General features: G+C 45.3%; 1 protein-coding gene across 2 annotated transcripts; it reads left to right on the top strand.

Annotated features, from left to right (window-relative positions):
* The first annotated feature begins 25875 nt into the window (after positions 1-25875).
* WEE2 (WEE2 oocyte meiosis inhibiting kinase) lies at positions 25876-202442 on the top strand. 2 transcript variants are annotated; one of them, XM_085652016.1, is made up of 13 exons: positions 25876-26002; positions 108324-108413; positions 116073-116437; positions 138852-139069; positions 140270-140324; positions 142598-142770; positions 143276-143397; positions 148415-148561; positions 149180-149284; positions 174855-174940; positions 194831-195001; positions 195184-195326; positions 201804-202442. In XM_085652016.1, the coding sequence occupies exons 3-13, from the start codon at positions 116075-116077 to the stop codon at positions 201964-201966; spliced, it is 1746 nt and encodes a 581-aa protein (XP_085508142.1). In that variant the 5' UTR covers positions 25876-26002; positions 108324-108413; positions 116073-116074; the 3' UTR covers positions 201967-202442. The 2 variants fall into 2 exon arrangements, with proteins under 2 accessions (XP_085508142.1, XP_085508143.1); XM_085652017.1 differs by lacking the exon at positions 108324-108413 and having other exon boundaries at positions 25905-26002.
* The last annotated feature ends 42563 nt before the right edge of the window (positions 202443-245005 follow it).

Genomic DNA, 245005 nt, shown 5'->3' with positions numbered 1-245005 from the left:
CAGCCAGCCGATTTTTGCATTCCGGTTTGGCCAGCGTATTTTAGCATGGTGTCGTATCCCACAGGGGTATACAGAGAGTCCTTCGATATTCAATCAGTTATTGAAGAAATCATTGGAGAGTTTGATCATGCCTGAAAGTTCAGTACTAGTGCAGTATATCGATGACTTACTTGTGGCATCGAAGACACGTGAAGCTTGTGAAGTAGATACTATAGCTTTACTGAATCATCTGGCAGATGGAGGGTTAAAGGTATCTCCAGCCAAATTGCAATTTTGCAAGAAAGAGGTGCATTATCTTGGACACAATATTGAAAAGGGTCTGAGAAAGGTGACTGATGACAGGATCAAAATTATCAGAGGAATGAGAGCACCAATGACCCAGAGAGAAGTGAGGATGTTTCTGGGGATGGTGGGTTATTGTCGTCAGTGGATAAGTAATTTCTCGCTGATAGCAAAGCCACTGATTAAGCTGACAAAAAGTGAAGTGAGAGACCCATTGGAATTGGATGGAGAACAAATGGCAGCATTTGAAGAGTTGAAAATCAGAATGTGTGAAGCCCCTGCTTTGGGAATGCCAGACTATGAGAAAGAGTTTGAGTTGTACTGCAGTGAGAGAAATGGATGTGCACTTTCAGTGTTAATTCAGAAGCATGGTCAACTGAGAAGGCCGATTGTGTACTTCTCATCGACACTTGACCCCGTAGCTGTGGGTTTGCCAGGTTGTCTGAAAGCAGTAGCTGCTACATGCAGAAGCTTGGAACAGAGTGAGGGTATAATAATGGGATATCCTGTGAGGGTATTCGTACCTCATGATGTGGCAATTCTTTTGACAAGAAGCAGAACTCAGTACATGTCACATAGTCGATTGACTAAATATGAGAAAATCATTCTGGGAGCATCAAATGTGACTCTTGAGAGATGTGTGAATGTGAATCCAGCGACACTTTTGCCAGATGCTGAAAATGTGAATGTGGGAGATGATGTTGATCATGATTGTTTGGATGTGCTTGATTACTGCACAAAACCAAGACCAGACATAAGAGATTTACCATTGCCTGAGAGTGATCATGTGTTGTTTGTGGATGGATCATGTCTGAGGACTGATGATGGTGTGCTGAGTGCAGCATATGCAGTGTGCAAGGTTTCAGAAGTTATGGAAGCTTCGCCTTTGAAAGGAGTGAGATCTGCTCAAGTGGCTGAATTGGTGGCATTGACAAAGGCTTGCAAAATTGGGAAAAATTTGAGAGTGACTGTGATGACTGATAGTCAGTACGGATTTGGAGTCGTTCATGACTTTGGCCAGCTTTGGCTACAGAGAGGTTTCTTGACGTCGAGTGGGACTCCAATAAAGAATGCTGAGGTGATTGGAAAGTTGCTTGAGGCGATACAGCTGCCTAAAGAACTAGCAGTTGTGAAGTGTGCTGCTCATGGACAAGGAGATGATTTTGTTACTCTTGGTAATAGATTTGCCAATGACATAGCGCAGTATTGTGCGAAAACAAATCAATCGATTAATAAGGCACGAGAGAGGGAAATGTCTTTTTGTTCTGTGATGTTTACTAATGTCCTAGAGACGTGGGATGAAGTGAAACAGTTGCAGGATGAGGCAGGAGATGAGGAAATGAGAGATTGGATCAAGGCAGGTTGTGCCCCAAGAGAGACAGATCATGTTTGGATCTATAGAGATGGTAGACCAGTCATGCCAAACTCTATGCTGTCGACAATGGCAAGAATGTATCATGGCCAGGGACATCTGGGAAGGGACGCGATGATTAGGTTATTCAAGCAGACCTGGTACAATGCAACGTTCAGGTTGATTGCAGAGAGCATCTGTCAGAGATGTTTGATTTGTCAACAGTTCAATACTGGGAAAAAGACAGTGGTGAGTCTAGGAACAATAGGCAGAGAAGGAGGTCCTTTTACCAGAATGCAAATAGATTTCATTGAAATGCCCCAAGTGAACAAATTGAGGTATGTTCTAGTGGTAGTCTGTTTGTTCTCGAGATGGGTGGAGGCCTATCCGACTAGGAGAAATGATGGAATAACAGTTGCAAAGTTACTGTTAAGAGAGTTGATTCCTAGGTACGGGTTCCCAGTGACAATTGAGTCAGACAGAGGTGGACACTTCTACAATGAGCTCATGGGTTTAATTTGTGGAGCATTGAGCATACAGCAGAAGCTACATTGCGCATACAGACCAGAGGCTTCTGGAGTCGTAGAGCAGATGAACGGCACAATAAAAAAACGAATTGGTAAAATGTGTTTAGCCACTGGAATGAAATGGCCTGATGTCTTGCCTCTAGTGCTAATGACCATTAGGTCTACTCCAGATAGAACAACAGGTTTGAGTCCACATGAAATCTTAATGGGACGTGCGATGAGACATGCTTTTGTGCCTGTCAACAAGTTGATGACAATAACTGATGACATGATTTTGGATTACTGTAAAGGCCTGGCTGACGCAGTTCATTCTGTGTTTCACCAGGTTGGAGGAGACGCTACAACACTTGAGAAGAAGCAAGCCCATGATCTGAGTCCAGGGGACTGGGTGAGGATTAAGGTACACAGAAGAAAAAATTGCTTGGTTCCAAGGTGGGGAAGGCCAAGACAAGTCATTCTGACTACGACAACTGCAGTGAAGTGTGCCGGTGTGAAAAACTGGGTGCATGCGAGTCATACTCTGAGAGTTCCAAATCCAAAAGAGGGAACTGGTAAAGAGTATTTTGAAGAGTCAGAATCGAGTGATGATGAAGAAACTGAGCCTGTGAGAAGGAGAAAGAATCCTGAAAGAACTGAAGGAGGAAGAGAGTCAGGTGATTCTTTCTTTCCAGGAGAGGCTTCAAGAGAAACTTTGAGAGTTTCAGGGGAAAGATCAGATTCTGAAAGAGTGCCTGAAGTTCCAACAAGCAGTGGAGAAAACAGAAGAGAAAGGAGCAATTCCACAGAAACTACTCCTGAATCAGATGAGGAGGTTGAAAATCCACTTGAGATTATACCTGAAGAAGTAGGGTCAGAAGAAGATAGAGAGGGACAGATTGCGGAAGACCCCCGAGGAGGTGTAGGGAATATTCCTGATGAGCTAGGTGAAGGGACAAGTAGACAGCAAGAAGATTGCGTGTCGGAGACCCGAGGAGGGACAGAATTAGGGAAGTCTCAATCAGTGGTGGAAAAAACTGTGGAGCAAAAGAAGACTGCTGAAGAACAAGAGGTAAATGAGACAGAATCGGATGAGAGTGATAATGAGAAATCAGAGGGTCGAGTTCTGAGAAAGAGAACTTGGATTGGAGAGAGAAATAATAAAGAAGTGAGACCAAAGAGGGTTGTAAGAGGGGATCTTTGGCCTAACAGGATAAAGAGGCTGAGGTACAGACTGACACGAGTAAATTCATCAAAAGCTGAACAGGTGAACGAGGTGTCGAGTCAGAATCAAGCAAAAGGTGAAAACCAAAAGGTCACAAAAGAACCAGAGGAAATAAAGAGAATCAGAAAACTTAACCAGAAGTATAGGTCACCGGAATGGACGTATGTGGCACTGTCTGAAGGTGAAGAGACAGAAGGTCAAGGAAATCCAGAGGGGACCGTACGAGAAGTGGTTGAGGAGAAAACTGTTGGAATCCTGAAAGTAATCTTGACTGACATTGGAGAAGAGTCGGATGCACAGGATGTTGTTGATGATCTGATACAATTTGATGTTGCTGAAGAAGAAGTGAAAAGTGACGAAAATCCAAATTGAGTGGACTGGAGGAGTCACTTGGGGAAGTGAAAAGAGAAAATCTGAAATTAGCTGTTTGGAATAATCTAGTATTCTAAATCTTAGTAGTGGAGTAGAAGAGGCTAAGTCAAAAGACACTGCCAAAGTAGTAAAATGGCTAACACAGAGAATAATCAAAGTAGATGTGCCTTTTTGAAAAGATGGTGTAGAATGTGCTGCTGCTGTACTGGATTATTAATGCTATTATGGGGCGTACTAGCTTTACTAGTTACTTTTAGAGTTACAATAGATACTTTTGGAATACATACTGAGAATGTGACTAATGTAGAGAAAAGTTCACAAAAAGTAGTTCCAACTAGAATTAGTAACATTTACATACATAAAGATAGGTCAATTAATGATTTTTCTAGCAATGTTTTTTCAAAGTTATTGTACGAATACGTAAAGACAATGGAAGTTAGGGATTGCTACGTCTGCATGCAATTACCTGCATCCATTTCAGAAGGTGTTACTTATCACCATTTACCAGCTACGTATGGAATTTCCTGTAGTGTGTTGAGTAGTGTTTTTTATTTGTTAGGGAAAATAGATTATGAGATGTCTAACAAAGATAGTATTTTTGGGCAATTGCCTATGAACCAAAAGCTGAATCCAGCTAAAGAAGCTAACATTTTTGGTGAGATTTTTATTGAGAAAGAAGAATTAACATTAGATTACATTTTTAGAAACAATTTAACTTGTAGTTTGAAAGAAGAGGAGAAAGCTTTCCTAAACATGGTAGAGGAAAGGAGAATGAGCATGCATGAGAAGGCAGGGAAATATAAAGTGAGTGAGACTATTTGGGACATTGAAATGGGAAAGGAATTGAGGAATGGGGCTAGTCCAACTTTAGCTTTGGATGCACCACAGAAGGGTAAACTATGCATTACAAGAAAGAAGTCTCAATATGATACATATTTTGTTGGGACTAGTGAGTGTCATGATACATACTTCATTGCAACAGGATGGGGTTTTAAAGGTGGAGAAGATCCAGTTTTCCCAGGAGTGTATTATGTTTGTGGGAACAAGGCTTATTACAAGTTGCCTGACCATTGGTATGGCACGTGTTATGTGGGCCTGGTTTTTCCAAAGATTTTTCATATAGATAGGATAGAAGATGTAGAACACATTAATTTACTAACACGTTTTAAGAGAGAAACTTGGTCAGAGAGAGTGGGTGATATTTTTGGTGCTTTAATTCCAGCAGTGGGAATTTCTTTAAATGCATATGGGATTCGAAAACTGTCAACAGTGGTGGATCGCTTATCGACAAGTACCGCTGGAGGGTTTCTTTTGGTGAATACGGAAATGATTGCCGTACGTGCCATGTCTATGCAAAATCGACTTGCCCTTGATATTCTATTGGCCAAGGAGGGTGGAGTCTGCGGAATGCTGAAAGTTCAACATTGTTGCACTTACATTCCTGACGAAAGTAAAGACCTAAAGGTCTATATCAAAAATATTACTGATTTGCATGAAGAATTAGTACCACTGGAAGCAGAAAGTATTTGGACTAAAATAGCTAATAAGATAGTTGCTGTTAAGAGTTTTATTGCTAAGATAGGTAGTACCTTTATTGGTAAAATATTATTTCCTTTGACATGTGTAATTGTTGCTTTACTGATTCTAAGATTGGGGTGTTTGTGTTGTAAAAACAGGGGAGGGAAAAAGAGAATAATTAGAGGAAATATTGACAAGAAACAAAAGAGATCAAGGAGAGATCAGCAAGAAATAGAATTAGAAGAATTGAGGGAGAATGTTTACTTGGAGACAAAGAGGGATGATGTGAGGGAGTCTGGTGTTTAATGTTGTGTTGAAAAAGACATTTTCGATTTCTCCTAGAAATTGGGACTAACATTTTTTTTTGGGGTTGGTTTTTGTGGTGATAAGATATCACCAAAGGGGGGATTGCTGGAGCAGAGTTTTCTGTTGAAAAGTTATCGTGTTTTAAGCTCCAGTTTTGTCTATATGTTATGATTTAAAATACTAATTTGATAACACACTAATAAATAGTTTGTTTTGTTAAAGTTTGAACTAACCAACATTACTAATGAGAAGAAACGATTACACGTGGGATGCATATATGTTGCTTAATAATAATGTGCGGTTTTACTAAATGAGTGTTGCAAAAGTGCTATTTGTTTCATGTTTATGCTTTTAAAATAACGTGTACTAATGCTTTATTGTGTTGCAGAAGGCTAGATAATTACATACACATATGGGTGTTAGTGGGAATAAACACTGTTTAATCATTATGCTGTGGTAACGTTGTTTTGTGTTTCTTTTAATTAAGATGGTCTGTTTTGGCCTAAAACAAGATGGCTGCCTTTTACAGCCTGCACTCGAGTGATTGAATTTTGATGGGAGGCCTTGCTGAATATGGTCGAGAGTCACCTGATCGCAGCCTTTGCCTGGTTAGAAAATCTTCCGTGAGGACAGCAGTTCTGGGAACGTTTCCAGCTGCCCTTGGACAAGGATAAAGTCACAATGAACAATTGCGGTGACTCTGCTAAGATATCAAGGAAGAACATTTACGAAAGATACATTTGCAAACTCGAGTTCCTTCTTCCGTCTTTTTATTTTTGTGATTTTTCCTGAGCGGAGGTTTCCTAAATGTAACCGAGAGACTTCCTTTCCTGCTTGCTCTGTTCAGTGGCTCAATGGATATCTAATATTTGTTTGTTACTTTTATTTGCAACATACCCTATAAATATGTTAGACTAGAGAGGGTCTAGGTTCGTTCATTCATTCATTCTTTCCTGGTGATCATCGCGTTTGGACGTTTCCCATACTGAGGACGGCAGCTCGAGAGACTTTATTGAGAGACCTGTCCTGACCTTTTAGCTAGAATAGGTAACTATGAGAATAATGATTTCGCTAATGATTGACTTTATTTTGAACTAATTTAGATAAATAAGCATTTATTTGAATTATGGTGTTGGGTGATCATTTCTTGTCATTTATTGGGTTTCTAAATGTATTTCCTATGTTTTAAAATCATGACTCAGGACAATGATTTTCTGATCGCATTGACCTCATTGTAGATACAGATTGGTTTTCCTATATTCAGTGTGGATAGAGTAATAGTATGAATTTTAGTGTGATGGGCCCTAGCGTATGATGTGTGTATGTGCGTGTGACTGTAGGTTTACTCTGTCCGTGGAAGCAGGGAGAATTTATATGCGCCGATCTGCAGCAGTTGCAGCTGTTGACAAGAAGAGAGAAGAGGATTTTGGAGTCGAGGTGAAAGAAAGATACATGGAGCCTGTGGTGGTAGTGGAGGAGGGGTGATAAAACCTAATGTGAGAGAGGTATAGAAGAGGACAATAACAGAACCTGTGGTAAGATTAGACTCTGGGCATGGAGTCATTGGTGGGAGAGTGGAGAAGAGGGTCTGAAACTTGCAGTGAGAGAGGAGGGGACGTTTGTGTATATATGTCTGTATTTCCTACTCTTTACATGGAGTGGATCTATTTGTAAAGAAAGTGCTGTATATTAACAAGAAATGGATTAACCCTATGTTGTGAGTAAGCAAGAAAGTATGACGGATCCTTTGAGTCCATGGAAGAGCTATGAACTCAAAAGTCAGGGAGTGAAAGGTAAGTGGTTTATGCCTAAGGCAAGAAAACGGCTTGGTAGGTAAAATGCTAATATAAGAGGATTTGCAAGGCAGCTTACTAATGGAGGGCAGGGAGCCAAGAGGCTGAGTAGGGGAAGTTTACTTTGGGGGCCATAGTAATGCATCCATGCAAGCCCATCTAGCGGATTTATATGGTAGGTGGGACAAGTGGATTTCTTTACAGGGCTAGAAAATTACTTTGGAACTTTGTCCTTTGGACAAGTAATTTTCTTCAAAAATTCCACACCCCTGCAGGAGACCTGGCAGAACGTTAGTTGGCAGGAAATTTGTGCCGGCCTGGTGATCCCACTATTTTCCCACACAGAAATGTGAGGAAACAATATGTTTTTGTCAATGAATCAAATTTACAATGGCCTCTGGGTAAGTACACCTTGTGGGCTCCACACAAAACATACCACTTAATATTTCCTTAGGGACTTGTGCCCAAAACAATGCGTGGGCAGAATGTGTGTGCTACAGAGAGAGAGTATGCACTGACGGTAAAAAGCAAAAAAACTACCAAAACAATATTGCACACCCATCCACTATTCAATCACAGGCATACTAGTTGGATTTGGCACGTGGGTAAGTAAATAGTTAATTTAAAAAAACTTTATCCGGAAATGTCTTTACAAAATAAAATCCGCAAAAGTCATTATTAATAGTTTCAACATCAGATCAAAGAACCACTGACTTCCAGCCCGTGAGCTGTGAAGCCACTGCAAGGCACCAAACACTTTACAGTCCATTTACATTCCTTTCCTATGTTACACACAGAAAACCATTCACACTGCAGCTGCGGGCCCAACACAATACAACATTTACATTTACAAACAGCACCATTTAAGAGCCTATCACTCTCATGTGCCAATAGGACTAACACACCAATTACATCACCGAGCACCCAAACATCAGACAACTGGCCACACCTCAAGCAAGTCAATACACATGCTGGCTTCTAGCATTCAACACACCTCCAGTCCACACACTGCCAGCCAAGCACTAGTCTGCACACAACACCACCCAAGCGCTAGTTCACATACACCGCCAGCCACACACACCATCAGCCAAGTGCCAGTAAACGTATACCACCTGCAAAGTGCCAGTCCGCGAACACCACCAGCCATGCACCAGTCCACGCACTGCAAAGGAAAAAAAAAATAACACATATCACAAGGCAGTAAAGAACGCACATGTCAGGACTGTCCGGGACACTGGCATGTGGAAGGGACTTGGGCAAGGACTGATGGCTGGGTAGAAATATAAGCAGAAAGAGGAGAACAGCACTGCCCATGATCACAAAGGAAGACAGAGGAGAAAAGTGATCTAAAGGGAGAAGCCTGCACAAGGAAACAAGATGGTTGAGACTCAGAAATGTCAGACACTCAAAGACAATACTCACAATGAACAATAAACAGCACCTTTATGTTGTTAGCTATGACCACGGATCTTGCTGATCAAACAGGAACACGCAAGGCAGTAACAGCAAGGGTGTAGAACTGAACACACAGCCACAATAGACAAGGAGCCTGTAAGGAGGAGTGCTTAACAGGAAAAAAGGGAAAACAAAGGACACACTTGGTAGAAGGCAAGAAACAAAACCCACAAGGATACAGGAAGCTAAGATGGCAGGAACAGGAACATAGCAAGGTAGAAACTGGAACAAAGGAAAATGGGGAAAAGGCAGGGGCTGGAAAAAGTTTAACACAAAAGGAAAGAGACTTGAAGGGTGCACTAAATAGTACTGGTTCAGAAATCAAGGAAACACAGTAGCACTGACGGCAGTACTATTTCAAGGAACTGGTTTTAGCTACAGCTCAGAAATCAAGTAATCAAGGTACAGGAAAGCACTGGGGAAAAGGGCACACTTGGCAGAAAGCAGGTAGTAAACATACAAGGAAACTAGAAGCAAGACAGTAGGAATTTGTAACTATAAGCAGGGACATTATAAATAGGGCTCCCGGTTTTATGGTATTTATTTTTTTGCCATTTCCGTCTGTATTTATCCATATGTATTTTTTGGGCTTTTTTTCTGTATTTATCCATATTTATTTTTGCCACAAGCAAAAGGCGACGCTACAGCTAGTATTTTTCCACATTTATTTACACCATACTGCCCCACTGAGAGAAACTCGCACTGCCTTCAGCACAACTCAATTGTGCTGCGACTAAATTCAAATTATGCACTAGACAACAGTAAAATGCTGTCTGAAAAAAAATGAATAACACCCTGGAAAAAGCAAACACTCATAGGGAATGCAAGAATAAGCAAAGCATGTGAACTGTAATCAGAAAAAAACATGGTTACCTTAACGGTTTTAAACTCATTATTCAGAAATCAGTAAGTGATTTTGCCTGAAAAGTTCAAGACATGGCTACAGGACCAGGAAGGGACCCCTTTCAATGTCCATTGCTTATATCCTTTCAAAATGTATGCAGTTTGGTTTAAAAAAGACCACATCCCCAAACACAGAGCCGCATTTTATAAGCTAAAATAATTAAAAAGTTGAAAACGATCATATTAAACGTTTCCACTCTACCCATCAACCAGGTATTGCAGTCCCTTTAGGAATGGCGCACTTACCCACCCTGGGAAAACATTGTTGTTCAAAGAAAGAAGATAAAAAGAAAGTAGCGCTTTCACTGGCAAACTCTGTAAAGTGGCGCTAATGTGTGTGGGTGTAAATAACGTCTGGCCTGTCTGCTGTCCACTCTGTATTGCTTTATTTAGGTATTTAACTATTTTTTCTCTCCATTCCGAGGTTTTTCTTTTCAATAGAAAACGGTCAGAAAATGAGGACATTTACAGCCAAAGTGTTCAGCCTTTTTTGGATCAATTTCACAGGGGAACAATAAAGAAAAGGAGAGGCAAGAGAGAGTACCTTAAGAGCTGCCTCTTGAAATCAGCACGTAAGCAGGAGCGAGGCAGAGACAGAAAGAGATGGAGGCATAAAGAGAGGAGGGCAGCCGCCAGAGGCAGATTAGGAGTAGTGGACACGGTCCTTGCCATGAAGGAAAAGAGACAGCGTTTATTTTTTCTCCGTTCTCTGCCCTTCCCAGAACGGCTGAGCCTTCCTGCAGCATAACAAAAGGCAAAGGGCGGGTGGCCTCTGACTCCAGGCAGGTCAAGTGCAGGGCCATTAGGTAGCGCTTTCGCGTACTAATGGCCCGCCAAACTTCACTACGGTCGGAATAATGGAAATCCGAGCGCTGCGCTACTGATGAGAAGCTCGAGGCGCTACAAAAAAAATCTGAAACTTCCACCCACCATTGAGCCCGGTTTATAGTGCCAGCAAATAAAACAGAACTGCGAAACGCTCTATAAGACGCTTCCAGACCCCAGGTGATTGCATTTGATTCTTATAAACAGGAAGTTTGAAAAACAATGTTTGTCTTCGCATGCCCCCGCGAGACCCGTGCCCCCCCACCGTAAAACAAGGGGCCTCTGTCAAATCAAAGGGCACACACACAGCCGCCCCCCCCGAGCACTTCACAGGTCTTTAAAAGACCATTCGCTTGTTAATGGGGCTTTGTTGGTTGTTTGTTGTTCACCCCTTCTAGAGCCCCTGCATCGCCACTCCGACCATTGCTGGAAGAATTAGCACGTTACACAATACTGCCCTGTCAGCTGAAACCCAGAGGCATCGGGTTTTTGCTTGCAGGAATCGGGAGGCGGGAGACTAGCGCGGCAACATTTACTCGTATTTTACCGTTTATAAATATAAATAGAGACAAAGGAAATATCGATTTCCGTCTGTATTTATATGTATAAATCCGTAAATACGGAAAACCGGGAGCCCTAATTATAAAATATGTTTTATATGCCCTTGTGAGGGAAAACCTGCCAATTTTGTTTTCCCTGATTGTAGATTATTAGCTCTATATGATAACATTGGAATATGGTATATTAGTATAAATACTACTAGGAAGGTGCTAAAAATATCATTCAAGGACTTAAAAGATTGGCAATGATAATTCCATCAACTTGCCACTGTTGTATGTATCATAACTTGCACAGTAAAGAAGTTATAGGACTTTCTTTTCTGGGAGCCAAAATCCAGCCTTCTAGCAGCATCTCCTGATAGGTCAGACTTAACAGGCTTAGCCAAGCTGCTTTGATGAGGTGATAAGTGGCCTGCATAGAGCAGAGGTTATTTGATGGGGTTAGCTCTGCAGCTGCAGAGAACAGGCTATGTCAGGGGCTGGGCAAATCAAATTGTGCTTCAAAGACAGCATGACAGTAAGACCTACCCCCTCTTCCTGTACCCCAGCCAGACGGCAGGGCCAGGAATGGAATGTGCAGGAGGTGGAGGGGGAAATGAGCCACACCAGTGGGTTGGTTTAGCCAGCTCTTACTCCAAAGGAGAGAAAATCTCCATCTTGAATTCTAAAGTGCAGTGCTTTGTGTTTCAAGAGTGTGCCATACTTTGGAGGAAGCTGTCATGCTTTTGGGTGGCACCCTGCACCCATTGGACAGAGGTGCCCCCTACTTGTCACCCCAGATCATTGCATAAATATGTGAGCGCTGCATAGCAACTCAGATTTACTGCCTGAAACTACAAGGAAAAGAAGGACTGCCCTGCTGAAACCCTGGTCTGCACCACACAGGATTGCTCTCTGAAGGACTGTTCCTGTTGCACACTTGGAACTACAGCCCTGAGGACTTTGCATTTCTTCAAAAAGGATTAAGGAGTGTACTCCCTGAAAGCAACAGGTTAACGGTGCTTACCAGCACCAACTCCCTCAATAAGCCTGGAGTGCATTCAGTAGACTTTTAAGGATTTGGCCAGGTGCATTGTGGTAATTATAGTTTTGAAATTCCAAGGACCATCTCAGAGCTTCTAGACCCTTGGATTTGTGGTTTGGAGACTCTAAACCCTCAAGAGGAACATCAGGAAGAAGTTCCAGAAGTTTGGAACAACTTTTGGAAAAATCTCCATAAGTGACCGACCTGACATCGAGAGTCAAGCCAACTATCTTCAACTGCGACCCGGCCTCAAGACTTCCAGGAGTTGAAACTCCCGCTAAATCAAACCAGTGAACCCGCTGCGAATCTGGCCTGATGAAGTGCCTTGCTGGCCATCGAGAGAAAATCCTCTAGAAAAGTTTCTAAGTGTGAATGTAAAATTTTGCTAAGTATATCTGCCCAGGGCTCCATTGCAGTCAGCCTCAAACTTTGACTTTGTCCCGGTCAAGCACTACTAGATGTCCCAAGTTGGTGCTATATGTTTTTAAGCACTAGAAAGTGGTTAATCTGTAAAAATTCATATCTATGATTCCCTATATTGGATTTTTGTCCTTTTGGTGTCATTTTAAAGATAAAAATATTTCCTATTTGTATAAATTGGTGTGGTATTTTTATTGTGTGTTGTGTCTTACTTATTTACTGTATTGGTGTTTTTAAGTGCTTTATATACTTGTCTCCTAAGTTAAGCCTGCCTGGTCGCCAGCTACCAAGGGGTGAGCAAGGGAATAATTTATTGAGACCTTATCTGGGCCTTATATTGCGTTAGTGGCCTTATTGCTAGTGATAGGTGCATACTTAACCCTACTAAAAATCCACCTTCAACACTCAAAATAGTCAGTTACAGCAAAGTGATAATCCTTTCAGCCCAGCAGTCTTTACACCAGCAGAGTTTTTCCTAGGTCCAATAGTGTACTGATTTGGTAGTGTCAGAGCCCTAGCATGTATACCCAAAAGTGCCTTTGATGTAAGGGGTGACTTCAAAGGAACTCTCTGAAGTGCACAAGAATCCCTTTCAACCCAGTCCTGTCTACCAGGCTATCTGTGGGGGGTAATCAGCCCTTTGTGTGAGGACAGGACACAACCATATTCAGATGTAAGTGTGATCCACCTCTCCCCTTTCCTGCCCAGGAAGGCTATCAGAATCAAGTGAATGCAAATGAGTCTTCTGTCACACCCAGCCCTTCCTGAGTTTGTGGCTATCTAGAGGAAATGCACAAAGTCTAGTTGTCACTCAGCCCAGACGTGTATTGGAGACAGACTGCAGGCAAAAAGAACAATAAGTACCTCAATAAATCAGGTGGTACTTGTATAGCACTGCTTATCAACCGAGAATATCCAGGCGCTGTGCTATGGCGCCAGTCAGAGTCAGGTCTTGAGTTCTTCCTGAACTGGTTCAGCGAGGGTGAAGTACGGAGGTGGAAGGGAAGGGTGGTCCAGGACTTGGCGGTGAGATGGGAGAAGGCGCATCCTCTGGTGCAGCAGATGCGTGGTATCCGTGCAAGGGTGCGGTGAGCGGAGCTTAGGTGCCTGTGAGGTAGGTGGAAATTCCGGCAGTGGTTCATGTAGGCATGTCCTAGGTCGTGGAGGGCTTTGTAGGCATGGGTCAGGATCTTGAATATGCTTCTTTTTTTGATGGTGAGCCAGTGGAGGTCTTTCAGGTGCCGGGTGATGTGGGTTCTCTTTGGCAGGTTAAGGATAAGTCTGGCTGCTGCGTTCTAGATCATCTGGAGTCTTATGAGTTCGGTGGTGGTGCATGCATAGAGTGCATTGCCGTAGTCCAGCGGCTGATGACGAGGGCCAGCGGCACAGTTTTCCTGGTGCTGATGAGGAGCTACTTGAAGTCTTTGTGGAGCATGCAGAGAGTGTGGAAACAGGCTAAGGAGACTACGTTGATCTGACATTCTGTGGAGAGTTCGCTGTCCAGGATGATGCCGAGGTCTGAGTTCCGATGGCCACCAAGAATCATTCTGAAGAGAGGTGTGTCTTCTGAAGATCAGTACTTCTGTTTTGTCCGTGTTGAACGTCATGCATTTGTTCTTTATCCAGGCGGAGACATTCTTCATCCAGTTTTGGGGGTTTGTCTTCACCGTGGTGGGGGACCGCAAAGAGCGAGAGGACGAGCTGGGTGCCGTCGCCACAGGAGATGATTTTGGGGTCTTGGGTTCTGAATGTCAGATGTTGTCATGTAGGTGTTGAGGAGGATTGGACTGAGGGATGAGTCTTGAGGGCCACCGCAGATGGTGCGCTTTGGTTGAAAGGTGAAGGGATGGAGACTGATTTTCTGGGTGCGGCCTGTGCGAAAGGATGCCATCCATTTGAGCGCGTTGCCTGTGATCCTGATCTGGTGTAGTCAGTCGATGAGTGTGTGGTTGGAGATAGTGTTGAAGGCTGCGGAGAGGTCTAGCAGGAGCAGGGCGGTTGACTCTCCTCTGTCGAGCAGTCTGCGGATGTCGTCTGTAGCAGCGATCAGGGCTGTCTGGGTGCTGTGATTTGAGAACAAGGATGGGTGTGGCTCCAGTCAGCAAGGCTGAGCCAATGAACAAGTGGAACTAACAAGAATGCCAATGCTGACAGATGATTAAACTCTTTGACTGTCAAAGAAAAGTACAACAACTACGTCCGTACTAATTAATAGTGTTTTATTCAATCAATCAATCAACTAAGCTTTATTCGGTTTTCAGAACAAAATCATAAAAGCATACATTAAAAAGTGCAAATAAACATTAAGTACAGTTAAAACAGTCACCTAGGTTGGAGATATTATAAAAATATCTGTCATGTGTAAATCGTATAAGTTCATTTAAAAAGAAGCTAGTATTCCTAAAGAACAGCAAAATCTAAAATATAGGGTTGGTACTCATAGTGATTGCATTGAGTTCCGAAACCTGATGACCAGTTTTAGAAAGCTAGATACAGCATAAATAACAGATTCATTTTCTAGCTGTAGTAACCTGGTTATAGCTAATCTACACGTGCGAATACCCCATGCCTTTAAAATTGGTTTCAGAAAAGCCCCCCTTGGCGCCTGATAAAATTTACAAAATAAAACACAGTGAATATTTGATTGAGCAGAAATGTCATCACATGGGCATACTAAAATTTCGTTTGACCAATTATTACAATCTGGAGAGGTGGTCAGGCGAAAAAAAGTGCCTAGTCTAAAACGGGTCAATAGCATTCGCGCATAGCAGCTTGACTGAATTGAAAGGTACCCTTGAAGCCCTTCATGGATAGTGATTTGCTGATATCCAATGACTGCGGTTTTAGTTTTTTCCAGGTCCCACCTAATATTAGTTAGATGGTTGAGGGCCAGCTTTGTTAGCGTCTTTCTGGACACCGTTTCCATAGTTGATGGCCTCACAAAATATTCTGGGTGTCCGAGCTCAGTTAGCATGTTCTTTACATAGGTGAGCCATTTGATATTACTTATTCCACCGAGTTTAAGACAGTCAGTGATTAAATCTCTGTTTAATGAAGTCTCAGGGGTGACCATTATCTTGTGCCACAATAATGTGGGCGCAATTTTTATGACATCTGAAATGTATGATAGACCCAGCTCAATATGTACAATGTAGGTGGCTGATGATTTGGGGGCCCCTAATAGATAGCGAAGGAACTGATTTTCAGTTTTCTGTATCAGTTGTGGGTTTTCAATACCCCAAAGGCCGGACCCATAAGTGGCTGTAGAGATGCATTTTGCCTTATAGATTGAAATCAGTTCTTTCACAGGTCTGCCCCCTAGTTTGGCCGCAACATTTTTCAGAGCGCCTATTGCTCGGGTAAAAGCTAAATGTCTGGCATTCAGTGCTGCATGCCAGTTGCCCTTCCTATCAAAATTTATTCCGAGGTAGGAAAATCGATCCGTGGTCTCGATCCTCCTGCCATCAAGGAAGATTGGACAGGGTGCTTTCTTTGTCCCGGGGCCACATGCCATGGTGTATGTTTTTGTGGTATTGACTTTTAACCCTCTGTCTCTCATGTAATTAGCGAATTTCAGGACGGCCCTCTGTAAGCCAATCCTAGTTCGAGACATGATAGCGGCATCATCAGCGTATAAAAACAGTGGCGCTGATGTTCCCAGGATAGTTGGGTAATCGTACTGTGACTCCCTTAGGTGTTGACCGATGGAATTTATATATAGGGTGAACGGTCTAGTGTTTTATTCACAATTGATCTGTTTTTTTACAAAATGAATTAATTTATCAAGAGAATCTGATCTGGACACACAAACATGATGCAAACTAATACACACATAAGAAAAATGAGAAAAATGTTTTAGGGACAACAATTAATACATTCAAAACGAGGACAAACATAGATATAAACACTGGGACTCTACTGCCCAAATGGCAGAGATGCAAATCTGACAAGCAATCTTACACCACTCCTCATTCACACACACCACTCACGCAAACAGTTGAATTTAATAAGCCTTTGGTTCTAATTGAAAACACCAAAGGGGTCTCCGTACACGTCAACTTTAAAGGAAGTCCCGCTAACTAAGGTGTACACAAAGTGATTGGCTCTGAATCCTGATTGGGATGGGTCCAGCAGGTTGTTTTTCTCTAGGTGTTCGGTGACTTGGAGGTTGATGGCTTTCTCCAGGACTTTGGTGGAAACAGGAGACAGTAGTTCTGGAGCTCGCTGGCGTCTGCAGAAGATTTCTTGAGGAGGGGTATGACATCTGTGTGTTTCCAGACATCTGGAAAGGTGGCTGTGGCAATGGAGGTTTTGAGGATGGTGGTGAGCTGGTGTCTGAACTTGTCTCTTTCGAGGTTTAAAAGTCGGTGGGAGCAAGGGTCGGTGGTAGCTCTAGAGTGGATGGAGTTCATTAGAGTATTTGTGTTCGGTGTACTGAGCTATTCCCATGTGGTGAGCAGTTGGTCAGCGGCAGTAGTTGATGGGATGCTGGGGAGGTCGGTGGATTGGGGATCGAAATTTCTGTAGATGGTTGTGGTTAGTGAGGGCGTCGCAGAGTTCCTGTGAGGAGGTGATCAAGTTTTGGTGGCTGACGGGCAGGTGAACTCTCTGATGATAGTGAAGAGTTCCTTTGTTTAGTTGGTGCTGGTCTTGATTTGGTGTGTCAGGTCCTCCTTTTTCGCAGCTTTGATCTGGCAGTGGTAGTTGTTGAGGGCTGACTTGAAGGTGGCTCGGTCAGTGTTGTTCCTGCTGGTTCGCCACTTTCTTTCCAGTTGTTTGCATCTGCGTTTCAACGTACTAAGTTCGGTGGTGTACCAGATTGCTTGTTTGGTGGATCTGTGCATTCTGGTCAGTTTGGTGGGAGCGACTCAGTCAGCTTCACTAGTTATCCAGGTGTTGAAGTTCTCTACTACCAGGTTCAGGTCTGTGGTGATGTTGGGCTAGGTGCTGCTGAGGGTGTCAGTTCATAGGTGCTGAGTGACTTTGGTCCAGCTGCGGAAGGGGGCCCTGTGGTGTTTGGAGTTAGTGCGGGGAGGTCCGGCAATGGTGAAGTGTACCATGCAGTGATCCGACCAAGTGAGTTCCATGGTGTTTCTGTACCTGATTCTGTTACTGTGTCTGAAGATTGGGTCCAGTGTGTGTCCTGTTTTGTACCTGGGGCCTGTGACCAGCTGCTTGAGGCGGATATTGTCCAATCATTCCAGGAGGTCAGTGGAGTTGGTGTCAGTGAGGTCGCTCAGGTGAAAGTTGAGGTCTCCCAGGAATACAAAGTGTTCGGATCAGATGGCGAGCGGGGTGATGAATTCAATGATGGCGTCGCTGAGGCTGCTTCGTGGTCTTGGGGGTCTGTATGCGAGGGTACCTTTGATGGTGGCTTTGTAGTCGGTGCGCAGCTGGAAGTTCATGCGTTCCATGATCGCCATGGTCTCGTCGTTGGTGGTGATGCAGACAATCGATTCTTTGTGTACATTGGGGATGCTGTCTCCGTGTCTGTTGGCGCAGTCATGGGGTTTCCTCTTGTAGCCGATGGGTGTTACTGTGCTGATGTGCGAGGCGGATGCAGGGGTGAGACAGGTCTCTGTGATAAAGATCACGATGGGGGCGAAGGTGGAGATGGTGGAGATGGTGTCCCACACTTGAGTGGTGTGTTTGCAGGGTGACCTACAGGAGGCAGGATCAGGATTGGGAGGAAGCTGACTTGTTCTGGGGGGAGTCACGGCCACTGGGGATAGCGTGGTGCTAGTTGCTGTGATAGCAGTCGGTCTTAGTGTAGCGGTGAACCGGCACCAGACGCAGAAGAAAGGACCCGCTGTGGAGAGAGGTGATGTGAGGCAGCAGATGTTGTAGAGTTCGGGGTCAAGGCCACGGAGATCTGGGGCGGAGTATCTGTGGGAGTGCGGGGGCAGGGTTCCTGGTGCTGGGCGTAGTTCAGGTACGGACGGGTGCAGGCGGGCTTGCCTTTGGCGCGCTGGTGGCACAGCCGCACAGCGGCCTCCATAAGTAGTCTTGGTAGGTGGGAGGGGCTGGCAGGGAGGCGGGAGGGCAGTGAGCAGGAAACTGCGGGAACGGGTCAGAGGATTTATCATTACCATTCCAAACATATGCCACATGAAAAAGCTACTTCTCTCTGATCAGGAACTATAGATTAAAAGCCCCAATATGCCTTACAGTAGTGAAAAACGAAATAGGCTGTTTGTCACTACCAGGGAATGCAAAACATAAACGTACATGTCATACCTTTTACTTAAATAGCACCCTGCCCTTAGGGTTGGTTAGGGCCTACCTTAGGAGTGACTTATATGTACTAAAAGGGGAGTTTAAGGCATGACAAGTAGTTTTAAATGTCTAGTCGAAGTGGCAGTAAGCTGAACACACAGGCACTGCAGTGGCAGGCCTGATACAGGCTTCAAAGGCTACTTATGTGGGTGACACAATCAGTGCTGCAGCCCACTACTAGCATTTGAAGTACAGGCCCTTGGGTATAGGGTATATCATTTTACAAGAGACGTACCAGTACAAAAATATGCCAATCAGGTATACACCAATGTCACCATGTTATAGGGAGAAGCACATGCACTCTAACACTGGTTAGCAGTGGTAAAGTGCTCTGAGTCCTAAGACCAGCATACAGAGTTCAGCAAAAAGAGAAGGAGGAAGGCTACATTTTTGGAGTGACCCTTCAGAGAGGTCGATTTTCCAACAGTGAAGCTTTATGCTAAACACTTATTTCCTTTTGAATGACTTCTACTGAAGTGTGAGCATGCTGACACCTTCTTCTATGCTCATGAATTAGAGACCCTTGATAAATGACCCTACACTGACTTGTTTAGAAGAGAGAAGGGAAGTTTGTTCATGGATCACCGGTTTGCTTTAATTATTTTCTTTAATGTGGTAGCTATTACAATTCTGTATCTAACTCTGTTGGGCCTTAACTTGCTGAGATATTAGAACATTACCTATTGTACTGATGTATTTATTGAACTTATTTTTAGTTTGCATATATACTTGATTGATTGGTAATCCAAATAAAACCCTTCAACCATATTCAGCGATTCCGGGTCCTTATTGTAGAGTCAAATGGGCCTCACAAGTTCGAAATGTATTGTTGACGTTTTCTCCCTTTCAATGTTTTGCGTCAGCTAACAAAGGTCCATACGACCAATGGGGAAAAATCTTTACCGTCTTGACTAAGAGATTACGTTGTAAGGTCCTGCGCTGTTTCAACTGCAAGCAGAAGAAAAACAAACACACTAAAAAGCAAACATTACAAGTTCAGAAATGTTTGCACTTACAATACAGCAGCCGGCGTCATCGAGCAGTGGCTGGCCCGGCATCTGCCTGGCGAATAATGCATGCCTTCATACAGTGCCAGCAAAACAGTGCTTCCATGGGACCCTGGCCCAGCTGGTAGCCTAAGGCGGTGGCTGGCACAATGCTCAGCGCATGTGACCGCGGGCTTCCGCGCAGCTTGTTCCTGCTACGTCACTGCCTCGCGTCAAGGACATCTGCTTGCAGGATCCTGGAACACCTGAGCTAATGCACTCGTTGTGCAGGGAAAGAAACTGCACAAAAAGCATGTCTAGTAAAGCAGCTTTACCTCAGAGCTCTTTGCTAAAAACCATGCGAAAGAAATTCCCCTTGACCATTTCCTAATGTTTTCTTCTGAGTCCAGTTGGAACATATGGAATTTTGGACATTGATCTATCTCTCCCCAGCTGAAAGAACGAGGAAGTTCTATTGGTTAAGAAGCGTAAACTGGACAGTATTAGACATCATGAAGCAGTTGTTTAAATGCACGCAGGATTAATTGGAATTGTTCTCAATAGCACATTAACTGGTCCCATGTCTCAAGAGAAACATTCAGCTAGCACCAGTTTTCCTGCTGGACTGCTCAAAGCATGCCGGGGTTTGTCAGCCAATACTTGTAATGAAATACTGAAACCACAAGTACCAGCCTGCATAGTGCTGGGGGCTTGAGAGTCAAAGACTGGGTGAATGGTAGCCTCATGATGAATGACCAATTGGCATCTCTGTTCATGGTATAGCCAAAAACCCATATGGTGTGTAGTGGACTCAACAGAAATCACTTCCACTTGGTCAACTACAATTTTCACTGTCAAGGCGTAATTATTGTGAAAGGAGGTTCCTAGACTATTTCATAATCTGTGGCTACTAGACAATGCGATATGATCCGGATCACTGGAATTATGCGATTCTGCGGTCACGGCTTCTTTTGCATAATTATACATTTGTCACATTTGCCACACAATCCATCATCTACTGCATAATCTGCAGATTATAACACAAAAATGTTGTTTCTAGCTCAAAGGGGTCAAAAGTTACTAAAACCTTTGGAACTGTTCACGCGCAGTGGAAGGCCCCTTGCAAAGGTTCACTGCTCATCTTTCAATTGTTTATTTTTTGGTACTGGTTCTTAAACTTGTACCAGTGAGGTGAATTCTTTGTTCAGACAGTATTAGCATGTGCAAAAATGTCAAAATAATGATGTAATACTGTCAAAAAAATGTGCAGCATTATGCTGCATAATGTGCCTTTTTTGCTGTATAATTTAGTCAATGCTAACGCATAATTTGGACCTCCCCAGCCTCATAATTCCAGTGGCTCTGTATATGACTGGGTCCCAAGGCTTCAGGGGCAGGCTTCTATACAACGATTTAACACATTCTCATAGCTGTCAAGTTTCCTGGGTCCATGCCTGATGTCCTGCTCCAGGCCAGGTTTTTTCCTTGAGTTCTGGACTTGAAGTCTTGTTTTATGATGTATAGACTACAAGTCCCAGAATCCAAAGAAAGAAACATGGACAGGAGCAGCACATCACATGAACTTGGGAAACTTGGCAAGGCTGCATTCTGGTAATTGTGTTTTTCATCATCCTCAATTAAATATATTGAACTAAATTACCAGATTAAAATGGTGGGTAAAAGGAAAGTCTAGTCCTGAAACTTGTCTTTGGCGACAGGGAGTCAACTGGAAGATTGGGGAACATTAAGAAAATCCACTGAAATATGAAAAAAATACACTTCTGGAGTTGAAAAAATCAGTAAATGTGTATCAAATACATTGCGATTTAAAATTTGGGAAATGCAAATATGTAAATTCCCAATTATTGCTCCGTGTCTTGCTATCCAAATGTGGTATTTACCAATTTTCCAAACATCTTCCTGAAATTAAAAGCCTCAATTGAACATCATCATTAAAGTTGTAATCTAGAGATCCTAGGATTCCCAAGTCAAGTGTGAGTACCCTTGAAGTGACTCTGGGACTTGCCACTGTTACCATTAAACATGTGTACTTGAAACTACGAGCAGGCACGTGCTGTACTAATGTTTGTGAAAAAAACAGGACTATTTGATACCAAGACATTGGGGCCACTTGTTAGGCGATATTTGTAAATTGTAGTCGGGCATTTTATAAGAGTTATGTAGGGCTCGAGTCTGGGTACCACGCGGGTGGACGGCGTCCCCCCACTTATTTTACCGGGAGTTCATAACTGGAGCAAATGGAGCCACACGTTCACACTTTGGCCTCTCTGGGGCGAGATCGGAGCTCAATCAGAACGCTGCTCACGCGCTGGTTTCTCTGATACAATCGCATCTAAGGGTTGAGCGAGGCAATGAGTCTGATGGTGCAAGCCACCTTTCGTGACGTCACTTCCTGTCGCGTCAGCGTCCCCCACTTCTTTTTTAGGTCTCGCCTGGCGTAGCTGCGCGCATGCGCAGTCTCGTCCGACGAGATTTAACGTTTTGAGGGATTTTCTGTAAGGGGCATTAAACCCCGCCCCTCTTTTCCATTGGCCGGCATCACTGTTTATGCTAAACGGTGGCCAGCCATTGGAAAAGAGGTGTTGGTGACGTCTTTGCTTGTCTCTTTGAGCCATCCCACTTGGACGGGCTCGCCTGAATTACGTTGGTCGTAAAAGGTTTCTTATCTTTATGGGGCCAAACACATGGCCCCATAAAGACAAGAAACCTTTTGGCAGGCGAGGCCATCCAAGTGGGACGGCAGAAAAAGCCAAACGTCATGGCAAGCGAGCGCTAAAATGCACGTTCATTTTGAGGGATCTCCCGCGCTGACCTACATACCACCTCATTGATGAGCTAATGCGACCCGCAGCCATAGAGCGAGAACGTCAGCTGACTCTGTTGTCGGGGAGCACTGAAGAAGCGGTGGCCATGGTGGCGAAATGTTACCATAATTAATTGCTGATGCCCTGTGACAAATGAATTAACCGAAACGCATGTGCTCGCGGACGCTGTGCTGTGGCTGCCCGAACCCTGAGGCCCCTCCCTGGAAGTCTGGCGCTGGTGTCTGCCTCCCAACCCTGTCCCTCCCCGGCAGGCCCGCCCGCCCGCCTGCTTTTCCTGTGCTCAGATTGCAGAGGCAGGCTGGCCGGGGCCGCCGTATCTCGCAGGGCTTCCAGTTCTGCCAGCACAGAAGTACTTTGCAGCGGGGCCATCTGGACGGGAAGCGTCTCCTCAGAATTCAAAGTATGCTGGCGGATTGGGCTCGCCGGGCCCTGGTGTGAGAGAGCCTGGGAGCAGCAGGCATCGCTGGCGGAGCCGGCCGCGGCACAGGGGGCCATGGAAGACGGGCTGCCCGACCTCCCCCTGGTGTGCAACTCCAACGCGCTCAACATCTTCTGCAACGGTAAGTACGGCATGCGCCGAGGGCCAGGCGCCGCTGCCGGGGGACATCTTGTGTGATGCACTGCTTCAGAAATACGGAACCAGTGTCGGTATTGGCAGAGTAACGTGCTTTATATTCCCTCCTTACCAAATACGAAGAGCAAAAAGTGCTCTTCTCTGTTGGGGCAATGCACAGGAGGTCCTGTTTCTACATGTTTGGTAGACAGAGTATAAGTGCGTACCGGCTCATAATTTCATAAAATAAGATTTAGAATAGTTGGAGGGAGTTTTCAAAAGAGATGTTTTTTTTTATTTTTTTTACACATTTTGTAAAAGAGGAAATGTGCGTCTGGGGCTGATGCAGAATACTTAGAACAAATATTATGCAGCAAATGTGATCACCGTGGGCAAAGGGTATCACACGTGTTATTTTGGTGGCATTTTGAGGTTCTTTTTAACCTCAGTAACCAGGGTCGTAGTTACCTATAGTGCAGCAGGTGCCCTGGCACCGGAACTCTACTGTCAAACGGGCAGTTACACCTCAGTTGTGGTTGTCTTTTATTGCCCAAGGTAGGGTTTGACGGCATATTTCATCTGTTTGCTTTGTGGCCTGTTGTATCCTGTGTGCCCACAGTTTGTAACCCTTGCATGATTGTACTTTTTGCAGAAACGCGCACTGTCTGCTTCGCAGTAAACATCGGTGGCGAATCATAACAGGGACAGCAGACCGTAATATTCTTTCAGTCGCCGTACCGGGCATTCTTTCAGTGAGTCACAGCTGTTTGGAACAAGCCTTTGCTGAAACTTTGCACAAGAATCGTGCAGCGCACCGTCCTTTTGTTTCCACCACATGTCACTGAAATGCGATCCCCTGCCTTGTCTGCTGGGTGCTGAGACGAGGCTGGGTAGACACTTAGAGTAGTCAGTCCATCGTATTTCTTCTCTTTAATCGCCCACATGAAATGCAGACCATGTGCTTATTTTTTAGGTTTCGCCTGGTGTAGCTGCGCGCATGCTCAGTCTCGCCCGGCGAGATTTAATGTTTTGAGGGATCTCCCGCGCTGACCTACATACCACCTCATTGATGAGCTAATGCGACCCACAGCCATAGAGTGGGAACGTCAGCTGACTCTGTTGTCGGGGAGCACTGAAGAAGCGGTGGCCATGGTGGCGTGTTCGAAAGCCGCTCTCTGCTAGTCACAGCGGAAGCTACTCCAGGCGAGTCGTCCATTTTCCGCATTTTTTCATGAGGTGGGTGTGTAATTTGTCACCGAGCCTGTTCTAGTAATCCCCTTAGTGCTCAACAGTATTAGCCTGAAGTATTTATGTAGCTCACAAAATGAGCAAGTAAATGATTTATGGAGAAGGTATTTTTGTTGCGCCTTATTGTTCCTGGGCAATGTTTCTTAAGGTTAATTAGGGGTCATTTGGCTGAAGTGCCAACCTCGGAAAAGGTTTTTTTTTTTTCGCAGTGCGTCTTCTCTTTGAAATGTGTCAGGAGAGCATTTTGCCTGTATTACCTTCCAGCCATCCTCCTGCTCACCATTCACGCAGAGAGATGGCTTTTGGAAAGAAGGTGCAAGCCCTGGGGAGAAGAGGTGAAGCTGGGTGAAGAGATCAGCATGGCTTTAATTTAAACACGTCATCTTGCAAAAACAAACACACATCCCTGGTTGAAAGGCGCGCTCCTATAACCCACGTGGGAAACAGGCGAATTGTGGGGTTTTTTTTCTTCACAAAGCTGATATGCGCATTTAAACCGTTAATACGATATCTCCTCCATAATCCCTTTTTTCTTTTGAGGAGATATGGAAATAGTTAAACTGGTCGGTCCAACTTTTGCAAGATTTTTGTTCTTCTCAATATAACAACCGGGCACGTTTTGATAATAGTTTATGATGCAAATGTGGGAATGTTGATTTTTCACATTTTTATATTTTATATTGTGGCTGTTTCACTCTGGCATATGTCATCATTGTACAAACTGCTGCCCCAAAGAAAAAAAAAGGACGCGTATTAGAAAAAAAAACTGGGTCTAAAAACGAAACAAACGTGTTTAATTCCATTTTATTTTTTGTTTGCTGCTATTCTATGTTCTTTTAACAGTAGTAAATAAAATCGAAACTCTTCTAATGTTATTCATGACTTGGTGAGTGGTAATATCGCTCAACAGTGCAAAATTGATAACTCTCTCACTCTAGACAGAGACAAACCATGTGTAATGTGTCTCGGTCCCCTTCAATGGGAACAGGCCAATGAACTGCAAAGGTAACCCCTCTCTAAGACAGGAATAACAAGCATTTGCAATGCAATAGGTCTCGCATTTGCGAGAGTTTAACCTATTGGCATTGTAAATGACAATGCCTTTTATTTATGTTTTGAAAAAAACACATAAATAAAAGGTATTGCCATTTGCAATGCCAATAGCTCAAATTCTAACAACTGCGAGACCTATTGCATTGCAAATGCTTGTTTAGGACTTGTGCCCTGGTTATGTTACACACCACAAGTACCAGGATGCAATAAAATGAACCAGGCCGAGACTAACTGCTTTTTGGTTGACAACACTTCTGGATTCCATACGTGCGAATGTCGTCTACCGCCCCCTGGCGCTCCCTGCGTGTAAACGCTCCTTGGTCGCCTTTCCCACCTGCAGTATGGACGCAGGGTCTGACGTATTTTTTTTTTTTTAAAGCGTTGATGGGTTCCACCTGTGGACGTCCTGCTGGTCGTTATATGAAGGGGCTAGGAAGACGTCGCCCCCCCTTTACCTGTTTGGCATGGGATGTGTAACCCAGCAGGGGCTGTCTGAAGAGCAGGTTCGTTCTTTTACATGTGTCTGGTTTTGGGATAATTTAGTATAAGAGCTGCGGCTTTCTTTCTTTGACTGACACGCATGATTCTGCGTGATAAGGGAGTGTCCATTGTCTCACTGAATTTAAGGACTGTTTGACCGGCGCCCCCAGGTCTTCGTAGACTCTTCTCCTCCTCCTCCTCTCCTTCCTTTCCCCCAATTTAAAAATGAAACGAAGTGATCCCCGGAACGTAATTAGTTATAAACTGCATTGATACGTGTGGGTAACGCGATCAGCTTTTCTCCACACGAGTTCCTGCTTTGTGCTCGGAAAGTAAACCGTTAGTTGAAGAGACTTGGATTCCCCTTTCTTTGTGGAAAAAATGAATTGCCGAGGTGTTGGAAGTCTTTTTTTTTTCTGCCTGTCTATCCATCTCGCAGCTCTCGCACCCCCTCCCGAGAACAGCAGACTAGGGGCAGGCTGTGGCTTTTGGGGCAAAAAAGGTATGCACTACTAGAATCGTGGTTAGTCAGGGCTTTAAGTGGGCCGGGTCCTGCCGGTGCTGATGCACCGGCAGTTTAAAAAGCAGCTGCCGAGACGGGTCCCTATCTTGCTCTCAATTGTCTTAATCCTCAGGGAGGATTTTATTTCTATAACTTTGCAGCATTACTACCTTTAACTGCCTTTCATACAAGGTCAAAGACTCGTTATTATTCTTTTACTGTCTCATAATTGCACCACTGAAGCATTTTCTATATAATCTACAAGGAAGCCATAGTTGCTTATTTAGCAAATGCAACGAACAACGATTGACCGTCAATAGTGCTGGTTTATTGTAGGTGTAATGTTACTTGTTGTATTCTATATGCGGGTGCACTGATGGAAGCAGCAAAACCAGTGGGGCTGCACACTGCGAAGCACAGACTTTTAGTTTGTGTTTATTAAGCCACGCCCTTAATTAGATCGGCCACGCCCCTTGGAGACCCCTCATTTTTTCATCCCACTTAAAGTACTGTGGTTAGCCTTTCTTAGGAGTGAAAGTATTTTGCTTTGTCATCTGTCACAGTGTTTTGTACGACTTCAGCGCCACATCCTGTGATCCTGACAAACACTTAATCGCTCTGCCTAAAAAGACTGAATAAAACCGGACTTAACTTGCGTAATGTAACTGATGCTCATATAAAGTGCTGACAAAGATAATGGTGGGACTCGCACAGCTTGAAAGTGATAGATGTAGATCCGAAAGTTTATGGGCTGTCGCGTGCTACTAAGGTGGCGCTGTCTGTTCCGTTACAGCGCTAAGTACTACAACGACTATTACAATGCGTCCCCAACTTGGGGGCGGACTCCTTAGTGCACAGCGTAAATGAGACTCAGTGGTCTAGTTCAATGTTGAAAGTTTCACTCGTGTAACCCTAGGATTACACGAGTGAAACTTTGAACATTGAACTAGACCACTGAGTCTCATTTACGCTGTGCACTAAGGAGTCCGCCCCCAAGTTGGGGACGCATTGTAATAGTCGCTCATGTAAAGTGCTCATAGTCCTAGCTTTATAAAACTGCCAAAAATTCATTATTGCTACTAGTCAATGATGAAGGCGGTAGGCTGTTTATTATGCAAAGTTACACTAAAGCATGTGAAAAGCATGTTAGTTGCTAGGCATTTGAGTGGATTGTTACTACCCTGATTTATAGCCAACATATGTTTTGTTACATGGAATCTTACAGATTACCTTAGTAGGCACGGGTTTTGGTGTTTTTACCCTTTCTAACAAACTGTGGTTAGAGAACGTTTGCACCAAGAATTCCTGTTACTATGTTAGAGATAGTGCTTTACTTTTGCCCACTGTAATTTGGTATACATTTGCAGTTTTAGGATTGTAAATCTGATGGTTTCCTTGTGGGAAACGTTATGCTCAGTACAGTAGGTCTGATCTGCTTATGGTGACCAGCCAGCGACAGCTATGCTTTCGCTTGGTGTGTATGGAATATTTTTGCCAAATTCTATACATCTGGAGTGTTTATTATGAAAGGTTAATACAAAGGCAGTGAACCTGGCTTACTTATTGTGAAACGCATGCACTAACAGTAGCTCTCATATTGATACAGTCCAAAGAAAGGTATTTGGGTACATGTAGCCAACAGATTACTACAGCAGTGAAGGGTTTTGATGTTTGTCACCCACTCTGACAAACCCTGCAAGTAAAATTTCACTGTGCTGATTCTGGTTAGGCCCTATTGAGGGGGGTTGTTTTGTTTTGCCAACTGTAAGTTCATAACTATTTGTAATTTTATAAATGTCTGACTGATAGTTGCCAGTTTGTGCCCACTTCAGTAGGCCTCTATTGTCAGGGCTGGACTGGCCTTTGAGGGCACTGGGCGTTTTCCTGGTGGGCCAGAAGGATGGGGGCCGGTTTTCGAGTGATGAGGGCCAGTTTTGTTAATGGGGGCCGGTTTTGCAGTGGTGCTGCAACATCTGGCCCCTGTAACAAAAGCGGCAGCGCAGCTTCCTGCTAGCACATGCCCCTCCCCACGCTACCCACACCTCTGGGCTGAGCGAGCTGCATTTCCAGGGCTGGTTGTGTTCCCAGTTCGGCCCAAATTTCTTAGCGCCATAACGGTGAATTCAGAAGTGAATCTTCGTGTTTGGTTTTTTTTGGTGCTACTTTTGGCCCTAGACAAGTCAAATTAAATGTATTATAATGAGTGTAATAAATATTTCAGGAGAAAGGCTCGGTGAGCGAAACATTTAGGGCTTAAAAATGGGGTGACCTGGAGATCATGAGTGTTAATTATAAGGCAGACTCCACCTTTCATCTTTCAGTGGGAGTTTAATGGAGTACCATGACTTAAGTAAAAGCAGTAATATTTGTCGCTTAGACTGCCTTGAATGGGCGGAAGTGTAGGCTTAGATGGGTGTGTGTGTGTGTGTATTGTCTCTCTGTAGTCATATGACTCTGGGCAATAGTTTACTTAAACTCCCTGACTGCCCCAAGCGCCTTGAAACTTAAAGGAGTGATATGTTTGCGCTTTACAAATATGGGTGGTGTGTGAGTGTTTGTGCATATATATATTTATGTATATATGTGTTTGTATAGGAAGCTGGCTCTATATACTATACCAAAGTGAGGTATAGTGTGCAGAGTCCAGTGGAACCAGGAAGGTAGGCAGAGGTAATGTAGATAGCACCTCACTCTCTATTTATGGTAGTGTGGTCGAGCAGTAAGGCTTTATCAGAGGACAGTGTTAAGCGTTTGTTGTACACACTCAGTCAGCAAATTAATTCACACACTCAAAGACTGAACTTCAGACGAATTGTTTTTGTATAAAAATATTCTTTTAGTTATTTTATTTTCTAGAACCAAGCAAGCCTGGCACAGGTAAGCAATTAATACTTTTCAATAGTAATGCAGTTGTAACAGTTTGGAATGTACTTTGATTTAAATACAGTAGTGTTACTGATAATGCAATGCTTTTCAGAATACTGTATACTTTGTATAGGATGTTTAGTAAAATGACCAGTAGATTACTTTGTAGATTACTTTTCTTACACAGTGCAGTATACCTGGATACTACACTGGGACATTTCCTGTAAACGGTGAGGAAAAGCATTTTTGCTATTTAATAACATTTTAAAAGGATATCTTAGGTTTTCCAACCCCACACTTAAAAACTTTTCATAGAAAAACAGTCAATGTTATCCTATGGAGGAAAATAGTGTTATCGGTTTGCAGGTAAGTACTTTGTTGTGGGAGTTTGTATTCTGGAGTTAGACTCGGGGTCCCCCAGGGTCAATGATTCACTCTTGTTACACCCTCAGCGGCACTAGGGCAGCCAGGTGCAGAGTGCTGAGGCCCAAGTTATCCAACGGGGAATAGGGGGCATCTGGTTGGTGGCTGCTGACGAGCAGGCCACTGGGTTGTGGGAGCAAAGCCCCTGGACTAAATCTGAGGGCAAATGGGTGTTTAGGCCACCACAAAAGATTCACCCTCAGCGGCATTGGGGTGGCCGGGTGCAGAGTGCTGTTTTGGCGTCGGGTGACCTCTAGCTTTCAATCGGGAGTCTCCGGTTTGCAAAAGCACTGCAGGCTCGGGGACAAAGGTCTTCTGGGTACAACCACCATTTGGAGAGGTAAGTTGGGATGCTGCGGGTTGGTTAGATAGTCTGTTGGGCAACCCAAGGCCCTGGGGCGTCGGGTGCAAGGGTGCCTTTTAGGGTCGGATCTTCTTACCAGCTCGTGGTTGGGGGGGACCTTCTGGTTTGAGGCTGCAGGCGTCGGTTGGAGACTTGAGGCAGGTCAGGTGTCACCAGATCTCAGGTCAGGGTCACCGGGGAGACCTTCTCTTGATGATCATCATCCACTCAAACTCAGGCAATGGGCGCAGAGTGCAGACCCGCAGACCCGCGGATCCTAGCGGAGCTGGAGTCTGTTTGAACAAATCTGGTGTTCACAGGAGACAGTCTTTGGGATGGAAGGCAGGCAGGTCCTCTGGGTTTCTCAAGGTTGCTGGCTGCAGGGGACACTGGGATTTTATTGGAGCAGGTTCGAGGTGGGGACCGGCTGGTCGGGCTGGGGCCAAGTCAGTGGGCGGCATCCTTAGTTTCGGCACGGCTGTTCTGTCCTTTTCTTCTGGTTTTCTTGTCTGCCTTCTTGGTTCAGGGCTGCCCCCTAAATACTGTATTTTAGGGGTCTCAAGGTCAGTAGCCAATGGGCTACTGACCTTAGGGTGACTACACCCTTGGTGTGCTCACCCCACGTGGGAGAGTGAGCACAATCCCTAATCCTGATTGGGGAGTGCCTGCCATCTGCAAGATGGCGGGCACTGACGAGTGGGGCTGCACCTCACCTCCCCCACCGTAGGGGTGGAGATTCCCGCATGTCTTCCTGGCAAAAAAGAGGGGAGACAAGAAGGGGGGCCTGCTCCTGATGGCAGGAGAGGCTGGGGGTCGCATTACAAAGGCTGCCAGTCCTTTGAATCTCCTCTGCTACAGATGGCTCTTACTGGCCTGGGGGAGGTGTGAACAGATCCGCCCAGGAAAGGCTTTGTTTCTGGGCTCAGGGAGCGAAGGCCATTGCCCTAGGGGTTTAGAAACATGTCTTGTGGTGGCAGTATGATGTGTGTTCCAGTCAGGTAACCCATCAGAGGCTGGTCGTTTTTCAGGGGACATCTCTAAGATGCCCTGAGTGCATTTTTCATTAAATCCCACACTGGCATCAGTGTGGGTTTAATGTGCTAAGAAGTTTGATACCAAACTAACCAGTGTTCAGTAACTCCATTATGGTGCTGGGAGTGGTAATGACAAACTCCCAGCCATATGCTCCTAATGGCATTACTTCACTTAAATGTCTAAGACTTGACTTGGACACGGTAGGGGTACAGGGCTCATGCACCTGTACCCTCACCGTTGGTATAGTGAACCCAGCTAGAAGGGTGGCTGACCTATGCCAGGGCAACGGGTTGTAGGCAAGGCACACAGGGATGTGTACCATTTTGACTCTTCACTTCTGCACCAAAAGACGCAGCCTGCAATGGTAGTGTGTGTAAAGGTACATCGCCTCTAAGGGTGGCACAGTAAGTGCTGCAGCCCTTGGGGGCCTTCCCTTGCCCCAGTGCCCTTGGTACGTATTGTACCTTTTACAAGGGACTGACATGTGCCCAGAGAGGTCCCAATTGGGGGAACAAGGTACAGTTTTGGGGAAAGAACACAGGGCCTGGGAACCTGATTAGCAGGGACCCAAGGCGCATCAAGTCAAAGTGCATCAGTAGTCTGGCAAAAAGTGGGGGGGGGGGGGTTACTGCAACAGAAACCCAGTTTTCGTGGGTGCGAGTGGATATATACTGCTGGTCGGCGCCAGTAGAGATTTCTAGTTGGGACCTAGTTACCATAGGAAAAGCATTTTGTGACTTGCCTGTATCTTTGGCACCGTTTGACGAATCTCCACGAAACTTTCCACAAAGTGTGCCAGTGATTCTTGTTGTGCATGTAAAATTTCAGGGCGATCTGCTTTGAGGGGGTGAGAAAAAGGTGGGTTGGGGGCAAAAAATATGCCTTTCCTACGTTAAATCCCGCAGGAATTTTAGACACGACTACAGCCCAAACAGTTTAACGGATTTACACCAAATTTGCCAGCAAAGCTGTTGGTCCAGAAAACGACCTTTTTGTGAATTGGTGTAAATCTGTTTAGTAGTTTTGGAGATGGTAAAAACAATCTAAATTTGTATATCTAGGGACACTGATCCTCCAAGGATCCGACAGTCCCCGTGCTGAAATCAGATTGGCTGCCAACACTTAAGCCAGGAAGTGTTGGCAGCCCTCTTTGGACTCCGCTTCAGTAGAGTCCCAAAAAAAACATACTGAAAGAAAAAAAAAAGGGGGGGGGGGCAGGGTAGGAATATAGTACCCTATGGCTCTGGGGTCCAAGAGGGATCCCATCAGGGCAAAACGCACTTAAAAAAATAAAATTTTGATGTGGAACTGCGACAGACGTCAATCTGTAGCAACTTCTTTTTTTTTTTTTTTTTTTTTTTTTTTTTTTTTTTTTTATAGCCTGGTCCCAGGGGCATTGCCTTCATAATATTGGGAGGGAATGAACGTGGCCCCCCTTCCTTAGGCTGTTTTGAACTCCAGGGAACACCACGACCCTGGGGCTTTATGCAAATAATGGAGGGGGTCCTCTGGCTTATTACAGCCCTAGTGACCACAAGCACCTGTGGGCTTTATTTAAAATTGGAGGGGGACTGTGCGTTCCCCCTTCTTGTGGCTCTTAAGAGCCCCGAGTACCCCATCCCCTGGAGCCAGGCCAATGTAAAAAATGGGTGTGAGCTGAGGATACCCTCCTGGGTGCTATCTGTGCTTCCTTGCCTCTTGCGGAGATGCCTGGGCTCTCAGTCAGTTGGTGCTAATCCTCCCCTCTCCCTTGTAGTTCCTGATCGCCTCTCTGCCCCCAGCTCACCCGCGATTAGTGATGCCAGGGCTCCCCTCTTCATCTGTTCACTGGGTGATGCTTGCAATCCCCTTGTGGGTAACCACGGACTCCTTTCTGCGGGTGATACTGGAGTGCCCCTCCCAAGCCTGATGTCAGAGCTGCCCTCCACTGGGTGATGCTTGCGCTCTTCTTCCCTTTGATATGCCGACGCGCGCCTCACCTTCTCATCTTAGCCCCGGAAACCCCTGATTTGTCCATTGAGGAAGCGCTCCCTCTTCCCACTCCACCATCCTCTGTCAAGTAGACTGAGGCTGGCACGCCCGGGTAGCCCCTGGGAGGGTAGGCGTGCCAGATAGAACTCAACCAAGCACAGCGCTGAGGGTCTGCAGAGGATGTCTCTGTGGTTTGTGCAGTGGGACATGGCAGAAGGCAAGCTTTGGCAGTGGACTGATGCTCCTCTCGCATGCAACCTCATTGCCCTTCCTCCAGCAGGGTCTGAGGAGATATTTACCTCGCAACGGTATGAAGAACTACATGAGTCTGCTTATCAGTGTACCTCCATCCTTCTTGCCCAGCACCAACTAGTTGGTTTGTTGTAGTAAAGGAGGTCCTGAGGTGTTAGGCCAGTGCATAGAGGTCCTTTTCACTGAGATCCTACAGTCTGCTCATGCACCAGGGCACTCCCGTGAGAAGCACGGTGTCGGGGCACCTGGTACCCTGACAGGACTGTCCACACGCACCCACCCTAATGTCAGCCTAGGCTGCCAATGGCTTAAGTTGTGACCCCAGTTGGGCTACCCCAGCCTAATGTTTGCGTACCTGCATTTTGCATCACACATTGGGTGGGTGGGGGATAGGGATTTATGCCGTGCCAACACCAGTGCTTGTCAAGGGGGGGGGGTGTCTGGTACCTCGCAAGCTAACTTCTAAGAGGACTTTTCTCCCAATGCACAACTTCATATCGTTGCTGCCCTGCTATGAAGTTGAAAAAACTTTAGTCCAATCCTGAGTGCCTGCTTGACGTTTACTATTCAGCTCTTGTTTGGCTGATTTCTTGGCAAGCGTCAGCACCTGCCTCACATGTCTATCAAAAGTGTAAAATCTCTGCTGAATGGAGCTGTTAGACTTTTAAAATATTTTGTTGAATCTGTTAATCACTCATTAAGATTAATTTAAAAGGGAAAACCGAGGAGCCGATAGTTTGTTCCAAAGGTGATAAGGGTGAGTATTGTCACTAAATATCAGCTCTAGGTTGAACCTGTGTTAACTAGATAAGAGGAGAAGGAGGGCCGAATGTGGGTGCAAAGTTCTCTTGGCTGCAGAAGTGGTGACATTTAAGGATGGGGTTTGATTCTCCTCGGGCTGGAGTAGCAAAGTGGTTTGCAGGGAGTCCCAGGCAGGCCCTGTAAAGACCTGTACGGGAAGCTACTGATTCTCCAGTGGGCCAGTCAGCCTTTGGCATAGATCCCATCAGGCACCTTATCATGGGACGCCACCTGTCACTTATGGATTTCCAGTCAAAGGCACTCACTCATGCAGCCCCTCACATACCTGCTTAGACTCAAACCCTCTTACTGACCCACTCTGACACGCACTCACAGACCATACACCCACTCTGCAATGTATACATACTATCATAGGTTACAGGTTACAGTTAGGAAATAAAATTAGAAAAACCTTACAAATTCACAAAAAAAGAAAGGTTACAGGGACGTTATAGTTAGGTTCACATTTCACTTCTAAAAAAAAGAAAAACCTAGAAATTCAGCAGTTTTCCATAGCTAACTATAACTTACGCTCCCGCAATGCACTGCTTGTGACCTCACATATTACATCACTCATAACATGGTCAGTGACATGACTGACATCTCAAATGACATCACTAATGAGACCACCACTCATACACCCATTCACAGCCCCATACCTCTTCTACACCCACTCTCACAACCACTCAAATAACCATTCGACACCGTGACTCACCCTTATAGCTGCTCCTGCGCCCATTCGCTCATCGGTGCAGCCGCTTGGGTGCCCCCCCTTGCTCATCGGTGCAGCCGCTTGGGTGCCCCCCCTTGCTCATCGGTGCAGCCGCTCGGGCGCCCCCCCTTGCTCATCGGTGCAGCCGCTCGGGCGCCCCCCCCTTGCTCATCGGTGCAGCCGCTCGGGCGCCCCCCCTTGCTCATCGGTGCAGCCGCTCGGGCGCCCCCCCCTTGCTCATCGGTGCAGCCGCTCGGGCGCCCCCCCCTTGCTCATCGGTGCAGCCGCTCGGGCGCCGCCCCCCCCTTTGCTCATCGGTGCAGCCGCTCGGGCGCCCCCCCCCCTTTGCTCATCGGTGCAGCCGCTCGGGCGCCCCCCCCCCTTTGCTCATCGGTGCAGCCGCTCGGGCGCCCCCCCCCCTTTGCTCATCGGTGCAGCCGCTCGGGCGCCCCCCCCCCTTTGCTCATCGGTGCAGCCGCTCGGGCGCCCCCCCCTTTGCTCATCGGTGCAGCCGCTCGGGCGCCCCCCCCCCTTTGCTCATCGGTGCAGCCGCTCGGGCGCCCCCCCCTTTGCTCATCGGTGCAGCCGCTCGGGCGCCCCCCCCTTTGCTCATCGGTGCAGCCGCTCGGGCGCCCCCCCTTTGCTCATCGGTGCAGCCGCTCGGGCGCCCCCCTTTGCTCATCGGTGCAGCCGCTCGGGCGCCCCCCCCTGCTCATCGCTGCTCGGGCGCCCCCCCCTGCTCATCGCTGCTCGGGCGCCCCCCCCTGCTCATCGCTGCTCGGGCGCCCCACCCTTGGTCATCGGTGCAGCCGCTCGGGCGCCCCACCCTTGGTCATCGGTGCAGCCGCTCGGGCGCCCCCCCCCTTGGTCATCGGTGCAGCCGCTCGGGCGCCCCCCCCTTGGTCATCGGTGCAGCCGCTCGGGCGCCCCCCCCTTGGTCATCGGTGCAGCCGCTCGGGCGCCCCCCCCTTGGTCATCGGTGCAGCCGCTCGGGCGCCCCCCCCTTGGTCATCGGTGCAGCCGCTCGGGCGCCCCCCCCTTGGTCATCGGTGCAGCCGCTCGGGCGCCCCCCCCTTGGTCATCGGTGCAGCCGCTCGGGCGCCCCCCCCCTTGGTCATCGGTGCAGCCGCTCGGGCGCCCCCCCCTTGGTCATCGGTGCAGCCGCTCGGGCGCCCCCCCCCTTGGTCATCGGTGCAGCCGCTCGGGCGCCCCCCCCCTTGGTCATCGGTGCAGCCGCTCGGGCGCCCCCCCCTTGGTCATCGGTGCAGCCGCTCGGGCGCCCCCCCCCCTTGGTCATCGGTGCAGCCGCTCGGGCGCCCCCCCCCTTGGTCATCGGTGCAGCCGCTCGGGCGCCCCCCCCTTGGTCATCGGTGCAGCCGCTCGGGCGCCCCACCCTTGGTCATCGGTGCAGCCGCTCGGGCGCCCCCCCCCTTGGTCATCGGTGCAGCCGCTCGGGCGCCCCCCCCCCCTTGGTCATCGGTGCAGCCGCTCGGGCGCCCCCCCCTGGTCATCGGTGCAGCCGCCCGGGCGCCCCCCCCCTGGTCATCGGTGCAGCCGCCCGGGCGCCCCCCCCGCCCTTGGTCATCGGTGCAGCCGCCCGGGCGCCCCCCCGTGCATCACATTCACACTGGCTGAACAACTAGGGAGTAAGTAACCAGATAAATACAACACAGGTTACTACACAAGAGTACAGTTCTAAGCCCCCTGAACCTTTGGGTGGGTACTTGGTGACTTTGTGTGTCAGGCAGAGGACAACCGCATGGTCCAGACCAGGTTCTGTTGCTACTGGTCAGCTTGGCACTTCAGTAAAAAGGCCTCTTGCAGCCTGTGTCCCTGTAGCCAAACAGCTCAGCCAGGTGACCATTTGACTCCACTTTTGTTCTGGGAATAAAGGGGAGAAGACCCATTCTTTTAGGGCACCTCAAGTCCGATAGCAGGTCCAGTCTACTACTTATCTTCTGCAGGTTCAGGAAGTGTTTTAAGGATGGTACCTTGGAATGCCGCATGTATGTCTAAGACCATATAGTTGGTAGAGGTGACTTGTGGGTACCAGGGGTGGGGACCAGGGGTGGGGAATCCAATAAAATATCTACTTGTCCTTGAGGCAGGTTAATTCATAAGTCTACTTGTCCTGTAAGAAAATCCACTTGTCCCTTTTGTGCCATGCAAACATTCAATGGATTTTTGCATGAGCAAATCTGCACATGCATATTTGTTCATGTTTAAATGTAGTTGACAAATATTTTCTAGGAGTACTATTTCTTGGCCTACCTCTGTAAATTCTTGTGAATTCACGAAAGCCATAAATCTGCACTGACTGCAAGTACATATACTGTGGGCGTACTTTTGAGACTTTCATTAGTAACTGGGCCTCTAATTAGATCTGGAATTAACCATAACCTTTTCAGTTTGAGTGACCGTATCCTGCTCTTTAATAAGGAGCATATCGGCACAAAGTAGTTTTGTTCAGTGCCAGGAACTTCTGTGGCAATGTGTGCTTTTTGAGGCCAAAAAAAGTTTCTTTTGCCAATGTTTGTTATAATTGTGAGGGCCTGGCAGCTCCCACACCAATAAAGTTTTACAAAAAGCATGCCAAATCAAGACACGCATTCACAAAACCAAAAGGCTGACAGTCAATTTCAGACCTACTGGCTTTGCCAATGCTTGTTTATTTTTTTCCCCGGTAATCTTTTTTTTTTTTTATAAACCATTTTATTGGCATTTTAAACAACAAAATGAACATTGCACCACTTTGTCATACCAGACATTTCAATACATTTACAAGTAGTTTACCCCATTTGGTGGTTTGAAATATTAGCCCACCTGTGTTGCAGATACTCAATCCATCGGGCCCATCCACTTGCCCCATATACGCTTGTTTAGCCCGGCACCCTCTTACTTCATATCCAGCTTTTTCTTGGATAGCGCACCCATCTACACCCCTGGGCCATTTTGTAATAGAGGGGGATGTCGAATCTTTCCAGGCTGCTGCAATATCTTTTGGCTATCAGAATGGCTGTTCCGCGAAATAATTTGCCAGCACGGGAAAAAGTTGGCTGGCTCTGCCTTACAGCGCGGACATTGTGGAGTTGGGATGAAACCCACTTTGTGGAGCCGCACCGGGGTAAGATATGCGCAGTGAAGATAGTGATCTTGAATGAGATGGAGCCTGGCTGATAGTGAGTGTCCTAGGGTGCATCAGAGCGTCTCTCCAATCGTCGTCCTCCAGCGATCCCAGCAGACTGTGAAGTTCTAGTGTGGATGGGGTATTGTTTATCAAGGATTGATAAACTTGGGTTTTTCCTCCCAAGTTACCCATGAGAAGCTTGGCCTCAAGTGGGCTAAATTTGGGGATTGCTGTATGGTCAGGGATGTGGAGGGCTAGGGCGTGTCGCAGCTAAAGATATCGGAAGAGTTGGGTGGAGTGTGAGGAGTATGCCTGTTGTAGGTCCTGAAAGGACAGGTGCTCTCCCTTCCATATGCCTCCCGGGCAAGTTACACCTATCAAATCCCATTTATGGAAGACTGTTGGTGTCACAACCTCCCTCAGCCAAGCTCCGTGCCACAGCGGTGTTTGTAGTGAGTTTAGCGTCCCAGTGAATGTTTTGCATTGGGGAGCGCCATGCCGGGAGAACTGCAGGGGTAACTATTGATAGAACGTGAGGAATTGGGGCCCTATAAAGCATGGCCTGGACTTGAGAGAATCCAAGGCTCTCCAGTGCCAGTTGATAAGTTTGATCCGACCACCCGCCGTTGAACCAGTCATGGATCACCAGAAGATGGGTGGCTAAGTAGTATAAAAAGGGATTAGTCATCCCCATACCCCCTTCATATGTGGCACGTTGACAAATTGTGAGACGCGATCTCGAACCACCCCAAAGGAAGGTCATGATTACACCATCCAAGTAGCAGAACCAGCTGTGAGAGTTACAGTGTAAGGTTTTGAATGGTGTACAAAAGACTGGGAAGAACAATCATTTTGAAGAGAGCAACCATATCGATGGGTTTAAGTGGAAGAGTTTGCCATCGACAAAGGGCATCTTTTGTACGTTTGAGGAGGGGTTTGAGATTGAGGGACCAGGTCTGCTCAGGGAGAAGCGGCACCCAGATACCGAGGTATTTGAATGAGTCTAAGCAAGGGGATGGTTGTTTGCCAATCCACACATTCTCTAGAGGCATGGAGAGGCACCACATTGGATTTAGCTAGGTTGAGGCATAAGCCCAACGCCCTCTCAAAAGAATGGAGGATCTGAAAGGATCTTGGTCTGGAGTGGGCTGGGTCAGCCAGATAGAAGAGGACGTTGTCTGCAGATAAGGCGATCCGGTCCTCGGAGTCCTGCCAGCGCCACCCATGTATCTGGTCATCTGTCCGGATGAGACAAGCCAGAGGCTCAATTGTGAGAGGAAAGGGGACATCCTTGTCTGGTTCCCCTCGCCATCTGGAAGGCTTCTGACAATGCCCTGTTTATAAGGACCCTGGCTGATGGATTAGAGTATAGGAACTTCACCATTCTTTGGTAGTAGGGAGCAAAGCCTTCGTTCAACACGTTCCCAAGGTAATTCCATTTCACCATGTCAAAGGTCTTTTCGAAATTGAGCAGCACTTGGGCCAGATACGGTGAAAGGAGACTATGGTGTGTGTGGGCTACCTATAGGCGTCTAAGGCAGTGCTGTGTGCTCCAGTGTGGCATGAAGCCACATTGATCAGGGTGTATGAGGGTGTGGAGCACTTGTTTCATATGGATAGCGAGAATCGTTGCGTGGATTTTAATCTGTTAGTGAGTGTAATTAGGCGGTATTGAGCACGAGGGCAGAGGAGGGTTTACTTGGGTATGGCCACGATTGTAGTTGTGCCTTTCTCTATAGCTTCCTCAAAGAGGGCATGGAGTCGTGGGATCAGGATTTTGTGGCATGCTGTATAGTACTCTGTGGGAAATCCGTCTGGGCTGGGGGTCTTGTGGGTGGGAGTGAGGACAATGCCTCCCTGATTTCCTCAGCTGTGATAGGTTCGTCCATAGTTTTAAGTTCTGTCTGAGATGTGCATAAGGGGGATACTCCGCAAAAAGGAGCTACCCCATGGTGTATGTGTGATTTGCTGAGTACAGTGCCTTATAGTAGTTCGCGAAGGTCTGTGCAATTGTTGCAGGAGCTTGAGAAATTTGTCCCTGTGCATCGTAGACTTCAGGGACTATCTGGTTGGCCATGGGGTGGGTAGTGAGCCAGTGAAGCAACTTGCCATGCTTATCTCCCCACCCATAGACCCTGGCTACCGAGGATCTCCAAAATCAATTTGGCAGATTCAAGGGAGATATTTTTGTTCTCTTCACGTATTGGTTGCAGCTGTCGGCGTTCCGCCTCTCCTTTCGCCGTGGCAGCCATCAGTTCCAGACGGTAGGCCCTGGCTTTGAGTTGAGAGAGCTGGCGGTCCTGGACCTGCCGTTTGGTTTGAGAAGCCCTTTGGTGTATACCCGTATCATGGCTTTGCCTGCCTCCCACAGCATGCCCTGACGTTGCACTGTCCCCTCGTTGGTGCGAAAGTATTTTAGTTCTTCCAAAATTCCCTTTTTGTAGTCTTGATCCTGAAGGAACCAGTCGTTTAGTCGCCATAGAGGTTTTAAAGTTCCTGTGGGGCTCCCACCCACAGAAGGACTGGAGTGGTCGGCCACTCCATGCGCCAGGATTTGAATTTTGGAAAAGGCCTGACAGTCTGGGGCGGGCATAAAGTTGATGTCAATGCGAAAGTAGGTGTGGGGCGCAGCAGAGGTGTGCATGTATTGTAGCATCTTAGGGTGTCAGGTGTGCCAGACGCCACAAAGGCCCACTGTGAAAGCCCAATCTCCAAGGCGCTTGGTCCCTAGTTTTCTGTGGGAAAATGGGACACCTATGGCATCTGTGGCACCAGGGACCTCTTAGTGCTCATCATCAACACAGCGAGACGCTTGGCGGATGCCCTATTCGTGAGAATACAAATCGCTGAAGGTGCACTTAAAACTACCATCCAAATCTCAGCATATAAGAATAAACTTGCAGAGACCAATGCGGAAATCTCTGATAACAAAGAGTACCTCATGAAACAAAAAATAACTAAATTACAGAAAGATATTCAAAAATTCGACAAAGAAAAAGTATATCCATATCTTAAGTCAGACTACACATCGGTGAAGAACAGTTATTCTTCCGATGACAACTCAGACAGGAGAAGTTCTTCTGATAGTAATTCCAGCACGGGCAGTTGGGGCTCCAATACTGGCCGACGCAATCAACATGCCAACTACCACTATAATGTCCCCACCTTTCAGGGGCCTCCCTTTTTTCCAGGTCCTCCTCCACCCCCCTACTGGCAGTACCAACCATTTCAACAAGGACATCCGCAATTTTTTAACAACGGCCCCCCTTTTTTAGACCGAGGTTGGGGCAGAGGAAGAGGTCGCAACAGAAGAGGCCCACAAAAACAGGTCCACTGGCAGGACCCCCCCATGGGAGGGATGGACACCAGGAGCAAAACCCAGAACAAGAACTACTAGTGGTCAACCTATCACAACGTGGTCTATCAGACCTTGAGACATCACTACTACAGAAGGGGTTAGGTTTTGTACCCACCCCCAATACTGACAAGTTTAGAGATGTTTGTGAGGTTCAAAAATTGTTCCGCAAAATAAGATTACGGTCATACTTCTTGGACAAACCTATCCACCAGGAGAATGACTCAGGGTTGAGTAACCCCTCTACTTTTACACCTCATAATGCCATGGTCCCGGTTGAGATCTTAACTTTTGAGAAGGCGGTACTGAAGGATTTAGCCCTCACTCCTTCACCTACCTCATTCCACAACTTATCTAGGAATGAAATACAAACGGCAAACTCTCTTGCCAATGTTGATTCGATTATCATCAAACAGGCGGACAAGGGTGGGGCCACTGTGATCCAATCTAGGGATGACTATGATGTAGAATGCAAACGACAATTAAACAATGATAGGTACTATGCCCCTATCTCTGTTGATCCCACACCTAGCCTCGCTAATACCATTTCGATATTAGTTAACGAGGCACTTGTCAATGGGTGGATAAGTAAAAAAGAAGCAGCATTCTTAAACGCCGCAGAACCTAGGACCCTGTACTTTTACACCTTGCCTAAGATACACAAAGGTACCAGTCCGGTCCCAGGGAGACCCATAGTCTCAGGGATTGGCTCTATACTTGAGCCCTTATCCAAATTTGTGGACCATTTTCTTCAACCCTTGGTGAGAGAAATACCATCCTTTATCAGAGACACAACAGACATCCTTAGAATGATTGACTCAATAGAAGACCCTACTTGCATTGATCTACTAATAACCCTTGACGTGGAGGCCCTCTACACGAATATTCCTCAGGGTGATACCCTCACAGTAGTAGAGATGGCCTTAAACTCATTGGAATGGTCTTCCCTAACTCTGGTCACATTCATAATGGACCTGGCTTCCATAGCACTGACTGAAAACTTCTTTGAATATCAGGGGCAACTATACCATTAATGCCAAGGAACTTCGATGGGGAGCACATTTGCTCCTAGTCTGGCCTGCCTGTATATGGCAGCCTTTGAGGCACAAATCATCAACACTGACCGTAACCCGTTTCGACAACATCTTGTCCTCTGGAAACGGTTCATTGACGACATCTTAATCTTCTGGAAAGGCTCCACTGATACTTGTAACACCTTCGTACAGTGGATCAACCAACAGAACCCTTTCCTGAAGTTTTCCCACACTATCTCAGACACGATAGTTGCTTTCCTGGACCTAAACATCAAACTAGCAGAGGGACAGCTCTCAACTAGCTTATTTAAGAAACCCACAGATCGCAACAGTCTTCTTCTTCTATACCAAAGCCACCATCCCAAAGCCCTTCGAGACAACCTCCCCGTTGGCCAATTCTTACGTATTAGACGTAACTGTACCTCAACTAAAGATAACCAAGAAGAAGCAACCTCTTTAGCCACAAACCTCAAGACTAGAGGTTATCCTCATAAAGTGATAAGAGACTCTATGAAGAGGGCCCGCAATAATCCAAGAGAGTCCCTTTCATAGGTACACCACAAACCACCTGAGGACATCATGACCTATGTAACCTCGTTCACACCCAACTCAGTCTGGACCAAGAAAACCATTTTGAAACATTGGGGGATTCTCAATACAGGATATCTCCAAATACCAAGACCCAGATTTGCTTACAAGAGAACAAGTAGCCTACGAGACATGTTGATTCACACTAGACCAAGAAAAAAGGTTACCCCCAACACAGACCACTCTCTGGGGCTTACCACCAGTCCAAGGTCATTTTCCATGCGGTACGTGTACGGTCTGTGAATTAACCACAACCACAAAGGAGGTCACGTTACTTACCAATTTCAAATGGAGTATTAAGAAACATACCAATTGTAACACCAAACAATGTATTTATTTGATCACGTGCCCCTGTGGGCTGCAATACATAGGTATGACTATGCGGCCAGTCAAAACCCGCATAATAGAACACAGGAGCAACATACGTTGCCAACGCACCACAACCAAACTCTACCGGCATTTTTTGGAGTCACATCACTCTCCCGACTCATTACATTGGGTTATACTAGAATCCCACTCATATTTCCAAAACTTCTTTGTTTAGAGTAGAACAAAGATGGGTACATAGACTGTCATGTGACACTATTGGACTCAATTATGATATCCCTTGGAGTGCTCTTCCATAAACTGGATACTCCGCTTCGTGGTCTGTGACACCTCAATATATATTATTATTGAACTGTGACCAGTTACTTTTAATATCAACTATGCACCAGCAGCCCACCTCACATTGTCTGCCCATTATGATATCTCCATCCTCTGCCCAGGAGTACCTTTCTCTGAGTGAATAATCCACATGACACCTGGTTATTTACTCTTGGGGCTAACCTATCAGTGAATCATATACACTATTTCACATTTATTGTTGCGTATCGCAAACAAGCGTTTGAGGTGAGTGCGATCCACTCAACAAATAGACATCAGTCACAACGACAGCACGGTACAATAGAGGTAGCGCATCGATTATCACAGAATTATCACCTAATTCAGGGCAATACATAACACCACTATAGATAGTGTAAAGAATCGATTTACACTCAATAAAACCTCCCCACACGCCCCCGTGTTTTGCACAACATTGGTTTGCATTCATACAACTCCTTGGCATACCTAGTTGAGTGTGACGAGTGTAGTTCACACCACACCTGATGCCGGACTACATTGCGCAACCAATTTGAATGGGTCTACGGACCCTGTGAGAATCTTATTTTCCACATTCTCCATAAGACTGTTGCGTGACGTCGCTGCTTACGTTTCCAGTAACCAATGATATTCGACTTTGACGCCATGGAGACGTGTACTCCTTCACGCCCCGGCGTCTGCATTCATCTCCTAGCAACCAGGCACGTCCCCACGCGACGTTACGATACGTGGTAGTACATCAGGCTCACTCCCACATTATGTTGTATATCTAAGCAACAGCGGCAGATGTCCTTTACCACCCCGGACTCTGGCGGCTTGGGTAGGTCTGCAAGAGAAGCGCTCGTTAGCGCTGGTGAGTACGGCCAATACTCGTACCTCTGGTACCCTGTTTTCTAATACATTTTTAAACTTGGCGATTGATTTTTGATTGGCTACTCTTACCTGGAAACAATTCTCGAATGGATTAGACCATGCCGGTTACCACAATCGACTGCATCAGCTTGAGCGAGAGCTCCAGTCAGACACGCTCTGATTTCAATCACGACATTTTAAAGGTCTGATAATATCATCGTGTGAACTTGACTAGAGGCAACAACTTCGATACTAAGCTCTGTCTTTTTCACAATTGTGCTTTGATTGTCAGTAGTTGTTTCTCTTTATCCTCTTTTACTCTAGGACCCAATCGGTGTCCTTTATAGCCGCCAGCTCCATTGCTAGCCTGTCTAGTCAATGTATTAGGTGAGTGAACCCCCTCTGTCCTTGAGAACGGCTTTAGCGTATTAGTAGATCTAATACACACCCCCCCCACTTATGTTCACTTATCCTTTGAAATAGTGCACTTTGAAGCAGGTTGTTATATTCACGTTATGCACGGTGATTCTTGCAACACCATTGTTGACATTATGTACTCATTGAGATGTAATTGGTTTTACTCTTGATGTTACTTTATTTCTACAGGCCAGCAGCATCGGACGTGGTATGTAGAGCACACATCACCACTTTTTATGTAGACAGTTCCTGATCCTGATGAATTGCCCTGATCCTTCTGACAAACATGGCAAGAAACATGTCTATCATTTTAGAGTAGAGCTTCACGTCTAGACACCTTATTTCTAGCACCTAGCCACTCTACACAATTTTAATAGGGTAGTCTACCTTTTGAATAAAACACTGTTAGGACTGATCAACCCTTTTTAATATAAACTTCCATTTTCTGCTACATTCATTCTACCAGGCCCCTTACACCCAAGCATATATCGGCAGGAACAAAAGATCCCCGACAAAGAGCCCCGGTTTCGGGAGCCTGTCAAGGATTGCAGCGCCGACTTGACGAGGGGCAATGCTCATATGATTAAGCATGACACCTAGCTTGCTGGGTGTGTGAGCATTAGTTCCACCTAAGGGAACTTCCCTGGTCTCCTGTTGATTTCCAACAATCCTTTGTTGACTGAACCTTCCATCTACCTACCTCATCTCTTCCTTCTAGTACTTGAGGAACTCTGTACCCCGCTTTGGATATAGACTTTTGGGGCATGTACATTGGACCTCCTTAAATATAGCTCCCTGTCCCTCCTTTTGGATTAGTGGGTTCAGGGACAACATTAAAGTCTCCCCCCATTATGGTCAGGCCTTGAGGGAGGGTGGATAGGGTCTCATCCCGAAGGGCAGGTTCTAGGTTTGCCAGAAGAGCATATAGTGACATCAGGTTGAATGAGTCCCCAAGAGTACCAGTGACGGCAGTAAAGCAGCCTTGAGGGGCCTCAATCATCTGGGTCGGTGGAAAGGGGCGCCGCAGGAGGATTACCATCCCACGCAGGCCCCTGGAAAATCCAGAGTGCCATGCTCTGTCGAATCCCTGACGTGCCAGAAACGGACATCCATTTCCCATCAGGTGTCTCTTGTAATAGTAGGACGTCCGGTTAACCCTTTAGGCATATTTTTAAATCTGTCCATTTGATTTTTTCTAAAAGGTGTTAACATTTCATGAGGACTCAGGGGTTCACCCCCTCTACAGGAACTAGGCATTGTGACAGAGTGATGGTATAAGGGTCCAGCAATCAGGAGAGTTAAGGCTGGGGGCATTTGGGGTTGGTACATTGAACACCCGGAGGAGGATCCTGGATTTAGTGCACGGTGCTGTCGTAAAACAAGGTAACACAACTAAAGACTGGGAGAACAGTCCAAAGAACCCCAACCAACCCCCACCCCATACTTCCCCAAACGAAGCATCTGTCGTCCAGTGAACAAAGCTTAGTGTGAACAGTTAGTTATGGGGCGTACTGTAGGGCTACGTGTTGGGCCCCTCAATGTTCAAGGATTACATTCCTCCATGTTGGATTCTTCGTAGTGGCATTACTTGAGTTCAGATTTGGGGCCTACATGATGGATGGGTTTCCTCAGAGCTGGGCGTTGGGGAGTTGTTGGGACCCACTGCGGTCAAGAGGTCTAGTCCATTTGACTTATCTCGGAGTCCAGGGGATACATTCCTCTCCTGGTGGGAGCTGGCAGGTGAGGCGGATGCCTTTCCACGAGCGTTGCGACCTCTACGGGACCCAGCGCGTAGCCTTCGGGAGGCTGCAGGTGCACTTCCCTGTGCCCCCTTTTGGGGCTCTGCCACAGGGACAATCTTCGTTGTACGGATTGGGCAATCCTTGGTTGCCCAGGTCCACACCGCCGCTGGCGTGTCAAAGTAAGATTTGCCTTGGAGCATCACTTTGAGGTGGGCTGTTAAGAGGAGTCTATAGGACAGATTGAGGGCCTGCAGCTTCTGTTTCGCGTGCGTGTATGATCGCCTGTGGGCCTGCACCTCCTTGGTGTAGTCGGCAAAGATCATGATCATGGCCCCCTTGTGGAGTAATTCTGTTAGTTTACGGGCCTCCTGCAGAATGGCATCTCGGTCCCTGAAGTTAAGGATCCTTGCAATTATTGGTAGATGTGGGGCTCTAGGGGCGAGAGATCGGTGGGCCTGCTCCACAACAAACCAGGGGGACCGGGTGTCTGCGGGCAGGACAACAAGACCTGATCCAGTTTTCAATAAAGGTATTGACTTGGGTGGGTTCTGTAGCCTCAGGAAGGCCAACCAGGTGGAGATTGTTCCAGCGGGAGAGGCTCTTGGTGTCCTCGGCCCACCTATGGAGATCGGATGTATGCGACACAAGTTGCTTCACTTGCGTTTTTAGTGTTGAGATAGCATCTTCCACTTCTGAAAGGTGGGATTCTGCTGCTGTTATGTGGGCAGTTGCATTGGCGTTGGATCTTGGCGGAGGTTAACCATATCCACACGGACTTCGCCTATCTTGGTCTCCATAGACTCTTGACAAGTCTTGCAATATGGTAGCCAGGTCTCCTTCAGGGCAGCCATTCCTGGAGGGTGCAGTCTCAAACTGGGTGGGGCCACTGAGCGTGTATTATTCCATTCAGCTCTGGGTCAGTTGGGACTTTGTTTCCTTGTCCTTCCCCATGATGGAACGGATTTCTAAGGGGGGCCGGACCAACCACACAGCACATGCCTCCACTCGGGTCGCTGAAACACCAGTGGGCTCAGCCAGATGGGACTGACCCGCTGCCCCAGGATGAATTGAGACGAGGGTCGGATTGGCAGGGCTGATACCATCGCAGAGCTCGTGTATGACTGTTTATGCAGTTGGTCCAGGGTTCAGAGAATGGAGAGTGTGCAGGGCAAGTGGGAGGGGTCCAGGCTGGAAGTATTCAGGAGTATGTGATCGCTTGTGTATGAACTGCAGTATCCCATTGTTCTCCACTAGACGCGGGTCTAGCTGTGGAGCTCCCTCTCGTGCCAGGCCTCCAGTCCTGGCCGGGTCCTCCCTTAGATGGACTCGGGTGCCACACCTCACGCCACAGATGCAAGTGGAGCAGGATACTGTGCGCATCACCTACACCCTGGGGTAAACGGCAAGCTGGGCATCCACAATTGTCAGCTCACCCCTCTGATCACAGAAGTGGGCCCACCTGGCTGACCAGGTCCAAGAGAGGGGATGAGCCTCCTTTATGGGCAGGTGCGTGAGTCCACTGTTCAGGGATCGACCCGTGTCTGCTCCTCGTGGGGGTTTCTGCACCTGGTTAGGATGGTTTAGGCTTAGTTGGACGGTGGGTAATCTGGCACACCCCGCCAGTCGCAGGCCCGCAGCCTCCACAGTTTCAGGGTTTTGTGGTACTGAAGAAGCCTCCCTGAGGCCTCGTACGGTCTCTTCCTTGCAGTTCAGAACCCCGTTGGCTTTCTCGATCTATGGGGAGGGACCTGTAAGTGGCTGTCTTCCCAGCTGTTATCAACCCTAGCAGGCAAGCGGGGGGGCCACGCTGAGCAGGGGCTGAAGAGTAGCAGTGAATTCGGACCTGGGTCCAGAGCCCACCGGCAGGCCACACGCCGATCGCTGGAGGGGCACCCGCCCCCAGGCCACAGATCGTGGCGCCAGCAGGCCCTGGCGAGGCGTCGTACCGGTTGCAGGCCAAGCGCACCGCAAGTTGTGACTGGCTGGCTAGTGGCTACAGTGTATTGTTGGGAGTCCCTGCTGATGCAGGAAGCAGTGCGGCGGTTCCGCTGCGGTGTATGGAGCCGCTTCCTCACCTTAGGCGCCAGTGGCGGGTGTTGCCCTCGCTCAGAGCTGTTGACCCACCGTAAAGCCCCAAGGCACTAAGCCATCTCGGGGTCCATCAGCGGCAGGCCCAGGGGCAGCCTTAGGCATGTGCAAGCTGTGCACCTGCACAGGGCCACCAAACCCCAGGGGCCACCACGAGGAACAATACATATTTGTGGCGGCCCCTGGCAGGGATTTGGCGCATGAACGACTGAGGCGTGCTAAATCCAATGTGATGCACGCTGAATGGTTGTTCTTATACTCTTTTCCTTTCTAACCCAGTCTTGTCTTTGTGTGGGGTCGGCCTTGTTTCGGGCTCTTCTGGTAGGTCTTGTGCTTGTTTAGAACTTTTTTTCCAGGAGAATCGAGCTTGTTTTAATAGTCCAGATCTGGCACCTCCGGAGGCTCGCATGCGCAGTGCCCGAGAGTCCTGCAGCGAAGGGGTTACAGAAGCACCACGCATCACTGGCGGCAGGAGGGGTGGCAGCACCCGTGCCCGGCGTGCAGCGAGCAGCACCGAGACCGGCCGAGGCCATGCACCGGCGCGCCTAGAGACCCTGGGCAAGAAAGGCCGCCTTGCAGAGGATAGCATGCCAGTGTGCAACCTTTAGTGCCAGCTGCGAGGTGAGCAGCCCGAGGGTCAGGGCATGGGGAGGGGGAGTGAGGAGGTCAGCGTGTGCCACTGCAGAGTGAACCCGAGGGAAGGTGAGCCATTGGACGAGGGTGTGGGGAGCCCTGGGGAGGAGGGCAGATCAGGCGGAGGAATGTATCCCAGCCCGTGGGGGTGAGGAGCCGGGGGCGTGGGGAAGGTTGGGTGAGGGTGTTATTGTAGATGCTGTGTGCTTTGGGTCTGGGTGGAGGTAAGCCATGTGAGGTGGCGAGCTGGAGGTATTCTGGTGGTCATGGGAAGGGAGGGCATGATGAATCGTGAGAGAGAGGCTCTCTCTCACGATTCATCTCTGAGAGGGCGCGGGTCGGAGAGGTGGTCACCGTGCGCCAGGGGTAGGGAGTGGTACAGATCGGCGCTGTATGTTGAGGGAACAGTGAGTCAGGAGTGCAGGGGCGGTGTTTACTTGTGGCTGAGGGTAGGCATGGTGACTTTTGGAGGTGTAACTTGGGAGGCACGGTCGTATTGGGGGGAAGAGGAGAGCAGGGTACGAGGTGTTAGACGTAATGTTAAGGATTCATTAAAATGATTACAATTACTTATCAATCATGAAAACAGAGTATGAAGCTGATACTTGTGATCTAATGAGTGGATCTGCCTGCACAAATCTTTTAAAACAACGAGTGTTCGAATGTACTTGGCATTTGGTTATGTCTGTTTATATGGTGTTGAGGCAGACATGAAATGCAAGATCCTATGGATGGACGCCTGGAATAGGATGGCAGTGCCTACCCATGTTAACTCAATCTAATGCCCTTTTGCAGAGACCTTGGTAGGAGACTGGCTTCTTGATCATTTCTTTTATTACATTCCAGTGCTGGTCATGTGACTAGCAGAGAAAACTAGTTTAACTAGTCCTCAGTTTGCAATTGGTGAAGCAGCCTTCTCTGTCCATACTAGGGGCATAGTTACCGTTGGTTCAGCAAGTACAGTGGTACTGAGACCCAAAACCCTCAGGGGCCCATTGAACCCTGATAATTGCTATATTTTACTTCCTGAGCAGCAGCCAAAGGGGCCATTTTCCTTGCTTACGCCACGGCCCATGGGGTTGTTGGTACGCTGTGCTAGTGGTTCGTACGTCTGCTTTAAAGTTGTCTCCTGACTGGATGTTCCTTGCACATTAATTTTGCTTCAGTGAACCTCTAGTGCCTTTTCATAGCCTTAGGACTCACTGTAATTAATCCTTGTTTAATAGGTGCTCTGAAAGCGAGCAGAACTGGTTGCTGGAATATGGCACTATACAAGAAACCTTAATTAAATATATTGTATTTTGTCTTTTGACAATGTGGTAAAGTGGACGAGTCTTTGGTTACCTGTAGGCTGTCTTCAGGATCAGTTAGTGACGTACTGAGACAGGTCTCTGTGTGCGATGATTTCAAGGTAGCTTACTCTCTTCCTGCTAAGGTCACTTCCCAAATAGATCATGAACTATTCTCCAGGCTCTACTGTTCTCAGTGGACTGAGAAAACAGACCTTGTATGCCAAGTCACATGATCTACCCTATAGTTTTATAACACTCTTCAAATAAACCTTCCATATGTGGCTAGTCCTCATAATGTGTCATACATGTAGTGGGAAGGGTAATTACTATCAATCAGTCAGGGTTTGTAAAGCTCAGCTGCTTCACACATAAGGGTCTCGAGGTGGTGTGGGATTCATGCTGCTGGATCATGCTGCTTGTTGGTTGAACAGCGAGGTCTTGTGGTCCTTCCTGAACTGCTGGAGCGATGGTGAGGCTCTGAGGTGCAGGGGGAGGGTTTTCAGGTCTTCACTGCCAGGTGGGAGAAGTAGCGGCCTTCACTGTTTTATCAGCGGCTGCATTGGGTGGCTGCTAGGGAGATGGTTCTGGAACATATTTTCCTGGTAGGTTGGTGGAAACTCACTCGTTCATTAAGGTATGCTGGTCCTTCATTGTGTAGTCCAGGGAAGACATGGCTTGGCAGTTCGGGCTGGACTGTTCCCATGAGGCACAGGGTCAAGGCTGATTTGCATATGGCCATGTCTGAACTGGGGTGGTGTGGTGAGCAAAAAAACGATGGATTTAGGCCCAGATCTCTGTACTGGGGTGAATGTATGACATTGTTCTGCATTCTGTCCATCAACTGTTGTTTTTGCAAGAAAATAAAAATGACACATCAAAATCTTTCGCAGCCGCCACTGCTGATTCTTTTTTTCCCTACCCACTGCTAGCCTCGCCCGCTGCATTGCAAGCAAAATGAAGAGAATTCGAGTACACAAATCTGGTTATTCGAAACGAAAGAGAAAGGTGGCTCAGCAGGCTTTCGTAGTGTCACAGGAAGGAGCAATCCTGAACTTTATCACCCAAGGGAAACCTAAAGATGGAGAATCCTCTGGCCAGAGTACTGCTGATGCACTAGGTAAACCAGGCGCTGACGACCATAAAAAAGAACAAAAAAATGATGATATCCATGAGCAGAATGATACTCCTGAGCAGACCAATGAAAATGAACAAGGTGACTCTGAAATTGATACAAACATGCAGCAATTACCAACTCAGGATGAAGATTATTACAAAAGACCCTCAGACAGAGAAACTGAAACATCATTCATCGGTCCATCAACATCTGGCATTCTGAAGGAGGTTCAGAGTTTACAGACGGATGATGCTGGTATTGAAAAGGAAGCCAAAAATGAAGACCATATTACAGACCCGTGTTATGAATATGATTTATGTGATTGGAGGGATCCTGCTTTGTGGCCGAACTCTCTTACGGACGCGCAACGTGTTTTTCTTGTTGAAAGGGGTCCCTCCAAAGACCCAGATTCTAAAACAAATTATCCAAGTGATGAGCACTCAAAAAGTAAACGTAGTTTTTCGGTTACCATGTTACTGGTCATCTAACGCCTTTTCTGGACGTTTTATTAAAACACCTTCCTGAGCTCCGCCCCCCTCTTCCGGGGCCCCCTACCTGCGCTCCCTGCACAGGGCCACCATGAGCCTAGAGCCGTCCCTGGGCCCAGGATTGGAGTTCCGCACATCCAGCTCCACCAGACCCTCGCGAGGCATCCCGCCGGTCGCGGGCTGAGAGCACCGCAGGCTGTCCGCGGCTGGTTAGTGGCTGCAGTTTACTTTTGGGAGTCCCTGCCGCCACAGGAAGCAGTGCGGCAGCTTCGATGCTGTGTATAGTGCCCCCTTCTCACCTTAGGTGCCAGCAGCGGGTGTCGCTCTTGCTCCGGGCCCGTCTGCTGCCGTCGAAGCCTCAGGGCACTTAACTATCTCGGGAGCCGTCAGCGGCAGGCACAAAATCGGAGTTCTGCACATCCAGCGCGAGGCAGGCGGGAAGAACTCCCAGACCACCATGGCCGTTGCCTGGCAGGCCCTCCAGGCACAGGTCAGTTCAGCTCCGTTATGTCTCGGGCCTCGCCGCTCCCCAGGTTAAACTCGGCCGTTCTTGATGCTTGCATGGGTTCTTTTCAGGGGATCAAGACTGCCATGGATATAAGCACCCTGGTGTCAGGTGTCTGCTGGATATTGGAGGTTCAGGATGACGGTGGATTAAAGAGGGATCCGGAGAACTGAGTGTGACCGCCATGTTTGCTCACCAAGCCTCACCCCCCATGTTTCCCATAACCTTATGGTTACACTTTCCATTATGAATATTTTTGGGAAACACATAACAAATTTTACTAAATGATGCTGCAAAGAAATGGTACATAACATTTTACACTAATATAGCTAAATAGTTTGTTTCCTATTTGAATTTTTTTAAACATTTTATTTTGAAAGCAAAGAATCCTCAATCACGCTTTCAAGCTTCTGCAAATATCTGCATCAAATCGGAGCATTCTGGGAGCATTAAACATAGGCTCATATTGCTAAACTCTGAAATTTCTATGTACACATTTTTATACTGGAACCACTGTCAGTAGTGCAGTCTGAGCTTACAACATTTACTTGGAGCGCTCACCCTAATAATTAATGAACCATGTATAAAAGTTTGAACAGCATTAACACATGTACACAAATATTACCTTATTTGTAGACCATGCCCTTCCCTGATCGATAATGTGGTACTGTAAACTGGCAGCCATAGGGTTTGTGCTGTAAGGGGTTGGGCCTACTTGTCCCAAGGAAAAAATCCACGTGAAAGCTTGTTGCCCCTGACCCCAAATAATATGTCCTGGGCGCGGTCTATAGTAATTCCACACCCCTGGGGTACTCCTTAATGGAGTTAAAGCTCCCAGCTGCAACGCTACAGTGTCCGCAGTTCCTGTTTGCCTTGCTGCCAACAATCTTACTGTGCTCCTCCGAATCCAAAATGGGAAATCCTTTTTCCCTTTCTGCAGAGACTCTTTACTTACCTCAAGGTATGACCAGGGTAGTGAGCAGTGCCCTCCTCTGTGGACACTCAAAACCTGTTATGGTTACCTTCCCTCCCACCACTAGGTGTACAAAAAGCTGCATCCTCTATCTCCTTACATTTACTTATTAAAGGAAAGCTACACTTTCAAGTTAATGAAGATCCTAAGTCTGCCCTAAAGGGGGGGGGGGGGGCTCCCCATAACCATTCCATTGTCTCTGGGAGCAGTTTTCATATCCCTTTGACACCTAATTCAAGCCAAGTACCGCCTGGACACTAGCTTGACCGCTAACTCAAATTATCTCTGCAGCTTCAGTTAGGGCAAAGGTACCTTTATGAAAGTTACATTTCTAATATATTTAATAAAAATCCAATTTCACCATTTACACTAGATTTTTATGAAATAGAAAAATGTCTTTGAAGGTAGTCTGTAGCTGGTACCGGTTGAAAGTTCTAGATTTAAGTTTATAATCTGTACTTTTACTTTTCATGTGAGCCAGTTACAGCCTCACTAGTGGTGATGTAGTTATGGGCCTAGTCAATGGTCTCTGGTGACATTCTAAAATATTATTCTCTCAACTTTGTGGTTCTGAAGCTGTGCTTGGGGGTTACTTAATACATATTGAAACTCTGGTTTTCTTGGTCAGTGTAATAGTATTCAAGCTTTTGCTGGCAGGCTACAAAGGGTATCCCTAACCCGAAGCAATGTTTTCACTGCCTCTTTATAAGATGGCACAACTGGTACTGTTGCATTTAACATGTAGGCACAGGGTAGATTTCTATACCTTTTACTAGGGATTTACAGGGAAGTTAAATTAGTCAATTTGGGGTAAGTCCATGCTTAAAGGGGGAGCACAGGCACTTTACTCTTTTTCTTTAACAGGGTTAAAGTGCGCAGAGCTATAGGCCCGACAATAATCAGGCCCAGAAACGAGGGTAATCTGGGGTAACCACACAGAAAAGGCGGAATTCCTACACAGATGAATAAGAGGCCACACAGTGCTGCATACTACAATTTGTCTGTCTTCTAACTGCCCTCTGAGTCTCGAACCTACATATATAGCACATGCTGAGAATTATTGGCTTTACTATTCCAAGCACTAATATAAAAGAAGCCTTGAAACGATTTCTAAAGAAATCTTAAGAAAACATGTGAATGCAGCGCTTGGATGAAAATATTTGCTGTAAAAAATGTCCCCACATAAAAACAAAAGTTAATTAGTAATATAATCCTTCAAATGTCTCGGAGTATGTGGTACTCTAGGAAAATGATGCCCAGGTGCTTTTAAAAATGTGAGTGTTCCATGCTATCTCAATCTGTTTCCATTAAAGACTTCTCCAATTGCAGACTCCTTCCTAGAAAAAGTCTCATCTGGATCCTTGTCCTCAACTAGATTGCCATCTTCTCTAGTGAAATAACCATAATTGTTCACATTCTTGTATGCCAGACCATCCGTGAACACAGCACTTTAAACATTCACCACAACACTTCCACCAATATCACTCTCCACACCACCCTTTCTCCACTACAGCTCAGTCTTCATCCCAGAAGTCATCTGACCACTCCACTTCCGAGCTTTCTGCGCTCCGTTTTACTTCGGTAGCTATAAGACACTTGCACAGCATCTCTGAACCGTGTGGTACAAATCCTAAAGGTTACCATTTTTTTTTTTTAGAACTTTTTTTGTTACAAAGCACTAGTTTGTGAACCTTTACAAACTCTCCTACCTTAAAATCCATCATTCCCATGGCACTCCTTATTTCACTTGTCCTTTTAATATTTGCGTTCTGTCCCTGACTGTTTGAACACCAGTAGTGTTTTTGGAACTGTCCAGTATGTGCACAGGAGCCAATCTAGACGACGGTTCTCATCTTAATTTTATTTATTTTAATTATTTGAGTGAATTTTATATAGCGCGAGCATGACCAGTCAGGGTATCGGAGTGCTGTACAAATACCAGACAAGTCACATATAGAATAAGAAAGCAGATATAAATAAGCAACAGAACTACAAAGTAAGCAACGGTTAGGAAGGTTCATGATCCGGAGGAATCCTCCGGAGTGGTCCAGCTGAGTGCCTAAGGGTTGTTATTGTAGTAATTTGCCCATCAGAAGCCTTTTCACTTCTGTTTTGAAGGAGGTTGTGGAGGGGTTTGACCTGATTATGGGTTGCAGTGTGTTGCATATTCTTGGGGCTAAGCCAGATCAGGAGCGGTTGTAGGTTCTTTTTGTTGAGCTTCTGCGGTTTCAGCAATGGGGAGTTTGCGCTTCTTAGGGAACGACTGCCCCATGACTATTCATGAGGAAGGGTCTCTTGTTGCAGAATGGGGTTTATTCTGGTAGCATTAAAAACACATTGGTAGCTAAAACGTCTAGCATGTTTTTAATGCAAAAATAGAAAGCAGCATTGCTAATAGGGAGGCCATTGTTAGTTCAAGCATCCAGAGCTCTTGCCCAAAAAGGAGGGCTGGAGCATGTAATGCTAAAATGCATGCATTTTTTCTTTCCAGTGTTCTCTCAATAAGTCAAAGGAGCATAAGCATGCAACACAGGGCCGGACTGGGAACTGAAAGCAGCCCTGGCAAATTTTGCCAGACCAGCCCCCGTCCGGCGCGTCGCGAGCGCGCCCGACCGCCACTAGGGGGGGTTGGGGGGGGGGGGGGGGGCATGGTCTCCAAGAAAATTTGGGAAAACGACAGACCAAAATGGTGAATTTTACAGCACATTTTTCATTACATATTCAAATTGTATCAACTTTCAAAGCACAGTAAATAGTAGATGATGACCTTAAAGAACATCAGGACGAGGGAGGGAGGGAGAGAGAGGGGGCGGGAGAGAGAGGGGGCGAGAGTGACAGAGCGATAGGGGGACAGGTATAGAGAGAGAGATTGAGAGGGATAAATAGAGAGCGCGTGATGGAGCCAGAGAGAGCGCGAGAGAGAGAGGGCGCGAGAGCGATCACACTGTTCCCTTTTTTGTCCGCATTTGTCTTTTCTTCTTACTTTCATCTCTCTTCCACCTTGATTTTCGCTTTTTTGTTTCACTCTCGGTCCCTTCTCTTTGTCTCTGACCCTTTTGTACTTGCCTTTTTGTGGTTTCTTCCCCTGAATGTAGATGAAACTTGCAATCAAAATAAACCGATGAGATCTTTTCATGCTGTCCAGGGACAGTGCTACGAAATATAAGAGGTGGGCCTTCCAAAACATAGTTCTTTTTTGTGTTTTAGGTTTTCAATATTCCAGGAACGCCGGCATTAAAAATGCATTCATATGACAAGGAAATATAAAGCTGCTATAAAAACGAATAAGGCGCTCTAGACCATACAGATGTTTTATACACTGGAATCGGAACAACCGTGGGCTCACAAACTCCAGCTAGTGCGTTATTGTGCGATGGGTGTATCCGGTGGGGCCTCCCATAAGCTTGGAGCCACCTTTTATAAGATATGTAATGCACCTGTGATAATAGGAAATTGAGGTCACGTCTGCATCACAGAGAAGTCCTGGTTGAACACAACGGCGAGCACACGCGCCAAGCCGAGATCTTGCGTTACTACTCTTGCGAGAGGCGTTTTGGAGATTAATTAGTGGCAATGTGGTAATAGCGGGAACCCCCCCCCTCCTTTTTAAGGAGATTTGCTTGTACCTGCTGGGTTTACAGTCAGGCAGCCACTCTCTAAAAAGGTACATTTAAAAGGAGGGCTGCTCACAATGCAAGAAAAAAAAATACAAGCCATTTATTTTATTTTGTCGGAATTGCCAAAGCGATCACAGTTTGACTTGTGTGCCTCGTGGGATCAGAGTGAATTGGCAAAAACAGGCTCACCCCTGCAGTAAGGACAGGGCACGCTGGGGTGTTCGTTATATGCACGAGGTTCCATCAGATATGCGGCGGGGAGAGAGTGCCCCCCCCCCTCCTCCCATGCCACAATTACAGACATCGAAAGGTGGATGGGTCAGTCAGATCTTGCGCAGGCTGGAGGTGCGGTATTTCAAGACATCTTCTGTAGTGAGCAGAGTCCCTGGCACAGGGATTTGTACTGGCAGGCGCAAGAGTGCTTGTGTACAGTTTACACCTTTGAATGCGTCCGCAGTACCGTGTGCCCAACAGATGCGCGTGACAGCAGACCTTCCAGCCTGCAGCAGGGCATGGCCCCTGCGTTTCTATAGATGTAGAAGGCAGTGCGAATGAGCTCCCCCTCCACCCACTCCCCCAGTGTGCTCTTTCACCAGGAGTTTGGTTGGGCGGCGTTCTCAGCAAAAAACGCACTTGCAGCAGGTAGAAGTTAGAATGTGTAGGCGCTAGAATTGCTGGGAAGGCAGTTCTCTCTCCCATATGCCTGCCAGTCAGTAACATTTTGTGGTTTCTCTGATAGAAACGGGTACCCACAGCAAACAAGACATGTCACAAAGACTATACATGGGCAATCACATGCATGGCCACTCTGTTATGGCATAGTTGTTCTAGAAGGAAGGATAAGTACATATGTTCAGCTGCTTTGAAGTGACAACTCATGACTGCATGTTTGGGGGCATGTCTGGCTGTTAAACGTTTTCATATCAAAATAGTGAACACTGCATGCAGTCTCATGGAGTGCACCATGTTAGTAAACATTCTCTGGTCGCTTTCACTCCTGCAGTGTGTGCATTGTCTAGTGGCACGACCTCCCAGGAAGACCCACACACATACACTTCACATTTGGGGACTGTGGCTGTCGAAGCGTTTCATGTAACCGTGTGTAACTATAAAAACACTGCTTGTAGGTTCATGTGCTGCACTATTTTAAGGGTATGGGCACACTTTTCAATACCACTTTAGGCAGAATGTGGAAGGTGACATAAGGGTATTTACAGAGGTAAACTAACCCCCTAGCCAAAGAACGAAAAAAAATCAATTCGTATTTCTCTCTGTTTCTCCCTCTCACACACAGTCTCCCCTTAATCTTCTCTCTCACACCCACACTCTCGCTTGCACGCACACACCCCCATTGTGTATGCGTGTTTCTGCTTCCCACTCAAACATACGAACAGAAACAATATGGCTTTTGCACACATGTAAATACATACATACTTTGTCTCGCTGTCACACACAAGCACAGATTTGCACCTCTGTCTCGCTCTCACACACTAACAAAAACACATTACCTCCCAATCTCTCATTCCCCACCCCTTCTACGCAGTGAAACACCTGTATGTCTAAGCCTGGCCTGCCATTATTACAGCCACCGTACGGTATCTGGTCGCACAAGCATCTTTCTTCCCCACCAGCTGAACTACTGAGGCAAATCACGTTTATGTGGCTTCTGAGTTTAATTTGCGACCACAACACAGCAGCCATTTCTGCATTTTTAATACAACCATTCCGATTTTGACAGGAGTAATCTAAACATCTAAACATTTTTTAATTGGGCCTGTGATTTACTTTCGGTGGCCCCGGCCGCCCCCTCCCCCCATCCCCCTGCAGTCCCGAGAGGCTGAGGCAGCAATCACAGTAGCCTTCTCATTCTCTGCATGATCGGCTCTCCAAACGAAGTCACTGCTACCCACACTCAAGTAGGCTCTCCACCCCGACTGGCTCCACTTCAGCCACCTATGGGGCAACATGCATGCTAGACAGAGCACGTCCCAATATTGACAGCAGGCAACACTTAACCGAAAAGGTCCATAGTCATAGAGACGTTTTAAGGTTATTGACATGAGATAAATGCACATCCACCGAGTCTGAAATGAAACGCATTACACAGTCTGTGCTTATCCCAACACCAGCCAAGGATCCAGCCTTCCTGGACCAAACTTGGACCCCTCCGAGTCAGCATTTCAAAACTTGTTGTAAACTGCAGCAGATCCAAAGTAACAGACAACTTTTTTACATCACATTTGTCAGCCTCACTTTCCTTTGCTCCTCAAAGTGCAAAACAAATGTGTGATCATACGATTACCTCCGGTTTTTAGTCAAAAATAAGTAGATTTCACTGTTAGGAGTTATCACTAAGGCCCATGATTGATATGGCAATTTCAATGGACACCATGGGGTCAGGTTTACAGGATGCACCGCTGGGTACAGTTGTACTACAATGATGGCCTAGGGTCAAGAAACCCTGCCGACTGGTCATCATGACCTGTGTTTTAAATGGGCCGGTACTCGTCGTTATGGAATTCCAGCATTTCTCAGTTTTCTCTCCTGGAGGACTGGAGCTTCTCCTTAGACAGGGAGAATACCGGTGCGCACAGGGGACCAGCAGCAGTGCAAGCGCTCCTCCTGGGCCTTGATTATACAGTAGGTCACTTGTTTGGCAAACCGAGAGCAAGCTCTGGTGCGCGATCACACGCTGCCAACCTTACCAATCAGTTAATTTATTGTGTGCGGCCAGCGGGTTCCCTGTTCAATTGTAAACGAGATAGGGAAATGTATGACTTGACATACCGCTCAAAAGGGGGAGAGAAGACATAGCAAAAGTATTGTGATGGCACAGAAACACGATTTTATTCATTGTATTCGTGTAAAAACAGAAACAAATAGCTACGAAATTCCGAGCCACCAGTCGCCAATGAGATGGAAGGAAGGTACAGTGATGCAGAAGCAGGAGGCAGTGAGAGGTAAAGATGGGGAAAAGAGACGAAAGAACCCCTATAAATTCAAGAGGAAGAGAATTAAGAAAAGCAACTGAGCATAGGTAGAGAGAGGAAAAAAAGGGGGAAGAGACTGAATAGAGGAGTGTAAGACAGACTTGGCAAAGGAGAGAAAGGGAGACGAAAATATGAAGAGATACAAACAGGTGTAAGTTTTGAGGGACAGAAAGGAGGAGTTGACATGGGAAAGGTTTAGACATGGGGTATGGATCAAAGGAAAGCAGTGAGATTAAATGCCCAGGAAAAAGGTTTCATGCATAGCTCTGCCAGTGATTTACCACATTAAAGTGTGTCTGCATCTCACTGAATAGTTTCTCAAACTAAGATCAAAAATAGCTCGGTGCAGCCTACAGATTTCATGCCCAATCCCTTAAAGTTACAGCAACTGCTGATCACTAATATTAATCAAACCCATACCTAGGCCGTGATTAAAGTAGGAGAACGAAAAAAGCAGCCAGCCAGCCTGTTGCATTAGCTTAGTTAAATTCTCCTACTTAAATCGCGGCCTGCCCGCCCGCACCATGCGCGCCACCAAATCAAAAATTGTAATCATGATGATGATTGATTCATCATCATAATTACACATTTTGATTTATTGCCTGCACCCGCGAAGGTCCCGTGAGAAGCTGAGCGCACAACTCAGGCTGAGCTGGAATGGGTAGCTCAGTGAAGGTTAAACAAGGCGCTAGCAGGCGAGAGGCCTCAGCATGTACACAGAGGACAGAGCTGTGCATACACGGTAATGGAATCTCGAGACCACCACCCGTCACCACCACTGCACGAGGCGCGACGCCCGCCAACTGTTTGTGCCACCCACCATGATGAATCAATGTCATATTAATTAATTTGGTGCCAGAAAAACGTTACGTACTCACCTGCTGTTGGTGGCAGTCTGTAGACACAGGGGGGCTACGTCGGCGGGCTAGCCTAGGATAAAATAATTAAATTATGGCCGCCCAAGATCAAGAAGTGCGGACCTCTGCTCGTCGTCACTCCCGATGCTGCAGGCAGGCGCGCAGTTTAAATCGCGCGAGGCCCAATGCGCATGCGGGGATGACATCAGCCGCACCCTAGAGAGGCGCGCAGACGCGGCGGAGGAGGAGTCAGTGCATCAATCTGCGCGCTGCGCAGAGGCACATCCTCCTCCTGAAAGTTCGGTTCCACTTGCACACTGCACGGGTCAATCAGGCTTGCTGCTGTTTTCCCTGCAGCTGCACTCAGAGAGCGGACTCGGTCGGAGTAGTAGTCTTGCTTTTGCTGGGAACTTGAAAGTCTGACTGACTTCAGTCTGTCGGACTGAGAGTCAGACAGTCTCACGGTCCCACGACGGTCGGACTGAAAATCGGCCCCCCAGCCACAAAACCGGCCCCCTATTGGAAAACCAGCCCCCACCCCATCCAGCCTACCGGGGGATTGCCCGGTGCCCGAAAGCACCAGTCCGGGCCTGATGCAACAGACTGGTTACTTCACCAAAACGTCTCCAATGAGCAGGCGGCAGTATCTTCCAAGAGAAAATGTGAGACTTCCTTGACACAAAGATACACATGCATGAACATACGGCTGATTAAGTTAATTTCCTCAAATTGTGCTTCTTGTTGCCTACTTTGAAAGTTAGGCTATGGATTTTAGCCCTACTAGAGTCATGAAACTTGCAGTTTGAGGCTTAAAGGGCGCTTCAGATAAATGAAAACCCAACCAACATTCACATTTTGAATATAACCTATATGTGTGCATGTTGTGATATACAGGTGCAATGGGACATCATAGCACTAGGACCTTAGGGAACGAGCAATGCCCCTGCTGGCAGACCGGTGGACGGAGGTAGTGACCAGCTTTTTGGATACCTGCAGATGCACTGCTTTGGGATTCCCATGAGTAGCAACTACTAGTCGTGCTGATGAGGCTGGACCATGGCAGGCCTTACCCTCATCCTGACCGCAGACTGGCCAGTGCTTAATTTAAAAAAAATAAAGTGCCAGGGTACACGACAGGAGGCCACTTCAGCTTGCACCACACATTGCCCCTGCCATGCCGCTTGTGATCGTAACACAACTACTCACCCTCGCACTCCTACAAATGTGACAATTCGGATTATTTCAGGCCCCCATAGCTATAAGAATGGCTTGGGCGGCAGGAAATGGTCATTTTTAATGTATATTCCATTAATAATTAGCGGTTGTTGTGGTCATCTATAAATTAGACACAGTGCCACCTTGTTATGGACGATCACAACGCCTTTGTTGACAACTAGGTGCCTGTGACGAGCACTGGAAACCACCGGCTTAAATTGGGCACGAAGACTGGCAGACCATGCCTCTGCACACCACGAGATATGAGTCCGAAATTGGGAAATTTTCGAAGTTTTAGCTTAATAGCATTTACCACTTTTTTTTTTTTTCCAACGAGCACATGATAACGATTACACTGCAAACATTACACTAGCATGGAGGATACTACTTGTTGTAAGGTGACTGGCCATATTGACAATGAAGCTGTATTATAGAGTACGCCTTTGGCTCTGGTGTAAACTGTAATGATGCGCAAGCTGCATTGCAAATTGTGATTTGCAATGTATATAATATACTTCAAAAATAGCACTGCGTATACAGTAACGAAAGCAAAACCAAGTAAAAAAAAGAGAAGTCAATTGGAATAAATGTTTCCCCACAGTAAATCCTGTCTGAGCCTGTACCACAGCCAAACCAGAAAGCAAACCATATTGTATGGCTTCTCTTAATAATTTTTACTGATTCAGCTGAAAGCCCTGCCATTTATAATTAATATTAAAATCCCAAATGTATATAAACACCCATGCATAAATGCATCTAATGGTAATAAGACTCACAATCCTAAAATTGGAAACATACCATTACTCAACAAGGCCACGAGATGAAAAAGCCACCATTAGTTAGCTCGCAGAAAAGTCTCATGAACCATTCCTTCCGGAAATGGCAATTTGGACACTTAAAACAGACTTGTGAGCTTCCTGCAGACGCTGTAGGGTGAGATCGAAAGAAAGATGAGGCGGATCAGTTCTGTAACACAGCGCCATTGGCTCGTTAATGGTAGTTGGTCCATAGTTCTCAATAAAATGAGGGGGGGGGGGGTGAGATTTGCTACCGTGGGACAACAGATTTTGAACAAAAAAAGAAATGAACGGTTTCTGAGCCTCCCAAGTTAAAATTCTGTAAACCCAGATCCGGATTATAGGAAGACCATTTTGCAGTGAAAGATGATAAAGGCAATGCTGCTAGTCTAAATTTTAAGTGTAGACCACAGAGCCTCTAGGACAGTTGTATTAAGGTAGGGCTCAAAGCCGGTTTGACTTTTTAGACCCAAATGTTTTCAGCAATGAACCTTACTAGCGTTGGAAATTATCTCATGGGTTTGCATCTGCCAATATCTTTTTTTTTTTTTATTGGGGTTGTCCTATAGTTTAATGCGGTCTATTGTAGAATGTTTTTTACATGCTTAATCCACAAATGATTCCCCAAATAGTCAATTGTGTTAACTTCATGGAAAATGTTTGAATAAACTTCGACTTGGGGATTTAGTTGAATCCTTTCCCCTGACACGACTGGTCTCAACTTAATCACTTGTAAGGGTTTAAGCCTAAATTCTATCATTCAGGACTTCAGCAGCATGCCCTGGGCAAGAACTAATTTTCCAGGAAATGATTTTCCATTTTCTACGCCACTGGCCTCCTTTTCCATGCCCAGATTTCTGCACCGTACACTGATGCTGTAAGCATACTTGTCTTGCAAGCCTCTAGGACAACTGATAGATTCACCGCCTATGTGCTTCTTGCAGCTTAAAACTGATTCCCCATTTTACTTCATCCTGTGCTCTGCTGCCTTCTGATGGAACCCTGGAAAATCTAACATCAAATGTTCCATAGGTAAAGAAATTGATGCTTTCTATTGGGAGACTGCTCACAATGTGTTTCAACGGACTTGTGATTTAAGACTAAATTTGCTGTCCTCTTGTTCAACATCCTTACAATATGAGCATAAATACTTGACTGCTTGGTGCATTGCTAGATTAGTCACGTTTGTTATGAACTCTACTCTCTCCACCAATCCTTTACCTTGCTGATTGTACACAGCCATGGTAGGGTGCTTGATACCAGCAGACAACCAATCTTTTCATAATAGGAGGTGCAAATTGCACCTCCATGTTAGAGACCAAAATCCTGGGGAAATCTTCAATTATGAAAACCTTTAAAAATCCGATGATGGTCTCATCTGAGGAGTTCCACAACATGGCATGAGAGATGCACTTAGTTTGACGAGGACCAGAATCTTATTTATAATGTTTAGTAAACACTGCACTGGGCCAAAATCTATCCACTTTCTCCCACACCTTTTAAGGCACCTTGCACTGATACCAAAGGGATTATGGGTAATGAGCTGCTTGTCAGATTCTTGACAAATAATGACCTAATAATTTAACAGCATATTGGAGTCCATACAACTGATAAGTCTTGAATATTTTTGTCGCTGTAATCCCTTCGTGTTCCTGGTGGGCAATACTTGGATCTAAAACAAAAAGGAGAAACGCATTCTCGCTCAACATCTTCTCAATGCTCATATAATCTTTAGCGAAACTCTGCAACTCTCCTTGCAAACAGCGTTCTTTTGGCTAACTGTGAATTATGCACCTCACTTTATTGAGCACCCGATCAGTATGTGATCTATTATTCTGAAGAAAATAGAAGCAATCCACCTCTTCCCTAAACTAACCACAGAATCCACATGGTGTGCCTCCTCTTTCACCACTAAAAGCCTATACGAGAAATCTGCTTCTGTTTTTTTGCCAGGACCATGTTGAACATCAAAATTAAATTCTATGGTAGGACTGGAGGCGAGAATTATGCTCTACTTTCTTTATTTTCCATATCCAGCAGTGTTTAACTTCAACATAAACCATCTTTTCAATGGATTCTAGGAAAAGGTCACCAAGAAGGTGAACCAATCAGCAGTGGAAGTCGTTGCGCCCATATAAAGGAGTCTGTATTCTGAAATTGGCAGCCTGATGCCCGTTCTGCCCAAGCAAGGACACTTCTTCCAATCCAGAAGAAACTACAGGGGTCGAGGCTCCAGGGGCACCGACAGAGGTCACTTTCAGGCCCGATCAGTTAAGAGTTTGCCTTTCCCCCCAGTTGCATGTATGGGGCATGTTGTGCACAATTGGGAGGCTAGTACCTCAGATTCATGGGCTCTCCAAACCATCAGGGGGTTCTGTATAGAGTTCTATGGATGCCCAGTCCAGGAGGTTCGCCCACGCCCTCTTATTTTCGCCACAGCCCAAAGCACCCTGGTGGACAAGGTGATGGATCTACTACGCAAAGGGGCGATAGCCCACACCTCCCACCACCCACAGGGCTTCCTAAGCAACATTTCTTGGTGGACAAGACTGATTGGGTTCAACGCCCGGTCATAAATCTAAAGGAGTTCAACAGCTGGTTGGTTTACTGCCATTTCATCCACCTGCTGCTTGACATCCTGCGCCCAGACGACTGGATGGTGCGTCTAGATCTAAAGGACGCTTACTTGGCGGTCCCGATCTACCCCCCCTGCCCCAATCGCTGGTTACTTCAATTACTTTGACAGGGCCACGTATACGAGTTCACTACCCTCCCTTTCAGGCTTTACTCCGCGCCTTGGTTCTTCACCAAGGTCCTCAAGCCAGTGGTGGAGTGGCTCAGGGGTTCCGCCTCATTGTATAACTCCACATCCTCCTATAGGCGTAATCCCAGACATTGCTAGCAGAGCAACTACATATAGCTGTGTCCTTGCTGCAAGGCCTTGACTTCGTTATCAATGTAAAGTCCCTCCTTATGCCCGAAAGGCAAACTACCTTTCTTGGGTTTATCATAGACTCTGTGAGCAAAACCCTAAGATTATCTGCCAGGAAGATTTCAAAGATTCGACTGGAGCTCAGGATAAACCTAGCCAGACCTCCTACTTCTCTCCGGCAGAACGCCAGCATAATGTGTCTCCTGTCCTCTATACAGGCCAAGGAACTCTTCAGCGTCATCCAGAAATTCACCAAACCCCCCAGTGAAACCACGGACTTCACCTCCTCCCAGGACCTTTGCAACAAGCTTGGATCCTACTTCCATCTGAAAATCAAGGGCCTCTACGACCACTTCCAACGACCAGCCATCTGACACTGAAACCACCTTCCTCTCCAGCAGCGCCAGCCAGCCTACCGTCTCCTCCTGGACCACTGTCACCACCCAAGACACCATTTCAACCATGAAAGGCATCTACTCGGGGGCCCACACAGACCCCTGCCTGCTGCACATCTACCACAGAGCCGCCACCGCTCCAGAACTAAGACGCACCATCAACACCACCCTCCCGACCGGTACTTTTCCCGATGACAGGAAACACTCAGAACCCTGCTCAAGAAGTCCTCAGCAGACCCCATGGACCTCGAGAACTACCTCCTCTTTGCGGCCAAAGTCACTCAAAAGATTGTCAATGCCCAGCTAACAAAATTAATCGAAGAGCACTCTATCCTCAACCCCCTCCCAATCCGGATTCTGCAGCAACCACAGCACAGAGACCGCGCTACTCGCTGCCACAGACGACATCTGCACTCTCCTCGACCAAGGACACACCCCGGCCCTGATCCTACTCGACCTCTCTGCAGCATTCAACAGTCTCCCACTGCACACTTGCCGCCAGACTCCATGAAGCTGGCATTTAGGGAACCACCCGAGACAGAATCAGCTCCTCCCTCACCGGCAGAACCCAAAGGATCAGACTGCCATCCTTCCTCTCCGAACCCAAGCAAATCAACTGCGGAGTACCCCAAGGATCATCGCTCAGCCCCACGCTCTTAATCTACATGCCTCCCCCCTTGCCACCATTGTCAGACAACACTAACTCAGCATAGTATCCTACGCTCACTAAATCCAGCTCATCCTCTCCCTCACCAAGGACCCTGTCACCAGAGACTCAACTTCCAGTAAGGAATGAAGGACGTCACATCCTGGATGAGCAGAAGCTGCCATGAAGCTCAACTCTGAGAAGACAGAGGTCCTCTTCCTCGGACCCTACCCTCTCTATATGGGACAACACCTGGTGGCCCCCCACCCTAGACAACCTTCCCACCCCCACAGACCACGCCTGAAACCTCTATCATACTCTACTCCTCCCTCTCCATGACCCGGCAGGTCAACGCTGTTGCCTCCAGCTACTTCAACACCCTCCATCCTCCGAAAGACCTTCAAGTGGATCCCCCCTGAATCAATGAAGACTATCACCCACGCACTCATAACAAGCAGACTGGACTACAGAAATGCCCTCTATGCAGGAATCCACAAGTCTCTGCTCCACAAACTCCAGACCATTCGGAAAACCGCAGCCAGACTCGCCCTTGGCATCCCTCGACACACTCCTCACCCAACACCTGTGCAACCTCCACTGGCTCCCTGTCGAGAAGAGAATTAACTTCAGGATACTCACCCATGCCTACAAATGCCTCCAGAACACCGGACCCCAATACCTCAATGAGAGAATCTCCTTCCATGCACCCAAAAGAAACCTCCGATCCACCGCCCTCACCAAAACCCTGTGCATCCGCAGAACCATATCAGGTGGAAGAGCCTTCTCCTACATCACGGCCAAGACCTGGAACGAGCTCCCACTCAACATCAGGCGCGCCCCCTTCCTAAACATTTTTAGGAAGATGCCCAAGACCTGGCTCTTCCACCGAATGGAGCTGCTTGCCCCCTAACACACCAGCGCTTTGGGACCCTCACGGGTGAGTTGCATGCTTACATTTCCCCTGATTGATTGATCTTGGGCCTTTTCCACTACAGGGTCCTCCAATGACTTAAAGCCTACCACCTGTGGAAGGGTCTGCTGTACGCAGAGCAGGTCCCACTCACTCAGGAAGTGAAGCTGGAGATGTAATGGTGGTTAGACACTATGGAGGCCTGGAATGGGCAGGCCATCTTTGGCTCAGGCCCGAACATAGTTAAAGTCCGACACCAGCAAATTAGGCTGGGGAGCTCACTGGGGGGACTCCTATACAGGAGGAAAGTGGTCCGCAGAGTAGCAACTTCTCCACTTCAATTTCCTAGAGTTTTTGGTGGGCTCCTTTGCTATCCAGTGTTGGATGAAGGACAAGGTCCGCTTCAGCATACTTCAGATGGACATCGTCTCGGCGGTCTGATATGTACCACCTGAGCGGCACAAACTCCAAGGTACTAGCAGACAGCGCCTTGGAATTTTGGACGTTTTGCCTCGACTGCAATGTGTCGGCGGAGTACCTTCCCGGGGCATCCAATGTGATTGTGGACTGGTGCTTCAGCGCATGGACAGATGAGCCTCTGGCAGCTGGACCCTTGAGTCTTCCAGAGACTGCAGTCTCTGTGGGGCCTGTTCTCTGCAGATCTTTTTGCCTCTCGCCTAGACCATCAACTTCCCAAGTTCACCAGCTGGAAACTGACCTTCTGGCAGCAGCCACGGATGCCTTCCTCCAAGATTGGTCGATATAGGCAGTTGCGCCTTCCCTCCATTCACCATAATGCACCTGTCTGCTCGGGTCTGCAGACAGCAAGTGAGGGTGGTCCTGATCACACCCTATTGGAGATCTCAAGTATGGTTTCCAGTTCTTCTGGAACTTTGCTGGGATTCTCCAGTCCTTCTATCCCAAGATCAGAATATCCTTCGGGATCCCCCAGGAGATCCCCACCCTCTGATCCTATAGAATCGGATGCCCCTCATGGCCTGGCGGATTTCCGGCAACGTTGTAGACTCCGTGGCCTATCGGGAGAAGCTCAAAGAATTTTGCCAGCAGTCGAGGCAGAGGGCACCAACAAGCGCCACAGATCAGCCTGGTCCAAGTAGGTGGGTTGGTGCCTTGAGAGAGATCAAGATTCCGTGGGGTAGGAAGTGGTCTACATCCTGAATTTCCTGGTTTCTGGGGGTTTGGCATATCGCTCTATCAATTCCTACAGATCTGCAATTTCAGCGGGCCACGCCCCCATCAAAGGGGAAGCGGTGGGCGAACACCAGTTTGTCTGCAAGCTCATGAGAGGTATCCGTCTGTCACTTCCACCGCAACCCAGATACCTGAAGCTGTGGGATGTTAACAAGGAATAATCGCTCTTTAAGACCTGGCAGGTGAACAAATGCCTGTCAAGGAAGGAGTTATCCGCAAACCTAGCCATGCTCTTGTGCCTGGTATCCTGTAGGAGAGTGTCTGATGTGAGGGCCCTAGATCTCTTGTCGGATCTTTACCCCCCAGGGGGTCACCTTCTATATTTCTCAACGCACAAAGTCTGGGTCCAGGACAATTTTGTATCCTTTGACAGGCATCCCAAGCTGTGTGGTGCACAGTTTGAAGGCTTATGAAAGTATGACAGACTAGCATTGTCTCCATGAGGAGAACCAGTTATTGATTTTTCTCAGGAAAACTTTCAAAGCGTTCTCTTCATCCACCATAGCTAAATAGACCAGATGGGTCATGTAAGAGGCGGGCATAGACACTTCTCACTTTGCTGTCCACTCAGAGTGGCGATGGCCTTGAAGACTTTTAAACTTGGGGCCCACCTCACAGACCTACTTAATGCCGCAGAATGGTCTTCAGACTCTGTTCAAAAGATTCTATTTCAAACCAGTCATGAACATGGCCTCCCTGGTGCTTGACAAGCTTTGACCGAGCATAATCCTCACCTCCGGTCCTGCTACAGAATGAAAAATGTCCTAGTACACATGAAGGAAAGTTTCAATTCTTTAAAGGACACAGAGGTGAGGATTTTTCCTGCCCAGAGTTTCCTGAGGCTATCAGTCACCTTTTCCACCCGGCCTAACAGACCAGAGAAGGGGGTGTTGCAGTTTGTATGGTATAAGTATAACCTTTAAAAGTTTGCTTACAGTACACTATTGACCACTGTTAGAAAATATCCTTGCACAATGCTGCATTAGGAACTCTACTGTTGTGCTTTGTTTGCCTTGGTTGTAACTCTAAGAAATCCCAGGGTATACAAGTTCATGTTCATCTCGGTAGTTCTGGTTTCTTGCAGGCTCACAACCTGCTAAAACTGACTAGAGGAATTCGGTCACGGACCGAATGTTGCAGTCAAGAAAGAGGACCTATCCCAGAAGCCCCGGGCCTTTCAGGGAGTTCAGGACTGCTGATTGGTTCACCTTGTTGATTTTTCTCTAGGATCCATGCGAAAGATAGTTTATGTTGAAGTTAAACACAGCTGGATATCGAAAATAAAGAAAGTAGAGCATAATCCTTGCCTCCGTGTCCTTAATAGAATTGAAACTTTCCTTCATGTGTACTAGGACATTTTTCATTCTTAAATCCTGGATTGTAGTCTGACTAAACTAGGGCTAACTTTACCTATGCCCTTTTCCACTAACAAACCAAGGATTTGGAGTCTGTGCAAAATCTTGTGTATCCAAACCTAGATGTCAAACTCTTCCACTACCCGAACACGCATGCTTTTAGACCTTGATACAGCAGTGTTTCTTCCAGCTAATTGACACAGCACAGTTCCAACACTCAACATGTGATTTTAAAGTAGGTACCTCCACCAACATCATTTTGGTTTTCTCGAAAGTGTTACTTTCAACTTCACTCCCAGTAAATGACACCATGTTTCACGGCAATCTAATAGTTTTGGGCAGAACGCTATATCGTCCTCAAAATGAATGTAATACTCGGGAGGAATAATCTCAAGAATGAGATTAGTTGGTTGAGGAATATCAGTGATGGCTTTGTTCCAGTCCTCTTCAGACCTCAAAGCATCAGCTAAACTCAACCCTGCCTGATAAGATTTTTCGTTTGTCTTTCTTACAGTCATCGTATGCTCCTTTGAAATGCCGAATACATGGCTTAGAATCTGAGCTTAATTTGCGCCAGTGGTTTCCGGTGCTAGGCAACTGCACTTAATTGTCAACCCCATACTTACGACAGTCTGACTAATGGTGGCGCTGCTCATTTAATTTACAGAGGAGCAATACAAGGACAGTTTATGAATCTAATATGTATATAAAAATTACTAATACCTGCCTCCCCAGCCATTCCTTTAGCTTTGGAGACATGGAATAAGCTTACCTGTCACACTTGCAGGTGAGAGCTGGTTAGTAGTAGGCAATGGGTGGTGCAAGCTGCAGTTGCCTCCGGGTCAGGGCCATGGCACTTATTATTTTTTAAATTCAGCAATGCCTATAATTTTTCTTCAACTGACAAAGCATGAATCGAAATGTCACACTGAGAGGTCTGTACCCCAGTGACACTTTGGAACCAAAGAAACATTAACTTTTGGAAGACAAACACTATTCTGGAACCCAAATAGGAATAGTGGTGAATTAGTATACAAAATTAATTTTAGCTGTGGACAGGTGAGTCTGTTAGATTGTAAAGGCCTGTGGGAGGATTGAAGAAGGAAGGGTCTCCAAAGTTTATTTGTAGATCCCAGCATCAGGATCAAGTTTGGGATGAGTAGAAGGGGAGGGAGGAGTCCGAGGGAAGGAATTTGAAAGGATTGTTTGGGAGATCTTAATCGTAAAAGGTTTGAGATGATGCTAGGGAGGGGTAGAGGGGGTAAGTCTAAAAAGGGTTATTTTGGGGATCATAGAGTGGAGGTAGACGATATATTGAGAGGTATAGGGTTTAATTAGGGTAGTGAATTCGAGAGTGTAGTAGATTGAGGTTTGGGATCAGTCAGTTGAGGGAGAAGAGATATTGAGAGGTATGGGGTACCAATGTGAGATAAATAAAACAAAGTTTGCACGCAAGCCGGGTCTACGCTAGTTTTTATCGCCAGGAGGAGAATGGAAGCTAACAAATATATTGTGTGTGTGTGGAGAGAGATTTATTACCACAAGTAAGGAGCACTCACGGGGTATCCAAACATTTATTCAAACCATAAACAGCAAATGCATTTCGGCATTCTCTAGCCTTCCTCAGTGCTTTCGTTTAGGTTGGCAAAAATAGGACAGTTTCTCATTTGCTTAAAAATAGTCACCTTCCTTGGGATTGGTACATGGATGGCCAATGGAGGAGCTGCAATCCCGGTATCTTCTTCTGTAGTTCAGTGTAACTGGCGCTGTGCAAACTGAGCCCGAAATGGATACAAAAACAAAATTTAAACTTTTCACTTATGTTAAAATGAAGGCATTCAGGTCAATATGTGGAAAGTGGTATCCATTATGGCTGACTGAACTACAGAAGGAGATACTGGGATTGCTCCTTGTGGTCGAGTTGTTGTGGAACACGCGAGTCCTACCCTCGTGCAAGGAGTCACCCGTTTCGGAGTTCGGCAGTGGCGTTTGGTGGGAAGTCATGGTAAGTGTGTTATTTTTGAGTTTTGTATAGTGCCTGAATCACCCCCTAAGGGGTATCTCTGCGCTCCGGAAATGCAGAAGTAAGATGACACAGAGCATCAAAAACAGGACAGTTTTAAGAAGCCTTCTAATTGGAGATAATCTGGACATTGCTTCAACGGAGTGGGAAGCTCATTCCAATACAGAGGAGCAAGATGCAAAAAAGCTTTCCCACCCATCCTAGGTTTCTTAAACCGGGGAACCACAAGAAGGGATTTTGTTCCGGAGTGTAGATCCCTAGTGGGGGTGTAGTGATTGAATTTCTCGGCGAGGTAGGTAGCCCCCATACCATACACCACCTTATCGACGGTGCAGCAGATATTAAACTTAAACTACCAGCTAGTCTCCTGACAATTAGAACACTGTAATTTTACATCACATCATCAGTATGAATTATATAGGTTATCAACAAGGAGCAATTAAATGACCAAACTTTATTTTATAATTCAATCGACTTAACATCGCTTATGCAGTTATCACGTAAAATGTCTAAATTAACATTACTGGCAAGCATTGTTTTAAATAAAGTGAGTCATCTTGTAGGCAACCTTTATTTCTACAGTGCATTTATTACCCCCTCATCGGCCACATCAGATCTCCCCCTCTGCCACTTCGATTTGGTGGGCTTTTCGAGTGAGTGTGTGGATTGTGGTTTTTGTTTAGGACCACAGCTTCCTTCTGACAGTGTGTCTGCTGACTGACCTGTGCAGGGGAGCATTAGTGCCGGCCTCATTAATGCTAGATCTTTGAGGAAGCATTATGTAGACGTTGCAGACATGGTCTCTGATCTTTTAGATCTATTGTTTATCACTGAGACTTGGCTTGATGCGTTCTCTAATCCTATTGTGGCCTTGGTCACGCCGGCTGGCTATAAAATTCATAGAGTTGATCGCCCAGTCGGCAGAGGGGGGGGCCTGGCAATTTTATATAGAGAATGTTGGGCCCTGCATAGTGAAACATCTACTATATGGGGTGCATGTTAGGTTCTTGACTTTAGCCTACAACTCTCTGCCCACTTCACTTTGGGGGGGGTCTCTGATATATCGTCCGCCGGGGACAGCCAATGTATTTTTGGAATCATGTGGGGACGCTCTAGTAGATAGAGCACTGCGTTTTTCGAACTATTTGCTTCTCGGGGACATTAATATCCATCTCGTTTGTATGGAGACGGCCGATTCGGCTGCTTTTATGGACTCGCTTCATCTAGCCCAACTTTCTCAATGGGTTACATATCCGACCCATCAAGGAGGGCACAATTTGGATACCGTCTGTGCCAACTTTCCTATTTTAGTTGAAAGGCCACTCCCGGTCGCGTGGTCGGATCATTTCTATAGATTCTTTTCTTGGGACATTATGCGCCCACCTCGTCCATGTAGTTCCTATCGGCCGCCTACCTTTAGGAAACTGGATGCTGGGCAGCTGAGCAGCTGCTTGGCAGCCTCTCATCCTTCCTTTTTCCGAGGACCTTGAGGATAATGTGTCAAGGTTTGCAGATTGAATTACTGCCTCAGTGTTCCTTCAGCTCCAGGTCAGCCTAATCTGAGCAGAGAGTCCCCTTCTAAGCCTTGGTTTACTTCTGATCTGAGGATTTTGAAAACACGCCTGTAAGGTATTGGAGAGAGCATGGCGCTCCAGCGGCTACTGCCAAACTTGCACTTGGAGCCAAACAAAAACTTTATTATGCAGCCATTGGACTGGCCAAAGGCCGGCACTTTTACGATTGCATTGATCGCGCTAACAATTCCAAAGAAATATTTTCTATTGTGAAAGTTTTGTGTCTCCCAGTGCCCAGGCTCTGGCGGTACCCTCATCGGTTACTTGGTGTAACACCTTAGCAATATTTTTCAGGGACAAAATAGTTGGCATACAGGATTCTTTTTCAACTGTTTCTAAGTATTCTACTCCTGCCTTGCTGAGGAAGCAGATGATAAAGACCACTTCCATCTTTTCTGCATTTAAATCTGTTGATCTGCTTTGTACCCTTCGAATTCTTAAGGCACTTAAATCTGGTTCACCTAAGGATCCATGTGCAGCTAGGCTTCTGTCAGAAGTGGCAGACTCTATTCATTTTGAAGTTAACCTTATGGTTATCATGTCACTACGCGAGGCCTGTGTCCCATTATGGAAGCAGGCGCTGATCCTCCCCCTCCTCAAGAAGCCTTCTCTTGACCCTCTGCTCCCTGAGAACTATCGTCCTATCTCGCTCCTAACAAGTTTGGCTAAAGTCTGCGAGAAGGTTTACGTCTCAGCTTACCAACTATGTAGAGGTGTCTGGTTTGCTTCATCTAGCCCAATCAGGCTTCCGTGCTTTTTATAGCACGGAATCAGCATTGCTGGAGGTGACTGAGGCAGTCTGGGAGTGTTTGGATGCTGGCGGGAGAGCAGCTTTGGTTATGCTTGATCTCTTGGCGGCATTCGATTCAGTGCTGCACTCTTTACTCCTTGATCGCCGAGAGGAAATTGGTATTTCGGGATCGGTGCTGTGCTGGATTAGATCCTTTTTGGAAAAAAGATCACAGCAGGTTTGGCTTCCACCCTGTGCCTCCACGCCTATGCAGCTGACAACCGGTGTACCGCAGGGGTCATCACTTAGCCCTCTTCTTTTTAACATCTACGTGACGCCGCTGGTTTACCTTGTCGAGTTACTGGGGGCCAAAGTGATGGCCTCTGCAGATGACACTCAGCTTCTGTTTTCTTGGAAGAAGGGTGATGACTCATTTGGGGCAGCGCAGCACTGTTTGTCTGCCGTGTTCCACTGGCTGGTGAGAGCACAATTGAAGTGCAATGAAGAAAAATCTGAAGTGCTTTTGTATGGGACTTCAGGGAAAGGCTATGGCAACTGGGTTTTCCTCAACCTACTATGGGTAAGGGCACCGCAAAAAACCTCGGTGTCTGGTTTGACAAACCTGATCTTTTCAACACCAGTGAAGAAACTGGTAGGAACTTGCTTCGGCACTCTGAAAATCTTGAGGAAGTTTCTCCCTCTTTTGCCTGTCAGTGCCAAGGAAACTGTGGTCCGGGCTTTCATTTTATCCCGATTGGATTATGCCAATTCTCTTATGGTTGGTAGTCCAAGCTACCTGGTAAAGAAACCAAGTGGTCCAAAACTCAGCAGCCAGACTGCTTTTGGGAATTTCATCTACACATAGTGTTTGGATCCATTTATATAGCTTGCACTGGCTCCCAGTTGAATCTCGGATGAAATGTAAGATGTTATCTATTGTACATCGGGCCCTGTATGGTCTAGGCCCTATTTATCTTCAAAAGAGATTTGTTTTCTATAGACCTAGCAGACAGCTCCACTCCTCTGACCAGCTGCTGATGCAGATTCCTAGGTTTAAGCTTCAAAGGCTTGGCGGGAGTTCTTTTGGTCATAAAGCCGGTCTGGTTTGGAATGTGCTACCATTGGCACTCCGGGACACTCAGGATCCATTGCTTTTTAGGAAAAAGCTTAAAACATTGCTTTTTTAGTTTCGGATGTGTGTGCAGTTCACTTTTTTTTCTGGAGTAAGCTCCGGGACACTTTGAGTATCTGTGCGCTTTATAAATTAAACATAATAACATAACAATAAAACATTCCGTCTATGAACCCCTCTATTTGCAAAGTTCACTTCAAAATTTATCATAATTTGAAGCTTATCCAGATTACTTCTAACCATTTTTAGGTTTCCTTTTGTTTGAGAAATACTAACCTCTCACAAACCCCTTGAATGTTTCCCAGAGTAATGAAGCCTCACTCTGAGAGTCCAAAATTACCAACACGTATTCCTTTAATTTTAAAGACCGTGATAACCATCACAAATTACTTGAAATCAAACAGGATGGCTTTTTCCCCAACTGCCCTACCTTTACTTGAATTTGAGTTTGCAGTCTAGACTGGCATTTATGGAACACAAAGAGTACCCAAAGGACAATGAAAGAGGAGGTTCAACCTAAACCATTTTCTGTCTTTTACACATTTGTACTTCTCCCTTAATACCACTGTGCATATTAACGCCCAGTGAGTGTAATATAGGCCAAGGTTATTTGCTTAGGCCTCACAAAACCAAATACAATTCAAAGCATGCATGCTTGTTAAGTTTCAAGATACAGAAGCTTTGGCCACAAGATACCAGAGTTCACGCACCAATGTCTATAGGGCAGTGTCAAAGCTCATGAACAAGTTAGTTACATTCGGTTACAATATATCTGTAAGACATATATTAGTTATAGAGTCCTTACCCCAGAATTGCCCCCATGAGTCAGACTGAATCCGGAGAACCCCTCCTCAGCAGCAACCCTGCGTGTTAGTAGTCTGTGTGTATGTATGTTAAACATAGAATAATATACTTTTGTTAAGCAGAACCAATGAAAAGCTATGTATTGATACTAAGGAAATATACCTGCCTCAGTATACGTTTAATCCATATAATTGCTTGTATATTCCAAGGAATATGCTGTATATAGTGCAGTTGGTGGGTATTGCGAGGGAAGGGTACCAAGTTGAAGTATGGACTCGTCACTGAGTTTGTAGGAGTACTTACCCAGTACAGGTTCGCATCACTGAGTCCGAAAGAGTTACTAATAGACTACGCAATCCCAATAAAGCAGCACTACTAAATACTACAATATTACGAATTGCATCCCATGTAATCAGTGCATGTAAATTTGTATGCTTGGTGACACCCTGGAGTGAAAAGTAGTGCAACAGATTTTAATGTATGTGTAATGACCCTTCCAAAATCCTATTTATGTTCATGTATTTACTTTTGTATTGGTCCTTTCGCTCACAGTGCAAACTCTTGTGGGCTTTTACTTTTGAAGACATGCTTTCAAGTGGTGTTCATGGATTAATAAACTTTTCACAAGTAATCCCTTTGAGTCCAGTGAAAACTTAAGGTTGGCGACGAGTTGAAGTACCACTGTACTGGACCTTCACGTGATGCTACCAAGGGATTTTCATAAAGAAGTTTACGTGGATTTTGCTAAGCACCATGTTTTTGTAACTGGTTCAGAGGCTGGTGAATTTTCGCCTGTTAGTGGTTTGGTGTAGCATTCTACACCGCCTAGTAAGAATTTATTCACACTTTTGGCTTCGCCTGCTCCTTTTTGGGGGGTAACGGTTATGCACAGCAGCACGTGGCGTGTTACTCCTGCGCGTGAGGCGTACCTTGCTGGTTCCTCTGCTCTTAGTCTTCACAGTTTTGAGGAGTACTGACAGTTGATTATGCCTTTGATTCAACATGTGCTGTTAGTCTTTACGCTGGACGTTTGAACAAGGGTATGTGACGCCATATTGGAGGAAATAAAGACTGACTGTTCTGTTCGGTCTACTCTTTTTGTAAAGAGTGAAGTGGTGCATTGCATGCTGCTATTTTGTATTTGTTGGATTTGGAATAATTATATGGTGGCAGTCTAGTCATCACAGCAAGTTTGCTGGAGCTACAGTGAGCTTTATTTTTGATTTTACGACGTTCTGAGTGAAGTGGTTCTTGTTTAAAGGTGTGCACCTATACATCGTAGAAATAGTTTTTTTGGAGGCTTGCAGTTCTTGATCCTTGTTGACACATTCCACAAGAATGTTTCTCACATTCATTTTGCCTCCATTCTGGCAAGGGTGAAGAATGAACACTGAGCGCTAATCAGTGAACTAGTTCCTTACAACTTTATACTTGTGGATTTACGTAGGGTGAAGAACATAGTTTCTCATGATTGTACATGATTTGAACTATTCCATATTTTTGGGGGGCTGAGGGGGTGAGATTTGCTACCGTGGGACAACAGATTTAGAACAAAAAAAGAAATGAACGGTTTCTGAGCCTCCCAAGTTAAAATTCTGTAAACCCAGATCCGGATTATAGGAAGACCATTTTGCAGTGAAAGATGATAAAGGCAATGCTGCTAGTCTAAATTTTAAGTGTAGACCACAGAGCCTCTAGGACAGTTGTATTAAGGTAGGGCTCAAAGCCGGTTTGACTTTTTAGACCCAAATGTTTTCAGCAATGAACCTTACTAGCGTTGGAAATTATCTCATGGGTTTGCATCTGCCAATATCTTTTTTTATTGGGGTTGTCCTATAGTTTAATGCGGTCTATTGTAGAATGTTTTTTACATGCTTAATCCACAAATGATTCCCCAAATAGTCAATTGTGTTAACTTCATGGAAAGTTTGAATAAACTTCGACTTGGGGATTTAGTTGAATCCCTTACCCTGACACGACTGGTCTCAAATTAATCACTTGTAAGGGTTTAAGCCTAAATTCTATCATTCAGGACCTCAGCAGCATGCCCTGGGCAAGAACTATTTTTCCAGGAAATGATTTTCAATTTTCTACGACACTGGCCTCCTTTTCCATGCCCAGATTTCTGCACCGTACACTGATGCTGTAAGCATACTTGTCTTGCAAGCCTCTAGGACAACTGATAGATTCACCGCCTATGTGCTTCTTGCAGCTTAAAACGGATTCTCCATTTTACTTCATCCTGTGCTCTGCTGCCTTCTGATGGAACCCTGGAAAATCTAGCATCAAATGTTCCATAGGTAAAGAAATGGATACTTTCTATTGGGGGACTGCTCACAATGTGTTTCAACAGACTTCTGATTTAAGACTAAATTTGCTGTCCTAGTGTTCAACATCCTTACAATATGAGCATAAATACTTGACTGCTTGGTGCATTGCTAGATTAGTCACGTTTGTTATGAACTCTACTCTCTCCACCAATCCTTTACCTTGCTGATTGTACACAGCCATGATAGGGTGCTTGATACCAGCAGACAACCAATCTTTTCATAATAGGAGGCGCAAATTGCACCTCCATGTTGGACCAAAATCCTGGGAAAATCTTCAATTATGAAAACCTTTAAAAATCAGATGATGGTCTCATCTGAGGAGTTCCACAACATGGCATGAGAGATGCACTTAGTTTGACTAGGACCAGAATCTTATTTATAATGTTTAGTAAACACTGCACTGGGCCAAAATCTATCCACTTTCTCCCACACCTTTTAAGGCACCTTGCACTGATACCAAAGGGATTATGGGTAATGAGCTGCTTGTCAGATTCTTGACAAAAAATGTATGACCTAATAATTTAACAGTGTATTTGAGTCCATACCACTGATAATAGTCTTGAATATTTTTGTCGCTGTAATCCCTTCGTGTACCTGGTGGGCAATACTTGGATCTAAAACAAAAAGGAGAAACGCATTCTCGCTCAACATCTTCTCAATGTTCATATAATCTTTAGCAAAACTCTGCAACTCCCCTTGCAAACAGCGTTCTTTTGGCTAACTGTGAATTATGCACCTCACTTTATTGAGCACCCGATCAGTATGTGATCTATTATTCTGAAGAAAATAGAAGCAATCCACCTCTTCCCTAAACTAACCACAGAATCCACATGGTGTGCCTCCTCTTTCACCACTAAAAGCCTATACGAGAAATCTGCTTCTGTTTTTTTGCCAGGAACATGTTGAACATCAAAATTAAATTCTATGGTAGGACTGGAGGCGAGAATTATGCTCTACTCTTTATTTTCCATATCCAGCAGTGTTTAACTTCAACATAAACTATATCTTTTCTATGGATCCTAGGAAAAGGTCACCAAGAAGGTGAACCAATCAGCAGTGGAAGTCGTTGCGCCCATATTAACGGGTCTGTATACTGAAATTGGCAGCCTGATGTCCGTTCTGCCCAAGCAAGGACAGTTCTTCCAATCCAGAAGAAACTACAGGGGTCGAGGCTCCAGGGGCACCGCCAGAGGTCACTTTCAGGCCCCATCAGTTAAGTTTGCCTTTCCCCCCCAGTTGCATGTATGGGGCATGTTGGCTTTGTTTGTGCACAATTGGGGCTAGTACCTCAGATTCATGGGTTCTCCAAACCATCAGGGGGTTCTGTATAGAGTTCTATGGATGCCCAGTCCAGGAGGTTCGCCCACGCCCTCTTGTTTTTGCCGCAGCCCAAAGCACCCTGGTGGACAAGGTGATGGATCTACTACGCAAAGGGGCAATAGCCCACACCTCCCACCACCCACAGGGCTTCCTAAGCAATGTTTTTTGGTGGACAAGACAGATTGGGTTCAACGCCCGGTCATAAATCTAAAGGAGTTCAACAGCTGGTTGGTTTACTGCCATTTCATCCACCTGCTGCTTGACATCCTGTGCCCAGACGACTGGATGGTGCGTCTAGATCTTAAGGAGGCTTACTTGGCGGTCCCAATCTACCCCCCCCCCCCCATGCCCCAATCACTGGTTACTTCAATTACTTTGACAGGGCCACATATACGAGTTCACTACCCTCCCTTTCAGGCTTCCCTCAGCGCCTTGGTGCTTCACCAAGGTCCTCAAGCCAGTGGTGGAGTGGCCCAGGGGTTCCGCCTCATTGTATAACTCAATAACCTCCTCCTATAGGCGTAATCCCCGACATTGCTAGCAGAGCAACTACACACGGCTGTGTCCTTGCTGCAAGGCCTGGACTTCGTTATCAACGAAAATTCCCTCCTTATGCCCGAAAGGCAAACTACCTTTCTTGGGTTTATCATAGACTCTGTGAGCAAAACCCTAAGTTTATCAGCCAGGAAGATTTCAAAGATTCGACTGGAGCTCAGGATAACACTAGCCAGACCTACTACTCTCCGGCAGATCGTCAGAATAGTGGGTCTCCTGTCCTCTATACAGGCCAAGGAAATCTTCAGCGTCATCCAGAAATTCACCAAACCCCCCAGTGAAACCACGGACTTCACCTCCTCCCAGGACCTTTGCAACAAGCTTGGATCCTACTTCCATCTGAAAATCAAGGGCCTCTACGACCGCTTCAACGACCAGCCATCTGACACCGAAACCACCTTCCTCTCCAGCAGCGCCAGCCAGCCTACCGTCTCCTCCTGGACCACTGTCACCACCTAAGACACCATTTCAACCACGAAAGGCATCCACTCAGGGGCCCACACAGACCCCTGCCTGCCGCACATCTACCACAGAGCCACCACCGCTGAGGAACTATGACGCACCATCAACACCACCCTCACGACCGGTACTTTTCCCGATGACTGGAAACACTCGGAAGTCAGACCCCTGCTCAAGAAGTCCTCAGCAGACCCATGGACCTCAAGAACTACCGACCCATCTCCCTCCTCCCCTTTGCAGCCAAAGTCACTCAAAAGATTGTCAATGCCCAGCTAACAAAATTAATCGAAGAGCACTCTATCCTCAACCTCCTCCCAATCCGGATTCTGCAGCAACCACAGCACCGAGACCGCGCTACTCGCTGCCACAGACCACATCTGAACTCTCCTCGAACAAGGACACACCCCGGCCCTGATCCGACTCGACCTCTGCAGCATTCAACAGTCTCCCACTGCACACTTGCTGCCAGACTCCATGACCCCGGCATTAAAGGAACCGCCCTCGACAGGATCAACTCCTCCCTCACCGGCAGAACCCAAAGGATCAGACTGCCACCCTTCCCCTCCGAACCCAAGCAAATCCATTCCATTAGTCTTTATTCGATTTGACAAAATCATAAAAGACACAAACATAAATCAAAACATTGCATATAAAAACACATTAAAATTGTTAAGTTCATCAATAAATAAGTTAAAAAATTGATTCTAAAAAAGCATTAAACTAATCGAGCTAACAGCAAATTTAACAATATATAATTAATAAACCCCCATCGACTACAGCATTGTAAAAACGTTTTACAGAGTTTCACACTAGGCAACAGCGATGCAAATCAACTGCGGAGTACCCCAAGGATCATCGCTCAGCCCCACGCTCTTCAAAATCTACATGCCTCCCCCCTCGCCGCCATTGTCAGACAACACTAACTCAGCATAGTATCCTACGCTGACGAAACCCAGCTTATCCTCTTCCTCACCAAGGACCCTGTCACCAGAGACTCAACTTCCAGTAAGGAGTGAAGGACAACACATCCTGGATGAGCAGAAGCTGCCATGAAGCTCAACTCTGAGAAGACAGAGGTCCTTGGACCCTACGCTCTCTATATGGGACAACACCTGGTGGCCCCCCACCCTAGGCAATCTTCCCACCCCCACAGACCACGCCCGAAACCTCTATCGTACTCTACTCCTCCCTCTCCATGACCCAGCAGGTCAAAGCTGTTGCCTCCAGCTGCTTCAACACCCTCCATCCTCCGAAAGACCTTCAAGTGGATCCCCCCTGAATCAATGAAGACTATCACCCACGCACTCATAACAAGCAGACTGGACTACAGAAATGCCCTCTATGCAGGAATCCACAAGTCTCTGCTCCACAAACTCCAGACCATTCGGAAAACCGCAGCCAAACTTGCCCCTGGCATCCCTCGACACAAACTAATCACCCAACACCTGCGCAACCTCCATTGGCTCCCTGTTGAGAAGAGAATTAACTTCAAGATACTCACCCATGCCTACAAATGCCTCCACAACACCGGACCCCAATACCTCAATGAGAGAATCTCCTTCCATGCACCCAAAAGAAACCTCCGATCCACCGCCCTCACCAAAACCCTGTGCATCCGCAGAACCAGATCAGGTGGAAGAGCCTTCTCCTACATCACGGCCAAGACCTGGAACGAGCTCCCACTCAACATCAGGCGCGCCCCCTTCCTGAACATTTTCAGGAAGATGCCCAAGACCTGGCTCTTCCACTGAATGGAGCTGCTTGCCCCCTGCCACCCCAGCGCTTTGGGACCCTCACGGGTGAGTAGCACGCTTACATTTCCCCTGATTGATTGATCTTGGGCCCTTTCCACTATAGGGTCCTCCAATGACTTACAGCTTTCCACCTGTGGAAGGGTCTGCAGTATGCAGAGCAGGTCCGACTCACTCAGGAAGTGAAGCTGGAGATGTGATGGTTGTTAGACACTATGGAGGCCTGGAATGGGCTGGCCATCTTTGGCTCAGGCCCGAACATAGTTCAAGTCCGACACCAGCAAATTAGGCTGGGGAGCTCACTGGGGGGACTCCTATACAGGAGGAAAGTGGTCCGCAGACTAGCAACTTCTCCACTTCAATTTCCTAGAGTTTTTGGTGGGCTCCTTTGCTATAAAGTGTTGGATGAAGGACAAGGTCTGCTTCAGCATACTTAAGATGGACATCGTCTCAGCGGTCTGATATATACCACCTGAGCGGCACAAACTCCAAGGTACTAGCAGACAGCACCAAGGAATTTTGGACATTTTGCCTCGACTGTAATGTGTCGGCGGAGTACCTTCCCGGGGCATTCAATGTGATTGTGGACTGGTGCTTCAGAGCATGGACAGATGAGCCTCTGGCAGCTGGACCCTTGAGTCTTCCAGAGACTGCAGTCTCTGTGGGGCCCATTCTCTGCAGATCTTTTTGCCTCTCGCTTAGACCATCAACTTCCCAAGTTATTCAGCTGGAAACAGACCTTCTGGCAGCAGCCATGGATGTCTTCCTCCAAGATTGGTCGATACAGGCGGTTGCGTCTTCCCTCCATTCACCATAATGCGCCTGTCGGCTCGGGTCCGCAGACAGCAAGTGAGCGTGGTCCTGATCACACCCTATTGGAGATCTCAAGTATGGTTTCCAGTTCTTCTGGAACTTTCCTGGGATTCTCCAGTCCTTCTACCCCAATATCAGAATATCCTTCGGGATCCCCCAGGAGATCCCCACCCTCTGAACCTATAGAATCGGATGCCCCTCATGGCCTGGCGGATTTCTGGCAACATTGTAGACTCCGTGGCCTATCGAGAGAAGCTCAAATAATTTTGCCAGCAGTCTGGGCAGAGGGCACCAACAAGTGCCACAGATCAGCCTGGTCCAAGTAGGTGGGTTGGTGCCTTGAAAGATCAAGATTCCGTGGGGTAGGAAGTGGTCTACATCCTGAATTTCCTGGTTTCTGGGGTTTTGGCATATCGCTCTATCAATTCCTACAGATCTGCAATTTCAGTGGGCAACGCCCCCATAAAAGGGGAAGCGGTGGGAGAACACCAGTTTGTCTGCAAGCTCATGAGAGGTATCCGTCTGTCACTTCCACTGCAACCCAGATACCTGAAGCTGTGGGATGTTAACAAGAAATTATCACTCTTTCAGACCTGACAGGTGAACAAATACCTGTCAAGGAAGGAGTTATCAGCAAACCTAGCCATGCTCTTGTGCCTGGTATCCTGTAGGAGTGTGATGTGAGGGTCCTAGATCTCTGGTCGGATCTTTACCCCCCAGGGGGTCACCTTCTATATTTCTCAACGCACAAAGTCTGGGTCCAGGACAACTTTGTATCCTTTGACAGGCATCCCAAGCTGTGTGATGCGCAGTTTGAAGGCTTATGAAAGTATGACAGACTAGCATTGTCTCCATGAGGAGAACCATTTATTGATTTTTCTCAGGAAAACTTTCAAAGCGTTCTCTTCATCCACCATAGCTAAATTGACCAGATGGGTCATGTAAGAGGCGGGCATAGACATTTCTCACTTTGCTGTCCACTCAGAGTGGCGATGGTCTTGAAGACTTTTAAACTTGGGGCCTGCCTCACAGACCTACTTAATGCCGTAGAATGGTCTTCAGACTCTGTTCAAAAGATTCTATTTCAAACCAGTCATGAACATGGCCTCCCTGGAGCTTGACAAGCTTTGACCGAGCATAATCCTCACCTCCGGTCCTGCTACAGAATGAAAAGTTTCCTAGTACACATGAAGGAAAGTTTCAATTCTTTAAAGGACACAGGCGAGGATTTTTCCCGCCCAGAGTTTCCTGAGGCTATCGGTCACATTTTCCACCCGGCCTAACAGACCAGAGAAGGGGGTGTTCCAGTTTGTATGGTACAAGTATAACCTTTAAAAGTTTGCTTACAGTACACTATTGACCACTGTTAGAAAATATCCATGTAAAATGCTGCGTTAGTAACTCTACTGTTGTGCTTTGTTTGCCTTGGTTGCCTTGGTTGTAACACTAAGAAATCCCAGGGTATACATGTTCATCTCGGTTGTTCTGGTTTCTTGCAGGCTCAGAACCTGCTAAAACCAACGAGGAATTCGGTCACGGACAGAGTGTTGCAGTCAAGAAAGAGGACCTATCCCAGAAGCCCGGGCCTTTCAGGGAGTTCAGGACTGCTGATTGGTTCACCTTGTTGACTTTTCTCTAGGATCCATTCGAAAGATAGTTTATGTTGAAGTTAACCACAGCTGGATATCGAAAATAAAGTAGAGCATAATCCTTGCCTCCGTGTCCTTAATAGCATTGAAACTTTCCTTCATGTGTACTAGGACATTTTTCATTCTTAAATCCTGGATTGTAGTCTGACTAAACTAGGGCTAACTTTACCTCTACCCTTTTCCACTAACAAACCAAGGATTTGTAGTCTGTGCAAAATCGTGTGTATCCAAACCTAGATGTCCAACTTTTCCACTACCCGAACACGCATGCTTTTAGACCTTGATACAGCAGTGTTTCTTCCAGCTAATTGACACAGCACTGTTCCAACACTCAACATGTGATTTTAAAGTAGGTACCTTAACCAACATCATTTTGGTTTTCTCAAAAGTGTTACTTTCAACTTCACTCCCAGTAAATTACACCATGTTTCACGGCAATCTCAATAGTTTTGGGCAGAACGCTATATCGTCCACAAAATGAATGTAATACTCGGCAGGAATAATCTCAAGAATGAAATTAGTTGGTTGAGGAATATCAGTGATGGCTTTGTTCCAGTCCTCTTCAGACCTCAAAGCATCATCTAAACTCAACCCTGCCTGATAAGATTTTACGTTTGTCTTTTAGTCATTGTATGCTCCCCTGAAATGCCGAATACATGGCTTAGAATCTGGGCTTAATTTGAGCCAGTGGTTTCCGGTGCTAGGCAACTGCACTTAATTGTCGACACCATACTTATGACAGTCTGCCTCATGGTGGCGCTGCTTATCTATCTTAGAGGTATATGAAAAAACAGTCACAGTGGAACAATTTAACTTAATTAAAACACAAGTATGTGAATATAAACTTAAATTGAGTTATGACAGCACCTTATTGAGATACACAAATGACTTCATTTAATCGTATTGAGCATAGAAAAAGGTCAACATGTCAACCTATTAAATAGACAAATGCATGTCAAAATCATCATTTTCAATTACTAAGGGTGTAAGTGAAGTGAAAAGTGCAACATAAATCGGGATAAGTGCAGACGAAGTGAAGGGGAAGGTCGTGTGTTTAAGAACATCCAAAATGAATTTGAAGACCTAACCTGCCACTTGAATGGCAATAACACAAATGCAATAACATTAGCAAGAAAAGCAGTTGTAAAATCACTGTCAGTCTCGTGTATTGAACCAAGGGAAAAGTCGTCGACGTTTCGACCCCTAATCGAGCCAGCAATTAGGAAATCTTGGAAGCGGGGTCTTCTTCAGGACCAGCGGGGGATAGGGAAGATGGACTTACACCTAGGGATAATGAGTAGTATTAATACGGTGTGTCTATGGGATCATTAATTATCATTAGGTAGAAATAAGACAATATTTACCAGCAACAGCAAGGAAAACTCATGCTGGACTATTTGTGGAGTGGGCCCGAACGGCTCCTAAAACAAAACAGAAAGACGGAACAAGAGGAGATTGCACATCTGTATGGGGTCTCAATTGGGGCCTACTGGTCAAAGCAAAATGGTGTATTACTCACCATTCAATGTTGAGAAACCGGTGCTATTGATGGCAATATTCTTATCGGTATATGATGAATCACAATGGGCAGTGGTTCAAACGTAACCAAAGCTGGGGGGGTAAAAAAAAATTTGAATTACAATTCCCACAACCTAGTTTGGAGATGTACCTAAATCAATTAAGGTACAAACATCAAAGGACCCACACAAGTCTTCACTTGTGTGGGTCCTTTGATGTTTGTACCTTAATTGATTTAGGTACATCTCCAAACTAGGTTGTGGGAATTGTAATTCAAATTTTTATTTTTTTTACCCCCCCAGCTTTGGTTACGTTTGAACCACTGCCCATTGTGATTCATCATATACCGATAAGAATATTGCCATCAATAGCACCGGTTTCTCAACATTGAATGGTGAGTAATACACCATTTTGCTTTGACCAGTAGGCCCCAATTGAGACCCCATACAGATGTGCAATCTCCTCTTGTTCCGTCTTTCTGTTTTGTTTTAGGAGCCGTTCGGGCCCACTCCACAAATAGTCCAGCATGAGTTTTCCTTGCTGTTGCTGGTAAATATTGTCTTATTTCTACCTAATGATAATTAATGATCCCATAGACACACCGTATTAATACTACTCATTATCCCTAGGTGTAAGTCCATCTTCCCTATCCCCCGCTGGTCCTGAAGAAGACCCCGCTTCCAAGATTTCCTAATTGCTGGCTCGATTAGGGGTCGAAACGTCGACGACTTTTCCCTTGGTTCAATACACGAGACTGACAGTGATTTTACAACTGCTTTTCTTGCTAATGTTATTGCATTTGTGTTATTGCCATTCAAGTGGCAGGTTAGGTCTTCAAATTCATTTTGGATGTTCTTAAACACACGACCTTCCCCTTCACTTCGTCTGCACTTATCCCGATTTATGTTGCACTTTTCACTTCACTTACACCCTTAGTAATTGAAAATGATGATTTTGACATGCATTTGTCTATTTAATAGGTTGACATGTTGACCTTTTTCTATGCTCAATACGATTAAATGAAGTCATTTGTGTATCTCAATAAGGTGTTGTCATAACTCAATTTAAGTTTATATTCACATACTTGTGTTTTAATTAAGTTAAATTGTTCCACTGTGACTGTTTTTTCATATACCAATTTATACACCCGAGTCCAGTGGTCTATCGGGTCACCCCATTGAAACATAACATATCTATCTTAGAGGAGCAATACAAGGACAGTTTATGAATCAAAGATGTATATAAAAATTACTAATACCTGCCTCCCCAGCCATTCCTTTAGCTTTGGAGACATGGAATAAGCTTACCTGTCACACTTGCAGGTGAGAGATGGTTAGTAGTTTTGGTACCGCCATTGGCAGCAATAGAGGCAATGGGGGGTGCAAGCTGCAGTTGCCTCCAGGTCAGGGCCATGGCACTTATTATTTTTTAAATTAAGCAATGCGTATAATAATTTTTCCTCAACTTACAAAGCATGAATCGAAATATCACACTGAGAGGTCTGTACCCCAGTGGCTCCTTGGAACCAAAGAAACATTGACTTTTGGTAGACAAACACTCAGAACTACTCTGGAACCCAAATAGGAATAGTGGTGAATTGGTATACAAAATTAATTTTAGCTGTGGACAGGTGAGTCTGTTAGATTGAAAAGGCCTGTGGGAGGATTGAAGGAAGGGTCTCCAAGGTTTATTTGTAGATCCCAGCATCAGGATCAAGTTTGGGTTGAGTAGAAGGGGAGGGAGGAGTCCGAGGGAAGGAGTTTGAAAGGATTGTTTAGGAGATCTGAATCGTAAAAGGTTTGAGATGATGCAAGGGAGGGGTAGAGGAGGCAAGTCTAGAAAGGGTTATTTTGGGGATCATGGAGTGGAGGTAGAGGATATATTGAGGGGTATAGGGTTTAAAATACGGTAGTGAATTCGAGAGTGTAGTAGATTGAGGTTTGGGATCAGAGTTGAGGGAGAAGATATATTGAGAGAGGTATGGGGTACCAATGTGAGATAAATAAAACAAAGTTTGCACGCAAGCCGGGTCTACGCTCTTTTTTATCGCCAGGAGGAGAATGGAAGCTAACGAGGAATATATATGTGTGCATATATGTGTGTATATATGTGTGTGTACATGTGTGCGTGTGTGTGTGTATGTATGTATGTATGTATGTATGTATGTATATATATATATATATAATTATACCACAAGTAAGGAGCACTCACGGGGTATCCAAACATTTATTCAAACCATAAACAGCAAATGCATTTCGGCATTCTCTAGCCTTCCTCAGTGCTTTCGTTTAGGTTGGCAAAAATAAGACCGTTTCTCATTTGCTTAAAAATGGACACCTTCCTTGGGATTGGTACATGGGTGGCCAATGGAGCTGCAATCCCGGTATCTTCTGTAGTTCAGTCGGCCATAATGGATACCACTTTCCGCATATTGGCCTGAATGCCTTCATAAGTGAAAAGTTTAAATTTTGATTTAAAATCTGAAGTGCTTTTGTATGGCTCGTTCCCAGTGGACTTCAGGGAAAGGCTATGGCCTCTGTGTTTTCCTCAACCTACTATGGGTAAGGGCACCGCAAAAAACTTCGGTGTCTGGTTTGACGCAATCCTGATCTTTTCAACACAAGTGTAGGAACTTGCTCGGCACTCTGAAAATCTTGAAGTTTCTCCCTCTTTTGCCTGTCAGTGCCAAGGTAACTGTGGTCTGGGCTTTGATTTTATCCCGATTGGATTATGCCAACGCTCTTTTGGCTGGTAGTCCAGGCTACCTGGTAAAGAAACTGCAAGTGGTCCAAAACTCAGCAGCCAGACTGCTTTTGGGTCTTTCATCTACACAGTGTTTGGATCCATTTATATAGCTTGCACTGGCTCCCAGTTGAATCTCGGCTGAAATCTAAGATGTTATCTATTGCACATCGGACTCTGTATGGTCTAGGCCCTAGTTATCTTCAAAAGAGATTTGTTTTCTATAGACCTAGCAGACCGCTCCACTCCTCTGACCAGCTTCTGATGCAGATTCCTAGATTTAAGCGTCAAAGGCTTGGCGGGAGTTCTTTTGTCCATAAAGCCGGTCTGGCTTGGAATGTGCTACCATTGGCACTCCGGGACACTCAGGATCCATTGCTTTTTAGGAAAAAGCTTAAAACATTGCTTTTTTAGTTTCTGATGTATGTGCAGTTCACTTTTTTTTTCTGGAGTAAGCTCCGGGACACTTTGAGAATCTGTGCGCTTTATAAATTAAACATAATAATATAACAATAAAACATTCCGTCTATGAACCCCTCTATTTCAAAGTTCACTTCAAAATTTATCATAATTTGAAGCTTATCCAGATTACTTCTAACCATTTTTAGGTTTCCTTTTGTTTGAGAAATACTAACCTCACAAACCCCTTGAATGTTTCCCAGAGCAATGAAGCCTCACTCAGAGTCCCAAATTATCAACAAAACGTATTCCTTTCATTTTAAAGACCGTGATAACATCACAAATTACTTGAAATCAAACAGGATGGCTTTTCCCCCAACTGTCCTACCTTTACTTGAATAGCTATAGCTAGTTTGCAGTCTAGACTGGCATTTACGGAACACAAAGAAAGTACCCAAAGGACAATGAAAGAGGTTTAACCTAAACCATTGTCTTTTACACATTTTTACTTCTCCCTTAATACCAGTGTGCATATTAACGTCCAGTGAGTGTAATATAGGCCAAGGTTATTTGCTTAGGCCTCACAAAACCAAATACAATTCAAAGCATGCATGCCTGTTAAGTTTCAAGATACAGAAGCTTTGGCCACAAGATACCAGAGTTCACACACCAATGTCTATAGGGCAGTGTCAAAGCTAATGAACAAGTTAGTTGCATTCGGTTACAATATATCTGTAAGACTTATATTAGTTATAGAGTCCTTACCCCAGAATTACCCCCATGAGTCCGACTGAATCTGGAGAACCCCCTCCTCAGCAGCACCCCTGCGCGTTAGCAGTCTGAGTGTATGTATGTTAAACATACTTTTGTTAAGCAGAACTAATGAAAAGGCATGTATTTATACTAAGGAATATACCTGCCTCGGTATACGTTTAATCCATATAATTGCTTGTATATTCCAAGGAATATGCTGTATATAGTGCAGTTGGTGGGTATTGCGAGGGAAGGGTACCAAGTGGAAGTATGGACTCAAGTCACTGAGTTTGTAGGAGTATTTACCCAGTACAGGTTCGCATCACTGAGTCCGAAAGAGTTACTAATAGACTACGCAATCCCAATAAAGCAGCACTACTAAATACTACAATATTACGAATTGCATCCCAAGTCCATGTTAATCAGTGCATGTAAATTTGTATGCTTGGTGACACCCTGGAGTGAAAAGTAGTGCAACAGATTTTAATGTATGTGTAATGACCCTTCCAAAATCCTATTTATGTTCATGTATTTACTTTTGTATTGGTCCTTTCGCTCACAGTGCAAACTCTTGTGGGCTTTTACTTTTGAAGACATGCTTTCAAGTGGTGTTCATGGATTAATAAACTTTTCACAAGTAATCCCTTTGAGTCCAGTGAAAACTTAAGGTTGGCGACGAGTTGAAGTACCACTGTACTGAACCTTCACGTGATGCTACCAAGGGGTTTTCATAAAGAAGTTTACGTGGATTGTAACTGGTTCGGAGGCTGGTGAATTTTGGTGAATTTTCGCCTGTTAGTGGTTTGGTGTGGCATTCTACACCGCCTAGTAAGAATGTATTTACACTTTTGGCTTCTTTTTTGGGGGAACGGTTATGCACGGAAGCTCGTGGCGTGTTACTTCTGCGCATGAGGCTTACCTTGCTGGTTCCTCTGCTCTTAGTCTTCACAGTTTTGAGGAGTACTGACAGTTGATTATGCCTTTTATTCAACATGTGCTGTTAGTCTTTAGGCGGGACATTTGAACAAAGGTATGTGACGCCATATTGGAGGAAATAAAGACTGACTGTTCTGTTCGGTCTACTCTTTTTGTAAAGAGTGAAGTGGTGCATTGCATGCTGCTATTTTGTATTTGTTGGATTTGGAATAATTATATGGTGGCAGTCTAGTCATCACAGCAAGTTTGCTGGAGCTACAGTGAGCTTTATTTTTGATTTTACGACGTTCTAAGTGAAGTGGTTCTTGTTTAAAGGTGTGCACCTATACATCGTAGAAATAGTTTTTTTGGAGGCTTGCAGTTCTTGATCCTTGTTGACACATTCCACAAGAATGTTTCTCATATTCATTTTGCCTCCATTCTGGCAAGGGTGAAGAATGAACACTGAGCGCTAATCAGTGAACTAGTTCCTTACAACTTTATACTTGTGGGTTTACGTAGGGTGAAGAACATAGTTTCTCATGATTGTACATGATTTGAACTATTCCATATTTTTTGGGGGCTGATATTCATTTTCTATAAATGTGTGCGCGAAATCTTTCCTTAGCTCTTCCATTATCTTTTTGGCCTGCTGGGGATACGCCTCATATGAAGTGGCCAGAATGGAGGGTGCTTTTAAATTATACAGCAGCTGTGGATGAAGAAGGGAAAATGTCTGTGGAACAGAAAAAAAGGATTTATTTTACATTCTGTGGGTCCAGAAGGTCTAAAAGCTTTTAAACAAATGACTGAGGAGATTTGAGGGTAGGTGGGGGGGGATAAATATGCGTTTGATTGTGCCATTGTGGATTTTGACTGTTATTATTCTCCTAAGGTTTGTATAGGTATAGTAATGTAGAAGTTCTTATAGAGAAAATGGGATGCTGATGAATCAATTGACAATTATGTTGCGGCTCATAGAATTTTGTCGTTGGATTCTAAGTTGCGTTGCTCTAAAGACATAATTAGGGACCAGGTTGTAATGCATGTAAAGGACCCAGCTACCCTAGAGATTGTGGGTTAGAACATTTTAACCATTGCCAGGAAAGACGAGTTGTCATGTAGGAGTACTAAGTTAGTGCAAGCAGACATGAATGGAAACTTGAGGAAAGTGTAAGTAAAATTACTAGTAAACCGACACCCCAAAAAGTTTTAAAAGAAAATTTTGAAGGGAAAAGGAGAAGCAGTTCTCAACTTCTCGGTGTGCCCTGTGGCTGACTATCCCTCTTTGCAGACGGGCTCACAGGCCTTACTGTGCTGTTTGCTCTGTCTCCTCTGTTCACCTTAATGCCCTGATCAAATCCTATCTCCCTAAGTCACAGGTAACTGATCACCTCCCTTACTCCAACATCCCAGTAATAATGGGCATCAACAGAGTCCCTTCAACTCTCAACTTGCCTAGACCTCTGGTGCAACTCACCACCAGCCACACCCTCAAAACAGCTAAGGATAACCCCAATCCTCTTTCTTGCATGCTTGTTAACTGCAAATCTGCAGCTCTAAATGCTAGAGATTTCTGAAACCATAGTCAGTGATGCTATTGACATTGCTTTCCACACTGAAACCTGGCTCAATGACCACTCGATGGCCGTCCTTGACCTACTCTCCCCTACCGGCTCCTCCATCAGACAGGACAGACCTGACAGAAAAGATAGAGACCTAGCCATAATCCACATAACTAAGTTACAACTCTCCCTTCTGAAGAACACTGAATACTTGACCTTTGAATACCTCGCCGTAGAACTCACTGTCGGCTCTCTTCCTCTTAGACTGCACAAGATCTACTCCCCTCGGGGAGAGCTTCTTCCCTTTGCTGATGAATTATCCGATCTTCTTACTCACTTCTCCTTTTCTGCCTAGAAGAATCTGTATTTAGGAGTTTTCAACATCCATTGGAATATGCTATTGATCCCACTGTTATGCCCCACATTAACCTGCTTGAGATGAATGACCTTAAGCAACTCTGCAACAAACCTATCCATATCAAAGGGTCCACACTTGACCCAATCATCACTAGCACGGAGCTGGTCTCCCTCACCGACATCATCCCCATTGACTGGTCAGACAGACCACCATCTCATTCTGTTAGACATCTTAACCAGCGCCTTTCATCCCCCAGCAGTAAATAACAAACCCAAGACGTGGACCAGAACCCTCAAACCAGGCCCCCCTCCTATTGAACTAGTCTAAAATTCAAGCTCAACTGCAACTTCTCCCAAACTCCTAAAACGCAAATGAGCTCACTGAACATTTCAATAAGGCGCTTTCTGTTATCCTGGACCAAGTCACATTGCTTAAACAAAGACGAAGAGCAATCCAATCTAAATCTTGGTTCAATCCTGAACTCAATAATGAAATAAGACAACTTAGACTTGCAGAAAGAACATGGAGACAACACCCCTTGACTTCTCATTTAGCCCTCCTCAGATCTGCAAGTTCAACATTCGAAAAGCACATTTTCAATAAAAAAGCAGCTTTCTTTCATTCCAAACTGGATCATCCTGAAAATAGGCCCAAAGAACTCTTTAACATTGTCAGGAGACAAACGTCATCTGCCCCTCCTGAATGGAAGGCCTCAAACGAAAGATGTGAGGAAATTGCTTACTTCATGGGAAAAAATTGCTAAAATTGATCAATCCTTCCCACAAATATTGGCCTTGCCTAGCCCCCAAATTTCCTTAGATGCCCTCCCTTTTTCCACATCTACCCTCCCTCCTAATACTTTCATTCACCAATCAACTCCAACTGGTTCTGGAGACTTCCTTTCCAACACACAACTGAAAAATAATACCTCCTGGACAAATTTCAATCTTATGACTGAGCTTAAAGTCTTTAATGTCATTTCAAAATTAAAGCCGACCTTGCACACCAAAGAACCACTCCCGACAAAGCTAGTACATAATCTTTACCACATCATTGCCCCATGTTGGACACCAACCTCCGGGTACGTCCCTGACTCCCTTCAACTTGGGCAAATCACTCCCATACTTATAAACCTAAAGGCAGACCCTAATGATCCTAACAAACTCCGTCCCATCTCCAACCTCCCACTCCTAGCTAAAACCATGGAGAAATGTGTATTACTTCAACTCGACAGCCACATAGGCAAATACAACTTACTTGACTCGTTTCAATCTGGTTTCAGGAAAGGCTGTAGTGCTGAACCCCCCAAATGCTGAACGTTGCCAACGACATTCACCTTTCTCTGGAGAATAGAGGCTTGCCTTCTGACACTCCTTGACCTTTCAGCAGTCTTCGATACAGTCAATCATTCTTCCTTACTGGAATTTCTAAAGTCTTGCTCTGGACTCATTGGAACTGTCCTTAACTGGTTCACTTCCTACCTCCAGCACCGAACACAACAAATAAAAATCAACTCTTGCCTCTGCAATCCTGCTCCTGTTTCCCTTGGTGTCCCCCCCCACTGCTCAATTATCTCCCCCTCCATCTTCAACCTCTTAATTGAACCCCTTACTCTCATTCTGAAACAAGCTGGGATAAATTATCAACTTTATGCTGACGACACCCAACTACTACAAGATCAAATCACACAGCGATGTCCTTCATGTAAACAACACTCTGAGCAAGATTCAATCCTGGTTTTACTCCATCTTAAATTGAACCCTAACAAAACGGAAATCATTCTATTCTGCCCTAAAAGCAACCTTCTCCCCATTCAAGCCTGGATCCCTGACCTCAATGCTGTCAACTGTCCGCTCACTCTAATGCAGCAAAATCCCTAGGTTTCATCCTGGACAACAATTTGGCACTGAAGGACAAATTGCGGCCACAGGAGTACTTTTCATTCTTAAACACCTCAAATAAATCAAACCGTTCATCCCTCAAGACGACTTCAAATGGGTCGTTCAATCACTAGTCCTCTCTAAACTTGATTACTCCAACGCTATTCTCACTGAAGCTCCTAAAGTTTACCTGGCCCCATTCAGAGCTGTGCTCAACATGGCGGCCAGGCTTATTACCGACTGCAAACGATTTGATCACATCACGCCTGCCCTAAAATCCCTTAAATGGCTTCCCATTGAAGGAAGATGCATCTATAAGACAGCCTGCATCACCCACAAAGTTCTCCACTCTCAATCTCCGGTTTACTTAACAAATTCAAAAAAAGTGGGCAGCGCCAGACTGAGAAGCTCCAATGCCCTTCTCGTTCCCCTGCTACTAAAAAAGAAATCCATCCAGACCTGCACCTTCTCAGAAAATGCACCTAGCATCTGGAATGCCCTTTCATGGGACCTTCGCTGCAACCCCTCCTACCTTGGCTTCAAAACAGACCTAAAACGTAATCTCCTCAAATACTGCAATCCATAATTCTTTCAGATCCTGCCATCCTTTGATCACCTATATCTGTCATCTTTCTGCTAACTTGACCTTTTGCTTTCCCTATGTTCTTCCTATTGTTTACTCCTGCCTTTGCTCTCATGTATTCTGTCAGCTCCAACTAATTTGCTGTAAGTTTCTTTTGGCGTTTTTGCCCTGTTTTTTGTTAATTTGTTCCTGACTCCTCTTCAGCGACACCTTCCCTCCTACCGCTACAAATGTGTCCTTGTTTATATTTTGTGTGCTACGAGGTTATACCTCCCTTATTTTATTTAACTGTATATAACCTTCTAATCCTCAGATTTTTGCCTTTCTCCTGAGTCAATGGTGCGATTCGCATGTTTCCCGATTGTTGTTTTTTGCTTGTAGCTATTGTTTCCATTGAGATTTGCCTTGCTCCTGTAAAGCACTCTTGATACCTCGGGGTCTAGCCAGCGCTATATAAAACCTTACAAATAAAATGAAGGTGTTGTGGGGATTCTGCTCATGCACAGAACTATGCACAGGAACCCAGGACCTCAGTGAATTGTGGTGTACCAAAAAACTCACCTCAGTACCCAGAACCCCTAACCGACTAGCATCAGTGTCTCATTCGTTTTCCGTATAATCTCGAAGCTACCAATGATTAGACAACCCAGAACAAGCTACTTGAAGTACTCTCAGGAATGGTGGGAATCAGGAACACCTTTTCATTATTATTCTCATATCAGTCCACAACAAGAGTAATCAGACAAGGAAAAGTTTAAAATAGTTATTTTTAGCTACGTGTTCGAAGGTGCAGTACTTTGGCTAACATAAGCAGACAAATGATTAAAAATAAAACCATCAGCATTGTTACAATTCCATAGAAAATGAAGGGAGAAATCATATTAAAAATGATAGTGGAAAACAAGTCCTATAATACTTTGTGAACCACCCTCCCTTGGCTAGTAAACTAGTTTTATAAACTAATAGGTCTATAGGTCTGAATGGGGAGCCCCATACCTCAAAGATCAGCTTAGGTGAATCACATCACAGGATCAGCTCTGTCTGGAAAGGTTTTCTCCAAGTGTCTGAATCATGCATGCAAATGCAATTTTAAAGGCACCCGAGTTTCAGATATTTGCAGCTGTGTGCTTGTGTCTAGAGCGTGGGCCGATCAACCTGAATTCAACAGCATACATTGTTATTTGACCATGACTGCTTCTGCACAGTGTTCAGACTAAGGTCGCAGTGCACGTCTAAAGATGTGAAAAACAGACTGTTCTCACGTGAAGAAAAAGCAAGCAAGCAGTTTTACTTGTAATAACAGCTACCTGTAGAGTCGTGTGCAAAAGCAGCAACGTGGCAAGATGGCGTTTAGCTTCTAAAACGCTTATGCTAACATAGCAATGTGTGCACATAAAACCCTGTCTCCACTACACCCTCCCTAGATCGGACCACGAACAGAATAGGGAAGCAATGTAGGAACGCAGAGTTCAAGTTCGAGGGAGACAGAACCAAGTTTGTATATTGGCAAGCCGTGTAATTGGTAGTGAAAGTTCCAAAAATTTGCTGGGAAAAGTAAAAAATTAAAACATCTGTCAGGGGCGGTATACAGCCCAATGTGGAGTAAAAAACAAATTAAAAAATCTGGATTAGGACATGCGAAAGATGGACAACTGCCAATTTAATCCATCAACATGTAGGCACAGTATCTTGCAACTGCCTCCAAGAATAAGTCATTGTAATGTTCAGTAAATGAGTCAGCCATCCAGTCAAGTAAATGAACATACTTTTTCTTCGACAACCAGAACCTCTAGCACCATCCGAGGACAACTTGCGTGTTCTTCAAGATAACTTCGCGCCAGGAAGTTATGCTGCCGCATATATATCCCAATTCCCTAGGACTCTGTGCGCCTCTCCACGGGCCATAATCCCGATACCAAAACAGTCCAACTCATGAGCCCCTAAGGGACTCATTAGTCGATCATAATCCGGGGCAGGAGACGCTGTTCGACAGACACAAATACCCTCTTTCAGGCACCTGTATGTAAATGGCAGTGACCAAACCTCATGCAGATAAGCGGTACCCAATGGTTCGGATCTGCCTATGGCAGTGTTTCAGACATGAACTGAACTTAAATAATGGAAATGGTGAGGGCTTAATCCATGGATAAGCCACACAGCTGAGTTCGATTTGGCCTCAGAATGGTAAAGGTTCAAACTTTTCAATATGCAATAATGAGTATGTCGCATCCTTCATGGACATGAAATGTTTTTCAGTCAGATTAAACGGCAGGAATAAAGATGTGTTCATGTAGTCCCAGGGAACTTTCCCAGCCTTCAATGTTTATACAGTCCATGCAAACTGCATTATAGAACGCAATTGATTTTGACCATGGTATTAAACAGACATGTCACCATGTACAATATCCACAACAGATGAAACAATAGTATCTAATGTGTAGATTCTGGAAGAAAGGGTGTTAATGCTATGATCAACGACAGGAAGCACTTTTTCCAAATTTGCTTGATCAATAGCTCTTAATCTAGAAGCAGCTTCAATTTGAGAATTTCCAAACTTCGTTGTAAACACCATACACCCATCTTTTGGACCTGCCACCCACAGGGCCCTTAACAAAATCATTCAAATCTACTTTGTCATTTAATTTGGATAAATGATGTTTAACTGACGCCAAGGTAGAATTTTGCAGCCATGTTTGACATCACTTTCCTACAGAATAGGTAGTAACAGAATGGGAAGATTCAAATCAGGGGTCCACTCTAACCTGTGTATAACCAGGGAGCAGACCCAGAAAACTATGTTGACAAGAATCTGAACTCTTCTGCCATATTAACCATCCTTCAGGATCTAAGTTGGAAATGTTGAAGGATGTATTAGTAATAAATGACTGCAATTCATCAAGGGACAGATCTGTGTGATTATCCCAGGTCTGATAAGTGCCCAGATCAGGAATATTCAGGGAATTCATCTTTTTAGAAGTAGCCAATCCAAAGCTGGTGGTCTGAAAAATGGTAGAATTCAAAAACATGTGGTTCGGGATAAGGCATGCACGATGCAGAGCCTCAGAACCTTGTACCAGCTAGGGTTTAGAACCCCAAACAGATTTAAGATCAATGGAATCTTTACACAGCTCATAGCCCCCTATAGCTAATTCATCCATAAAGGACTTTGAATACAATAATTTAGTGTGGGGGAGTCTAACTTTGGAAGCTGACTCAGCAGCCATTTTAAAATAAAAGGCTTCAGGTTTAGATACTGAAATCAGTAAAACATGTACATTTTTTTCACTAGAGTTTTGGAGCTGCCCTCAGTTGGAGCTGGATAAGGTTCCCATTGTGTATAATTGATGATCTTTCTAAATGTATTTGCTTTATGCAGGAAATGTTTGCCATAGTGTTGGTAGCAAAACAACTCTACATAATTTGCTGTCTAAATACAAATCTTCAGCATCAAAAGCAGCATAATATTTTAAATCAGGAAAAAGCCTCTACGGCTTGGACATCCCAATCATCAGAGCGTATGTTTTTTCACAACATCCCCCATAGAAACACGAAGTACATTGGGGACATTAATCACCTCTGTGGGACCATGAATTTGAAATTTTACAGCATCCCATACAATCCCATGTAACACAGGCGAGGCAGTAATGTTAACAAAGGTCTGGTCTCTCTTCAGGATTTGTGACTAGGAGTGGGGTGCCAAAGTTCCATCAATTAATCTAATTGCATATCTTTCGGTGAGATAGTGTCCATTTACTAGACGAAAAAATACAACCATAAATCCAATCGAAATAAACAAAAAAATAGATATGAGCACCAGCCAAATGTAAGTCCAAGGGGGAATAAAAAAATTATTTTAAACCAAACAGCAAAAATAGAAATTTTTGATGGGGCATTCGATGTTGTAGAGTTGGTGTCAAATGAAAAGCGTGACTGGTCAACTGCACTTGATTACACACCAGGCAACGACACATCTGTGGGATAGGTATACTCCGTATCTTCAACTGGACCACAAGCTGGTGGAGTTAATAAAGGATTATTAACTGTATGCATCTCGATGGCAATGTCAGGCTTGTTGGTATTTGCCGGAGCTAAAACAATTTCTCAGCATTGCTGGTCAAGAGACCACTGGAGTCAAACTAAGAATCGGCCACTCGTTGTAGTTTGACATTGTCAATGGAGATGTACTTGTTATCCTTGCGACCAGGAAGTTGAGGTAAAATGACTGTTCTTGTACCCTGCACGCCAAGCACTGGAACCGGTGCACGGTAAGAGGGGCCAAACTCCTTGGTCTCTACAGTCTCATGGACCAGGTCACCAACTCGAGGTAGCCAATCAACTACCGGAATCTGAAGTGCAGCATCAGTTGTGGAGGGCAAGTGTTCCTTTGCAAGACTCTCGGGTCTCTTGTAGATTCTGTAATACAGCAGAATGATCATCTACGTCAAAGGGTGCGGCCGACGCCGCCATGTCTAGACCAAGGTCCAGGACAAACCTCTTTATGCCAAAGAGCATTTCGTATGTGGTCCGCCCCCCCAGTGACCTTCTAGGGAGATTAAGTGCACGTTGAACGCTATACAAATGGGCCAGCCAGTTCCTGCCAGTACCTGAACCCTAGCTGTCAGGGATTGCTTTAAGTAACGGTTCCTTCGCTCCACAACACTATTGTCCTCAGGCCAGAATGGAGATGAAAATTTAACTTTGACCCCCCAAAGACCTCATGGCATCCTTGTACTCCTTGGAGGCGAACGCTGGACCCTGGTCTGAATGGAGGGTACCACATGCAAAAATTCCCACAAAGACGCGCACATCCCTGATGACAGTTCGAGCATCAGCACTCTGTTGTGGCCAGACCCATAGAAAACGTGTGCATGAATCCACTGCAACTAAGATGTACTTGTACGCAGTATCGGAGGAAAAAGGCCCGCAGTGATCTAAAACACACCCAAGTGGTTTATTAGATATGTACAACTGTGTTTGAGGTAGACGCGCAGCAGTTGAAGGTTTATTCTGCTGGCAAATGTCGCAATTAAGGACATAAGCAAGAGTGTTTATACAATCCGCGCCACCAGTAACGTAAGATAGTAACAGTTGCTGAAACACCGGCATGGGCAGAAGCCATACCTTCGTGAGCGGCTGTTCTCAAGGAAAGTCTGCAGTCCACGTTGGGAATCTGTCACCAACGTCATTAATTCTCACATAAGGAACTTTATAAGAGTACTTAGAAGGGAAACCTCTCGGGTAATTACATCCCTTCTCTGTTGCAGCAATAGCTGCCAAGATGTAGTCAACAATCGTACTTTTGGATCTTGTAACTGCTGCTACTAGGTATGTTGCCACTGCTGTTTTTGCCGCTTTGTCAGTTAAGCTGTTTCCAACAGCGTGGACACCAACCTGCTGGTGCCTAAAAGTATGAATTACATTCACGAGAGGCAGATTCTGTTTAAGTTCTGCTACTCAAACCCAAAGCATTTTATGCTTGATTGTGCTACCCTTGGAATCACATTATTCATTCTGAGACCAAAAGAATAAATTTTCGTTAAGACTGAACACAGTAAAACGAGTCACTCACTATAAGAGTTGTAACTCGTGGATCAGCAAACTCCAGTGCAAGCACAAGAGCACGTTGCTCTGCCAACTTTGCGGTACAATCACCCAATGACTGCATATGCACATTAGACTTGAATTCACCATTCACGAAAGTACCAGCCCCAATTGCGCAGGCCGCTGAATAAGCATGCCTTGATTCTGTCTCCGGTTGCACCGAACAGTCTGTGTAAATAATACAATGGTAATCCTCAAGCGGGCGCAAAGACAGAGGAGCTGGATGAACTAATTCATACTGCAAATACTCCTGACCTCATGGCATCCTTGTACGCCTTATAGGCGAACGCTGGACCGAAATTCCCACAAAGACACGAAAATCCCTGCAAGTTCGAGCATCAGCACTTCTTTGTGGCCTGACCCACAGAAAATGTGTGCACAAATCTATTGCAACTATGATGTACTTATACGCGGTATCAGAGGAGAAAATCCATAATCCCGAGTCTGGTTATACAATCTGCGCCACCAGTAACGTTGTAAGGTAGTGACAGTCGCTAAGACGCCTGCATGGGCTGAGGCCATACCTTAGTGAGCAGCGGTTATCAAGCCTAGTCTGCAGTCCGCGTTGGGAATCAACCGGTCACCAACGTCGTTAATTCTCACATAGGGAATTTTATCAGGACTTAAATGATAAGAATATTTAGAAGGGAAACCTCTCGGGTAATTACTTCCCTTCTCTGTTGCAGCAATTGCTGCCGAGAGATCATCAATCTTCTTTTTGGATCTTGTAACTGCCGCTACTAGATATGTTGCCCCTGCTGTTTTCGCTGCTTCATCAGCTAAACTATTGCCAACAGCGTGGACACCTACGCGTTGGTGCCCAAGAGTATGAATTACATTCACGAGCGGCAGACGTTGAAGTTCTGCTACTCGAACCCAAACCATTTTATGCTTGATTGTGCTACCTTTGGAATCACGATCCTCATTTTGAGACCAAAAGAATAAATTGTCAAGACTGAACACAGTAAAAAGTCACTCACAATAAGGGTAGTCACATGAGGATCAGCAAACTACAGTGCAAGCACCAGAGCACGAAGCTCTGCCAACTGGGCAGTACAATCACCCAATGTCTGCGCGTGTGCACGACATCAATGTTGAATTCTCCATTCATGAAAGTACCAGCCACTATTGCTCAGGCCGCTGAAAATGCGTGCTTAGATTCCGTCGCCGGTTGCACCGAACAGTCAGTGTAAATGATACAATGGTAATCATCAAGCGGGCGTAAAGACCGAGGATCTGGATGAGCAAATTCATACTGTAAATACTCCTGAGTCTGCAAAGAGGCATCAAAGATGAAGGTGACATCCGGAGACGTCAAAGAAGTGGCCCATTGTATCCAACGCGAATGCAAAGTTTTTGAATTCGGAACACTGGCTTGAGTCACTGTTTCTAGGGCAGGATATGGTGTGACAATCAACATGTGTTTCCCTTGCGACAGCGCTCTTTTAGAATTGCCATTTGCACTGCAGTCAAGACTTTTTCGACAGTGGAAAAGCGCTTTTCAGCCAATGTGTACAGGTGTGACTTGTAAGCAATAGGGACTGTCTCTCTCATTGAACGTTAAGTACGTGAAACCCACTGCGCCAGGCACAATTACCAGGTTTGTGTGGTTATCACGCGCCAGCAAGTATTTAGAAGCAAGATCTGCCTGCAAAGATTGCAGGACAGCTGAATGTTCTGGCAGCCAGCTCGATTTGGAAAAAGTAGGTTGTACCAAGGCATATAGCGGCTTGATATGCTGGGCATTATCGGGAATGTAAGTACGCCCGAAATTAAAAAAAAACAGCAAATATTATATTTTTTTAGTGTTGTGGGAGTGTGCAAACATGCGCATTTCTCCAGGAAGTGAGGTGCTAAACCTTGACCTTGGTCGTTGAGTTCATATCCCAAAAACACTCCGCAATGTGTGATTTTGCGAAGTTAAATTTGTAGCCGAAGTCTGCAAACATTACAATGATGCGGTCAACGCGACAGATGCGGCCATAATTCGTCGTCTGTGAGATATCGTCAACATACGAGTATGCATCATGGTCAATGCTCTCCAACAGAAAGACTACACGCGCGGCAAAGACTCAGGACTGGTTTTGTAGACCATGGCTAATCTTTTAAACTGTTTGCTGCCAGAAGTAAAGGCTGTCCATTGACTACTAATAGAGGACAGGTTATGGCTATAAAAGCCATTGGAGATCTCAAGTGTGGTCTTAAACCTTTTTCTCACGAGACTATCAACGAGAGCAGAATTGTGGGTGTTTTGTACCGTGCAGGTCCGACAGAGTTCAAATGCGCATAATCCAAAACTAGGCGGTACGACCCATCCGGTTTGGTTACAGTGAAAAGTGGATTATTCATGGGTGACACACATGTTTCAATTACACCTTGATATTCCAATTGTTCAAGGATTTCTGCGACGTGAGATCTAGCTTCACGATGCATGGGATATTGGGGTTGCGGCTTGGGCATAGACTGTAATGGAATCTCATGGCTTGGCGACAATTTATCCCACCCGAGTACAGTACAATGGCGGAGCAAGCACCTGTGCCCACTCTTCTGTAAAGTTCTGAGCTTGCTCCTTCGGAATAGTGTGCGCGAAAGAGGGGAGGATTACCTCCTCCCCTCTGGGAGCGGCCAAAACAAAAGCTGGGGGCCAGTCCGCCTCTAACAGAATGTCATATGTAGAGGTCAGTTTTCCCCAAAAATCCCTTTTATGGTACGTTGTATGTCCCCTTCAATTAAAAGGACTGTCATATAGTCTGTCAGGGGGAGCCACTCTAGTGTCAGCAGTTTCTACAGTATTAAACGTGTCAGTTGCTGTCGCCTTCAGATATGGACGCAGTGCTTGCCGCACTATTTTAACCTCCGCTGCACTGTCTAGCAGCGTTAGTGCCCATGTCAGATTCCGAAGCTGCGTTCTCACGAACTGTGGCATACCTCGCTGTTAGTGCATCAACTTTCTTTTTCTGAAACTGGGGTCGTTGATGTGCAAACTCTTCCTGCTTGCCTTTACAGTCAGTCGGGCGGGGCTGCTCACGTCCTTGTTGGACACCCCGACCTTTGCCACGTTCTCCTCTACCGGACTGAGAGACCGATGTTTCCTGTGAAGAACGAGGAGACCGTTGTTCAGGAACCTGAAATCTTTCAGGAGACCTAATTCTAGTGCAATCACGCAATTCAAATGTGCGTTCAGTAGTCACTTGCACCGGTGCCGTGGGACGAGACCCCTGTTTGTTGCTGCTTCCCGTGTTTCTTAGTTTTGCAATTTTGTCGTCTTTAGTAGATGTAACGGTCAGTTTGCGGTTGCGCTGTTTTAGCAAAAGGCTTAATGCCCAAACTATTGCGGCCAATGGTCTTCTAAGCCTCCGCAATAACTTTTCGACGAGGTGCAGCTCATTCGACACTTGAAAGTTAACTGCATCTCCCTTTACGTTAGCAAGGATGAGATCAGCAACTACGTCAAACACGCCGACAAGCCTTATTCCTAACTCGACCGCTGCCTCCGGACTGTGCTGATCCTGAACACGTTTGATCACGTAGGGCAGTACAGTCATTGCCGAAGCACTTCGAGTAGACTGCTGCAAACACTTTACCCCAGTTCTCACAATCCGTCTTTCTGCAAACTAATGGTAAGGATCCTGTGTTTTTCCACAGGAGTAGAATTTGGAAATACCGCTTCCAGCTGGTCAAATTTCTCAGCAAGCCAATAAGGCATATCGTCCTTATTCTGGGGTTGCTTGCCAATTACTGAATTAACCATGACCGGACTAATAGTAATCTCGGTCGGTCCAGCTGGTTGCGTCGCAACCCCAGGTGCCCCCATCTGGACATTGTGAGACTTATTGCACTAAAACCCTATGCACCGCAATCAAGGCAGTGTGGAGTTGACGCAAGTCATCCAGCGGGGCTAGAAAATATTGTGTACACCGGCCAAGACTGGCCAAGTGGCCCCTGGAATTGACAAGGGACCCAAACGAACCAGTGTAATGGTGTGGGGGAGGGCGCCATTGAACCAAATACGGTGCTGCCAAGCAGAAATGGGAATTTCCTGCGTCCTATAAGGCGTGTAATTTGCTGGGAGCGCTGTAGGAGTGTGTGAAACGTCTTCTCATCCGCGTTCACCTCCGGAAAAGTAACCCAAGAGTAAAACGGCTCATAGGGAAACGATGCATTGGCACTCACTACAAAGATAAGACATCCCATCGTCTGGCACCCCGAACTGCGTCAAATGACGCCCGAGAGGTGCGCGACTATGCGCTGCAATAGCGACTTCAGCCATAAGGTTACAGAAAAGGAAAAAAAATCTATTTTAAACCGTAGCACATAAAGGGTAGAAGATAAAATGAAACCTTTTTAATTGTCGAGCTTGAGAGAACCTATATATTAACGATTTAGGTAGGTTTAAACCGTCACTCCCGTCAACTGGAAACGAGTGAGGGTGTTGTGGACAAATATAAGCACTACTAAGGCGTCTAAATCATAACACCAAAACGTTAGGTGCGCCATGTTGCGGGGTTTCTGCTCATGCACAGAACTATGCATAGGAAACCAGGACCTCAGTGAATTGTGGTGTACCAAAAACTCACCTCAGTACCCAGAACCCCTAACCGACTAGTTAGTGTCTCATTTGTTCTCCATATTATTTCGAAGCTACCAATGATTAGACAACCCAGAACAAGCGACTTGGAGTACACTCAGGAATGGTGGGAATCAGAAACACCTTTTCGTTATTATTCTTCTATCAGTGCACAACAAGAGTAATCGGAGATACGGAGAAGTTTGAATGTTTATTTTTAACTACGGATCAGCATTGTTACAATTCCATAGAAAATGAAGGGAGAAATCATATTAAAAATTATGGTGGAAAACCAGTCCTGTAATACTTTGTGAACCACCCTCCCATGGCTAGTAAACTAGTTTTATAAACTAATAGGTCTATAGGTTTGAATGGGGAACCCCATACCTCAAAGATCAGCTTAGGTGAATCACAACACAGGATCAGCTCTGCTCTGTCTGTAAAGGTTTTCTCCAAGTGTCTGAATCATGCATTCAAATGCAATAATAAAGGCACCAGAGTTTCAGATATTTGCAGCTGTGTGCTTGTTGTGTCCAGAGCGTGGGCCGATCAACCTGAATTAAACAGCATACATTTGACCTTGACAGCTTCTGCACAGTGTTCAGACTAAGGTAGCGGGGCACGTCTAGGGATGTGAACAGACCGTTCTCATGTGAAGAAAAAGCAAGCAGTTTTACTTGTAATAACAGCTACCTGTAGCGTCGTGTGCAAAAGCAGCAAAGTGGCAAGATGGCGTTTAGCTTCTAAAACGCTTATGCTAACATAGCAATGTGTGCACATAAAACCCTGTCTCCACTACAAAGGGAACGGAGAATGTAAACTGTTTTTGTTGGCACAGCAAGTTTCTTCTTGCTCATAGTAAAACGTGTCCTACTCTCAAACAGAAATGTTCTGTCGGGTGATGGTTTGCAGGAGGAAGTGAACACGTTTAAATATGTAGATGAAGGTGATGAGGGAGGAGGAAACTTCATAATATGGAAGATCACAAATTTGTGTTGAATATAAAGGGAGGTGAAGGTAAGATTCTCAATATTGACAAGGACTATGGGTGGTGTAAGGATGGAGATCCAGGTTCACCATATTCTATTATCAATGAAGGTGTGTGGAAATCCAAATTTGCAGAAAAACTGGAGGGTTCTTTGGAAGAACCTGGCATAATCCTGAAGGTTATTCAGGGGAAAAATTGAAATGTTGGGTTATCGTACTTTGGTTTTTAGGTTTGAAAACAGATAATGTATGGGTATACTTTGTGACAAAAAAAGTACTGCAGTTTTGGGTTGGTATGACCAAGGAGAACTGGGCATGATGCTTAATCCTAACAGTCCGGACCCAGTAATGATGATGGATGGAGAGGGCATGGGTGGTGCCATGTTACTGAAATTTGCCAGCATATTTCAAGAGCAAATTGTGCAATTTTTAAAGCGTTGAATTATTCTGAAAAAATGCATGTCCCAAGATAAGGCTAGAAATAATCCTATCATGGTCAGAGGAAGTTGAGAGAAGGTAAGCTTGTTGAGGATGATATAATTGAAAGTCATCTGATTGGGTTCCTCCTATTGTGGCCAAACGGGAAAATGGAAATATTAGATTATGCATTGATGTACTCCATTTTAATATGAAGATTAATCAATTTCTTTGCCTAGGATTTCTGAGATGTTGGCTCTTGTCGAAGCGAAGTTGTTCCACTGTTGACCTTTCTGCGGCTTACCACTACGTTGTCCTGCAAGATAATTGTAAGTTATACTGCATTTATCACACCCATGGCATGTTACCAATACAAAAGGATGCCTTTTGGGCTTGCTGCAGCTGTGTTTCTGCAGATATATGAATTATTGATGAAGGTTCCTAATATCTAGTGTTGCCAGGATTATATTCTTGTTTATGGGAAAGACAACTAAGAACATGACTATACATTAGAGAATGTACTAGGAATTATAAATGCAAGAGGTCTGACTGAAACATTCGAGATACAAGTTTGCAGTAAAATCAGTGACCTATTTTTCATGTATTAAGTGAAGAGGACATGAGACAGACACCAGAGTTGCTAGATGCCATTAAGTTAGCTCCAGTTCTGTTAAGCAAAGATCTTAGATCTGTTTTAGGTCTCAATTAATTCTATGCTAATTATGTAAACATTTTGCGTGCAGGACATTGCACATTTGTTTGGTGCAAATGTGAAAAATTGTGAAGGTGAGATAATTAATGCTACTGCTTTAAGTGGTTTCGATCCCAATCTTAATAGTGTAATTACTATGGATGCTAGTTCTAAAGGGTTGGATGAAGTTTTGTCCCAAAAGGTATAAGGTGGAGAGTCCATTATAGCATAGTATCTAGAGCTTTCACTCCTTACATAGAAAAGTAGTCTGCTATTGAGAGAGAAACATTGGCTTGCTTTTGGGCCTAAGAACATTTTAGACCTTGTGTGGGGCAAACTATTTTAAATAAGGCGTGATCATAAACTTTTGGTCGGGTTGCTTATCACTGAAGGGATAACTAAAGAGTCCGCACGGATAGCTAGAATGTCAAAAGGCTCCAGGATTTTGTATACAAGATATTTTATGTTCCGGTTAAGGACCGTGTTACTGCCGATTTTGTCGAATGCCACTGCAAATCCAAGACAGTGTGGGAAGAATTTCATATAGCATTAGTTCATGATGGTATTCCTCCTATAGAAAGATCTATGGTCGAGAGAACATGCTAAAGATGAAATCCTGCAATGTTTTGAAATTCATGTTAAATGGTTGGCCCATTAAAGGTGCACAGAAATCGGATTTAAGTTTTTGGGAGATTTGAGATGAACTGGCTTATGTTAGTGACATTATATGGAGAGGTGATGGTGGTTCCATCAAACAAACTGAGACGGGTGATTGCTATGCAATATCTTAAATGACCTAGGGGTATTGTAAGAACCAAATAGTCCGTCAAAGGGTTTTGGTGGCCAGGACTTTACATTTTTGTTGAAAGGTTGGTCTGGAATTGTTTAACATGCACCAATGCTGATAAATCGTTGAAAATGTTAAGACCTGAGTGAACAATGTGTTCCAAAGCAGCCAAGAAGATCTCTGCACGAGATCTGGAGGATTCGGAGAGGTTGTGTCCCTAGATACAAATGTGGTTATCTTTTAATAACTAAAACTAGGGAACGGATTTGTACCAAATGGGTCGCTTTCTGGGCCAACATCTAGCTTTCTGCCAAATTTGGTGTAATTCTGATCAGCGGTTTGCACGGTCTAAAATTTCTATGGGAATTGAAGAGACTAGAAGGACGAGACTCCTCCCCCCCCCTCCCCCACCACCTTGCTAGAATAATGTAGTTATGTCAATTATCATCCAACAAACTGATGCAGCACACTGCCAATTCTAGAAATCAAATTCAAAATAGTCCCCCAATATTACTCGGCGCTCTCCTGCTGATCATGTAGAGCCTTGCAATATATGTAAACAAACCAGGTCAACAGTGCGACATTACTTGTTCCCACATGATCGTATCACACACAACAAGCCCAGACACTGCTTACAAAAGTGCAAGTAACCGTATCTGCAAGAATGAGGTCAAAACGCATGCCTTCAACACCGCTCTACTCATAACTGACTTCACGTTTGGCCATGCTTCTGACGACCTGCGAGGTCTCTGAATGCTTCTTATTTTAAATAAAGCACTTACCTTTAGGATAACAGAACCCACTGGTGCTGTGCTCACAGAATAGGTAGGATAAACAGGAAGCACAACCTCAAAAATGCCCCAAACTGCCACAGTGCTCACTCACTATTCCAAACTGGATTTCAGAGTGCTCACCGTGAGCGCATGGGCTAATACAAAAGTAAACATTATACAGCCTCCTTCTTTAAAATGAAAATACACCCAAACAATTAATCAAATACCCTAAAAAAACACCTAGAGAACAAGATGAAATAAAGCCGTGCATCAGCGTTAAAGTGAACTGCTACCATCTCCTTTGCAAACCTGTTCAGACATCCATGCAGGTTTCCTCAATCCTTTTCTCCCGTGGATTCTCCTCTTACCTGTTATCCTGTACGTTCCCTTCCACAGTTACCTTTACTTTCTACAAAATCTGTTTCAAAACCACTGTACTTGTTAGATATTTGTTATAAACTTGTTCCCTTTAAGAATGGCCGTTCTTTTAAAATTCCACACTTTCCCATAGCTTAATCTCACAGCATTTTTAAAAACCTTTGTCACTTCAAAAGGTCCCGTAACCTGGCTCTTATCTTTTCTTACCTTCCAAAGTTTCTTGACTGAAACCCACATTCCTACAATGATGCTAGAACCACTTACTGATCCTTTTCTACAATCATACTTTGATTTGTAACTTCTATGGCTTTCCTCCATTTTCTGCCTACTTGTTCATATCTACATTAGTAGAGGTGGATTCTACCAGCCATGAAGGGTTACTCTTCATTCTAGGTAATGTACCCATCAATTTCAAAAGGCGAGCGACCCGTCCCATCCTTACTAGTAGTTTTGTATGTTCAGTCTTGTGAATTTGTAATTCTCGCTAATTTTCAACTCCTGCAATCTGTATCAGACCCTTAAGCACGCTATTGAACCTTTCAATCTTGCCATTCCCGCTAGGTTTATTAAGAGATGTTGTACAATGTTTGATGCCAATTCTATTGAAATATTTTGCCTTGCCTTAAACTGTACCCCATTGTCTGTGATATGAACAGGTAACCCTATATCAGTGAATATATCATCCAGGAAATAAAACCGTATCCGTGTCCATTCTGTCCACTATACCAACTGCCAGCCACATTGAAAAAACTTTCCACGATGAGTGAAAACTTGCAGAAATCCACGCACTCCTCAAGGAGCTGACCTGTATCAACTGCAACTTCTGACCCATCAACCTGCTTGTTTATCCAGCCAAAGTGATTATGAAAGCCATCAACTAGCAACTCGCAACCCACCTCGAACTTCACCTTCTAGACAACTCAATCAGGATTCAAAAAGAACCGCAGCACCCAAACAGCACTCATTGTGGCCACTAATGGCATTCGAATCATCCTGGACAGAGGAGAAACAGTCGCCTTCATCCTGCCTGGCCTTTCTGCAGGCTTCAACAGTCTCCCATAACATCCTCATCAGAAGATTCCATGAGATAGACGTACAAGGATCTGCTTTCAAATGGATCTATTCCTTCCTCACAGGAAGAACCCAAAGTATCAGGCTGCAACCCTTCACATCTGAGACCAAGAAATTGATGTGCGGAACCCCACACGGTTCATCCCTCAGCCCCATCTTTTTCAACATGTACTTGACACTGCATGTCAACATCATCCGATCACAAGACAGTCTCCTGCGCTGATGACACCAGTCATGGATGGATAAAATAACCACCGCCAGTACCAACTTCACCAACTGCATGACCATGGTAGCAGACTAGATGCGAACAAACTGCCTGCAGTTCAATTCTGACAAGATGGAAGTACTGGCCTTCGGCAACAAGACCTCCACCTGGTGGCTGTCGCACAAGCACTCTTCACCAGTAGGCTGGAGATTCCAGCGTAGTGTTGCTGTAGTCCAAACCACTCCTATACAGACGCCAGTCCATCAAGAACACTGCTGCAACACCTACCATGCCACATCACCCTGCCCCTCAAGAAGCTTCACTGGCTCCTCTTTCACAAGCTCAGCCAATTCAAACTTCACACATACAAAGCTCTACACAATACAGGACCAGAATACCTGAACAGCAGCATATATGGTCACCAACCCACCAGACGCCAACGCTTTGCCTCAGTCTCACTCACACATTCCCCGTGTCTGCAAAAGCAAAACAGGAGGTTGCTCATTCTCCTGCATTGCACCCAAGACAGAACGACCTCCCTTAACACATCGGGCCTTCTCACTACTTGAGTTCCACAAGATGCTGAAGACCTGGCTCTTTGTATAAGCACCTTGGGGGCCGAAAACCTACACACCTACCCAAGCGCCTGGATATCCTCTCTGGTGATTAGTGCCCTATACAAATTAATATACCCACGTTGAATGTGCTGCCTGTTTGACATTTTCTGGAGGTTTTAGTTCCTGTAGGTACTCTAAAAGGATTTGAGCATTCAGTTAAACTTGGGACCAACGCTGTACGTGTAGTTCACAAATTCATACCCTTTCACTTAAGTTTAAGTGATTTTAAAAAAAAACTGACTATCTTTATTTTTAAGGTATAATTCAATCCATAGATTCTTCAGAGTGAGTTTCCCCAGTGCCAGTCTCGCGCAAGAGATCTGGTGACATGATTGTCGATCTACGCAGTCTGAATAATACCCTGTTAGACTACCATTCCTCACCAGGGATTCAAGGCTTGTTAGCCTATTAAGGCAATGGTAAACATTTCCAATCAGGATTTGCATTTGGCTTAGCACTAAATTTCCCCCTACCATGGACCCTGATTTGTGACGCAATTTGGGGCGTACAAATATTTATGGAGCCCATTCGGGCCTGCATCCGCAGCAAGCAATTTTCAGAGAACGATGGCTGTATTGTTGAAGGGAATCCCAGGGGTTCAGCCATTTCAGAATGACATCTGTATTTTTGGTTAACATCCTGGAGCTCATGCGGTTATCCTGGAGCAGGTTTTGATTGTTTTTAAAATCGGAATGGTGCAAGTAGTTACCTGGGATGTGACTGAACACTTGCTAAATGAAGCAGATAATGTGGGGTCCAGGGATGTGCTCATCTTGGTTGAGAAATAGTAAGGCTCAAACAGTCCCCACATAATACTGTATTCAATGCCAATGTTAAGGGCCTTCTTTAAACAATGGTACTATAGCCGACATTAAAAGTTTTATTAACAATTTCCAGCCACCGGGACCACAGATGGTCTCACTTCAGCTCACATTCAGCGTATGCCCACTTTAGAATGTGTACCTGTTATCTCACTTGTGTGAGTTCTGATGTTCGCATCACTGAAACGGACGCTCGCATGCAGAATACCACTCTTCCTTTTTCAATTGTGCATTTTCAGTCTGTTACTGTGTGCTGCATTAACAGCTACGTTGTTGTCGAAATGCAGCATATAAGCTCTGTCTAGTTCTTTCCTCAATCCCGAGTGAGGTTTGATGGGAGGTTGGGGGTGGTTGTAGGGTATACCCGGTGTTAATGCATTTTGTCCTCCAAGGTGAGGGGATAGACTGGCTGGGGATTTGGGAGTCAAACGTGTTGGTGTACATTGTACCCCATTCTACTTCCCTGGGGGTGTGTGGAAAATTGTGTAGGACACCCCTAAAGTTGCCAGTTTGTCCTGGGTTGATTGGAGAGGCCATTGGCTCCTGTGGTCTTGTGAGTATTGGGGATGGGGAGGGTCTAGAAGTCCTCCTATGCATGGAAGACGGGAAGGAATCTTTCACTGTCTGAAATGCCAATTGATCCTAGTTGACTTTCCTATTACCCAGCCTAAGGCAGCTCTGCCCCTCAGAAGGAGGTGGGGGAGAAGGATGTTTCCACCTTGGAAGATGGAGGTGGTTTGTGCACTATGGTTTTTTTGGGGGTGGAGAAGGGGCGTGAGGACCATTTTCTTTATTCATCTTTCCTTAGTGTGTAATGGGCCTCCCCTGGGGGTGGATCATGTAAGGGTAGGTACATCTTTGGTATTGTTTGATGTACTTTAAATCCAATCATTTCAATGTCTGAGCTGGTAGGCAGTAAAATGTGTACCAAGTGATGGATTGTTGTGGCTTCAGGAAGAATGATTCATTGTTTTGAAGTCCTAGCCTGAAACTCACTCTGTGAAAAGGTAATTGCGCGGCATTGCGAGTGGTCACAAACTTCAATATGGTAGTACTTGCCTTCTAAGGGGAGTTGGGCCATTGCTCCTTGTCAACTACATGCACCTACGGCTCCCCCTAATCCCACTTGGATGAAAAATACAGTACACTTTGCTGGTGACCCAGAGTGCCATTCATCGTTGGTTTGTTTGTGAGCCAGGGCCGATCATTGTGGACACCCTCATTCTACTGGTCTGGAGTCCCATAATCCCTGCCTGGCAAGATCAAGCAGAGCAGATGACCTCCCACTGGAGGATCACTTTTGGTCAGTGCAGCTCAATCTTTCTCAAGGGAAGTTCCCCAAGTTGCCAGACTGCCCCCTAGGGGGCAGGACAATGAGCCCTTGGACTCAATATCCTTTAACAATGGGCGAGAAAATGCATCCAATCCCTCAAATATTAGATCTGCTTACCTCCCCAAACCACAAAGTAAGCCCAAGGATGGTGGTGGTCTTGAAATTAGCTTCGTAGATAGGGGCCCATGTAGCCTACTTTTTATTTTTTTTTCTTTACTGCCTGCTCTTTACAATCTGGGTGGAAGGTCATTAGAGCTCTGCTCTGTGCATTTAGCAGGACTTGTACCATGGAAGGGTGCGTTTTTTGCTGTGCAAGCTAAACTAGTGTTGCCTGCCTGGGTCATCCTAACCTCATTGGGACTGCTGTTGGATGATTGACTATTTGCCACCTTCAGCTGGGAAGTTTTGGCTCCGCTAGCTTCCCCCACTTAAACTATTCTGCCCTTCACTGTCCTGAACCGTTTTGCAGATGAACCAGAGACCTTTTTTCACCCACATGTGATGCAGACAAACTGGCCTCAACGTATTCCCCTTATCCGATGGACTGCTGGTCCATTTTTGTACTTTTAGCCTTATCTGCAGAATCGTTCCACTTTCTCAGGGTGTGGTTCATTCTGCCTTTCATTACCTAACCAGCACATGCTGCAGTAGTCCATCAATCAGTCCCATCCATCAGCCTATGGCTACCTGTTTGGCAATCCATCATCACTCCAGGTTGCATTTCATCTGGCCAGGACCCCCTCCACACTGCATTAACATCACCTTACACCCTTTGCTACTATTCCCACTTCCAATTTGTTTTCAGTTTTAATACAATTGATCTAACACATTATTAAATTGCTTCATTTTCTTTGCTTGAATGCTTTTTGTATACTACATTTTTGGTGTCATCCGATGTCTGCTCGTAGCAAGAAAACTGGTACAATGATGCAAACGTTTTTGAACGTGTATGAAAATATTGGCATATTTGACCTGCTGTTCAAATAGTACTAAAGTGAGGTTTCAAGTTTTCATGCTTTCTGTACTTATAGTGTAAGTGCTACAAGGAGATTGACAAGCTGGATCTTAACATTTTGCAAGGGGGAGGGTACAGGGGTTAAGGAGGTATTTTGCAATCATGGGTGTGCAACCAAAGAAGTGCATTTCTTAAACCAGAAGTCTCTTCTTGTATGAGCCTTTGTTCTCCTGAAAATTGCTTTTAGTCACCATAATTTCAGTGTTTGAGATCAGGGAAATGGTGGCGGTGGAAGTGGCGGAAGAAGCATGCATGAGGTTCACACCTTGGTTTTGAGTTTGTTCTCTGTCTTTGTAGCGATGATGTCTACCTTGGCCTGCAGAAGCGGACCAGCCCAGCGTCTGGCATTCTCTAGCGATGACGAAGAGGAGATGCCAGAGAGCAGCAGTGCAGAGGAATGCGAGGTGGGGACGCGAACTCCCAAAAGAGGTGATGGTGCCATGACATGGAGGGCCAACAATTGCTTGTTTACACCTTCTTCCCAGAGGAAGGCGAATGACCGGTCACCTTCCCAGGAGTCGGACCTGGACAGGAGTCTGCACCAGAGCCCCTCCCCATTCTCTGCTGGGAAGTCGGGGACCCCGAGAGACTATCCTGGCACACCTCTACATTATACAACCTGGAACAAGCTGCAGCTAGGGGACACGCCATACACACCAAAGGTATGCAGCATGAGCCGTGGCTACCATATGGCATGACCCTTTCAACTTGGGTAGTGGGAGGTGTGTAAGTTTTATCCACGAATAGGCCAGGTTACCTCGCATGCTTTTTGCACACATGCCGGTATAACGCGGTCATTACAACAACCGCTTTGTAACAACGCATGCCATTACTCCGCAAGTCGGAATGACTCTTTCCAGGGGGGTGTGGCGCACTGGATGTTGGATTAGTATAATTTACTATTCCAACTCAAGTCTGCAACAGTATGGAAGGTGTTGGATTTTAAATTCAACACCTTCTGACCCCTAGAGCAAGTCGTTGTTCCGACTTGCGGAGTAATGGCATGCGTTGTAGCATCGCTGTCGTCGTAGCGACCGTGTTGTAATGGCATGCGGTGTTCCGGTTTCGTGGTAAACAATGTTTACCCTTTATCCAGGCTTCCTCTGTGCTGTGATTTGTTTAGGGTACATTTGCTAGAGCTCTAAGGCTCTCCTTCTGTCACATCAGACTTCAGGGGTACTTTGGACAACACAAGGGGTAAGAAAGCTCTACAAAAGCAAATTCAATGCATTTTGGCACCTCAGTACATGAACTACTTTTGTCACTTGTATCTGGTGGGATTGGCTGCCTAGTGCATGCTGTTGTGGCCTCCCTTTCACATTTCAAAGTTCTGCATTTTTAGGTTTTGCCTACAGTGTGCATGAACTGTCAGTTAAAGCTATTTATTAAAAAAAAAGCTTAAACACAGACTTAGATCCTCGTTACATACCATTGGTTTGCTTCCTTGCTTAAGACTGGTCATGCCTCCTGCTCCTTGCTGGCGGCTCACTTCCTGCATTCTTCCCGGGGCTTCTGTCGCTGCCCTTGATCATGGACCTAGCACAGCTTCCTGTTTGCCAGTGTCCTTCCACTGGCTGCGTGCTGCACCTGGTACTCTTTATATCTTAACTTTTGTCCATGCCCTCAAAGAGTACAGGGCACTGTAGGGTCTCTCCACCCCTCCTTGCTGTTCCCCTCCCCCCTAAATTTTCATATGCAGGTTTTGAATACCAAATCTCACATTTATTAATATACATAAATAGTATGGATACTATGTCAATCATGTTTTCGTCAGAACAAAATACGTTCTGTTTGTTCAGGTCATAATTTATTCACAGCCTTATCCAATACAGAAATTGATTAGATTAACATTGCATCAGAGTTCTTCCCACAACCTATAGAAACACCAGTAACTGGTTCCTTGTTTGGTACAGTTCACAGGTAAAAAACCAGTAGTAGAGACTTCAATTCTGAGTCGACACGGGTTGAAAACAGCTGACTAGTTTCGGTAATCGTATTGCTTCATCAGGGCGGAAACAAAAATGAAGATAAAGCTTTTGTAAGCATAAGGAGTCCTTGTGGCAAAGTTATTCATTTTGAGTAATGCACTATCCGTTAGAAACTAGATAATTGTAGTTTCTTTACGTGTTGACTGCCATTTGTTTTTATAACTGGTAGCTCTGGTGACTGTACAGAGTTGAAGTTTCTACTACTGGTTATTTTTACCTGTAAACTGTACGTTGGCATTACTGTATGTTGATGGAATAATTCTGATGCAATGTTTATTGATCGATGTATGTGTATTGTATTAGGCTGTGATTGAATTCTGCCCCTAACAAATTGAATGTATTATGTTCTGATGAAACCATGATGATGCATATTATCCATATTTGTGTATGAATAATCTGAGATTTGGCATTCAAAGAACCTGCTTTTGAAGAAATGTCGAGGTGCCTCCTCCATGAAGACTTTTCAGCTTATTTTGTGTTATAACACTTAAGCCTCCTTACGACTGACCATAACTGTATCAATGATATGAATAAGTGTATTGTGTTCAAGTTAAAATGCCAAATCACTCGTATGTAATTTTCTCCTCATGAATCCTACTGCAACAAAGTTCTAAAAAAGCTCTTTTGCTGATTCACCCATGCAATCTCAGGTAAGACACTGCAGAGGGTTTGGTGCATCAGTTAATATATTGAAAACTGACTATTTAAAGATTTTCAATCACACAATTAAGCATAAAATTAATCTATACTGCATGATATCCTATTGTAGTAAGTCTTAAATGTGTCCATTTTGCACAGGCTTGAAGCAGAAAACATACTTGTGGTACCACAGAACGGTATTAGTATGTGCTGCAGCCAAGGAAACAATACCCATTTCATGAGTTCTCTAGGCCGTAATATTAAATTGCATTTAATTGGAATTTTCTTGTTCTTTAATATAGCCTTATAGCCCTCTATCGAGGACTACACTAATTGTAAAAGAACCTAAACCAGAGTTGTATGCCTAAGCCATAGACAAAAGGGTTATGAGGCTATTGGACCATTCCACCCCCCAGAGGGTAGAATGTACACAATTAAAAAGGGAGAAACAAAGTCCACATTGGAATGTTGGAGCAGAAGGCTTATACCAGCCATTATAAGCCCTGAGCCACTTCATTAGCTTTACTGAAGTTCCAAACATTCTAATCTCTAGCTTGAGTTCTAGAGCTGGCAGTACCTTCTTCAGTGCTGCAATTACATGGCTAACCTATGCTGCGGAGTGAAAATGCTGTACTAGTGCAGTCTAGTCACCCATGTCTTAAGTCCCACCGTAGCATCCAGCGCCTAATCTTTCTTATAATCAACACTGGCATTTCAATAAACTACCATACATATTCCCTTATTGGTGGATGTCCAGGCAGACGAAATACAGAAGGAACTGGCACACTAGTTCTCACCAGTTGTTTAGGCTGTAGCTGTAATTACTTTCACATTGTCAGGACGTGATTTCACAACGCTTCCAAGTTATTACAGTAGAGTTGAGGTAACTTACTGCATGGGATTAGAGATGTCACAATTAGATTGCAATAAGGAAGTTAGGCACATGTTTTACATATTGTAACAGGAGTAATAAAACTATAGTAAATAACCAGGGTTCTGAGGACAGGAGAGGTATTACCCGAGTGGTGTCACAGTTTTGGGGGTGGCTGAGTTAAAGGCTAAAATTCCCTATGAATTCTTTCTAATGGTAAGTGCTATGCAAGTGGAAAGGTTCTGGGTATCACAGAGCAAGGGAGATATTGTCTTCATACTGGCTATTTAGAGTTTTTAAAAATATTTTGTTGTTGGACTAATTAGTTTAATATTATTTTTGTGTCCTTAGACTGTAACCTACAATCTGGCCATTTGCCACAAGTGCTGTTTTTTAGCATAGATTGTTGTATGTTATGTAGGTTATTTTAAGAGTGTAATCTCATGCCATTTACACCCGTCCCGTTTTACCTAATCCTTTCTCTGCATCATTACACTACCTTTGTAAACTGTGTCAACTCCTTTGTAGTCGAAGATAGCTTTTTCCATTAATTCCCATTCATCAGTGTTCCGTTATGGTCTTTTGTCTGTTCACTTTGCACCAATCACTCTGAAGGGGTTGTTTCAGCTGGGTTGCAGTCACTTACTTCTAAGGGTGTTAAGGAAAGTCATTCTTGTCGGTGCTTAACTTGTAAAATAAGTAGTGCTGGGGCACAAAGTTTTGCTCAGAAGCTTGCGGCTGGTGCTATCAAGGGTGTGTTTCCAAGGCTGTCTTCTGATTCCACGTTAACATGTTAAGATCGGTGAATGATTCCAAAAAGAGGGATATCGGGGCAGGTTTAAAGAGGTCCAACATACGTGCCCCAACAGTACTGTACGCAAGAAGGGTATGGAGTTCCTCGGAGTCAAGGTAAAAGAACAGATAAACCGGAATAGCCCCACACTGAAGATAAGGGGGAATTCCCCTTTTCGGAAATAGGGCTCACACACCTAGCAAGCTAGGTGTCATGCTTCATCATATGAGCCTGCCCCTTGTCAGGTCGGCACTGCAATACCTGATGGGCACCCAGTATAGGGCTCATTGGCAGGGATCTTTTGTTCCTGCCGTACGGACACGCAACCTGAAAGACATTCTGATACATACAAGGCCAATACAAACTAAACCAAATACACAAAGAACCTTGTGGGGACTCCCGACAGTGACAGGACACCATCCATGTGGTTCCTGAAAAGTGTGTAAACTCACTTATGCAGTCAAAGAAATCTCTCTCGGCCAACTTCAAATGGACACTAACCCGGGATACAAACTGCAACACAAACCAATGCATATACATGGTCACCTTCCCGTGTGGTTTGAAATACATAGGGATGACCATGCGATCAGTTAAGACCTGGATAACTGAGCACAAGAGCAACATACGGTGTCAAAGGGTTACCACTAGACTTTGCGCACACTTCAGGGATTTAAAACACTCCCCTGATTCACTGCGATGGGTTGTTCTGGAAACACACACAGATATCCAAGTCATCCCTGTTTAGAATTGAGCAGAGATGGATCCATAGACTTTCAACCCCTAATGAAGGGCTCCATGATTATCTTCCATGGGGTTCACTCCTCTAGATCGTATCCCTTATGAGTGCACTGCTTCACATTGTGTCATGAGGCACCATGCAATCTGAGTCAACCACCGTAACGTCTACTCACATGTACTTAGTGCACCTCTTGCAATACAGGCCTTCCTCTGTGCAATCCACCTAGAACCTCCTACAATAGTACAGTGCATTGAGTTACCATGCAATCAGTATTGACCTTCGTCACGCAGGTACTGACATTTGCGTATCGCACATATTGCAACAGACCTTCCAGTGTGCACATCGTCTTTAAACTTCCTAAATTAGTACACACAAGTCACCCACTTCAGACCTTATTAGTGGTACTCACATATGATGAAGTATGACACCTAGCTTGCTAGGTGTGAGCCCTAGTTCCGAAAAAGGGAATTTCCCCTTGTGTTCAATATTGGTGAATGCAATGTCAATGTACACCATGATATATGCACACAACTGCAATACCACTAAATGCAATATAGATGTAAGCCTTAATCTATGCCTGTATAACCAGGTCAATACCAGTAAAAACAATCTGTGCGCAATTACTGTACGCTTAACAATGAGAATGTTGGTAAATCGATCAATGATCACCATGTTCTATGTACACATAATAGCAAACTCATCATTGCTCTCCTATTCACCCAAGATGACCTTCCCATCAACCCAGTCAGATACGCGTTCAGAGAGGTCCTGCGACCCATGCCTACCTATTGATAGGTCACAGGTTGGGTTACACTTAGCCCGAAGATAAACACGCAACCAATGGAAAACCCAGATGGCACCCACAGATAGGCTGTTACACCAAAAACCGGTGTGAGGAGATTGGCCCCAATAAAACACAATTGGCCAAAGATGTGCGTTCCCAAAATACCAGAGTCAGATGCCACATATAGTTAGGAGCACTCCACCAATCCGGACACAGCATGCACTCCACACTTGGTGACCATGCGCTCCACACGCCTGACATCTGGACACACACTGGCCCACACTAGCTTGTCGAGGTCCAGCTGTGTCCCCCTTATCAGATGGTTGAATTTATGATTTAGGGCCAGGCCCGAATCGACATGCTTTCTAAATGTGAAATTGTACCTCTCAAACTCTTTATATGATTGACCAAAACTTCTGGACATTGAGACAGTCTTCAGACGCAACTGTTGATGCTCTCCGGCTGCTGCGTTTAATTAAACCAACTTGTTCCTGTTTTGCCAAGCGCATATTGTCTTTCCATTTTTTCAACGTAAATTCATATCCGAGCAACATTTTGGTGAGCCAGATAGCTTTATCAAGCCCAGGCTGCTGCCGAAAGACCAGGATCCCTGCTCGAGCTGATTCACATCTGTGCAACAAGATCGATGAGCGGATGCCGTAATTGATTAAAAGTTCTGCTGAATCCGTGGGGCGGAGGTCGCACCACAAGGCTATCACAGGGTGAGACATCTGTTCCTTAGTCCCAGCATGTGGCAAACGAGGGCAAGCGCATGGACCACTTTTTTCCTAGTCTTCACGCTAGAGAAGGTGAAGTTAGTTTTTCGCTTGAACCGCTAAGCGTTACCCAGCTTGTATATGTGGGCCCTCATTCTTTCTTGGGGCTGCTGAGTGTTACACAGCTGGTACACCTAGGCCCTTGATGTGTTATATAGGGGCACCACCTTGATCTTGTTTTTTTTAGTTCAAGGAGATTTCTTAGGAACTGTTTCTTAACACTGGCAGTATCTGAAGGAAATGACCACTGGGCATTACTTTGAAGGTACGCATGATCCCTGGGTGTGATGGGGTTCAATTTTGATGGTATGGAAATTTTGGACCTTTGTGAATAAGGTGTCGCTTGTTCGGCAGGTCCTACAATGACTAGTCAGGTGGGAAAGTAGGCAAGTAGACAAAGGATGAGAGTAGGAAGGAAGTGGATCGGGACCTTGACACTGCTGCTGAAATCCTGCACAGGGAGAAGGCGCCCCAGATCAGAACAGCTGTGCCGCACAGGCACGAAGGCGACTGTACCACCGCAGAGGTTCAAGAAAATTCCAGCATGTAGTCACGGGGGTCGAGGAAGTTGTACAAAAACTCCTTTCTCCCCCCCCCCCCCTCACTCCCAAGCCTCCCCCTCTTTCACAAGTAAACGCAGGCTGGTCTCTGCCCCCCACTTGGGCATAAACCACACCCCCGCTTGTTTATTATTCATAAACTGACGATCCAATGAATTGTCCACTGTGACTATATTGATGAATAATGCACCCCACAGCTTCTTGACGGGGGTGAAGAAGTCTTGTTTAAAGCCATGGTTAGACTCCATCGACTCTGGTGCAGTCATGCGGGTCCCCTTCACAAAACCCCTAGAGTTGGACTTTATCACCCCTCATCAGACTAATCTCCTGGGCATAGACTTGATGGCCAAATGATTTATTTAAATGTATAGCGCAACTAATATCCAAGGCATCTAAACATGACCAGCCATTTCTCAGAGGATGGGAAAATGACCTTCTCAACCCTGGTGGTTCCTTGACTAAACTCCTATCCTTGATACGACCACCGGGCACAGCTGAAAAGGTGAGAGCAACACCAGTCTAGTTGCCGGCCTTTACCAATGCCGTCCTCACCCTTGTTGCCAACACACTTGAGCTGTTGGGGCAAAAGCTGGAATTGCCACAGAAATGTGTATTCCGTCGAAGGCCACTGCAATGCCGAGCCATCAGATGAAGCCCTGCTGATGACCTCTTGATCTGCAGTGCCTCCAAGGTTCTAAGTCTCCAAGAAATGACAGCCCTCTTAACACCACTTGCCACAAGAGGATAAAAGGTGGAAGCGGGAGAGGCGCTACAGAAGGTTAGCTATCTGGGTCAACTCATTCAGCAACCAGTTAGCGGATTACACCGGAACAGGCAGACTCCATCAGGGCTATGCCACCACCAAGGGCAAGGATATGCAGAAGTTTTTAGGCTTGTGCAACTGTCCGACAGGGAGTCTGACTATAGCACAAAAATTGCCCCATTGCTCGGGGCAATGAAGGAGGCCAAAATGGGCAATGAGGAGCTGGCTTACATACCTGAGATGCAGGAAACCTTCGCCAAGCTGAAAATGGAAATATCACACCCCCTGTGTTAGGGATGCCAAATTATAAAGAGGAATTCTTTCTATTCAGTGACGGGCGAGTCATGATAACTACCCTAACACAAAAGTACCCCCTGGCACACAAACCCCTTGTGCATTACAGCAGGCCTTTGTACTCGGTTATGCAGGGTCCTTTCCTGTGCAAGCAGGCCCTAGCAGCAGCAACCTTTGCAGTCGACAAAAGCACCTTCATCGTGATAGGGGGCCTCAATGACACTACGCAGAGCATTCGGTGTTTGCAGACCTACAGAAAAGAAAAAGCATGTAGACTATGCAACTGGTGTTACGATACGAACAAATGCTCTTTAGGCCTTAGCTAAAAATGGTATGGTGCCACCTGGTAAAACCTGCCACCTTCCTAGCAGACGAGTGCAAGGAGGGTGAGGAGAGTGACTGTGCGACCCACACCCCTGAAGGGAATCAGTCAGGCCAAAGAGGATCCAATCCCGAATAGTGAGGCGCTCTTCATTGACGGATCCTCAAATGAACCAAGAAACTGGATGAGGCATACGGGGGCGTAGTGATGTCGTCTCATAGTCACGCAGCCTCAAACACTACAGTCGCCACACAGCTGACTCAACTCCACCCACACCTCAGCACAGGTGGCAGAGCCAACTGCATTAAAGCCCTCACCCAAAGTTCAGGGAGGACAGTGACCATCTACTCCAACTCTGCTTATGTCACCAACACTGTAGACTCTAGCATAGGTAGGTGGAGACTAGGGTCTCTAAAATCAGATGTTACCCCCGTTGCACACCAAGACTTCCGGGAGATGCTGATAGATGCACTAACCTCACCCAAACGCGTAGCTGTAGTAAAGTGCCACCCATACTGGGGACAAACTTCGTATCCCAGGGAAACGAGTTAGCCAACCAAATGGCAAAAAAACAGCATACTGGAAGGTTAGTGAGGCACACACACTGTCCTTACAGCACACTAAGGGGACCAACCTACCATGCATTGAACCATACAAAGACGGCAAGCTTGTATTTGAAGGAATTACAAGAGATCGCTCTGTCTGACAAAGTAAAATGGTGGCCAGCTAGGGTTTGCACACAGACCACACACAACCTCCTATATCGCCACCCCCCCACTGGAAAGTCTGTTATGCCCCAGTTTAGTCAGCATTGTTTTACCTCTACTACACCTACCCACACACATGGCAAAAGACAACATGATAGCGGAGCTTCAAAGCAACTGGTTCATCCCCAACCTTGCTGAAATAGTAACCATGCATCTGAGCTGGTGCTATATTCACCCAAACATAAACTGAAGGTCATGTAGGCTATTCCGCGAGCAACGGGGACATTCAAAGGCTTACATATCTATTATAATGTTCTGATCGGATGCGCCAACTATCAATACCGCATAGTTGTGGTCTGTCCTTACTCCAGGTGGATTGAAGTCAGCTCTTGCATACACGGACACCAAGGTAGCAGTCAGGGAAGTGATAGAGATGAGGAGTGCCAGATGTCATCCGATCGGACAACGGCAGACACTTTGTCAACTCCATGTTTGACCACATCCATGACCTTTTGGGTAGAACTCAAAGTAGCCTCCATGTACCACCCTCAAAGCAACCGCATTGTTGAGTCTCAATGGTCTGCTAAAGAACAAAGTTAGCAAGATATGCGCCAGTCAAAACAAAGTGGCTCTACTTCCTCCTCCTAGCCCCATTTGCGTTAAAACACACCTACCGGCGACCATCACCTCACTAGATTGTAACGGTTGGGCTTTGGGAGTCACCCATCCCAATGACCCGGACCAAATTAAACATTGAAGCAAGCTTTCGGGTTTTGGGGTTTGAGTTGCATGTGTACCTCTCTGAATGAACAAACTGCCAAATTCCTATCCGAACCAGTCCACCACAGGAGCCCTAATGGAACAAAAACCAAATTACCCTCCTAAACACCTCAACCAGGGCAAGAGAGCTACATCTGCAACTTCGTGCGGAAGTGCAAGCAGGCCAGATTTGAAGGGCCCTACGGAGTAATATTTTTAACACCTACTGCCCTCAAGGTGGAAGGGAGAGAAGCCTGGGTCCTCTTACGTGCGGCTAAAGCATTAGGTTAGGGCGCTCCTCTCTGACAAAACCCCTAAAATTTAACTCCCCTCAAATTCTACTTCCCCCTCAAATTGCACACAGCCCATAAAGGTCAAAAGGACATCCCGCAACAGAAAAACACACTTAACAGAAGCGACCCACAGAGGAAATTACTCTCCCTGCCATAGCAAGGTAAGGGGGTACCAAATTACTCAAAATAACGCTAAAGCAACTTGCACTCCTTCCTATAAAAGTGCTAGAATCTTTGCAGTACCATACTATAAAGTTTTACACACAGTGAAGCTGTAGTTTACCCCTAAAACAAAAACAAGGAATTTTCCAAATATTGTCTAACAATGTGTTTTCCCCAAACTAAACTACAATCCACAGCTCTTATTTAGCAGGTCTGTAATCAAGTTGCATGTGCACCATTGTTACAGCGACCTGCTGCAGTTCCAATTGAAGCTTTCAAAAGAGACTTCAAGGCGAACCGCTCAAGAACACAGACTGCAAGTTGTCTTTATGGACACTTTTTTGATGTACTTTTTTTTGCACTACACCAAGACGAGCCGACCCTGGACGCCCAGACAACAGACCTCACCCCTGAAGACCGACATATCGGCTGAAGATCATCCCAAAACCACACATTTTTTACAAGTTATGTATTTATGTATTCTTGTACACTCTGTTTAGCATGGGTGCTCTCGTGCCCCTCCAGAGCCACAAACCTGCCTAATTTCATGGAACCTACTTTGACATTTTTGCAACGCGTGCATAGCGACCTCTCCCACCTCACTTGCGCCTATGCTGAATTATACAACAGCATTCCTCAGGCACTACACGGCGCCCTCTAGAACAAAACATGGAATCAACACATGACCGCTGTGGGCACTCAAACCATGAACTGGTCGTGCTACACATGTTCACTAATGCCATAGGCGCAAACCGGCTTTACTTATCCCAAGAGATAACCTTCAGAAAGCAAAATCTCATCCAGCTGTACCCATGTAGGGTTAGGACCAAGATTCAACCCAATAGAGTAAAACCCCATAGAGCATCAGTAAACATCACCTCGAATGAGACCAACCCTACAGCACTGTATGAACAAACCTAGCGACATTCAAACCGAGCTAGACTGGATGCGAAGAAGGGGCACTACAGGAGAGGACACTGTTGGGCCCCGGGACCTTGTAGAAAAGGTTTTTGGAGGTAGCAAGACCACTGCACCAGTGCACAAATATGTCCGCTCCTGCCTCCATCTGTAGTCCCAGGGTAGCCCTTAACATATTTGGGGCTGCCTTTTTTTTTTTATGAAGAGGACCCCAGATTTGGAACTCCAGGGCAGCTTATCTCCCTCATACTAGGGGAAAGGAGTCCCACTGGAGGGGGTCAAATGCAAGCACAGATACCCTGTGCCAGGAAATCTGGGATGCATAGATTAATAGGTGCACATGGTTGGAGGGGAAGGGGCAACCCCTAATTGTACAGAAAACTTGCACTGTATTCTTTGAGTTCAGAGGCAAAGGTACCATACCTCTTGGTTCTAATGAGAACTGTTAAGTAATACTGCATATACCGGAGCTACAATGGGGCACCTACACATTGTTGGATATGTACTGGCAGTGTTGCGAGCTTGCCTATATCCAGCTCGTCCACCGATGGTAGGGTCTCAGCACCCTCGTGACCATACTCAGCCCAACACTGGTTATCCCTGGTGAAGATCTGCCCGAGTTGTCCCAAAATCTGCATCACGCTCTAAGAACTGATTATTTTGGCTGGGCTCAGTACAAGGACATTCCAGAAGAATTTAGATTGTTTTGAGACTCTAGTAAATGCAGGTGGGTCCCTACCCTTCACCCTGAAATGAAGGCTAACACCGCAGGTTACAAATAACCAGGTGGGAAATGCTGATGGTCACCGACACTGAGCTCGGCCTAAATTCTACCGTGCCTCATGGTTATGCAACATCTGTACGTATTGGACTTGATGACGGTGATGAAGCATGGGGTGTGTGCAATAAGATTGTTGATTGCTGTTGTGCGTTTAATCCTGGAAATGATCTCAAATTGAACGCTTGCTCTCGCCATCCAAGCACTGCATTGTCTACAAGCTGATATGTTTGAGTGATGTGCCCCCGAGCAGGAATGATTTCACAGTATTTTTTCCTGGATCCTCCTGTGGGTGTCCAAGCTCTTCACATCCTTCCAATTTTCATTTTTGTTTTACTGTTGAGTAGTTTCCTACAAATGGGGGTTTCCTGCTGCAAAAACAGTCCTCAAATTAGGTAGTATACAGATAGCTAGGGAAAAGATATCTGACACTACAGCAACTTACGAAATCTCGAATTATCTGCCTGGCATGACCTACGAGGAAAATTGTTGTTAAATTCAACTAGGAGGGGTAATGTTAGAGAATGTGATGTTATACACGCATATATCATAATGCACATTTACAACGGCAATACCAATAAATGCAATATAAATGTACGCCGTAATGTATGCACACATAATATCAATACTAGTAAAAACAATGAGGTACGCATAATGAGAATGTTGGTAAATATATCAATGACCACCATGTTATATAAATCAGAGGGGAATGGATCACTTGTCCTGTTTATTCCAGAAAGCAGCCACCCTTCAAGCAACTTAGTAACCAAAATATTTGATACCTGAAATATACCAATAGTTCATACACTAACAATATAACAATTACCACTATCTGTGATAATAAAACGGTCACAAAATCTCCATAACTCATAGCAACTTGAATCTGTAAACCGAACCCCATACTGTTTCAAAAACACTTATTTCAATATTTGCCCACCCATTCACAACATATTTATGTCCATACTATTTAGAGAACAAGCATTTGCAATGTAATAGGTCTCGCATTTGTGAGTTTCAGCTGTTGGCATTATAAATGATAATGCCTTTTATTGACGTGTTGGTTTTTATAAACATAAATAAAAGGCATTGTGATTTAGAATGACAATAGCTTAAACTCTCGCAAATGCGAGACCTATTGCATTGCAGGGTGGAGAGCTGGAAGAAAGGATGGATGAATGAGTGAAAGGGTAAATGGATGAGTAAGTGAAAGGATGGCTGGATGGGTGAAAGGGTAAGTGGATGGATGAGTGAAATTATGGCTGTAAGGATAGATGATGGATAGGTGTGTAAATGGTTGCAAAGGTTTGGATATGGATGGGTACAGATGTAAGGACAGAATGAATGGTGAAAGACGATGGATGGATGAAAGAATTAATAGATTACTTTTTGAGTGACACTCAACTGGTACTTGAATGTTACACGAGAAATTGAAAATGTTTGCATGTTTTGTTTTAGGTGTAAGGTTTTAGGGAGAGCCTCATAGTCCCATGAGCTGTGCTTGAGATGTATATTGTGTTTATAGCAATAGGCAAGACATTAAAAATAAACTATGCAATAGTGTATCAACAGTGCATTCTTTAAGAAAGCTGCAGGGAAAAGCACCTTTGTGACTTCTGTTAGTTGTGCAACTCTCTGCGAAGCCCCTATAAGCAAAGTCAGATTCTATATTTTAAGTTCCACTTGCTGAAACACCCGTAATGCGTGCCTATAGTGGGTTCATCACAGCAATCCTCCCTATAGTTCACCTATGGGTGCCGCTTTACATCTTACAATGGCACTCAGATTTGAGATGCAAGTAACAGTCTATCCTGGCAGATCTTCTCTACCACTTCTCTCACCAAACATGCCTGCTCAGAACCATGAGTTCTAAACAAAATATCAGACTTGACAACCCAGCGCAGTAACCATATAAATAGAGTATTATATGAAATACCACAAAAAGACCTCACTGTCACAAGTTAATATCCAGTTTGAGAGAAAGAGAAGACAACTAATGTACACTACTTGTAATGTAGACACCACTTTACACTTAATGTTACAGAAACAAAATATAAACCAATAATTCATGGAAGTCAATTCATGCAAAGCGAGCATCATCCATCCTTTTCCTATGGATGACATCACAGAATGGTCCTTGTCCCGCCAGTTCCCCAACAAAAGCTTCATGCTGCAGAGATGCCAAGCGAAGGCCTAGTGTGCAATGTACACACAGTAAACATGGCTCCTTGGGTTCTGTCTCCTTTCTTTTCCTTCCTATGCTCCCTGAGATTATGGGTAACCTGGCAAGCTAAATAGCAACAGTTGCTACCCCCCCTCCCCCCCCCCCCCCCCCCCACCCCATCTGACGTCCATGACACACGCATCTGCTTCCGGTAACAGTGCGCGAGCTAACGTTGTCAGCGGCTTCGTGTTTGGCAAATAGTGTAGTCTACTCAACACATGTTCTGAAAATTAGAATGAACGGAGACTGCTAAAGTTCATGTGTTAATAAAAACAAAAAATAAATGAAATAAAATAAAAAAACGAAAAGCCTCTCTTCCCACAAAGCTCAGGAGCGTGTCTTGTTTACACGGGCGCCTTGGAACAATCTGCTTGGTCACTTCTCACACAAGCAAAGCGGGCAGCTGTGTTTTTGAAGTTAGGGAAACGTCGTGGTTTTTCAAGAATGTGCAGGCCCAGTGACTGAATAGTCACTTTAAAAGCGAACAATTCGCAACCCTCTTCCTTACTAGTTCCTAACAGTGATCGGGAAGGTACACTTGCCGCCAGGGCTTCCAGTGCACAAGAATTGGTGCGCCTCTTACATTCACACCAGTGGTGGCTAAAATAAGACGAGTGCTTCCTGTCGAGTATGCCTTCCAGCTTAAAAAGTGAAAGCACATACTGTCAGCATATTTATACCGTGAATGTACGTGTAAATTTGCAACGTGGCGGTGTATCCAGCTTAAAGAGCTTACTTATTTGGCAATGTGTATTTGCAAGATTTGAACACGGAATAAAGAATAAGGAAAGACAAAATAGGCTGTTATGCGTTTTTGTAACGTGTTTTTCTTGCAATGCTGAGGATATGTAGCCCAGCGCGATATGTGAAGATCTCTAAATTCCACTGCAGGTCTGTGAGCAGACTCTGTGCATTTTTCACCCCAGAAACGAGTGCAACACCTCGCAGGTTATGAATCCCATGATTAAAAAAAAAAAAAAAGCTTGCAGCCTTGTAAGTGCCATCAGTGACTGAATACACAATGTCCCGTAAGTATTCTGGAGACAGCATACGAACATTTGAAGGGAAAGTATGTATGAACTGCAATCGGAAGCACCCATTTAAAAAGATGCGCTTACTGTAGCCAGGGAACTTCACAAACAAAGGTGAAGGTTTGCGTTGGGTTTTACATTTCTGCTTTTTTCTGCTGCACAGAACGTGTAGCCAACAGTCAGCCGTACATTGTCATTACACGTTTTCTGAGCCATCCGCCGTCAGGAAATCGCTTTTGAGGGGTCTATATAAAGGCACAGACCCCCTTTGCAGCAGTATTATCCAAGTCCTTGGCTTTTTATACTGTTTGCGAAGCTCCTGGCAGATTGGAACAAAGCAAACCGGATTTGTGAACCTGGAGGATTCAAAGCGGCATCGCCTGCATGCCAAGTGTCCTCCTGAATTCCACCGTAGTGTAGTGGAGCTTGTCTGAGGTGAGCCGTGGAAGGCTCACACAGAGTTTGGGTGGGCGGAGGGGGAGGGTGAAAATTTACGGACAGCAGATTGCGGGTGGGGGGAGGGGAGTGCAAAATACCACAGACAACGGGGTGCGATGCAAGTCCTTACCTTTTTATACTGTTTGTGAAGCTCCCGGTGGATTGGAACAAAGCAAACCCAACTTCCGTACCCTGGAGGATTGAAAGCATCGCCTGCATGCAAGTGTCCTGCTGAATTCCACCGTAGTGTAGGGGAGCTTATCTGAGGTGAGCCGTGAAAGGCCGTGAAAGGCTCACACTGAGGGCGGGCAGGGGCGGTGTGTGAAAATTCAGACCCCTTTGCAGCAAGTGCGCGTGCACATCTCCTGTCCATGCAGGCACAGCGAGCAGCGCTGTGCTGAAACGCGGAGGGAGGGAAAGTGAAAGCGCGCCATGCCTGCGCTGTGTTGAAACACCACGAGCCGTACGCGTGCACATCGCCTGACGGGCGCGTGCACATCTTCTGTCTGGGCAGGCACGCCGAGCAGGAGACTGAGGTAACAAAACATGCCTCACTCCAAATAAAAAGCACGCTTTTGGGAGCCGTGCCAATAAGAAGCATTGGTTTAGCTTCCACCCCGCTTCACAAGCTAAATCGACAGTAGATCTCGCCAGAGCGAGCAGCGCATGCGCTGCATCGCTACGCGAGACCTAAAAACGACAACATCAGAAGTTTTTCTACCTTATCGCACATGTAGGGACAGTCTCTACTATGCCTATATGCAAATTAAGGAATTTATAGCCTCCACTACCGGCCTGTGCCACTGGAGCACAGCAGACTGACAGAACAAGCACGAAGAATTCCCACTGGTATGCCATTAACGTATAATGCAACGAGCACGCACATTCTGGTGCGTTGCCTTTTGAAATAATGACCCTGTCTGAAATCATGACCCCGTACGATTTCTGTGCCTCTGTTATCCTTTTTCAGTAGAAGTCCTGCAATTCTGCCCGGACTCCGAGGGAGCCCATTAAGCTCCACGAGAAGATATTGTTTTTATTTCTCACCAGAGTGCTTGAACGCTAGTAAAAACCAGCATTTGAAATGCAATAGGTCTCGCATTTAGGTGTTTTGGAGCTCTTGGTATTTTAAATGCCATTTTGTTACCTATGCAATAGGTATGCTCATGCCACCATAAAAAAATAAAGATGCGTCTCTTGCAGCCACCATCGTAAGCTCACGCACAGCCTTGATAGAGGGGGCTGTTGTCGCTCCACCATGGGTCACACTGAGAAAAAGAATATGCAAGGGCCTTTGAGTGAAGGACTGTAAGCTTCTTACCACTCCAACCTCAAAATCGGGTTGTTCTTAATTGTCATTGTGCAGGTTTATGCAACTTTCACTCTCCGGAAGGCTGCCAAGGTCTTATCGGAGTTAAGACTTCTGTTAGAGAACTTTAGTTCACACCCTCGTACAAGCATGTGGGCAGCCTGCCAGTATTAACCAGAATATTGTGGTCTGTTTTCCCAGCGGGCACAGGTCATGTTTAATTGTGTTAAAATAGTTAATATTATATTATTGTTTTACAGTTTTATATAGCGCAAACTAGACCTGCAGGTAGAGGAGCGCTGTACATGTCAGAAGTAGGCACTGGCTGTCCAACATCGAAAGCCTGTTTGAGGACACAGTCTGCCCTTACATACTCATGGGCTATCAGGCAGACACCATGGATAATCGTGGTCTGCCCATGCAAGTGCTGGCGGGGTAGGAACAGCTGACTTGTGGGAAGGGAGGTTCAGGGCATGACCCAGTGGGCACAACACGAGTTGGGACTGCCTGGCAGTGCACTTGTGTGCACGGAGGAAGTGATGGGCAGAATGAGCAGGGCACAGAGCTGGCCCTTCTGGACAGTGAGGGGAGCTGCCACTGATGGGCATGGCCGGGCATGTGTATGGAGGTCACTTTGGTGAGCAGTGTGCATACCTCCAGCCAGCACAATTCAGGAGTGCCAGATGCACCCTTAATATTCACGGACAGAACTATGCAGCCGAGGAAGAGACCACAGGACCAGACCACCAACTCCTCTCCTCGTGACAAACAGCAGCATGCTGTAGGAGATGGAGGGCAGCAGTCCTGTCTAGGCTTCAGCGTCATTTTATGGGGAATCTGCAGTTGTTTTGTGCACTCTGCTGCTTGACCTTGTTACCCTGGGGGTGATACTTTACTTCCTTCTCCCCCAGTTTGTTTTATAATCTTAGTTTAGACCATTCCGTTCTAATTTAATCTGTGCATTTCATAATTTTACATATATAAAAGTAATTGTTATGTTAAAAACAATTTATAAAGCGCATGTTCACCAACGGTTTCTTGGCGCTAAGATTTGTCTAGGGCTTTTTTACGCTTGGGGAGTCAGTTTAACGTATGCCACAAGAATGCTAGAGAGAACCTTAATTGTGAACCGCTAATTTACATAGGACGGGACCCGTGCAGCATCCTTGCAGCCATTGCTGTAGCTAGCCCTTTGGGCTCCTGTGGCGGTCTCTGCGTTTGCCCAAGTGAAGAGGGGGGGGGGCCTGGCGAGCATTTTTTCTGAGGAGCGGGGGTTTTGTTGCTGCCAGAGATAGCAGGTGATGGCGGGGGGAGGGCGCCGCCCCAAAAACTCTTGTGCCGCACGAGGCCACTCCATTCCCCCCCCCCCCCTCCAAATAGCTACGCCACCTCTTGCAGCATAAGACTGTAGCATGCTTGCAGGACGGTGTGTTGTGCTGTATCCTCATTGCCTAGTCCCTATGCCAGGACATGTGATTCATCTCATTACACCGTGCCCGTTCTTCCACAATGTCCGTGCCGTACTGCCTGGTAAACTCTCAACCACTTCTTTAGCGTGGACAGGCCGATTTTTAATCCCAATTCAACCCTGGTTTAAGGAATGCATAAAGCTGCCTCATCATGCAGAAGAGAACCTATTGCCAACCTGCAGTTTGATAAAGCAATGGAAAGTATTTCTATGAGCGTAGCTTAGACGAATGGAAAATTGTACTGCCATTAATGGACTAGAAGGGAGGGGGCATGACTCGAGGGGCGGCTACCACATTATCTATACTGGGACAATGGTTTATAAACAAGGCACTAAATTCGAAAACATTACAAAATGATCGTTTTCTGACAAATTGCCAAGTGTGATTGCACCAGTCCTGGGCACACACGCATTCTAATCTGTGCGTTGGTGCTGCATGTCCCACTGCACCCCTAATGGGCTTCCGGGGGTATAATCTGTTTACAGCATGCAGAATAACAAAGCAATAAATAGACGCTGCATGAATCCTAGTGACTATGCTGACAACAGAATTCTGTTTCAGCCGTTATCTTGAACTAGGAACTGAACCAGCGCATTGAACCGGAGCGGGCTGGGGACAGTGCGAGGGGAGTGGGATTTGTGCCCTGACAATCGCTGTACGATCCTGCGAGCAATGCCCCGCCTTATGTTGCAAATGCAAAAAGAACTATTGATGGACAGAATGCAGAACAATGTCATATTCACCCCAGTACAGAGATCTGGGCCTAAATCCATTGTTTTATGCTCACCATGCCATTCCAGTTTGGACCCAGCCATATGCAAATCAGTATTGACCCTGTATCCAATGGGAATAGTCCAGTCCGAACTGCCAGGCCAGGTCCTTATGTTGCAGCTACCCGCTAGTTGACAAACAGTACTGACGTCTAAGAAAGGCGAAACTACATTAGATCGAACTGCAAATACTATCCCGTAGTTGAGGAAAGTAAAGTATACAACGAATGCTAGAAACGCACAACCCGTTTAAATATGTTGTCATTGCAAGACTCTAATCGTGATAGTACGGTTTGCAATACCAGCGCGTTATAAGAAAATGCAGCTTATTAAAACGCTGAGAACACGGCCAGACAGTGACTAAGTGGCCGAGAGCCCAGGAAGGTCTAAATAAACAAGCAGATGATCAATCCTCATGCTGTGTCTCAGAGGCTGAGAGAAGTGCGTCTGGAACACGCACGGAAAGCATACGCTTATTTACATTGTGCTGTATCCCAAAATAAAGTGCCAAAACCAAGTAATAAAGGGACTCGCGCTGCCAGTAAAGCATCCAGTCAGGTGGGCTGGCTTAAAACTGGACAGGGTGGTAACTGGGAGGGACTAAAGCCTCACAAAGAATAGGAAGCCAGGGTTTAGCATACAGAATGATGCTAGCGAATGAAAATAAGGGGCGGAGCATAGACTTTACTTATGTAACCGTATTGATTACAAAAGCCTCGCAGAGCGAGCATGCGCTGCAACGCAGTTCTGCGAGACCTAAATAGAATGCTACTGACACAACCTTTTTACCATAAACCAGCCGCCGAGCATCCTCGCTCACAAAAATGTAATTGACATGTTTGTCTTGCATTCTTCATATCCCAGTTGGCCTTTAACATCCACAAGCCAAGATATTAACCACTTCTTGGCAAACCGCCAAGCACGCTTGCCCCCAATAAATGAGCCTCATTTCACAACAGAGCGTTTTTGTAAAGATTTATGCACCTCGTTAACGTGTAAAATAGTTTCCAACAAAGGTTTTTTTAGGCTGCTCCAACCATCATTTACGAATACCAGGACAGTACCTTTACCACTTTTCATACTAGAGATGTCACATTCTAGCCACGCTTGTCCACATAATTAGAAGGCTTAGTATGCCTTCAGCTGCACATACTGGTGCACACTGCAGTAACTTTACAACTTTACCAGCATGACCCCTAACGTATGTTACAGTACAGGCTTGCCATTTCGCTCGTTTTTAACCCTCTCAAATTAGTCCTTGATGAGACACTCGCTATGTGTTTTTTCTTTAATTTTTCTTTAATGGTTACAAAATGTTCTAGTGTTTTCTACAATGTTACAAGTAATGCTAGACTTTTAAATGAGCAGCACCACACGCAGTCATACAGACTACTATATACAAAGTGTGTTTATTCTGTCATGGTCTTTTTTCCTCTCCCTCAAGTTATAGGTACCACTGAACCCATAACTACTCAGCGTTCTAAACTGACGCATAGAAGAAGGGTAAGTGAAATCACTTCCCTAGGCACGTCACGAAACTGTGACCTGCATTTCTGGTCCTGAAGAAAGCCCTCTGACCCTTTTGGACACCTAAAGGGCTGAAACATATCGACCACACGACCGCTCCTTTGATACAGGTGCTATAGAACAGTAGCCCTTCAATTCACACACCACGCCATTTTTTTACCTTACCCCATCCCTGGAAGAATAAATAAACGGATCAGAAACATGGAGTTTTTTACACGGCACTCTTACCCTCACAATTCTTGATCGCTAATGTGAACAACCAGTCTGTCTCCCTCCTGGTGGAGGAAAGCACAACTAAGACCCTATGATGATACTTTTTGCGTAAGTTTTAAGCGGACAATCAAGATATACCGCTATAACGATTATCACAAGAATGAGTGTTCTGCAAGAACCCCAGACCCAGGTATAAACAGGACAAGTGATCCATTCCCCTGATTATTTGTCTATTGAATGGAGGCCGAATGGATCTCAGCTTCTCTCCCCCCACTGTTTAAAAGACACCATGTTATATGTACACATAATAACAAACTCGTATCATTGCTGTCAAATTCACCCAAGATGACCTCCCAATCAACACCAAGTCAGATATGTGGTCAGACAGGCATTGCGACCAAACCTACCGCTAAAAAGTCACTGGTGAGGTTACACTTAGCCAGAAGGAAAACGTTCAACCAAGGAAAACCCTGATCGATCCGACAGATAGGCAATTGCACCACAAATGGGTCTTGATTAGCCACAATAAAGCACATTTGGCTAAAGGAGTGTGTTCCCAAAATATAACTAAGTCCGATGCCACATGCAGTTAGGAACACAGCAAATCAGGACACAGCATGCATACCATACATAGTGATCACGCGCTCCCCAAGCCGAACATCTTACACATGCACACAGGCCCAAACTAACTCTCCCCGAGGTTGAGAGCCATCTGTGTCCCCCTTATCAGATGGTTGTATTTAAGATTTATGACTAGGCCCTGATCTACACGCTTTCTAAGAACGTGAAATAGTTTTATTGTACCTCACAAACTGTATATATGATCGGCCAAAACTTCTGTACATTGAGACTGTCTGCTCTCCCGGCCTTTAATTAAACCAACTTGTTCCTGTTTTGCCAAATACCTCTTGTTTTCATTTTTTCAAGGTAAATTCATATCCAAGCAACAAACAGCTTGGTATGAAGTTCTAAATGACACCATATTCCTTTGTAACACTTTCATACAGGCAGAGCACTGGTCCTTTTGTACTTGTTAAACAAGATGAATTTAACCGTCTGCTTAGTGGCACTTCCCCCAATTTTCTTCTACTCATTTGGAAAAGGTATTTAACTTAACTAGAAGAGCATTATACAATCTCCCCAGGCATATACCTTCTTTATCTCCTCCAATCTGTTTGGCTAAGCCACCAAACAAATTAGAGATGCTTGTTTTTGAAAATGTCCATGGCAAATCCCTACAATACCGTACCAATTAGAACTTCCCTGTTGTCTACAGCCTGCCAGTACAAACTTAGTCCCTCAGCCACCATGTGCTTTGAGATTTGCCCTCTCCCTTTATTGGGGATTTGCTTCTCCAGCTGTTTGGTAGCATCTCAATGGTTTCAAAATTGCTGTTAAAATTCACCACTAATACGTAAAGTAAAACCGGGCTTTGGCACCTATAGCCATCAAACATAATTTAAATATAAATGTTGGCTTCTGTTGACTAGTTTTGTTTCTATAAATGTCTGTCTTGTGACAGTAGTCCACATTCACCCAAACTCATATCAACAACACCTCCATCAATGGGAAGAGTTTTTGCTACTGCTCTTTCGTAAAACATTTGTTTGAAATGTTATGGCTATCAATATATCCTACTGATTTGTTGATGTCTTGCTGGCATGGATGTTGGTGCTCAATTCACTCCCATGCAATTCATTGCAAACTTAAATTCAAGCCTCCAACTTGATAACTCCTTTCATCTTCAGGAAGTTTCAATTTGCGTGTGGACATTGCTAATTCTAATGTTTGGGGAAATGTTGGACCTGGTTAAGCGCAATAAAACATTGTTCCTGATTAAGTACAATGGGCAAGAAACCTATAGCAGCAGCTTCATCCCTCATTTATGAGCAGAAGTGATCATAATACCTGTCACCTATGGGCCACGCCTCTTCCCTTTTCTTTGCTTTTAGAGCCTTTTATGCAAAGCTGCTTTCCCAACTCCAAGTTCAAGAATTGCTATTCGCAGCAAGAGGCTTCTGCACTTCCCTACTGCAGCTGCTGGCAGCACACCAAGTGATCCTGCTTCTGCCACAGTGGTCAACATTAACCCTTTCACCCCCAAGGCCTACCAACAGCAGCATTTCAATCCATGCGGCAAGAGGAAGATCATAGGAGATGATGGAGTCAGGTACGTATATTACTTGGTTTGTAGAGTGTATTCACCCCATGCAGCGGAAGAGCAAGGCCTACTTGAATCAAGAGTATGGAGTCCGAACTCTACGGGCCACCTAGCATTTTTGTAGAGAGGCATTTGGTGACTGTAGTCTGGCAGTGCCTGATGGTGTAGCATATGGAAGGGCGCAGACCTAGTCTTGTGAAGGGGATAGATATGCCATCTGGCTAGTAGTTTACCAACACTTTTATTTCAAGGCCACAAACTTAAATTATCAAATGCAGGCATTTTTCCCTTTTGGAATACCAGCGTATAACAAATGAGTAAATAACTTCAAGTGTAAGTTAGAGGTGCCTAGACTACCCATTAATGATTGTAAAGCAAATACAACTGGTTATTGACATGTTTAAGAATAGCATTTTTCATAATCCTAGTCCGGTCCAAGCTTCTCCACCTTAGACTCTGAAAAAAGTGGCGACTCTAGATGAAAATTGCGGCTTGGTTGTGGACCTTTCAAAGGGGAGCCTTATTTCACAGACACTTTGGAAAGACTGGGGCGAGAAAGCAGGAAATTGAAATGAATTTGAGGTATTCAGGGCTCTTAAAATTAAAGTGAGGTAACACCAGGCATTATTCACTTAGAAAGAATCTCAGGAGAGTTGGAAGAGACCTTGCAAGTCCTCTAATGGAGACCTTGGAGAGCTTCAATAGGTCAGATGTGGACTGGGGAGAGTGAGCAGGATGGCACAGTGATATCAAAGATATTCAAAGGAAGCCTTTTAATGACCATCACAGCACATCATTTTATGGTCCGCATGCAAAGTGTTTGATTTGGGAAAGCCATCAGTAAACAGAGTGTATTTTGGGGAGAGTACCCCATTCCTGCTCACCAAAAGCCTTTAAATGTACCGAATGCATACAATTATCAAATGTTTTTCTGGCTATGTAGTGTGCACAAGACTGGCAGTTAGCTATTAGACCTAGACTGGTTGGGATGTGCACCCAAGTACAGTGAAAAGGTTATGCCATTTTCTAAACACTAATCAAGCTGCACAGTTCTCATTCCAAGCAAGTGCCAAGGATGAAGCTGGGGCATTGCAGTTTTCTCCGATTTGGTTAAAAGAGCAAGCTGCACCAAAGCTCTCCCACTAGGCCTGAGAGATGCATGTTTTAACAGTTGATATGCCTGCTCAATTTCTATTTTCTTTTCGTTAGTGCCATTATCGCTCTCAACGGCTTGGAGGATAAAACAGGGGGATCGCAGATCAAGGTAAGGATAGTATTGGTTTGGTTAAATAAGTATGCAAAGGATAGATTGTTGGGTGGGTTTTGGCTGCATTACCCACCTTCTCCATGTCCTAAAGAATATACCATGCGCTCATATTTGGTACACTAGATCCCATGCACAGGCGTAAAAGCTCCTTTTTGGACACTGAGTTTTCGATGTAAGTGTCCGGGGATGCTGGAAGGAAACCTTGTTTGGCTCTGCCAAGATTCTCCAAATACAAACGTCCGTGAAGCACGGTGGTCTTGCAAAGTCTGTGTTCACATATTGAAAAACCTTCCTAGTTTGCTGCATATGGGGAACATCTCAGCTTTTCCTGAGGTGGTGGTGTCGGTCCCAGTCATTGCCCTTGATGAACAGAACATACTATGTATGGTGGCTTGAAGGGACTTGGCTTTTCTTCCTTCTAGTCCGACTTATTATTGTTACTCAAGATGCAAGTTGGCCTAGTATTAGTTATAATAATGTAATTTCAGCTACTTGTACGTATATATAAATTCCAAATTTAGGATTTGTTTTTGCCTGCCTTACCATCTATAGTGTACAGAATTACATGTCTGGTGATTTCAGAACTTGGTAGGCATTGTAGACTAAACAAGTGCATGTTCTGTGTATCATAACTGCATCCAGTGTAGCCGAGAAATAGGGCTGTATTCGTAAGCTGAAGAGTAATGTTGGCTAAGGTGTTAAGCTACCACAGCAATTTGTTAGTTTTCACTTTAAAGATTTGAAATTAAATAAAGCAATACCAAACTGGAGTGCAGCTGAGAATGATCAATAGTTCTGGGCCAAACCTTGCCTTAATGCAAGCAGACTGCAGGTTACTTCATCCAGCTGGAGTACCTGCTGCCAAAATGGTATCTAGAGAAGAGCATTTATTGAAGACCAGGCCCTGCTTGGGTCAGCTCACCTTCCTCAAGGCAACAAGCTCAATTACTTGTAGAGTGCTTCCATCCTCGAGGATTATTGCACTAAAAGCTGTGCAAAAAGGATGGGTTAAGGAGAAGTTTTGGCTGAATTTGGCAAGAGACGGTAGCATTCAACCTCAAACTATAGTAGTCCCTAAAGTTTTAAACTCTGCGAATAGAGAAACCCCATATTGACTCTTGAAAGCTGGAATTGTGCCACTGAGCTTTTGTTTTTGATATGTAGAACTATGTAAACCGCTTCAATGCAGCAGGTGGTTGTCGGTTGACGATTAGTCAGTCAGTAGGTGGTTTATGGTAAAGTGATTATTTATTGGGTCTGTTGGTGAATAGCCAGCCTTGGTTTGTTTCAGATATAGCTTTGTCTGGATTGTGCCCAAATCATATTTTGGTGGGTGAGTATATATCTGTTTTGCAGAGACCTAAAGATGAATTGGTGTACTTGGGTCTCTTGCGCGTGAATTATTGTAAAACAAGGGTGTAATTCGGCTATATGTAAGGGCGCTAGGCATGTAACGAAAGGCCTCCAGCACAGCATTGCTTTCTTAGAAAGAACACTGAAAAGTATATTCCTCATTAAGTTTAATACTTGAAATGACGATTGTAACCAAGGTGTGGCTAAACTGGAGATCAATGTTTCCACTCAATTCCCTGGAGGAGTCTTGCCTTCAGATTCATAATGGGCTATTGCTAAATTAATGGGCACCCGAGTCAAATTTGCAACTGATGTTTGGAATCAAGAGAAATACAAATGTCCAATGCAAGTGCTTTCTCTTCAGCGAGTTGCCTTATATAGGTGCATTGAGTTGCTACTTACTACCCCATTGTATATCGGATCTCTTGTCCTGGTGGTGTATATGGAAAACTCAGTCAGCGGAGTTTGCCTATGATTTGAATCCGCACTTTATCTATGGCCATCAACGGTACTGGTGCTTAAACTTTGTTTTCCAAGATCTGCTAAAAGTAGGGAAAAAGGCACCTACAAAAAACGAAAAAATACTAACAGCAGCTAGTACTTGATTGTATAATTCATAGTATACATCAATCTTGAAGAATATTCCCTTTTATATTTGGAGAAATAAGGGTTTGCTTCCCTCTCGCATTAACATTCATGTAATCAAATTTATTTTATGGAGTTGGCGTAAGGATAAGCACAAGTGCGGTTTGTACAGCCTTCCAATTGGCAGATAACTTGATAAACACTTGCCAGTCACTAAATCTTTTCCTTCATACTTGGTAACTAGGTCCTTGCAGAACGGATTTACATGACAAAGTGTGAAACTGGATATTTCATGGTATTTTATTTCTTTCCCGAACATCGGTACCTTTTAGAAGTTAGCCCTCTGGGGGAGTCACCTTGTGTCTCGCTACACCACAGAGTTCCTGGAGTTGGAAAAGATTGGGGCTGGAGAGTTTGGATCGGTTTACAAATGTGTGAAGCGCCTAGACGGATGCATCTACGCTATCAAACGCTCCAAGAGACCGCTGGCAGGATCCACCAATGAGTAAGTGCACAACTACTGTGTTGGGATCACTTCAGATTCTGTAGCTCTAGGCTTGACACTGTAACGTTTAGATACTGGCCCATGGTGTCTGGTCCTTACTGAAACGCCCCAGTAGTCTCCAGTTGTAAGTACTGTGCTCCTCTGGGAAGTACGTGCACAATTAAAGCACTTGTGGTGCAGAGAGGCGTGCAATGGGTGAAGAGGGTGAGGAATGGTCTTGGTATATACTGCTACTTGTAGAGATGAGTAGAGCTATTGGACCTTGATCAGCAAATGTCATCCAAATTCCATTAATACGAGGCGAGGCAGCATTTTTTATCTGCAGCATCACAGATGCGGAATGCCTTACCAATGCAGTTACCTGCAACCAACAATCTGGCCTTCAGGAAACTATTAAAGTATCAGGTTAAATAAATCTTGTTTAAGCAGTGATAGCATCAGGACACCCTATTGGCAATCGCACCATAAAATGGTTAACCTGACTTATTGTTTCTTCGGTTTGCAGGCAGATGGCCCTGAAGGAAGTGTACGCCCACGCGGTGCTGGGCCATCACCCGCATGTGGTCCGATACTATTCAGCGTGGGCAGAGGACGACCACATGATCATCCAGAATGAGTACTGCAATGGTAAGGAGCATGCACAGAGAATTTGAACCTCGTCGAACCTACTGTGACCCGGAAATGATCATCAATTACACTACAATAGAAATTCAAAGCAAATAATTAACATTGTTTCATGTCGGGGGAAATGGACAAGGCTCTTAACAGGTACGTAAAGAGTTTCCAGAGCAGCACAATCTTCCTGCATAGCCTCAGTCTGCTACTTGCCCCACGGTCTGTATTTCCACTGATGCCAGCAGCGTTTAATCGTGTACTGTAAGCCAATCGGGGAGCGCAGAGAAACAGGCTGCACAAGCTCTGCACTGCTCAACTAAGTGAACAGAGCATGCACACTAAATGGAACATGTATCTAACTGCATATTCCTGGAACCTTCCAACATGGCCACAAGGACAGAACGGACATGACGACAGCTTATTAATCAGGAGTATGGCAAGTTCTCACCTGAACCTGCTGAACTTTACCGTAATGGCCTGAACTCGTTTAACACACCTGTGTTTCAACCTCAATGCTCAACCCACATCTTTGAATGCAGGCATCTGTATATTCAAAAAGAGGTGCAGAAATTGGCTCCCTGCATAGCGACACCAAGGTGGACCTGTACAATACACCTGTCAACCTGGCACAGGGACTTCACACTGCACCAGTGGACCACCTTGGCCAGATAAGTCATCCACTCCTGAAGGACAGCTATCCGGCTGCTCTCTTTATGCCCATATTTCCCATGCAAACTTACTGCCTGGTGTAGCCACGAAGTCTTCATGGGTTCATTATCCTTCATAAGCAGCAGTGGGCAGGGCTTGTAAGGGGACTAATAGGTTTGTAAAAGTTAGGGGGGGGTCCCAATCCAAGGAGGACAGAGCCTCACTAGTAATTAAGTATTTGGATCAGGCCGGGGGAGTTGGGAGTAATGAAGACAAACTGCAAATAAGATGAGCTGTAAGCTGATGGGGTCAGCTATTGCCAAGTTTGCCCTAAGACATTTTTGCCGCTTGCTGTTTGGCCCCACAAATGTACTACCCCACCTACCTCTGGTATCCGTTTGCACATTTGTAACCTCTTCGACCCGCAGCTCCTTTTTGTTTGTGGATATGACGCAGGCCGAGCTTGGTAATCATTTTCAACTAGACACAGCCGTCCAAGTTCTTCAGGTCACTTGCAAACTTCAGTTTCTGACCACTACAACCCTTGGAAACTCTAAGATTTGTCACCATCACCAACTTAACTGGTTGACTCCACTCCAAGTTCATAATTAAGGTGGTATGTTAATAGTGACTCTGGTTCACAGTAGAATCCTGTAGAACACATGGATTAGAACGTTTTGCCTGATTAGTAACCAACTACTACACAAGCTGAAATCTATCTGCTTGGAAAGGTTTTTCTTGGTTCTAATTCCACATTACTTATTAATGGGTCTCATGTCTTGAGCAATGCCCAAGTCCACTGAATTTAAAGGGTAGCTCACCTATGGAGCTTTCCGGCATCGGATCACTAGGCCTGGAGAACTGACATCACACAAGTGCTGCCTGGTTCCACTATCAGATATCCAGTCACTTCTGTGGAACTCTCGCTGGTCCATGGTTCTCGATCAGGTGTTTGACTATCCTATATCAGCATATATCAGTTTGCAGTGCTTGGAAATCAGGTGCTGTGGCAGAGGTCTGCAAAGGCCTATGGTAGTAGGAAGATTCAGGAACACTTCAGTCTTGCACCTGTAATGGGGTGGGGGTTAAAGAGGGTACTGTGCCCTAGGGGGTGTATTTCCGAATATAGTGTACAAAAATTTCGACTAACATAAATATTCTCCAAAATAACTTTTACAAAAATATTGTCGCAATAGGTGTTGATTTTCTAAACTCCAATAGAGTGAAATGTTTGTAATCCATATATATTGAACACTCTATGTCTGGCAGATTATATTCTGACAATATTTGGGTACCATATCCTTAGGCAGCCTCTGGAGGGGACGGCAGTGGCCACCACTTTCACGGAAGTTACTTTGGTTAAATGTCTCAAGAGGGCTAAGTGGGCTTCAGGATTTGTAGATTTCTTGTTTAATTCCTAAGGTTTTGCTTTAAGGGAGGGTGTGACAGAGTGGTGCTGAGGTAGTGTGGTCGGTATTAATTATAAAGTCCTGGAAAGGATTGGAAGTTTCCACAACAAAGCCAGCAAGTCCACCGCTCCCCACCTGCACAAAATCATCAACCTCTCCTTCGAGACCGCCACCTTCCCTGAGATCTGGAAGCATGCAGAGATCAACGCCCTACTGAAGAAACCCAAGGCGGACCCGAGCGACCTCAAGAACTTCAGGCCCATCTCCTTGCTTCCGTTCCCAGCTAAGGTCATTGAGAAGATAGTAAACACCCAGCTCACCCGGCAACTCGAATACAACATCCTAGACCCGTCCCAATCAGGATTCTGCAGCAACCACAGCACTGAGACCGCCCTCAACGCCGCCACAGACTACATCAGGATACTGCTGGACAACGGCAAGATGGACCTCTCCGCCGCTTTCGACAGTCTGCCACCTCACACTACGCACGCGCCGCCACGACGCAGGGATCTGTAACAAGGCCCTGGACCACCTCCTTCCTCTCCGGCAGAACGCAGAGAGTCCGCCTCCCCCGTTCCGATCCGAGGCCTCCAAGATCTGTGGCGTCCCTCAAGGATCCTCCCTCAGCCCGAGACTGTTCAACATCTACATGGCACCACTAGCACGCATCGCCCGACAGCACGACCTCAACATAATCTCCTACGCCGACGACACTCAGCTGATCCTCTCCCTCACAAAGGACCCCCTCACCGCCAAATCCAACCTCCACCAGGGAATGAAGGCCATCGCCGACTGGATGGAGGACAGCCGCCTCAAACTGAACACAGACAAGACTGAAATCCTCATCCATGCATCCAACCCCTCCGCATGGAACGACTCTTGGTGGCCCACTTCACTGGGGTGCCCCCCGGACCCCACCGACCACACACGCAACCTGGGAGTCATCCTCGACTCGAAACTCTCCATGACCAAACAAGTCAACGCAGTCTCCTCCACCTGTTTCAACACCCTCCGCATGCTCCGCAAGATCTACAGATGGACTCCGACCAACATGAGGAAAACAGTCACCCAGGCCCTAGTCAGCATCAGACTAGACTACGGAAACGCCCTCTACTCCGGAGCCCCGTCCAAGCTCATCAACAGACTAGAGAATCCAGAATGCCTCCGCACGCCTGATCCTCGACATCCCGCGCCACGACCACTTCACTCCCCACCTGAGGAACCTGCACTGGCTCCCCGTCGACAAAAGAATCTCCTTCAAGCTCCTGATCCACGCACACAAGGCACTCCACAAAACCGGCCCAGCCTATCTCAACAGTTGACTCTCCTTCTACGTACCCAACCGGAATCTCCGCTCCGCTGACCACGCCCTGGCCATGGTCCCACACATCCGGAGAACCCCTTCCAGAGGCAGGTCCTTCTTCCATTGCGCTGCCAAGACCTGGAACACCCTCCCCCTCGACCTGCGCCAAACCGAAGACCTGTTGACTTTCAGGAGACAACTCAAGACCTGGCTCTTCGACCAGTAACAGCACCCCCCACCCACCCCCACCCAGCGCCTTGAAACCCTACCGGGTATGTAGTGCGCTCTACAAATTGTGATTGATTGATTTCCTGTAAACCAGAGCAGCCACTGTGCTCCCATAGGCCAGTGGAACTTCCTGGACGGTTAGATTTTCCCCGGTTTTCTAAATAGGATATTTCTTGCTACATTGAGGGCTGTGGTTGTCAGTTGAGCGGATCCACATTTCACAGTGATTCGTACTTTCTTATTGCTTTATAACCAAGCTGAGTCCCTGTTTTGGTTAATAGGCCTCTACCTAATGAGGTCCTGCATTTGGAAACTTCTGTCCAGGTTTTAGTAGATTTGAAAAGCAAAGACCATTCTCCCTTGCTCCGCTGGTCAAACACCTGAACTTGATGTAGGCCTTGTATATGATGGTGGTCTAAACTGATGTTCATCCACTGCTAGTGCCGCCATAAACCAAATACCCTTTGTAGAGCCTCCAGTTACTGGTTTCTGCACCAGCTTGGGGCAAGGTTCTACCAGCAAAGTACATTGGTGTTTCTGTTTTCCCTTGGAGAATAGGTGCTAATTGGAGTCCATCAAAGTGGGCATAAGCAATCTGGTGGTATTGAAGCTGTAATGGCCACATTAGTCTCCTAGCGGAATGGCTGATGGAGAAAATGACAGATCCCTGCTGGCTGGCATGGCCCATCCTTTTCTTGGACCCAGGTACCCATGGCATATTATCTTACTCAGATCTTTGCTCTGCTCCTACCCTATGGCAAGCTTCACTGTTTAACTTTAAGACTACCTACACAGCAGCTTTTCCCACTCCATATTGGAAAGAGGTCACAGATCTACAGTATTTGCTCCACAACATGATCACATGATAGAAAACCTGCTCTGGAAACAAACCAATATTCTAGAATGATCTGGCTTCTTGGAAGGTTGCAGTCCCACGTACACGCTTCTGCAGATGAGTTTTGTCAAGGACTTTTGTTGCACTGCAGAGGCTCCAGTTGGCTTCTCTGTTTGGATCCACAGAACCTGGCTTATTGAAATGCTCCTTCAGACTTGTGTCCATATTAGTTTGCCTTGTTCTCTATCGCAGTGTTGTGGAGATATGGCTTGCAAGGTTGTGCTACCGCCTTGATTGGTGTTCACATCTATTGTATTACTCCATGCTTGTGCTCCATTTTACATGACTCTGAAATCTATACATGTGGTTGAAAGCATACTTTCTATTGGAGCTTGTTTGATTTAAGGCAGGCAGACCTTGAGGGTGGCACAAGATCTGTGCACGCTATTTGACTGGTAGCAGTAGTTTCTTTACCACTCCTTTGAAACCACACCTTCTCCGTGATTTGTTAATTCTCACATGGTAGTGTGGTACTATTTCTTAAATGCTTTGCTCAGAAAGGCAAAAATGATGTTGCTTGCTGTCTGACGTGTTCCTGTTTTAAAGGTGGAAGCTTGCAGGATGTAATGGTGGAACACACCCGCAGTGGGCACCTACTGAACGAGCTGGAACTGAAGGAGATCCTGCTACAGGTGTCCATGGGGCTGAAGTACATCCACAGCTCTGGCTTGGTGCACATGGACATAAAGCCCAGTGAGTATCTGGTGCCTTGATCACCATTCCATTGCACGATTGTCATCCGTTCATGTGGAACTTCAACTCTTGTCCCTCACCTTTGTCCTGTACATTAACGTTACCTCCATTGGTACAAACCCAAACTTTCTCATCAAGGCCCACTTTATGCAGTTGCTTCCTGAACCCACTTTGGGCTCCCGTGAAACAATTTCCCCTTCACCTCAAGAACCAGCCCAAATTTAGCAAGTAGGGCTGCAGCGAAGGAAGCTTTACCCCCACCTCCCATGTACTCGGGGCTGCCTGGGCAGAGCTGTGTTAAAGGGATGCGGTTAAAGTAGCCTTAAGCAGGGCAGTGGAATAACTAGTTGCCCTATTAACTGGTGAAGTTACTGTTTCTGAGTTTCTTGAGGAGAGGCTTGACTCGATCAGCACAATATGGATTTGAGAATTTTCTCGTAGAAGAGGGGTGAAGGGGCATTAATCGTAGCAAATTTACGGGCTAGTTTTACTCATTCTAGCTTCCATCCTCCTTCCGGTTGCCTTTAAAACGTTTATGAAAAAAAGTTCTGTCTGACATGCTTTAGGTGCTCCTGGTTGTGATACTAACTAAAGATACTATTCTGCTTTTTTGTGCAGGTAACATCTTCATTTGTCGGAATTTGGAATCTGGTGGCATCGGTCAAGAAGAGAGCAGTGGGGAAGAAGATGACTTCTTATCTGCCCGTGTGGTATACAAAATAGGTGAGTTTTCTACGTTAGCAAGCCAATAATGTGTTGTGGAGTGTACTAACGCTGCTTGAGTCAATTCCCCTTGTGTTCTGCACACTACTTCTTGAAATACATTTTTATTTGTGCTGGTTAGGGGCTCTTTTCTTTTGAGGGTATTTTTCTGTAAGGATATTTAGAATGAGACTGCAACTTGCCTCCCAGGCTTTGGTGTCTTGTACTTAGCAACAAGACGCGTCCTGCATTCAATTACTGACATTTGAGAACACACAAAAGGAGATGGTGGGATAATTGGGCTGGAGAGAATACCTTAGTCCAGAACACAATTGGGTGTCATGGTGGAGTTTTAATTATCAGCAATGGTTGTGTGTTTAGGTTGTTGATTTGTGGTGCTCTTGTCAAATTTCCAGTTATACACAACTCGATGCAAACAAATGCATCTAGACCTAGCGTCTGTGTTTAATGGTTGCAAATCGAAGAAATATGGTCTGCCTCCTTCCCTAACTCAGTTGAGTTCTTTGAAGGTTTTATGATTCGAAGAGTGTTGGAGACCCTAGCGTCTTAGTCCTGAACTCCTTATCGAAGACCCAACAAGTCACATTATCAGCAGATACTTTAATTGCAAACCAGCTGTGTTTTCAATATAGCAGTTGAAGTATTACAAATCAATTCAGCTGGTTTATGATCTTGATGGGGAAATAGTAAACATTGGAGTTGACTACCAAGCAATCTGTTAGAAATGTTGTTTAATGCAGCTGTTGAAGCATTGGCAAAGAAAACGACTTGGTTATGAAATGGAATATATTTTTAAGCTGCAACACGAGATGGAGACAATCAATGGCTGGCTTGATTGCAGAATTTGACATTAGTTGGTCATCTTAGCTGAAAAAGACCCTCTGGGGCAGATTTACAAGAAAGTGACGCATCTCTAGAGATGCGTTACTTTCCTTGCGCCGCCCTAAAATGCTTACGCCACCATGGATGTGCCGTATTTACAATACGGCGCACCATGGCGGAAGAATTGACAGATGCGTCAAATTCTGAGGCATCTGTTAGGGCAAAAGTTACACACTGCTGAAGTCGTGTCGCAAGCAACGACACAACTCTAGCAATGCATTTTGTGGCCTATTCCCACTACACTGCGTCACTGCTTATGCCTGCTTGAAACAGGCGTAAGGTTGTGATGCATTGTCATTCTAAAAGTGACGCAGTGAAATCTTGTAGATGTCACCGTCACTTTTACGAGGCTTTCCTGTGTAGGAACGCCCCCCCCCCCCCCCCTGCATACATTATACTTGACTTGGGTATGATGTGATGCAGGGCTTTACAACATGACGCATCTCCCTAGATGGGTCACGTAAATATGGCGCATTGTTTGCGCCACCGTCGAGTCAGTGACGCAATGGCAGTGCAAATAGGCGCAAGGGGCTTGTAAATCTGCCCCTCTATTTAAGTTTGTTGATCTCTGCAGTCAAACCAGTCATCCTGGATGCAATCTCAGTACATGTACTTAGTATTATTTGAAGCAATGTGCCTGTCGATTTCTCCAGTGAATCTCTCGCCATCCCATCAGAACTTCCCACACCCATTATAGACGCTCTTAATTCCAAATTGGACTACCCAGATTCCATTCTGCCATGCTAACTTAACCAACTGTTACACTTGGACTACTTTTGATTGAATTTTTGCCTTCGTTTAAATCCGTCTGAATCTGTCATTTTGGAAGACCCTAAAAACATTTGTTAATATAACCCTCTCTTCTTTAGTGCAATTGTCATTTTGTGTTAATGCCGAGATGCCTCTTGGCATCACTCTTCTATACCTTACTTTGCTCAAGAGCACCAGTCAAGATCGTTGCTACCAGGATAGCATGTCTAGTAGTCTGCATCTGCACCTGCCAGGGGCGGCTCCTCCATGTGGGCGGAGGAGCTTCGCCCCACTGCTTTCTCGCAGTGCGAGAAGCAGAAACAAAATGGTATTATACCATTTTGTGTTTCTGCTTCTCGCACTGCAAGGAAGCAGAAGGGTTTGGTTGGGGGCAGGCGGGTCTGCTTCAAGGCAGGGGAGGAGTGGCGTGCCCACTGCTGAGGGCGCTGACTGGTCAGCCCTCTGGGGCCGACCAAACCAGTTATGCGCACTCTGCCTTTTCTTCATGTAGGCTGCATGCAGGCTACATGGAGAAAATGGCCTCCCCATAGACACCTGGCTGGTCAGCGTCCCGACCAATCAACGCTGCCATTGCAGTATTGTGATTCGCTGAGGGGAGGGAGGCTGCCCGCTTCCTGTTCAGGAGAGGAGCAGAGAAGCCGAGACAACGTGGCACCGGGCCGGCAACAGCAAGTTAACTTTTTATTTTAAAAAATAAATAAATACACCTCCCCCTCCCCACACGCCCCCGGCCGCGACTGGCACCTGCATGAGAAAATAACAGAATGGCCCCCTCTTTTGGTCTCCTGATTGAGAAAGCTGCCTTCAAGATGTGGATATCTTGATCCTGGGAGTTTGAATACAAAAAGAAAACACATTGTTAGAAAAGTTGTACGGGCATAAATGTATTAAAAGCTTTGAAAACCAGCGTAATGGGAAAATACAGATTTCTTTTTTAATCCTCTCAAGTCAAGATCTGAGGAAGTAGTCAAGTGACATTAAAACTCGAGGGAAAAAAATACTGCACATTGCGAGTGAAACAGATACTCTTTATTTTCATGGAGAGAAGCCTGAGAAAGAAGCTCACTTCAATGAACAGCTTAGAGTAAGAAAGAATGCTAACAACTGTTGTAACATTAGATAAGAGTGATTTCATGTATTTGTGTGTCCAAAGGATATGCAATTTAGCAATACTCTTCCAAGAAGACTTAAGGAAAGTCTACAAATACTTACACAATCCACCGAGGTTTCAACTTGGAAGTGTGAAGTTAACACTTGGGCCATCGGCTTTCCTGCTTCTTTCCCTTGATAGGCTCTTGGTTACTTCTCTGTTCATTTTGGAGGTATATCTAAACCTGGCATGGGAGTGGAAGGGATCCACGATGCTCCTGCAACTCACCAAAATTAACCCTGGGCATATTACTGTGTAGTTTCCACTACTATGCAGCACAGTGCAAAAACTGTCCTACAACATTAAGCATAGCAGCAATATCAACAATACCCACAAATGCTATGATACAGCAATTTTACCTGCTAAAAAGCGTTTAATCAATTCACTAAAGTGAACTGTGAATTAAAATAGGCAATGAGAGAGGTGATTTTGGGGTCCCCCCTAACCTAGGGGGAGGACCAAGCAGATGCCTTGGACACAAAGCGCATATGCTGGTGAACGATTCAGTGGTGGTCCCTTCCTCCTAGGACCATCCCAAGCACAGTTATGGGCAAAAATACAGTCCCAACCAAAGGCCCTGCAAAGCATTATGGGATAAGATTAGCAGTGGGCAGTGAATATTAGTGTCCAATATCAAAATAATTCTACAAAAAGCTGCAGTTCAACTAGTCGTTACTAGGTGTCCCTCACGAGTCAAATGCAAAAGCATTGAAATTATTACATCAAGCTGCAGTTCCACTAGTTGTTACTAAACGGCCCTCACGAGTCAAATGCAAAAGCATTGAAACCCTTTCCTGAAGCGTTTGCATTTGATTCGTGAGGGACATCTAGTAACGACGAGTGGAACTGCAGCTTGATGAAACAATTTCAATGCTTTTGCATTTGACTCGTGAGGGACATCTAGTAACGACGAGTGGAACTGCAGCTCTTTGTAGAATTATTTTGATATTGGATACTATAATATTCACTGCCCACTGCTAATCTTGTCCCATAATGCTTTGCAGGGCCTTTTGGGATTGTATTTTTGCCAACTACTGTGCTTGGGGTGGTGCTCAGAGGATGGGACCACCGCTGAATCGTTCAAGATGTGCTTTTTGTTTTCAAGGCAACTGCTTGGTTCTCTCCCTAGGTTAGGGAGGATCCCAAAATCATCACCTCTCTCACTGCTTGCTAATTTATAATTTTTACTTTTGTGAAATGACTATGCGCATTTTAGCATATAAAGACAAATACTTATTTTATCATAACTTGCACTGTGCAAGATGCTGTTTGCAATTATTGCTCAGAGCAGAGAAGCACACAGTGCTATCACCTACGCACTAAACGTAGATCAAAGTGTACTCCGCGTAGCTACGTGTAGTGCTACTACGCAAACTACGCTCAGGGTTAATCAAAATATATAAAAGGTTGGTGGCCTTGACCTATTGCCAAGCCCCCAAATCTAACCATTGCTTGAATAACATGTATCCTATTCTTCAAGACCCGATACAAATCCAAGATATGGTTGATGCATTAAACAATATTTCTTTGATCCCCCTAAATGGTGGATATAATTATAACTAGTTTGTTGGCCAGTATTCAAGCTGAATCAAGTGCATTCCAGCGGGAAGATTGGGCCTTTTTGGGCAGAATTCCAAAGGTATCATTCACCTCCCAGTGATCCTCATAACCCCACTTGCAGGTTCTTCAGCTAACTCAATTGCCTCGGGTATTGTCCCAGTCCACAGAAATACAGATTAACGCAGTTTTCTACTAAGTAATTGCTGTTACCATGATCAGCCCACCTCTCCTCCCTTAGGTGCATCAAGAAAGATTTTGCAGGGATTATTTTGAAGTTTGTTTTCATGAATCCATCCATGTACTGTTTAATTTTTTTGTTAAATTTTATTGAAAAGCAATGAGAACAATTACAGTGGCTCATTAACATCACACAGTGCACACTATCAGGAGTTGTTAAAGCAATCTCACCTCATATGACCCAAAAATATAGCAACACTTCTGGTGGCAAAAAGGCAGTACCTGCCAGGGGCCCACAATTCTCGCTCCGCCCACCGCTTAACATTAAACTGCAATAGCATTACTTCTCACAAATGCACATCAGGCAGGAGATAACCCATGATACCTTGCAATCCTCACCCCATATTATCAAAGTTAAACAAGGCCTTCACCTTCAGCCTCTCATTTTTCTTTCCCAACTAGGTATTGCTGGTTAAGATTCCAGAAACTCTTAGGGCGTTTCTGGGGAGTCAATAGGTCATTATATAATTCAGATTGTTTGGACCAGTCCGTTACAGACTGCAGGTCCACGCGCCCAGTGCATAGCAATCCTTCGCTGGCAAGCAACGATCCCATGTCTATTTATCATCGCATCTTTCTGCAATTTCCCAGTGTACCCCAGTCATGCCAACAGGTCCAATGGCAGCGAAAGACCCGTGATTTCACTTTGAAAGATCTGTTCCCAGTACTTCACAGTCACTGGGCATGACCAGGCAATATGTAAGAACCCAGCCAAACCAACTCCAACGCTTAGTCTGTGGAATCTCGAAGACCATATTTAAACAGCCTCTCCGGTGTATAATAAACTCTGAGAGATTTAAAGTGGATAAGGCTATGCCGACAGTTTAGGGAGACATGCTGTGTAACCTCACAACAGTACTGCCAAGTAGTGTAATCAAGAGCCACCCCCAAATCAGTCTGCCATTCCAATCTAGCTTTAGTGAAGTGGTTTCTTCTATAATACTGCTTTAGATCATAGGCGATAGACAATCCTTCTGGGGGAGGCGGAACGTAGAACGTGGGCAAGTGGAAACCTACTCGTTCGTTGAGGTATGTGGGGCCGATGTTGAGGGATTTGTAGGCGTGGGTGAGGAGTTGGAAAGTGACCCTCTTCTCGACGAGGAGCCAGTGGAGGCTTCGTAGGTGTTGGGTCATATGCTCGTGGCGTGGAGTCCCTAGGATGAGCCTGGCAGCGGCGTTCTGGATGGTTTGGAGTTTCCGTAGAAGAGTTTGGTTGATTCCGATGTAGAGGGCGTTGACGTAGTCTATTCTGCTGGTTATAAGTGCGTGGGTGACAGTCTTTCTGCAGTCGGGGGTATCCATTTGAAGGATGCGGGGGCAATTGAAACTGGTGGACGTGACTGCATTGATTTGGCAGTTCATGGAGAGGGAGTAGTCGAAGTGTCAGTACCAATATCTCGATTTAAGGACCTGAGATCAATGCAGATCCACTACCATGAATTGATTTCTGGCTCGAATTGATGACAATGTGTAGGTCGTATTGGTGCATCCACCCATGGGATAAGGGACCCTCTTTGGCAACATAAATCTTACCATGAGTAGTGTGGGAGTTGAAAGTGATCTGACCAGACATGTACCCCAAGACATCGATGGACTGGCCCTGATAACCTACTGGGTTGATATCCTTGTCCAAAAGACACCCCCCTTCCCAGGTGGCTCGAAGAAGGGACTCTGGAATAATCATGTACATGGAACCAGAGTCCACCATCAAGGTGATATCCTTACCACAAACATGAAATACTGCAGTTGGTCTATTAAATCTGGGAGAGTCTTCAGTAGCTCCTACCATAGTTTGATCGCACTTCTCTCCCACCACTAAGACCTTATTTGCAAATATTTTGAGATCACCTTGTTGTACCACATTTACTTTGGATTTAGACCTGTCAACCGAATCAGGTTGCTTACTCATTCTAGCATAGTGCCCTTTCCGCCCACACCATCTGCAATTCTGATCAATGGCAAAACATTTTTTTAAGTCAGCTAAATGATATTGGCTGCTGCAGCGCAAGCATCTAAGCAACCTTAGGTAGGGACATGTTAAGGATTTTGGGGGCCCTGGGCCAAACATATTTTGGGGGCCCCTGTTCAGAACAGCTTTGAATTTATGATCCAATGTGAGCCCCTGTTTCCCATGCAGTTTCTGCTTCCTCAGCTGCATTAGCGGTCCACTTTGCATCATAGGCAAACAGACGCGTGCAGCTGACAGCGGTAAGATTTAGTGTTTCCAGCCCTGCTACTAGGTTTTTAATACTTTTTAAATTGTATATTGTGTCTTAATTACTCTGTGCTTTTTAACAATTTCTTCTACCTGCGCGCACTTGTACTTTACTTGATTCTGATTGCCTGCACCTCCTTAGCTGCTCCGATTCGCATCTCGCTTTTTCTCCAGTCCTGGTCCGCCGTGGCTGATACGCCGATTGTGCGGAGGGCTGGGGCTGCTATCGGGCTCCTCACTTCCGCCCACGTATTTTCCGCTTCCTCAGCTGCATTAACGGTCCCGTTTCATCAAAGGCATTAGCCTATATATTCCCAATGCAAACGGACATGTGCCTTCGGCGCGCCGCTGGTGTGCCAAATGCAAGGCCCTCTGCGCCCGTCAGCATCCCGGAGGCGTCTGGCTCTGGCCATGCTGCCGAGTTCCCCTCTGGTGAATTTCTTCCACTATATTACAATAGGGAAAAACTGCTTCGCCTTTGGCGGCTACATTATGTCAGTGTACAGCCGCTGATCCGAGCTTGGAGGTAGACTTTCGATTTAATAAGTGCAACTGGTCTCTCCTCCAGCCTAGGAAACTCGCATCCAAGATCCTCCCACGCAACAAGTGTAAAAACAATAAGAAAACAGAGGACTTAAAGGCCACCCTTTTAAATTGTCGTTCTACGCAAGAGCATGGACCACACATTTATGACCTACTTTTAGACGAACAGCCTGATCTTTTATTTCTCACTGAGACCTGGCTGTCTGTAGCCTCCAACCCTACTATCACCTTGGCCATCCCTACGGGTTATAAAATCTTTAGAAGAGACCGACAAAGTGGGAAGGGGGGCGGTGTCACCATAATTTACAATTAAAAACTAGACTGCTCTCCCATACCAATGGAAAACATCGAGGGTGCAGAGTCCTTAGGCTTCTGCTGTACCTTATCCCCCCCATCATAGCATAGCTGTTTTTCTGATTTACAGACCTCTCGGTGCAATTGGAAGTGTTATTACTATGCTTAATACAGCCACCACCTCCCTGGCCTTAAAAAACAACTGCCTTATTCTGGGAGAATTCAATATGTTTATGGACAATGGAAAAGACCCTCAAACAATTTCCTTGTTGGGGACGCTGCAGGCCTGCAACATGTTTTCATCTATTTCTTCGGCCACCCATGAGAAGGGCCATACCCTAGACCAAATCTTTCACAACGTTCACATATAAGCAAGCCTTCCTCTTCCCATTACCTGGTCTGACCACCTCCTATTAAAATGTGTCATTCCCAACTCTGCCACAGCCCCTCGGGCTCACACAGGGCAGAGGGTCCCTAATTACAGGACGTTCCATAAAATATCCATCCCGATGTTAGCAGATGCCCTCTGTTGTTCCTCACTGGAGCTGTCTGGCTGCCCCGACTCAGACACCCTCTCAATAGATTCATAGCTCCGTACCAACATTGTTACAGTGGTACCAGTTGTTTCCCGCTCCTCAAAGAGGTCGGCCTCACCAGCTCCGTGGTTTAACAGTTCCCTCAGATCTAGCAAAAGAAATTGTAGAAAAATGGAACGAAAATTGCGTAAATCCTATCTACCTGAGGACAGGAAGGTGTATAAAGACACCTTTAAAAGCTCATTACATTCTTGTGAAGGCAGCCAAGAAAAACTTCTTTCAAACCAAAATAGAAAACACCCAAAATAAGAGTAAGGAAATCTTTAGCATAGTTAAATCCTTTACTGTCCCGAAAGCAGGCACAAAGGAAGGGCCATGTACGGAAGAATGGTTTAAGCAAATAGCTCAATTCTTCCACAAAAAGATCTCTGTGATCTAACAAGCCTTCAGTAACATCTCAGAGGAAGAACTGACCTTCTACCTTAGTTCCAATAGCAACTTTCACCTCTTGGATCCTCCATCTTTACTAGTTTCCCTGAGTTTTAGCTTGAAGAGTCACTGACCCTTCTCCAAAGCATTAAGTCTGGCTCTCCTACCGACCCATGTCCAGCGACTATCCTGAACCTATTAGCTCCCACCATAAACCCCACGGTAAACCAGCTCTTTAATGCTTCCCTCCCCTCAGGCAACATGCCGAGATTATGGAAGAATGCTTAGATTCTTCCACTGATGAAAAAGGCTAACGCCAAACTGACGGACCCTGCCAACTACAGGCCAATCTCCCTTCTTCGTGCCCTCTCCAAAGTATTAGAAAAGCATGTAAACAAGGTCCTCCAAAAACACATTGATGATGGGAAGCTCCTTCATGAGTCCCAATCTGGTTTTAGGGCTAACTACAGTACAGAGTCCGCTCTACTGGAAGAGACTGAATTTCTCAAGGGTAAGCTAGACCAGGGAGGCAAGACTGTTCTGATACTGCGCGATACGTCGCCGGCCTTCGATATGGTCCCACATGAGAGGCTCCCGGAGAGACTTGCTAACATCGGTCTGGGGGGGACCGCCTTTACAAAGGATGTCATCCTTCTTGGCAAATAGATTTCAGGACATCTGGCTCCCCCTTTCTCATCCCCAGTTCCGGCCAAGAATGTAGGTGTCCCTCAGGGATCCATTCTCAGTCCTACCCTTTTTAATATATATCTACCCCCCTTGCATTTCTGGTAGAGGAAGAGAGCGCCAAAATTGGTTCCTATGCTGATGACACTCAGCTGATTTTTACATGTGAAAAAGGAACTGACTTTGATGGTGCAATGATCACGTCTTGCCTCACAAAGGTTTTTAACTGGCTTAAGATCAATCAGCTGAAGTGCAATCCTGACAAAACTGAAGTTATTTTCTTTGGTAATCCAGAAACGCCTGACTGGAGCTCTTGGTGGCCAAAAGATCTGCTGCCCCCGCCCACGGAAAAGGAGAAAGTCAAAAACGTAGGAATTGTCATAGACAAGACACTCCATGTGCTTTCCAATCCAAACTCTAACTGGCGCTTGCTTTGGCATACTCCGGATGCTAAACAAATTCCTGCCACTGTTACCGCATGAGAGTAGAAAGATCGTGGTGCAGGCTCTGGTGACATCAAAGCTTGACTATGTCAACAGCTTGTACCTCTGTCTTCCCAAAGCCCTTTTCCAGCGCCTACAAGTAGTACAAAACGCGGCCAGAGCCATCCTGAGACCTAAACCCAGACCTAGTATGAACCCTATTCTTAAGTCTCTATACTGGCTCTGCACAAAAGAACGGATCAACTTCAAAGCGATGACCATCTTCTTTTAAGCTTTCCACGGCTTAGGAGCCGGCTACCTAAATAAGCGCGTTAATCACTGCACAACATCTAGACCCCTAAGATCTTCCAATGCCTACCTGGCCATCGTGCCTAAAATATGCCGTGTCCGCACTGGAGGCAGATCCCTCTGCTTTCTAGGCGCAAAATTGTGGAATAGACTCCCTGAGTCTCTGAGACTAACCACAGACCTACTCTCTTTCAGGAAGAACTTAAAAACCTGGCTTTTTAATAACTGATGGGTCTTCTACGCACGTTTTCCTCCCGCTGTCATGTGCCAGGACACTCTAGTCTGAGTGGCTGCGCACTTTATTAAATACATTATTTAATTTAATTTCATTAGGTCCCTGACAGTGCAAAGGAACACTCGTCCAAGTTCCAAGGGCCTTATTTATGAGGCCTTGTTTCACTTTTATGAAGCCGGTGTGTCACTTTTTGTGACTCACCGGCAGCGACAAAAATGTGCCATGTTGCGCCCTATTGGCAAAGTGACGCATCTAGGCAGATGCGTCACTTTGTAAACCCCTGCACCACATTATACCTGCGCCAGGTATAATGTATGCAGGGTGGGTGTTCCCCCGCAAAAAGCCTCGTAGAAGTGGCACATTGAAATCTATGAAAACTCAGTGCGCCACTTCTAGGAGGCCATTGCGTCAATATCTGACACCTGCCTCACAGCAGGTGTAAGACTGATGCAGGCCCTTTCACATGGGGATTCCCCCATGTGAAAGGACACATTGCTGGACTTGTGTCTATTTTCAGACACACCCCAGCAATGCATCAATTTTGCGCCTACAGATACGCCAGAAATACTGACGTATCTTTAACTCCATGCGACATACAGTAAATGACGCATCCGTCATGTCGCAAGGAGGGTGCACTAAGAAGTGACGCATCCCTGTTTTCACACAGCGATGCATCACTTCTCATAAATAAGGCCCTAAATGTGTTTACATCTAATATTCAGGGATAGGTATGTGTGTTTTCAATATTGTAACACAGCTTCAGCTCTCCAATATTACTGCAAATAATCTCTGTGAAACCCTCCCATTTCTTATATGTTAGGCCTTGTTTTGATCTAAAAAACTTTTTTTCTGTATACTGCATGAAACATAAACACAACATTCACAGCAAAATGGCTGTACTAGACTCTCACACATCAGGCACATAAAACATAAATTAAAGGAAAACAGTATTTAAAACAATCCGTTTAAGAAATAATCAAGGTCATTAGGGCAAAACTCTGGAGAATGGAGCTGATTCTGTCAGGGGGCCCCCTGAAAGGCTGGGGCCCTGGGCCAGAGCCCACTTTGCCCCTGCATTAAAACGTCTCTGACCTTAGGTAGAACTTCAGCACTTGGAGCTTTAGCAACTTTTTTTAAAACGGCATTGACGTCAGTCATCCTTGATTTCAACATCCCCTACTTCTTGTGATAAACAATTCTTCTTGCTCAATTCTTTAATGCATTTTTGAGGTTCTTCAATAACCTTGGCCATATCAATGGCATCTTTCAAGGACGGGTCTTTGGCAGCCCACAACCTTTCCTGTATCTCTGTCACGACATTGAACGATCAATTGGTCATGGATCAGTTCTTCCGTCATGATCCCAAAGCGACACTTAACTGATAGTTCATGTAACCTAGATACAAAATCATTAATACTTTGTCCTTCCAGTTGTGGCTGCGTATAAAACTTGTATCTGACTAAAACTAGATTAATTTCTTTTGAAAATCTTTTCTAGTCTTTTAATGGCTTCCTTAAATAAGTCATCCATAGGTTGTCCATTTGGTCCCATAGCCACCGGTAAATATTTAAAAACACGAACTTCAGTACCTAAAGCAGTTAATAAGGCTTTTTTCCTGTCAGGAGCAAAATTACCACCATCCAAAGCTACAATATAATTGTGAAGCATTTCAATCCAATCTTCCCAAATAATCGGTGGACCTGGTTGGGAAAGAAAGATTGGTGGCCTAATGACATTTGAAGCATTAGCAGACCTATTCACAAATAAATATTATAACAGATAAAACAATAAGGATGCTGTATGAACCAGTGAAGAATTAAAAGGTGTGCAGATCACCGAAGTTGACTGCACAGGATGACACCAAACGTGAGAAATTAGGACAACGTGCATAGACAGAAGTTAATAAGCGGAAATTACCGTAAACATCACCCCCGAACAGCCTTCATCAATGAAACCCTTGTCAACAGAACCACCTTTCTGGTATAAGGCCACTCTGTGTAAATTGCGTGTTCCAATGATGCGTTCCAGTGACGTCGGTGTAAGATGCGCGAGAGGACAGCGTGCGACTCGACCGGTCAGACAGAGCCAAACACAGCAACCAGGCATAAAGTACCTCAAAATGGAGCACAAAGGCACAGGAAAACCGCATCCACGCAGAAATCAGCCAGGCACCTTGTCCACGCCAAGCAGAGCCGTGAAAATCTGCAACGAAGAGGCAATCTGTGGAAAATAGCACCAGGTTGTGCTCGAAGGGGTTGAAGATCGTCGCCAAAATAGTTGAGACGCTTTCTTGAAGAAATGACCAGGAGACAGTACGTAAAGGTAAGTACTTTACTAGGACCACAACCTGGCATCCGACCACCTCCACGACCCAGCTGCAACTGTCTATCGTGGAGTACCGTCAGCCTCACGTTCTAAGCAAGCACTAGCACCAGAAGAAAGAACGTGGAGAGCATAGGAGCTCCAACCAAGGTAAGAACTGTAGTAATGTAAAATAGCATTAAGTATCATCACAACAGGACCCTTATAATCATACCCAAATACCCCTGCATGTCCATGGAATCTTTGGATTGGGTGATGACCCCTTCCTTTAAGCATGACTTGGGTGCCCTCATATCAATCAGGATGCTGTAGGGCGTGTTTACTGTTACATCGATCTGAGAAAGAACAAATTGTGTTACTGATAGCACAGGGGAGGGAGTGTGTGTACTCCACCAGGCGCAGGACCGACCCTTGCTTACCCGTGTCCTATTTAGTTCTGGGAGCTGAGGAGGAATTCTGATCATCCACTGGGCATTTTCCATGCAACTTGAGTTCTTCTGCTACATTCTTTCCTGAACCTCCGCAGCAGTGTCCCCATTCTTGTCATCGCAGCTACTGCCATTCTACTTGGGGCCACCTGCTTGCAGTTCAGGGATTTTGCGTTGACTTTGCTCTGTACCAGTTTCTTTGTAATATCTCTATCTTCCTTTCCTTTTTTCCCACCCTGCGAGCCATTGCTGCATGTAAGGGAAGTTGCAGTTGGGATTTTCCCCTCCATATCTAATGCAATCTACTGCTGTAGCCATGTGGCTCAAATGATCCTCCCCTAGGCTCAATTACCTGTTGGCAGCTACAGCTACTTTAGCTGTTTTGATTAGCTGGCACAGTTCTAAAACCCTTCATGTTCTGTTTGCAATAAGTCCTGGTCTAATAAAATGGGAGATTTACAAAACTCTAGTGTTCATCATTGAAATTTTACATGCCAATGATTAAATTTTTAGGAATCTTGTATTTTTTTTATTTTTTAGATTTTCATTACTCTTCCTCAAAAGGGGTAAACAAAGGTGATTCTTATGCACTTCCTCAATTCTTACCATGTTCACTATTAGGGAAGACCATTCTTGGCAGTTTGGGCTGGACTGTTCCCATGAGGCACAGGGTCAGGACTGATTTGCATATAGCTGTCTGGACTGGGGTGGCGAAGTGAGCTAAAGAACTATGATGGATTCAACCCAGATCTGTGACTGGGGTGAGTGTCTGAAAAGTTTCAGCGCTCTGTCCATCTCCTGGTTTGCTTCCCTTCTGCTGTCCGATGGTCCTCCGGTCTATGGTACCAGCATGGCCCATGCTAAGCAGTGATCCTTAGGGTAGGATTCCTTCAGGGCATTAGGGGGTCACGGTTCTTACAACCACTCCAGTGTTGAAAGCTGCAGCCTGCCCATACTTCACCAGTGGCACAAAGTAGATCTGAAAATACCTGAGCAGATCATTAGGCGAGTGAAGATGCAGTGGAGAGGATACATGCAGCTAGTCTAACTTGGCAGTCACTCATCGCTGATCACTCCACCCGTTCCAGCAGGCACTACCTTTTCTGAAGGTTGAGCAGAGCAGGAAGACTAGAGGGGATTCTGACAAAGACCTGATTACACTGATATCTTTGGCTCTGAGCCGCCATGCTCCAACCATTCACACCCGGACAGATTGGGAGAGTGGTGCAGTCCTAGAACTGCCATCTTGTATTGGGATTCATGCGTAGACAAATTATAGCCCGAACATATATAAGGGATTCATTTGGGCTCCCTACCACCATTTTAGGTTCAGGTGACCTGGTGACAGGAAATAACTTGGTGAATTTTTGGCTTACCCGCCTGACACTTCAGCTAGTGTTCAGCGAAATTTTAATTATTGGGGCTCCGATGTTGAAAGGTACGCAGGGGAATAGTTTAGTATGCTGTCGCTTTGAACAGATGCGTTCTTGGGTCCAAGAAAGTTTGCCAGGAGTTGGCAGCAGTTTTGTTGGCCTGGTCATCTGGTGAACCATGTGCAAGGGGAGGGTAGGCAGGTAGTTCAAGGTTCAGTTTAGGATATTTGGTTACTTACAGGTTCATACTTTGTCATAGGATATAGGGGAAATGGAAAGTTGGAAATGTTGAAATGCACTATATTTAAATGAGTTTGAGGAGTGGGTATTTTGGTGGTGGGGGGGGGGTGGGGATGGGGGTTAGTGCACTTGATGATCAGCAAGATTTTAGTTTTGTAAGGTTGTTGTCCAGGAAGCTTTTGTGATGTGCACCTGTTTTAAAAAGCAGCCTTTTTCACACAGCAATTGGCCAGCTTTTCTGAGCTGCACCCCTCTATCACAATGGTCTAGCAAATAAATGATCTATTTGGCTATCTTCCTCCCGGAGAATATACATTAAATCCTTCAGAAAACTTTAGACTGGGTCTATGCAACGATTGAAAAACTGCACTGCAGTTTACCTTTATTAAAAAGCTTGTCTAATTAGCAATCCACACTTCTGATTTAAAGACTGCTGATTTGGTTCTATTTTGAAGACTTCCTTAAAGCCTAGATAACCTTATACGAACATGTTCGTGAAATGATCACCCAATCAGACCTGGAAAGCATTGTACCCCTCTGGGAAGGTAGTACATAGCAACATTATGATTGTAATTAGCTGGGGTGGCAGACCTGGTTGCAAACTATTTGAGTACTTTATTTGACTGCTGACTGGTAGTTTGCAATCCCTTTAGCATTAGACCAAGAAGCAGCTATGGCCATTTATCAATGGCAGGATGACCGCCTTGAACCAAAATGCAGGGACATGAACTTTGACAGATCTGGTCTGCCACAAAGTACGCAGGACAGGAAAGGTTTGCATGCCTCAGAGCTAATGTATGCAGAGGAGAGTAGAAAAGTCCATGGAGACCATTCCAAGTGTTAATTCTATGTAAATAAAAATTACTTTTGACTAGTGCAGGAACGTTTTGCAATATTGAGACAGTTGTGCGCAGGGGACTCAGTAACTTTACCAAGTGATGCACTAATGAAAGTCTACTGTACTCTTGCCCCAGCAGACAGCAAATATGTATTGTAGTCCATAATGTCCCATAAAGTTTTTTAACAGTAATTTTTCATGTAAGCCATCAAGGAATACACCAACTTAACAATAACTAAAAGCTACACTTCATTATGAAAGTTGCGTTATGAGGCCTGTTAGACCTGGCATCCTTAGTTGGTTTCCCCTGTCTTTTTGCCTCTACTTTCTGTTTTTTTTTTTTTAAAACAGACTTTATCAATAGTTGTACAAAAATCGGTAAGATGAGGCTTCAACGTTTGAGCGACATTGTAGTGACACGTAGGATATCGGCATCAATTTTAGCCCATTTGTACAAAAAAAATAAATTAAACTGTTGTGCCATGTAAACATTAGTCACTTATGAGGTTGTCCCCTACCCATCTTGCCAGATCTATCGCATAATTGTAGCTTGACAGTGTCACCCACCACCCTTCTACCCATATATTTTGGCATCCTGTAGTAAAGGAGTAATGGGCTCCAAATAAAGACCACAGTAATCTGCCCATCTCTTCAATATCTTAGGGTGTTTTTGTCAGCAGCCACTTGCTTTAAGTATGGGAATCTCAGTCTCATGCAGAAGTCATGGGGAGAGAAATACCGCCTTTCTGGCTATGTCTGGCTTTGCCAATGTAAACCTAGGAGCAATAGGTGGCACTTGTATCGATTTCCCCAGATTCCCTACATGATGTGAAGTAAGGATAACCTCTGGGACAGGGGAACATTCCACTCTAGTTCCTCGAACAAGCATGTCGTGACCCCTTTCAAGAGTTTGAGGAGTGCAGAACCGTGCCAGGTAGTGTGCAGGAAAGTGCCTTCACTATCACCGCAGCACAGTGGGACGCCACCAAATCTGCCCGCCAGTTCATGACCTGTAAAGTATATTCGGTGGAGGTAATTAAATTGTATAGGCCTTAGACATGATGCTATTGGCACATCTCGTGGGAATGCCAGTGCCTCGGTCCAGTCATCATTGTCTATTGGGCCGATATCTACCTGCGAGGCCTCTCGAAGCGCATTTAATGTAGTGGGACTGTCGGTGATAAGTGATTGGTAAATCTTTCTTATGTTCTCCCAGATTGCCCATAAAAGCTTTTGCCTCTATTGGGTTAGAAACCAGCAGTTCGTCCAGGTTTTCTGTGTATGGGGAATAGTGCATGGTGAAGTCGTAAATATTTGTAAATCTGGGTGTGGGACATACTGAATTCTTTCTGAAGCTCTTGAAAGGACTTTAACGTCTGACCTCCGAACTCCCAGTGTAGAAACAGCAATATTGTCTCACTGCCTAAACCTAGATAGTGTGGATAGTTGGGGAAGCAGGACATTGTGCCATAAGGGAGTCTGTCTGGTCAACCTACCGCACCACCCCATACAGCTTAGGGACTGCTTCAAGATCTCAAACACCACGCTTGTCGCTGGCAGCAACGTTTGTAGCCCCGGTTTTGTGTATAGATGCATGTGAAGGGACGTATCGCCCATGAGCCAGCACTACACAGCATAAGCCGGGTCCCTTCTATCCCTGTACCACTACTCATTGAGTACTAGTAAGTGGGATGCAGTATGGTATGACTGGATATCCGGTGTAGCTATTCCCTTGCAGTACATGGACTGAAAGCAGGTTCTCAAGGCCACCCTGGCGGTACCCCCACCCCAAAGAAATTGACCCAGTGTTGCATTCATCTGTTGGAAGTTTGTGGTCGGAATGTTGAAGAGGTAATTCTACAATTGGTAGAGAAGGCAGGGGAGGGTTATCCTCTTGAAAATAGCGGACCTACCCACTAGGGGCAAAGGTAAATTGGACCAGGATCGTGTCTAGTCTTTAACTTGATGCCACAAAGGAGATAGATTCCTGTCCCATGAGATATATTGGGAGGCTGCCAGGTGTACTCCCAGGTACTTAAAACCTTCTGAAACCACGGTCGGAACTCTAGACCACAAGCCCATGTCACTCCCACTGCACACAAGACAGATTTGCGAGCATTTGTGTACAGACCCAAGGTCGCTCCACAGATTTGCATTATTCGGCGCAATTTACCAGGAAAAATAAGACATCATCCACATAGAGTGCAATTCGATCTGATATCCCACCCCCCCCCCCCTCCCCCCACTTGTACAGCTGCGGTAAGGTCTGTATATAGCAGTTGCACATAGGCGAGGAATCTGGGACAGATATTCAACAGATGGAGAAGCGCGAACAAGTATGTCCAGCTCAGTGAGTCAAAACCTTGTTTGTCTGCCAACATTAGGGCAGCCGGGCCGTCAAGGCACTCCCCTGCTGCTATGGCTTTGTGAATTCGGCGAATATTGGAAAGTGGCCGGGTCTGGCATTAACCCAGCCTGGTCCAAGTGTATCAATTCTGTAATATGATAGGATACGATTGGCTAGGAGCTTAGCTAACAATTTGGCCTCTACATTCAGGAGGGAGATTTGACAGTAGGATTCATGTTCTGGTCCAGCCAGCTGGGCTTGAGGAACACTACCACATCAGCAGGTCTCTAATCTATTGGGAGGAGTCCTGTTTCGAGAGTGGCATTAAGCCCGGCGAGGTAGTGGGCCACCAGCTGGGGTTGGAATATTTTGAAAAATTCACGGGGAAAGCTGTTGGGTCCAGGGGCTTTGCCGGAGCGCAGGTCAGTCAAGGCGGAGCTCAGCTCCTCCACTGTTAGTGGAGTGTCCAATTCTGCTCTGGCTGCGTCGGGAGTACTTTTCGGGGTAGGTCATCCAAAAAGCACTATTATCTCTTCTGGCAGGATTTCGCATGGGGCATACCTCCTGTATATTTTGATGTTATGCTGGACTTTGTTTCTGCTTGTTTGGGAACTCTGGGCACTTTACCACTGCTAATCAGTGCTAAAGTGCAGATGCTTCTTGTGTAATTCTAATTGGTTATCCCTAATTGGCATATTTGATTTACTGGTAAGTCCAGAGTAAAGTACTGTGTGCCCAGGGCCTGTAAATCAAATGCTACTAGTGGGCCTGCAGCACTGGTTGTGCCACCTACATGAGTAGCCCTGTAAATGTCTTTCAGGCCTGCCATTGCAGTGTCTTAGTGCAGTTTTATCCTGCCATGTTGGCAGACAAGTGCACCCACATCCAGGCCCAAACCTTCCCTTTTACTACATGTAAGGCACCCCTAAGGTAGACCCAAGGTATTGTAGTGTAGTTCCTATATTCCTGATAGGCCCTGCGCATTGGAATAATATACACTATAGTTTTGCCATAGGACTGAGGTCAGTATGTCTCTATCGAGTACATTAAACTTAATTACTTGTGTGTGCCAGCTAACTCAGAGGTCACTAGAAACTTCTCGAATAAACAAGGAATTAGTTTGACAACCGCATAAACATGACCACTTTGTTTCCCTTAGAATCGGAACACGTCTCAGAATCGTGGAAACAATAGATCAGTTTCACTCAGTCAATCGTGCATGCTTCGTTTCTACAGAGTTGCACAGAAATAGATAGACAGGAGTTTCAATAAAAAGGGTTTATTGTACAGTTTTATTTCTCGTGCAAGAGATATGAACTGCTACAATCGTAAGACAGCATGCAAAGTAAAATATGTACAGCGTTAGCAGTAAGATAAAATAATACTGCAATAGCATGGTTTATAGCTATGACAGATATTCATAAAAATACATAAATAAAACAGGCTAAAATGTTAATACTCATCTGAAGCTTCTAGCTAGTTCTACCCCAGTGTACCTAACCCAAGTATAGTACGAGGTAAGAAGTAGGTGCTGTTTGTCTATAGTCTAGTTTAGCTATAGTTGCAAAGATTTGCCCCAAATCCCTCAAGGTTCTAGTCCACTCATACCTTGTAATGAGTGAGGTTGGAATCTCTTTCCGAGTCTCTATCTCGAACACCGGAGCTGAATTCTCTACGAAGATGACAGCGTCTGGTCAGTGCGTCAGGCGGAGACTTGCCTTCCTTCTGAACTTGCCGTGGCGAGCCGCGTCGTGCAATTAGACAACCAGACCGTGGTTTGCCATAGTAAGTGAAGGTATATTTATACCTTGAAGGTGTTTAGGAATGCCAGTATTGACGTAAAAGTCGGGCAGATGAACGTTATGAATGAACCCCTAAGGAGTAGATGTTCATGCATAATAAATGAGTTCTTGGAGAAATCAATATCCAAGCAAGGGGAAGTCCTAAAGGCTTAAGAGTCTGGTTTTCCAAGAACTCGTTGTGACGTAGATGAATGGATGTAGGTGGCCATGCCTGTATTTGGTTAGCATGGATAATGCCTAAATAAGGGTAGGATTTCTATGCCTAAATATGGGCAATAAGAATTGTGCCTATATAAGGATATTCATTGGGGAACCTTTATACGGTATCTTAATCGACGCACAACTGTACCCCCATGAGCAGGAAGAAGTATATGTGAAAGGGCATGTACTGGTGTTTAATATGTCCTGATACTGACATGCTGACAATTTCATTTTTCACTATTGTAAGGACCAGCTCTCCCATAGGCTATCATTGGAGCTGCCTTTTTAACATTTTACAAGAGTAACTTTCAATTGGGAAAAGCTAGAGATTTGGAGTTTGGGCTCGCTGAGCTCAAATTAAAAATACATCTTTTAGTAAAGATGGTTTTTAAATTGTTTGAAAAAATGCAATTTTTAGAATGCAGGCATTTTCTTGCTTTTCCATCTTGTGCCTCTGCCTGCATGTGGAATTAATGTCTGGTTTAGACTGGCAGGGCCTGGTTTGTGCATTCACTCTAGACAATAACACAGGGAATTGAGGTGTGCCCTGCATATTCTGATAGTCAATCACCAGCCTGATGGGCCTTCCTGAGCTTGAGTGGTGTGAGGAGTTGTCACATACACCTGAATAGGACAGTGCCTGGCCTCTCTCAATGTCTTCGCACCCTGGGTTGTGTCTGGAGCCAAGACCAGGCAGGACAAGAACTTATGCACTACCAACACAATCCGTTGAATGCCTACTTGAAAGGCCAAACGCAGTAAGAGTATTGGACCTAAAACCCCAGATTTTGAGGACTCTTCTGGATTGAGGACTCTGCCGAGAAGAGCTGAAGCAGGAGTACTGCCCCTTTGCTGTGTGTTGCTTTGTTGGGTTGGCCTGCAGTTGCTTCTTCTGTCTGTGGGAAGTGATGGAACTGGACTTTGCTATTTTGATCCTGCTTTCCAAGTTTCTTCAAGGGCTTGTGTGTGCTTGCCTCTGGAAGTCTCAGGGCCATCAAAGGCTTCATCTACAGCACCTGTACTACATTGCTGGGAGTCCTGAACCTGCTAATTGGTGCCAACCCCAGTTCTAGGCCACTGGAGGTGCCTGCTGGCTTGTAACTTCAAGAAAAGGATTCCCAATGCTGTAGTCACAGCTCACTGGGTGAGCGCAGCACTGACCTAAACACCGCAGCCCTGGTCTCAGACGGTGTTTCTTGCTGACAGATGCTGCCTTCACCATGGCCAACGACTTTAACACTGCAGTCCTGGTCTCACCGACTATGCTGCTTTGTGCCATTTATTTATGCATTTTTATAAAGCGCGGACTTTACCCGAAGGTGTCGGAGCCCTGTACAATAGAACCAGTTACGTTACATGAGAGAAATGTTACAAAATAGAACGTACAAAAATAGCAGGACACAGAATCAAACACAGCAGGCAAGATGAACACTATCAACCCCAGCAAGCAAGGAATGTACAAAAAATAAATAAATATAACAAATTTACAATGACTAACGAACTTCCTGGCGGGGTCTGAGAATGAAGGAATTAGTTCTGAAAGTGTCTTTGGAATAGAGATTTGAGGTCCGCTTTGAAGATCCGGATGGAAGTGGTGGCACGGAGCAAAGGAGGAAACGAGTTCCAGATTCTCACCGCATTACCTGAGAACGATTGAGCCATCAATTTTTCCCTTTTGAAGGAGGGGGGACTCAAGCAAGAACTTTTCCGCATTCCGAGAAGGTCTCAAGCCTCGGACAATTTCAGTTTATTCGCCAGATAGCGAGGGGAGGAAGAGTGCAAGGCTTTGTGGGTGATGCAAGCCGTTTTGTAAATGGCTCTAGCCTCGATGGGAAGCCATCGGAGAGTAGACAGGATAGGGGTGATGTGGTCACTTCGTTTGGATCCTGAAATGAAGCAAGCTGCTGAATGGAGGACGGATTTAAGGGGGGAGAGGTGAGATTTGGGAAGGCCAGTCAGAAGAGGATTACAATAATCCAGTCTAGAGAGAACTAGTGATTGGACCAAGGTTTTTAGGCCTTTTTCTGGGAAGAACAGACTAATCCCCCACAGAAGACACAGCTGATAACGTGCATTCTTGGCAATGGAGTTGATGTGTGAGATTAGTTTGAGTCTTTTGTCAAGTATGACACCTAGGGACTTCACTGCCTGCACCATAACTATGGCACCATCCTCAACGACATAGCCCCTGGTATGCAGATGACTGCGCTATCGACTGATTCCAGTGCTCCGCATTGACTCCTCACTGCCACCTGCACCGAAGCCACGGACACTGCATCATGAAGTGCGCGACGCACCAGCTGCAATGACACTTCTGCCCCCGCACTGCCGATGTCAGCGCTCCTGCTTCAACCTCACGGAGTTAGATCTGCAACACAAGTGACTTCAAGGACTCACCGGCTTCTGCATCGACTTGCAGCACGGATGTCCGCGATGCCTCGCCACTACACTTCACTGCAAGTCCTCAAGGCCTCTTCAAATCCAAGGTACTTTGTGCGGGTAGAGGTTAGACGGAACTGTTGGTCACGACACCATAATAGCCCCTGTTGGCGATGTCTACTTCAAGGAACTGTATTTTTGAGATTTTTAAAATTCATCTTTTCTCGTTTGTTTGATTAATGTAGTTATGATCTTGTTAAGTTTAGATAAATATTGTCTATTTTCTAAACTGATGTGGTGTCCATGTTGTCGTGTTTTCATGGTTTGTTTTGTACAAATGCTTTATACATTGCCTCGAAGATCAGCCTGACTGCTTGTGCCAAGCTACCAAGGGTGTGAGCATGGGTTATCTTTAGTGTAAACCCCTTAACATGATTAAAAGGAAGGGTCCCTACTTGCACAGGGTGTATACCACTGCCAACTAGAGATCCTCATCTCTAACAATCTTATTAAAAAAAATATGAATAGATGAAATATGCAGGCATCTGAATTAACGCACTCAAAGGGTAGAGTGCAAAGAAAAGGCAAGAAATGTGAAAATAAAGTGTGGCAATCGGTCATGAAATGCATCAAAAACACAAAGTATAGCCAGCTGGGAAAGAAGGGTCAAACACTGGGAATGTATATTTAGGCTATAGGACCTTCACCCACCAATTGGTTACATGCTTTATCCTTTGGTCACCTCCTTACTCAAGGAGTCTTATAAGCTTGGGTGAGAACCAAACATGGGAGGTCTTATTTAGAAAAAAGAGTAGGGATCTTATGAGATGTAAAATAATATAGTGTGTACTGTATCAAAGTACCACTGATAAGATATTCAAATGATGTCAGGAATTACTAGTATTCCAGCATCTATGATGGTGAACACGTTTCAGCTATCAAAGCCCTATTGGGTCAGTGGTCTGTGTCCGGACCAGGGGTCCTGAAAACTTTCCCTTGCACTGAATGTTATGTAGTGTTGCGACAGCGTAAACCCAAAAATAATCCATAGCTATTTAGGCTAATTCTCCTAAATGCAATTTACCCTTTTGGGGGAAATTTCCTAAATGTATAACAAGGGGAGCATATTAAATAATATCTGGTAATAAATACCAATACATTTAAAATGTCATGCATTGCACCACAATGAAAAGCACTGCAAATCATAATTTTTCATTCCCATCTTGCCCTTAATGTAGATGGAAATCACCCCGTAGAGGATAAGAGGAAGTACCCCATTATGTCACACAGAACAAACTAGAGGAAGGATATTACAGTTCATTTCAAGGATATAGCCAGTAATGGTCTCTGATATCCATAAAAGGTGTGTTTTACTTACTTTTCCTGAGTACTAGAGTCTAAACTTTAATGCCCCTCTCCCTCCTGTGGCTACACAGGTGGCTCTGCATCCCAGTTCACGCATCTGTAGCATGAGACATGATTGTATTGTTGCCATCTAAGGTTAACAGTGAGTCGGCAGCATGTATTGCACTAGTCTATTTCCTTTACAAAACAAATGCCTCCTGGAGGGTCCTTCCAAAAGTATCTGGTTTAATTGCGTATATTGTGGTGCAAATCAAGACCACCACTGTGGCTAGACCATTTTATCAGTAGTTATTCAGTGTCCTAAAGTAATCTATCGATGCTTGTTGGACCCAACTGATTTCCTGGAGGGATACAGTAGTTCTTTTGAAAGGAAGGATTACAAAATTAAAAGCCTAGTGTAAAGCCCATGTAAGTCTTGTCTATACAAGTTACTCCATCAGGATTGTAATCCCCATAAATCACTGGAAATTCAGTTATACCCATGAGATAAGTCGTTCAGACCTGGGATTTTTTTTTTAAGCAATACACCCACCTCTGCTCTTTCTGTTAGCATCTTGGTTAAGTACTTGTGGCTGTCAGTAGGTTGTACCTTCTCCAAAATTACTCATTTCATATTTTCTATTTGGCCTGTTTCTATGTAATGATTGGTCATTTTGTTAGACATTTCATGAAATGTGACCAGTCTTTTTGAAAGGTAATTTCTTCAAGAAACATGGACTACAATCCGGCCTCATGGTGCTTCCTGACCTGTTAGTCATTATTTCACCTTAAGTGCAGTGATTTAGAGTGGGAGAATGTTTTAGTGAACCCCCATTTTTCCTCTCTCCTTTCTGGCTTTTGATGATGCCTCATGATAACTTCACCGAAATCACTAGAGATTTCATTCTATGTAGCTCCTTCATTAACGTAAGAGTAAAGCAGACAATACTGGAAAATCAGAACAGCTCTTCAAAGTATGGGATATTATTTTGATTTCCAAAGTTTCCGTTTTTTGTCTCCCGTGAAACAACCAAGGTTATTGCTGGTCTTTGGTTTATAGAGGATGGTACAGACTGTAATACTAGAGCTATAGGTGACCTCAGCATAGTGCAGTGAGCAACCATCAATTCTGTCCAACACTTTGCTCCAAAAGGCTCTAACCTTATTTGCGGACTGAAGGATCCTTAGTGTTGCAAGCTCATATGTTCAGTTGCTAAACTAGAGTATGGAAAATGCAAGTTTCCCCACCCACCTAGCATTAGTCACCAAGAAAAACTACAGTTCGCTCATTGCGACTCAAACTGACGTACCCATACAACAAAGCAGTGCTGCTCTTTCTCCTTGTAATCAGCATTAGACTGGTTTGCTTTTGCGTTGTTAACATTTTGTGGAGGGGGTATGGTATTGACATGCGTTGCTGAGGTATTCAGCCAGTCGTAGAATGCAATAGGTCAGTGACTGGTGTTTTGAAGTGAGGTTGAAATGATTTAAGGTCGGAGTTGGAATAAATTGTTGTTTAGGAGGTTGGTAATATAGGCCATCATTGGTAATGCCATCCCTTTGGGCCTTCACTGAACTGTGCAAAGCCATTGTAGGTATGTAGTGATTACTGTGTAGCATTTATTTAATGTTAATGGAGATTCTTTAAATTGGAGTACTGCCATTCACAGCTGTGGCACTGTCTTGTTGGCAGTGACTAACTGGATCCCTTCTATGAATGTCCTATTGAGGGATTTAGTCCTGATTATGTGGTTACTCCAGTCTCTTCTGTGCACCTCAAATACACCTGCATAAGCTACTCTATGCAGGGCTTTATTGGACTGCCCAATCAAACCTTGTATACTCATTGCTTTGGTCTTCAAAAGGACGGATATTAAATATTTAGGAAAACCTGCTGAGAAAATAGCTGCAGTCTCATAAGATTTGTGATTAATCCCTTAAATGACTACTAATTTTCAAGTCCTTTTGACATGCCACTTAACGGAATGGATATTACTCAACTGTTGAATTTATTATCCCCTCCTGATAGGTGATCTTGGCCACGTGACTTCAATCACAAAACCTGAAGTGGAAGAAGGGGATAGCCGCTTTCTGGCAAATGAAATTCTTCAAGAGGTTTGCACTTATACGAATTTGAAATGTCTACAAAAAGGAAATTTGTGAGATGGCTGGTGTCCATATGGCCTGAATGAAGGGGATGTGTGGCGGTGGTATCTGGCTAAGATTTAGAGTTTTCCTTTCTTTAGCGCCATTTGGTGGAAGCAATCTGTGTTAAACTGTTGTCTGGTTACCTGGATTCACCAGCTTCTACATACCTCCCCAAATCCTGCATACTGATGTTGAACCAGGTTAACCCAATCTGCCAATGTTCGTTATATTATTGTGATTTATGTAGCGCATGGCTGACCGAAAGTGCTTCCCTGCACTAGCATAACAGACCAAGGCATGCTGGCATAATTAAAATAGCCAGATCAGAATTTGAGCTTAGGCCCACAATATTTAAAATAACTACCTTGTCTCACCAAATTGACTCTTGGATTCAACACTAGATTACGCTTGCCCTAGATTAAGTATAGATTAAGTAAGGATGGAATAAATTTCTTAAATACTGGGGTCCTGTCTACGTCATGGCTTTACGCATATAGCGCTAAAGCGCTGGGCCGGTCTTACCATTTCACCTGCGATGAAAATCTTTTAGTTGCCTGATTGGGAAAGAGGAGTTAATATCAAACAAGTCAATTTACAGTGTAGCCCATTTGGCCACACTAAGTACCAGGTATCAGTATGGTTAAGCAGGCTTTATTACAAAATTAGGTCCAAACTGATGTATATAAATCTCAAACATGTTGTAATTGAAATTCAATTGCAGCAATACAGAAGATAAGAAATGGGTTTTGAAGATCCGTGTTCAGGTTTCGATCCTCCGGCCTATGCATGAATAAATCTAAAGTCGCCTAAACCAGTTTTAAACTAAAGTTGGGAAAACTGGGGAAACCTAGTTAAATTGGGGATAGCAGGAAGGTCTCACCATAGGGAGACTTCAGCAAAAGATCTCCAAATCAAGACAATGTATAGCATAAAGCCCCACAGAGGAGAAAGCAGAGGTCTGTACCCCTCAAAGTCTTAGAAAATCTACCCTATAGATGAACAGTGTGAACACCAATTAAACCCACAAAACATTAAAGAATTCCATGTCATCAACTGCAGTAACTCAGCCATCAATCTGAATCGGGGTTAAACCAAGTCGGTCTAAACAGTCTAACCATGGCATTCCTCCCTACATGAGAAGGACCGTGATAATGCCTAGCCATTGGAGGCAGAATGCTATTTGGCAATACGGGTCTTCCATCTCTCGACACAACCTGCTCTGACCCAACTTTGCTGTTCTGCATCTGACACCTCTTCCTGAAGGCTCTTTACCTCCCCTCATGTATCAGCAGTTGTTAAAATCAATCACAACCTTTTATTATCTGTTCCTTTATTTGTATACTCCCCATTAAAGGTACAAACATTATGGGCACAATACCTTGCGACCTCTTCAGCATATCTGTTGCCTACTGTTTACAGAGCATTTCACAACCACAACTTTGGGAAGCATCTGTAACACATCAAGAAGTTTCCGTACTTTATCACCATTTCTTAGTGGCGACCCTGAAGAGGTCCGGAATCCCTTCTGGAACCATACAAGTCCAAAGTCCTGCACAACACCAAACCATTGTTGTACAGTTCATGCTTTCACAGTAAACAGTACGTTTTTGAATAAAAGTAAAAAATGCATGCGATTAAGTCCACGAACACCATCTGGATATGTTGGCCTTAGTCTTGGCTAGCTCACAGTGCACCATCTGTACCCCTAACCTAGCAAGGTAACTGGTGGTATGTGCAACCGCAGAGCATGACGACCCCGATTCCCCAAGGAAATTGTGGAAAAAGATCCAAAGCCCTTTTATTTGGTAATTCATGCATGCCTAGAGGGAAACACAAGAAATACTCGCATTGGCATTTCAAACAGTTATTGACGCAATCAGATTCTTGTGAAATGCTTGCACTGCAATTATCAATAGAAGAAAACAAAATAGAGTAATCCACATCACAAGAAAGAAAGAAAATGCACAATTAAACCATTGTGCTGTTACACAGATTATATGCTTGCATCTGAGTATAGTTCTGCTCTTAACTAGTGATCTCTAGCCTAGTGTGCCTTGGGTGGGCGAATACGCCAGAATCACCGAGCGTGATCCAACTCCCCAGTTACCTGTGTGTATGTTTCATCTGGGAGCCCGTCTTGGTCTAGAGCTGGGCATTATACTTTTCAGGATGGAGACCCGATTCAACTGGGCTAAAATTCCAGCATGGGGTGACCTTAAGTGTCAGCTAAATGCTCCTCTCCCTAAACAAGGGAGTGATGTTATTTATATAATAAACTTCACCCATGTTGCCATGCCAAAGCACCAGCCAGGCTCCCATTATTGATTCCATCTTTACATAGCTGTCGCAGAGCGAACAATAACAAACCTCATATGGCGCAGTGAACTTATCTCTTGTACAGTATGTTCAAGGCTCTGATAATATATGAAGAAATGTAAAAGTCAGCAAAGTAATTTCAGGGAATATTGGGGCAAATGCATCATACATTTTGCTCCTCGCAAACGGGCCGATTCCCAGAATCGGCCTGTTTGCGAGTGCAAAAAATGCATTTCTGAATCAGCAAACCCAATTTCCGATTTTGGTAACCTGTTACTGAATTGCAAAATGGGTTTGCTATTCGCTATTTGGAAGGGGCGTGTTTGATGTGTGTTTAGGGCGTCCCTTCCAAATAGTGAATCCTAACTGTATGCAATAATGTTTTGTGACTGAATGCGGTCACAAAACATTCCCATATTACCACCTACTTCAAGTAGGTGGTAACCCATTCGCAAATGGTAAGGGATCCCTTCCCCTTTCTGAATGTTAGTTAAATCATTTAAGAGCAGGCAGTGGTACCACAGACCACTGCCTGCTCCTAAAAAATGAAGAAAAAACTTCCTCCTTTTTTTTTTTTAAACGCGTTCCGGTTTCATTTAAGGAAAACTGGCTGCATTTAAAACAATTTTTTTTTAAATGTGCTTTATTAAAAAGCAATCGGTCATGGTGGTCTGCTGAGCCCAGCAGGCCACCATCTGTGATTTTTGTGATTCCTAGGGGGTTGCAAATTGCGACCTACCTCATTATTATTCATGAGGTAGGTCATTTGCGATCCCCTAGGAATCGCTAAGTGTTAAACACGCTTTCATGCATTACATATTGTGGTTTACTAATTGTGAATCGCGAAGACTCGCAATTAGGAAATTGCGTAACCGGGCCTTCATACATCTGGCCCATTATCACATACAAGCACACAAGAAAATGTCAAGTGCCAACATTCAAGAAAGATGTCCACTTTAAATGTGAGCATGTAAAAAGGTGGTGTTCTTGCCTGGTCCTAGTGGACCAACACCATACTGACTATCCGATAAAAGGGTCACCTTCAGCTTGTCTGAAACATGGGCTCTAGTAAGAGCAATCATTTCAGTCACTTGTGCACAGAATACTCCTTGAAGCCAGGAAGCTTCAACTACTCTTGAAACTGTACAAACGACGTAGGCGGCACTCAAATTTCCTCAATGGTCCCAAACATGAGCCACCTATAAACCACAAAATCCGTTTCGGGTAGTGGCTCATCTTGTATGTGGTCTTAGCGCGGAGTTCAGTTACATTGAAACAGTCATGCTCCACTTCATCACTGTCATTGTCTGGAATGGGCAATAAAGTAGCAGGATACAACACAGCACTTCAGTGTGACATTCTCTGCCACAAGTATGATTTGCTCATCCTTAGTGAGGCAGCTGTTTCAGTTCTGTGTGTGAGTTCTAGTTAAAAATAATTCAACGGAGTGGGGAACAAAGACCGTGCTTTCACATCTCTATGCGGACGCCTGTTAATGCCACAGATTTGGACCAGCCCGAGCCCTGCGGCTACTGGGTCTAGTGCGGCAGAGAAATATGCAAGCGGTCTTTGAGCCCCTCCATGCAACTGTGTAAGCACAGAGGGCCCAGCCCCCTCACTGCAGAAGAAAGCAAATGATGTATTGTAATCGGGCATTCCAATGTCTGAGCATGTCAGACTCACAGTAGAAATTGGCAACTTCACTCGATTTTCCCATCCTAAAGTTTAAACATCACTACGACCTTCGCTGTCTCACTGCTCCTGATATGACCTGATTAGCAAGGCGTTCATTTGCGCCTCTCATTCTTGCCAAACGTTCCCCTCCCAGACCTCCCTCTCAAACGCACAATATGACTTTAACTGACTGATCATGTGAACACACCTGCAGAGAAAGAACATTGCAGCACATGCAAAACTTTCCCAATGAAGGTTAAACATTGGAAACCAATAGCTTAAGGCCTTTGGTTAAGCTAACTTAGTAAGACAGAGTACGCTTTGAATACATATGCACCTATGATTATAGAATTAATGCAAAACATTCATAAATGAATACATGGGTACATAAGAATAAAGTTCCAGTAAAAGCTGTAGAACGTGAAATGCACACATGTAAATGTAAACAAGAACTACAATTTGTAATATGAAAATATTAGAGCACATCTATATGAAGGACTTCTTTCTACAGTGAATACACTCCAGCAGTATGTTTGGTGCCTCACTTTACATTAACAGGGTTAAGGCACACAGCAAATGTATTGTGCTAATGCATGCAAGCATCGTTCTTCTGTAACATATAAGGGTGGAACTTAAATTGTGCGATTCCAATAGCATAACACTTTGACCATGATACAATTTTCAAAAGCTAGCCAGTGAAGGTTGCAGAGCGGAGCAGAAACCTGCTTTGGAACATTGCAAAGGGGGTGTGCAGCTGCATTCTGAATAGTCTGTCATCTCTTCAGGGATGACTCTGAGGCGCCCAGATAGAGCACATTGCCATAGTCTAGGCAGGAGAGGAGACTGTGCGACTAGAGAAATGGTCCAGCTTGGGGGATGAACCTGTCGAGGCAATGTTTTTTAACACACTTAATTGGGTTGTTCAGCAAATATAATACAATTGTACAGTCCATCCTAAACCTGTTGAGGCAAAGTGAGGTTCGTTATTGGTGGTGACCTAGCCCAGCTTTAACATTTTTCCTTCAGTGTAGATCAGATGTCTTATCGGTTGAAGGGGTTTAGCTATCAATGGTGCAGCATGTTCCGTGGCAGTGGACATCTGAAGTGTGGAGGGGCCACTGCACCCCATTTAAACCTTTTTTCTATAGCAAACCAGGGGATGAAGGACCCATTTTCTGTGCTGGTTTTAGAGCCTGTGTTTCCCGTGCTAACCCCTCCTCCCCCGCCACATTCCCTCTTTGGGGTTCATGGGAAGCTGTATGCATCAGCCTGCACTCAGGAACATAGTGGCTATTTCATTGGTTGCACCTCCTTACATTGTCCTCCACTTCATCCCCCCCCATCTCCGCTGGGGTGGGAATAAAGGTGTACCCTGAGGCCGCCTTGCACTCACCGTTTGCAGCCATTTTTCAGTGAACATGAAAGACTCCACAAAGAAATGTGTTGACTTTATCTGTGGAGATTTATTCAAGTGGCTACGTTTCTGTCCTTGAAACCTGGAATCTGTTTGGGGTACTTTATCATTTCAGTCATGAGATTAGGGGCAAATAAACTGGGCCTTTGCTTTATAGTTTTAAATGCTTTGTGCAAATAGCAACTGTGTAATGTCCAAACCTAGACCCAAGCCAACCGAGCACAGTGCACAGGAGTAAAACTAAAGAGGGAATGTGAGTGGCCTGTTGGGAATAAACTGGAAGGATTGTACAGGGGAAGGAGGGGGATTTGCAGATGGTGGACACATGCTAGAGGGAGATTGAGGTGATGTATTAAGCTTGGGACAGCTAGCTTTGTGGTGGTAAGGGCATCTGTTACACGCATACAAGATGTATGTAAACATACCCAAGAAAAGGCGAAGCTGTATCTTTCTGAGACACAAATTAGACCATGGTTGAGCTAAAGTTTTGAAATGATCCGTGTTGAGACCGGAGTCCCTGTACACTTAGGTTGGTCAAAGAGGCGCTAGGATTTCCTAGATGGCTTGTCTTTAGGATATCAATATTGGAATTACCCAAAGCGGTTACTTCACATTTCCTCAATGGTCTTGGCTCCTAGCTGTAAGGAGCCCCTCCCACTCCTTACGGATAGGACTCAAGCTTGCTAGTGAGCAAGATATTTGTATGTGGAACAAACTGCAAAACCAAGTTTGAAGTTAAATATTTATTTTGGGTATTTGAATTCAAATCTTAACATTGAAAGTACACCACATCAGTTCATGTCAGATTCTGAAATCTTTAGTAATTTGAGCTAGTGGGGCCCACAACAGTTTTGGGGGCCGCCACTTATTTACCCTCAACAGAAATTGTTGCAGCACAAGAAAGAATAGCAGAAAAAGGGGAACGGAGAACGCTGAAGGCGGAAAACGGTGAAAAGAGCTAAAAAGAGCCCTGCAAGAGTGAGATGGAGGCAGGAAGTGTCTGGTGATGGAAGGAAAGGGCATGAGGTGGGATTCTGCAGTCAGACTTTCAGTAGTGCTGGCTGCAGGCTTCTGAGCAAAACCTTGGGCCTTGGCAGGAGCACTGGATATATTGATATGACGTCCGCTTTATACAAGATGGAAAGTGGCGATTGCGTTCCATTTACTCCGAATTAAGATCTTACAGAAACTTAGTGACCCGCACAGAGGGTAGGTAAGGCTGTGCACACCTTCTTGTAGGATGTATGCTCTGTACATGGCTTTTTTACAGTGTTGAGGTTGCCCTGGAGACTGCAGTAGTAGGAGCAGGCCTTTAGTGCTCTTACTCTCCTCATAAGGATTGCACCTTCAGTGATTGCCCAGACTTGGTGTTTATCAAAGCAAATATTTGTTTCAGTCTCGGAGTCGAGTCCATGTTATGCAGGTGATTACTGTTCATTTAAAAGATGTTGGAATTTGTACTATGATGGTGCTGTGGTTCAAACGGGTAGCCAGAAAATTAAAATAGCCCCCACTTTGAACTATTTCGCTGATGCCACCAAGCAAGCCAAGCCTTTCCCAGAAAAGCTTCCTTCTCTCTTCCAGCCATGCATCTATCCATTCATCTTTACACCCTTCTCTCCACCTGCAGATGTCACTTGTGAGAAGTTGGCCTGGTATATGATGCTCACTAGTTAAAGTGATCACCTTGTACCATGCCAAGCAACCCTTATGGTGTGGTTGTAAGTCAACCTTTTCGGACTAGCTGCCCTAGTGGTAGCGTAGGCTAAGCAGTCTTTGAGGCTAAACTCGTGAAGCGTGTTAAGCCAGCTGTTTTACCAAATGTAACCCCCTTTTATACCAATGAAAGGACACCACACAGATATATATTCAAAATATATATGTATTTATTTCTCAAAGTAACCCCTAGTCTCTTTATGAGCACAGGAGCACAAATCGTCAAACAAGATTATCACAGAATACACAGAAGTTGCACGTTATATGGATAGGCCCTGGTGGCCACTCAAACCATATACTAAAATAGTGGTATAAGTACCACGAACAGAAAAGGGAAAAGGCCTAGGGCCTCTAGAATCGCTGGGCCTACAAGGAGCTAACGTCAGTTAGTGACCAGGAGGTCCACGGGTGGCGTGTGCAGAGCAAATAGTCACACGCGTGCTCCCATAGGTTTCAATGGGTGCGTAAAAAGTACAAAGTTACTGCAAAGAGGATCTTCCGGATGGACTAGGAACTCAAGATTTGGAACACAGGTACTAGAGATGTAATACTACACATGGGCACCGGAGTACCAGCTTTACCTCACCCACAGGAAGCGGGTGCATAGGCCTCGAAGTGCGTCGGGTTTCTTCTATCTGTTCCGGGGAGCTTGAAGACAAAGATGCTGCAGGCGGTCGGTCCGGGAGAGATGCAGTGGATCCAAGAGTGGATCGGAGATGTTGAAGACCTGTAAGCAGAGGGGACAGTGTTCACAGTCACTAGCCAGTGACCAGCGTGGCACCAGGTGGGTACCAGGCGATGTCGGGTGCAAACAGGTGATGAGGGGTAGCTTGTCTCCGCAGCCACGTGGTCCCTGAAGGTCGACGACGTCCAGGAGTCGGCTCACGAGCTGTCCCACGCAGGCTCTCGCTGTCGGCGGTGTCGGCGACTTGATCGAAGCAAACAAGCCTTGGCAAAAGCAATTGCAGGAGGATTCGGAAATCAGCTGTTGGTTCTGACCAGCAAGGTCAGAGGGATTGCTCCTTTGGAGGGGAGCAAGGGCCAGTCTGGAGCAACCAGACCAGCGGTGTTTGTCGTAGATTTCGTCGCCAAGATGGCCACTAGCCAGCGGGCCAGCAACCGGTTAGGCGCGTCGAGTGGCAAAATGCAGAAGGGCCCCACGCAGATCGTGGAGATGCTGGAGGGCTCACCTTTGGTGCAGATGCTGCTCGAGGGTTGGGCTTCTCAGGACCCAAAGCACAACTTGGAGGGAGCCTCGGTTGTTGCACTGGTCAGCTTGTCGTAGTCGTTCCAAGATGGCTGGCTCCACGTGTCTCGGTGCCTCCACGGGTCTCCTCTTTTCAGGGACTGTGGATCGGGCGGTGAGAGGTCTGGAGGTCCAGGTCTTGTCAGTCTCTGGGCTCGGGCTCCGGCGGGAGGCGGCGGCAAAGCAGACGGTGATTCGCTGGATGGTGCTTGCGTTAGCAAGGTGGTCACTCCCTGACCACAGGGGAGATTTTCTTCAGTCTTCTGTGCAGCAGAATGTCGAAGTTCCCGTCTTCTTCTTAGTTTCAAGTTGATTCCAGGATGTCTGAAGTCTTAGGACACAGCTCCTACCTTTATTCGGATTCTAGGGGCCGGACTACCTGCTAGGTCCCTCCCTATGGGTGGGACCAGGAAGGGGGGTGGTTACACCCCCAATCCTTTGTCCAGCTCGCCCCAGGCCCGGGACTGGTGTGCCCCAGGACCGGTTTGAACTGGCATATGCACCGAGGCTCCTTGTGAGCCACAGGCATGTCTGGTTTCTTTCAAGCCCTACCTGACCAATACACAAAATCCTGTCTGGGGTGGTGCACGCACCTCCCCTGGCAGGAAACCCTTTGTCCACACCTCCCAAGCTGGAAGGACTCCCAGCAGCAGGAGGGCAGACTTGTGTCTGTGGTGGCAGCATCCATTTTGTGGAGCTGAGGCTATGTCTGATTTTACCCGGGTTTCAGGTACTGTACATGTCGTGTCCCTCTAGAAGGGTGGAATGCTAACCCCGTCGCCAGAATTGGCGAGGGGTTAGTATTCCAATTCGTATGACACCTTACTCGACATGTTTTGATAAAGCCAAACCAAAGATAGCATTTAACCGCGAGGTTCATAATGCACTTAAGAGTATATGGTATGACGATATCTGGAAACAGTAGAAGGAAGTTGTTCCGACCACTGCAGACAGGCTCAGCTCAGGCCAGAGCACCATCTCACATGGAACCAAGCACTCTGCCTTCAGGATTGTTAAGGCCTGCTATAGGAGTGACTTATAGGTTACCAGGTGTCCCATTTAAGGTTAGGGATAGGTATACTACACCTAAGTAAGAGGTGATTACACCAACTTACCCCAGCTGAGTGATCAGCCAGTTGTGTCAAATCATTAGGCCAAGCCTGGGGTGGCATAATACATGCTGCAGCCCTTGGCAGGCCTTGGGTACACCAATGCCCTGGGTACCTAGTGTACACTGGTACAGGGGCTGACAGGGTGATCCACTTCCAATTGGTTATGCACCTAGGGTGCATAGTTTTAATTTAGTAGAGAGAACAGCAGGCTGGGGGTCTGATTGGCAGGCCCACAGCCTCAATATGTCAAAAACCAGTGAAGCAAAAAGCAAAAATTTGGGGTGACCATAGGATAGCAGACCCTACTCTCCTACACAACCCCCCCCCAAACGCTGGGACATTAAACTAGCCTTGACCAGTCTCGTCTTCATGTCCTAAGTGGAAGTACCTGGAGAGACCATCTGCATTCCCATGGTCAGTACCTGGCCGGTGCTCCACTGTAAAGTCCATCCCCTGTAGGGAAATGGACCACCTAAGCAGTTTGGGGTTTTCACCCTTCATCTGATTTAGCCACAAGAGGGGCTTATGGTCGGTCTGAATCTTGAAGTGAGTGCCAAACAAGTATGGCCTCAGCTTCTTCAGGGCCCACACCACAGCAAAGGCCTCCCTCTCAATAGCTGACCAATTCTTCTCTCTGGGGGTCAACCTTCTGCTAATAAAAGCAATGGGTTGGTCTTGACCATCTACATTAAGTTGTGACAGCACAGCTCCCACACCCAACTCAGAAGCATCTGTTTGGACAATAAACTCTTTGGAGTAGTCAGGACTTTTCAGGATAGGTGCAGAGCACATGGCCTCCTTCAGGTCATCAAATGCCTTTTGACAGCTTACTGTCCACTGAACCTTTTTGGGCATCTTCTTGGATGTCAGATCATTAAGAGGAGTCACAATGGACCCATAGTTCTTAACAAACTTCCTGTAATACCCAGTCAAGCCCAAGAAAGCTCGAACTTGAGTCTGGGTGGTTGGAGGGGACCAATCCTTGATGGACTGTATCTTACTCTCCAGTGGTTGAACTTGGCCCCCACCTACAAGGTGGCCCAAATACACAACCTTACTCTGCCCTATCTGGCACTTAGTAGCCTTGATAGTGAGGCCTGCCCTTTGCAGAGCCTCAAGAGCCTTCTTCAGGTGGATCAGGTGATCCTCCCAGGTGGAGCTAAAGACAGCAATGTCATCAAGATATGCTGCACAAAAGTCATCCAACCCAGTAAGGACTTGGTTCACCAGCCTTTGGAAGGTGGCAGGTGCATTCTTCAGACCAAAGGGCATCACCACAAACTGATAATGCCCACCTGGGGTTGAGAATGCTGTTTTGGCCTTAGACTCCTCAGCTAATCTGATTTGCCAATAGCCAGCTGTTAAGTCAAATGTGCTCAAAAACTTTGCAGAAGCTAGTTTGTCTATGAGCTCATCTGCCCTTGGAATAGGGTGTGCATCTGTCCTGGTGACAGCATTGAGTCCTCTGTAGTCCACACAGAACCTCATCTCTCTTGCCATCTTTGGTGTGAGGTTTGGGGACCAGAACCACTGGGCTAGCCCAGGGGCTCTCTGAGGGTTCAATGACACCTAATTCCAGCATTTTATGTACCTCAGCCTTTATACAGTCCCTGACGTGGTCGGGCTGTCTGTAAAGTTTGTTCTTTACAGGCAGACTGTCACCAGTGTCCACAACATGGGTACACCAGTCAGTTTGACTAGGTATCAAGGAAAACATATGTGAAAATGATTGTAGAACCTGTCTACATTCAGTCTGCTGATGGGCAGTGAGGTTGCCTCCAAGGGTCACTCCTTCAACTGAGCCATCTTCAGGGTTCTGAGACAACAGGTCTGGGAGAGGGTCACTCTCTTCCTCCTGTCCCTCATCTGTAGCCATGAGCAAGCCCATGTCTGCCCTGTCAACATATGCTTTAAGCCTGTTAACATGGAGTACCCTGTGGGGACTCCTGGGAGTTCCTAGGTCGACCAAGTAGGTGACCTCTCCCTTCTTTTCCAGGATTGTATGGGGTCCAGACCATTTGTCTTGGAGTGCTGCTGGGGCCACTGGCTCCAACACCCATACCTTCTGTCCTGGCTGATACTCAACCAAGACAGCCTTTTGGTCATGCCAAGCTTTCTGTAAGGCCTGGCTTGCCTCAAGGTTTTTAGATGCCTTCTCCATATACTCAGCCATCCTGGAGCGGAGACCAAGTACATAGTCCACTATGTCTAGCTTAGGCTTTTTGAGAGGTAACTCCCAGCCTTCCTTCACCAAACACAGTGGGCCTCTCACAGGGTGCCCAAACAACAATTCAAAGGGGCTATAGCCAACCCCCTTTTGTGGGACCTCTCTGTAAGCAAACAGAAGGCAGGGTAGAAGGATGTCCCATCTTCGCCTGAGCTTTTCAGGTAATCCTTTGATCATACCCTTTAGGGTCTTGTTGAATCTCTCAACAAGCCCATTGCATTGTGGGTGATAAGGGGTGGTGAACTTGTAGTTGACACCACATTCCTTCCACATAGCTGTCAAGTATCCTGACATAAAGTTGGTACCTCTGTCAGATACTACCTCCTTAGGAAACCCCACTCTGGAGAATACTCCCAGCAGGGCCCTGGCCACAACAGGAGCTGTAGTGGTCCTAAGGGGAATTGCCTCTGGATACCTGGTGGCATGATCCACTACCACCAGTATAAATCTGTGCCCAGATGCAGTGGGAGGATCCATGGGACCCACTATGTCTATTCCCACTCTTTCAAAGGGGACCCCCACCACAGGTAGTGGTATCAGGGGGGCCTTTGTTGTGCCACCTGATTTGCCACTGGCTTGGCAGGTAACACAGGAGCGACAAAACTCCTTTGTATCTTCATTCATATGAGGCCAGTGAAAGTGAGGGACAAGTCTGTCCCAGGTCTTGTTCTGGCCTAGGTGTCCTGCTAAAGGAATGTCATGGGCCAAGGTAAGAAGGAAGCCCCTAAATTGCAGAGGTATGACCAACCTCCTGGTTGCACCAGGCTTGGGGTCTCTAGCCTCTGAATAAAGGAGCCCTTCATCCCAATACACTTTATGGGTACCTTGAGCATTCCCAGCAGCCTCAGCAGCAGCCAGCTGTCTGAGGGGTTCAAGAGAGGGACAGGATAACTGAGCCTGCCTCAAGTCAGCCCTTGAAGGTCCCCCTGTCCCCAGAAACTCAACCTGGTCAGGTTCAAGCTCTTCAGGGACAGTTCCTTCAGGGTCCTCTAGATCAGCTTCCTGGGAAGGCTGATCATCACTCTGAGGCAGGGGGGAAGGCACAGCCTTGACCCTCCTGTTCTTCTTCTTGGTAGGTGCTTGGTCCATTGTTCCAGGATCCAAGACCTGTGGTTCAGTGAGGCACTTTTTGGCCTGTGACCTGGTCACAGCAAGGACATGTGATGATATACCTAACATCTCTGCATGAGTCCTGTACTCCACTTCTGACCATAGAGAACTCTCTAGGTCATTGCCCAACAAACATTCTACTGGGAGGTCTGCACTAACCACAACCCTTTTGAGGCCAGTTACCCCTCCCCATGAGAAGTTAACAACTGCCACACTATGTGAAGTAGTGGCATTGCTGGCATTGGTCACCAGGTAGTTCTCACCTGGTATGTACTGTCCAGGGTCCACAAAGCCTGGTGTCACCATAGTGACACTGGCACATGTGTCCCTGTAAGCTTGAGCCACTTTTTCATTTATTAAAGGAGTCTGTCTGTACTTGCCCAGGTTACTGGGGCTCACAGTCAGGGACAAATCAATGTCCCCATCACAGATCAAGACTGCCTGTGTCAGGGTTCTGTCTAAGTCAGAATCTCCTTCAGTTCCCATAGTGATTCCCACTACACCCTTTGTCTGGGGACCAACACTGCTAACAGTAGTACTGGGAGCAGGTGCCTTAGGGGCAACAGTGTTGGGGGCTCCACCCTTTTTGCAATCACTAGTCCAGTGAGTTGTATTTTTACAATGATTGCACCAGGGTTTCTTTTGACCTTCTTTCTTCTTTTTGGACTGTTGTTGGGACCCACCCTCCTTAGCAGTAGTTTGGGGCCCTGTTGAAGACTTCTGGTCTTTAGATTTCTGATCTCCACCCTTTTGGTCTGTTTTCTTCTGATCACCCCCTTGGCCCTGGTTCTGGTTCTTTTGCTTAACCCTGGTTCTGACCCATTTGTCTGCCTTCTTTCCCAATTCTTGGGGAGAGGTCAGATCAGAGTCAACCAAGTGTTGATGCAGTTGCTGGTTTTGACAGTTATTTAAAATCTGTTCTCTCATCATCAAATTATACAATCCTGTAAAATCAGATACCTTACTTCCCAGCAACCAACCCTCCAAAGCCTTAGTGGCACATTCAACATATTCAGACCAGTCCTGAGTCTGTGTCTTTTGGGTGTCTCTGAACATTAACCTGTACTGTTCAGTGGTTAAGCCTAACCCATCAACCAGAACACTCTTCAGGACTCTGTAGTTTCTGACATCCTCTTCTCTAACAGTGAGGAGTCTGTCTCTGCCTCTTCCTTCAAAGGAGAGCCAGAGGATTGCTGCCCACTGGTCTTCAGGAACCTGCTGTACTTTGCAGGCTCTCTCAAGAGCAGTTATCCACTTGTGGATGTCATCCCCACTTTTGTAGGGGGGCACAACCTTAGACAGGTTCCTATTATCAAAGACCCTATCTTTGTCCTTAGGGACAATGCTGCCACCAGTGGGTATAGACCCACTCTCTCTAGGTTGCCTAGCTTTGTTCAGTTTTTCTTCCATCAGGGCTACTTCTAGCTCCTGCTTCCTGATCCTCAGCTGGGCTTCCTGCATTCTGGCCTCATGTTCCCTCCTCTGAGGGGTGGTCATCCTTTTCCTGGAGTGACCTTGAGAGCCTCTAGAGCCATGAGAAGCATTGGAGTCACCTGAGCGATTCCTTTGCCTCCCAAGCCCTGTGTTAAGTCCACTGGGGAGATCCAGTGGGGTGAACCCACTGTCAGTCCCCAATAGCCTTGGTTTAGCTGGGCCAAGTATAATACTTGGCACTGGGCTAGTTCTCCCTTCATCATCACTACTTTCTGTATCCTCACCACTTTCCTCCCCTGTAGTATGGTTCTCATCTAAGGGATGGCTATTGGAACTGGGTACCTCTGTAGTATCTTCAGAAGGGGGGCCTCCTGTTCCTGACCCTAAGGGGGCTAACTGGGAAGCTTTCTTGAGTGCTCTCTGATTCTCATCATTCTGTAAGAGCTCTCTGAGCTCAGCAGAGTTTGGGTTCTTGGGCTGTTTAAGGCCTCTAAGAGTTGCCAAATGCCTGAGCTCATTCTGATTAAGGGTAGCAAAGCTGGATGGTGCCCTCTGGGGGTCACTCTCAACAGAGATGGGTACAGTGGACCCCTCTGCCCCGGCCATTGCTCTTAAGTGTGGGTGGATGTGTTGCAATCTACCTACACTTGGGTTTACCTACTAAACCTATCTAGTAGTTGTAGTCAGGGTGTGCTACTCCCTTTGCTCTACAACAACTAAGTTCAGTAGAACTTATGTATATCTAATCTTGTTTTATATGTACCTACAGGTACCTATGTGATCTTTCAATTGGTAACCAAGAGATTACAATGGTAAAACACAGCAAGCTCAAATCCAACCGCTGCTCACCAATGTGAGAAGTTGGCCTGGTATATGATGCTCACTAGTTAAAGTGATCACCTTGTACCATGCCAAGCAACCCTTATGGTGTGGTTGTAAGTCAACCTTTTCGGACTAGCTGCCCTAGTGGTAGCGTAGGCTAAGCAGTCTTTGAGGCTAAACTCGTGAAGCGTGTTAAGCCAGCTGTTTTACCAAATGTAACCCCCTTTTATACCAATGAAAGGACACCACACAGATATATATTCAAAATATATATGTATTTATTTCTCAAAGTAACCCCTAGTCTCTTTATGAGCACAGGAGCACAAATCGTCAAACAAGATTATCACAGAATACACAGAAGTTGCACGTTATATGGATAGGCCCTGGTGGCCACTCAAACCATATACTAAAATAGTGGTATAAGTACCACGAACAGAAAAGGGAAAAGGCCTAGGGCCTCTAGAATCGCTGGGCCTACAAGGAGCTAACGTCAGTTAGTGACCAGGAGGTCCACGGGTGGCGTGTGCAGAGCAAATAGTCACACGCGTGCTCCCATAGGTTTCAATGGGTGCGTAAAAAGTACAAAGTTACTGCAAAGGAGATCTTCCGGGTTGACTAGGAACTTAAGATTTGGAACACAGGCACTAGAGATGTATTACTACACATGGGCACCGGAGTACCAGCTTTACCTCACCCACAGGAAGCGGGTGCATAGGCCTCGAAGTGCGTCGGGTTTCTTCTATCTGTTCCGGGGAGCTTGAAGACAAAGATGCTGCAGGCGGTCGGTCCGGGAGAGATGCAGTGGATCCAAGAGTGGATCGGAGATGTTGAAGACCTGTAAGCAGAGGGGACAGTGTTCAGTCACTAGCCAGTGACCAGCGTGGCACCAGGTGGGTACCAGGCGATGTCGGGTGCAAACAGGTGATGAGGGGTAGCTTGTCTCCGCAGCCACGTGGTCCCTGAAGGTCGACGACGTCCAGGAGTCGGCTCACGAGCTGTCCCACGCAGGCTCTCGCTGTCGGCGGTGTCGGCGACTTGATCGAAGCAAACAAGCCTTGGCAAAAGCAATTGCAGGAGGATTCGGAAATCAGCTGTTGGTTCTGACCAGCAAGGTCAGAGGGATTGCTCCTTTGGAGGGGAGCAAGGGCCAGTCTGGAGCAACCAGACCAGCGGTGTTTGTTGTAGATTTCGTCGCCAAGATGGCCACTAGCCAGCGGGCCAGCAACCGGTTAGGCGCGTCGAGTGGCAAAATGCAGAAGGGCCCCACGCAGATCGTGGAGATGCTGGAGGGCTCACCTTTGGTGCAGATGCTGCTCGAGGGTTGGGCTTCTCAGGACCCAAAGCACAACTTGGAGGGAGCCTCGGTTGTTGCACTGGTCAGCTTGTCGTAGTCGTTCCAAGATGGCTGGCTCCACGTGTCTCGGTGCCTCCACGGGTCTCCTCTTTTCAGGGACTGTGGATCGGGCGGTGAGAGGTCTGGAGGTCCAGGTCTTGTCAGTCTCTGGGCTCGGGCTCCGGCGGGAGGCGGCGGCAAAGCAGACGGTGATTCGCTGGATGGTGCTTGCGTTAGCAAGGTGGTCACTCCCTGACCACAGGGGAGATTTTCTTCAGTCTTCTGTGCAGCAGAATGTCGAAGTTCCCGTCTTCTTCTTAGTTTCAAGTTGATTCCAGGATGTCTGAAGTCTTAGGACACAGCTCCTACCTTTATTCGGATTCTAGGGGCCGGACTACCTGCTAGGTCCCTCCCTATGGGTGGGACCAGGAAGGGGGGTGGTTACACCCCCAATCCTTTGTCCAGCTCGCCCCAGGCCCGGGACTGGTGTGCCCCAGGACCGGTTTGAACTGGCATATGCACCGAGGCTCCTTGTGAGCCACAGGCATGTCTGGTTTCTTTCAAGCCCTACCTGAAGGGCAGACTTGTGTCTGTGGTGGCAGCATCCATTTTGTGGAGCTGAGGCTATGTCTGATTTTACCCGGGTTTCAGGTACTGTACATGTCGTGTCCCTCTAGAAGGGTGGAATGCTAACCCCGTCGCCAGAATTGGCGAGGGGTTAGTATTCCAATTCGTATGACACCTTACTCGACATGTTTTGATAAAGCCAAACCAAAGATAGCATTTAACCGCGAGGTTCATAATGCACTTAAGAGTATATGGTATGATGATATCTGGAAACAGTAGAAGGAAGGAAGTTCCGACCACTGCAGACAGGCTCAGCTCAGGCCAGAGCACCATCTCACATGGAACCAAGCACTCTGCCTTCAGGATTGTTAAGGCCTGCTATAGGAGTGACTTATAGGTTACCAGGTGTCCCATTTAAGGTTAGGGATAGGTATACTACACCTAAGTAAGAGGTGATTACACCAACTTACCCCAGCTGAGTGATCAGCCAGTTGTGTCAAATCGTTAGGCCAAGCCTGGGGTGGCATAATACATGCTGCAGCCCTTGGCAGGCCTTGGGTACACCAATGCCCTGGGTACCTAGTGTACACTGGTACAGGGGCTGACAGGGTGATCCACTTCCAATTGGTTATGCACCTAGGGTGCATAGTTTTAATTTAGTAGAGAGAACAGCAGGCTGGGGGTCTGATTGGCAGGCCCACAGCCTCAATATGTCAAAAACCAGTGAAGCAAAAAGCAAAAATTTGGGGTGACCATAGGATAGCAGACCCTACTCTCCTACATCACTATTTCACATTTACATTGTTCTGCACTCATTCTTTAATCTATCATTCAGTCGTACCCCATGCCTTCTATCAACTACTCCATGCACTCACTTTACCATTCACTCTGCCATCCATTCTGTCACCCATCGTTGCATCCGCTCTGCCATCCATCCACTCTGCCACTTATCAATCCATCCATCCATCTAGACACTACTGTCATCCCTAGTCTGCCTTCCTTTCACCCATTCTGCCATACATCAATCTATCCATCCACTCTACCATTCATCCATCAATGAATATCTGCTATTCATCAATTCACTCTGCCATCCAAACATCTTCCATCTATCGACTCTTCCATCCTTCCAGTCTGCCAGCTATCCATCTACTCTGCCATCCTTGCATCCAGCCATCATCCACTCTGCTGTTCATATACCCTTCCATTCATCATCCATTAATTCACCAACCATCCACTCTGCCTCCCATTCAATTCTCTTCAAACAATTATCCATCCATCACTTTATTCTCCTGTCCTTTCACCTGTTCATCCACCTATCCATTTACTCATCCATGCCTTTACTCGGGCATCCTTTTACCTGTCCATACATTAGCCATCCCTTTATTTTGCAGACCTCACTGTCAATCATCCATCACTCATCCTTTCACCTGTCCATCCACCCATCACTCACTCATCCTTTCACACATATCCACATATTCATTCATGCGCCCGCTCATTCATCCTTTTACCCATCCTTCCAGTATGCCTTCGTTCTTTCCTTCGTTTGTTTACCCAGTGTCGTCTTTTCTTGCTCCTGCTCGCTCTTCTCATGAATCTATGTTGCAGCGTTAATCATGAGCTCTTGTCTGCTGAGTTGCACCCCCGCTGTAGCCGCAGAAGCCACGACGCCCCTACTGTGGCTAATTCACTATCCGCTGTAGGCCTTTCAACCCGAGTGATTGATTTCAGGGCCCCACATGGGATGCCGTTTTCCTGCAATAGACTGATCAGCTCTTCACCCCGAGCCCTATGCAATCCCTTCAGCAAAGCAGGAGGCTTGTGGCAAAGCAGCCTGACCTTTAAGGTGAACCTCTGAGTCTTCAAAAGTTATATTGCACACTGTGGCAGGAGATTTTTCTATCTTGGGATCTTTGGCTAGGGCACCCAGTAGGGCCGGCTGGCTCGAATTTGTGGGCCCAGACCTTGACCCCTGAGAGTCTCAGATGACGAAGCTCCGCCAACAAGGGTGGGCTGATGGACTCTTAATCTTCTGGCTCAGTGATGTATTAACTATCTGAAGCGGTTTGCACGGTGTTTGCAGCATCACGCGACTTTGTGTTCGTTATTGTTGGACTTAAGACCTTCTGTTAGTGTAGTTTTGTGAACCTCTAGGGTTTTCAAAGGGACCGGTATCGCATGATTACATGGATTGTCATTGCATTTATATAGCGCTTACTACCCCTGACAAGGCATCGAAGTGCTTTTTCGGCGAGTAGCACACTACTCCGGGACCCATAGAGGATTAGTGTTGAATTAGTATAGTGAAATATGAAAGTAATTTTAAGTGGTGGATAGGTTAGTCAGTTATTTGGATTCTGAAGGATAGCAGAAGGATAGAGGAAAAAAGGTTTGTATTTATCTAGCACTTGTTACCCCCTGATGAGGTGTTGAAGCGCTTTTTTTGTGAGTAGCACGCTACTCAGGAAACCCATAAAGGATTAGTGGTGAATTAGTATGGTGAAATATGAAAGTAATTTGAGTGGTGGATATTAGTCAGTTTTTTGGAGTGAGAAGGATAGCGGAGGGATAGAAGGGAAAGAAAGGTTTGCATTCATAGAGCACCTGTTACCCCTGCTAGGTGTTGAAGTGCTTTTCTGGCGAGTAGCACTTATTGCCTCACCACTTATCGTGCCGCCACTGTTCGGTGTATTTTCCACCGGCTAGGCTGAAGATTCTACTGCCTTTAGTTAATGGAGCTTAAGGTAGGACTGGGTGTGCACCTTGTTTTCCCAGCCTATATGTTGCTGGAAGAATTATATTTCTCATAAATGTGCTCTTCTTGAAGAAGGGGAAGTTTTGGGGGCCTTTAGATGGAACTCTCCTACAAAGTATCTTTTATCGTTTTAGGATTTTGGCAATTTGCCCAAGGCTGACATCTTTGCCTTGGGACTCACAATTGCCTTGGCAGGAGGAGCTGAACCACTGCCCCGCAATAACGACACCTGGCATCATATCCGAAAAGGCCACCTTCCACGCATTCCACAGTGCTTCTCGGAGGCCTTCTATCAGCTGCTCCAGGTAAGTTCCAGAGGATGGGAAGCTTGGGAAGGGCAGCAGAGTCTTGTAGTAAAGAGGGAGGTTGGCACAGGTAAGGCAACCTCGGGGGAACAAGTGGCTGGTCACATTTAATTTTGTATCATCCCTTGTGTCAGTTTTTAGGAAGTTGCATATTACAACGGATTGCCTTGCTTCCCCTGTAGAGCTTAATTCACCCTGATCCTATTGCGAGGCCTTCTGCTGCCCTTTTGGTGAAGCATCCCATCCTACGTCGTTCTGTGGGGAAGGCAGCCCAGCTCCAGAAGCAGCTCAATGTGGAGAAGTTTAAGACGGCCATGTTGGAAAGGTATGAGGCAGACTGAACTTCTGAAACTTAACGAGTTTCTTTACATAGCTTTCGGTGTAGAGGTTAGTGCTAACCTCTAACTGTGAGACGTCATATAAAATGTTTCCTTGTTGGTGCTTTAGCGTCTGCTAGTTTTGACTAGCTTAAAAATGGCAACTTTTTATTTTGGCGCTTGCCTTCTTTTGGTTCTGTTTTCCAACAGCCTAAATAAAGAAATTAAAATGGATTGAAACTAAATTTGGCAAAATGTAAATCATAGTAAGAATTCTGGAAGAGTAGTTACTTTTAATTTCCAGGTCAAGTAATAGACTGGATGAGGGGAGTAGATGAGAATCGAATCAGAACACCAGTTAGCCACACAATCCCTAATGGATGCTGGTGTTACAAATGGTGGCACAGTGTGGTTAAAGAAGCAATGTGTGTTTGGTTGCTTCTGGGCCCAGATGTATTAAGGCAACTGACTTTAAAAAAGCAGATGGGGAGTGGTAAAAAACAAGCATTTGCAATGCAATCGGTCTCGCCTTTAGGACCTTATATGTATTTAGCTATGCAGCACATTAGCTTGGGTGCTGTATATCTACTGTACTTTAACATGGAGGGAAAGTAAGCACCAAACTGCGTGACACGCCAGGTATGGGAACACATGGAGAGAAATATTGCCTTTCAGCGGGAAATGGTATAGTCCAAAGCTCTGTTTTTCATATATAGTCAGGGCCTTCGGTGGTCCTTTCGCTGAAAATTCAAGATTTGAAAAAATATTGTCTACGGGTGCTCGTGAAGACAATTTCTGTGGACTGGAATCTAGAAAATGCTAAAGTGATTCTGGTATTTTACTGACCTCTATACTGAAGTATATAGAAGAGGTCTCGAATGCTCGACCTAAAAATGGACACCGGCTGAATTGGGTAATGTGTGTGCCTGGTATGTTTGACATTGTGTAAGCTGTGGGCATTGGCAGATTTGCCTTGGTTCGGGGCATTGCATGCTGACGCCCTGCCTTGTAAGGGTCACTACTATCTTAACTTATCGCTTCCCTCCGTTCCTCAACCAGTAACTGCCATTCCGCTTAGCTGTACAAATTGCTTCCTCAAGATGAGGAATTGAAAGATGCGATTTCAAATATTCGAGTAGAAACAAAACTTGCCGTTGGAAAAATGAGCAGACTCACACCTTCAGTTGCATATAGATGTAGAAAGGGAACTTTTCTCTGGAAGGAAACTGTTTTGGAAACTGGGTGACCGCGCTGGAAGACTATCTGCAAACATGGTTAAAACATTAATACCTCTGGGTCAAGTTGGGTTTCTCAGCTTTTTCTTGAGATTTGAACACTTAAATGTTTATATGCATGATTACTTCCCAGATGGAAATGCAACAGACATTTTTTTAATTTGGCTCTAACATGGCTAACAGGGAAGATGTAATGTACTAACCTGTTCGTTGTTTATTAAAAAAAGAAAAAACTGCTCAAAGAAATTTGAGAACATTACTACCTCTATGAAACCAAACATAACTGCAAAGTTTTAGTAGCAATTAATAGTACGCATGTTTGCATAGCTTAAGGTGCGCTGTATTCGTTTTTTTCTGTACAGAGTTGCCCTTTCTAGGTCGAGCCTGTAGCAGCGCGCATGCGCTGCTCTGGCGAGACTTCTTGTAAGGGGCTTCAGAAAGCTCACCACACGCTTGTGCGTGTGTTTTTGTTTTTCATAGGATATTGGGCTCTGCATGCATCTTTCTAAGAAAGACAGCCCGCAATTGGGTAAAGGCGGGTGCATGTCCCGCCTTTGCTCCGCCCACGGCCTATTGCTTGCTGTTACCCACACGGGCCACATCTGTTTTCCATTACCGTGCACAGATGCGTGCGCGATAATGCAAAACAGATGTCTCGCTGTGGCGCCACTCGCGTGCTTGTTGGTAGCAGTACCCACATCGCATAACTTTACTTCCCTCGAGCTCTCGGCACCTGCCATGTTCTCACGGCAAGCATCGCACCTGGGCGCAGAAGGGGACATTCAGAAGCCAGGCTTCGGGCTGTGAATCTCTTCTCAATGCCCTCTCTGGTGCCAGCGGCTGTCATACCCCTGCCCTATGCAAGATGTGAAAATAAACTCTAGCAGCCCGGCTGCGAGCGGCCCAGTGAACCCCTTTAACGGGAACCCTTCCCACCTCAAAATAAGACCTCCGGGCCTCTCTCCACTCAAGATGGCACACACTGAAGTCGCCTCGAGGAAGCAAACTACACAAAATTCCAATCTTTCCTTTAAAGAATTACTGCCAAATCGGCACGGCGAGAACGGTCCGATTCTGCACTTTACCTCCCAAGCGCGCCTAGAACATGCAGGACTTTTCTGATAGTATCTCCTTAAACACTTGTGATGTTTCTCTGTGGCAGTCCCTTTGGTGACTGGCGAACGTCCAGTTTATAAAGAATGCTGCCGTATAAATGAAACCTTGCTATAGAAGTGCACGAGTGTAGTCCAGCAATATAGAGCGCTCCGCTGTCAAAGACGGTGGCAGCAGGGACTGCACGGGGTCTTATATATGTAAGGCAGAATATGCGTACAGCGCTGGAGATCTGTCCTTTTACAGCGCCTACTTGGAAACAGGATTTACAGATCTGTTAAGTTTCTGGGCTCACGTGTCCTTTCGGACATTTGCAACACAGCATTTGCGGTGCTCTTATACATTCTGTCGAAGGGGCATCACTGCCAAAATTATTAATCTAAGTGCGCATCTTTTTGTAGTGATGCGTTAATTACCGTTGTCCTTTAAAGCATTAATATATAGTTAAAAAGTTCATACACATTTACTGAAAACGTGTTGTGTGATGTTTTAATACCTAGCTAGTAAACCTATTTAGATGGAAATATTAATCTACTGAAAATCTGGGCAGCAATGAGCGAAACAAAAGGAAAGGCCTTGCTGTCAAGCAGCACAGGATAACAAGTATTGGCATAGCCAATAGGTCTCCCCTTTGGGACACAAGTGTTTAGCCATGCAACAGTTGATGTTGCACCAAGGATTTTGTGCTGCATAATTACTGATAAGGTCCCAAAGACGAGACCTATTGGCTATGCCAATGCTTGTTGTTTCATCCTATCCACAAGGTGGGGTAGAGTGGATGCACTTTTTTTTCTTGCAGAAAGCGAAACCTGATTGGCCCTTAAAAAAAAATGAAAATGGCTGAGGCAAGATGGTTTAACAGTGGAATTTTATTGTGATTTTAGTGGTTATGTAGACTTGCAATGATATTTGTTAAACTCTGTAAGGCTTTGGCACGGTTTCCCAATGCTTAGTGTGCCATATAAAGTGCATTTTACAGACTAGTACGTCGTTTTAGTGTGGATTTGAAGATCACAAAGTTTTCTTGTAGCTAGGGACGAAGCATACAACTCATTGACCAAATGCCAAGGCTTCCACAGAAGTGGTTTTGGCTCAGATGAAGTTAGAAGCAACTTGAGTTTTAAAAAAAACAAACTCCGCCTATACCCGCCATTGCTATAGGTGCTGATTAAACCATTTGATCAGGTAAACTGTTAATGCTTTAAAAGTGTAAAAACGGTGATGGTGGTTAATGGGGAAATGAATCGCATGAATTTAGGCTTGGTTATGGAACAAAGTAAAGTTGTTTCTTTTTGCTGTACCTTTTTGACCCAGCTTTAGCATTTGCCATCTGACAGAATTCAAGCTCCTAGCGGATTGTCTTCAGATAAAAGATCAAAACATTTCTGTGCTGATGTTGACTTCGGACCCTCTGTAAACTGTGGATCCTCCAACAGGTTATTTTTCAGGTTATAGGAAACTGAAGAAAATATTCCTTTAGGAAATGGAATATTAAGTGCGCATCCATTTAAAAAATATTTGTCTGTAAGGTCACTTCTTGCATGGTGCAACATTACAACAAAGAATTGAATCTGACGGTGTGGTTCAAAGTAAATGTTTTAAAGATGGTTGCTAGACCTACATTCATTTTAGTTTTACTGCTTCATCTACTTGGTAGACATGTTAAAGCCACTGATTCTCCACAAATGTATGTAGGGAGAAGCAGATCTAAAGTACGGCTTGGCTAACATTTTAGAAAAAAACATTAGGTTACGTGGGTTTCCAAGTCTTTAACATTTTAGTGCATTTACCATGCAGGCCTTTTGCCAGCTTCCACCTGTGACCCAATAGCCTAGCTGGTGCAGAGCAAATCAATCCATTTAACCTCTACCATTAGGTTATTGTCCACAGAGGGAGATTACAGGAACTAGTCTAACTCGCACAGTTTAGGCCTGGGAGAGATTGCAATATGAGACAAATTCACTTCACTGTGCCGAAACTACTAAATTCTAGAATATCATGGATTGTGCAGATCAAAACTTAAAAGGGACTTTTAATCTTGAACAGATTTGGTTAAGCGCATTTGGTTACTTCAGAGTATTATAAATTAAGTATAAATTCTCTACAAGGAAACAAGCGCGAGACAAACTGCTGTGAAATGATTGTGTAGTTATTGATGTCAGTAAGTTCCTAGTCTCTTTGCATTGATCACAAGAAACCAGTATCCAATCTATTTAGATAGTCTTGATAAAGATCAGGATCATGTAGTGGAGTGTAGAACTGAATATAGTCAAAACCTTACTATCCATAGAACATTCATCGTGTGATGCTATATGTAAGAACACCGTTGTACCGAAGCTTGATTTCAATGTACATTTTATCAAACAAAAAATCTGCATACTTTATTGGACACTCCCTTGGCACTGTGAACCTTCCCTGGTAGGATGCCAACAGACTGCAGGAAGTGTGCAGGACCAGTTAAGGAGGTGTAGTAGTGAATAGATTTTGGTTGTGATCTTTGAACTAGATTTGGTGTTGAAAATGAGTATAGCTAGATATCCCTGAATAACAATTGTTCTAAATATTAAAGGTGTTGATCTTCGCACAGAAGACGTAGCTGTCGAGTGGTATTAATTGCAAACAGATTGATTTTGAGTGACTGTAGTGCTCAAGCCCTACAATTGTCAATTGGGTTTTAAACTCACTTGAAAAATATAGAAAGTGACAGATTGAAGCTTACAGATATGACCAGATATAGTCTATCTTTGAATGTCTACATAAATATATATTTTATTTCATGCTTATTTATTTTTCTGTGGCCTGTAATTTTAACTCTATTTCAGTAGAGAATTATATATTTGGAGTTTAATAAGGTCAATGATGGTTTCACACTTATGTTAAGTTAGCATAGTTGCTTGTTTTTAAATTATCATATATCGCAAATTTCAGTTTGAGTCAGTTTGTTTTGGTCTAAAAGCATGCAATACAGTACTTTAAATCTGCACCTCTGGTAAGAAAGCGTAGGGCTTGAACATGTTGGTGGTTTATCTACAAATGAGACCCTAGAAGTCAAACTGTTAATCTGAAGACTTGAACCTAAGTGGCAAACACCAAGCATTGTTTAACTGTTTTTTACAGGAAACGAAATACACTACTTAAACTACTTTCGGTGGGTGAATGTTTGCCCTACAATCCAAGAAGGCTGATATCTTTAACCCACTTGGACTTCACACATCTGTCTCTAAACTCTTCGCTTTGTAATTTAGACTGAGTGCGTTTCTCTGATTAATAGGTGTACGCGACTCCCAATTGGAGTTGCTGTTTTATGTTGAAACTAAATCTCCATTTGAGTGTTTTATTTTACGACTGAAACATTTTAATTTGTTAATTCGAAGTTTAGTTATTGCTATTTCATCCCACCTTTGGTTTGCTTGTCAGAGGCCACCTTGCACCTCCTTTCAATCTTTGTCCATACAAGGCAGACTTTCATCTATAAATGTATACCTGATTATGCGCAGAGCAGAAATGATGTGCCATGTCCTACGGTAAAATACCATACAACTACTCATGACCATCTAGTACTCATTACAATCGTAGTTGTGTAAAGTCTAAATTAACAATATTATGGGTAAATTACTCGGCACCCTGATGAACCATACAGTAGGCTGCATACAGTGCCTGTTGTACCAGTGCTTGTTCGGATGTATGGAGTGAAAGAGGGCAAGGTCTAGAATTCCCTCATGTATTGGGAGTTCTATTTCATGTGAGCCTCTAAGGCAAGGCTTTAAGATGAGATGCGAGACCTCACCGAATCAACCCATGTAGGTGCATCATTAAGGCCTATAAGACCATTTAATTTAAAGGGCCGCTTACTGCCGTCTCTAAAGAACACTAGATCACAAGGGGTTTCCAGTTGGAGGATGGATATCATGCCTTAAGTCTTATGCTGAAATGCCATTTTCATTGAGTATTGCTAAGTTAAGGTGGAAAAGTAAAGGGGCAGAGGATAGGCTGTCACAGTTGCTCTTTTCAAGACCCCTTTGACTGAACTATACTACGTTCTTCAAAAACCTGCATGTTTTTTCTCCTACATGGTCACAGGTTTATGCCAGTTTTCAAGAGTCTCCTAACTGCTTGTGAATTTTTTTTTTTTAATAGGGAGCTACAAGCTGCGCGTCGTGCGCAGCAGTTTGGAAAGCCAAATTCTATGGACTACTTCCATCCCCCTCAGACCGATGTTGTATACAGGCAGAGGACTGCAAGACGTATGGTGGGTGGTAAGAATTCTCGCTCACTAAGTTTCACCTGTGGAGGGTCCTGAGAAGATGAAGAACATCCGGTCTCCTGTAGAACCGCAGTTGATAACCTGAATGTTCCTGCTGGGACCCTGAACTTTAAGCTATGTCCAGGAACATACGCAAAGTATTTAACGCTTTAAGAACTTTAAACGTCAAGATTTTTAATTGTATTTTAAGTACCCGAAGTAGGATTCTACCAAGATCTAAGACTTTGAGCTGAGACAGTTGAGCTGGACATGGGATGACCAACTTTGTAAGTTTCTGTCGGGTGTGTGAGGCACAGTCTCAAACTCTAATTCTTCTTGAATGTGCAGACTCCAAACTAGAGATCTGGTCATGCTGATGTAAGTGGAAATACTGGTATGTATGACTCGCCCCCAACTAGAAAAAATCCTCATCCATCACCTCTCGGCTTACTAACATCTTTTTAAATTAAGGATGTAATTATTTATAAATGCTTTTTTTAACCTATTTTAAATAAATCTTATGATTCCGTGGGTCCTCTTTGTTCGTTTTATGAGTCACATAGCGGGTGGTTTATCTGTGAATTTTTATCGCACCTTTTGAATTTCTCACAGTAGTTCCAGTATTGTCTAGTGTAAATTTGAACACACTGACAGTATTGTGACATTTATTGTGGCACACTTCTTACAGCTCTAATTTGTTGTTGGCTATTCCACTCAAGGCAAAAGGAAACTCCGGTACATGAACGTAACATATCTCTGCAGCTGTGGAGTAAGACATCACACACACATTGTCACACAATTCTTCACATGATGTAGCAAATCTACATTTGTAACTATATGCACTTGATTTACACAAGCCTCTGCATGCAAAACCAGATTTCGGCACACAAAGCTTTCGGAGCAGTCCTGCTTAACCCTGGTTGTGTCTCCGGAAATGGGCTAAGTATTCCAATGTAATTTTAGACTGATTCAGAAAAGTGAATTTTGGGATATGAGTAAGTGGTGTCCTAAAATGGGTTTCTTTCAAATATTTGCTTTCCCTCTAGAAAACATTCTGAAGAGCTCATGAAATGTACCCCAAAAAATTCACACATGACCAGTTGTGTTGAGTTTTGCAGTATAAAGTTGTACCAATCTGAATCATTGCTTTTTCTTGAAGAGAAAATGCAGAAACCCTGCCCATCGATGTATTCACACCATCAAAAGCTATGCAGTGTGAAAGAGTGTATGCTCTGGGCAAGGAGATAATTACTGTAACACAATGTATGCCCCCGAATCCATTAACCACGGAGTATGGGTTTCTGTGAGAAACTGTGTTGAGGGGGTGAGTGCTCACTTCAAATAACCTCAAGCCTGAGTACTCGGTTCAAACCATAATCCTGAGTACTGCACTAAAACTATAATCCTGATTACTCAAATAACTACAATCCTTGTCAGGGTGAACCCTTAAATGTATCTGACTAACCTGAGCTCAAGGCTCATCCCCTGGTAGCTGTTATAGAGCAGACAGGCTGAACTTTAAGGAAAAGTGTAAATTATCTATGCGTAACCGAGTAGTAGGTCACAGCGGTCGGGTCACTGGTTCTTTCAAGGCTGGACTACACCAATGCGTTCTATCAGGGCCTCCCGGAATGTCTGATCCAGCGGTTTACAAGTTGTGCCGAATATGGCTGTCTGCCTACTGTACAAAATATCGAAATATACATCCGAATCATTATTTCGGGAGAGACTTGATTGGCTGCCAGTTTGAAAACCTTTAAAGTACAACGCACTGACCCTGACCTACCAAGCCCTCTACAACAAGGGGTCTTTGTACCTTAAAGAAAATCAAGGAATACAGCCCTGAAGACCCCTGCGTTCCAGCAAAGGAGACCTATTGGGGTTCTCCAGTTTAAAAGGCAACTAAGTAGAGGCTCTTCCTTCACTGTTGAAGCAGCTGGTATGTGGAATCAGCTGCCTGAACATGTGATGTCCATTTCGGATGAAGTAAAATTTTAAAAAGAGCTGAAAACTCTATTTAGACTCCAGTGATGACAGGAGACTGTGGTCCTTGACGCTGTTCAGCTTTCAGCCCCCTAAACAGCCCTGGGACACTTTGAATGATGGTTTCTTCTATAGCGAACGGCTACTCGGTCATTAATCCAAAACGCACACAAGAAGAATCCCAAGAAATCTTAGAAACTGAGTTCATTTTAATAAATAAAATGACACTAAAACAAAAAATCTATAAGGGAAAACCGGAGTTATTACTTTTTAAATGTTTAAGGTTCAAAATAGCACCATAAATGTGGTAAGTGCCAATTATGGACACCTGGTTGCACTTGACCGGTACCTAGGCATAAGTGAACCCCAGTACATAGGCATAAGTGAACCCCTTCGCTCATAGACCAGCACCCCCCTTCTCCCCCCCCCCCCCCCCCCTCCCCCGGCTAAGCCTTTTCTTGGCTATTTGGGGTAGTTCACGCTTAGGCCCCTGTAACGTTTTGACCGCATAAGTCATAAACTCCACGTTTGTGTCCTTTTCTTCCAAAGTCATGGGGGTTTTAAATGTACCCAGGGTTTGTGGATACCCTTGGCGGGGATCCAGAAATTAGCCAAAAAAGAGTTGTTTTTGTATTTTTTGAAAAATGGGGAAAAAGTGCTGCAGATGAGGGTCTGTTTTTTCCCCTGCAAACGGTACTAACAAAGGGGTTGTGGTGCTGAAATCACCATCTTTCCAGCTTTCAGGGACTGACTTTTGTTTGAAAACAAATTCTTTACAGTTTTGGCATTTTACTGGGACATATCCAATTTTTGCTATTTTTTTGTGCTTTCAATCTCCTTCCAGTTAATGGTTAAAAGGGGTATGAAAGAAATAATGGATCCTGGAAAGCTATACATTTCTGAAACGTAGACAATTCTGAATTCAGCAAGGGGTCATTTGTGTAGAACCTTCAAGATTTTCTTATAGAAATGAACAGTTGAAAATAGAAAAAATTGAAAGAGTTGAAGAAAACAGCCATTTGTGCAGACGTTTTCACCTGTAACTTCAAAGTATGACATTTTTAAAGCAATACACCATTAGTCGCTGAACCCTTCTGGTTGTGGGGATATATAGGACTTGTAGGTTCACCAAGAACCCGAGAAACCCAGAGCCAATAACTGAGCAGCATCTTTTTTTTTTTTTTTTTTTTTTTTGAAACCGTTTATTACAGGTCTTAAAAGTATACAAGTATGGGCCCACAACCTTCCGGCCGGCCGCTAGCAATAGTAGGAACACACGACATATATACATGGAACACGTGGTATTACAGGAGGAGCGTTTCTCAATAGATAACAATGTCGAAAAACCACATCATCCAGGCCCCATTATGCGGTTTCATTTTAAATTAAAACAAATTAAAACCACACCCACAAGGCAACCCACAATCAAAAATAGCAGCACGTGCTCCCCAAGAGGGGGGATCCCAACTATACACAGAAGTGTGAAGAGGGGGAAGAGAGCAAAGCGAGGACTGGGGGAACCCAATGCCCGGCAGCTGGGGAATGAGTCGGCTAAGGGGATGGGGCTGGCGAGGGATCAGGCAGCAGCGGCGGCGCACAGATACCCCCGCGGTAGGCGTTCCAGGGGCCCCATACTTTCACCCATGTCCCAGGCTTACCCCTCGCCACATACACCACTTTTTCGCGAAACATGCACCAGTCCATGTGTTCTTTCCAGGCCGAGACCGTCGGGGATTGAGCAGCATCTTGCAATGGTTTTTTGTGTACTGGGTATATAGCAATTTGTGAAAATATAAATAGTGAAAAATCGGTATGAAAGACACCTATGTTTTTCTAAAATGGAAACAAAATAGAGTTTAGAAACAGTAGCTACTTGAACATCTTTGAAATTGTGGGCACCCATACTAGCATGTGAATTATAGGATATTTTTCAAAGTAACTTAGTTTTTACACATTGTCTTGCATTAAGAAGGCAGAAATGCTTCGAAAGTCAATAGGTAATAAAAGTTGCTCTACAATTCTGTGTTCCCCTAAGTCTCCCGATACAAATGGTACCTCACCTGTGTGGGTAGGTCTTGTGCCTGTGAAAGGAAACAGCCCAAAACGCAACCTGGACATGCCACCTTTTTACAGTGAAAATGGACACTTTTTTTGCAAAGTGCCTAGCTGTAGATTTTGAACCCTAGCACTGCCGGTACCTAGGGAAACCTAGCAAACCTATACATTTGCTAGACACCCTAGCACACCAATACAAACTAGACACCTATGGGAATCCAGGACAGTGGTGCAGAAAGACTGTCTGTTGCAATATGTTATGGGCCAAGCAAAGGCCCTTGCCCAAGGGGCCGCTCCCCTCCCTGGTGGCTAGTGAGTGGATCCCTGCTTGGGAATTGCCCTCTTGGGTTGATCCCCAAGCAGGGATCCAATATGAAATGGTACCATTGGAAAGGGGAGATTCTCCTCTTTCCAACGATACCCCTCCCATGTGTTTCGGTGCTCGGGGGGCTGAGATAGCCCCACAAGCACCAAAACTATGAAACAAACTAAGTTTGTTTCATTTTCACTGTAATGACAACCGCGAGCCATGCCAATGAAATCACAAACCATGCTTTGGGAGGTTGGGGAAGCTCTTCCCCACCTCCCAAACTTGTACTCATGATAGAACCATTGTCATGAGCATGGAAGGGGTTAAAGCAGACTACGATGGAGTGCGGGTCAGATACAGGAGCCAGGTTTAACGTTTTCCCTTCAAACTTAGTCTCTGAAATGAAAGTAAAATATTCTCAGCAGTGCAGGCCAACCGGCTATGGCAGAGAGGGCTCCATGACATCTGATAGCTGATGGATGCAGTCTCAGTGAAGCGAACTTTTGGCTGTGAAGCTCAGAGTGGGAGAAATTTGAATTTCGTCCCCATGGACTGGGGCAAAACACATGAAGTCTACAGCCCTACACCAGACATGGATTTCGCGCTCAACTGGTGATTTTCGAGCTGCTGATTAACCACTACACCATGCTAAGAAAACCAAAACAAGTGCTGGCAAAGCCAAATGGTCTCGTCCATGCAAGAGTGATTGGATTTGCCGATATCTTAGCCATGTTGTAGACCAGCACAGATCCTGTGCAGTATGGTTAAAAGTTGTTTGAAAAAAAAAAAGTGCTATGACATGGCTAGTGCTAGCCACATCATAGAGCTTTAGTTTTTAAGGCTGATCGGGATGGGTAACACGGACAAAGGGAGGGATGGAGGATGGGAAGGAATGAACACCATGGGTGGGAAAGGACAACGGGTCCAAAAAGTGCTATGATGCAGCCAGTGCTGGCTGCATCTGGTGCTTTTTTAGGTCGAGCCTGGCCAGCTCAAGCGCTGCTCTGCAAGGCATGCTGTATTCAGGTATGGACTTGAAGCTCCACCCACTTTAAGCCCATATTTTTCATTGGTTTGCGTCATATTTACTTTATTTCGGCCATCCAACCATAAGTGCATGTACAATGCAACTCCTACACACGATAAAATATGAGACGGATAATCATAAAGTTGTTAAAGAAAAAAGTCCTCTAGATAAAAAAGCAATTCAACTTGTCATTGTCCACTGTAAACTGTGGCTGTTCATTAGTCAATAGGCTTAGTAGTCCCTCCTTAGTAGCGCCTTGTCTCATTTTGTATCCTCCCATGGCGACACCTGCTGCTACGTGTTACTTGGTAAGCTTTAATTACAACCTCGGAGCACCATTTTCTCAAATAGCTTTGTCCTACTTGCTGTTGCAGGCAGGACACGCTCTCCTAATGCTTTAAAAAATATATATATAGCTAGGGCACCAAACGTATTTGCAATACGATAGGTCTCGCATTTGCGAGGGTTTAAGCCAATGGCATTGTAAATGACAATGCCTTTTATTTATCTGTTTTAAAAACACAGGTATTGTCATGTACAATGACAATAGCTCACTCTCGTAAATGCAAGACCTACTGCATTGCAAATGCTTGTTTCATTAATCCGTTTAAGATTTGCCTGCTGCACATTCCGGCTCAAGTTTTTCCATTCATTGCAGTTAATATTCATACTATATATTTCCAACTCCAAAAAATATATTCTATGGGTCTCTCCTCTTTAATCCATTGGTCAAAGAAAATATGTAAAATAGGTTTGCTAGTTTCATACCCTGCGGGTGTAATGTGTGCAATATTTTCCGAGTTTCTTTGTAAGAATATCTTCCAACTACTATCCCCTTTCTAAAGCACTCACACCACTTGCAGTAGTCAGATGCTGCTTTAAAGTAAATTTCCAAAATCTTAAATTTAATGCTACTGGTGATTTTATAGTCCTAATGTATATATTTCGTCTGTTTCCAGTCTGTTTTGCCCTTGTGCCTTAACTATATAATCTCATAAGGGCTGATAAATGAGTAAATATAAAATACTATTTGTCGGCTAGTGTTTAAATTCAAATTTGTTCTTAGAATAGTAGATTTTTCACCCCAAATTTTAGTTTTTGTATTAAGGCAAGGGAAAGTTCCTGTCCTTTAAACTTTCAACCAGATTTTTGTTTAATTTTCACCCTGCCACCATAAGCTTCAATTGTACATGAGATTGCTTTCAAAACATTTTTTTTCAGTCTGGTTTACCTCCCCAAATTCTGCGATAAAGGGCAGTCTCCTTAATTTTCTTTTCTTTCTACTGATTACTTTTAGAACAAATTTAGTCTTGCATCCTTCACTTTGTATTAAAGTAATATTGACTGAATTCAAACTCCCTTTTATTTTTTTTTAAGGCAATCTGAGCTTCTGTCCTGAGCATGGGTGTCTGCCAGCTTGCCCCCCAATCTCTTCAGAACATTGACTCGGTTAGCTGAAGCACATATTGTGTCCTAAGCGCCATTTTCTATTTCCTCGGAGTATTTGGCCTGAAGATGTGACTTCTCTTCAAAAGGAATACTAGCTTTCACTTCATGCAGACAAATCTATCCAACAACATCAGTTTTGGGAGAGGCCTGCACCTTAAATGTGGAGACCTAAGAAGCTGACCATACAATCTGGACCCCTGAGGTCAAAGGGCGCTGCTGCACCACCGCACGTTTCTTTTGCTCTGCAGCATTGGTTAGGACAAAAGACTTGTGGCATCTCCTACTAAAATGGAGCTTTAGTTTACAATCTCACACTAAAGAATGGAGCTATCCCATTGAGTGAGTGCACCCTCAAGACTGGCGTTAAGGTAATGATTGCTTTAAATAGGTGCCCTTACTATGCTAGGCTCTGATCATGTTCGCATTACTTTTGTGGCTGGTAACCCTAGGATTACTGTAGCACTTGTCACAAGGACAGTCTTTTTTTCCACAGTTCCTTTCTGGTTAGATATTCTGAAGGGTTTAAATCTCAAAATGCACAGGCGTGAGATTCTTAGGAAACCAGGTGTTTGAGTCAATACACTTAGGGTTAAGGTATTTCTGGAGAGCATTTTGTGTAACTTGATCCTACTAGGCAACAAAGGTCAGATTTTTGTAGGTTCTTGCATTGCTTTGATGCGCCTGCCACCTTCATCAGAGCACTAAGGGGATTCAGAAAATGTGTTTTAAGACTCTTCACTGCCTTTAAACATCACTGATTAAATTGGCCCTACCAAATAAGACCACAAAGTTTAGCTATTCCTTAATGTTCAGAAATAGATACAGTTGTGCCATCTCTAGCATAGGCTAGCGTGTTCCAGGCAGTCGTACCATCCCGGAGTTCAGTCTCTCTGGATTTTTTTTGCCATGTTCTAGTGGGGCACTTTAACTCTCATTGCACACTTTAAATGATATAAAAGTGTTCTTCCTGGCCTTGGTCAGCTGTGATAACGAAGGAGTGGGCTTTTGACCAATTATGAATGTATCTGACCAATCTAGGCCTGTGGGGCAGAGCTACCCTCACTCACAGATCTAAGCATACTGCTGAAAAATTGCGACCAGATCGTTTTGTGGATCGTAATTGTGTGGCCATGGTGGTGTCTACCCTTTCGTTTGAGACCACCTCAAATCAGGTAAGCTTTTAATAAAGTAATTTGACTGTCTCCCAGCGTTGGTTTCTGGTAGGGGGGCGATTTTTACCACCTTGCCCACTAAACATGACCCCACCTGGATTTATTAGTTCTCCACTCGCTTTCCTCTTATCCCATGGGCGTGAGTGGTGGCTGGGATCTACAACTCCGCTATTCCCTTCAGCCTCTCCCTTCTCCCCCTACTTAGTTTTTGATCTGCCTGATGTTAGGTGTGGCACTTTGGATTTAATGTTGGGCATCACTGACAAAGCCATAAATACAAGTCCCTTCACAAACCAAAGTGCCTCAAAAGGTTGAAGTACACAGGGTAGGGAGAGGCTCTGACTGAAATATTCAAGGTGTGCGTGGCTGGCCTGACCTTTGTACTGGGTCCTCGGTCAGGTCCACTGGTGAATTTGTCACAGGTTATAGGTTATGTTTTGCAAACACATGGTCTGCTGACGCCTCAAAAGTACAAGCAACATTGAGTAAGCTGAATTGTGGACGAATGCATGGGTGAAGAGGGAAGAGCCCTTTGTGCCACAAATATGGAGCAAATGAGGGACACTGAACGTTTAGACGTGGGCATCCAGGTAGTTACAAATGGAGGGCTGTTAGAATAGGGGTTGTGGATACAGAGATGCAAACGATGGGGAGGTGCTGCAAAATTTAATAGGGCTTTAGAGATAGGGAAGCTACATTTGGGTCATGAAGTAATGTATAGTGATTTCAGCAGTACTGTAAAGGTCACGAGATACCATTTTCTGTGATAAGCTAATTGGAAATGCTGAAACATCAAAAATACCTCTTCAGTTATGGATTGGCGACAAATTACGGAGAACACGACTTTTGAGCTCAGTCGTTAAGCAAGTATTCAGATTTATGCTGCTGTGTTTCAGTGAGTCAAAGGACTGACTGTGAGGTCACTCCTTCTGACCTAATCTTTCTAACCTCTACCTAGATGTTCTTTGGTTGGGACTTATGTTTACAGCCATTATCCTCCATCTACTGAAATTTAGGATGACTCTGGCACAAAATCTCTTCCAAAGGGTGGTGAGCGTTTATTACCAATATTAGGTCCACATACAGAGGAAGAGTTTCATCTTTACTAAGGTTGTGGCAGCGGGGGGTGGCCAGTGAATCTTAAATGTAATATTTCTACCTACATAGATGTTTTTGGCCCACTTGCTTCAAGTCTCTGGACAGCCAACAAGTTACTTCTCCCATCTGAGCTTCACTCTGACAGGTTGCTTGTAAAATGTCATTGTTTCTCTTCCTGAACCGGTTTCTCACAACTTGGGCCTTGTGACCTGTTCAGACAGCCCAGCGCACAGGTGTTCAAAAGCACCAGACCCCACATCAAATGGTGCTTCTTTAAGATTGGGACAGGACCTTCCATGACAGCATAGTTTCTTCCTCCTGGTAGACCTGCAGTGTTTGTTTTTGCACATTTTCCACATATCTGGAGATCTGGTGTTAAGCATCTCCAGTATAAGAGCCCCGATGAGTAGCCCCTCTGGGCCAATTGAAGGTTCAAGGAAGATCATTCACTTCAAATCACCAGTTTGAGGTGATGGCAATTAACTTTGCCCCAAAAAAATTTTGGGCCATGGTTATAATGATGATTAACTATGGGAATATGGCACATTATTGGGCAGAGGCATCCTGTCCATCACTCGTGGAATATTTTAAGTGCATAAGAAACCAACTAGGGGAAAAGTCTTGTATCCCTCACCATTGAACGTTGCACAACATCGTGGTAAATCTGTATGGACTGATCAACAGAGGTGGGCCTGTCAGGACTTGTGCTTCCAGCGCAATAATTGTGATCATTTCATCAAGGATGTTGCTGTACACCTCATGAACACTACCCCTGCTTCCTTGTCCCATTGATCTTCGATTTCCTTATTTCCTTCAGACAATCAAAGGTACCAAATGATATGCCAAATGGTAGGACCCATTTTGCCCAACATACTTTAGTTCTTGAATCTACTGGAGGACTGTGGGGACCACCTCCAATAAATAAATTCTTCTTACTACTAGAGTTCAGCAATGAATCCCTTCCCCCAGATTGGCTGCATCATTCCTGAGGGTGACCTGATAATCTACCTTGGGATAATCTGACTATTATATAAACCGTGAGCAGCATGGAGTCTAAGAGTTTGATCAGTCTCTTGTAATTGAAATCTTCATCTTGGGCATCTCGCCTGGCCACTTAGGCTATCCAGGTGGGGTCTTGCAGACTCACCTGGCAACAATTGGCACCACAGGAACTTGACATTTTGAAAGGCTCCTGCCTATATGTGCTGCATATATTGCATTGGTCAAACTCCAGCCTTGTGGCGATTTTACTATCTGTTACTAACATTTTGAGCTTATGGTATCTATTGAGGTAAGTGTCCACCTGAAAGAATGTTTTGCTGCCATAAAATCAATTTGTCCCAAAGAAAGCTGGGTGCTATTTGAAAGAACCCTAAATAGTATTCAAAGGTGGTTAGGGAGTTTTGAAAACTGATTGTCCATTTTTTTGCAAGATGGTGCATTAGATACGAAATATTGCTTCTAATCTTATCACCCTACTTAGGATGCCAAAGAAACATGAATACCCGGGAGGCCTACAAGCTATGCTTTGAGCAAATACAAATCTATAGGTCCAGGAGTAGACTATTAATTTAGTGACTTGAATCACTGATGACAAATACCAATATTCAACATAGTACGTTTATTTTATTAATCCGTAAATTAAAATAATTTAAAGTAAGATTTTGTCAACCACTTAGACACAAATCAATAATGGTAGGATAACCTGGTATAAAAACAGAATAGGAATATTGAACAAAGGTATTCTTTTCAAACAAATCACTCGAGCAATTTGATTAAGATAGTAATATGCATGGTCTAAATATATTTCATAGGTTTGCTGATAAGTTTGTGATAAAACAGTTTTATAAGCTCTGCAACAGTCCTTACATTAGCCTCATAAATATTTTTTAGGCAGGTAAACTTTTGAGCAGATGTGGCCAATGGTTTCGTCCTTGTATCCAGAGTTTGCGACCCTCTGTGCTAGTAAAGGAGTGTTCCACAATCCTTCAAACTGGAATAGGGAATGTATAAAAGTTAATCTTAGACATTTAACTATGGCTTTCGGGTTTAAAAGAATATATAGTTGCTTTGAGTAATAACCTGAGATCAATTCTGAGTGTACTTTGAAAATAAAAATAGGTCTTCCACACGAGCTGTTCGAAACTGTTTTCTTTCTTAATTTCTTGCGTGTGTTCTATGGCCAATGCACAAGATCGCTAAACTATTGGCTTTTGCACTTCCATCACTGAGTTTTTTGAGAGGTCCAATTTCTCTTTTCTTCTGGGATTTGTTTTGATGGTCGAAGGTTAGCCACATTAGAGTAGCAATATTTGTCATTCTGCGTTTACAAATGTAGTTTACTTTAGCTGTTATGTAATAAACTGACAGATGTCAAATTTAGTTTAAGGTCGTTTGCAATGCTATGTTGCTGTGGGAAAGTCTAGGATGGATCTGATGTTTTGCATGTAGGCCGTATTCGAATCCATTATAGTATTGTTACTGAAGCATAGGTTATTGGTGGCTCTGGAGGGATGATCCATCCTGTTAAAGGAATGATTGTTTATGCTGTCAATAGATTTCTGGTACCATGTACGTTGATCCGCAGGTCCTCCAGTAGGTATGCCTATATACCTTTATGGAAAGAATATAAAATGTGGTAATTTCCAAAAAGGAGGTTTACCTTCGAATGTTCTGGTCTTTCCCATGGTTAGTGTGTAAGTGCTGCAGTCTTTTTTTCCTTGGACCTTGGATTTCAGTGCACATCGGTTTCAGTGATTTCTGGACTTTGTGGTCTCAACCTCATGACAAAATGACTGCAATATTAATATAGGGTGTGGTCCGTGCTTCCATTGTCTAAGTAAATTAATTGTTTTGTGGTGTTTTGACAGCTGCTTGCCAGGAAAGTTGCTGGTTGGTGGAATTTATTTTTTGAGTTTTATATACGCAAACTTGACCCAAGGTTATCAGAGCGCTTTACAGCAACATTTCTAGAAAATATACAAGGAAAATAATAAAACAAAGGTCATACATGGTAATACGTACATGATGGTGGAGTAGAACCGGTTATATAGTTTGAAGGTAGTGATGGTAGGTTAGTTAAAAGGTTAGGAGAATTCACATTCAGAGGTAGTTTTTCAGGTTCTCAGCTGGTAGGAGAGGGAAGTTTATCAGGGAAGTCTATTATTTAGAAGGGTGGGTTCAGGTATTTGGAGAGAAGTAATTTAAGGTTTTTTCTGATGTGTGGAAATGATTGTAGTGTGGCAGGTCGTTCCAAACTCCAGGCGCCTTCCCAGAGAAGGAATGGGGGAGCGATTTTTCTTTTTTTAAATCTGGGCAGAATTAGGAGTAAAGTCTTTGAGCTTCGCAGGGGAATCTTTAGTACAGCGTTTGAAAGTTTGTGAGCGAGGTAGGTTGATTTATTTTTAGTGTAAAGAGCTTTGTGGTTCATGCAGGCTGTTTTGAATATAATTTGTGCTTCTGATTGGTAGCCAGTTTAGTTTGAGTGTGGGAGTGATGTGATCATAATATTTCTCTCGATCTGGCTGTTGTGTTGAGGGTGGATTCTATAGAAATGAGATTTTTGTTTGTATCCCAGTGATGGTTGCATTACCACAGTCCAGCTTAGAGAGGGCTAAGGATTGTACTAAAGTCTTTAGGCCTTCAGGGGAATTAAGGGTTTGTTTTTTGTTATTTCAGTGTGAAGGCACTCTTTTCTGAGGCATTAATGTGGTATTTCATGTTCAGGTTTTTGTCCCTAGGGATTTGACCGAGTTGGAGATGGACAGTTTGCAGTTTAGTGCAGTGCACTTTCTCTAAAGTGGCAAATATATATTGAAGAGCAGCAGTAATTTCCAGAGCTTACAATGTTTGTGATAGTGCTGCTAATGGACCCTTTTGAGTTCTCATGGGAGACCAGAAGCACGTGGCTGAATAGCTTCTCTTGTGCCAGACTGTGTTATGAGGTGTTAGAAAGGAGGTGGTAATCGAGCCAGACAGAGCTGTCTAGATGTTATTTAGGTTTTATCCAAATACTTCTCCAAAGGTCAGACAAATTACTGTATAGTATCAAATACATTTACAAGTATATACCTACTCTTGAGTATTAGTTGTCCCCGAGCCTAAGCTATTGCTGTGTGGCCCCAACTCCTGTCTGAGCATAGATGTACCCCAGGAGACCTAGAGAAATGAAGGCAGGGGAAATGCTAGGTCTAGACTATTTTTTACACCCTTATGTATACAAGGGAATCGGTATGTGGTGTAATCTATTTAAGGGATTTGTGCTCTCTCAAAATGAAAGTCTAAACGGTCTGGCATAGTTTGTACGAAAGCCACAAGCCAGTCTCCTAACTAATCCCTTGAATTAAGAGGTCTCCTGGAACTGTGATTTGACCATCCTATAGTATTCAGGGGTGGGTGAGCCAGACTATATCACTTTGTCCTGAGTGGCCTCGGTGCTTAGCTACAAGCTGCCTAGTTCCTCTTCATGTCCGACTGTTCTACCTTTTAGAGCATCTTTAATGGTTGGTGAGTATGCCAGCCACTCCCGGACTAGGAGAGACTAAGTCAAGACCAATCTTTCAAACAACTAAACTCTATTGGTGTTGTCTGCAAGGGATGAGATCAGACATACAGAAGGCTTCCTGACTAATACCAGAAAAGGAAGAGATACTTCCTTAAACCACGACCCTAACACACAGAATATGGGTTATTCACAAACGGGCTTTTTATCCATAAAGTGTGGATCAGTGGTGGGGTGGAGGCTATTGCAGTGTAGCCCAGGGCAGGACATAAACTCGGGTGCTGAGAACGTATGTAAAGTTGTGGTGCATGTAGGAGAGGGATCTCAGTATCTAGATGAGTTTTCCAATCCGAAGAAAGTCCAAGGGAATTTGTGTAGGGTGATCAAGCGGGAGGGGGGGGGGGGGGCTGCCTCCTAATGTATGACTCGTACCATCAACTTTCAACCATCCCCAGTATGCTACATTTCCTGCCTTTCGCTCCCATCTGCAGCCAACCCAAGCTATCAGCAATCTGAAAAAATGGGAACATAGGTAGGAAGGGAAGACAGGTGCTGCAGGACTTGGTGTGTTCTCTAATCTGGGTTCCTCAAGAAACCAGCTGAATCTCACAAATCAGCAGAGTTAACCAAGAGCCTAGGCAGGGCAACCAGAAACCTGACGGATGAGCTTGGTGAGGCAAGCATAATTTATACAAGGGTATGGAGCACTCAAAGCTACATACTTTGGGGAGAGGAGTTGCCCTAACGGCTAGGGCGGTCGACCTAGAATCTGGGGAACCGCGTTGGTAATGACGCTGAACATCCTGGGCAAATCACGTAATCTCCCGGTGCCTAACAAAAATGAATGTGTCCTCATGTAACGCAACTGGTGCTATGGAAAGCGCTCTGATACCCGATATCCCCGGTTCAAGTTTGCGCTATATAAAACTCTATAAAAAAAAAAAGCCACACTGAGTCGGAACAAATGCAGCTTAAAACTCTTCTGCTTAGGAGAAACCTGTCCTATCTGGATAGAAGGTAGAACGTTCCCTTCTGTTGTGCAGATCAAAGGAAATTGGAGTCAACAGAAGTTGGACAGTTTCAGTCACAATTCACGCAGGATCAAGGACAGTCACAAACTGCTTAAGACCAATGTCGGATTTGAGTATTTCACATGGAACTTTCCACCTTGCTTGACAATTTTTTATGGCCGTTTAACAACTTGTTACCTCAGCAAACAAGACCTGCTTGTTTCGTCTTTGGAGGACACTCCACATTCCAACCCAGGCCAGATCACATCCCTGATCTGACTTCTAATGGACGCGAGAGCATGTGGGGCAATTGTTTTCTTCTTCACTTTTGCTAGAGTTACAAAGCCGAAGGAAACTTTGCTGCCGCACCTCACAAGTAAACCAATCACATGATGCAAAACTCTGCCCTTCAAGTTCGGTCTTCTAGAGATTTGAAAAAGGGATCCATGATACCTGCAGTTGGAGCATGGCGCTTTATTTTGGAAGAGGTCTACTTTCAGACCATCCCATTCCACTTTATTCCTCCAAGTATTTGGGGGTGTTGTGAAGACTGCCATAGTTGGTCCATTATAATCCTTCCATTGGCCTTCTGAAAGCTCCACGAAACTGTTCCTTGTTTTATTTACAGTAAAACTCGTAGGGTATTCCGGAGAACAGCTGGTACCATGAAATCACCGCCCAGAAGAGGCTGGTTTTTGGGCAACCCCTGCCTTATGTGGAACAGACCATCTTACTGATCACACCTTTCCCAGGATCTATCAGAAATACTAGGGTTGGTTTTGTATAATATAGCATCTTCTTTTAACATTTAGAGCATAACTTCTAAGTATTCTCCTTATTTTGTGCATAAATAAAATATTTTTTATGGCGCAAACTCGACCCAAAGGTATTGTAGCGCTTTACATGAGCACCGATTACAGTACACAAGGACACATTCATTTTTGTTTTTTAAGACCTGTGGAGATGAAGTGATTTGCCCAGAATCACAGCATGTTGAGCTGCTGCCGAGACTTGAACCCGGTTCCCCAGTTCTAAAGTTAGCAGCTCGGGTCGTTACGCCACATCTCCTCATTGCACACCTCGAAGCAGGTTTCGAGGTAACAAGTATAGCATTGGAGTTCCGCTACAAAATGGAATGACTTGCCAATGTTTTGTATCCTTCCGACATATACACAAGTATTCCTGCAAGTCCGAAACTGATTTTTGCATAGAAATATTTTTGCACAGCTCATCATGGATTCTTGAAAACTATTCACTTTCCCCATACACCTTAACTTTCCCTGTGGTTTTATACGATCAGTTAGTTTATTCTATCGGTGGTATAGAATATCAACCCAGTCTAGATTTTCACTTGAGGAATGCAGCCAAGAGCCCACTTTATCCTTGTTGGCATAGCACACCCTGTAATGCATACTGTTGCTGTATGGTTAGTGAATTAGATGGCAGATTCCTACCTTCCTGTGTGGATATCGATGTTTCCACACTTTGAAATCTGTGTATTTCCGTGCATCTACCTAACACCCCCCAAAAAATAGACCAACTGTTTCCAGTGTTTACAAACATGTTGGTCTATTGCAGCGATTGTTATACTACATTTTATTTTATAAAAGTATGCAGGGTATACAGTGTGGAAGGTTTGTTTCACTTATTCTTTTTTTCACATGGTCACTCTCGCCACCTCTCACTCTGGGCTCTGCCTGGGCACCAGGTCCATACGTGAATTATGAAAGTGCTATTATGGACACCAGGCTAATTTGTAGTTCTGCATCCTAAACCACCTGAAACCTAAGGCTTCCGTTGTGCTTGCCACGGTTTTTGCACTCTTTGCGAGTCTACGTGAACGTTGTGCTGCTGTTGTGTGGAGATTCACAGGCGCCAAACGTCCCCATGTCCAGTGTCACACGAAGTTGGTCCTGGCTATTTAACTCCTATTGTATTCTGGGGCTTGACATTTTATTGTTCACAGTAAGTGTTGGCGCAAAAACCCCACAGTAAGTGGTAATAGTCTAAAAGGTCAAGATTAGCTGAATGCATCGCCAATGACAATGGGACACTACAAGTATGTTATGCTGGTTTGGTACTTGTCTTGTCATGCCTTAACCACTGTTTGTCACATGCAAATGATGGCAACACACGTTTCACAGATACTGGTCACTACAATTTGCATGGAATGTTTATTTGGCACTGGGGCTATCAATACTGACTTGTGAGCAATTGGGCCTGATGCACTAAATACTTTTACTCTGTGTCTATGGGGAAATGTGAAGTCCACATTCCTGTGAGCCGGCCATCTCAGCACTCTGACAACCAAACATTGCTGAAAGATCCAATGTGACTTGAACGCTCCTAGATTTTCTGTAGTGTATGAAATATGTTCAGGCCTGAGAACTTGCTTCTAAACCCTGCTCCTTTTCATTGAAGGACACAAGACAGGAAAACATTTATTTAGTGATATCCCTAAACCACAAAAAGCAAGCCGACTAGTCTTAGAGCAGCCTTTCATGCTGCCGCCTTGTGTAAGTCAGTGAGCCAATCTCTTCAGAAAGAAATACTCATTCTCCCTCACTTTATTTATTTTGTGGCTGTGCATGTGTTCCAGTGTTTTTGTGTTTGCTTTGAGGGATATTTCCCTTTCAGTGTTTTTATTACAGGAAACAGCAAAGCATACTCCTAAGGCAGCATCTCGCGAGCCTCCTGTCTCCACTATTTGGCACTAACTGGGATTCAATGATCTCTTTAACTATTTGGAACCATCAAACCAGAGCCTGGAGATTTGGCTGATCTTAATTCTGGGATTTTTTTTTTTTAGCTCAACTAAGGTTCATATTTCGTAGTTGAACTTAATATTGGGACTTTGGAAAATGTATTTGGGTGGTACGGAAGTTAGAAGACCTAAATCGAGAAGGACAACGTGGTTTTTTTTTTACCATTAAATGTCTAAGTCTGACAATCTGTCCAACTCCATGAAAAAAAACAGCAGTACTGGTGTGCTGTCTGTACGAGGTGGAATGACTATTTCTCCTACTGTCATACGGACAATTTTATTTTCAGGACACCGAACCTCCAAATCAAACAGCCCAACATGGATAATGCGTACAAAAATGGGTGGGGAACATAACCGTACATATAGAATCAATATATACAGCTTTACTTTAACCAAGCAATGTTTAAGTCCCCTTTAAAAACCATTCAGACTAGAAGTGCACAAAACAGAAGCTGACAGTTGATTTGAAAGCCTAGTGCCAGCCCTATCCGTGTGCTTGAGACAGCCTTGAACCTTTTATTCTTGGGTTATCCGCTGCTGGTATGTGTGTAATGAGGCGAGTCTTTAGCTCTTTTCCAAATTGAAGCAGCTTTAGGGCAGTCCAAATGGATGTGGGGATGTTCAGATCTTGGGCGCATGGATGGATGGGAAAAAAGTTCTTGTCCCCCCCCCCCCCCTCCCTCCCCCACTTAGTCTGCAATCGAATGGTGTCCCAGTTGAAAGTATGCCGAGAACCACCAGAGATGGTGAGCTTGTCTACAAGAGAAGGGTGAATGCTGGTATTAAGGGCTTATTAAATAATGCAGCTAGTTTTGAAGATGGTGTGCTAGGGTAGCCAATGGAGTTCTATCAGGGTGGGGGTGATGTGATAATTCTTCAGGTCATTGATAAAATGTGCTGTGGCTAGGGGGTTCTAGTGTGAATTCTGGGAGGAGCCCATAGGGTAGGGCATTACTACCACCCATGTGCGAGAATACAAGGGCTTGAGAAGCAGTTCTGAAGTGGTTTTCTGGAAGAAATAGTTTGACTGGTACCAAGAAGTCTTTTTTTTGGCAATATGTTGCTTGAAGGACAGGTTGCTGTTCAGAGTAAATTTAACTGATTTGGCATTCTGTGAGTTTGAGTTGACAACCTGTCAAAGTTGATGTCACAGACAGGTTTGTAGTGTCTTATCATCTAGGCAATTAATAGGAATTCTGTCTTGGTTGGGTTGAGCTTCAGTTGATCGCTGGACGTCCAGGTCCAGATGAGAAAGTATTGTTTGAGATGTTGGAGGTCTGAAGCAGAGGAGACTCAAGTGGAGTGTATCAGCATATTGGTGAATCTTGATGCTGTTATCTGTGATTAGAGCCCCAAGTGTCTCCAGGCAAAGGTCGAAAATGACAGGAGACAGTATGGAACCATTGGTGGATTCACATGTTTTGGGGCTCTTTTGTGATCTGGATGTGCCCATGTGAATAAACCTGAAAGATAGGAGGAGGACCACTGAAGGACATTGCCGGTGGATCTCATTTATGACTCAAGGATGGGATGGTCGACTGTTGAAGGCCGCTGAGGTCCAGCAATATCAAGACGCATGGGGTCATCTTTATCCATGGTCAAGAGAGCATTGTCTAGGATCTGTAAAGTGGTAGTCTCTGTGCTGCAGTGTGATTTGAAGCCAGACTGGTAGTCATGCAGGAGATGGTTCGCATTGATGTGATCTTTGAGTTGAACATAGACTGCTTTTTCAATATTCTTGCCGATGAATGATAGTTTATTGATGAGCCGGGAGTTGAAAAACAGCCTTTAGTATAGGGTTCTTTAGAAGTGGCAGGATATGGCTAGTCTTTAGAGCTTTTGGGAAGATTCCTTGAGTGAGGGAGGCATTGGCAATGGTAAGTAGGGTTAAGAGCATCTCCAGAGCTTTGATGAAGGACTGTAAGACTTAATCTTCATAATATGTGTCTTTGAGGGACTTGAGCCTGTCAGCCAGGTCTGGGAGAGATAGGGCTTTGAAGGTTGACTACTGCAGGATTCTTCAGGAAGGGGTGAGTGTGACAGATGAAGGCATGATATCATTGATGTACTGTGTAATATTTGGTGTGGGCTGATTACCACTTTAGTGTTTATTAAATTTGTAAAAATAGGCCATGCAATAGTAAACTTAGGTTTGATGAATACTAAATTGACAGATGAGCCTTTGAATGTGCCACAACTCCTATTTGGGTGAAAAATTCAAGACTAACCCATAATTGATTATTATTGCTCTATTTTAGACAGCTTGAAGCTTGGCCATGGTAAACTGGTGTTTTCATATTCCTTTATGTATCAGTGTAAGAAAGTACAATAGCTTGCAGTAAGGCCATTTTCTGTTTTATATAAAGCAAAGGAGAGATCTGTGATGTGTTGATGTATTCAAATAATTTTATTACATTTTCAAAATGCAGGAAATGAACGACCAGATATCTCACGGGTATATGAAGGCAAGACACAAATATAATCACAACTGTACCCAAAATGTAAATCATCAGTCCCCATTAGCCTCATGAATTGTATTACCTACTTCTCGAGCAAAAACACATAAGGTGGGGATAGGAAAATACAAAGCTGACATGATGGTGGTCTTCTGGAGTGCCTCGCTTTTGGACCAATTGATTTTGTAACCGGCAAAAAGTTTAAAGTCCAAATGACGTGCATTAGTTTGTAAAGATATATTTGGATTATTCATTGCCAGTAGAATGTTGTTGTCATATAGCATCGTTTTGGATCCCTCAATTAGTGTAATTATGCCTTGGACTTCTGTAGACCATCTGATTGCTATTGCCCATGGCTCCAGTGCCAGGAGAAATGGGGCGACTGAGTGCATCCCTGCGTGCATCCCTGCGTGCATCACTGCATGGTCTCCCTGCTGATGGTGAAAGGCTCAGATGAATCCACTGGAGTTGAAGCTGGTCATTGGATCGCTCCAATTATATGAACAATTTACCCAATCTAAATCTTTGCATGGTCCAGAACAGAGAGCCCCACTGCGCGCAACCAATTACCTTTTCTGCATCGAGGGATGGGACCAATCTATTGTCTTTATGATGCCCTGTACACCAGAACAATTATAACCCCCATCTCATTTGATTCCAGAAAGAACAATTGGAGACTATTCCCACCTGGTTTTTGTGAATGAGTAGGTGGGTAACCCTGTTAAGTCAAGCAGTGATTAGTCCCGGCGGTGAAGTAGTTTGGGGGTCACAACCCGGACGTTCACATGCTGTGGCGGAGTCCTGCCTATGCATCTGACTATCCTGAGGAGTGCCTCGTCAGCCCTTTGTCCTCTCTGGGCCCCATCTACTTTCTCTGAGCCCATTCATTTTGGCCAACACTCGGCTGCGTTGCTGCGCCCACCTCCCAGAGATTGACTCCAGTGGTTGTGGTGCGAGCTTGACCTGGGAGCTGTACGCTACGGGACCGGTGCACTACCTTGCCTCCGCTCTGGCCCTGACAGCACAGGCTTTGCATCGCCTGCACTCACCTAGAGCTACTGCCTCTACGGGTGCTCCTCTCTCCCTCTGTACTGACCCCGTTAACTTCCACTCATCACTGCAGAGACCAGTGCACATGTTCTTCGCATCCTGATCGCACATTGGCGTTGCTATGCAGTCCTGTAAGTAAACCGCCTCCCTGGTACTGGGACCACCATTCCAGCACCAGCGCCCCACGTATTGCTTGCCACTGGCACCCTACAAGCGCCCATAAGGGCTCCATCACCCCTACACCTCTCGATGGAAGCCTGGTCATTGCTTCGCACTAGGGCACCCCCTCCGGCGCGCTGACTCCCTGGAAACTTTGGATTATGCCCCCTGTCCCGCCTGCCGCTAGTCATTTGCACGCCTTCGCAGGGGTCACATCCTCTCCCCTGCGCCAAACCTTGAACTTGGGCATTGCAGTGCATCTGGACGTCCAAACCCACATGCTCGCTTACTGGGTTTCCTGCAGGGTTCTACGCCGAGCTGACCAGGGGTGACTTCTGTCTGCTCCATCGACGCCCAGGGTCCGGTGCACCGATCTTCCATCTCTTTCAACTGCTGGCTACTGGTCTTGGCCTTTCCTCTTTCCGTAACCACCTGCAGGGATCGTTCCACTGCCCTGCCTCTGTTATGCTGCGATGTGACATGGGCTGCAAAGATCCTAAGCAGAAGACCCTCCTTTTCGAAAAGCTTGTGGAATAAATCCCAGAGGACAGCGCCAGCATGGCGGAGGGTGGGCAGGGTATGGACCATGTTGAAGATCCCTTCGCCCCATCCACTTCCCTATTGCAGGAGATGAGAGCGGGCTTTAGAGCACTGGATGGGTGGTTTGATGCCTTAGACAAGAACCTTGCGAGCCTGGGGGCCAAAATCCAATTTCACGACGGGCCCCTGGACGTGGCTAAGGCACGCATCTCCGACATAGAGGATGGTACCGCACAGTCCCTTAAGAGGCGAGAGCGAATGGAGCGTATCCTCAAAGATGTGGCGATCAAGAACAAGGACCTCGAAGAGGGCAGTAGGCGCAACAACATCCGTATCCTGGGAGTTTGAGACCACTGCCACGGGCTGCCTTGACCTCTTTGTCGAGACTTTGCTGGCAGACATATTTGGGAAAGACTCCTTTACTCACGGATTCGTAGTGGAGCGCACTCACCGCACCTTAGGACACCGGCCCAATCCGGACTGCCCTCCAGGACCTATCATCGCCTGCATCATTAACTTTTGGGACCGCAATACTGCACTGCGCCTCGCCAGACAACGCGGAGACACAACCTGGCAGGGCTCCAAACTATCCTTCTATCCGTACTTTACCATCAGGGTGCAAGAGGCCCGTCGCAAATATAATGGGGTCAAGGCCACCCTCAGGAACTTAGGTCTGAAATATGGCATGTTCTACCCCGCCAGATTGTGAATTGATGTTAATGACCGACCTCGCATTTTTGATAACCCCTCTGAGGTACAAGAATTCTGCCGTGAATACAAGCAGACCAACACTCAGACGGGTGCCGACGGTGGTAGGCCCTCTCCTCTGTACAATGGCTCCGACGCAAGCATGGAACTCTTCTCTGGTTCCGGGACCGGCTGACGCAGCTGCACTGTTCCTTCTCCATTCTAGATAATGGGATAATGTTATCCATCAAACCGAAATGTTTCAAGTAGCTGGTTTGGTTGGCTGACGTGGCGTTGCCACCCCTCATGGTGTACACCTTGGGTTTGTTTCTGGTTACACGGATGTACCGTTTCAGGGTTTTCTCGTTCCACTGTAAAGCCAATTGGTACTTAACGTATTGTTGCTTATTATGGGTTTGCCTTGCTTTTCTTGTAGTAAGAGTGGGTGGGGGGTTGGGTGGAACAATTGCTATTGTATTGCCATTTGTGGTTCTCTTCCGTTTGCTACACTGTTCTGGTTAGCATTTAACTGTTGGAGCTTTCATTCGTCACCCATGCTACGACTAACAGATGGCTCAGCTGGGTAATATTGAAGGTCCTGCTGGCCTGTCCTGGAACGTCAGGGGTCTCATTGATAATCGTAAGACGGCATGTTGTCCATTATCTTATTAGACACAACGTGGACATTGCCTTTCTGCAGGAAACGCATTTACCTAAATCCGACTGTTCATTTCGCATCCAGCTGGGGCGCACACCGGTATTTTGCCAACTTCAGCAATTATGCTAGGGGCACGGCCATTCCCATTCACAAGAGGGTCCCCTTCCACCCCTGCTCAGTTGTAACGGACAATGAGGGTAGATACCTAATTGTCATGGGGTCACTAATGGGTCACTGTGTAGCTCTGGTGTGTATATATGGCCCGAACACTGACTCATCAGAATTCTTTCATACTTTACATGCCCAGCTTTCAAAGATAGATCCTATCCTCTTATTAGTGGGGGGGGGGATTTCAATTTGCTCCTTAATCCCACATTCGATAGCACTGCTGACTCCGGCACTAAACCACGTGCGAGCCGCGCTCTTCTTGATCTCTGCGAGCAATTCTCTCTCCTAGACATTGGGCACAGGCGCAACCCATCCCACACCGAATATACACATTACGCTGGCCAACACAACTCCTAGACTAGAATCGGTTATTGGCTCGTTTCCCCTGGCATCTCCAGCTGGGTCCATTCCCTTGTGACTCTCCCGAGAACATACTCTGACCACTCCCCGGTTAAGCTTCTCCTTAGTGTTCCCCAACCTGAAGGATTTGAACGGCAATGGTGCTTCCCAAGTCGCACCCTCAATGATGACCTTTTCCATACTGAAGTGCGCGAGGCTATTGAAGAATACTTCACTATCAATACGTGCTCGGTTGACACCTGGGCTTGTTCTGTGGGAGGGCTTCAAGGCATACATCAATGGTGTTTGTATTGCCAAACATGCTGGGGTACTCAAGGATCACCGTAACCTGCTCTCACGCTTAGAACGCGAACTGGCAGAACTGGACAATGCAATAACACACTCCTAAGCCGGACACAGCGGGGAAACGTTTGGCCCTCCTCACCGAATACAGGGATACTGCGGATCGTGAGATACTTTATTTAGGCAAATATCAAACCGCTCGGCGATACGACGAAGGCGAGCGTTCGGGCCGTGTACTGGCTCAGATGCTTCGGCCCCCGTACAGCAGGGCCTATGTCACTGAGCTGCGATCTTCCACAAACCAGGTGCTCTACGGCACCTTGGAAATTCGCAATGAATTTCTTGATTATTTTACATCTATCTCCAAGGTGGGGCGTGATCCCACGGCTCAGGAAGCTTATTTATCTGAAATCGCATTGGTCTACTTGGGGGGGAAAAAAAACATGCAGGACTTCTTAGCGGAGCCGATCTCAGAGGCCGATGTCTTTGGAGCCATTGACACCCTTCGATGCTCTTCTGCCCCCGGGCTGGATGGCTTTACCGCGGAGTTTTATAAGGTGTACAAAGAGCTTTTGGTGCCGCAACTAATCGAAGTGTATGCAAAGGCCCTCGAGAAACAAATTCTTCCCCCCACTCTTCGTGAGGCGATCGTCATACTCCTCCCTAAATCGGGCAAAGACCCGTTGTTATGTGGGTCATACAAACCTCTGTCCCTACTAAATTTGGATTATAAAATTTTAACTAAGATAATTGCTAATAGCCTGTCCCAATTGATGGAATTTATCTCGCCGGCCCAATCCGGCTTTGTTTGCTGTAGATCGACCTCATTGAATCTCAGAATGCTCTTTTCGGTCCTCCACAGGATTAATGCCGGTCTCCATCGCCGCAATCCTATTGGACACTGAGAAGGCCTTTGATTCGTTAGAGTGGCCCTTCATTTCGGTTATGCGCTGTATGGGAATGTCTGTGGGATTCATAGCCACCACTGCACTAATATATTGCCGCCCCATGGCGAGACTCCGCCTGAACGGCACGCTCTCCTGTCCCTTACCGCTCTCCCCCGGCAGGGCTGTTCTCTGTCCCCCTTATTGTTCATCCTCGCCATGGACCCCTTAATTCGACATTTTCAGTAAATGCATCTGCAGAGAGGCCTACAATTCAACACTGGCCATCTCCTGGTCTCGCTCTACGCAGATGACACCATCCTCTGTCAGAGATCCCCAGGTGAACTTGGAGCTGCTTATTAGAGATCCTCTGATTCGGTCAACACTCTGGTCTGGGCATTAACTGACGTAAGTCGGTTATTTTTTCCTTAACCTCCAGTACGACTTCATGGGACTGTGAATTCCCCCTCGAATGGTGCTCTGACTCAGTCAAGTATTTGGGCATTCACATCCATCTTGATGCCGCCCAGATCCTTCGCCTCAATTATGGACAGGCAATCAGCGCCCTCAAGGCTCAAGTGGAAAGATGGTTGCTGTTGCCATTGTCTATCGCCTGCAGAGTTGTGGTCATTGAGATGGTGGTTCTCCCCAAATTTTTATATCTTTTCAACAATATTCCCATACCTCTCCTGAACAGTTTCTTCTTGACGTTGCGGTCACACCTTATCAGATTGGTCTTGGGGGAGGGAAACAGGCTTGTGTGCGCAGGCAGGTGCTCACTCTACCAAACGAGAGGGGAGGGTTCAAGGTGCCGGATTTTCACTTGTATTATCTGGTGGCCCAATGCAGCTATGCCTTTGCATGGTTCCACCCTGACGCTAGGATTCCCTTCCTCCGCCCAGAGGCGGATTTCGTCCTTCCCGAGCAGTTATCCACTGTGTTATCCAAGGGCATACCCAGAGACCCTAATGATATCCAGACTGTTTCCACAACCAGCTGGGCCTGGGATCAGCTGCGACGAGTCACCGGCGTCACCACACTGTATTCCTCAGCCCTTCCAGTCCCCAACGCCCGCTGGCTGCCAATCACAGGTGAAAAACTGGTGCAGCGCACTTTGGCCAAATTTGATATCTCTAAACTGGGTGATTTGTACCCAGATGGTCACATCTTTTCAGCGACGGAGGATGTCCGCTTCCTAGACGCCACATTTATGGACAGCTTTGTACTAGGCCGGATTTGCTCGGCGCTTCGTGCCACGCTGCCTGGTTTCCCAATTGAACTGGACTCGGTCACTCCGCTCTCGCTTGTAATTGAAAACGCAAGTGGGGTTCATCGCTTATCTAAATTGTATAAGACATGCTCTGAGATGATCTTGGTCAATGACAAGTTCTGCAAACATTGGGAAGATGATTTAGGCTGCCCCATCATAGACAACCAGTGGACAAAATGCTGTGCAGTAACGAAAGAAGTGTCATTCAACAGCAGGCATAAACTACTACACTTTAAGTTCTCATGCAGAATATACATCACCCCTGCAAGAGCCCATAGACTGGATCCATCCAGACCCCTTACCTGCCATAAATGCGACTCCCCTTACGCTGATTTTGCACACCTCACATGGTCCTGCCCAAAACTAGAGTCCTAATGGGAGGGGTTGCATAGTACACTAGGCGATATGACCGAGCTGTCACTCGTCTCCACACCTGAAGTGGCACTGCTGGGGTATGTGGTCAACCTCCCTAGGGGCATCAGGAGGTTCGCATCTCTCAGCCTGCTGCTAGCCAAAAGAGAATTGACTATTCACTGGGGCCGTAGGTCAGCTCCCACTTTGCAAGGCTGGCTGAACAGTCTGGGTTACTGTAACACCAACAGCGAAATATACTCCAATACATGGCCTAGCTCTTCCCGTCCCAAGGACATCTGGGGTCCATACAGGTCCTATGTGGAAAATGCTCGACAAGCCACTAGCTCCCAACTGGAACAGGATATTGTCCCTACAGGGGTTGGGTAACTAGCTTCGCCCTCTTCAAGTGATTGATTTCCTCTGCTTTGTGGTATCCTGCAGTACTTGTGACTCTTTGACTGTTGCTTCATCTGAGGCGGTTGGACACGGGTGGGCCTATAGATCTACTGCTGGGAGGGGGAAGATTGCTTTCGGAGTGGGGGGATGGGCCTTCGGGACTGTTTTTATGCCTTGCTTGTATGCTTCCTCTAATAGATACATTCCATGTTGATTAGTGTATTGACGTTTAATGCTTCATTTTATCTTTCTCATTTGTAATGACAATGACAGCGACCACCTATGACTGTAGAGCTATGATGTACTAAATGGTAAATAAAGTTGTTTTTTTTTGTCATGCAGTGAGTATTTCTGCCAAGATGTTAACATCAAAGTTCAGTAAGGAAATGGACATATAATTGGCACACTGAAGTAATCTCTACCAGGCTCTGGGGTAGCGTAATGATGAATTTGATAGTTTATTGGATGTATGTTTTCTGATGTTTCTCTAAATAGTATTCCTAACAATGGCGCTGTGAGTGTTGATGAATACTTGTAGAATTACAATAGAAACCTGCCGGCTGCTGCTTTTGAGCTAATTTATCCCAGAGAATTGTGGTGTTGTAAGTTGGTCCTGAAAGGACTGTTCCTGATGCACCGCCCGCCATCTTCCGAGGTTTAAAGAGAGAATAACAATATAATATAATTGGAGTTCCATTACTATGTTTAGGTGAGGTAATAAGGCGCCAGATGAGGATTGTCTACTAGGTGTCTCCCATCTGTTTCAACTAGAGGGCCAACAATCTTCCCACTTTCTGTGTTCATATCCTGAGCTTTAGATCCACAATACAGCCCTCGGCAATATCAGAGAAAATCCTATTCAGTTCATAGTAAGTTTATTATGCATGCTTACTTAAAACCGTTGCTTGCGCATGATAAAAATTCCATGAAAATAATTCAGTGGATAAAAACAGTGTTAAAAAGACATCAAAGTGCGTTGTATTAAAATTCGCTTTTAGGCATTGCGCTCTTCAACAATTCTAAAGTGCATTGTGCGTTAAGAAGAGCTAGGCTAATGGGTACTGTGCCGAATTAAGCAGCCATCATTATAAATCCTATTACAATTTGTTTTGCGCTTACAATCTTCGTCAAATCGGTCACTGTGTCCATAAGGTACAGTAGCGAAAGCTTGCCAGGAAAGCAACGGTAACAGACTGGCCCTGCTATTTTTATTTAACCAATGTCCACTTCTGATGCATGTTTGAGACTTGCGGTTACTTTATCAAAGAACTTTGTGAGCTGCCAGTTTAACTGAGTCTCGGCCGGGTTAAAGCACAGTTTTACTACCTGCCTGCAAGTCCTAGTGCCGTTCTGCTTGAATATTGGTCAAAGTAAAATACCTCTTATGTCCTTTAAGGTAGGGCAAATGCAGATGACATGCACAAGATCCTCGGTTCCTCTTTCGCGTAGACGGCGGGACTGCGGTCCAAGTCTCCTTTCCCATGGCAGAAGTTGTGGGAGGATCGGTAGGATGCCCAGTTGCAGCTTTAGGAATTTTTCTTTTGTCCTCGTTTTGACTCCCACATTCAAATAAGATTGTGGTTTGAGAGCTTCGTAGTTGATGAGCACTGTCCAGCCATGAGCCCTTTTGGTCAGTGTTGCCTTGTCTTCTAGAACGGATACCTGTTTTGTTACTTTGTCACAGTTTTTTGGAAATTATGGTGGTCTGTGGATGATCCCCAAAGATTGAACAGTCCCAGTAGCTTTAGGGAGTCAGTCAGGTACTCCCTGGCGGGTGATTTTTTTCATGGTGAGACGGCTAGATCCAAAGGTGCGAGTTTAGCGATCCTGCCTCTGCGCTTCGTATCTTATGCCAGCTTTTTATATATGTGCCTCTCTTTTCGACTGTTTTTGAAGCCCAAACCCTAAGGGTATTTGGGCGGGTGAAATGTAGTTTTGGAGATGGAAAATTGCCCTGTAAGTGTTGGTTATTACTTTGTCCAATGCCACTGCGTCTCTCCCTTTTAGCGATTTGCTCCCGTACGTTAGTGCTGGTTGTAGTTTTGCATGTATCACCTACAGTAAAGGGTCGAAAGTTCGATAAGGCAGCATTTTTTTCAGGGGCTTCATTGCTAGGTAGATCATGGTGCCCTTCCTATGTAGGGACTCGAGCTGGGGTTTGAATGATCCTTTCTGGTCCAGCAGAATTCCTAGGTATTTATAACTGGTTGTCTGATCCAGACATTGCCCATCTAAGTACCAGTTGATTTTTTTTTTTTCTTTTGTGATAGTTTACTGCCATGATTTTTGTTTTCTTAAGGTTTATTTTTAGCGCATTGCATTGGGAGAAGCAGTTAGTGGTGTTCAAGAGGTGTTGTAGGCTGATGGGGGTCTGACTTATCATATTAGGTAATCTGCGTATAACAGATTGGACAACAAGGTTTTACCCAGTTTTGGGGCGTGTGAAGTGCTCTTATGCAAACCCCTGGGAGGTTGGCTAGGAAGAGATTAAAGAGTAGGGGCACTATGACGCACCTTTGCTTTAGCCCTTTAGTGGTGGCGCCTCGCCTTGAGGTGCGTCCCTGTGCCTAATTTAATCCTGATCCAGGTATCCATGTGCAACAATATCAGCTGGTCTAGAAGGAGTTTCGGTAACCCCCAGCTGTCCAGTTTTTGCCATAGTTTGGCACGATCTACATGGTCAAAGGCTGCGGTGTAGTCAAAGCATAAAAACAAGCGGTATTTTGCCGCTTTAGCCGCATCCATCAGCAGCGCTAGCGCCATGTTAGTTGTTCCTTGTCCGTGGCAAAACCCAGTTTGATTTATTGGGATGATGGAATTTTCTGATAAACAAGATGTTAATTCTTCCAAAATTGTTTCCTCATAGTATTTTGGCTCAATGTCGATTAGAGCAATTAATCGATAGTAGTTTGGGGCTTTCCTGTCGCCCTGTTTGAAAATAGAGCTACTTATCGATCCCTTCCAGGACTCCGGGATTGTGAGGGGGCCTTTTCTATTCTTTAAAAATTGTACTAATGCCTTACTCCAGAATTCCACATCGTGCTTGTACAGCATTGGAGGGATTCCGTTTGGGCCTGGGGCTCCTTTGGGTCTATCCCTAGCTATTTGTCTCTTGAGCTGCTTTTCAGTTATTTCGTAACAATCTTGATTGTTGAATGATGAGTCTGGGCCTGCTACCGATTCTGCTCCCGGATGTTTGTCTACTCCGGGGGGAGTCGTGCGTTGCCTGTCTGGGGTTTTGTATTGTCACCCCTGTCGGCTGTGCCTCTGCCTTCTGTTTTGATCCAGGCTTCTTTATCAACCTTGTCCCCCTTTTGCAAATTGTTGTTGAAGTGGCTGAAAAGGTATTCTGCCCAAGCAGCCTCTGTTATTTTGGAGTTCATCCCTAGGTGGTTCGGTCGCTGAATTGAGTTGATCATTTGCCAAAACTTGGCACTGTTCTTTTGTTTGGTGTCATGGAGTATCTTAACCTACAATTCTTTATTCTACATCTTTTTATCCCATTTTTTTGGTTTGTACCTTCAGTTTCCGTAGGTCACTTTGCAGAACTAGGTTGAGGGGTTTTGCAAAGCCGCCTTAACGTTTAGTTGATCGTTTAAGATTCTTTGATTCTGGGATAATTGCCACCCTGGGTGAGGTGGCGACGGTATTTTGTCAGCTTCCTTCCTGTCCCAGTGGCAAATTTCTCCCCAAGAGTTATGTAGTTGTCCCATGCTTTCCCGGATTGTGCCGGGGTGTCTATTCCTTGGCAATGAAGTATTTTTGCGGTGGCTGATATTTCCTCGATGTTGTTGGGTTTAAACCTTATTTGTTTAAGATCAGAGGTCGCTTCTGTGCCAATTGTTTTACATGCCTCTAATAAGTGAACTGTGTTTGCTTTTAGTGTTACTTCCTGGGGTAGATGATCACTGTTTGTTGTCGCCTATTCTGTAGGAATCTATTTTGTTGAACATAGGTAATGTTGTGAAGGTAAAGTCTAGGTAGGAGGAGGCTTGTTGAATAAAATTTAGCAGCCGGCGGGATATCCTCCTTGAAGCGGCTGTTCAGTGTACTCATGGTTAGATGTTCAAGTTCTTGGAGCAAGTGCTTTGAGCATTTTGGTGGATTCCCAACATTTGCTAGGCTCTGATTTGGTATTCCCCATACGGTGGATAGATCTTGGACAAGATCATCCTCTGGCCCAGACCCGATCAGATGTAAATTTAAGTCTCCTGCCAGAATGCTATGGTCTGCGTCCTGCTCTACCATGACCCTTTTCAGCTCGTTGACCAACTCTTTTTTGCAGCTTTTGATTTTTGTTTGGGGTGCAAGTAGGTATTGATGATTGTAATTTGCTGGTGTTCCGTGTTGTGCTGGAGTGTTATCATCACTGCCTGGATTTTGTTCTGGACTTCGATGTGTACCTCTGTTGGTAAGATGTATCCTATTGTGGTTATTGAGGCAAATATCATCAGTCCCCCTGAGCGATGACCAAAGTCAGATCCCTTTCTTGCTGGAAAAAAATTGTGACATGTACCCCTGGAGCTCAAATGCCTTGTCCTCCCAGGTTTCCTGGAGTAAAATCACATTGAATGTTTTTAAGTAATTTAATCCCTCGGGTTCCTGTCTTATTCGCTAGACCGTTATTGTTCCAGATGCGGATTTTGCTTCGCTCTGCCAAGGCTGTTGGTAAGCGGGGCATCCCTTGGCAATTAGAACGCTCTATTGTTATTGTTCGCTGTATTTGCATCCAGCTCTGGTCTGTTGACAGTGAGGTTGAGCCTTTGTGCTCGATGCTTGTGTTCAGGTGGGTGGCCTTTGTACAGATCGAGCTGGCTCCTGGTGTACTGCTACGGGCGCCTTCTAATACTGATGTGATGGGTTTGGATAATCCGTTAGCGGAAATATTCAGGAAGGGCATTAGGTAGGGTAGTCTTAATTAAACTTTTAGCTTTATCCCCCATTGTAAAAACGTCTTTTCTTCTTCTAGGATTTTCTCAACAATCTTGTTGGTATTCCATTTTGTTTTAGTTGCTACTGGGCATTGCAGGTTATTGGTCGGGTGGAATTCGATAGAGAGCAGGTCTACTGAAGATAGGTTTTCCAGAATTGTGATGGAGTGTAGGAGCCACAATATATTCCCTCTATTTAGTATGTCTACTCTTCCTGTGTTTCATATTCGAGAAGAAATATGATGTCCGTTCCGTTAGCCTCTTTCCTCTGTTTCCTGGGAAGGGGGTGCTTCACAATGATGGGGCCATGGTGGAGCAGGGATCCTTTTGCTGGCTTTGTTTAGCATTAATATGGCAAGTTTGTTGGGATTCAACTGGTGTCTGCTCTATATCTGACATGTTGGTACTTAACTTGTTCTCCCTCTGCGACTTTTGTGATGACTCCCTCGAGTTGTTCAATGGGCCGTCTCTCAGTTTGGGCCTTAGGATATGTGCCGTGCTTATGACCTTACTGGGTTCTTGAGTCGTAGTGACCAGCTGCTTGCTTATCTGATTATTCCCCTGTTTATTGTCGTCTGTTGTGATACTTCTTGGAGAGGATCATAGTGGTAGGCCCACGATTGGCACCTGGATGTCATTGAGACCTGTAGTAGGGTGGTCTGGCCTGTCCTCAAAGATAGGGGTTGAGGTGCGCCTGGTGTTCTCAAATTCAACGAGAGTTGCCAGAGGCTGATTTTTGACATGAAGTCCCTAAGCGGCCATTTTCCTATTCCTTTCCTTCCTGTTTTGTTTGTGTCGTGCTTTCGGGGGCGAACAATTTCCCCTGACTATGCTATCTTTGCTTGGTGTTGTTGCTTTGCTGCCTCCTGGGGGGTGGTGTGAGCTATTCGGTGTGTTCCCCATTTTGTGATGTCCAGGTGTCGTAGCTCTTTCTGGTGGTTCATCGGATAAGCGGTTGTGCGTTGAGGTGTTTGTCTTTGTCTGATAGTAGGTCTTCTAGCATTGATGGCAGTGTGAGTAGTTTGTCAATTATTGGAGCGCAAATACATTCCAGGTGTGGTATTTAAGATCCGTGTGCGGCTTCTTGCCCTCTTTTTATGAGACGTTGAGTTCTGCTAGTTTACTATCTATACCTGAGGTAAAATCTGCTATGGTTTGAATAACCTTTCGCTGCAGGTCCAATTTAAGGGATTGATATTGAAGAGCCGTGACTGAGAAGTGCATAGTGCTTAATATAGTTGCCCAAAGGGGTTCTGTGAATGTTGGTCCTGTGGATTTGCTTCTATCTGCCCTAGACTCGCTTAAGGGCACCGTGTTGGAATGTAATGAAGCAGGCTTGAAGCTATATGAGGCAACAAGTTCCTCCTATTCTTGCAAGGCAAGGAAGGTCATGTAGCCATTGTTGAGTGAGTCTTCATAAGGAGGCGGTAAACCGTGCACGGATGATGTTTGGTGGTTCGTTGAGAGCTGACAAGGTGGCAGCTTGAGTGATTGGTTTTCTTATTGGGCTGCCTTTTAGGCTTCTAGGTGTCTCCAGGGCAGGTTCTCCACTGGCTTTATCCCCTAGTAGATTGTTGACCTCGCTGTTTATCCTGATTTCTGCATCTATTTTGTCTATCTATTTTCTAAAGGTCCGTGTCCCTGTCCGAGCCCTTGGTTTTATCATGGAGTTGATCCTTTTAAACTGATGATCGTCCTGTCAAGTTGGCAAAACTGCGGGGTGTGTTCGAGTCTCCCTGGTTGTAGGGGGTCTTTGGCCCCTTGATATCCTTGTTTTTGGAGTAAATAACTGTTATGGGGTCTTTATAAACGGAGAATTTTGTGTAGATTTTTGGGCTGAATGGTGCAAGGATTTTTTATTTTGGAAGCCCATTCAATGTTTGAGCTCTTTGCGATTTGAACCCAGCTTTGGGTGAGAAGTAGGTTGGAGACTTTTTATAGATGCTGCGCCACAAGTTTCTCCAGCATCTTTGTTGCTGGGGGGGGAAAGCAGGAGCTGGTGTCCCTGTTGACAATATTTAGGGGATCCATAGTTGCCTTGCTTTTTTTTTTACCGCCTTTTGTTTCAAGTTGGTGCGTCTTCACCTTTGTCTTTTCTTTGACTTAGGCTTTGGTTTGTCAGGGATCTCCTTCCTCTGCCTGACCTCATGTCTTCCTAGTTTTCCTGATTTACTGGTCTCCCCTTAGGGTATTCCTTACAGTGTTATTTGATTCCCTTTTGTCCCTTTCTGTCCTCTGGGCCCCCAGGCCTCTGACCGTTCGTTTACCTCCGGTAGGTTCTCCTGGGGTGTTATGGTGTTTAGTTCCTTGTTGCCTGATAACTCAACAGAATAGTAGTAGTTGGACTGGTGTAGGCAGGTCCCCCAGTCGGTTGCCACCTCGCTGATTTACCCCGCGGGTGGAGATTGTGCTGAGTCAGAGAACCAGAAAAACAGATCCAGAAGAGCTTGACAGCCGTTAGTTGACGAACGACAGAACGTCTGTTGGGTAGTCAGGAGAATGACCAAGTTTGTGAGAAAGGGGTAACGCTGATTTGTAGGAAAGTCCAATTGTTCATTAGGTTCCCACAGAAGTCTTTGTTTTAGACACTTTGTAAACTGGTGCGTGAACTAATGCATGAGGTGCCTTGGACCCTCTAACGGGAAGGCCAGGAGGGGGCAGGAGGTTGAGGGCTGAGGGGTAAGGAGCCCAGGAAGCCCAAGAGACCCCACGGAGGGGGGGGGGGGGGCTGGTGCACCCCCAGAGACAGCGGGGTGAGAGGGAGGGCCCGAGCAGGAGCTTCTGGACCACCGCAAGCCACACACAGCCTGGCTGGGCCGCTTGTGTGGTGCTCGTCTCACACTTTTGCTACTGGGAGCTGCGCCACTGCTCTCGGGGCCCTCTGTCCACTCACGCCCCACTCACACCCAGTCCTCTTCCTCTTACCTCCTGTTTGCTATTGTGCTCCTTGCTGCTGTAGATCAGGGCAAGTATGAGTGAGAGTAGGAAGGACCACCTAGCCCGGTAAAAAAAGGGCCTGTGGCATAAAACAAGGGCAAATTCAGCCCCCTCAGAGCTTCCTCCATCTGACATTCGACGCCCTCCACAAAAGTTGGCTGGTTCAGAGCACAAGGATCCAGGCTCCGACTCCTCATCACCTGGGGCGAAGCATCCGCTGCCCCCAGCGGTCACCTTTCTGCCCTCTCTGGAGACGCCCTCAACCAGGGACGAGGTAGCAGGGTGGTAGTAAGCCAGACCAGGTGGGGCCGGGACGCAGGATGGGACGCAGAGGAGCAAGCAGCAGCAGCAGCAGCAGCAGCAAGCGGCAACACCGGCACCAATAGTGTGTGACGTCAGGTAACACCAGTGGTGGTGTGTCCATTGGGGGCGTTGGGGCGTTGCCCCCGCGCCCACAGCTCCCTCGGCGTCTCTGAACTTAGTTTACTTAAGTTCAGAGACGCTGAGGGACAACTGACAATGCATGGTCAGGCAGCATGACGTCAGACCGTGGGCGGTCCGGCGTCATGCTGACTGACCTGCATTGTCAGACCAGCCAGGGACAGGCAGCACTGCATCACAAGAGCGCATGAGTGGGCAAGGTGAGCTAATTTTTAGCCCGTGCCCAGTCATGCGCACTTGTGTTTTCACGGACTTGTGCATGCCCATTAGGAGCCCCTCGGTCTCCTAATGGGCAGGCGGCGGGTGAAGAGTAAGCTGTGCCCTCAGCCAATCCTGGTGCTGCAGCAGCGCCAGGATTGGCTGAGGGGTTGCCACTCCAGTGCTGACGTGCTGTTTCTGTTTGAAGAGGGCAGAGGCGCCAACGCGGCCCAGGAGCAGAGGCAGTCAGGTAAGTTTTTGTCTTAATTTTAATTGTATTCACCCGTACGCCCCCCCTTGCGCGACCCCCCCCCTCACGACTGCCTCCTCGCTCTTTGAAGAATGTTTTTGCGTGCATTGGAAAATAAAATGCATACTGCGCGCGTGGCTCTGTATTCACAAACGTGGTCTTTTTAAACCATCCTGCTTTCGTTTTTTAATGATATAAGCAATGGGCATCAGGTCTCACTAGGCGCTATAGGTAGTTCATGATGTTCAACAGATTGTGAGATGTGCTCTGTCGTAAGTCACTGCTTGAGTCCAGTTCTCCCGCTGCTGGCAGCTGCCTCCCCCCTCCTTTGATCCCCCTCTTCGCTCTGTCTCGCTCCTCCAAATGTAGTAACAAGCATTGGCATAGCCAATAGGTCTCGCCTTTGGGACCTTATAAGTGTTTAGCCATACAACAGTTTCATAACTAAATACTTATAAGGTCCCAAAAGCGAGACCTATTGGCTATGCCAAGCGGCCGTGGGGCCGCGTAAGTGATCGCGATCAAACATCTAAGCAAAAGTGAACGTAATCGTCCGCGCACAAGCACTGTAGCTCTACGTTGGCCTGGTAGCACTTTTTGGAGCCCTCTCAATAAGTCTCGCCAGACCAGCACATGCGCTGGGTCAGGCGAGACCTGAAAACCGGTCGGATACCTCAAGAAACAGGTATTACCTTCTCTTTCCTCCTTTCGTTTATTTGCTTCCTTGTGAAATGGATCCAAAAAAGAGAAACACTTGCTGGAAACGTAATCTTTTGCTGACATTTTTCAATCTCTAAGTGCAGCCTCCGGGTAGAGAGAAATAAAACATTCAAAATATGAAAAATAGCTAACTAAAGCAAGGTGGCCATATTGATTTATTCACACCTAAACACATTAGCGCCACATTAGTATTTGCCAGTGAAGCCCTACTTTTGTTGCCTCCTCGCTCTTTGAACAACCATGTTTTCCCTGGGTGGGAAAGCACACTATTCATGGAGGGACTGAAATACCTGCTTGTTGGGTGCATGCATTGGAAAACAAAATGCATACTGCAGCTCTGTATTCACAAACATGGTCTTTTTAAACCATTCTGCTTTCGTTTTGTAATGATAAAAGCAATGGGCATTAAGTCAGTTCCGTCACTCTCAAGCGTTCCTTTCTGCAGCCTTGTTCCCTTATGTCACTGTTTCCTTCTCTTTCTATCCCCCGGTTAACTGACTTTTCTCTCTTGCTCTGGGGGTGAAGGCCGATGATGAGAAATACGCCGGACCTTAAGAGAGTGGCAGCGCTAAGCGCCCACCACCTGCAATCACCGGTATATATTAGGCGCTATAGTAGAGTCTAGAGATAGTTCATCCGATTCTTGTGTGAGATGTGCTCTGTCGTAACTACCCGTCATTTGCTATGACGGGGAAATGGAGGTGCGGAGACAGAGAAAGAGACGAGGGAGGAAGGGATACTGAGATATAGGGAGGGATAGCAAGCAAGATGGATGTGACAGCAACAAGATAGGAAGAGATAGCAAGATATAAAGAGGAAGCAAGATAGGGAGAGCGGAGAGCATGGGGGGTTGCGAGACAATGGAAGGGGCAGCAAGAGACAGTCACTGGGCAGTGTCAGCAGCACCCACCCAGTGACAGAGGAGGGGAGATGCTGAGATAGCGAAAGAGATAAGGTAGGAAGGGATACTTAGATGATGGGAAAGTGAGTGTCACTGGAAGAGAGTGACGCCGATAGAGCAGCTTGCAGCCACTTACAGGTGAAGGTGGTGAATTCTGGGAGAGAGATAGGTAAAGAGAAGTGACAGTTCACAGAGGCACTTTCATAATTGCTTTATTAACCTTCCTGGTTTCTCAAATTTGCTTGAAAATGCACCTTTTTACTTCTCTTCTTTTCAAAATTTTCACGGGAAGAGAATCGCAACGAACCCCCCCTTATGGTGGTTCGGGCTCGCTCGCAACGGTGCAGTATACCAATCATTTTACGCCTCACCACTTTCAAATGTCATCAGCTGCCCCTGGGTAACACCTCATCTCCAACCTACAACCAGTTCATAGGTTTTATCCAGGCGGTGGTGAAGATATTAATCTATTGAGTATTGTTAATTTCGTACCTGGAGCACTTTGATCTCCCTCTCTAGTGCTATTAGTTTGTCTTCAGATTACATCTGTTTTGCTCATTTTTGCATCAGCATACTTGTGTAAATCTTTCCCACTGCTCACAATAACTGCGGGGAACGAATGACGATTCGTTAAAATCTAGATAATCTATGCGTGTTTGGACCGGGTATTTCCTTCAGTTAGATTAGTTGTACTGTGCAACATCCAGCCTCCGTGTCTGGGTTTGGGGAATAACATTTGGAAATTGAGAAGGATAAAGATTGGTGTATGATCAAATATCCCTTAAATATCGATGCCACAGCTGCACACCTTTGTAAGCATGAGGTTATTCAGAAGAACGTAACGTCGATATTTCATCTGTGGAGGTGAGATGGAGGTAAATTCCGAGCCTGTTATGCATATATCCATCAAAGTGTGATGTGACATTAGGTTTCTGGATTGTAATCTTAAAGTTTGAAGGTCAGACTTCTCTATAGTGGCGTCAGCAGCACCATTCCAGTCACCTCCTAGGATTCGCTAGGAACGACTAAACTCCGAACAGTGTATTAGGAGTTGCAAAAAAAAGGAAACAATTAGCGGTATTTAGGCATATATTTATAAACTAAACAATGCCACTCTTGTAATTGTGGCAAAGCATATTATAGGAAACCCACCTTTCTATATAGTGTACTACAATGGGGTGCACTAAGACCCTTGTTGTTTTACAGATGCAAAAGTAGATAATACTAACACTAAGCAAACAGGTGATCCAAGCTCTGGTACGCAAAGTGGGCCTCGCGGTCAGGGGCAAACACCTCAGAGGGGCTGGTGCAGGATGGCTGGGCTATTCAGCGAGGGGGATGTCAGAGTTGCTGACGTCCCTCGACAGTTGCTTGGTCCTCATGTGGTTGGAGTACGGCTTGGACTCTTGTAGTTGGTCCTGGATTGCAGGACGTCCGGTACCCCGGGGTTGATACTGCTCAGCTCTGGAAGATCCTGGTCCCTCCAACCTTGCGGAAGAGGCAGAATTAATCCTTCAGAGCTGCTGTACCTTCTCCTGGGCAGTTGTGGTGTTGGCAGGCCCAGGGAGCTGAAAGAGAGTTCAGACTTTGCAGTTTCGGTGTCTGCAATGTAGGAGAGTAGTTCCTCTACTTCGAGGCAATTTAGTGAAGTGCTGGAGGGCCTCTGGGGTTTGTAGAGGTCTCTCAGTGGCAGGAGGAGACAGTGTTTAATGATTCTTAGGGCTGCAGGCAGGGTTTTGCGCCAATTTTCAGTCCAGACTCGCTTCTCTGGGTCAGCCGCTCTTCTTTGTCCTTGGTCTTCTTGGGTCCATTGCATCTGAAATTCGGTGCTCGGGGTGCAATGTAAACACTAAATTAAGGGGCATTAAAGGAAGTGCCAGCTAGTAGCCAATGGGCTTGCCTATCTTTAGGGTAACTACACCCTCTAAATGCTCACCCAACGTGGGGAGTGGGCACGACCATGACAGGTTATTTTTCCCATCTTCAAGATGGTGAAAAGTGAAAGTGAGCTGGCCGGAGAGGGTCCACATCACCTACCCCGCCTTAGGGGTAGTGCAAGTTGGCTGGGGACTCTCCTTCAGCTAATTTTCCTGCTGAAAGAGGGGTCATGACCAGGATGTTGCCATCTGTTGCTAGCAGGAGTGGTATGGGCCAGAGTTCAAAGGTGGCATCGCCTTTGAAGCTTTCCATCCTGGAGGAGGTGTGAAGCACCTACGCCAAGGACAGGCATTGTTTCTGATCCCTAAGAGTGAAGGGGTTCACTCATGGGTCCAGAAACATGTCTAGTAGTGACAGACTGGTGGAGACTAGTAAAAGGAGCACCCTTGAAGACGGTAGGTTTCAGGGGACCATTCTAAAAGGCTCCTCTGTGTGCAATTAATAAATCTGACCCTGGAATCCGTGAAGGTATAAGATGAGATGTTTGGTACCAAACATTCCATTATACAAAACCGGCCCAGCGAACTGTTCCGTCTGCCCCCCTGGGGGTGAGGGGGGTGCGACCGAGCTGTTTGCTAGGGCCAGTTTAGGCCAATTTTGTTACAGGGAGCTGATATTGCTGGCTCCTGGTAGAAAAATGCCCGCCCCCACCCTGGTGGCCTACCGGGGAAATGGCTGGTGCCCGCTACGGCCAGTCCAGCCCTGGCTGGGAAACTCGTAATGACGAGTGTCCAGTCCATGTAATTTCTATGTTCCCTGTTCACTTAGAATATCCAAGAATTGACATGAATATTTCAGGGACATATCTGCTCATGCTGTTATATTCTCACAAGAGATATAGTGTACCCTGCCTTAGGCCTACCAGCGTGGTGTCTTACTTATATTCCAATCAGTGTCAGTGGGCATGGCAGATGTGTGCCATGTCGACTCTTCGGTTTTGTCTTCACCAAGGCATGCAGTTTGCAATGGCAGGGTGCATGACCCTAGTGACGGAACACTAAGTTGGCACAATTTGTGCTGCTGCCCTTGGGGGGGGGGAAGAGGGGTCCCTCTTCAGTGCCAATTCCCTAGGTACCAGGGGTATCGTTTACTAGTGACTTACAAGGGGTACTGAAGTGGTGTCAATAGGGAAACAAAAGGCGAAGTTTAGGGAAGGAGCTCTGGCACCGGGGACCTGGTTGGCAGGAACACTGTGCTCTTCCAGTCGAAATTCCATCATTTTCTGGGCAAAAAGTGGGGGCTAACCATGTCCAAAACAGGCACTTTCCTACACATCGTCAAGCTAGGTCAACCCCAATTTATGTATCCTTACAGCTAAGTTTTTATGTATCAGAATGGCAACACCATGTTTCCTGGGTGGTTGAAAGTGTGATTGAGCGGGTTCTCTACAGTTCTCTGAAGACAGATAATTTTCCCCACCCATTGTCTCAAGCTTTTCTGATTCTTCGTGGGAGGGAGTCTCTTAAAGTAGTGATATTCCTGCTTTCTTAGTGAAGAGAGTGGACAGTATCTTCTGCTTAACACAGCCGATGAGTCTGCTATTCAGGGGCCAGATGGCCAGATCAATGGTGCTCTGCTTGCTTGCTGTGGAATAGTCAAAAGCGAAGTTGCGATCCTCTCTGGAAAAAGGTAGGAATTGTGATCGGTGCTACTGAGTTGATACCTCATAGTATGGTCCAATAATTGAGCACCAAGGAATTACATCAATTTTCATTGAGGTGTGGGTGGTCAGTAACAAAAGAAGTAATATAACTAACCAGCAAACTCTGTGGTTGGGGTGATGGAGCTGATGTGTGGGCATCTGCGCGTCTGTCAACTGGAGAATGCTCTTACAGTGTCATCCTCTTTGTGTCATGCATGTTGATCAATCTCCTTTATCTCAGTCTACAAAAGTGTAGCTAGGGCTCGCGTGATTTTAACAAGGAAAGGGAATGAGAAGGGTGGGGGGAGATAGTTCAGTGAACAAGTCACAGCTGTAGTGGAGATTTTGACTTGTTTCAGTCTCTATTGTTCTGATGACACTTTCCTTAATCTCTACTAGAATCTCTTCATAGTGTAGGACCATCAGCAATAACCTCTATCTCGTACTTCATTAGTATGAGAGACTTCCATGGCAGCAGGAACAGAGCCCAGGGATTCAAGCAGTGTTTCTAGTTCATCTGGGTCCTTTGCCCTCTACAGGGGCGAGCATGGTGGCTGGATTCAGAAGACCATACCCAATACTTCTGGCTTTAAGGCTGGGGCACAAAGCTAAACATTTCTTTCTGATCACTTTGGTTTCCTAAGAGAAGCCTGCTGCCACCATTCTCTTGTTTCCTTGTAATTGTATGCACCATGAGGTTTAGCTGTTAGTAAAATCAAGCGTGTACGTTGGTGCTTGACTAGACAGGGTAGATTTGGTTTAGAGGTTCACATGTAAGTATTTCGTCACAACCGGGTAGGGTGTTCCCCCCCCCCCCCCCCCCCCCTCCTCACCCCTGAAAATTCAATATTGGCATAATGTTCATTTCCAGGAGCATTGGAATACATTTGAGAGTCCCAACATATTCGAGATGATTTCATTATTGGGCAGGCTGTAAATCCGTATATTATTATGTAAATATTCAATTCTGTAGGTATCTCATTGTTGGTGCCAAATGAGAGAGCAGTGGAGTTGTAGCTGCAAATATCCAACCCAGCAGATGGCACTAGTGTGGGTCGGGAATATCTGAACAAAGATGCTTTAAATTCTATGTTTATCTTGTCACATTTGAAGTGGTTGGCAGAAGTCAAATGTCAGGCTAAGTCTTCTGGCAAGTTGCTCTTTTTTTCTTTTAACATGGCACTGGTGTTCTCTCTGACTGCATAGTGAGAGGAGTGAATTGTGACAATTTTAGGATGTCGCTATTTTATTGCAAAAAAAATATGTAAATACCAATAAATTAACTGTATGCACTGAACAATTAGGAAAGCAAAAAGGAATTGCATGTGTTTTTTTTTTATCGATGTGCTGGAAAGAAATGTTAATAGGATCAAAACATAGGCACTTTAATTGGTAATGAACAAATGATATTCACAGAAACCCCATTTCCACACATTAAACTATGTAGCATACAGCACTCAAGTGATAATCATTATAACTAACTCTGTGAAAAGTTAGTGGCCGTTTTATTTATTTATTGCATTTTTATATAGCGCGGGCTTTACCCAAAGGTGTCAGAGCGCTTTACAATAGAACCAAGTACGTTACAGGAGGAGAGTGTTGCAAAATTTACATGTTATAGAAACAAACGAGAAACAAGAAGAGGTCAAAAAAAGCAATAGATGGCAGTCACTCAAAAACACACAAAGCAAAAACACACTAGGATGAAGATTGTCCAGGTATGGATTACAAATTTACAATAAAGAAAGAACTTCTATGAGGGAATTGCAGAGGGGTGTATTAGTTCTGGAAGTGTCTTTGGAAGAGAAGAGATTTGAGGTCAGTTTTGAAGGTCCGACTAGAGGTAGTTGTAGGAGAGTAGGGTCTGCAATCCTATGATCACCCCAGATTTTAGCTTTTTGCTTCATTGGTTTACGACTTTCCCTGGCTGTGGGCCTGCTAATCAGACCCACAGCCTAGCTGTTCTCTCTCTAAAATTGACGCACATGTACCTTAGGTGCATTTACCAATTGGAACTGGGCCGCCTTATCAGTCCCTGTACCAGCATACCTTAGGTATCCAGGGCATAGGTGTACCCAGGGCCTACCAGGGGCTGCAGCATGTATTATGCCACCCCTGGATGGCCACCCAAATCTGACACAACTGGCTGCACGACGGCTGGGGCAAGGTGGTGTAATCACCCTTTGCTTTAGGTATAGTATTCCTATATCTAACCCTAAAATGGACACATGTATTCCTATCAGTCACTCCTATGGCAGGCCTTATCAATCCTGAAGGCAGAGTGCTTGGAATCATGTGAGATGGTGCTGGCATGAGCTGAGCCCGTCTGCAGCTTGCGGAACCAAGTCCTAATAGCTGTTCCAGGATAACGCGTACCACATACTATTAAAGTGCATTATAATCCTCGCGGTTATTTGCTAACTTTGGTCTCGCAATATCCAAACATGTCGAGTAAGGTGTCATACGAATTGGAATACTAACCCCTCGCCAATTCTGGCGACGGGG

The sequence above is a fragment of the Triturus cristatus genome, chromosome 4_1, assembly GCF_964204655.1.
Source record: "Triturus cristatus chromosome 4_1, aTriCri1.1, whole genome shotgun sequence".
Lineage (NCBI taxonomy): Eukaryota > Metazoa > Chordata > Amphibia > Caudata > Salamandridae > Triturus > Triturus cristatus.
Note: the sequence above shows the minus strand (reverse complement) of the source record. Positions and strands in the feature narration are given on the sequence as shown.

What these genes read in the sequence shown, in the direction of transcription:
- WEE2 (XM_085652016.1), top strand. Translation starts at nt 116,075, where the DNA reads ATGATGTCTACCTTGGCCTGCAGAAGCGGACCAGCCCAGCGTCTGGCA. An exon ending in GCACATGGACATAAAGCCCA is followed by an intron (nt 148,562 to 149,179) that starts GTGAGTATCTGG and finishes TTTTTTGTGCAG; the next exon opens with GTAACATCTTCATTTGTCGG. An exon ending in AAGACGGCCATGTTGGAAAG is followed by an intron (nt 195,327 to 201,803) that starts GTATGAGGCAGA and finishes TTTTTTTAATAG; the next exon opens with GGAGCTACAAGCTGCGCGTC.